At 39.2% G+C, this 288,358-nt stretch overlaps 4 protein-coding genes across 17 annotated transcripts; 3 read left to right on the forward strand and 1 right to left on the reverse strand.

Moving 5' to 3' along the window:
- The first annotated feature begins 240 nt into the window (after positions 1-240).
- SGMS2 (sphingomyelin synthase 2) lies at positions 241-35,916 on the forward strand. 8 transcript variants are annotated; one of them, XM_058193957.1, is made up of 9 exons: positions 241-730; positions 17,578-17,656; positions 18,824-18,888; positions 21,756-21,842; positions 22,712-23,363; positions 28,063-28,180; positions 31,125-31,278; positions 32,633-32,799; positions 34,066-35,916. In XM_058193957.1, the coding sequence occupies exons 5-9, from the start codon at positions 22,909-22,911 to the stop codon at positions 34,267-34,269; spliced, it is 1,098 nt and encodes a 365-aa protein (XP_058049940.1). In that variant the 5' UTR covers positions 241-730; positions 17,578-17,656; positions 18,824-18,888; positions 21,756-21,842; positions 22,712-22,908; the 3' UTR covers positions 34,270-35,916. The 8 variants fall into 8 exon arrangements, with proteins under 8 accessions (XP_058049940.1, XP_058049942.1, XP_058049943.1 ...); XM_058193959.1 differs by having other exon boundaries at positions 241-549; XM_058193960.1 differs by lacking the exon at positions 18,824-18,888.
- A 10,825-nt stretch (positions 35,917-46,741) lies between these two features.
- On the forward strand, positions 46,742-64,327 carry LOC131203219 (cytochrome P450 2U1). The gene is made up of 5 exons (XM_058193195.1): positions 46,742-47,623; positions 50,770-51,405; positions 57,575-57,736; positions 59,570-59,737; positions 61,721-64,327. The coding sequence occupies exons 1-5, from the start codon at positions 47,164-47,166 to the stop codon at positions 61,897-61,899; spliced, it is 1,605 nt and encodes a 534-aa protein (XP_058049178.1). The 5' UTR covers positions 46,742-47,163; the 3' UTR covers positions 61,900-64,327.
- Positions 64,328-66,185: 1,858 nt separating this feature from the next.
- HADH (hydroxyacyl-CoA dehydrogenase) lies at positions 66,186-97,177 on the forward strand. The gene is made up of 8 exons (XM_058193263.1): positions 66,186-66,344; positions 80,893-81,021; positions 82,522-82,679; positions 86,687-86,813; positions 89,809-89,898; positions 90,895-90,967; positions 95,773-95,889; positions 96,761-97,177. Exons 1-8 carry the CDS (start codon positions 66,228-66,230, stop codon positions 96,877-96,879), a joined length of 930 nt encoding a protein of 309 aa, XP_058049246.1. The 5' UTR covers positions 66,186-66,227; the 3' UTR covers positions 96,880-97,177.
- A 4,743-nt stretch (positions 97,178-101,920) lies between these two features.
- Positions 101,921-218,972, reverse strand: LEF1 (lymphoid enhancer binding factor 1). Of its 7 annotated transcripts, XM_058193287.1 has the most exons (14): positions 218,132-218,511; positions 217,790-218,005; positions 216,757-216,968; positions 213,968-214,028; positions 212,559-212,692; positions 149,742-149,874; positions 141,193-141,283; positions 138,952-139,035; positions 133,438-133,560; positions 131,351-131,513; positions 124,480-124,587; positions 121,877-121,925; positions 120,454-120,494; positions 101,921-103,055 (listed from the first exon to the last, which is right to left on the reverse strand). In XM_058193287.1, the coding sequence occupies exons 3-13, from the start codon at positions 216,961-216,963 to the stop codon at positions 120,460-120,462; spliced, it is 1,188 nt and encodes a 395-aa protein (XP_058049270.1). In that variant the 5' UTR covers positions 216,964-216,968; positions 217,790-218,005; positions 218,132-218,511; the 3' UTR covers positions 101,921-103,055; positions 120,454-120,459. The 7 variants fall into 7 exon arrangements, with proteins under 7 accessions (XP_058049270.1, XP_058049266.1, XP_058049265.1 ...); XM_058193283.1 differs by lacking the exons at positions 120,454-120,494; positions 218,132-218,511 and adding an exon at positions 218,815-218,972; XM_058193282.1 differs by lacking the exon at positions 120,454-120,494 and having other exon boundaries at positions 218,132-218,584.
- Positions 218,973-288,358: the final 69,386 nt, after the last annotated feature.

Raw genomic sequence — 288,358 nt, forward strand, 5'->3', positions numbered from 1 at the left:
AAAGAATGAAGTTTTTCCACTCGACCTAATTTTAATACCTATGCCAAGTCTTCCTCCTTCCCACTCTTCTGCTTAGAAGGGGGATTTCCCCCGCCCTCTTTATAAATAAAAATAAATAAATATCCGTTCCTCTAGAGGTCTTTAACCGGTTTTTCAAGCCAAGCCTTCGAATAGCAGCGGCGGCAACAGCAGCAGCAGCAGCAGGGCTCTAGAGTGAGTCACTGTTTGGAAATGGAGTGGGCGTGTGTTTGAATGTATGAGAATGAATGATGTCAGGAAAAGGCTGTGGTAGACAGGGGAGGTGGCGACAAGCAAAGAGCATGAAGCTGGCTGAAAACGGAACAGTGGCTTCAGAAACAGAAAGGGTTTGCTCGCCTGTAGTCTCTGTCTTCCTCTCCTCCTTCCAGGAGCCGCTCTCAGGCCCTGGAAAGCTCTCCAGCTGTTGCACGGCCGGCCTAACGGTCCATACGGCATTCCCCGGAGGCGGGGAGGGAAAGGTGTGCCGGCTAGAAGTGACGGGGCGGATGAAAACTGGGAGCGGAAGACCGGGTGAGCAAACTTTCTTCTAGCTGTTTCTCCTTGCGGCTATTAGCCCAGAGACAGGAGTGTCCCTGTTTGTAGCCAGAAGGAGCGGCAAGTACTAAAGAGCCTGGAAGCTCTAAAAAGAACTAGTTTTTGCTGAGTTCCTGCTCTGAGGCTATTGCCTTCATTTAAAAAGAAAAAAAAAGAGGTAAGTTCAAGAACTTGATGTGTCAACCGGAGGTTTAGTTCTGGGTAAGGAAAAATGATGCTTCAATTGCTCAGTGTGTTTTCCCTTTAAAGAAAAAGGCAAAGAGCAATTCTTAGGCTATTGGCAGAGAGCAAGTTTATAACAGATCCCCCCCCTCCCCCGCTGTAATATATAAGAGGAATTCTCCTAATGAGGCTGACTTTCAGAGTAGTAGTTTTTGTTTTGTTTTTTACAATTTGCTGTGTATGTTAAAAGTTGTGAGGTACTGTCAAGTATGTTTTCATTAAGGAACTTCCAAACAGCCAGAAACTCTTTGTTTTGATCTTATTGGTACAAAATATTATAAAAGTTAAATATAGACATTTCCTTTGGAAACATCTCTTATAGGTAGAATTATTCATTTATTGTGAACTAATTCAGTTCTAAGACATATCTTAACATTCAATTTATTTTCAAGATCTTGGCTAATGAAGAATTTGTATATTTTAATGGTAAAGGGACAATAGGAAATAGCAATTGTGAGCATTGATTTTTAGTTTGTTAAAATAAAAGCACTAACAACAATGTTTGCCATATTCCCATGGTTTTTTATATGATGGACAATGGTCCTAGAAAATGACCATGTGTCCTTAGAATAAAAACAAATGATTCTATATTTTCATGTTAGAAAAAGTATAATTGAAAACACCTAGTTATAAGAATTTAAATTGACGTGACTTGATAGACACCTGGTAGACAATGAATTTTGATAAATGTTATTTGCCTGAAGTCAACTTTCCAAGTACATGTACTTAGTGTACTATAGTGTGCATCTGAGAAAGGAACCTGGAGATCATTCATTCTGTAAAAGTCAATAAATGGTACTTTGGAATGGCTGGAGAATTGCAGCCTGTATGATAAAACCAGCTGTTTGAGGAAGAACACTATAAAAAATAGGTACATATATAAAAGCAAATAGGTTTCCTGTTACTTTGATGTGTGTACCTTGAAGTGTTATTAGGCTATTCTCAGAAAATAGAGTTTTTTAAAAACAAAAAATAGCTTAGAGAGTACACTCCTGATGTTTAACTTATGTTTAACTTTGGCTGTTACATTCTTTTGCTAACTTCATTTAATTATTTAAAAAATATCTGATAATGCGAATTATGCATGATTGTTGCCTTACTTTGTACTTACTTCGTGGAAGATATAGATGTTCCAATCTACAATGTTTCTACAGTGGTTATATGTTTGTAACAATTAAGTGCAAAATTGTTAATGCTTCTAGTCATTATTTTTTAATTTAATCGTTTAATTGCATTATATAAAAATATGGTATTTGCTTTAATTGATATAATATATCAGTTTATTTATAGATCCTCTGAAATTACCCAGTTTGGTTTGTGCAAACATACAATAGATTCAGTATCAATTGTAATGTTTGTCAAAGTATGAATATCTTTACATTTCGTTCTACCATCCTACAGAAATAAACATATAGCACCATTTTATGAGCAGAGGTGAAGATATCCAACCCACTATTGTCTAAAATATTTTATAGTAGAAAATTAAAAACTCATCAGTTGCAGAAATAGGATCCAATTATGTTCTTTTTATCCATAGAAACACTAAGAGATCAAAATACTTTTTCCTCATGTCCTAAAAGCTTCTGTGGAAGTTTGAGAAATCTGAAGCAGGTCAAGGAAAACAAGAGAAATTCAGATAGGGAGAAAAACACCCTTCCTTCCTCTTCTTAATGCATTCTGGATTCTCATTCTTTTTTAGGCCAAAAAAAGAAGCACATTTGATTTACATTTCAAAATTCATGGCTCCATGTAAACAAGTCATCTGACGTATATGAAAGGGTAACATGAGAAGAAGCCTATAAAGGTGTAACCACTGAAAGCAATCATAGTTACAAAAATGGATATGTTCCTGGATAAGTGGTTTGAATACAGCGGCCAAGTAGACACTCTAATGCTTTAGTTCTGCCAGCACCAACTGCTCAGAAAAAAGGGAAGCATAGTTAGTGATGCCAACTTTACGTAGATTCCCCTTTCCCCCCTTAGAAATATATATTCAGGAAAGAGAGAAAGTAGATGAATTACCTAGAGAATAACTCATTAACTATTGCCAGCAGGAAGATGCTGATACATGAAATCAAATCAATTAAGGCTTCATGTGATCATTTCTGGCATTATAGGATCACAAAAATTGATTCTAAACTTCACTGTAATTGTTAAATAGCTAGTACTGTGTTTCAATTTTTTAGCAATACTATTTGTTTTTCTTGACAGTTTTAACAGTTTTAAAACTCATTTATTTCAGTAGTCTAATGACAGTATGATGTATAAAGAAAAAGAATGCCAAGCATTCTGACATCTAAGTAGAAATAAGATGCAAAAGAGTAGCTCAGATGAATGGAGTTAGGCAAAAATAAATAACAGGACACTCAAAAATTCTCAGTCAGGAATATGTATTTAGTATCACAACCAAGTGCAGAAATGTTTTTTTATGCAAATACTTCCTCATTATCCACCAAGCATTCTCATTTAGTTCCTTATTTAGTGGGAAATAGAATAAACAGCTTAATTATTTTTTTTAAATCTTGCTAATCTTTTGTAAATCACCAGAGTTGTATTTGTAGATTGTAAAACACCACTTGATGCTCTGGATTTTAATGTATCAGAGATAAACTTGATAACTTTATTCATAAACAAGGTATTTATTATAATATCTTCCTATTCATTGATAAAATAATCTCAAATCAGGAAACAAATTTACAAAAACAACTATTTTATAATTAGAATAAATGTCAGATTGAGCTCAGCTAGTAATTACATGGACAGAGCCACATTTTTTTTTCTTGGCAACAATAAGGAAGTGGTTTGTTACCATCTTCTGAGATGTTTTTCAGTTTGCCTGGCCTCTTGTATCTTGATGTTCTCCCATCCAAGAACTGCAGGTAGTTTCAATTTACCATCATTTGTTCAGAGATCATTTGAAGTTATGGCAGTGCTGAAGGGAGTAATGACCAGTCCCCAAAGCTATGACCGTTATAGCACTCCTGCAGTCATATGATCAAAATCCAGGGACTTGGCAGCCCACTCACACTTATGTGTGCACGGGTACTTCAACTCCCCCTACTGGCCGAACTGTCCCCTGTCTATGACCTTTTGGCTCCCTGCATACTGTGGCCCTTGCTGCCCTAGATGATATGCACTGTTGTCTTGCTCCAACTGCTGATGAGGCATCCCTGCCCTGGCCCTTTGTGAGGCAGCTGCTGGCCACACAAGGCTTACTTTCCCAGGTTGCTTGCAGCAATTTCCTTGTGGGGAAGATGGCCTCATGTGGCCAGCAGCTGCCTTTCTAAGGGTCAGGATAGGCATATCTTGTCAGCAGTGGGAGAAAGAAGGTGGTGAAAGGAGTTTTTCACTGCAGGGCAGTGAGAGCAGCTAAGAGGTAAAGTCACATGATGTTGTGCTTTATTATTACATCACTTAACAATGGAAATTCTGGTCTATTTTGTAATCAAAATAGGGGATTTTGAGGATTACCTGTAACCAGGTCCAGCCTTACTAAGTTATTTGTGATTAGTTAAGTCATCTGCTGTAACTATAATTAAAAATTCTTTAAATATACTCACATCAAAAAGGAGCACAGAAATAGATGATTTTGGTAGTAGCCTCATTGCCGTGAATAATCTTTCCACAGAAATATAGATTTTTCAATATTGTTAACATTTAGAAAAACTGCAAATTTCAGTTTTTTCAGTGAGCATTTTACTAATACTTTGTGCAGCACTGGATCTTGTTTTGGCTTTCTTTGATATTTGTTTTAATTATTAATAATGCAATTAATAATTAATGTTATATTTTTACGTAATTATTAATTTGATTATTAATTTCATTTTAAAAAATATTAAATATTGGAAGGGACCTCCAAGGTCCCTTTCTACTCTGTTATTATTCTGTTATTGTCTTACTGTTTTCTGGTATATGAGCTGTCTAGACTTTTTTTCCAAAATGATGGGGGTATAAATATTTCACACCCCAAAAAAATACTTTGTGAGTTGGCATTGAAGACTCAACAGCAACCATAACCATGGAATTCAACAACTGTTCCATTAGTAGGATATGTCTTATCTGGGTAGATGCATAGCAAAGAAGGCAATGTAAATCTTTATAGGCAACCACAAACATCTTGAACTTAACTTAGTAGTACAATTCTAATACAATTCAGGTTTAGAATATACATTATAAAGATCTTGATATAGTTGTCCCTTGAACAAGCTATTGGCGCATACATTTTGCACTAGTTTCATTTTGGGACTTCTATAAGTATTCTTCCTATTATAATAATCTCCTTTTGGGTTACTTGTCAACTGACTAGCTGACAGCTGGTAGCTAATGAAGCTCAGGAAGGTACTGTTTGCCACTGAAGCCGTGAGACTCTATTCATTAATGGGGGTTCTAGAAGTACCTCTATATCTGTCTGCTCCATTGGGGAGAGAACAGCTCTGTCCAAAGCTAGATGAAGAAATCTCTTTCCAAAACACTTCTTTTGTAGTGGGATTTCAGCCTCAGCTAATTTTATCGTCATCATCATCATTGGTTAGAATGCAGTACTGCAGGATACTTCTGCTGACTGTGGGCTGCCAGCAATTTGGTGGTTCAAATCTCACCAGGCTCAATGTTGACTCAGCCTTCCATTCTTCCGAGGTGGGTAAAATGAGAACCCAAATTGTTGGGGGCAATATGCTGACTCTGTAAACTGCTTAGAGAGGGCTGTAAAAGCACTGTGAAGTGTTATATAAGTCTAAGTGCTATTGCTATCATTATTATCATCATATTTTATCTCCTATATTGTATTGTCCTCATAATATCTCTATCTCTCTCTATACAGTATATATATCTATATACATTATATACACACACATATGTATGTGTGTATATATATGTGTGTATATATGTGTGTATATATGTGTGTATCTATAATGATACTTCATTTAAATTTGTATATCAGTGATTACATGACCTCTGTGTATGCCATATGATGAATAAAATAATTTTCAAATCTAGTGGGCTTTAATTAGCTGATTGGAAGTATTCATGAGCTATATTATAGTTTATTTTCCCCCCTTTCATACCATATACCTGAGTGTGTTCTTACGCTCTAGTTATATAATTGCATAAATATTTTTATTTGAGTTTAGGGATAGTGATGTCTTAAAATCAAACTTTATTTAAACTACACTTCAATTTCTTAATTGGCTTTAAGTAGTTTCTTTTATTTTATTGATTTTATTTGCAGATTATTTATAGAAAAGCTTTCTGGTTTAAGTAGATATGTAGTAAATACAGATATCTGTGAACACTATATAAATGTGGAATACATGACACTTCATTTTAATATGGATACAGTGCTGCTGTATGCCAAGCAGATGCTGGGAGAATGACTTGTAGGATGACTCTTAACAGAGATGCTGCTGTCTTTAAGATCTCAGCCTGTTAGGTGGATTATTGTACCATGGACGCCACTGTCCCAGATTATTTCAAAAGGCATTAAGAATCACAGACAGTTCTGTCCCAGCAGATGCTCTGCAATTTATTTAGGAACTGAAACAGGCATTGATAAGAAAGTTTCTGCAAGACAGATAAACTACTGTTTCCTCAAAGCTGCATCTGTTCAGAAAGCTATTTAACTATATTGTTCATTGCTGTTTCACTGCAAACTGATTCTTAGGCCGGAATCATTTTCAAGCTTACTGTACAGTCCTATTGAACCTGGGAAACCTCTGAATATGTATAAATCAGATGGAAAGCAAGTCTATGTTTAGTTTTGAGGAAGTCCCCTATTTTCAAATAAGGCCCCTGATTTTACAGTTTTGTAGCTCATTTTTTTCGCATATGTCTGCCTTTTTACTTCACAGACATTTTCACAGCTCTAAACCTTTCTCTGTGAATATACAATGCAAACTAATTTCTCTTGGAAAATAAGTCAAGAAAATAATTCATGAAAAGGCATGGGGAGCTCTAGCTTTAAAAGTATGAGCTAGGCCAGTGATGGGTAACCTTTTCCGGACTGAGTGCCCAAAGCGCGCATGCATGTGTGTGAATGCGCATGTGCATGCCCGAACCTAATGAGTAAGTGCAGATATTATGCTGAAGAACAACTCAGCTAATATATTTGACCCTGAGACTTGAAAGAATGTAATAAAATATTAAGTGATTCTCTTTCTGCAACTATTCAAAGTTACAACAGCACTGAATGACAGCACTGGTCCTTGCAGTTTTGTCCATCGCAGCATCCCCATGGTCATACAACTGCAATTTGGGTGCTTGGCAACTGGTGCACAATTATGGTGGTTGAAGCATCTCATGGTCACGTGACCACCATTTACGACCTTCCTGCTAGCTTCCAACAAATAATGGGGAAGCCGGCAAGTCTCAAGTCACAGTCATATGATGTGCGTAAGAATCACACATTATTCTCTTAAAGACTGGACTTGCTACTCATAAATCAGCATAATGGCATGAGTTTTTACTTATACCATTGTTGTTTAGCAACAGTTACCATTCCCAATTATGATTGTTAAGTGAGAAGTACATGTAAGTGGGGAGGGGGGGGGAATAAGCAGGCAGGCAGATAGATTCATACCCTTATTTCATTAATAGATCTGAAAGAATTGTGCTGATTGTATCTTATTGTAGAATTTACATTTAATAAATCTTATTTATATGCACAGAAAAAGCTTTTGGATCTGACAAAAATAATTTTTTTACTTAAAATAGTAAAAATCAGTGGCTTTGTTCATGATCCACTGAAATTCTTTTGAAAATTGATTCATCAAGAATTTATGAGTGTGTTCTCAATTTCTCTCTATTATCATTTTCGCAAGTAGAAAGGTCTAAAGGCAGGGAGTCTTAATTTGAATTACCTACTTTATTCCTTAAAAAGGCAGAGGTTTTGGTAATAAGTAGTGGCAGATTTTTAAAAAGTCAGATGTTTAAGACATAAAGCGGACAAAACTTTGAAGAGAGACGACATTTATTTATTATTAAATTTATTTGCCACCAATCTCACCATGTGGTTACCCTGGGCAGCTTACAATATTAGAATGTTTAATTATAAAATATGTAAATATAATAATAGTAAAATAATAAAACATTGAAAATAATGAAAGTATAGCAATATGAATTAAAAAATGGCAGCAGGATGCTTGGGTGAGGGAAAGTGGGGTCAGTCTAATAGACATCTCTCATCTGGTACTCCTCCATTGAATTCCCAGGCCAACCAGCAGACCCAGGTCTTCCTGGACTTTTGCTAAAAGGAGCAGCCATAAAGGAAAATTGGAGCAGTGTTACCATATCATCCATGATTTAATGTTTTATTATAAAAATATTTCCTTGTGGAATATTTTGAAGTGGATGGTTGCCAGTAACTAATTGATTTGCATTTTGATTTCATATTTAGCACAATTGGATTGCTTGTTGAATTGAACCCAGCTTTTTGGTTGCATAATGTAAATGGTGGTTATCTATCTATGGCACAACTTCCATATGGAGTACACTTGGACTCTTTCTGATTTGTTCCTGGAAACTTGTACGGTTTCTAAAAACTCTTCATTATGTATCTTGTTATATTTTAAGTGCTGAAATAAGTGTTGGAGGCAGGCAGCGGTGAAATCCTCTGAAGTCTGCTACCGGTTCTGTGAGTCTGTTACCGAGCGTATGCTTTGCACATGCGTGCGTGCTTTGCACAGATGTGTGGCTAAGGTGCGCCCGCGCAGTGCAGCACAGGGCTCAGACTGGTAAGACAGTCTGTTATTAACAGCAGCTGCTTGCAATTACTGCAGGTTCAAGCCCCACCAGGCCCAAGGTTGACTCAGCCTTCCATCCTTTATAAGGTAGGTAAAATGAGGATCCAGATTGTTGGGGGCAATAAGTTGACTTTGTATATAATATACAAATGGATGAAGACTATTGCTTGACATAGTGTAAGCCGCCCTGAGTCTTCGGAGAAGGGCGGGATATAAATGCAAATTAAATAAATAAATAAATAAATAAATAAAAAAGGAACATTTTGAAGCCTTCCGAGTCTGCAAAGGTAAGTAGAACAGCGAGCGGGGTGGGAATCCGCTGTGCCATGTGATTTAGATTAGATAGAAAGCAGGAAATCCAACAATTCTAGCTAATATAAATCGTGTGTCACAGCTGATTGTTGCCCAGCTGATCACTGGAAATACTAGTTCACCTGAACCAATAGCATTTTTTACTACCAGTCCAAACCGGTACCATTTTATCCCTGGAAGCAGGCATTGTGAAGATGGAGATATAGATGTTAGTACTTGGCTTCTGATTAATATTATCCCTTTTTTAAATAAGATTAGTCCCGTTAATGCTAGCGTCTATCTGAGTAGGACTCATAGTATGCCTGCTGAACTAGATATGGTGGATTAGTCAATCATTTGGAGGTAGATGGTCCCACAAATTATCTGACCCTGTGCCATGAATGGCTGTTCAGCTGATAACCAGCAGCTTAAATTGTACCCGGTAGGCTACTAAAAACCAATGCACCTTATGAAATGGTGGTGTTATATATGGTGCACCCACAACTACCTATTCCATTGTGATTTGGATCTCTTGCAACTTCCAGGTGGTCTACTAAGTTAGCGCCACATTAAACACTATAACAGTAATATATATATGTATATATGTATATATGTATATATATATATGTTTTCTGAGGTTTTTGCGGGTGTTTGTATGTAGGTCTTTGGTTATTTGGGTTTTCTCCCACGTAAAATTGGAAGTGTCTTGGCGACGTTTCGACGAAGTCTCATTCGTCATCTTCAGGCTTCAGCTTCGTGCTTCTGGGAGCAATGTGTGATCGCAGCTGTTTCTTCCTTTTAACTGCTAGTGGGGGTTTGAACTGATTGGGTGGGAGCTATCAGAGCACAGCCAAGCTCCCACCCAATCAATGGGGGTACAATAACAATATGAATTTTTTTGTAATTTTAAAGCTAAAATTCTTGAATAAAAATATATATTTTTCCTGTAACAATGACTGTGAGATAGGTTGGGCTCAGAGAAAACAGCTGGCCCAAAATCACTTATTGGGTTTACCAAGGGTAAGGTTGGACTAGAACCTGTGTCTCTATATTCCTAGTGCAGTATATAGCACTATCTTATATTGAGCTATGTAAATTAATTACCATTTTCCAGAAGTAAAACCTTTTTGACAAAGCGTATTAATAAGATTGTCAAACAAGGTTAGAGAATCGTGAAAACAGTCTAGATAGCTGCAGCTGCAAGATTTCAGCCATCATCTTGATTTTCTTTCCTCCCCTGCAATTGCCTTTATTTTGAAATACAATTAAAGCATAATTCAGTGACTAGAACATACATATATATATATACATACGTATATATGTGTGTGTGTGTGTGTGTGTGTGTGTGTATATATATATATATATATATATATATATATATATATATATATATATATATATATATATATATATATATATATATATATTTTGTACATAGTCCAGCTGTGGCCTAATTCCTGGCATTCGCAATCAGTGTTAGCAGGGCTGATAGGGAAAAATGTGAAATGTGGAAACAAAAATTGGTTGCATTTACATGCCATCTTAATTTATAAACCATGGGTTACAGACTATATTGGTTGAGTTCACAGAAGATGCGATACTAAGCAAACTATCTATTTAGATAGATGCAAAGAAACACAGTTATAAACAAAATAACATTTTCAAATGTTTGTTCCTAATGAAAATGAAATACAGTTTTGGAACTGTGTTGTTTTCTCTGAAGTAATATTTCAATAACTATTAAGCTTTATAGAACATCCTGTTAGCCTCCCTAATCAAATATATGACTTCTTGAAAGGCAATGTGTTTCCTAGGAACTGAGGACAATCATTGGCAATAAATTACTTGGGTCACAGCCATTTATTTGAAGATAAAAATAGGATAGTTCTTTGGCACCTTAAAGAAAAACACGGTACATTATAATGTAATTATTTTGTTGACTACTGTACATTTGCTTAGAAATAGATATCTTTTAGTTAATGTATAAGATCATTGAGTTCCATTGCCCAAATATAGGGATTATTGAATTAATTCACATATTCCTCATATCTTATTAATATCTTTTGGAGCATCTTCTCCATCAATTTGATTAAAGGCTGATATTGCTTCAGGCATATTCCCTCAAGACTTATCTGAACTGGGCAGTTGTCTTGTTGCAGAATGGACCAATAACCATTTTTAGAGATGACATTGCCTTGTATTCATTGTATTTAATTATAAATGCAACCTTAGGCAGATTTCCCTGCTGTGTTTTAGAAATACTCTTTTCACCATTCTTGCAAGTTCTCCATTCTCTGCAGTTATCTTTGCTACAAAAGCTGTAGTAGTAGAAGGGCTACAATACTTAGAAATCAAATGTTGCTGATTCAAGATCCAGCAGAAAATATGATTTTTTTAATTACTAATTTTTACTCCCTGAGCTAGATACTTTCTCCTAGCCGTGTTATTTTTAAACGTCCAGGAGTGCATCATTTTTCCTATTTCAGATGGAAGGATTTTACCTTAGGGAAGTTGTGTCATGGGAGTGTAGTGTATATGTTAGCCTGCATTGCAATCTGAATAGCATTTGAGCTGTTGCCAAAGTATCTTAGTCTGAACAAAATCTTTCCAAACTAATTTAGCATCAAGCAAATACGAGCATAGGACAGGAATAGTTTAAGGATGCTGTATATGTATACATCCTTAGATATGTAGACATGCCATAAAGTTCTGATGGTTGGTTGCCTAGCCATATTTAAAGCTTGATTTAATATCCAATGTTGGCTTTTTGCTACAAAATTTATGAATGAAAATAACAACTTGACACAAAGATTAGTAATTTTGGAGAAAATCTGAATAATTTAAGTCAATGGCAATGGCTGCATATCTTGAATTTTGTAAATAGATACTTATCAGTGTATAGAAATCGATACAAATTTATATTTAAATATATATTCTGTTTATTCAGGAAAGTTCTTGAAAAAGTTGCAAGTAGCCAAAGTATTGTGTAAGGAAAGAATTTTAAAAATTATTTTGATCCAACAGATTTTACTGAAAATCTTATTTAAAAATAATACGTTCTTTCCAGGGTTTATTTGCTGCTCCAACTGAAACTGATCCTAAGAAGCCTATATACCCTATTTTTCTAAATAAAGTTGACTTTATTTAGAAAGTCAACTTTATTTATTTATCATAATGTAAATTATGAATGGTACTTTGTTCCAAAATGCATAGATAATACTATTAGTAGTAATAATTTCATAATAAAACTCAAGTTATCCCAAATTCAGTGTTTATTTATTTAATTAATTTACTAATTAAATTTACATACCTGTTCATCTCATATGAAGTATTGTTTATAGTGATTTCATAGTGGCTCTTTAGAATTTCAGAAATATTTGTTCAGAAAGTTCAGAACTAAACTTGGGGTTCTCTATATAGAAATAATCTTCTTCTTAAATTAAAGCATTTCTATTCAGCAACAAACTGCAGTTTTGAACAGTGACATATAAGGGAAGAGCTGAAATTTCAAAAGTTTTATTTTTTCCACTTGGTTTAGTGTTACTATGAAAGATTCAAGGAACAAAGGGTAAAAAAGGGCCTTAGTTGGTATTGTGAAATATTTTTGGGCAAAAATTAAATAGAGCATATTACTAATATAAAATGGTAGGAAAAACTTCTTTATTTATAATACTTTTAAAATTGCTAATCAGACTAGGCAACAATAGTTCTACATAAAAAATTCCATACATCTGAATTCTGATGACATCATAATCAATGCCAACTGAATTACCTTACACCACTCCTGAGTATATGCACCTTAAGGGGAAGTTGTGGAGCTGGGGCATTAAAAAGAGTCTGTTGTTAGTCACAACAAGCATAGGATTCAGAAGAAAGAGCATCTAATACAAGGTCAGTAGGAAAATGAATGATTTTTCTTAGACAATATTTATTTGATATATTTTAATCCCCCCAAAATTGAATAAATTATTTTAGCATATCAGTATAAACTATGTATAATCTATAATGTTTTACTATAGTACTTACGGGTAATTTTAGAATATTTTTCTTGTCTTTCTGCTTTTCCTATACCTATTACCAGAAACAATAAGTAGATGCTGGAAATATACAACTTCAACTACAAGTAGGAAAAAATGCTTGTTTTTTGAAGTATCCAGATTTATTCTCAAACCTATTTCTTGGTACTGAGTTAATATTGAGTGCTACGTATAGCACACTCTTCAGGTTTATTCATATATTTCTTCCTCATATGTCTGTCTACTGCTATCTGTCTCTCTGTTTTACACATATACACACCCAGACATATACATCCATATATACCAGGGTGAAATGCTATTGGTTTGCTCCAGTTCAGGTGAACCGATAGTGATAAAAACTACCGGTTTGGGCGAACTGGTAGTAAAAAAAAAAGCTACCGGTTTCTCCAAACCAGTATTTCTGACAATCAGCTGTGCAGCGTAGTTTAGGTTTGCTAGAAAGCAGGAAAGCAGGAAATCCTGCTTTCTAGCGAAGTTAAATTGCTGATCCCCCTCCCCTTGCTTCTACTTACCTTCCCAAGCCTCCTTTTGGCGTGTACTCAGCATGCACGTGTGCACAGAGCATGTGTTTGGCGCATAGTGTGCATGTGTGACCAGCAAACTGGTAGCAAACCGATTCGGATTTCATCACTGATATATACCTATACCACCCCCACACACCCAGACACACACAAATACATACTGCAGTATTTCTTTTGTGATAAGTAGTGTTATACAAAGTATAGAAAGCAGAACAGAAATGAGAAAGCAATCTAGTTTATACCAAAATTATTTACTATCCCTTTTCATACTTTTCTGTTCTTGTAAATCATCCATGCAGCACATACACTGCTTCAAAGATTGTATTTTGTAATCAGCTGCATCCAACCTCAACTTTCTTAGTTTTTCCTTTATGACTATTTACTCTTTTTCATGTTTATTTTGCAGTTCCTAATACATTCTTCATGCTGCATGCTATGCTGCAGAGTAGAATTTTATTTATTTTATGTATTTGTTGGCTGCCTATCTCACAAGGCTACTCTAGCATAGAACATGCCTGTTCAGATCCAGTATACTGTAGTTGTTTTACTGTATTCAGACAGCTTCTAATATAGATTTTACTTATATAATTCAGTAACAGATTGGTTAATTATATCTAATTTATTATCTTTTTTTAATTTAGTTAATTGCTAAGCCTTAATCTTTGAGTATACAAGCAATTTATTTTATTATGGATACTTTTATGTCACTTCATTCAGGTAAATATAAGTGGTTTACTGGTAGTCCTCAACTAATGACCATTCATTCATAAATCTTTTGAAGTTACAACAGCACTCAGTAAGATGACTTATGACTGGTCCCCAAAGTTATGTGTTGCAGCATCCCCACGATCACATGATCAAAATTTCAGCACTTGGCAGCTCACCTGACTTACAACCACAGAGGTGCTTCAACTCAGTAGTGGGTTGCAAAACATGTCACTACCAGTTTGCTCGTGCGCATTCGCTCGCACGATGCTTCTGCGTCTGCACAGAAGCCTCTGGCATGGTGGGCGGAGCCTCTCGCCACTGCTACCGGTTTGCCGATCCGGGTAGAACCGGTAGCAACCCATCACTGCTTCAACCCCTATTCATGAGTTGTAGAGGGAACTATGACTATGTCCTTTTGGGCCCTGCACTCTATGCATCCTGCTGCACTAACTGACCTTTGGTATCTTCTTGGTCCCACTGCTGAACCAGCATATCCAATCTGGCCCTTTGCAAGTCAGTTGCTGATCAAGAAAAGGAATACGGACTCATGAATATACTAATACTACTATATTACATCTCTACTTCCTCTTTTATCACTTTGGGTGTTGAGGGAGATACAAAGTTCCAGTTCTTGCTCTTGTCAGCCTTTATTATTTGATGCTATTTATAATAAATTATATAATGTATGTCAAACTAAATAGCAATGTAATCTATAAAGTTATAGTATACATTCCAATTAATTTATAAAGTCTAAATAATAGTCCCATATATTTCTTTTGTATCTAAAACAATCCTAGTTCCCTAATATCTGCTTAAAGAACCAAGATTCTAACAACTTTAAAAAATATTAACCATGAAAATGCAGCTCCTATTCTTAAAAATAGCTGGAGAAGAGAATGTTTGTATCTGGTCCCCTTCTGCCACATTTAAAGGACAATAGTGTCTAGCATACAGTTCCTCTTTTTGATCTATTTATAAAAAATAAAGTGATTAATGCAGGTGCTTGGCAATGAATGTTACCTGTTGTGAAATTTATAGGAATGTGCTATATTTCTATGTGACTTGATAACCTCCCATAGCAAGAATAGAATAGAATAAAATTTTATTGGCCAAGTGTGATTGGACACTCAAGGAATTTGTCTTGGTGCATATGCTCTCAGTGTACATAAAAGAAAAGATACGTTCATCAAGGTACAACATTTACAACACAATTGATGGTCAATATATCAATATAAATCATAAGGATTGCCAGCAACAAGTTATAGTCATACAGTCATAAGTGGAAAGAGATTGGTGATGGGAACTATGAGACGATTAATAGTAGTGCAAATTCAGTAAATAGTCTGACAGTGTTGATGGAATTATTTGTTTAGCAGAGTGATGGCCTTCGGGAAAAAACTGTTCTTGTGTCTAGTTGTTCTGGTGTGCAGTGCTCTATATATAGAAGACAACCTTGAAGGATTCCTAAATTTCATAACTAAAACTCAGGATGGATAACTCTTCATGATCAATGCTCAGAGTCACCTGAACTGCAAGATGGGTGGCAAGTAAATTTGATAAATAAACAAGGTGGTAATTTTAGTGACAAAAAGCATCCAGTTTTTTTCAGAAATTACTTCTTTTGAGATGCACCAAAATATTGTGTGGTTTATCCTATCTGCTTTTACAAAGCTAGTTACAGTGATTATGTATGTGGTATAATATAAATGACACATCCTAAAAATAGTTTAGTCACTACTCCTTTAACAAGAATGTGAGTGACAACTATTCCATTCACTGGTTGTTGACTCACTTTTTAGGTGAAATAAATGAAAGTACATATTGCTCAGCTCATGCTCCTCCTTTTAATGATTATGATTAAGCTAACTCTTCTTATTTTTCAATTAGATAGTATTTCAGCAATGCTGATCCCTGTAGCCAAGAAATAGTAAAGTAGCTCAATGCCATTTAAGGTTCAATTATTAAAACTATAAGAAAAAAAACTGAATGAATTTTTCTAAAGCAGCAACTCATATATATCACAAGAAATTCTAAATATTACATATGCATTCCAATTCTTGGTATAATTAAAAATACAAGACAAATATGTGGCAAAATATTTTTAATCCACGCCCTGGAGCAAACAGCATTTCTCCTTGGGCATGAATAAACACTGCATATGTTTTTTGTTTGAATATGTAATTGTTATCTTCATAGATCCGATAATGCCACTTAGAAAAACCTTCTTGCTCATTTCTGTTTACTTTTACTGAGTTTTTCTTTTTAAAAAGATTTCACCTTAGCAGAAACAATATGTAACTGGAATGCTGTTTAAAAATTGAACAAACAATAAAATCAACAAAATGTTAAGAATTAAGGTATTTAAACTGAACAATACTTTAAAAAGGAAAATCTAGAGAAGGTAAATGTAGACAGTTTGTTTCTCAGATGGCCTCTTAGCTTCAGATTTTTCTTTGCTCTGAATGTTTTTGAATCTGACAAGATAAAAAACAGATTTCTTAATTTATAATATTGTTGCATAATAAAGTAAAATACTTTATAAGTAAAACTGCATAAATATAATAAAACAATCTAAACCCTGGTAAATCATTAAAAAGAACAACATTATAATAGGAAATAGAAACAACAATGGTAATGGGACAAATACAGCATTAAATCACAATAATAAATAATAAAATAGTAATAAGACATTAAATTGTTAAAAGGCTTATATGGTTCTTACAATGATTAAGAAAAGAAAGGCTAATTTGACAGTGAAAATACAATAATGTAGGCATTAGGTGAGCTCCTTGGTACAGCATTAATCAACCACCTCTGAAAAGGCCTTTCTTTTGTATCTTACCCACTTTGCCTCATCAGTTGCCCTCATCAGTTGAGGGTATCTGGAGAAGATGTTAAATGAAGATCTTCAGTAAATACGGAAGGAGGAACTGTAGGCCTCAGAGTTTAAGGCTTTGTAGGTTCGTACCAGTATTAGTATTTTGAATAAGGCCTAAAAACAGATTTTTACCCCATACAGATGGCTAAGCAGTATAATAATGTCACTGTATCAACCAATCCCAATTGGCAACTCAATTGACTGATTTTAATCTAACTGAAGTTCACAAATCACTTCCAAGGTAGGCCAGGTCATTTATAAAAGCTGCAGGGATGTTTGTCCTAGCTAATTCATTGTTACAGACAGAAGGAAGTTTCAGCAATTGAAACTATTTTAGGCCTCTATTACTGTACTAGGTATAAGAATGCCTTAGAAGGAATACAGTATTTTCTAGAAGATGATAGGCGTCACTTTTACAAGAGGAAAAAAAAACCCACCAATAGTAAAGCTATCTTAATCTTCATACAGCTAAATTATTCTTCCCAGACAATGGTACAAAACATGAATTGCCTTACCTATATTAAATGAAAAGCAGTAAAGCTTTTCTGTATATTATATCAGTGCATCCCCTTATCATCTCTTTCAACTTCCCTTTCAATGGTTTCGTGTAGGTGCTAAAAGATTTGAGAATTAAAATAACTGTCATGGAGCAGAATATTACCAGCAGCATCTTTTGAAATTAACATCCAGGTAAGACTATGCTTACTCTAATTAAAATATATGCTGTCTGTTTTTACCATCTAGTTGATGGGATGCACAAAACAATATGTTGACTTAAATGATAGAGTCTTTCATTTAAGAGATCCTATCTTACATAGAATACCAAGAATGTGATTAGAGTAAAACTGAGCCTAGGTTGTGCTTATGGCACACTGGATATAAGAAAGGAAAATGAGAGAAATATACTATATTAGGTTTACTGAAAGAAAGAAACTGATAAAAAGTAATCAATGACAACAAGGACCAGTTAAGATTAAAAAAAGCAGAGAAAACAGTTGAAGTGTGCTTTTGAGAAAAAAATAGAAAAAAAATAGAGTGAAAAAGTCTAAAGAAGGAACCTCCAGCAATGCAAAATTAATTTTAAAAAAGAAATAAAAATTAAGAAATAATATGAAACTTAAGTGAGGAAAATTTGGAAGGAGTATTTTAGTACATTTGGGAATAATAGTAGAAGGTCAAAGAGAGAATTTGAAACATGCCATATACAGTATGTTAGCATTCAAGAACCAATTAATGAAGAGTACTGGAGTTTTACGCCTGAAAAATAGAAGAGTTCCAGGTATAGATAATATAGCAACCAATGTTAAAATATCAGTGTGGTTTGTTTAGTGTGCAACCTGTATAATATATTTGTATGTGATATATAAATCAGAACAAGTAAATGATTTTATGTAAATATTTGCTTAAAAAATAGTGAATAATATATTCTGAGAAAGGAATATTTGTCAAAAGTGAAAATCTATGTAACAACTTGTTTCTGCCCATTTTTCCCATGGAAATGAGAATTAAGTCAGAAGAAACATGAAAGTTGAATGCAATGGAAATTAGATACTGAAAAAGTGTGTTGACAAAACAACAGGTGGGGTCAGGAATGAATGGGTATTGACTGAACGTTGATTGAATACAACAAAAGAAATTCATTGTATTAGTTTAGTCATGTAAAAAGAGTGAATAAAGATCAAGATACAAACAAATATATGAAGATAGAGTGGATGGACTGAAAGAAGATGAAAGATTTTAAAAAGTGCTGTTGGGTAAAGTTGTTAGCACCCTCAAAAAGAGATGAGAATTTTTAAAACAAATGATAACAAAATCATTCATTACTGTATCCCCCGTCCCGTTTCTATATCTTTCAAGGTAGGCCAAGAAAGAGGAACTGGCCCAAATTCACTATTTGACTGGCGCTCATTTATATTGAAATGGTATGATAGAAGCATGATTAGTGTGCAAGGATACAAAAATATGAACATATATACTGATCGCATTGGTGTAAACCGTGTTAATAATATTTTTAGCTATATTAATGCAACAAATTTGTTTGAATTATTATGTCTTTTTCTGCTATGCCTAGCATTGCTTTCATCAGAATGGAATAGTGCAATGATGGCGAACCTTTTCTGGACTAAGTGCCCAAAGTATGCATGTGCATGTGCAAATACGTGTGTGTGTGAGCGAACAGCCCCCATGCATGCAGCCCCCATGCATGCAGCCCCGTGCATGCACACATGGCCCCATGGATGTGCCCCCCTGCATGCTCCCTCCCACACCGGCTCATGCATGCACGCCCCTGTATGCGCACCGCCCCTGTGCATGTGCCCCCCGCACATGCGCCTGCCTCCTGCACATGCGTGGCAGAGATCTGAAGACCAGCTGGCCGGTGGGAGGCAGGCGCACATGCGTGGTGGAGCTGAGCTGGGGTGATGGCTGCCATGCCCACAGAAAGGGCACTGCATGCCACCTTTGGCACATGTGCCCTAGGTTCGCCATCATTGGAATAGTGTTTAGTTTAACGACCCCCTTACAGTGACTGTTTCAACTTACGATTGTGCTGAGTGACACTTTAAATCAGTTCTTGTAGCTGCGGCCATCACAGAGGCCCTGCAGTCACACGATTGTGATCTGTGTGCTCGGTGACTAGCATGTAATTACGACATTGCAGTATCCCAAAGTGATGTGATGCCCATTTGCAACCTTCATTGTCCCTTCCAACAAGCAAAGTCAATGGGGAAGTCAGCAGGAGGTTGCAAATGGCAACTAGATGAGATTTGCTTAAACTTTGTGAGATTTGCTTAACAGTAGCCAGAAGTGCCAGAACTGCAATTATTAAGTGGCAGGGTCACATGACAATGTGCTTTATGACTGCATTGTTTAGTGACAGCAATTCCAGTCCCTATTGCTAATCAAGGACTACCTTTAATGGGGTTGTACATATGTACGTCTCAGTTCAGATAGCCTATCCAGAAGCATATAGGTTGAGGGTATCAAAGTATAGCATGAATTACGAGGGCAGCTACACCATGAAAGAAATCCACTCTGTTTCTAGCCTTTAGCATCTCCTCCAGTGTTTCTTGGTCCCTGAATGTACACTCCATTATAATGGTTTATGTGAATCATTAGTTGTATCAATTTACTGTTTTTCTCTTATAAAATGAAACAATGATTTATAGCTAATGTTTATAGATTATAGTACAAAGCAAAGTGCTTGGTTTGAGGTAAGGCTTCTCTCTGCCTTGATCTGATTGTATTCTCCAATGTCTTGAAAGCTGTACTTGGAGATCAGTCATTTGTCCTAAAATAACCTATGGTCAAAGCAAACGCACAATGCAATTGTGTTCCTTTTTTTTTAATGCCTGACCATCTTTTTTAAAAATGCTATCTATGTATATTAAGCCAACAAATATAAAGAGGCTTGCAAAAATCATTTTGTACTGTGCAATATAAGGACATAACAAATTCAACTAAAAGTAACAGTAGTCATTTCCATATTTATTTATTTAAACTTATACCCTATCACAATCTGATGACTTTTAACATCTTACAGAGTACATAATACCTCCAAGGTCCATTCCAACTCTGTTATTGTAATATACAAAAGTGAAAGCATCCATGATATGATTAACAATAATAACAAAAACAAAAAAAGAACAAAGAAAAACTAAAAAGGTGGCACAATGTTTTGAGCATGCCTAATGTTTTGAACAACATTTAAATTAAGAGAATGCACCCTTTTCTTTTGGATTTCCATTTTTAGTTTTTTCTGAAAGCCTGCTGAGAGAGGATGATTCTAAAACATTGGCACTACCATGGAAAAACAATGTCTCTTAGCCTTGCCCTCACCTTTCCTTCTAAAAGTGTGGGATTACAAGTGTTCCCTGCAGAAATTAGTGGGTCAGGGTGATTCTGACTGGAGCAGGCTGTCCCAGATGCCAAGCCATAAAGTGGCCTATCAGTCAGCATCAGCATTTTAAAGGTATCCAGAAACCAATTGGCAACCAGTGCAGGGATTGCAGAATTGGTGTTATGTATTCCCAATGCCGAGAAACAGTAAACATGCAGGTTGTTGTGTTCAGCAGTCCCTAAGCTTGATGGCAGAAGGGATGGTTCTGTGCAAGCAGTGGGTGAGCGTGCTAATGTGTGCAGCTCCATTTGGACAAGTAGACCTGCATACATTAGCATACTCACCTGCCACTTGTCTGGCCCAGTTCTGAATGGGCCGCAGCCTGCTACCGGGTTATGGCCTGGAGGTTGGGGATCCCTCTTCTAGACTAATTGCCATTTCCAAGTAATGTTTAAGGGCAGTCCCATGTAAAGCATATTCCAGTAGTCCAGTAGTGAGAAGGTTCCTCCTAAACCAAGTAAAGTTGTAATTGGTACACCAATGAAGCTAAGCAAAGGCTCTTCTAATCATAGTCTTCACTTGCTATTCAAGCAGGAGCTATGAGGACCCTCAAATTGTCAGTTTACTCCTTTGCAGAGACTCTTTGCCCGCGCAGAGATAATACCGGCATTGATAGAACCCTATTGTAACAGCAACTTATTCTCAGTGGGCTTTAATTTTAGCTTGTTCTGTGCCAACCAGACTTTTATTGAATTTTGCTTTTCATAAAGTATTTGTAACATAGATTTACCATTACTGAAGTAACTGTCTTATTTTTGTATTTGCGATATCCTTTTGGCTGCTTATTTATGTGCACTGGTATGAAAATAGATATGGGTCAAATTAAGCATTGTAAAGCCATAGTGACTAGAACATTCAGACCATATTCTTTTCACTGCTTGTTTACTATAGATTGTTCATAGTATTTCTGCACCCCCACCCTCCAACACGAAGGCTGGAGCATTCTTCAAACAAGTCTAAGGGGGGATATTTAATATAGTAAGTATTGTAAGGAACATTGTAAGTGTTCCTTATCCCATGTTTTACCATTTATACAAACACATTGGAAAAGTAGAGCTGCATACGTTAGCATACTCACCTGCCACTTCTTTAAAAAAAAAACCTTTTCTGTATTCCACAGAATAACAACAAATGACAATTGATTACTTTTGTTTATCTAATGGTTTCCCCCCTCTGTTTGTTCAATAATAATGCAGGAAGTGTACAAGAGCTGACTGGTATTTCTAATGATGAAGTGGGGGATTTATATTTTTTTGGCCAAAGGATAAGTCCAAGTTCTATAATATTGCAATACATATGCTGCCTGGGTTCACATAAAACAGGGGTGGCAAACTCATGTCATCACATTGTTGTCAGGTAATGTACTTTTTTTCCATGACTTTTTTCCCCTTCGCTAAAACGGGTAGGCGTGGCCAGTAAGTGACGCATTCGGCTCACGGGTCATGAGTTTGACACCCCTGACATAAAACAATAAGGCAAAGTTTAATCAGACAGTACTTTACTGACTAAGCCACAGTTAGCTGCATTTGCACAAATAATAAGCCCTAAATTATGGTTTACAAAAAAACAACAGGGTTAATCAAAAACATTTAAGCCACATTTTAGCTCAGTGCATCAAATATTATTTGGTTTATTTGTGCCTGTAACTCCAAAGATAATTCAATCCAGATTGTCTAAATTTTTATGAAAACTGTTATTGAACTAAGGAATCCTCCTAAATTCATGATTCTCTTTTCTTTTTATTATATTTCTTTTTTATTATATATCTTTTATAGCGCAAAATGATCTATATGTGAATATATGTATGTCTAACAGTGCTAATTATTGTATCCTGAATGTCATTTCAGATAGCAAGTTGATGATCCTTAAAAGAAAAATCTACCGAATAACCAAAGCTGTAGCTCAAAGTGGGACCTACAGTTTCTGTATGCTTTGTTAAAAGAATAAAAGTGGGTGAAAGTGAATGAGGAAGACTTTAAAAAAAGAAGTGGAAGATATTTTTGGAAATCAAACTAGAATCCATTAATCACACATATTAAACCTGATGGATACCATAGAGACAGCAAAGCTTGAAGAACATATGGAAGGCCAGACCAATGAAGCTTCCGATGGTTATGCTCGACCTGCTCTGACTGTTAGTGAAGAAAACAAGAATGGCAGCAACAAACCAAAGAGTTTATCCAATGGTTTGCGAAAAGGTGCTAAAAATTATCCAGAATACATACAAATTTCCATGCCCGCTGAATCTAGAAACAAGTTTCCTTTGGAATGGTGGAAAACAGGCATTGCCTTTGTATATGCTGTCTTCAATTTAGTTTTAACAACTGTCATGATCACAGTGGTACATGAGAGGGTACCTCCCAAGGAGCTCAGTCCTCCATTGCCAGATAAATTTTTTGATTATATTGATCGTGTGGAATGGGCTTTTTCTGTATCAGAAATAAATGGAATTATCCTTGTTGGAATATGGATAATCCAATGGCTGTTTCTTAAATACAAGTAAGTAGGTTTTTTGCTTTTATTTTTTCTTATGGAAACTGAGAACCTTAGATGTTTTAAAATGCACTGTATACAATGATTTACAGGTGTGTAAAAATCAATACATTTGAGATGCTAATAAAGATTTTTGCAATTGCAATAATGCAATCATAGAAATAAAGAATCTGCATTCTGAATGTCAAAATATAGCAAATATATGTGCTATACAAGTCAGGGCTGAAATCCAGCAGGTTCTGGAGAACTGGTAGTGGAAATTTTGAGTAGTTCAGAGAACCAGCAAATACCAATTTTGGTTGGCCCCAGAGTGGGGTGGGAATGGAGATTTTGCAATACCTTCCCCCAAGAGTGGGAGGGAATGGGGATTTTGCAGTATCCTTCCCCTGCCATGCCCACCAAGCCACACCATGCCCACCAAGCCACGCCCACAGAACTGGTAGTAAAAAAATTTGAGTCTCACCAGTACTTCAAGTTGGAGAGATGTGGATAATATTTGCTAACTGGCTAGGCAATTTGTAGTTTATGAATTGTAATTTGCACAGAATAAGATTAACAGATTTGGATAAAACTGGGGTTTACTTCTATTGGTGGAATATTGGATAGAATGTGCTGATCAAAGTACGTTTGGGAATGAGTTTGGGTAGTCCTTGATTTAGGACTGTTCTAAACTACACAGAATTTTTTTAAAAAGACCATCCTTGAAGTTATGACTGCAGCATCACCGCTGTGGTCATGTGATCATTTGTGGGTGCTGGGCAGCCTATTTGCATTTACAACTGGTTGCAGAATCTCACAGTCTTGTGATGGTGTTTTGCATCGTTTTATGCTATTTAATAGCAAAAATGCCCACTTGGATAAAATGGCTCAAGCTTATGACTATGTGGTTTGCTTGACAACTTAGTGACTAGCTTAACGACCAAGAAATAGATCATTTTGGAAAGACAAAAATAAAAGAGAAGAGAGTGAAAACAGAATGATTATAGGAAGGTGACTTAGTGGAATAACAAAATGAAATGTAGGCTGTGGATGAAAAACAGTTATTGCTACAAAAAATGAGAATAAGAGAAAAATAAAAATGACGAAATAATTTCAGATGAAACTGAAATGGGGTAATGCTAGAAGTAGTTAATAGATAGTATGGAAAAATAAGTATGTTAAAGAGTGGGATTGAGGCAAATTATATAAAAGTTTGTTCCAAAATATTTGATGAAAAGCATATCGTACATGCTGGGTATTAATTGCACGCGTGGGTTCGAATCCCACCTTCGTCGCCAGTATTAAGTCCGTGACTAGTGGGTACAAAAGGAGTCTCACACAGAGGTTGTAAGGAACACAACCTTTATTTAACTCACAATTAATCACAACGGGATAACGTGTTAAGCTCAAACCAACTCTCCGGGTGACAGCCCTTATATACTAGCTGCCTCAGGAACTTTAACCAATGACAGGACCTCCAAACTCCCGCTTCTTTCCTCCAGCGCGTCTTAACCAATCAGAGACCCCTGGCTGTTGTCAAGGCTCAGGCACGTCGTAACCCCGAGGACTTTGTTAGACATAACACCGGGAATATGTTGAAAATGGCAGTGATGAAAATATAGATACAAATACAATGGTGGTGGTGATGATGATGATTTAAACTAGTATGCCACCTGAATTTCAATAACCCTGGGCACATGCTATAACTGGAACAATGTTAAAATATGGGTGTGGTTTGCTTCAGGAATGATTTTGTCAGTTGCTTATCACACATGAAAACTGCAGCTATGCTTGATGATGGGAAGAATGCCATTACTTTTCTCCTTGTACAAAGTAAGAATAAATGCAAAAAACATTTTTTTAAAGTAAAGACTTTGGTAATGTTTTGATTGAGTTACAAGAGGTGACAATAACATTTGACAAGTGCAGTATGGCTTTCTGGCAGAAAGATATATGCAAGCAACATTTTTGCTCTCAAGTTTATTGAGAAATATGTATATGTGAAAAAGTTTTTCATAGGTTTGTTGATTTAGAGAAAGCACGTAATAATATGAGTAGGCTTGAAGTACTGAATATTTTGCATGAATATGGAATGAATGCTGATTACCATAGCAGTAGCCCTTAGACTTATATAACGCTTCATAGTACTTTACAGTCCTCTCTAAGTAGTTTACATAATCAGCATATTATCCTCAACAATCTGGGTCCTCATTCTACTGACCTCAGAAGGATGGAAGCCTGTATCTACTTTGAGCTGGTCAGAATCAAACTCCTGGTAGTGAGCTCAGTTAGCCTGTAATACTGTATTCTAACCACTTTGCCACCACACCATAAGAGCAGTATAAGTGAAATGTTTATTGGATGTGTGTTGGCCTTTATGTATAGACATATAAGAAATGTTTGTAGGGTAATTTGAGGTATGTTGTTTGGATGTATGGATGTGCATTTTGTATGTAGGTTATGCTGTATTGTTTTAACTGTAAACAGATGATTTGTCATGAATGTTAGACTGTATGATGCAACAAGGAGCATAGATCTAAACATTAATGCACTAAAGATGAATTTAATTATGTTTAACAAGGAAGATTTCAATAAACAATTATGAGTTATGCATAATTGGCAAAAAAGTAGAGCAGAAAGATGAATTTGTGTATCCTAGCAAATAAGATGGAAAATGTGTGAAGAAATAATAAGATGGTGAAATGCTGGCAGAAAGGGAATAGATAATTAGTGATCTGTTATGAGAAATGCATATTTGCTAAAAGAATGCAGAAATAACACTATAGACCTCGCTATGTTATAGAATACTGTTATATCAGTATTAAAACTGGGTATTTCATAGAAACATGAATGCAATGGGAACAAGAGATCTAAGTGTATGTGAAAACAAGGAGAGAAGGTGAAATGAGCGACTTTGGATGGATAAGAAGCTAGAAAAAATTATGGAGCTTCATTTTTATATATGACGATTGCAGTGAGCTACTATATGTGAAAATATTTGTCATTATCCACAATGTATATGAAATGGATAGTGAAAATGATGGAATTTGTTGAAATAGACAAATTGATTTAATTAGAGCTAGGACATTATCTAAATTTACTGTTAACCCCTTATTGACTTTTTGTGGTAAATAGAAAAAATGATATTATGAATGATATATGATTTTGATTAGAATAAAAATAATAGATTATGATTAAAGGTATACATACCATGCTGTAACCTTAGAGTAAGAGGTTATATTATATTTATAACTGCTATAAAAGAAAATTGGAAGACACTTCTTTATATTTTTTTTCTTTTCTTTAATTTCTGTGCCTCTACTTTTGCTTTCTTCTTCTATTTTAAATTTTTCCTTTTTTCATTCTAAATACCAGTATTAGTTCTTGTTAGTTTTTATTCTGTGTGAAAATGTTAATAAAATGTATTAAAAGAATGAATGGGTGCTTAATGGAATACAGAAATGAGCAATTTGAAAGGAATACTGTGGTATTCCTTAGTCTTGTGATGTAGATCGGTTTTATAATGAATTAGGACTGAATGCCAGAAAAATATATGAAGGAGGAAGTATAATTCAGCAAGGGGGAAAGAGAAGGCCAAGAGGATTGTTCTTGTTGAAGTTGATGGGGTAATAAAAAATAAAGAATAGGTAGTTTAAAGAAAAAAAAGAGAATGTAAGAAGCAAATTGTGTACAGGGTGGAAACAAGGATTGTTTAAAAGAATAGAAAGATATTAATAGATTATTGAATTGTTTATCTATCTTTCTTGTCCTTATCGCATGCCTATAATTTCTTTGCTTTAATATTTCTTACTTTCATTCTGCATTTTGCATAACTTGCTTACCCTGAAATAGAACATCATTATGGATATGTATGCAAGTATATGACCAATATTTTGTAAATAACCCTTGTTTCCACATTAAGATATATATTAATAATAGAATCTGTAATGGTGTTTATATGTTGAATTCTTATGAGAGTACAGATTATTTGAATTAACCAAATGTGACTTAGGCTGCATTGGCTGACTACAGTAGAATTTGTTGCTATATAATTTTCAGTAGCATTATTACTGTTACCTTTAAAGAAAGTGAGGATAACTCATAGTTCATGCATACTTATGTCACAGTCCCTAAATAAAGATACCTTCCTGCTTCACTCTATCCAACAAATTCATTGCTCAAAGCAAGGTAATTGTTTCCCATCTCAATATTTTTGAGAGATAGGGTATCTCATAATACTTTTGAAATAGCTCATTCAAGGACCTTTTCCATTAAAGCAGAGTAGCAAATCATAAATGTAGTAGGTTTTTCTTTTCTTTTCTTTTCTTTTTTGTATTATTTAAAATCTAAGCCTATGCTAAGTATGCATGCTGCTAACTTCTGACAATCCAAAATTCTACCATGAAATGCTCAGATATCGTTTTATATTACTGTAATGTCTAAAATTGTGTGGTGCAAAAAAGGTCCAATGTTATGATTTTCACAGCCACCAGCTAAATATAGAAGAAAAATATTATTGTAGATTTTTTTCTCACCCTTCTGAAACTAATATAATCAAAACGTAACTTTGGAGCAGGAAGTCGTTCTTTATATTTTTTTAATAAATTTTATTCCACTGTGTTATAACTGCCATTGTAACAACCATTCTTCATAGGCATGTTGTATACTGCTAGCATTATGTCTCAGAATTCTTACCTCAATATGTTTGTGTTTATATATATTTCAGATCAATAGTAGGACGAAGGTTCTTTTTTATATTGGGAACTTTGTACCTCTATCGGTGCATTACCATGTATGTCACCACTTTACCTGTACCTGGAATGCATTTTCAGTGTGCTCCAAAGGTAAATATATTAGCACGTAGTTGTAATAGTTTCATAGATATCATTATGCTACTTCATTTGTATGCTTCCCAATCTTGAAGGATTTCAGGAAAGACATGACACCTCCATGTACATTTTTTAAAAATGGCAAAATCAAAATAATAAAAATTGAGAAAGCAAAAGCCATGTGTTCATAAATTCCAGTTCCAATCAAAACATCGACTCAGCCTGTACAAGATGGAGCATACATTTTGACAGCTCAGGAGGGACAGTGAGGCCTGTCTCCACTTGGAGGGAGTTTCAAGGAAAGGGGGAAAGCTATCAGCCAGCTTCCAAGGCCTTCTCAGATGGCAGTTTCATAAAAATAATAACCAGGAAGGAGTTGACCGTATTAGGTCTGGTCACGTTGACAAATGAATATAGGAGAAGTCAGTCTTAGATAACTAGGGCCAGAACCATACATAACCTTTAAGGTAACAACCGGCACTTTAGTTTAGTTTAGTTTAGTTTAGTTTAGTTTAGTTTATTGTTATTGCACCTTGTACAATGAAATTAAATGCCATCTGCAGTAAAAATAAACACACATCCTTCACATTCTATACAACTGAATTGAAAACCCCTGATATTGCATTAATATTGCACTACATATTGCACTACAGTAGAATTCAATAGTTACTGCCCTGGGATAGAAGCTGTTTTTCAGCCTATTCTTGTTTTTATTATCCTGGACCAGTGGTGGGTTGCCCCCGGTTCAGACCGGTTTGCAAGGTAGTAAAACCGGTGGGAGGCTCCGCCCACCGACCCGGACGTCATCAGGAAGTTTCTGTGCATTCAGACCCGTTCACATGTGCCACAGGTCAAGTCCTCTTTTATGATAACACCCAGAAACTTAAAACTGGCCACTTGCTTCACTCGGTCTCCATTGATAACCAAGGGCTGATAACCCACATTGCATATCGGACATAAATACAATTGAGAGAGTCCAGAGATATTTTATGAGAAGAGTCCTCCATTCCCCTATCCACAATAAAATACCTTATGCCATCAGACTTCAAATTTGGGGCTTAGACAACTTAGAACTATGCCGACTTCAGTCTGACCTAAGTGTAGAACATAAAATAATCTGCCAAAATGTCCTACCTGTCAATGACTACTTCAGCTTCAACCACAACAATACACGAGCAAATAATAGATACAAAGTCAAGATAAACTGCTCCAAACTCAATTGCAGAAAATATGACTTCAGTAACAGAGTGGTCAATGCCTGGAATGCACTACCTGACTCTGTGATTTCTTCCCCAAACCCCCAAAACTTTAACCTTAAACTCTCTACTGTTGACCTCACCCCATTCCCAAGAGGTCTGTAAGGGGCATGCATAAGTTCACCAGTGTGTCTATCGTCCATGTCCTAATTACTCTTACTCTTTTCATGTATTCAAATTATGTTTATACTTTTACCTGTTATATATGCTTGACAAATAAAATAAATAAAATAAAAATAAAATAAATAAAATAAAACAAAACAAAACAAAATGAATTGCACGCGAAAGCTAATTGTCAACCAGTACAGTTCTTGAAGCAGCAAAGTCACTCAGGTATATCAGGAAAAATCCATCACAGTCTAGGATGCCATTTTATGTACCAGATACAGCTTCTAAATGTTCTTTGGGGGCAGTTCATTACAGTATTTCAAATAGCAAGTGACTAGGGCATGAGTGACTGTGAGAAGAGCCTCTTGATCCATCAGTAGCCACAATCGATGCACAAAATGTAGCTGTACAAAAGCTGTCTTAACCACAGGTGTCATATGCTTAGTGAGGAGAAACTCTGAATTAAGAGGAGCACCAACTTATGAATTACCGTATATACTCGAGTATAAGCCGAGTTTTTCAGCACGTTTTTTGTGCTGAAAAACGTCCCCTCGGCTTATACTCGAGTATATACGGCTTATACTCGAGTTTTTTTTTTTCTTCTTTTTTTCACATTATACCGGATGGTGCAAACTTGGCGGGCTTTTGCATTAGCGCGGGGAAGCCCTGCCGGTGCAGTGAGAGGGCGGGGCGGGGGAGCCGCCAGCCTTCTCGGCTGAGGGAGGGAGGCTTTCCCTGACCGGTAGCTGCCTCATTTCCCTCCCTCGGCTTATACTCGAGTCCCCAGTTTACCCCAGTTTTTTGGGGTAAAATTGGGGACCTCGGCTTATACTCGGATCGGCTTATATTCGAGTATATACGGTACTTCTGAACAGGGAAACTCAGTTCAGAGTGAAAATAGTATTTCTCCGGGATCAGCAGGCTGATAAAGTTATGCTGACAAGCACATCTGGGTCAGAATTTCCATACTGCTGATGCATCCCAGAATTGAGATGTCTAACTAGGTATTATCATACTACTGATGACACCAAGCTTAATCTCTGCTGATGGCCTCCCTCAGCAATTTTATGTAACTATTAATGAGAACTGGAGTGAAAAGAGAATTCTGAGGCAGTCCACAAATTAAAGTTCTACAAGTAGATTTTCCCTTCCCTACCAGTTGGAATTGATATTTTAGAAAGGAGGAGATTCATTGTAAGACAGTGTCTCCCCTTATTCCAGCCCACCAGAGAAAGATGCTATGGACTGAAGGCCTTTAAGAGATCAAAGAGTACCAGGAGGGTTGCTTTTCCCCAAACCCAGCTTCTCCAAAAATCATCCACAAGTATGACCAGTATAGTTTCTACACTGTATCCCGGACTGAAACTTGTCTGCCAAGGATCCAAATGGTTTGCTTTGTATAATAATTAATGATGCTCCATTGGCTTTTAATTGTTGTGAGCTTCTTTGCTGCTTTTCACATAGATACTATAAAATGTTATAAATTATTTTGTGTACTTTTATGCATTTATTATTTTTATTTTAATTTGTGTTGAAATGTTTTATCTTGTACCCTTTAATATAAGGATTCCCCCTCTTTTTTTACTTAATTCTAGCTAAATGGTGATTCTCAAGCTAAAGTTCAGCGAATTCTGCAACTAATTTCTGGAGGTGGCCTGTCTATAACAGGCTCACATATCTTATGTGGAGATTTTCTATTCAGTGGACACACTGTAGTCTTAACACTCACTTACCTATTTATCAAAGAATGTAAGTTTCAATCTTTGCATTTTTTTCAAAAATAAAAATATTTTCACAGAAATGTTTAATGCCAGCACCAGGCTAAAAACCAGAAGACTGTGAGTTGTAGTCTCCCTTTAAAAGTCTATGACTAGTCCTAGGTAACCTTGGGCCAGTCATTCTCAGTCCGTAATGTCTGGCTTGGGCAATAAGTTAGTCAGACAATTCCTCATGCAATCAATGAATGTACATTTAGTTGATCTGGAAAAAGGCAGACCATATACTTGTAAGAAAACACTAAAAATTAAAAATCATATCACCATAGCCCTCTGTTCTCTGAATATATGTGTAGCTTATAATCATTCCTCATACGTTTTTCATTCCAAGGCCCTCATCTTCTTAATTGCTTTTTGGACATGTTTCAGAGTGTCAATGTCCTCTAAACTGTGGTGCCCAGAAGTGGATGCGATATTCTAAGTACAGTCTGACCAATACAATGTAGAAAGAACAATGACTTCTTGTTAGCTTGATTTTATACTTCTAATGATACAGCCTAGGATTCCATACTATCCACTCCCACACTTTTTTTTTTGTTTGCAATTGCATCACATCCTAGGCTGACTCATGTTCGGCATGTGGTCCACCTAGGTTGAATGTAGTCCTTTCCACCCTAGGCTCACACCTTTGTTTTTTCCTACCCATTTGCTGGACTCATCTTGCTGGTTTCTACCTATTGTTGCAAATATGTTATCATCCAGTAGCGTGCTTTGAATAGTACAAAACTTTGAATAGTACAAAACTAACATATCTAACAGGTGTACATTAGTGAGTGAGTGTCAAGTAGTTTACTGCAGTAAACTACTTGACACTCACTCACTAATGTACACCTGTTAGATATGTTAGTTCAACCAGCTCTGTATCTAGCTATTGACATTTTGACTAGATTTTCATGGAAGACCTTGTTGATTACATTCCTGAAATCATGTACAATTTATCTATTGGCATTCCTCTGGATAGCTAAACTGGTCATTCTATCAAAAAAAGAAATCAGCTTGTTTTAGCATGTTTTTCTTGATAAGACCATGCTGGCTTCTGCCAATCAATGAATTCTTTTCAAAATTCTCAAAAACATTCTGCTTAATAACCTGTTTCAGAATTATGTATGTGTGTGTGGGGGCATATACATGCATTTATGCATATACATATGCATACTTGCTTGTGCCTATAATTACTTAGTCTCCCTTTTCCCAGTGTTGAAGACAGTAACACCGTTTGTCCTTCTCCAGTCATCTGGCAAGACTCTTGAATATAACTGTAATTTTGAACTGTAGTCCCCAGAATAGAATATGATTGCCCATGCTTTATATGATTTTTTTTTTGACAGATTCACCTCGTCACTTTTGGTGGTATCACTTGATTTGCTGGTGTATGAGTGTTGCTGGAATAATCTGTATCCTGGTAGGACATGAGCATTACACTGTAGATGTTGTCATTGCTTATTTCATCACAACTAGACTCTTCTGGTGGTATCACGCAATGGCTAATGAAAAGGTAAGCAGCAGCCATGCCAACTTTAAAAGTTAAAATGAATTTTAAATGTTGGGCTTGAGATATGTTCAACCATATGCATATGTTAAACCACAAACCAAAGTGCATATATGAAATTAAGAAGGTCACAACTAGCTCGGTTGCTCATATAGAATAGAATAGAATAGAATTTTTTATTGGCCAAGTGTGATTGGACATACAAGGAATTTGTCTTGGTGCATATGCTCTCAGTGTACATAAAAGAAAAGATACGTTCATCAAGGTACAACATTTACAACACAATTGATGGTCAATATATCAATATAAATCATAAGGATTGCCAGCAACAAGTTATAGTCATACAGTCATAAGTGGAAAGAGATTGGTGATGGGAACTATGAAACGATTAATAGTAGTGCAGATTCAGTAAATAGTCTGACAGTGTTGATGGAATTATTTGTTTAGCAGAGTGATGGCCTTCGGGGAAAAACTGTTCTTGTGTCTAGTTGTTCTGGTGTGCAGTGCTCTATAGCGTCGTTTGAGGGTAGGAGTTGAAACAGTTTATGTCCAGGATGCGAGGGATCTGCAAATATTTTCACGGCCCTCTTCTTGATTCGTGCAGTATACAGGTCCTCAATGGAAGGCAGGTTGGTAGCAATTATTTTTTCTGCAGTTCTAATTATCCTCTGAAGTCTGTGTTTTTCTTGTTGGGTTGCAGAACCGAACCAGACAGTTATAGAGGTGCAAATGACAGACTCAATAATTCCTCTGTAGAATTGGATCAGCAGCTCCTTGGGCAGTTTGAGCTTACTGAGTTGGTGCAGAAAGAACGTTCTTTGTTGTCCTTTTTTAATGATGTTTTTGATGTTAGCTGTCCATTTGAGATCTTGCGATATGATAGAACCCAGAAATTTGAAGGTTTCTACTGTTGATACTGTGTTGTCTAGTATTGTGAGAGGTGGAAGTATGGAAGGGTTTCTCCTAAAGTCTACCATATATACCAAGCATCAAGCAAGTAACACTTTGAGCTCTTCACAGCAGAGCAGCAATACAAATAGGGCTAAATATTCCTTTTTCACTAAAGCAGGACCTTAAAATTTTACACAAAAATGCAATTTCTAATAGGTGAGAAAAGAATACATTTACAGTAGTTCATTGTATTAAACAATCTTTAACCAAACAGATGATACAGTGACTGCTTTCAGTTTAAGGAAAAGAATATTTCTGGTGGCTGTAACTGTGTTTTTAATGCAATTTAAACTTTATTTTAATATTTTTTTCTTAATACAGAACTTGAAAATATCATCACAGACTAACTTTCTGTCTCGAGCATGGTGGTATCCAATATTCAATTTCTTTGAGAAGAATGTACAAGGCTCAGTTCCTTGCAGTTTCTCATGGCCAATAACATGGCCTCCTGGTTGTTTCAAGTCTTCCTGCAAAAAATATTCCCGTGTGCAGAAAATGGGAGAGGACAATGAAAAATCCACCTGAAGAAGATGAAGGCAAAAACACGCATATTATTTTTCCTTTTTACCAAAACACTTATGCTATAACCAAAGCTCTCAAGATGACTAGATTGTTTATTGAAGAAATGGAGCAGACTCTGTGCAATTGATCTGAGAAGAGACTTTTGTAGCCATTAGAAAATAATAGCTATCCTCTGGTATTTTTTAATAGTCATATTGTACAGTTTCATCCCACTCTTCAGTATTAGTAGACATTGGCATTCGATGACACTCCAGTGCCAATATAATACTTCCTGAGGAAAAGAGCCAGGATGTTGGCTTCTTAATGAGATTAAGAGCTGCCAAAGTACACATCACACCATCTGTTGTTAAATATCATTCACCCACAGAAGCTCTGAAACAAAATATCAGCTTCAGATTTCTGCAGTTTGATGAGCAAAAACAAAAAAAAATTTTTAAAGGTAAAAGGCACAATACTGGTCTCTCAAGCTGAGAGTGACAGAAATTGGCAGGCAGAGGTGTTAAATCCAACTGGTGCATATATAAGGCCTGTTACATATAACCAGAAGAGAAGGTGATCTTTTATATTCTTTTGAATATAAATGAATTATATTATGACCCCATAATGCCACCACTGTATCTACTGGTACATGCTATCCTCTTAACTTTTTTTTTTATGTGGTAATTTTATATATGAAAATAAAACCTATTTTACCTGATGATACTGTAAGCTAGAAATAATGTCTATTAATGTCATCAATGTCCTAAAAGAGAAGAGGTGAATTAATTTATTGTTAAAATAACATACATATGTCAAAAGGATTATTTATTTTCTACTGGTCAATTAGTTTGCATGACTTTGCGGCAGATGTACTGGACGCGGTTTTTGAACATTAACATTCACAGTTAATGCTCAATAGATGAATTATATGGAGAGTCTGCAATCACAGCAAATATTGACCATCCTTCAGACAGCAATTGAAAAGATAGTATATCACTTAAAAAAGATAGTGGTCTAATAACAATTTTCAGCACTCAAAAGGCATCTCATAATTTTGAAGGGATTGTATCCAGTCTATATCCATCTGTTGACAAGAGCGCCTTTGAGGTTCCTACTACCAGAAAAGGAAAATAAATTATTTTGGTGCTTCCCTTCTGCCTTTTTTGTCTTTTCCCCACATTTAACCTAGTCCATTAAGTTCCCCTTCAAAACAACTTGGGAGTGATATAGAAGCCTTCAGGGAAAAGGGGAAAACAACAATTATCATTCTGCTAATGAAAGCCTCTCCTGGATTAAAAATGCCTTCTGCGCAAAGTAGCAGTAGAATTGTCAATATTCTGTTGTGATGGTTACTGATATAAATATGCATATGACCATACAATACAGTGCATTAAAAATAACAAATTGAAATAAGCATTTAAGATCAAGAAAAACAGCAATTCATACTTCCTGGCTTTAGTGTCATCTAAATGGTATCTTGAAAATATTTTTTCAATGTTTTTTTAAATTGCATTCACTAAAACATTGAGGTAGATATGATGCATTTACTGATGAATATCCTTTTGCTTTCCTTTGGTATTTGAGTTGTTATGGTACAGTTTTTCCACTGAATATTTTGTTTCACTATTACCTAACACTATTTATTATTAAATGGCCACATGGCCAATCTGATGTCTTCTTGTTTTAAGGATTGTTTGTTTGAACAAAGTCTCTATAATATAAACTTAGTATGTTGGAACACCTGAAGTATTTATTAAGCTCATGCACACAAAAATTTACATGGCCCATTACTTTTGTTCAGTTTGGCTCAAAAATCAAACAATGCTAATAGAATTACAACCCATAGCAATTAAATAGATGGTATTTGTCCATATTAATAATATGCTTTTATAATGTGTCAGTAAAGGCAATATTCAGAAAATCACTATTCACATTTGCTTTAATTAATATAACTTTTAAATATTCTGTATTATAATTACATAACAAAAATCAATTAGAAAAGTTATCATTAAAAAATTTGTAAGATCAAATTTTAAAAAAACAGATGGAGTTTGGTGAAATTTTTTTGAAAGCTTTTGTTTTTCACTAAAATTTGTTAACTAGAAAAGGTGCTACCAGTTTCCTTCTCAATTTTTGTTTTCATAGATTAACATAGCTATAGTTATACAAGGTCATATAGAATTAATTTTCAGAAGATCACAAATTCTGGTATAGCAAATAATATAATCATAAATTATAGTAAAGTGTGATATTCAAATCAAATGCCTTATTATGGGTTAATTTTCTTCACTAGAACCAATCCCTTGCTTTCAGGATATCTATGTCACATGGAAAACTAAAAGGAAAACCTTTTAGTCAAAACATAGATGTCACTAACAAAATGAGAAATTCAAATTCAGAACTAAAAATACAGGTAAATTTGTTTTTAGCTTCATCTTAATTGGACACAACAGCTGGAGTCCAGAAATACGGTATATGAAATTAAGATTGACGCGTAAAGAACTCTTTGCTACACACACACACACTAACATATACAGATGCAGACTGTAGAATTCATGCTGGCTGTGAATTCTGTCTTGATTGTCACTGCATGTATGTGTTTATGTGTATGTATGCAATACATGTATTGACAATTTTCCAAAGACCACCTCAAGAGACATTTTATTATATCAAGTGCCTTTTAAACTATGCTAAAATGTATGTTTTAAAAATATGTACTGTAACAATATAGAAGACAGCTTACTTCTACAGGAAAATTACCATAATTAGACTCAAAACTAGTGATAATAATTCAGGAGAAACCAATCTAAACAGCTTTCTGTTTGTTTGGTCCTTTAAAAATAACATAGAACAATGTCTGTAGAGATTCTCAGTCATCCAGGTCATGGTTGTCCCAAAGGACCATTCCCAACTATCCTGTTCATTCCATTCCCTGTCAGAGGTGAAGAAGCTTCTTGGATGACAAGCAAAATGTCTTCAAAAGAAAAAACAAGTCCAATTGCCTCCTGAAAAAAGCACCTTTGGAACATAAAACAATAGTTCTCAACCTTGGTCCGCAGATGCGGGGGGGCGGGGGGCACTATGTCATCATGGGGTACAAGAAGGCTTGAAGAAATGCTACGATTTAGATCTTGAGTTAAGTCTTGGGGGTCCGTGGCCATCTTCCATGACCACAAATGGTATTTAAAGGAGATCTATAGGGAAGAAAGGTTGAGAACCACTGATATAGAAGTTTGAGGTGGAAACAGAGTTTGAGTTTGAGAACATTGTTCATGGCCTAAAATTGGAGTCCCATATGTGGACACTAATAATTTCCTTGTAGACCACCTTCTCCTTTAATGAGAGTCATTTTTATGACTATCAGTGTTCCCCAATCACAGCCATTGTAATGATACACTGCAAAATTTGAAACGTTCTTATTGGCAAAACAGATTGGAAATCCGCAATCATGCACATTTCTCTAAATTTTATAAATAAATAAATTTGTCTTATTATATGGTAGTTAAATAATGGTTCAGAGAAAGCCCATTCCAATGAAAAAGATACTTTTGAAATTGCTGCTGAAAGCAATCTAGAGAACATAAGGCATATGTTTTCTATGGTTTTATGGGCAATAATTTTGAAGGAAAAAATGTCATGTACCAGCTTTTATTCTCACCTTAAGCCAAACAATTTTTTCTTGTTAAGCACCATTCAAGTATTTTAAATACAAATCATCATTAACAAAGAAACCCTATCTTCATTAATTTTCAGTGAATTTAAAACAATCCTATCATTTTAAAGATAAAATAGGGGAAAATCTAGTCTTCAAGGTTAAAATATAGTGCCGTGTTTCAGAAAATGCACAAAGAGAAAAACAAATCCATCTGAAGATATCTTTAAAAACTAATAGAAATTTAAACATGAGAAATGTTGAGCTCTCACTTTCTATTCCTTTTTTTAAACACATAATTGTTACGTTCAGAAATAGCCATTATGAAGGAATCCTCTGGGATGGGATAAACAACCTGCAGCTATTTAGTTGTTGCATATAACTATAATAAACTGTTTATTAACTGTGCTGGTTTGTACTATCTTGCCAATTAGTACTCTAAAAAACAGAAATACTCTACCTGAAGGAAAGGATTTTAAACATTATCCATTGGACAATGGTTAATCATGAGAAAAAATAATTTTAAGAAGTGTATGTGTGGGTATATGTGTATATTTATATACAGATATATCTGGGTATGTTTGGGTATGTGCTGCTTCAGATTCTGAATGAGCTTCATATTTATTACACAATTATATATATATTTATTTCCTAGACAACCCTTTTTGATTTCTTATCCTTAGTTATCCTACAAAAGAAAACCTAGTTGATGCCTCAGCCAAAAGATCACAGCTTGTGAAGGCCTGATCTCTGCTGTTACTTGCTATGTATTATAATGGGAAGGTCTTGAAAATGACTAATCATAGCTGAAATACAATAGGAAGATAAGACACTTTAATGAGCAATTTAGCATACAGCACAAGGAATTTAAATATAAAATATAATTTTTAATATTTTAGTCTGGACCAGTGGTCATCAACTGGTGGTACATGGACCAGTAGTGGTCCACGAGAAAATTTTGATGGTCCGTAGAAAAATTATTTGCATTTTTTTATATTGCATTAAATACTATTTATCTTTTTTAAAAAATCATATTAGTGGTCCGCAGGATTTAAAATTATTAATTTAGTGGTCCCTGAGATCCAAAAGTTTGGTGACCCCTGGTCTGGACTATACTAAAACATTTAGAAATCAAACCAAAGGCAGATCTTAAATCCAGCTGAAATGGAATTTGAAAATATTAAAAAGTGGATTCAGATGGGTAACAATGTGGTGATATATATGCAAAAAGTTTTTAAAAAGGAATTTGGCATATTTAAAATTCTTATTCTGATGCAGTTCATCTTTTTAGTAGTTTCTACCTCTTTTTTGAGATTATTCTTTAAACAAATAAGTGTCCATATGGCAGGTATCCATATAACTGTAGTTTCGGTTTAGCGTATTTTGTTAGGCATTTTTTTTAAATATCTGTGATACTCAAGAGAAGAGCTGCTGACAGCATTTTTGAAATAGTACTATTTTAGGTGCTTATTCATTCAGGTGCTTTCAGGTGTTCATAGCAACCTAATTCAGGAAGAATAATATGCAACCCAGCTCAGTATATTAAGCAAGATTAAGCCTGATTTGAATGGCCGTAAGTGAGCTTGTTTTTGTACACATACACACATGCTATTAAAAGATTTTAATAGAAGCCATAGCTGTTTCTACCATTATATGTACATATATATTTATGTTTACTGCTCTTGTTCCTACCCTTGGTAACCCTGTAACTAATAGGTAACTATAGGATCTCTATAGAAAGCATTGCTTTCAGTACTGTTCAGTATCTTTCAGCTTTAATATATTTTCTGTTTTAGATCTTAAAGGCTCAAATAAAAAATGTGATGTTTGCATTTAAAAAAAATATTTATTAGTAATAATAGTTGTATTTTTGCCATTGCTACTCATCATTTTATGTCTTTTGGGAGTTTCTCAGGAGGAGAAATATATAGCAAACAAGATTTGCACATCTGCTCTAGATTTGCAATTGTGGCTTAACATACTATGGGATATACAGCCACAATTTAGCACGTTAAAAGAACTATCCATTATGTTAAGTAGTAGAATGATTTATTTTGGATGCAGAGCACATTATGTGATCACAATTGTATTTGTTAGCATGCTTACCCATGAGCTTGGGCTATATAAACATGCTAACACTTCATGAGAAAGCAGCAGGGATTATAAATACTGATTGGGTGGGATTTGCAAATTTACTATCCATGGTCTGCTTAAACAATTATTTTAAATGGGAGGAATCCAAACTCAAACATGGCTCACAAACAAGTATATGATTTGTACGAGCAAACATCTATTATACACTATCAGCTTCATTGGTTGAATGCTAGTTAATTTTTTTTTTGCTATGTTCTCCTTCAAAAACAGTAATATAGATGTAGCCTGAGGAGTTTACATTAAAGCAGATTCTGAGGAAATTATTTGCTGCTCTTTTTTGTGTTTTGCTGTCAATAGCCTTGAGACTGCAAAGGATGGAGGAATAATGGTATTATGTCCCCCAACTCCCAGTGAAATAATGGTAAATAACTGGATAACCCTATTAAGAACCAAGGCTCCCCAATTTTTAGAAACTGTTTGATTTGGACAATAACATTGGATGGCCAGGGTTTAAATCCCTCTCAGCAGTTGCCTTGGTCTTTTGAAAAATGGGGAAATGTTAGTTTCTGTAACTCTAGTAAATTATCTACTAAATTCAATTTTGACTCTGAGCAAGACTGACCTTTATTTGAGATTCTGGGAAGTTACCATCCTTTCACTGGAAATGTTTTTATACACACAGACAGACACACATTTAGATGAAGCTTTGTGTAAATTCTGCCTTGATAGCTTCATAGGTGAGATTTTTAAAAATCATTTGACTAGCAGATGATATATACAATTTTAACTGTACTGGGAAGGTGCTATAACTCTTAATTTTTAGATCAATAGAGATTTTAAAGTTTGCTGATTTTTTTTTTTAAATCACTGATCCTACCTATATAAAGGACTTTGGACACACTTTGGCATATATTGCAAGGAGCCATTTGAGGTATTAGTTTGTTTTACCAAATAAAAATACAAAATTTCATGTTTATAAAAATTAGGTGCTAATCCTCATGATTACAATTCTGTATACTGCACGGGTCAAAAAGAGGGCTGTGAAAATATTTACAGACCCCTCACATCCTGGACATAAACTATTTCAACTACTACTCTCAAAATGACGCTATAGAGCACTGTACATCAGAACAACTAGACACAAGAATAGTTTTTTCCCAAAAGCCATCACTCTACTAAACAAATAATTCCCTCAACACTGTCAAACTATTTACTAAGTCTGCACTACTATTAATCTTTTCATCATTCCTATCACCCATCTCCTTCCACTTATGACTGTATGACTATAACTTTGTTGCTTGTATCCTTCTGATTTATATTGATATTGTTTCCTGATTGTTTATTTGTACCCTATGACTATCATTAAGTGTTGTACCTTTTGATTCTTGATGAACATATCTTTTCTTTTATGTACACTGAGAGCATATGCACCAAGACAAAATCTTTGTGTGTCCAATCACATTTGGCCAATAAAAAATGCTATTCTATTCTATTCTATTCTATTCTATTCTATTCTATTCTATTCTATTCTATTCTACTCTACTCTACTCTACTCTATTCTATTCTATTTTTCCCTGCACCTTTGTGCTTACATAAAATCAGTACTCTATGAACTGCCCAGTTGCTTGAAAACAGGTTAGTAAGAAAGTATAAATTGAGGACCATAGAATTTGAAAGACAGTGGCAGGATTTGCTATAAACTGAGATTAAGAGGAGCTGATGTTGAACAAAATTTGAAGGACCGTAAGTGTCTTAATTTGTTTATCCAAAGAAAGGACACAGATCTTGCTTGAGAACAACTGATACCATCTTTCTAAGAGGATTTCAGAGGGTTGATGGAAATAGTCACAACATATTACTGTAGTATTCGTGTTATGTCACTATGTCTATATTGCATAAGAAAAATATTTGGAAATGAATTCTTTACATTCTTAAGACTGTTTTTTAAAATGTTTGAATGAAAAGTACTAAGAATCTGTAATTACAATGCACAATGCGACTTACGTACTGAAATTATTACTTACACAAACATTACTTACTTTATAAAACGAGCCATTATATTATTTAAAACTATTGATTGAATAAATATCATAGTGGCTTTATTTACTATTGTGAAGTCCAGAACAGACATGGAGTAAAACAATTGATAACTATTACAATCAATTCTAGTATCATCAATATTATTAAAAAGGGAGCCTTCAAATGAAAAGACACATAATTGTGCATAAGGACTTAACTGGTGAAGCTAATCAGACTTTGCCAGATTTTGTCAGCTGAATACAAATATATAACTTTTTGGTTATTATCTATGTATCAAAACATTCTATATTTAATCTAAGAATTTTTGTCTATATATAACTTACAGTATTTATCTTCACATATTCAAGTATTCTAAATCAAGAAATCTTAGCATATTCAAGTTGTAGCATTTCAAAGAAAATGATCAATACTAGCATAATGTTTTCACAATCTTTTAGGAAATCACATTTTTAAACTGGTCTAAATTTGTAATTTAATGTAACTGCTAGTATATTTTAATCTATTTTAAAATTATTTTTAAATGTTAATATCTATTATTCTGTATGTATGTGTTTCTTTAATAAAGCATAATAATTTTTAAAAACTGCTTTTAGAGAACCTAATATGCATTTAAACTGGGAATATTATCAATATTACTTGGTCAATGCGACTTAAAAATGGATACTATGCAGAATTTTAATAACAGGTTATTGAAGGAAACAAAATGAAATAGTTTTAAGTGATTTTTATGTATAGTAAAGTGCTGTACAGAATAGGACAAAATAACAATTGATATAATGTATTACAATCGTCATGGAGCTCAAAACAAAAAAAGGGCATGACCTATAAATAATCTTAATATCCTATAGATTCAAAGTAACAGGACCCAATTTATTTCTATGGGTTGCTTTTATAACAGAGAAAGGGCCAGTGGCTATTGGTCATGTTCATGTATTTAGCTGACCATAAGAATGCACTGAATACCAGTTGCTATAGAACTGTGATGGCGAACCTAAGTGGCGCACAGAGCCATCTCTCCGGGCATGCGAGCCGTTGCCCTTTGCTCTTCTGGGTTCTGGCACACCGGCCAGTTGGTGTTCACATGCGCGGGAGCGCCAGAAACCGGAAGAGCAGCCACCGAGTATGCATGCGTGCACTGGGCAACTGCTCTTTGGGTTTCTGGCGCACGCATGTGCACTGGCCACCTGGTCTTCCGGTTTCTGGTGTGCATGCGCGCGCAGACCAGCTGGCTGGTGCGCATGCGTGCACTGGAAAAGCAGTCACCTGATGTGCACATGTGCACCAGGAGGGTGGTCTTCTGGTTTCCAGCAAGCCCATGTGCACACGTGTGCTCCCGTTTCAGCACTCGGTGCCAAAACACTGCTATAGAACATATATGGCAAAATTATATTATATTTAGCATGCCTATATTGTGGACTATAGGAACCTAATGCTGGCTTCAAGGGGCTGTCCTTAGGCCTCCAGTGCTATCATACAATTTTGTCCAATGGGCTAGGCATCTTCCCTAACCTCCTCACCAGCAAAATGGCAAGAAATCTTGTCTGATCTCCATAGCTGACAACAGACCAGCCAGCTTTATTATTAAATTAGTAGTTTATTTTGGAAAGCTGTCAGTATCCTTTTGTTGTGAGGATAGCACACACACTAACACTTGTGGGCATCATGTGACCCATACATGCCCCATTCCAATACATGCCTCATCCTATTATCAGGTCCATGTATGTATTTGCTTGCTTACTTATATGTTTCTCAGTATCTTTTCTCCAAGATACTCTTCCATTCACAACTACTCCCTAAAAGAAGATTCTGCAGCTAGGTGAATCAAATTCAGTCAAAATGCACAACCTGTCCCCATATCGTATTCATTAGGATAATGTGTGTAGATCACAGTAATGTACATAAGTGTGTTATCAGAGTACATGGCACCTGGGCCATTTCTGGGGTCTGAAATAAATTCTCTGACAAAAGTGCAAATCTTACTCCAGTTCGTAACTTATTTAACACAATAAGAAAACATTTTTAGAAAAAAATCCATGATAAAAACAGCATGCCTTTACAAAGGTTACAGAAGGATTGTAACTTCAAGTAACTTCCCCCAAATAAACATTTTTTCCTACTTTATTCAATTGTAGGGTGTCTGTTTTTCAGACTCACAAGGCTTTTAATATTCCGATTTTGTCATTTACAGAAGGTTTTATGTTCACTTAACAAGAGCAAATGAAATCTTATTTCAGTGAGCTGAAATAGATTATAATGCCAAGTGTACTTACAAAATAAAATGCCTCTGGAAAGATACGTGTGTTATAATATATTTTAAATTAACTGCATTCTTCATTTCCTCATAGATTAAGCAACCTTTGACCTGCCAGATCTATCCTCCCCATCCCTAAAATGAAACCTGCAATTTTATTTTATTTCATTTCAGAAATGTACAATGCTTACCCCAATGAGAGTTCCCTTGGGGTAGCCAAACTCCATGCACCTCCTACAGTCAGCAAACAAGCTCTGGGATAAATATGTCTGATTTTATTTTATTAAGTTTTTTAGTAAAAATAAATAGTTTGCTTCAGAGCAAAGTACATCATCAAAAAAAACCCTCTTAGCCATGCTTCCAGATACAGAGACTGAATCATTAACAATTTATATGGGTTGTCTTTGCACAGCATATTAGCTGGGGGTGGGGGGAGAGAGCTGCAACCTGCACAGTCAGGGATGTATATTCTTGATCAGTATCTTGTTCAGCTAGCTGAAATTCCCGCTACCCCATTTAAATGGAGTTTTGGGTGCCACAGAACAGATACTGGCAGCTTTGCTTCAACAGAGATTTATTTGATGCTTTAAGCCTTGCAAAAGCTTGGGCCATATTATTATTGTTCAAACTCAGGGCCATTTCATGTTCCTAGAATGTACTCCTAGAATGCAATTCTTCACATACTTTGCAAAACTTTCTATAGCCTTCAGGTTACATAAGCACCCAATATTTGATTCACTATCTGATCATAAAGAGACTGTAATATGTGGGAGACACAAGAAGGAACTTCAGCCTAGACCAGCAAAGCTGGCTCGGGAATTCTGGAAGTTGAAGTCCTCCAGGCTTAAAGTTGCTAAGGTTGGAGACCCCTGGCCTAGACAACAATTTAATAAATTACATTTGAGTCTGAAGGAGAAGGGATGCAGAAGTATCTCAGAGTCCCAGGATTTGGGGAAAATAAAAGTGAGGGGTGGGAGAAGAACTTTGAGACACGTATGATTCTGTTTCAGAAACCTTACAATATAGCGCTAGTATTCTAAATTGTCCTTCTTGTCTGGATTACAAGTCCTAACGCACACATTTAGCTTGGGCTGTTAGGCAAAACCAATTTGCTGATGGTTCAGTCTGTGGTTGATTCCTAAAAACTGTTAATTATCAATCATTTTAGGTAATAATGGATAAACCCACTGCACACATTTCTTCTACAAAACATTTGCTTGGCTTCCATAAAATTATTCTGTCTGCTTATGGATAACAATTCTTATGGATAACAATCATCACACTTAATGGTGATTACATACTGTAGACATATCCTTCAAAAAAATCTAGTATTTAAAATGTTAGTAGCCCAGGATGACTAATAGACTAATAGGAGAATTTAAGAAAGAGGTTTATTATTCCTTTATTGGCCACACCAAAGCCTGGTGGCCAAAAGGTGGAATGTGTCAAAGCTAATAGCTGGGCCTAAACACTTAAAAGATTCTTTGGTAATATTTATTTTATTTATTTATTTATTTTGTCACAACAATATATATAAGTATCATACAAAAAGATTATATAGTATATAAACATATATATGAGTAAATATTAGGAGATATAAGCATATATATTCTGCAATCTAGATTAAAGTGGTTAACATTAAGTTTAAATCTATTGGCTGCTCTTGTATTATTGCAATTAAAGCTGAAGTAGTCTTTAACAGGAAGGACATTACAATATATGATTCTATGAGTTAAACTTAGGTCTTGTCGAAGGCGACGGAGTTCTAAGTTTTCTAAGCCTAGGATTTCAAGTCTGGTGGGATAAGGTATTTTGCTGTTTTCAGAGGAATGAAGAAGTCTTCTTGTAAAATATTTCTGGACATGTTCAGTTGTATTGATGTCAGAAATGTGGTAAGGGTTCCAGACAGGCAAGCTGTATTCTAGAATTGGTCTAGCAAATGTTTTATATGCTCTGGTTAGTAGTGGTGTTTTTGGAAAAGAAGCTACGCAAGATTAGGTTTACAACTCTTAGAGCCTTTTTTGCTATGTAGTTGCAGTGGGCTTTGGGCACTTAGATCATTTGATATGAAAACTCCAAGGTCTTTAACGGGATGGGGGTCATCTGTAAGGTAATGCCCATCAAGTATGTACTTAGTGTTTGGGTTCTTTTTTCCAATATGTAAGACTGAGCATTTGCTGGTTGAGATTTTGGAGTTGCCAAGTTTTAGACCAAGCGGTTATTTGATCAAGGTCTTTTTGAATGGTAGATGTATTGTCTGTATAGTGAACAAGGATCTAATTAGGATCACATTTTTACCAGTTTGTGTACTCAGATTTTACATAACTCTATTTCACTCACACACACATTTTATTTTATTTATTTATTTATCTCCACCTCATTTAGTGCTCTTTCCTCCCCATCCACCCCCCCCCCCACCCCGATTTCGCAGCCCCGTTTGATCTCCGCAGGCCGCTACGTGTGCCCATCAGCGCCAACTGCCGCCGCTGCATTGCACGGCCTTCCAAGAACCACCGTTCAGCGGTCCCTGCCTCCGCAACTGCAAAGACAGACGCGCGCGCCGCGTCGCGGGCGAGCCGACACGGCGCTCCAGCTCCGGCGGATCAGAGCGGGGGGGGGGAGCCCCCCCCCGCCGCCACCACCTCTTTGACTCACGACGTCACATGCTCGGGGGAGTTTCCTGCGAGCTGTCATTGCTCCTTTCTTCCCCGCGGGCAGCCAATCAAAGGAAGAGCTGCTGCAAGCGGCCCGGGAAGCGGAGGCGCGCCCACAATAGCCCGGAGGGTAAGAGAATGGTGTAGTAGCGGGGACGCCCCTTAACAGGTTGCTCGTTGGCGCCGCGCTGGACCTGCTGCTGGGTTCGCCCTTCGCCTCGGGCAGGATGGCCGCCGTCGCCAGCGCGGAGGAGCCGGCTTCTTCTCTAGCACCAGATACCGTTAGAGCTGCGATGCTCGGAGCCGCCGGGCTGCTGCTGGCGTTGTGGTGGCTGTTGGGCCGCCAGACTCTGCAGCGCCTTCCGCCTGGCCCCAAGCCCTGGCCCCTGGTGGGCAACTTTGCCTTCGCCCTGCTGCCCAAAAGACTGCAGGCCCTCGGGCTCTTCCCGCCCCGCAAGAAGGAAGGGAACTGCGACCGAGCCGAGGACAGAGGGCCGACGCCGATGCATGTGCTGCTTACCGGGCTGGCCAAAATGTACGGCAGCATCTTCCGAATGGACTTGGGCAGCCGCCACGTCATTGTGCTTAGCGACTTCGAGGCTGTCCGGGATGCGCTGGTCACTCAGGCCGAGTTCTTCAGCGATCGCCCCAGTGTGCCCATCGTGGCCATCCTCACCGAGAAGAAGGGTAACAGGGCGGGGTGGGGCGGGCAGTGGGTTCGACTGTGGCGGAGGCTTTGATCAGGGACCCTTCCGGCTCTTGCGGGGGGCTCAGGAACCGGGTCTGGTGGGGGCAAAAAGACTCCAACCTGAGAGATTAGCCTGTCCTGAAGGCCCCTGCCCAGCCCTTAGTTTGGCATGTGTAATGAGTGAAAGGGAAATCTTTACTCTTTCCCTAAAGCTGTTTTTATTTTGACCTATGGGTGTGTCTCATTTTGTTTAGACACACCCAACAAATCCTGGTTTCAAAATAAAGTAGCACAATGACAGAAGAGAATGTTTGTAGCCCTTCTTTAAACTGTGGAATCTTTAATGCTCTCTCAGCCTGGTTGTTTTCTGCAGAGGTTTCATTTCCCAAACTAGGTAACATCATCAGTGCTGGTAAGGAAATCCATGCTAGTAAGGAAATTGGTGGCTTGAGCCCTGTCAGTGTTGGTGGGAGTGGTCTTGGAGTTAATCTCTACTTATCTGGGTGTTGAGCAGGTGAGCAGGTGTTTAGGTCTTTTTCTTTTTCTTTTGGATTATCTCTTTTGAATAGTAGTAGGTGTTGTTTATCTTTATGTGCCTATTGATGGCGGATTTGTCTGAGTGCCAGGCTTCTAAGAATTCTTTAGGTTTTGGAGGCTTGGCTTGGTCTAGAATGTTTCCCAATTGAAACCATGGTTAAATCTGTCTATGTGTTGTGGAATTAAGAAAATGTCACCACATCTTCTGACTGCTAGTTGACGTTCATGAAGACAGACAACTATATTTTCAACTGGAAAATGTTTTAGACTAAGCCTAGTCACAAAGGACTAGAAAATTCCTGGATACCATGAATTTAGACAATCACTTGGCACATAGCACCATCAATAGACAATGCCAATCACTTGGCACTTAGACCATCAATAGGCACATAGAGACAATGTCCATACCCTTTTTTTTATTTGCATTTATATCCCGCCCTTCTCCGAAGACTCAGGGCGGCTTACACTATGTCCGGCAATAGTCTTTATCCATTTGTATACTATATACAAAGTCAACTTATTGCCCCCCAACAATCTGGGTCCTCATTTTACCTACCTTATAAAGGATGGAAGGCTGAGTCAACCTTGCGCCTGGTAGGACTTGAACCTGCAATATTGCAGGCAGTTGCTGTTAATAACAGGCTGCATTAGCCTGTTGAGCCACTAGAGGCCCTTTAAAAGAAGCAGCCAAAAAGACTACCCTAAAGACCACCTTACCAGCAATCAACACCTGGATGATTAAGGCCAAGATTAACACTAGGCCAACAATGAATAAGTAAACAATATTCTAATCAAGAAACTACAAACTCAGATAAGCAAACTAACAGTAAACAGCCCAATTCAGAACTACCTAGTCTACTCCCACTAATATCGACCGGGCAAAATGAGAGCAAACTTGATTCACTTACTAGTTACTGATGTTACCTAGTTTGGTAATTGAACGTTTGCAAGAAAACAACTAAGTTTAGAGAGCACCAAGGACTCCACAGTTAGCATAACGTGTGAACTGAGTCTTAGGCTTCTATTATAGGCACACTTTTTGAGGAAGTGAAAGATCAGACTTTCAGACCAATTGAATTGCATAGCATGTAAACATTACAACATTCTGCAGCATACTTACCAGGAGGCAGAAACTGAGCTAGGACTCAGATAAGTGAAGGCTTGCTAAAATGACCAAAATTAAGAGACTGGTATAAATAAGAAGGAGTTTGGGGCCACTTTTTCCAACTAACAAATTACATTAAAGGGTGTATGGATTTGTGATCTACAGTTCAATTGATCAGCTGCATAAAAGAGTTAGACTAATGCAGGATTCAATTAGGGTGGTGGAAAAGGACGAGACAGGATGGTTCTGCAGATGCAGTATATAAGTGAGGCAGATTACAAATATTGCAAGTACCTTATCAATTAACAAATAAAACGTGTTAAAAGCCTTTGTTGAAGATTTCTGAAATTTCTGAAACTTTTTGATATGAGTTCAGAAATTTATAACAAACCCACCTGTCTACTGCCCCATGACACCAACTGTACTATCATTGGGCCCAACAAATACACATGCAAGATTAGAACTGTATTCACATGCTCTTCCTTTAATGTGATACATGCCATTATCAGCCAGAAGTGCCCCTTGATTCTAGAGCGGACATATGAAACAAACTTTACACAAAATAATTAATGGACACAAAAAAAGAACATATTTTTAAAGCATTTCAGCTTTCTAAAGACATTTTATGGCAGATTTCAAAATGACTGTTTTGGAAAAATGAAAATTTAAATACACCATTAAGTAAGAGATTGGCAAATTTACAGAACTGGCTAGATGAGCAAATCTTCTGACACACTCTTAAGGCAGCTTGCTCTGTTTCTAAAACCTAATAAAATTTTAGTGGCTTTGAATATGCTTTTGTTTGAAATGAAAGATTGGGTGCAAGATCTATGCTCTGTTCATTGCCTAAAGTAGGGATGCTAATTTTTTCCATATCAAAGAGTGATTTTGATTGTGAAAAATAAACATGTTTCTCCCATACATAAGCTACATTTCATTTAATGTAACTAAAATTAAATATGTTTATCTTGTATTTAAACTGTTAACATTTAAACACTTCTGTCATATTTAAAAGATAAAATTTGGCAATAATTTTTGGAGCTCTTTTCTAGAGCCTACATGCAGATCTGGCACCTTAGGCTATGTAACTCTGATGTAAGTCCTTTATGTCCAAAATTATTGTCTCTTCAAGACTGTCAGGGTTATCTCTGTTCAATTCCTAGAAAAGAGAAACCCTTGGCTCCATAGATTTAAAGAAAAGTACTTTTACTAGGAACAAACTGAAAGCAAAAAGTTGCAAGCAAGCTATGAGGGAAAACCAGCGAACACATCAACTTCAAACACAATATACAGCCCAATCTCCTTGAGGACCACATACCAGAGCCAACAGGCCTTGCAGATAACAGCAGTTGCAATCTTCCCCCTATTCCTCCCTCCCCCCTTCATATGGCAGTAAGCAACAGGCTGGCTGACAAAGGCTTTGGAATGAAAGAAGCTGCAGAAGGTTTTCAAGGATTCAAAGAAGCCCCATTTCAAATCTTAAATGTTCTTTTCTCCATACAGGTGTGGTGTTTGCGCCTTACAATCCAGTGTGGAAAAAACAAAGGAAGTTTTCCCACTCAACTCTCCGTCACTTTGGATTAGGAAAGCACAGTCTGGAGCCTAAAATCATTGAAGAATTCAAGTATGTGAAAGATGAGATTCTGAAACATGGAGAGGAGCAATTCAATCCTTTCCCTATTATTGGCAATGCAGTGTCCAATGTGATCTGCTCAATGGCCTTTGGTAGACGCTTTGATTATGATGACGCAGAATTCAAGAACATGCTAAATCTTATGTCACGTGCACTGGAGTTCAGCCTGAATAGTCAGGTCCTGTTGGTCAACATTTGCCCATGGCTCTATTATCTTCCTTTTGGACCTTTCAGAGAATTCAGGCAGATTGTGCTGGATATCACAGCTTTCTTGAAAAACATCATTAGACAGCACAGGGAAAGCTTGGATGCCCAGTATCCCCGAGACTTCATTGATATGTATCTCGTGCATTCTGATGAGGAAAAGAAGATCAATGGGGAAAGTAGCTTTAATGAAGACTACCTGTTCTTCATTATTGGAGACCTTTTTATTGCAGGCACAGATACTACATCCAACACACTACTCTGGAGCCTTCTTTACATGTCCCTTCACCCACAAGAGCAAAGTACGTGGCATTGGATTTTATCTACATTTCCTACTGAACCTACTTTGAAATCAGTAATTCAAAGCTTTTCTACTTGGGTGGGTGGGCTGAACTTTCTAAGATGTGTGGGTGGGGTGGAGCCGGACTTTTCAAGATGTTTAAAAAAATAAACAATGAACAACGACAGGGAAAGGGAGCAGCATTTTTTTGTTTGCTTTGCTCTCTTTCTTGGGGTGTGCTTCTTTAAAAGAAAAAAGGGAAAGTCTACACAAGGAACAGGAGAGCTGATCAGAGCCTCTTGGCAAAACCTCCTGCAGAACTTGGAATAGGCAAGATATCTCTGTCAAAGCATCGGGAATGAAAATCCTGTGTATGTGGTAGAATTAGGGGTTATCTATGTTCCACAATGCAAAGAGACAAAGCTATTTAAAACATTCTATAAAAGAGTAGACGAAACAATCTTTTCTCAGGATAGAGAAACGAAACAAAGCAATCTTCCAAGACAACTGTATTGGAACTGATGATTTAAAGTTTTTTTCATAAATAATATGCTATTATTATACATAATAATTACATGCCAATTTAGTTTTTTGTCTCCTTGGGCAGTATAAATCCCTTAATCCCAACTAGGCTCCCCCAGAGGATCTGAAAATGCTGGCCCGACTGCTTCCCTAATATGGTACCATACCTCAGTTATCTAGATTCTCATTGACCTCAACAAAGTTGCTCAACCTGCTGCTAATTAGTAAAATATTTAAGGAAGATAAAATCTTTGTTGTTCAAACAATGAAATGTTGGCGACTGTCAGCTAGCCAGGCAGACTTACTGCCTCAAGAGAGGATTGGATTAAAAAGTATATTTTAGGTCATTGTGTAAATAGGATTTGTCAAACAAATGGGATATGCTAGTATACTCGGATTAACTTTGAACTCATTTTTTAAAAAAAAAAGAATAAATAAAGCCGAAGCAATAACAAACAGGCAGAAAGAGAGACTGCAAATTCTCCCAAGGTGAGCTCATGAGTCCTTTGTGAGGCTGTGGGATGGTAGGGTGCTGATGAGCTGAAGCCATGAGGTAATAAGGTTTAGGATAGGAAATGCCACCTTGAAGGTGACTGTGGCTCCACTACCCTGAAAGAGCCTATTTATATCCAACTGTTCTCAACAGCTAATGCCCAGTATGCAACCTATTTTGGGGGAGGGGGGAGGTAGTACATTGGGGATTTAGCTGTAAGGTGCTTTAAAAGAAACGGATTGTCTGAATTCTTTTTATTCAGAGTTCTGAATGGGACCAAGATGGCATTGCTTTGGGGTTGACGACCTTGTTGGGGCCTCGATTGGAGTGATCTTATCAGATCTCAGCAGCCTCTGATTCTATGGGAGATCATATCCTTTTGAATTGCCTATGTGTTACCTCTTTCAGGCACTATTTTGTTCTACGTGTTCCTTATTCAGAAGATCCCTTGACACCGGAAGTGTAAAAGAGAAAATAAAAAAGATTCAGAGGATAGTTTCAGTTAGTGGTCATGGGGGAAGGAAAAGTCAGCATGGTGGCTGTTTGGTTGTGCTATAGCAGTGATGGCTAACCTTTTTGCTGTTGTGTGCCAAAAGGGGGGGGGAGCACGGGGGGGGGGGTTGCGCGCGTGCATGCCCACACCCATAATTTAATGTCTCCTACACATGACACCCTGTGCTCCACCCACTTTTGACACGCAATGGCACGGTAGGCCTCTTTTTTGCCCTCCCCAAGCTCCAGAGGTTTTCTTGGAGCCTGTCGTGTCCCACTCCTCCGCTGACGGCCGGGTCAGGGAAATCCGAATTAGGCGTGCCTCTGCAGCTCTGCCAAAGTCCTAGCAAAGTTCTCAAGGCAGGCAGGAGACCAGAAAGTGATTTCAGCAAGATAAGGTAGACTTTGCCTGACTCAGAGACTGCCAGAAAGCAGATCCTTTATATAGGCCATGGGGTGTGGCTCCATGACTCAGCACTTATCCCGGCCTGCCCCTCCCTTCCTTCTGTTGACGCCGCTTATCAATTCTCCTGAAGCGAGGGTCACTCCAGTCTGCAGCTGTTGGTAATTGACCTTCCTCAGGCTCACATGCTGTGGGGGAGGGGTCTAGTTGCTCTGTTTGCCTGGGCATGGAGCCAGGGCTGGGGGCTGGAGGCGCTTCTTCTTCCTCAGCCTGTCTGGGCATGGAGCCAGGGCTGGGGCCGGGAGGCATGCTAGGACATTCCTCAGCATTCGGAAGCAGATAAGAAGGCCCCGGCTGCGGGGAAAGCGGACGAGGCACAACAGAGCCTGAGGAGGATGAAAATGGCCTCCCCGCCCCAGAGGCCCTCCGGAGGCCAGAAAAAACCCATTTGCTGACTTCCGGTGGGCCCAGAAGGCTGAAAATCAGCTGGCCAGCACGCGCATGTGCGTTGGAGCTGAGTTAGGGCAACACTTGCGGGTCCACAGATATGGCTCCGCGTGCCACAGATTCGCCATCACAATGCTATAGGATTTGATCTCCCTGCTGCTTTTTACCATCTACTTGAAAGTATTAGGAAATGTCATCTGCCAGTTTAAAGTGACATATCCTTAATATGCAGATGATATTAATTATATATCACTGTTGCACTGTAGAAATATCATCCCAATGTCTGAAGGCTGTTGGAGTCTGGATGGACAAAACATGCTAAAACTGAATCCAAGCAAGAAGTTGCGGTTTGTTTATCACAGTATTTTGTCTTTTTAAGTGGTATCTCTTGACATAAAAGTGCCACTCTTGAGGTAGCAGGACTGCAACTTGGAGGTGTTCTTTGAATCATACTTACTATTGCATGCTTGGGTGGAAAGTGTGGCTTTTGCCGATCTTCACTGGTGCATCGCTTGCATCTTTTTTTAAAATTTTGTTTTATTTTATTTTATTTTATTTGTCAAACACAACAGTATATATAAGTATAAGCATGAAATAACCATACGAATTGGATACAATCAAAGGGAACATTAGGACAGGAACGGTAGGCACGCTGGTGCTCTTATGCACACCCCTCACAGACCTCTTAGGAATGGGGTAAGGTCAATAGTAGATAGTCTTTGGTTAAAGCTTTGGGGATTTTGGGAAGAGACCACGGAGTCAAGTAGTGCATTCCAGGCATTAACAACTCTGTTACTGAAGTCATATTTTCTATAATCAACATTGGAACGGTTCACATTAAGTTTAAATCTATTGTGTGCTTGTGTATTGTTGCGATTGAAGCTGAAGTAGTCTTCGACAGGAAGGACATTGTAGCAGATGATTTTATGAGTTATACTCAGGTCATGCCGAAAGCGGTGGAGTTTCTTGGAGCACAATAACCATGCTGTAGTGACTTACACTATGATTGCGTTCTCTGATTCTTGGGCTGGTGTTGCTATGAGTATATAATATTTGTATTGCTACTCTTGAACTGACTCCCAATAGGTTTCCGGTTCTGGTTTAACCTGTATTGTCTTTAATGACAACTAGAGTTGGCCCATCCAATGTATTTCTTCTGGGAAAAACTGCTGTCCCATGTGAAATGAGGGTTAAGAGCTAGAAAAGGCAAAGGGTGCTTTTCACAAATGCCCCCAATATTCTAGAACAGCCTATCCTGAAAACAAGATTAGCCCCCTCGGTGGTTGTCTTTCAAAAGTTGGTTAAACAAAACTCTTCAAAAGTCATTTGGAGGAATAGTAGGATCTCACCATCATGCTTTGATTGCTGTTCTATGTTGCTTTTCATATTTTACAGTGGATGTTTCAATTTTTTGTGAAGGAGGGCCAAATCTTGATAAATTTAGTGAATAATTTAATGAATAAAAATAAATAAATATTTTTTGCTAAAAGCACAGCACACATAATGACAGCAAATTGCTGGCTGAACAGCTTTCATGTTTCATGTATTATTTATTCTCTGCCACCCTATTGAACGTTTTCACAAGTTCTGATTTTGCAGTTAGCAGCAATTAGGAAAGTCTTCAGTAAATGAATATAGGATGTTTTAGAACAGGTTTAGACAGCTTGCTTCTCTGTCTTTGAACACCCTTCTGATCCTTGCTGAAAATTGGTGGCCCCTTCTCCCCATCTTGGAGCATGAACTGCAGAAAAGTTATAATGCAAACCCCAAAATAGATTTAACATTGTTTTAAAACCAAAACATTGTGCCTATATTCTTTTCTGCACTATGACTGGAAATTAGCTCACTTCTACTGTGCCATTTTAAGAGTTCCTCCATTCCAGGTAATGAAAAATACAAAGTCTTGGACAAAAATATCCATACAGAACAGTCTTTTAATTTATTTATTTTTTTGTAAAAACATGCCATTCATTTAACTTTTTGGCTTTTTTTTCCTAACACATTTTAGTATTCCAGTCTGATTTCTGGTTTAGGCAGAAGAGGGCAGTGTTTGACATCTAGTTGGCATGAAAGCTGTGCAAATAAGTTTTTTTTCCTAATTTATTTTGAAATACTCCATTATTGTATGAATATAAGAACTGTGCTGATTCAGGCCTTAGGTCTACGTATTCCAATGTTTTGTGTCTCACAATGGCCAGCTGGATATATTCAGAAAGTTTACAGTCCTTTACAGGTATCTGTTAGCCCTCATTCTCTGTTGTTTTCTGCAGTATTTTAAGACATGCTGTCTGTAAATGGAATTTGTAGCCATTAATCTACTGATTCTCTATGAATCTGTCCAATACTCTTTGAAAACCATCCATCTTGGCAATGACTTCTGTAGACTGTATGAAATGGACTTCCTTCTGTTGCTCATGAATCTCTCTGCAATTTGTTTCAGTGACTGCCCTCAGTCCTCATTGTGAGGAAAGGGCAAAAACCTTATTTCTCCATGTTATCAGTGCCATTCATGATTTTCTATACCTTTGTCACATCTGCTGTTAGCCTAATTTTTCCAGGTTAAGCAGCCCAGTTGCTATAGTTTTTCTTCACAGGACAACTGCTGTTGCCTGTTCGTTGTACTTTGTCAGGCTTTAGACTTAAAATCTTTCTTAAGGTGTGCTGAATAGAAAGGTGCAAGACAATCCCAAATCACCATAGATTTTATATAAGGGCACTATTGGGATTGCCAATTCTTTTTTCCCAATTTCTTTCCAAGATTCCAAGCATACATTCACCTTTTTTAAAAAACAGCAACTCCATACTAGGTTGACATTTCACTGAACCTTCTAATCTAGTTCCAAGTTTCTTTCTTGACTGATCACTATCAGCATAGTTCCACTAACATAAAGGTCCGTGATGGCGAACCTATGGCACATGTGCCAGAGGTGGCACACAGAGCCCTCTCTGCTGGCACGCATGTTGTCGCCCCAGGTCAGATCTCTGTGGCGTTTCTTTGTGAGCTTCAGTTTCTCTGCAAACAACAAAACAGAAGCTCATGAAAGAAAAATATCTTACCTCTTGTCACTCTGCCTGTGTTGGGATGCCCCGCCTCCCACTGGCCAGCTGGTCTTCGGGTCTCTGCTGCGCATGCACGCATGTCCATGCATGCGCACATTCGCGCATGTCTGTGCACATGTCTGCCATGTACACGTATGCACATGCACATTTCAGTTTGGGCATGCACGCATGCACAATTTGGGCACTTGGTGTCTAAAAGGTTTGCCATCACTGGTATAGGTGAAACTGGGAGATTTTTATGCCCACATACATAATTTTATGCATTTATATTAAACTACATTTGAAGGCATTTTTCCCACTTAGGAGAGAGACTTTCAGGGCAATCCACAGCCCTCTTTTGATATGTCAACCCTGAACGTTTTGATAACATCAGCAGGCATAACTCCTTAACTACTCAAATCTTAATTTCAAATTGTTTACTTACAAAAAAAAAAAAGCGAAGATCCCAATAATGATCTCTTGGGGACAATACATATCTGAATCAAGGAGAGAATTGCCTTTTTATTCCTACTTTCTATTTCCTATGTGTGCAGACATTTTTTTGAAATATTAAAACGCATCAAAAACTAATCAGTATACAGATTTTAATGGCAGAGGAGACAAATACAAGCTTAAAGGGACTTACATCTAGAAGAGCAGATTGTGTCACTCTTCTGGACCTAGATCTCTCTCTATATATATCCAATAACCCTCCTCCTCTTTCGTTAGACTGCAGATGAACCAGTTCTCTACCCACCCAAAACGTTCATTTTACTATTTGTTTATTTTGCACAGGAAAGGTTCAAGAAGAAATTGAATTGGTCATTGGGTGCAACAGACCTCCTACTCTGGCTGATAAGGCGCACATGCCCTTTACAGAAGCAACTATTATGGAAGTTCAAAGAATGACAGTGGTTGTCCCTCTTTCTATTCCTCGGATGGCCTCCGAAACTACTGGTCAGTATTGAAGAAGAAATATGCTGGTCAGCTTGACAATGTTGTTCTTTCCCTGCTGCAAGTTCATTTGTCTGAGAAACAATACATTCAGTAGAAACTTGAAGAACTGAAATGAGCAACATTCAGTTCTGTGTGTTGCTACAAATTTCAGGGTAGCATAGTAGTTAACTTGTTGAACTAGGACAAGGGATACCCAAGTACAAGTCTTTCTCCCAATGTAGACGTTTACAGGTAATTCTGGGCCAATCAGTCTTTAATTCAACCATTTCAGAGTGATGTTGCTCTGGGTAAAAACTAAACGGAGGGAATACTATGCTTAGTACCTTAAGATTCTGAATGAAAAGTAAGATATTAATCTAACAATTACAATAACTTGCATTTGCTTTCATTTTTACAGGGGCATTCTTTATTTAATTGTTGTAAATACTTAATTTTCTTGTTCTGTCACCTTAGGAATTATGATTTAGTGGCAACTTGGGAGGTTTACAGGAAGGGGAAGCAAATGAGGACTAGAGCTGATTTGGATTGCCTGCTATAGCTGAAAGTATATTTCAAGAGGCTGTAATACTTACAAAAAGCATGGCATTTATGTTTATGATCTTATGGTTTGATTAGTCTCCCTTACATTTAATTTCTCTCTTACACACACACACACACACACACACACACACACACACACACACACACACACACACACATATAGTACCAAATTTGTGTTTGCTGATAAAGAAAATAAAGGAATAGGTCTATTTCAAGCTATTTAGCTCTCATCAGCTAGCCATACCCTTACTCGGATTCGAACTTGGGAACCTGAGGGCTCCTGCTGTAAGGTAAAAAGGTAAAGGTTCCCCTCGCACATACGTGCTAGTCGATGCCGACTCTAGGGGGCGGTGCTCATCTCCGTTTCAAAGCCGAAGAGCCAGCGCTGTCCGAAGATGTCTAGGTTGGCAGAAGCTGGGACAAGTAATGGGAGCTTACCCCGTTACATGGCAGCACTAGGGATTCGAACTGCTGAGCTGCCGACCTTTCGATCAACAAGCTCAACGTCCTAGCCCCTGAGCCTCCGCATCCCTTCCTGCTGTAATAACAATCAATCATTTTAATTGGGCAAAATAACATTCATCCAAATCAGTATTTTAATGTCTGTTGATTTCAGTAAATAAGAGCTACAAAGGAGGAAAGGAATTCTATAGAAAATTGCTTCAGTTTTGATGTTTCTAGTTATGAATTGGTACTGTGTTTCCCCAAAAACATGGCCTAGCTTGATTTTATGTATGTACCTAATATAAGCCCTACCCAAAAATAAGCCCTAGTTAAGACTCTGCCCACTCCGCCCCCCTGTTGTATGAGGTAGGGCAAGTCGCATGTGTAAAAATCAAGCTAGGGTGAGGGGGGGTAGAGCTGCCCCACACACCCGCTTACCTTACCACCACCACATCCAGGCTTCCCACGCCCTGACACCTGTCACACTGTTGCCCGACTTCTGCGCTGCTTGCGGCCGAACACCACGTGGCACATCAAGCCAGTGCCGCCACTCACGGCAGGAGACAGCATGGCACATTGTGCCAGTACTGCCGCTTGCAGGCTGCATGGCACATCACTCCGGTGCTGCCACTCGCACAATGATGCAACATGCCACATGGAAAAAAATCAGGCAGTGGCACAACAGGTATTGGGATGTGGGAGGCCTGGCTGTGGTGGTCCTAAGGTAAGCGAGTAAAACATCCCCTGAAAATAAGACCTGGTGCTTATTTTGGGGTCTAAGAGAAAATAAGACCAGGTCTTCTGGTGATCTGTATATTTTGATCTGAACTTTATTCTTTCTCCTTTCAGAGCTTCAGGGATACCTTATTCCAAAGGGCAGTGTAATCATTCCTAACTTGTGGTCCGTGCACAGAGATCCCAACAAATGGGAGAACCCAAATGATTTTTGCCCGGCAAGATTTCTGGATGAGAATGGCCAGCTCCTCAAAAAAGAAACATTTATTCCTTTTGGAATTGGTAATTTAATTGTTTAGAGTAAAGATTATTTCAACATTAATGTGATAGAACTTTAAATCACCTACTTACTTATTTGTAGTAAATGCTGCAGAGGCACCTTTTGGGGTCAGAAGCAACCATTTTGCCAGGCATTTAAAGGTCCACATGTGAAGTTTCAGTTTAACTGATTTATTGCTCACACGTATTATATGTACTTGGCATGAATGCTAGAACCCCAATTTCTTAAACCCAGATGCCTGTCATATCCCACAAATGCTGTTCCTGCACAGAACTTGAAGGCATCCCTGCAAGAGATTATATTACAACAACAATGTCATTGATAAGAAAATTGAAACACTTTTTAAAATATCATAAAAATTGTGTCAAAAGTATTGGACAAAGCAGAAATGTTATGACAATAGATGAAACAGTGACTCTGGCCAAGGATGTACAGATTTTTGGGGGCTGGGGGCAGCCCTTGAGCCTTGATCAGTGTGACAAAGGACCAGATTCCCAAAATGAAAGCAGTGAAATTCATTTAATTTAATGGCAATTTAAAATAAAAAAAATTGAAGTGTCATTCTTCAGTTTTATCATCATTCTCCAGGAATGTATTGAGTTATAATTTAGCAGCAAGCTTAAAAGGTCAGCTTCCAAGGTTTTCAAAGGCTACATCTTGTGCATCACTGAATTAGGTGGTGTAGGAATGTAGGAAAAACATAGATCAGGCCTCAACCTTGTCTCCCAGATTTGACATTATATGAGATTGTGTAATAGGAGACCAGTTTTTTCCAAGTCTTTTAGCTGCAAATATTTACTGTCATTCCTTAGATCATTCTTTTATTTTTCAATAAACAAAACCTATTTAGAACATTTTAACTATGACCTTGGAGGCTCACTCCATAAGGCTTTGGCCCCATAACACCTCTTATAGGCAAGTGATGGCTTTCCACAGCAGTAATGCTACATCATACATTAAGTAAACAGGCCAGAAATAACAACAAACAATGCAGAAAATATTTATACAATAAGAATCAGTTCTCTTGTGATGCTGCCTTTTTAAAAAACCATTTAAGAAACAGAATGGGTAGAAAACTACCTAGAATTTCATTTTAATAAATTGTAGGAAAGAATTAGAGAGCTATTTTGGTATAGTGGTTAAGGGATTAGGCTAGAAGTCAAGAGACTGTCAGTTCTAGTCCTGCCTTAGGTGCAAAACCAGCAGGGTGACCTTGGGACAGTGGTGGGATTCAGCCGGTTCTATCTGGATCGCGCGAACCGATAGTGCTGACTGTGGGAGACTCCGCCCACCCACCCGGATGTAATGCGCAACTACTGTGCAGGCGCGTGCTCACATTTGCGAACCGGTACAGAAGGTAAGTGAATCCCACCTCTGCCTTGGGCCAGTCACTTTCTCTCAATCCTGAGAAGGAGGCAGTGGCAAACCCCTTCTGCAAAACCTTACCAAAATAAGTTCAGAGGTTTGTCCAGGCAGTCTCTGAGAATCAGACACTATTGAACTGACAAAAAGAGTGTTAATAGGAATGCACCAATAGTGTTCAAAATTCTTCATTGGATTTGTTTTGAGAAATTAGGGGACAATTGCTGTGGTGTCTCAAGGGAAGAGGACATTCTCCAAAAATTTCTAAGGATCAGAGCTTCTTAGTTGTAACAAGAATGTCCCTAATTGTAGGAAGAGCTCCTTCTCAATGTTTTCCTTTGGGATGAATGAAGGAGAGGTCCAGTGACTCATAACTGCCTATCTGAAGAAAGGAAATTCTCTTTCTTTTTCTCACCTGTATATACACATACAGTAAATACACACACTGGGCTGCAATATTCCACCCATCATTTAATCATTTCTTTGAAGCAAATGTCCTCTCATAAAATAGAAATGAAATGAAAAAAATATATATACTGTTTTCTGCTAGGCACTAATTAATTGTGAAAAATCATTTTTGTCTCCCCGTAATTCCTTTTCTTGTGTTTGTTTTCTTTTTAAAGGCAAACGTGTGTGCATGGGAGAACAGCTTGCCAAGATGGAGCTTTTCTTGATGTTCGTGAGCCTTTTGCAAAGTTTCAACTTTATATACCCTGAGGACTTAAAGAAACCACCAATGGAAGGAAGATTCGGCCTGACGTTAGCTCCCTTTCCATTTAAACTTATTGCCTTAAAGAGATGAGGAAACTTCCAAGAAAAATGTTGCATGATGGTCATGTTACTATATGAAATTCAGGGCTATAAATGAAATGTTCTTCACCAAAAGCTAGTCATTAGCCCAAACAGGCTAGGGAATTTTCAGCCCATGGGATATCCAAAAATTATCAAGCACTTTCTCCTTTGCTTGGGCTGTCCCCCACTTGATATGCTGAAACTCTTCAACTATAGAAACAAACTGAAGTATGTTGACTCCAAGAGCTGCAGAGTAGCAAGAGAAAATTGGGGCAGCCACACATAAGGGAACCATTGATGGTTGAATGCCTTTTTATAGTAGACTAAAAAGCAAAGGAAAATATTGGAAATATTTGCACACGACAATAGACAAAAGCCAAAAAAAAAAAAAGATTCAGAAAGCACTTCTGTATTTGGAACTTTTAAAAAGACATAGTTAAAGATGGGTTATGTTAAAAACTTGAGCGGCATTGCAAACTGTCTTAAAACCCAGTTGCTGGGGCGGAGTATGTGTGTCTTCTATTGGATAAGTCTGGCTTGTCTTTCAGTAGTAAATCAAGGGGAAAAAATAGCCGTCTTGCACATGCAAATATTAGTTCAATCCTTGGCTGGCTCCTTTTACATGCTCCAGGGAGGCTGCTTTTTTTTTTTTTAAAAAAAGTGAAGCCTCAAACATACATAGATGTGATCAATTAAATGAATGTTCCATCCTTGTTTTAATAATGAAGGAAAATTTACTTTTAAATGATGATGGAAATGGAATAGATTTTGGGGTGATACAAAATGATGTTATTGAGTCTAAGATTCACAATCTTTGTGTCCAAACTACTGTTCATTTGTGCTAATCATGAAAAACAAAACAGTGAGTGGACTTCCACAATTCAATTTTTAATATATATTTCTTGAGATTTATCTCATGGCAGCTCTGTTTATTGTTTGCTAAAAGCAAATTTTTGTTGGCACAACTTAGATAATTTCTCAACTGTTCACATTCTGAGTTTCTGGCAGATTTCAGAAACTGCTGAGCTCAGCCTGATTTAACCAGCAAGCCACCCATAAAATCTATGTTGAAAATGTGTAATACATAGTGTAAATGCCATAGGAAGTGGCGTTAGCATGGTCAAACTGTATTGCTTCAGGAAAGCATAGGAAATACAATGATAAATATCTAAAAATAGGATTTTATTGGGCAGAAGATGTACTTGTCTCTATTAGTGCTCTACCATTTGTATTGGAGAACAGTCTTGACCAGTTATAATTGTGGTCCTGGCATGAACTATACATAAAATAATTCAATTGACAAATATTTGAGTTTGAAATTTGGGACATAAAATTTAATTTAAAAAGGCCTTTAGAAATGAAAGATAGGTAGGAATGCAACTCTTATTCTAATCTTATTTTCCAAACTAAGATTAGAATTTAAGTCCCATGCTTTTAAATACTAAAACGTAGGGAGGAAGAATAATTGCTAGTTCCTATATTTCTTATATATTTCATGGTCCATAAATGCAGAATGTTTTGATGAACATTTAGATGCTATTCGGCATAATAAAAAAGATGTACATGTATTTAACTACAACTCACATTTTAATTAAATTAACTGCATTTTAAAAAAAGAGATAAATTTTCCTTGGGTGAGGTAAGAAAGGTAACTAACTATTCCTTTTCCTGCATGTCATCCCAATTAAAAAAAAATCATACTGCCATAACTTGGGGCTTGTACTTTTTGGTGGAAAATCGAAAGTAATTCCAATTGAAAATGGTTTTTGTTCATTTTCAGTTCACAGAGAACCTGAATTAATGGATCAGCAGGTTTGATGAACAGACTGAACCATATTTCGCTTACCTGTGGTTTATTGCATGAACAATATTTAACTGGTTCATACAATAGTGTTAAAAATTAAATAAAGGGCATTGTGTAATATGAATTACTGTAACTCGCAGAATGAATTATCCTTTAAAAAGGAAACTTGGCCATCTTCGACAATCCTTATCCTTCAATTGCACTGCTAACATTTAGATGAGTGCTGCTATGGCAGATAATCTTATCAGGCAAAATACAACTGATCCTTGGTATGGCATGTGGGTCCTTTTGTAATGAAGCAATCTTTTACTGAAGCACTTTATAATTTTGTCAGATTCCAAAGGTCTGTATTTCTGCATTTTAGAAGGCACTAAGGGCCTGTGTAAGAGCTGGGTATATTAGTTGACTATACCTTACTAGTGTTTATATTGTCTAATGTTGTTTTCAAAATGAATGCCTTGTTTAGAATTTTAGGATTAGAATGTAAAATCCAAGATGGATTGCTTTTTTTTTAAAGGTGCCTATATTTAGACACAGTGTGAAATATGTTCATCTAAATAAAGTTTTAGATAAATGAAATAAAATATTTGTCTAAATAAAGTTTTGCTTTTAAAAACCGACCATTAAGAAGACAATTTTGATTTAAAACATGTTCTCCTGCGGGTATTAAAAATATAACATTATTTTACTAGCCTTTCTCAATTGCTATTCAAATGCTTGGGAGTACAAAATATCTGGAAAATCTCAGATTGATGAGAATTATATTACAGATATCCTTTTTTATGTACCTAAATGTTTTCTTCCAGTGTTCTGTTTCTGGCTGATTTGACACTACTGTAATAATCTTTCTCCAAGTATTCTTGGCAACTGTAGTTTTCTATGTAAAAATTCTTAATTCAAATGATTTCTTTAAATTGAACTATATATAGGTAAAACTGTTGTAAAATGGGTATATTTTTACTATATTGTCTAAACTAATTATGATTTCAAACAATGTATGCTATGCCTCACTAGCAAATACACCCAACTACTGGTAATTTAACAAATCAGTGGCACAATGCAACGGGTGAGCTAAAATCACCAGCCTTTAGAAAGTGAAGCAGGCAAGAAGTCAAATCTGCACGCATATTTATACTTAGTATATGTGTAAGCCATGTGTGCCAAGCAAAATTACTATCATATAAAACGGGTTTTCAAACTTTTCAGGGCAGAGAACCTGTTACAGCAGTTAAATAACTACCGGTAAATCCTGAAGCCCTTGGAAAAGAGACAAAGTTGTGATAAGAATGAACTCTGAAATATATATATATATATATTTTGCGTTTAGTTTCTGGTGAATTCTCAGGTTTGACAGAACCAATTTGAAATAGGGAACAAAGATTCTTGTTAACAGATACATTCTGAAGCCGTTGTTTAGGAAATGAGTTACCAAATACTGAATTATTTACCCAATTGCTTTTATTATAAATGTAATATTTATTGCAATTTATACTATAATCTGAATCTGTGCTCTTAAATGCCAGCAATTTTTTCTTTCGGAGGGATATACAGTGAAATGTGGTGTTTTTATTGTAGTAAAAGCCTACATCATTAAATATATGTCGTGTTTTTAAAAAAGCAAAAGTGACAGGAAGTTGAAATCCAAGAACCTTGAAATCAGTATACTGAGGATCCAGATTGTTGGATATGGGTCTGTAAACCACTTAAGAGGGCTCTAAAGCACTGTGAAACGGTATATAAATCTAAGTGCTATTGCTATTAAGCAAGAGAAAGTTGACAAAATAATTTTCAAGAGCTGTTAATCAAAGTATTAAACATTCAGAAAAACCGTGGGGGGGAAAACAGACCTCAATGGAATTCAAACGGTGCTTGAACCACATCCAATTTGGAGGATTCTATTGCAGGTTCGCAAACTCAATCATGGTCTTAACTAAAAGAAAGCATCTTTTTACCAGATATCTTTCCACTACACTTTCGATAATGGCTCCCCACCCCTTGAAAAACAAACGGTGAAATTTTAGCCCTAAATTTTAGCCTTAATCCTGGCGATATCTGGAAGTTATTCCAACATTTCTCAACCTTGGCGACTTGAAGAAATGTGGACTTCCAACTCCCAAAAAGCTGGCTGTGGAATTCTGGGGAGCTGAAGCCGACTCCTTCTCTTCAAGCCGCCCAAGGTTGAGAAACCATAAGGTGCACGACGGAGAACGCCTCGCAGTTCAAAAGCAAGAGTTTTTTTTTTTCTGGCTGGAAAAATGAAGTCTGGCAACCGACGGAGTCTTGGAAAACAAAGCGGCCCTGAAGAACCACCGAAGGCGCCTCAGAGATAAAAGCGGGCCGAGGACGCCAGCAGCTAACCGCCTTCCTGGACTAAAGGCAAATGGGAGGAGCGGGTAGGAAGCTCGGCCCTCGGGAGTCGACAGCACCGCGCTGGATTTGTCGGCGCTGGCCCGCCCATCCGAGGCTGCCTCCGGCCAGCTACTCCCCCGGCGCTGCCTCCTCCTCCTCCTCCTCGCACAAGAGCGTGCTTCGCCATGGCTTTCGCGACCCGTCCCTTCGTGCGCCTGGCTTCCACCGCAGCCGCCAAGAAGCTGGTGATCAAGCATGTGACAGTGGTCGGAGCCGGCCTGATGGGCTCCGGGATCGCCCAGGTGAGCCGCTTCACAGAGGCGTCTGCCCTCCGAGGCTGGAAATAAGGGGCGTCGGCTGGAGCAGTTCAGCTTTGAGCCTCCGTGGCCCTCGCCTCCCTTGGTTTAGTGCATGGAAAATCTGCTGCTCGCCGCGATTGGATTCCCTGAGTGCTGGGCTAAGAGCCGGAAAATCTGTGCCAAAAAGTGCCTTTGATTAATACTAAAGGAAGGCGATCTTAAGTCTGTTGCAATCGGGGAGGGGGAAATCAAAATTGCTAGCAAAAGAAGAGGCCAGCAGGAGAAGGACACCAGCGTCCTCCACTGCAGTTCTCCAAAAATGCTGGGACTACCACTCAGAGAATACCCACTTAGTATCTGGTATGAGAATTATACTTTTCATGCAACATGTAGTTTACTGTACTATATAGTCTAGAATAGCTGGGAAATTCTGGGAGTTGGAAGTCCACACAGTTGCTGAGGTTGAGAAATCCAGGTTGCAGGTGGAGCAAAGTTGATCTGTGTAGATAAATTCCCATTAAGCTGAACTGAAACACAACTACACTAGTAAAGAGGCACATGCCTCCAATGTGGTTTGGGCTTGCCATGCTCAAGGTATGGTAAGAGAAAACCTTTAGCTGTGACAGATATGCCGCTTTTTGGATACTATAACTTCCTTTGAAAACTTTAGGAATTATACCCAAAGGTGCTTTTTTTCAAGAGGCAACTGGACTTTCTGGTTTCTCTTTGAAGACATTTCGCTTCTTATCCAAGAAGCTTCTTCAGGTCCTGAAGAAGCTTCTTGGATGAGAAGCAAAATGTCTTCAAAGAAAAACCAGAATGTCCAGTTTCCTCTTGGAAAAAGCACCTTTGGGACAACCATGACCTGGATGACTGAGAATCTTCATAGACACTTAGGAATTATAACTCAGAACTTTCAAACCAAGTCTCATCCCAAGTTTTGTTTTTGCCCGTAGTGCCATTCCAGAACTTTTTTTATTGAAAAGGCATAAAAAAGAAGAGTATCTTATCTCCTTCCCCCCCCAAAAAAAAACCCTAATAGGCTGGGTTTTTTTTTTTAAATACTGCAGCTGTTGCAGTTCCCAATAAGAAAAAAAAACATTTGTAACAATAGTGACACTTTAAAAAATTCCCACAAAACATAGTAATCAAGGACTTTGTGTAACAGGACTTAGTCCTTACTACTAGTTAGGACTAAGGACTGACTTATGTAGTCCTTCGTCCCTAAGCTTCTCCAAGGCCTGGTAGGAAATAATGGTTTTAACTAATTTCCAAATAGCAGAAAGGGACAGGATATCCTAAGGTAAGGCAGACTCATTAATTTTAGGGAAAATTCACTGATATTCGAAGTCGTTGAATGATGGAACTATCCACTCAAAAGACATGGCCAGCTTCCCTTTGATGGAATGCTCACATGAATAAGGAAATAGCTGCCAAAGGGGGTGGGCTCATTGACTTAAATCAGGGGATCATACATTTTTTCAGCTCATCAACCACTTCACGAAGTTTCAGTTCGTTCATTGACCATTTATTATATAAAAAATGAATACTGTTCAATAGTACTATGACAAATAACAACAGCAATAATGGATAGCTTCGTCAAGCCTTGAGAAATGATATTGACCACTTTGAGGAATGCTGGCTTAGATAATAGTTCTGGCAAGTGCATATTGAAGTACCGTATATACTCGAGTATAAGCCGAGTTTTTCAGCACGTTTTTTGTGCTGAAAAACGTCCCCTCAGCTTATACTCGAGTCTACGTCTTCGGGAACCCCGCACAGGAGGGGGTACCGAACGGACTCCCATGGGAGGGACGGGGAGCGGGCCCGCCGAGGTCCCGCGGGATTTGTCGCCCCCAGGCCGGCCCCCATTCCCGTGTCTGGTGGGCGGACGGCGCAAACTTGGCGGGCTGTGCATTGGCGCGGGGAAGCCCTGGTGGTGCAGTGTTCCCGTTCGCCCTGGCCTCCGTCCTCCGATCTCCTGCGCTGGGAGGCGGCGGCGGCGAGCCAGCGAGCAACCGGGCACCGCGGACTTTGGCAAGGAGGAAGGTGGGAGGCGGAGCTGCCGGCTGTGGGGGTTGAGGCGTGCAAGAGGGTGGCGTGGAAAGGCCTTTTGTGTGTGTGTGTGTGTGTGCGCCTGTGTGCCCTAGGGAGGAAGCGGAGCTGCCGGCTGTGTGGGGGTTGAGGGGCGTGCAAGAGGAGCGCGCCTCCTCCTCTTCCTCCACGCTCGCTCCTCTTCCACACCCCTCACCCCCACCATCCCCCACCCTCTCCACGCGTGAAGGTCACCTCCTCCCTCTTCCAGGCGGCGGCGGCGGCGGCGGCGGCGGCTCCGAGCGGAGCGCCACAGCCGGCAGCTCCGCTTCCCTCCCACGGTCCCAGTCAGCGAGCGGTGGCGACATGCGGCGCGCTCCGCTTTCACCGTTCGGCTGGATTGGGACCAACAACAGGTCGCGGCGGGCGGGGAGCCGCCAGCCTTCTCGGCTGAGGAGGAGGTTTCCCGAGCGGTGGCGTCGGCCGAGAAGGCTGGCGGCTCCCGCCCGCCCGCGCGGACCGCCAAGCGGTCCCAATCCAGCGAGCGGTGGCGACATGCGGCGCGCTCCGCTTTCACCGTTCGGCTGGACTGGGACCGTGGGAGGAAGCGGAGCTGCCGGCTGTGTGGGGGTTGAGGCGTGCAAGAGGCGCGCCTCCTCCTCTTCCTCCACGCTCGCTCCTCTTGCCGCCCTCAACCCCACCATCCCCACCCTCTCCAGCGTGAAGGTCACCTCCTCCCTCTTCCAGGCGGCGGCGGCGGCGGCGGCTCCGGCGGGCGCCACAGCCGGCAGCTCGCTTCCTCCCACGGTCCCAGTCCAGCCGAACGGTGAAAGCGGAGCGCGCCGCATGTCGCCACCGTTCGGCTGGATTGGGACCGCGGCAACAGGTCGCGGCGGGCGGGGAGCCGCCAGCCTTCTCGGCTGAGGAGGGAGGGTTTCAACGGTGAAAGCGTCGGCCGAGAAGGCTGGCGGCTCCCCGCCCGCCGCGGACCCAAGGCGGTCCCAATCCAGCCGAACGGTGAAAGCGGAGCGCGCCGCATGTCGCCACCGCTCGCTGGACTGGGACCGTGGAGGAAGCGGAGCTGCCGGCTGTGGCGCCCGCTGAGCCGCCGCCGCCGCCGCCGCCGCCTGGAAGAGGGAGGAGGTGACCTTCACGCTGGAGAGGGTGGGGATGGTGGGGTTGAGGCGTGCAAGAGGAGCGAGCGTGGAGGAAGAGGAGGAGGCGCGCCTCTTGCACGCCTCAACCCCCACACAGCCGGCAGCTCCGCCTCCCTAGGGCACACAGGCGCACACACACACAAAAGGCCTTTCCACGCCGCCTCTTGCACGCCTCAACCCCACCATCCCCACCCTCTCCAGCGTGAAGGTCACCTCCTCCCTCTTCCAGGCGGCGGCGGCGGCGGCTCAGCGGAGCGCCACAGCCGGCAGCTCGCTTCCTCCCACGGTCCCAGTCCAGCCGAACGGTGAAAGCGACATGCGGCGCGCTCCGCCACCGTTCGGCTGGATTGGGACCGCTTGGCAACAGGTCGCGGCGGGCGGGGAGCCGCCAGCCTTCTCGGCTGAGGGAGGAGGTTTCAACGGTGAAAGCGTCGGCCGAGAAGGCTGGCGGCTCCCCGCCCGCGCGGACCGCCAAGCGGTCCCAATCCAGCCGAACGGTGAAAGCGGAGCGCGCCGCATGTCGCCACCGCTCGCTGGACTGGGACCGTGGAGGAAGCGGAGCTGCCGGCTGTGGCGCCCGCTGAGCCGCCGCCGCCGCCGCCGCCTGGAAGAGGAGGAGGTGACCTTCACGCTGGAGAGGGTGGGGATGGTGGGGTTGAGGGCGTGCAAGAGGAGCGAGCGTGAGGAAGAGGAGGAGGCGCGCCTCTTGCACGCCTCAACCCCCACACAGCCGGCAGCTCCGCTTCCCTCCCTAGGGCACACAGGCGCGCACACACACGCACACACACACAAAAAGGCCTTTCCACGCCACTCTCTTGCACGCCTCAACCCCACCATCCCCACCCTCTCCAGCGTGAAGGTCACCTCCTCCCTCTTCCAGGCGGCGGCGGCGGCGGCTCGGCTCCGGCGGGCGCCACAGCCGGCAGCTCCGCTTCCTCCCACTGGTCCCAGTCCAGCCGAACGGTGAAAGCGGAGCGCGCCGCATGTCGCCACCGCTCGCTGGATTGGGACCGCTGGCTGGTCCGCGCGGCGGGCGGGGAGCCGCCAGCCTTCTCGGCTGAGGGAGGGAGGGTTTCAACGGTGAAAGCGTCGGCCGAGAAGGCTGGCGGCTCCCGCCCGCGCGGACCGCCAAGCGGTCCCAATCCAGCCGAACGGTGAAAGCGGAGCGCGCCGCATGTCGCCACCGCTCGCTGGACTGGGACCGTGGAGGAAGCGGAGCTGCCGGCTGTGGCGCCCGCTGAGCCGCCGCCGCCGCCTGGAAGAGGAGGAGGTGACCTTCACGCTGGAGAGGGTGGGGATGGTGGGGTTGAGGGCGTGCAAGAGGAGCGAGCGTGAGGAAGAGGAGGAGGCGCGCCTCTTGCACGCCTCAACCCCCACACAGCCGGCAGCTCCGCTTCCTCCCTAGGGCACACAGGCGCGCACACACACGCACACACACACAAAAAGGCCTTTCCACGCCACCTCTTGCACGCCTCAACCCCCACAGCCGCAGCTCCGCTTCCTCCCACCTTCCTCCTGCCAAAGTCCGCGGTGCCCGGTTGCTCGCTGGCTCGCCGCCGCCTCCCAGCGCAGGAGATCGGAGGACGGAGGCCAGGGCGAACGGGAACAGCCCACGCCCAAGAGGGAAAGGGAGCGAGTGGGTGGGTGGCTGGGACGAGACCCCCACCACAAACACACACACACACGCCCCGTGAGACGTCTTGCTTGCATGTCACACACACGCACCGCTCGCTGGGAAAAAAAAAAGGATGGATGGAAGTAAGGAAGGAAGGATGGATTGATGGATGGAGGCGACCGCTTTGAAGCGCAACCCTTCTCCCGCAACTAAGGGGGGGGTCAATGTTTTCCCCAATCCTAGGGTGTGGGGAAACAGTCATTCTTTCTTCCCCCCTAGTCTCTCCCGAGATCGCACTGCAGCGCCCATCATCCCCAGCCGGCAATCTGAGCTCGTGCCATCGATGTGGTCCTTGAACTTCCCCCTCCTAGGATGGCCGGCGTGGAGGGTGTGGTGGTGGTAAAACGGCCAGGAGAAAGCTTTCGCTCTTTTCGAGAGGTCCTCTTGGAAGGCTGCCTTGGAAAGGGAAAGTGGGGAGGGGGCAGAGATTTCTCCCTCAAAGGTCCCCTTGGAAGGCTGGGTTGGAAAGGGAAAGTGGGGAGGGGGCAGAGATTTCTTCCTCGGGTCCTTTTAGAGTCCTTGAGAAACTGATATCATACAAGGTTAATAAATTATACTCCTCCTCATTGATGAGTTTTTCATCCTGAAATTGATTGAAACATTGTACCATCATATGCTGCCATAGTATAGTGTTAACAACATCTGTAAAGATGATATATGAGCATGACACTAAGTTTTTTCTATATTTCCCCCTTTATTGAAAAACTTCCATCATGCTTCTTTCTGAAAACAAAGGTCATTATAATATACCTCATTATATATTTGATTTGATGATATTTCAGTTAATAAATACCATTTAAGGTGTTAAGCTTCTTTTCTTTTTCAGCAGCAAAGTGAATTACAACTTTAAAGAACTTTACTACTTTATATTCATTTATTTTAAGTATAGATTTTAGATTTTAAACAAATATGTTTAGAGCTTTTATATCTTTCAAGTTATTCAAATTATCCTCAGCAGGTATATAATGGCATCCAATTCCAATATCATGTTGGGGCTTTTGAGCAAGGGAGGAGGAACGTGAGCACCACCTTCGCTGGCATTCCGGGATTTCCTTTGTTTAGAGCTGGGAATCCTCCTTCCCTTTGCACTCCCTCCTCCCTCCCTCCTCCCTCTCTCTCTCTCTCTCTCTCACACACACACACACACACACACACACACAGACTTCTAAAGTCGATTGGCACAATGAAAGGCAAAGACCACAATTGTTTTAAGAAAGAAGCTTTAGCAGGAGGGGGATGGAGGGTGTTTTAAGTTTTGGCAAACAGCCAGGCCAACTGTATTGGAGAAGGTCACACAACTGGCCTTAACATTTTAGCTGCTGTCTTTTCCTCACACTTGGGTTTAATGATATTAGAGACCCTTATTGCCCTGCCAAAAAAAAAAAAAGAGCCACCCCAACGTCTATGAAAATTAACCTTCTGCCAAGAGACACTGTGCAGGGTATTTTCACTATTGGTGTGCATACAGGCTTAGATTTGTGCTGGGTTCTTAGTGCTTAGAGCACTGACCTTCAGAGGCACCCTGGTCCCTTGGAAGCTAAAGGAGGACTCATTTTCATGCTTGCAGTTGTATTGTCAATTTCTGTGAGACAATGTTGTTGAAGTAACTCACTCACTCATTCATTCATTCATTCATTCCTTGTGTGTCCAATCACACTTAGCCAATAAAAATTTATTCTATTCTATTCTATTCATTCATTCATTCATTCATTTATTTTGTCAAATACATATTAAATAATTATATAAATATAAGCATGAATTGAATACATAAAAGGAATACAACTAAAGGGAACATTAGGACAGGGACGGTAGGCACGCTGGTGCTCTTATGCACGCCTTACAGACCTCTTAGGAATGGGGTGAGGTCAATACTAGATAGTCTTTGGTTAAGGCTTTGGGGATTTTGGGAAGAGACCACAGAGTCAGGTAGCACATTCCAGGCCTCCGTGGCCCTCCGCCTTCCTTGGTTTAGTGCATGGAAAATCTGCTGAACGCTGGGCTAAGAGCCGGAAAATCTGTGCCAAAAAGTGCCTTTGATTAATACTAAAGGAAGGCGATCTTAAGTCTGTTGCAATCGGGGAGGGGGAAATCAAAATTGCTAGCAAAAGAAGAGGCCAGCAGGAGAAGGACACCAGCGTCCTCCACTGCAGTTCTCCAAAAATGCTGGGACTACCACTCAGAGAATACCCACTTAGTATCTGGTATGAGAATTATACTTTTCATGCAACATGTAGTTTACTGTACTATATAGTCTAGAATAGCTGGGAAATTCTGGGAGTTGGAAGTCCACACAGTTGCTGAGGTTGAGAAATCCAGGTTGCAGGTGGAGCAAAGTTGATCTGTGTAGATAAATTCCCATTAAGCTGAACTGAAACACAACTACACTAGTAAAGAGGCACATGCCTCCAATGTGGTTTGGGCTTGCCATGCTCAAGGTATGGTAAGAGAAAACCTTTAGCTGTGACAGATATGCCGCTTTTTGGATACTATAACTTCCTTTGAAAACTTTAGGAATTATACCCAAAGGTGCTTTTTTTCAAGAGGCAACTGGACTTTCTGGTTTCTCTTTGAAGACATTTCGCTTCTTATCCAAGAAGCTTCTTCAGGTCCTGAAGAAGCTTCTTGGATGAGAAGCAAAATGTCTTCAAAGAAAAACCAGAAAGTCCAGTTTCTTCTTGGAAAAAGCACCTTTGGGACAACCATGACCTGGATGACTGAGAATCTTCATAGACACTTAGGAATTATAACTCAGAACTTTCAAACCAAGTCTCATCCCAAGTTTTGTTTTTGCCCGTAGTGCCATTCCAGAACTTTTTTTATTGAAAAGGCATAAAAAAGAAGAGTATCTTATCTCCTTCCCCCCCAAAAAAAAACCCTAATAGGCTGTTTTTTTTAAAAAATACTGCAGCTGTTAGAGTTCCCAATAAGAAAAAAAAATATTTGTAACAATAGTGACACTTTAAAAAATTCCCACAAAACATAGTAATCAAGGACTTTGTGTAACAGGGCTTAGTCCTTACTACTAGTTAGGACTAAGGACTGACTTATGTAGTCCTTTGTCCCTACGCTTCTCCAAGGCCTGGTAGGAAATAATGGTTTTAACTAATTTCCAAATAGCAGAAAGGGACAGAATATCCTAAGGTAAGGCAGACTCATTAATTTTAGGGAAAATTCACTGATATTCGAAGTCGTTGAATGATGGAACTATCCACTCAAAAGACATGGCCAGCTTCCCTTTGATGGAATGCTCACATGAATAAGGAAATAGCTGCCAAAGGGGGTGGGCTCATTGACTTAAATCAGGGGATCATACATTTTTTCAGCTCATCAACCACTTCACGAAGTTTCAGTTCGTTCATTGACCATTTATTATATAAAAAATGAATACTGTTCAATAGTACTATGGCAAATAACAACAGCAATAATGGATAGCTTCGTCAAGCCTTGAGAAATGATATTGACCACTTTGAGGAATGCTGGCTTAAATAACAGTTCTGGCAAGTGCATATTGAAGTAGTTAGTTGGCAGACCTCTTTTGTGTAAATAGAATAGTAGCCCAATGGCAAGATAGGTAGCAAATAAATTTAGCAAATAAATAAAACTTTTGTCAAAGTAACAGAAGTATTGTGCCATCACAATGCAATCCCTCTTTCATGTGTCCATATAATGTTGCAACACATGCACAGTGCTCTGTTCGTCAAGTTGACAATAACTCCCCCAGCAGCTCTGCTGACAGTATGGAAGTTCCAAATTGCACAGTACCTTGTTGGTAGGTCTCTTTCAAGTATCTAAACATATTGTTCTTTGCTAAGGAATTGGTGCAATAGAGATAACTATATCTTTGCACTCTGATCCTTTTTGTTCCAAGTTAGTTGGGGTAAAAAAATGCCAAGTGGACACAGCTTTAATTTGTTTAAATCCCCTTTAGTAATAAAGAGAAAAGCCCCAAGAATTAACCAAAATGAAATGAGTCTTCAGAATGTATTGAGTGTAGACAGAATTGAATTTTTCCAGAGTTACGTGAGAGTTTAGAAACATTGAGTTAAAGTTTGGTTTGCATGGAATATATACTAGGATCAAGAGCCATGTCATATTTGGCAATTGCATTTCATATCTTGGGAACCCTATGACACTGAAACATGCTTTTGGTGATGCAGTCATTAATGGTCACTGGTAATGTTTTCATAAGAACATGTGGATGGCAGTGCAAAAATATAGCTTCCAAAATCACTGTTATTTTCAAAAGAATCCTTGGATTCCCTGGATGTGTTTTTAGAAGATAAAAATGGCAAGTGGTTGTACCTCATGATTTATATATACCCAGTTGCCCAGGGAGGAAAAAATACAGTAGTCCTCAACTGCAAAATTCATTTAATGACCAGTCAAAATTACAATGGCATTGAAAAGAATGACTCTACCATTTGTCATACTTATAACTGTTGCAACAGCCCCATGGTCACGTGATCAAAAATCAGACCCTTGGCAGCTGACTCATATTAATGCCCAGGGTCATGTGATCACCTTTTGTGACATTCTCCAGATCCGCTTAACAACCATATTATTAACCGCAGTGATTCACTTAACAATTGTGGCAAGAAAAAGTAATAAAATGGGGCAAAACTCACTTAACAAATGTCTTACTAGCAACAGAAATTATGGTTGTAAGTAAAGGACTACTTGAAAAAAAGAGCTGTGTATATTTAGCGAGTATCCTGGGAAGGCTACAAAGATATCCAGTAGTTAACTCAGTTTAGCTTCTTCTCAGAAACGAATGGTTTTGTATTCTGTCAGCCATTTTATGACTGAATAAGCCAATCCCACACCTGTGACAGCTCTTCTTTCAATACTACAACATGAATTTAAAGATGGACTATTAAATCTTGGCCCAAATGGTTTGAGATCCCTGCATTAAATCCACATTGGGGATTTAATTTGTTTCTTTACTTCTTATTAGAGATCCATCACAGCAAGAATCACAGTTTTCAATGTACATGACAAGTTGCAAGTTATATTATATTGTGGAACATTGGACGTGTGGTTTGGGCCACACATTGCACTAATCCATAACATGGTTTTTGTGACTTAGTTTTATCTGCATCCAACTATTGTGGCTTGAAAAACAGTGTAGTTTCGAAGGGAGAGCAATTTTTTTGGTGCTGGAGGACCTCCATGCATGGAAAGGAGGAAATCAAGAATTGGCATGTAGTGTCCTACTGGCATGAATAGGCAGAGTGGGGAAGTTTGCTTTTTCCCCCTGGACCTTTGTGGAGAATGTGGAGCAAAGGTATCTTTCACTAAAAACAAATAACTCTGTTTTAGGGTTTTGGGTACGGATTTGGCTCCTTTTTATGCCCTCAAATGGTAGCAAATCATACTACTGATTTTGAGCAACAGTGGTGAAAAAATGGTTTTAAGGATCAATGAAAAGAAACGTGGTGGTTGTGTGCAGTCCTGGAACCACAGGTTGCCCATCTCTGGATTAACATTATTTGTGAACCTAGTTGTAAGAAAACATGGATATAACAAACCATGATACCCTGTCTGATGTAAATCCAACCATTGTTTCCTGCATAGAAAGTTGTTGGGAAGGAGTCATGAGTAATTTTGGCAAAGACTATAACAGTGATGGCGAACCTTTTTGGCACTGAGTGACCAGGAAGAGGAGCTGCCCAGGGGGCATGCGCACGTCGGCTAAGGTACTTCCAGTTTCCGGCACGGTTACTGCCACACATGCACACATGCCAATCAGCTGGCCGGTGCGCATGTTTACGCCGGAAAACAGAAGACCAGCTCTTCTGGTTTCTGACACACACAAAGGCCAGCTGATCGTCACATGCGCATGCATGCCAGAAACCCGGAAGAGGAACGGGTGATGTTGTGTGTGCCAAGAAACATGGCTCCGTGTGCCACTTTGGGCACACATGTCATAGGTTCGCCATCACGGGATTATAAAATACTGTTGCTTAAATGTGCTTTAAATACTGTGGTTAAGCTGATGTTATTGGCAGAATTTAACCTTATAATATCATGCTAGCATGCCTTGTCTTGTCAATCTCTCATGTCTTGTTTGCTATATTTAAATTGGTTGTGTATCAATTTTTCAGGTCTGTTACTCTGTATTTTGACTTTTATTTGCTTCTTGTTCTTTATTTTTCTTTCCTTTTTCTTAATTCCATCTATGTTTACCCCTTTTAGGCTGTAATCCAATAGTCTCGTTAAGAATATGTGTCAGGTTGTATGTATCTGGCTACATTGTTAATACATTTCATGTACCTTGTAAATTAAGCTGTTGCTTTTGAATTATCATCTTGTAAAAAACTAATTCGCCTAAGATCATTTCCAGCTTTTCATGTGTGTGTGTTTGTATGTATGTGTGTATATGTATAAATTAAATTTGACTACTCCTTGGTAATTTAAGCACGTGAGAACATGATTAATGCCATTTTTTAAAATAAACCTGCCTATTGTTAGATATTCGTCTAAGTACTTCTACAGAAAAGACTAGCCCAGAAATATTTTTGGTAACTTACCTTCCCAGGACAGGCTGTGTTTTGTCAGTACAACACATTAGCAACCTGAGACAACTGCATGCTTTCTATGGTTTATTCTTCAAGGGCACTGTTCATTTGCTGCAAGGGATTAGGTGAATGGTAAGCAAATAGAAGTAACTTTTACACAACTTTTGCAAAGTTATAATTAGGCATTGTTTCATTCTAGAAGCAAGAGTTTTACATAAGCAGGAAAAAAAAAGTACATTATTACCTTAGCAAAGATGCGATTTACCATCTAGTGAGGCATTTGAAATAGGCCATAGGCAACAAGCAAATGGTGTGGACTAATCAAAATAGAGACACCACCGTTCCAGCATCTACTTAATTCCAGAAAAACTCCAATCATCAACTAACCCCCACCTCCGAGTTAAAATATTACATATACAAATGCCAGAAAGCAAACCCCATTTGTAAACCATTGTTTGGCTGAGGAAGCCTTGCTGGGACGTGAGCTAAAATGTCTGCAAAAAAACTGATTAATACCTTGGCACTGATTTCCTCAAAGCCGGGATAGCTCAGGCAGTAAAGAAGCCTGTTATTAGAACACAGAGCCTGCAATTACTGCAGGTTCGAGCCCGGCCCAAGGTTGACTCAGCCTTCCACCCTTTATAAGGTAGGTAAAATGAGGACCCAGATTGTTGGGGGGGCAATAAGTTGACTTTGTAAAAAATATACAAATAGAATGAGACTATTGCCTTATACATTGTAAGCCGCCCTGAGTCTTCGGAGAAGGGCGGGGTATAAATGTAAAAAAAAAAAAAAAGCCTGGAGAACCCAACTAAGCATGTAAAACTCTTATTTCTTCCTTGAGCAGAGTCAATTTGTTACTTGATTTAATGATACAGAGTAAGTCTGTGTAAGATTGTTTGGAGGGGCATCAGCAGATGTTTTGGTAGGGCTCAAGAGAGAGGAAGAGGAAGAAAGATGAGTAGGAAAAGCACAACAACAATATAACCCAGCTATTTTCCGATGAATGGAAAAGCTTCATTAACATACGCATTAATATAAATTCACACAATTATATTTAGGGATGTAAAATAGTCAGGACTGAAGTGTGCAAGATGGTTTTGCAATAAGACTGTGCCATAGGTCATTCATCCTTATCTGGGGCACATTTGAGGTATGTGAACATGATACCATAATTTCCAACCAGCATGAATGCTGTTGAGAATTTAGGAAATTGAAATTCACATATCTATGAAGGGTAACCAAGTTAAGAACTACTCACATAGGTTTATTAAGAACCATTTTATGACTAGGATTTGTACAGACTAATCTCAGACCGATTTTATATGAGTTCAGTTTGACACCCCTACTAAACGCTGAGGGCAGAGAAAGAATTGGCAGTGGAAGGAGAAAATTAATGTTAGCTTCAACCCTAATTTTGTTTTCCCATTATTGTTTTTTTATACATAAATGATTGATTTCTTCTATTATGACATATCAGGCATTCTAATTGAGAAGCCTATCTGGTAAGTGCATTTGTACCCATTAAGATACTTGCAGTAGCCTTCATATTCACATTTCATAATGATGGGTATAGTTGGCTACCATAATTTAAATGCACTACCCATATGGATGATACAAACTATGGATAATTATATAACTTTAAAAATAGTTTTAAAATACGGTTGTGCAAATTTCCAAGCACAACATTTTAAGGGAAGAATTCAGTCTTTGTGTTGAGTCATGGTTTGATTAATCATGGTTAAGTAAGCTACAATTGGCTGAGTTTAGAGAAACTTATAAATCACAGTGGCCAAGTTCACACAATGTTCTAATTCAATGCGAAGCAAACCACTTTACCACTTAGCACAGTGTGTGCATCCAGCCTATGCATTACGGACAGATTCCTTTAGAAGGAGGACTTAATGGTTTAAAGATTAAATCTTCCTTACTGGCTTTGGGAAATACATGTTAAAATGTAACTTTTCTTTTTTAAAAAAGGAAGTTAACTGCTTTTATTTAAAACTTTTAGAGAAAAAGCAAAGTTTCATATATATATATATTTCTGATTGCCTTCTAGTAAAGTGGTCATTTCAGGAACAAGTTGAGTAAGGTGTTTTATTTTCTGCTTGCAATTGAACAATCTTTCTGAACCAAGAATATTTTAACGAAGACTTGATGCTTTCTTCATATATCTCAGTTGTGTTTTGCTTGTACCAAAGACACAACATAAATAAGACACAGTACTGCAATTGCCATCTCCTGTACAGCTGGCTTTAATTCTTTTCCTCAATTAAGACTAACAAAACTATGGAACTGTGAAGATGATGGTGTTCATCAAATTTCTTAAAAACAAACCATAATGAGGTAATTCCCTAATTAGGACCAAGTAGAGATTGATGTTCCAGGTCCTGTCTCTGTATGGAATATCATAAACTGGGACCAAAGAAGCTGCCCTTTTCTGTTGCAGGGCCTACCCTGTGCATACCAGATCTGATTGGACAACTATTTGTCTGAAATGACACAGGGTTTCCAACTTGAGCAGGGGGTTGGACTAGAAGACCTTCAAGGTTCCTTCCAAATCTGTTATTCTATTATTCTCTCTGCTGGGATTTTGGAAGGCATTAAAAACATGAACATGTGGAGAGGTTGGGAGGTGAATGGGGCCCTTAAAATTGTAAATGTTTATCAAAAATTGCCAATATTTAGTGTAACTTCAGTAGATCTGGTAAATATATTGCTTTGATCTGGAATTTATCCTCCTGTTGGCTTTGTTATTTTTCCCCTAGTTAGCATGGCAGTTTCTGCTTTTACTTATGTCTTGGTATATGGGAAGAATGGACAGAAATTTGGTTAATTTAAATTTGATTTAGTTGAATTCGGTTTTGAGTTAAGTTGGGTGGTTTCATACTTTAGTCCCTGTTAGGAGGAGCAGAAGGATTGTGTACAAAGGTGCTTCTGAAAACAGAAGGCCAATAAAAAGGTCTCCTTTTATGGGGCTGATCCTTTATCTGTTTCAGGAATTTTGCTTGGCTGATATTTGAGATATACAGATCTAAGTTTTGTCAGCACCATGTTTAAATTTCAACTTGCTCCCAATGTCCAATAGATGACTTAGGGTCCATCACTTTTTTGTAGGTAATGGATTAACTTCTCTTTTTCCTCCCCCTTTCCTATCTTTTTTACAGGTTGCTGCCGCAACTGGCCACACGGTGGTATTAGTGGACCAGACAGATGAAATATTAAATAAGGCCAAGAAACAAATTGAGGATAGTCTGAAGAAACTATCAAAGAAAAAGTTTGCAGACAAACCCGAGGTGACTTTTTATAAATATTGAGAAGGCTAGTGTTCTTTTTCAGGTTTAGTACAAGGGGCCAATTTTCCCCAACATACAATAAAGGAGTCTCAGCTGTATTGGGTGGCTACTAGATTTAGGAAGGCTGTTATGCGGAAGTAAAATTTTGGGAACACGAGGAAAGCTAAACTAAAATCAAACAGGTATTGATTTTTTAAAACTTTTTTTTTATAAAATCAAAATCCAGCATAGATAACCATTGCAAAAAGTCCTCGAAAAGTATTGCTTCTACAGGTTACTTGTTTCATACGCATTTGTAGCCTCTAAAGACAAAACCTGTTAAAGGTTCACTGGGTGCTTCAAATTGAAGGTGATCTGGTTGAATCTCCCCTTTGAAGCCAATCCAAAGGGCTTTTACCTACTGAAGTAGAACAACCCATATTGCTTCTTTTTGAACCTTTCAGTGCCTTTCTGCTCCAACACATAGAATACTTGCTTTTAAAGTGCATGAAGCTGCTCTTGGTGTTTTGTAAGTTTGAGCATTTCAGTAGCAGCATCCTTTTGCTTCAGGCATGTTGCCTTCAAAGCTTGTTGTCTTCAGTGTCTGAAGCCAAAAGTTGAGACAAGTGGCACCTGCTTTATGCGGTAATATTTTTTGAAAGAGATGGTGCAAATGTGTCCCGGTTGTGTAGAGTGGAAAGCTCAGATTCAGGTGTGTTGGTGATTGTATCTTTGAAGTTCTGTCATAATGATGGATATCAGTGCTGACAGTTGGAACATGTGCTGCCAAACGGGGAGGGAATCAGAGCAGCTGCACATGGAAAATTGTGTGAAGCCCCAGAGGTGGAATTTCATCATTTAATTGGGCAGGGCAGGGGGGGAGGACATAAAGCTGCCGGTGGTTTCCTTTTCTCTAATGCGTTTTGCTATTTGAGGGACAAGCAATCAGTTCAATATGCACAAACAGATTCCTAATATTTTATAATACCGCATTCTATTACATGTTTTGATTGTTATTTAGGACTTTGTAATTATTGGCTTTATTGTTACCTTTGTGAAATGGGTGGCTATCAGAGGTGGGTTTCAGCAGGTTCTGACAAGTTCTGGAGAACCAGTAGCAGAAATTTTGAGTAGTTCGGAGAACCGGTAGTAAAAACTCTGACTGACCTCACCCCCATCTATTCTCTGCCTCCCAAGTCCCAGCTGATCGGGAGGAAATGGGGATTTTGCAGTAACCTACCTTGCATTGGAGAGGGAATGGAGATTTTACAGTAGTGTAATGTTGGAGTGGGGTGGGAATGGAGATTTTATAGTATCCTTCCCCTGCCACGCCTACCAAGCCACTTCAGGCCCACCAAGCCACGCCCACCGAACCGGTAGTAAAAAAAATTGAAACCCACCACTGGTGGCTATATAATTTGGGCAATAAATAAAATACAAATGACTTTAAAGCAAGCTTCTGTTTACACAGATAAGTGTAACACTCAGTAAACAAATTTTATTGCTTTTTCAACTTTGCAGGCTGGTGTAGAATTTGTTGAGAAGACCTTAAAGAATATAACAGTGAACACGGATCCGGTCTCTGTAGTCCACAGCACTGACCTTGTGGTGGAGGCCATTTTGGAACACTTAACCCCAAAAACTGAGCTCTTCAAGACATTGGATACGTTTGCGGCGGAGTATGTTTTTCAAATTATACAGTATTTTTCAAATACAGACAAGATAAATACAAAAAGTCATTACCAACTAGAGAGATGAAAATATTAATTTGCAGGACTGTACTTTCTTCTGATGATTTTAATGATTAGTCTAAGAAAAGTTTAAATGTAGGGTTGATTGTCCTGTTCACAACTCAAATAAACTCCTGACCAGTTGCGTAAATAATCAGTTGAAAATGTTAACTGATTTAAGAGAAATGGGGAGAACATTTATTTATTTCAAAGGAAAAGCAGCTTTGCTAGATGTCTGCTTTCATTAAAGAAAAGATTTCAACTAATTCTGTTTTTACTTGGAAACTGCTTCTGGATCTGTTCTTGAGGTGAAAAAAGAATGACACTTGGATTTTGAGTTTTGTTGATTAGATAGATTTATTGTTATAGAAATTGCTAGTAACAGTAAAAAATGGCAGTTGTGTGTTATTATCTTATTCTACTGCGTTAAAAAGAGTCGGAAGTCAATGCTTGTCTTTCTTTTTTCCTTTTTCCCTACACTTTTCCCTCTTCCTTTTCATCTCCCTTTCTTTCCCATTATTTTCATTTGTCTTTACATTTAATATTTTGATAAACCAATAACAGTATATATCCAAGCTTACAAAAAGGTTTAATTGATGTGCTAGGGCAGAGGTCAGCAACCCGTGGCTCTGGAGCTGCATGTGGCTCTTTCATTCCTCTGTTGCGGCTCCCTGTTGCTGGTCAGCTCCACAATTGATAGGGCTTTCGGTTAGAACAAGTAGAGGAAAAAGGATGCCATGCTAGGAGGAGAATCTATGGTGGGGGAACCAGACTTCCGGTCGGCAGAGGAAAAAGGACCTTGCACTAAAAGGAAACTATGGTGGGAGAACCAGACTTCCGGTTGACTCCAAAATTGAACAGGGGGCTTCCAGTTAGGGCATTTGTGGCTCTTTAAGGTTGCCGACCCGTGTTTTGGGTTTGGCCCAAAAATGTGGATCCAGCAAAGATGAACATTAATTTTGAATTCATCTAAATTCAATTAAAATAAACGTATGCACATAATTCTTCCTTAAAGTCCACTTGTTCTGCGGCTATTCAGTTACAATGGTGCTGAATGAGGGGGACTTACGAAAGATCCTCGTAGTTAATGACTGTTGCAATGTCCCTGCAGGCTCGTCATTATGATTTGGGCCCTTGGCAAGTGGCTTGCAATTATGACATCACAGAGTAACATGATCACCATTTGTGACCTTCACTGTCAGCTTCTGACAAGGAAAGTCATTGGGGAAGTTGGCAGGAGGTTGCAAATTGCAGTCATATGACACTGCATTATATGGGATTCACTGAACAACAGCAATCGGTATGGCCAGCCACAACTGCTGTTATAAGTTGGTGCAGTCACGTGACAATGTGCTTTGTCTCTCTTAATTGCTTAGCAACGGAGCTGCTGTCCCAGTTTCTGTCATTATGCAAGTACCTATATTCATTAAGTACAACTAGTATGATTTTTCTCATGTATTTAATAATTTTCTTTTGCTGTTACATCAGAAGTTAGAATCTTTCTGAGAGAGTCAGGGGTTACCCACTATGAATCTTCGTTTGAATTTAAGTCACTTGGTTATAAATTAAAATATAGTTAATGGAAACCCAAAGTTGTATAGAGACTTGATGTAGCTTAATTGTTCTGACAATTTTAATTTTATATTAGAATAGAATAGAATAGAATAGAATAGAATAGAATAGAATAGAATAGAATAGAATAGAATAGAATTTTTTATTGGCCAAGTGTGATTCAACACACAAAGAATCTTCTATATTAGCTTTTATTTTAACTTGCTGGCTTAATGCGATAAAAAGAATATACTCTTCCCCTTTCTTTTCTTTGTCATGCCAAATAAAGCATTCCAAATAATATTTTGCTCACCAGAAGCTGAGAACTCATCTTACTTTCACATTGATGGTTCTTATCATTTTAAGATATTCTCTACTCCGTAGGAGAGGTCTGAGTGAAAATATTAACTTCAGAAAGAAAGAAAGTGGTGTAATTCTCCACTTGTGATCAAAGATTAAAAAGATATTCCTACACCAAAGAACCATTCTAGTAAATTATTTAGGCAAAGTCCCATTTCTTCTTCTTCCAAAGAAAGGTAATCATCGCTGTTTCAGAGGAATTACTGTTCAAAATTGAGCAATTTTATCAAAATATCATTGATAAAATAATCAACTAAATAGATTTTAAGGGTTGATGGTGGAATGAATAGAGTACAAGCTTGTTTGATGGTTGTATTTTTCATAGATCATAGTATCCATATCGCCCCTTTTAATAGCAAACTAAAACAAGCGCCAATGGCAGAGTAGGCTGAATTTTGACAAAGCCACATTCTGCAAAGTGTAGAAAAAAAATACAAGATGTGTTAAAAAAAATAATAAGGCAGGTGATCAAAGAGTGATAAGAATCTAAAATAACTGAGTTAGAATTGAAGCAGAGAACATGGAGGAACATAGAAAAGGGCAAAAATTAGAGTAAAGATGGAATGGTGTATCTTGAAAGAAAACTTATCAGTCGGGAATGCTAAACAAGTGAACTGTATCAACAGTTTTTGAATTTTTAAATGTAAATAGCATATTGCAAACCTCATGCGGCAATTTACTCCCCAGTTCCAGGTGTCTGATTTTAAACTTACCTTCAACGAACATGAATTTTCTTTATTCTTCTGCAAATGTTTTGAAAACTAGGAATATAATTAGTCGTGTACACTTCATCAGGGACGTGCAATATTTAAGGCTAGCCATTCAATGAGATCTTGGGATCTATGGAGTGGTGCGGTGGCCTAGAGGTAGAGCCCTCACCTCACAATCAGAAGGCTGTGAGTTCAATCCTAGATAGAGGCAGATATTTCTCTCGCTGGGCACACTGGAAATATATCTACTAAACAAAACTCCGCATTAGTGACAGGAAGGGCATCCAGCCATTAAATCACTCTGCTAGCTCTGTTCAGTTGCACAGATTCCTTCCTGCAAGGGATTATGGGGTCATTAAATGAAGATGATGATTCAATGGGATCTTGGGAATTGCACTCCCAAAAGTTGGAGAGTCAGGAGAAAGCGGGTGGACAAGAACTATAAAACTGAAATTTAATTAAAATACAATTACTAAGATTACTTTATGTATATTTAATAATGGTCATATACGGTCATATTAAATTTACACTTTAGCAGCAGCTTTGATAAGGAGGTGAGACTTTTGGTGGTGGTTAATGTACCTCCTTATTTGAAATTCCTGTTACATGCATCTGATGATGAAATAGTGCATAAATATTTTCTCATGGAAATCATGGAATCTAGAGGTTGAGTTTATGCATTTTTCCTTTCTTCTAGCCTTGAGTTGCTATTATGTTAATATTTTAATGATTACTCTGAGTTTATTATAAACTTGACTTATGAGAGAGATTAGATTCTTGCTGAATTTGAAATGAACAATGAAGGGAAATAAGCATATTTTTTTCCTTTTGGTTCCTTTTGTGTCAGATGATGCTACAAGTACAGTAATAGGTTTTATTCTTTTGGGGAATACTTTGATTTTAAAGGATATCTAACTCTGGTTATATGCTAAAGTAATCTGATTTCTAAAAAAGAATGCCATGTGGATTGATTATTAGGAAAGGAAGGCTTGAGGTTGTCTTTTTCTATTGTTTACATTTTGTTAGTGCTTAATAAACATCTTGTTGTTTGGGTTATTTAATTGCTTAACAGTACAGGTTACAGTCTTAATCTTCTCCTCTTTTTTCCAACTACTGGTAAAATAAAATCCATGTTCGATAATATTCTGTGTCTCCTTTTTGTTTAATCTTCACTGTAAGTCTGTCCATTTCTGCACAGTCTAGTATCTTCCTAATTATTTCTTCGTCTCGCGGTGTTTCTTCATTTTTCCAATATTGTTGAATTAAAAGTATTGTTAGGTGTTCGAAGAAAGAAGAGCTGCAACTAATGTAAGGTGAATATTATTTTCTCCCCAGGCACACCATATTTGCTAGCAACACTTCATCTTTGCCAATCACGGTCTTAGCTAATGCTACCACCCGGCAGGATCAGTTTGGCGGTTTACATTTTTTTAACCCGGTACCTCTGATGAAGCTTGTAGAGGTAAGGAGTCTTAACAGTATTCTAAAATAAATCTTGTGCCATGTTTAATGCATGCTGCTATTTAAACGTTACTGAGTTATTTATAAAAATAATAAAGGTGGGGTGCAAATTAATAATGGAAACAAATATATAAATAAAATTATTGAGGCTAAAATCGATATTAACATTTTCCTCACTATTGTGAGCTAGAACCCAATAAGAAGAATTCTGCCGGAGCGGATAAAATAGCCATTTGTTTTAAGATTCTGTCCCAACAGCATCCAAGCAGATACCAAAGAGAAATCCAGCAACAAGCAAAAAAAAAAAAAGAACTGGACTTGAATCTTTGGAGCAGGGGTGTCAAACTCGCAGCCCATGGGCCGGATCCGTCATGTGCTGATCACACCCACCGCCATTTTAGCGAAGGAGAAAGAAGTCGCGATACGTCATGTGATGACATGACGCCACGAGTTTGACACCCCTGCTTTGGATTAATACATATTCAAGACTACAGGTAGTCCTCAACTTACAGCAGTTCATTTAGTGACCATTCAAAGTTACCTACCATCGGGAAGGAGATATAACCAGCCGCACAAACAGGCTGAAGAACAGTTTATCCGTGGGCTGTCAGACTCCTGAATGAGAAATAACATCATAACTATCTACTATAACTAGATAGTATGATGGACTGCAGGGCCGGCGTGTAATGTGGAAAACCACTGGTGGAATAGGACTGGGTGTTTTTATTTATTTATTTATTTATTTAAATTTTTATACCGCCCTTCTCCCGAAGGACTCAGGGCGGTGTACAGCCAGGATAAAAAACAGTAAATATACAAAGTTAAAAATATCAATTTAAAATACCTATTCAATAGTGGCCGAATTAAAACCGTCAGATTGACCAACCTAAAATACCCCATATAAAATTACAAAAGATTAAAAAATTTAAAATTTAAAATTTAAAATTTAAAATCAGTCCAGTCCGCTTGAACAAATAAATGAGTTTTTAATTCCCGGCGGAAGGTCCGAAGGTCAGATATTAAACGCAAACCGGGGGGAAGGTCGTTCCAGAGAGTAGGTGCTCCAACAGAGAAGGCCCTACCCCTGGGGGCCGCCAGCCAGCATTGCTTGGAGGCGGCACCTGAGGAGACCCTCTCTGTGAGGCGTGCGGGTCGATGGGAGGCATACGGTAACAGCAGGCGGTCCCGTAAGTACCCGGGCCCTAAGCCATGGAGCGCTTTAAAGGTGGTAACCAAAACCTTGAAGCGTACCCGAAAGACCACAGGTAGCCAGTGCAGACTGCGCAGGAGCGGTGTTACCCGGGAGCAACGAGGAGCTCCCTCGATCACCCGCGGAGCTTCATTCTGGACTAACTGGAGTCCCCGGGTGCACTTCAGGGGTAGCCCCATGTAGAGAGCATTGCAATAATCCAGACGGGAAGTGACGAGAGCATGAGTGACCGTGCATAAGGCATCCCGGTCCAGAAAGGGACGCAACTGATGGACCAGGCGAACCTGGTAAAAGGCTCTCCTGGAGACGGCCGCCAAATGATCTGTAAACGACAGCCATCCATCCAGGAGAACGCCTAAGTTGCGTACCCTCTCTGTTGGGGCCAGTGACTCGCCCCCAACAGACAGCCGTGGTTTTGTTAATATGATTTATTGGGTTAGGGATTTTCTGTCTTCACTGTGAGTTGTATTGTGTTGGTGGGGGGTGCAGTGAGGGAGCTTAACCAGTCTCATTGTACGTATGTTCTGCACTGACAATAAAGATTTGAAATTGAAATTGAACAACGGCACTGAAAAAAGTGACCTATTACCCTTTTTCACACTTATGACCGATGCAGTTATCCCCATGGTCACATGATCAAATTTCAGATGCTTGGCAATTGGTTCATATTTATGACGACTGCAGTGTCCTGATGTCATGTGATCACCTTTGGGACTTTCTGACAAGCAAAGTCAATGGGGAAGCCGGTGCAAATGCAATGTAACAAACGTAACAAATGCAATGATTCACTTAACAACCATGGCAAGAAAAGTCATAAAATGGGACAAACCCATTTAACAAATGTTGGAGAAGTGTTGGAAAAGAAGTTCCTTGTCATTAAACTATAGGTGGTCCTTGACTTACGACCATGATTGAGCCCAAAATTTCTGTTGTTAAGTGAGATATTTGTTAAGTGAGTTTTGCCTCATTTTACGACATTTCTTGCCACAGTTGTTAAGTGAATCACCACAGTTAATAAGTTAGTAACCTGGTTGCTAAGGGAATCTGACTTCCCCATTGATTTTGCTTGTCAAAAGGTCGCAAAAGGGGATCACATGACTTTAGGACATAGCAACAGTCATAAGTATGAGTCAGTTGCCGTGGATCTGAATTTTGATCACATGGTCATGGGGATGCTACAAAGGTCGTAAAGAGTGGAAAACGGTCATAAGTCACTTTTTTCAGTGCCGATGTAACTTTGAACGGACACTAAATGAATTGTTGTTAAATCAAGGACTACCTGCACTTGAGTTTTAAAGAAATGTAGTCTGATTTGGGGGGGGAAAGGGGGATGCGGTGGCTCAGTGGCTTAGACTCTGAGCTTGTCGATCGAAAGGTTGGCAGTTCAGCGGTTCGAATCCCTAGTGCCGCGTAATGGGGTGAGCTCCCGTTACTTGTGCCAGCTTCTGCCAACCTAGCAGTTCGAAAGCATGTAAAAAATGCAAGTAGAAAAATAGGGACCATCTTTGGTGGGAAGGTAACAGCGTTCCGTGCACCTTTTGCATTTAGTCATACCGACCACATGACCACGGAGATGTCTTCTGACAGCAGTGGCTCTTCGGCTTTGAAACGGAGATGAGCACCGCCTCCTATAGTCGGGAACAACTAGCATATATGTGCGAGGGGAACCTTTACCTTTACCTTTTAGTCTGATTTGGTTCATCTCTCTCCTGCACTATGGTATTGTATGAAATTGTTTTTGAGATTGAGGAAAGTCCCTTCACCTTGATAGTGTCTTTGCTGCTAGGTTATCAAGACGCCGATGACGAGCCAGAAGACTTTTGAGTCTCTCATGGATTTCAGCAGAGCAGTTGGGAAAAATCCAATATCGTGCAAGGCAAGTTTATCTCAGAATAATAGTGCAGTAGGTTCACACCTGGCCATTGTGAGGATTTTTCACCTTTATCTCAGTTTGGAAGCCCATTTTTTGGATGCCAAACTACCCACCACCTAAGATGGAGGGATATAACATACCATAGTTACAGACTATTTTAAGAAGACTTTGGTTTCAGTCTAACACGAACCTGGCCTTATTTCCTCTTTTTTCCCCCCATATACAGTCATGGCAAGTTGATAGTAGCCATCTGTATATGTAACAAAAAGAGTAAGTAACACTATTTGTTTATAGAGGCAGTCCTTGCTTACCAGACCTAATGGGGGCATGCATTTCCATCTTTAAGCAAAGGTTATTAAGCAGAACATATTATGACTATGCCACCTACCAATGGCTGTTTTGATAGTCCCAGTTGTGGCTGTTGGGCAAGGGCCATGTTGTTAGGTGAGGACCTCCTGCTTTTCCTGACCTACCACATTCCTGCCTCATTTGCTGCTGCTTCGGTTCTGACCATCTATCTCTCTCCTGCACTCCACCCCCTCTACCTATCCCTACCGCCCCCCCTGCTCTCCCCAGCTGGCTTTCATAGTCTTCTTCCTCCTGCTTTTGAGATGCGCCCAGCCTCTTCAGGAGGCCAGAAATGGGGGGGGGGGGAGAAGAGCTTGGGATGGGGGAATGGCAGGGGTAGGCAGAGAACTGCCAAAAGGACAAAGATGGGGGAGAGACAGGTGGGTGGGGAGAGCTGAAGTACATACTATAGCTGTAAATGAGCTGGACTGCCAAGCACCCAAATTTTGATCAGCAGAGGGTGCTGCGACAACCATAACTTGGAGAACTGTCCATAACTACCATTCGTTTAGCAATAGCTTGGCAAAACAACACAACTTTGAATGCTTATTGAATGAAGAATCGTTAAGTGGGGGACTGCCAGTAATATTTATATTGTAATTTATATAGGGATCTCTTTTGACCATAAATCCTGGTGTGTTTTTTTCATAGGATACTCCTGGCTTCGTTGTGAATCGACTTCTTGTGCCTTACCTGATGGAAGCAGTTCGGCTTTTTGAGAGGGGTAAAATTGTAGAAAATTGTCAACCTACCCACATGCATGTACATCTCCACCAATATTTCAGTAGCCCCCAGCTTGCCTGTTTTTGTTCTTGTTTTTTATCCGATAGCTGACTATGGTTTTTGTGAGAATTAAAGGGTTCAGTTGAGCAGGCTTTTCTTGTGCCTGCTGCCTCTTTTCACTTCCATGTCTTCCACGCCCAGTATGACTTTACGTCCGTCACATAAGTCAGTCACTCTCTTTCGCAGCCCAACCCACGTCAGAGAGTTGTTGTGGGGAAAAGTGGAAGAAGAAGGTATGTTCGCTGCCTTGACTTATTTGCAAAAATAATAAAGGTGGGTTACAAATATCTATCATATTTTTCAGAGTATAAGACGTACCTTTTTCCCCAAAAAAAGAGGATGAAAATCTGGATGTGTCTTATACTCTGAATGTAGCCCCGCCCAGCTTCTCAAATGGAGGTTTCAGAGACTGAAAAAAGCATCAAAAATGAAGCTTCAGAAATGAAGCCCCCAAACAGCTTCAGAAAAGAAGCCCCCAAACAGCTTCAGAAAAGAAGCCCCCAAACAGAACTTCAGAAAAGAAGCCCCCAAACAGAGCTTTGGAGGCTTTTTTTCTGAAGTTCTGTTTCAAAGGCTTTCAGAGGCAGAAAAAAAAGCAAAAAAAAAGCAAGGCACAGAGCTCCCAACCATGGAATCTGTTGCTAAAATTCACCTCTGGGAACAGCTGATGGGGGGTATTCCGGGAGGCCAATCCACCTGCCAATCAGGTTTTTTCTTATTTTCCTCCCCAAAAACTAAGGTGCGTTATATACTCTGGTGCATCTTATACTCCGAAAAATACAGTAAATAAAATATGTATTTTTCTAAGAATAAAAAGGCCAAATCAGGTAACATTTAGCCATTTCCGTAGTTTTCAGACTATGTAAGATTATTTTAAGGATTCTTGGTGTATCTTAGATCCACTTAGATACTGATCCAGTACAAAGTAACTTCTAGAAGAGATACTAATAGTGTTTGGATGTATGAGAACCTCAAACTATTCTATTCCTTGATAAGTTGGTACCCTTCACAGTATGATGTCTTTCATCCACACTAGACCCAAACTAAGGAGGTCTTTGCAAAGCCCCCGGGAGAAATCCTAGAATGAAGTTACCTTATTTAGGAGTCTTCCATTGTTTTCATAGAGATAGACCCTTCAAACAGCTCACTAGTTCATGTAGTAGGAATTACTGTGTCTAGTGTAGCTGAACAAAACCTTACATTCACAACTATTTCCAAACAAAAGCTATTCAGTCTGGCAATTGACCAAAATATGCATGTTCCAGGCAGAATTGTATGTTTGGGGAAGAGCAGGGAAAAAGCCAAGGACGGCAACAGATGATCAGCCCCCTCAATCTTTCCATCTCTTTACTTTTCCTATCTTCCTGTAGCTTTCATTTCCAAAATCCTTGTGTCAGGGTTCCAAGGAACACGCCCAATAAAGCTCTGAGGCTTGAGGTTCCTCAAAGTTCCAATTTATTAGAGATATCATGTTGGCACAGCTGGGAAAACCCGAAACTGAAAGCTTCCAAGTTTTCCACACCTAGTTGACAGTTCACAGCCCTGCCCCACACCCACAAGTTCATCACATTGTCCAATCAACTCTTCACAGTAAATTGGATACAATCTTCAGGAAGTCTCCATCAGACCCAGGCAAAAGTCCTTGAATACAGAATGTTGTTATGACTGACTTTCTATTGCTCCAACAACCCCCTCCCAACTTCCCCATCTAAAATATGTGGCAGTTAAGAAGCAAAAAAGAAACTTGTCTTCAAAACTGACATCTTGTCTTCAAGGTTATCATATCCAACCCGCCCATCCACTTCCCTGATCTTCCCATTACTTCCTTTCCCTGCCTCCCTTTAGTATCTATGATACTCAGCCATCCTGCTCCCACCAGAATCTTTCCTGAGGGGAGGCACTGGGCAGATTCCGAATTGGGGAAGCAACCTGTTGCCACGTTTGAAGTAAAGATATTGACACAAATCTGGAACAATCAAAATGTTCCTGATTATGTTTCTGTTGAGCAGCAGTGCACCCAGAATTGTTTGGCAAAATACATTTTCCATTTTGTGTACATCCCTAAGATACCTCTTTCAAATTTCTGTTTAAATGACAATGAGCGCAAAAAATTCATTTCATATCCTTCCAGCCAATTTTGTTATGTAGGATAATGGGTCTTCTGTAGCTGCTGGTTTTTTTTTCTTTTTAATAAAAGCCCTCTCCATCTCCCATTTCCAAAAGCTTCTAGTGACATTAGGGAAATAGATTACATTCTGGTGATTATTGCTGGAATTGAAAGTATAATTAGCTTTTTATGTTACTAGAAAAATCCATATTAAAATTATAGCTGCAATACTGAATGAAGTGAAGTTTCATCTTGCAAGAGGTTGACCTGAAAGTGCTGAACCCAGTGAGATTGTGAGCATACAAACAAACAAACAAAAGGATGATGGGGTTTTCTAGCCTTGGAATAGGTTAACTGATGTCAACTGAACTAGAATAGAACAAAGGTCTTAGTTTTTTTAAGGTGGATCCCCATGACTTCATTCCAAAATTATCACAAAACTGTCTTGAGGAGTGCCTTTTGGGAAAAATGGAGGATTCCTAACTTTGAATGAATTTTTACTCAACTTTCTGGCAATTTTAGTGCCCTCCAGGTATTTCAGAGGTGGGCTTCAGCTGGTTTGGACCGGTTTGGGTGAACCGGGTTTTAAATTTTTGCGCAGTTCAGAGAACTGGCTAATAGCACCGGTGGCTGTCCCTGCTCCTCCCAGTCACTCCTTATCTCGCCTCGCCCACCCTGGCCATGGCATAGCCTGCTGTTATCTGGCTCCCTTGCTCACTAGTTCGCTTGCCTTGACCATGTGACTCCCGTGGCCCAGCCCACTTGCCTGCCTTCACCTCGGCCTCCCACGTGGCCCAGTTACCTGCTGAGCCTTCCTTCACCATTCTCCACTGCCTCCCACGCCTGCCTGCCTGTCTGGTGAGCCTTCCTTTGCCTCTTTGCCGTCGCGAGCGGCTTGTTACAGGGCCATCCCCTGGCCTGTTACAGGCCGAAATGGAGAGTTCCAGGGCCCGATCTGCCCTCCCGGGTCCCGTCCGGGCCTTCCTAGGGCTCCCTCAGCCTCTTACAGGCTGAAATGGAAGTCCACACACTTGGAGAGCAGCCAGGATAGGGAAGATGTGTTCTGTTTGTTGACATGTTGATGGAAATATGGGATAATAAGGATAATTATTGTCCTTTTCTTTCAAACCTAAAAGTCAGTTAACTCTTGAAGTAAGCCGTGTGTTCTTCAAAGCAAGCATGGCTGCTATATAAAGAGCTAAAGAGAACTTTCCTTTCTGTAACTACTCAGGATTAAGCTCCCTTTTATGACTGTCTGCTATTAAGAATATTATTTCAAACATTTTGTTTGGAAGGCAGCCTTTCCACTTTGCAGATAAAAGACTTCCATTATCAAGATCCTGTAAATATATTTTAGATATTAAATGCTTCCTTTGTAGATCTTATAAGTGTTTTCATCTTGTGAAGCAAGATTAGCTGTATTTCTTGCTTATCCATCAACAAATATTGCTAATTACTCCTCAAAGGCAGAATAAGAAGAAATTAGTAATTTTTTTTAAAGCAAAGGACTGGTTTTGTATTAAAAAAAAATTCTCTAAAATATTGTCATATAAAATGCTTCAACAAAATGTTGCATTCCAAATTTAACCAGCCATTATATTTGCGCAACTGGGTGGGTTTATTTTCTGATTTGAAACTTTTACATTTATTGAACTTCATTTAATGGTAGTCCTTGAATCCAGCTATTGCTTTGACTTTAAATGCTATATAAGAAGAAATTGAAACACATATATTCGAATGATTATTATAAGAAATGGGGTAGCAACTAATCAAAAAAATGTTTTAATTGTCAGATTATACTGGCAATGTTTTATGGTTTAATGTGGTTTTCTTCTGCCCCCCCACAAATGTGGAATAGATAAAAGCTCTGACAGACTGTTTTCCAAAATTTTACTTTGCTGAGAACATTTTCTTCACTAAGGTAGAAAGCTTGCGGGCCACATCCTGCCAACATTTGGTAAAATATGAGAAGGTTAACAAAAAAAGAACAAAAATGCTTATGATAAAATAAATATGGGTAATATGTCTCCATTATTCAGAGGACAAAGCCTCTAACTGTCAGACCTGGAAAAAAACGGTGTATCCTGTATGAGCAGGGGGTTGGAGTAGATGACCTCCAAGGTCGCTTCCAACTTTTTACTGTTACCTGTTACCTTGTAGATCAACCATGCAGTTGCCATTGGAATGATTTAATGTATGTAGTGAACTCCAGACTAGAAGTGGAAATCTGTAATACTCACTTTCTTGATGACTCTTATTCTTGCCATTGGAATGCATGAGACTTATTCCTTAGAGACACTACTTGGTAGCTAGGAAATATACTCAAATGGAATCCATTTTGAACTATGGGTACCAACAAGCAGCTTTTCTATTGGGTGCATCTCTGGGTCACAGTTTTGGGGACTTTTGTGATATAACCAGTCAATGCCTTAGTCAAGGCTCTTCTGGAAAACTGCTGATTTACTAGAATATTGATTTTGAGTCGTGCTGTGTTACGTAATGCTATAAACTTTATTCTTGTTCACCGACCAGAGTCACTTGTATTGATACGGGCAGCTATATAAATTTGACTGATAAATAAAATAAATGAAAGAAGAGAGCTAGAATTCTGCCAATTCAACTGTCAATCTTTTGTCTAGGAGATGCATCAAAGGAAGATATTGATGTTGCTATGAAACTTGGAGCAGGTTATCCTATGGGCCCATTTGAACTCTTAGACTATGTCGGCTTAGATACCAGTAAATTCATTATGGATGGTATGTATATCATAAGTTCTGTTTAAAAATCTAAAAACAGTCACGCTGGGTAAAAAATTATTTGTTTTTTATGGCGATGTTTCACACAGTGCCCTAATGCAACAAATGGGATCGGTTTGTCTATGCTTTCTATTTTGACATAGTTTTTATAACTCTTGAACCAGCAGCAAGGGGCAGGCAGGCTTGACTGGCCAATACAACAGAACATAAAACATGAGAACCCTAAAATATTTCTTATATTTTTTTAAAAAGTATTATGAATAATCTGAGATTTGTTATGTAAAAAATTCTCAGAAAAAAAGATTAATGATCCAATTCCTACCTTGAAAACCATTCCCTTTATTATTTTGACCTCCCAATTTGTCTATAGGATTAGGTTAACTAACTTAATCTTAACTAGCAACTTGAAAATAGTCATCTTTAAAAGGGTTGCAATATTTTAAGTGAAATTCTCTTGTTGCTTTGCATACAAATATGACAGCCAGCTTTATCGCTTTATTAAAAACGTAATTAGTTGAGAGTGAAGAGGTTTGAAAAATATGGAAGTATCTGTGATACATTGGAGTGGTGCGGTGGCCTAGAAGTTTAGCTCTCACCTCACAATCAGGAGGCTGTAAGTTTGATCCTAGGTAGAGGCAGATATTTCTCTCTCTGAGAAGAGAGAGAATGAAAATATATCTGCTGAACAAAACTCCACATTGGTAACAGGAAGAGCATCCGGCCAGTAAACGCTCTGCTAGCTCCATTCAGTTGCCCAGATTCCACCCCGCAAGGGATTACGAGGTTGTTAAAAGAAGATGATGATAAGTATATGTGATACATTATCAGATTGAGGTGTTAATGCCTGTATGTTTTCCCTCCCCTCAATTAGGATGGCATTCATTGGAACCGGACAATCCTCTCTTTGCTCCAAGCCAACTTCTAAATCAGTTGGTAGAGGAGAAGAAACTTGGAAAGAAGACCGGTGAAGGATTTTACAAATACAAATGAACTTTGCAACGTGCCATGTTTTTCTGATACGCATAAGGAAAGCTGCTGAGCATTTCCATACAGCATTTGTAATACTGCTCAACCAGGGCCATAAAAACCAGTCAGTGCTGTATCTTGATTATAAAGGCTGAGCAATTTATTTCCACAATGTGGTCTTATGATATTTTAAATCACTGGGATTTATTGGGAGCTTTACACATTGAAGTGCCTTTTTTTTTGGATCTAAATACATCTCAGGTTTAGAATCCTGCATCCAACTAGTAGAAATTTTAATATGAATAAAATACTTCAAAATATAGGATTGCTTTCATTTTTCCCTCCCAGCAGGTGGCAGTGTAAAAGCAGAGTATGTATTAACGTTTTCCATTTTAGCCGATAACACTTTATTCAGTAATAAATTATACTCATTTAGATTAATGTACAGCTACATTCAGCATATATACCATATAGTCTTTCTTTTTATGCCTTTGTATATCAATCAATTTGCATGTTTTTGTCTTCATCACATAACACAAATTTGCTACAGAATATGAACATCAGTAAGAAGGCTATTTTTTTTAAACAAGGAGAAAGGATGACTTCCATGTTAATATAAAAATACAAAATATAAAAAGATCACCTTAAAATGTAATACTAAATGGTAACTTGTAGGAACTGTTTTGACATTGAAAATCAATACGATACAGTGGTTAAGTCATTGAACTAGCAACAGGAAATACAAGGTTGTATTTCTTCGTAGCCGTGGAAAATCACTCAAGTGGGGTGAGTGGAAAGGAGAGATGAAAAGCTATTTTTGCCATTTGAACTTGTGGAGAAAAATACAGGTTATAAAACTCTAATTAATGATGTTCTGTACTAGGACAGAGTAATAGTATTGCCCTTAATGGTTGAGAAACTGCCTTCAGTTCCTCCTCCTGGTGTGCTCATTAGAATCCTTGGAGTATCTTAATGTAGATTTAAATTTGGGAAAATCTTGACTTAAATAAAAAAATAAGACTTGACGCTAAATACTAAGTATTGAATTTGTATGATTCTCTTAGTATTGTTCGGAATTTGTTAAGGTAAATGTTCCTCTCGCACATACGTGCTAGTCGTTCCCGACTCTAGGGGGCTTATCTCCGTTTCAAAGCTGAAGAGCCAGTGCTGTCCAAAGACATCTCTGTGGTCATGTGGCCGGCATGACTCAACGGCAAAGGCACAACGAACACTGTTACTTTCCCACCAAAGGTGGTCCCTATTTTTCTACTTGCATTTTTTAAAGTGCTTTCGAACTGTTAGGCTGGCAGAAGCTGGCACAAGTAACGGGAGCTCATCCCGTTACGCGGCACTAGGGATTCGAACCATTGAAGTGCCGACCTTTCGATTAACAAGCTCAGCATCTTAGCCACTGATCCACCATGTCCCTTATTAAATAGCAATCATATTTATTGAAGCAAAACTGTTATTAGCTACTTAGATCTTAGGGTGAAATGCACTCAAAATAGTACTGGCTGGAACTTAAAACACTGTCTCATTTATTTTTCTTGATCCACTTTTTTTGCATAGAATTGCAGACAGGAAAGCAGTGAGGTCATTCAGGGCACTGCAAGGAATAAAATGCCATAAAGGGAAACTAGAGCAGTGATTTACAACCTTTCTGGCTCCATGGACCAGCAGAAGGGGGCGGGGGGGGGCAACAACAGCAGGTGAGGGAAAGGATAGTTTTGTGCTAGCAACCTAGCTCTCTCGCATGTGCAAATGACATTTTACACATTTGTGCGGCCCAGTTCCCAACAGGCTGCGGACCGGTACCAGTCTGCAGCCCAGGGATTAGAGAATGGGGCTCTACTGTTGGGTGTAGTTGAAGACCAGATACATCCTACGCATCCTATGTTCTTTTCTAAGATCAAGAGTGTGTATTGCTCAACTACCTGGAAGTTGTTCATACTACAAAGAAATGATAAATCAAGATTAAGTCTATTGGTGGAGTTGTCGGGTTAAGTCACAACCTGCAGTTCTCAGCACTCTGCACAGATGTTCAACAAAAAGAAATCGAATGAGGGAAACTTGTAATATGTACAAATATTTAAAAAGATTATTATATCTTCTTTCTACAAAGGTAATTTGAAGGCTGAAAGGCATTTTTTTTGCCAGTGAATCCACACTGCAGCATAACTTAAAATGCAAGAACAGACAAAGATGAGGCATATTTGAACTTCACCAAAGAGCCCCCAAAAATGGCCAGCTGTAGACTGAGAAGCTTATCCAGCATCTATAGTTCATAGTGCTTCAGTTGAAAAACAATTGTGCCACTCCGCAAGATAATAGCTTGTAGGAGCAATGAAAAAGCTCATCAGAAGTTCCCAGCACAACTCCAGAAATTCCAGTGAAATATGATTCCAGAAAAGAGCAATAATTAAAACATAAGCAGAAACCCAATTGATTCATCAATTTCATATAAATTCAAATGTAAAAATTTTGTTTGATCCACTCCTGTCGTCCTTTTTAAAGAGCAACCTTTGGCTGGAAAAAGCAGAATCATCATCTAAATCAAAAATTAAAGGTTTGGTGGGAAGACTTAAAGCATGGCCCGATTGTGTTGGGAGATGCACTATTATCTCAAAGGACCTGTACTATGCAAAGTAATGGGTTAATTTTAATTTTAGATTACATATCAGCTTTATAAAAACGAATATAGTGAACACTACATTGAAAATTACAACGGAGTACTTTGGGGGTTTCTGGGGCCAAAAATGAAGACCACAAATAGCCCTCTCTCTCAGGATATGTACCTTTAAAGTAAATGAACATGCAGGTCTCAGTACTTGGAATCTTATAAAGTCATTCAGTGGCTGTTGCAACAACTGGATTTAACAATTATGAAATTGTTGCAACAACTGGATTTAACTCGGTAGCTATCACGGGTGTCAAACTCGATCATGTACGCCCGGATTGTGATGTATCACAATGTTTTTTGCCCGGGGTAAAATGCACTTACTTTCACTACCGGATCGCAAATGTGAGCGTGCACGCCTCCTCCACGCAGGTACAGAATCTTCTGCGCATGTGCAGAGGGTCAAAAACGGGACATGATGTCCAGGCAGGTGGGCAGAGCCTCCTGTCGCCGGCCCTACCGGATTGCGCAAGCCGGATACATCCGACTGAATTTCACCACTGTTTTTGCCTTTGCGGAGCTGGGCTGGGCATGGCCTGTGTGTGATGTATCCAGCCTGTGGACTGCCAATTTGACAGGCTTGCTATTTATCATTCCCTATGTTAACAGCTTTATCACCCAATGTTTATTATAAAGGTCTCCTAGTGTCAACCGGTTTAAATCCTTCAATAATAAGACATAACTCAAGGATGTAAAACTCAAGGCCTGGGGACCAGATCCAGCCTGCGGGGTACTTAGATCTGGCCCGCAGGGCTGCCCTTGAAAGCGAAGAACTGCATGCGGCCCTCCCAAACTCCATTTTTACTGGCAGAGGGTTGCAGAAGGCCCTGGCAGCTGAAAACAAAGCTCAGGAGCCTGTTTTTGCAGGCAGAGCACTCAGGCCACCACAGGTGCCCCTAACGGGAGTGACCTCGAGCTGGCCATGACCATGCTGGCCACATCCACCCCAACCTCCCCCCAAGGTCAAACACAACCCTGATGCAGCCCTCTATGAAATCAAATTTGACACCCCTGACATAACTCATTCTTCAGCCCATAAAAACTCAGTTAACATCTATTCTAGATAAAACATCTTACAAAATAATAGCCCTTTTCTCTATAGTAGCATGTCTCAATTTTAGTAACTATAAGATATGTGGATTTCAACCCAAACTCCCCAATTGGGATATTGAAATCCACACACATTAGAGTTGCTAAGGTTAAGAAATCCCAAAGGTGCCTTTCCAAAAGATAACTGGGCTTTCTTGGTTTCTTCATTGAAAATGTTTTGCTGCTTATCCAAGAACTGAAGAAGCTTCTTGAATGAGAAGTGAAATATTTCCAAAGAAGAAACCAATAAAGACCAGATGCCTTTTGGAAAAACACCTTTGGGACAACCATGACCTGGATGATTGAGAATCTCCATAGATCTAAGAAACACTGCTCTATAACAGGGGTGTCAAACTCAAGGCCTGCTGGCTGAATCCGGCCTGCAGGGTGTTTAGATCTGGTCTACGGGGCCACCCTGCAAACAGCGAAGGACTGGTCCATGGTGCCTCTCCCAGTGAAAATGTGCATGCAAGGGATCCTCCCAAGCTCAGTTTTCACTGGCAAAGGGTTACAGGAGGCTGTCACAACCAAAAACGAAGCTCGGGAGCCCGTTTTCGCTGGCAGAGCTCTTGGGCCATCATTGGCGCCCCTGACACGAGGGACGTCGAGCTGGCCATGCCCATCTTGGCCCCCCGAGATCAAACAAAACCCTGATGTGGCCTCAATGAAATCGAATTTGACACCCCTGCTAATCTCCCAGAAGGCCCCTGAAAAAAAATAGTTAATATGTAAATGCTTGGTAATATGCAAGAAAAACCTAGAAGCCTGGTTAAGGTTATTATTTATAAGTAGAAGTTACTTAGTGACACAGAACTGGCCATCATATAATAAGAGTAGAATATAGAATTTACCAGTTGGATCAATTTTAAACAACAAAGACATAAAGGCAAACCATGTCTGGCAGAACCTTCATGGTCTTTCCATGAGTGAAAAAAATGGAATTCAATTCAATTACTCAGTTACCACGTGCTTTTTAAGAATTATTGAGTTTAGTGTCAGAGTTGTTTTGCTCTAAATCTTCCATCACTTTTTTCCCCCTTTTTCCTTAGGTGTATCTATTTCTCATAAAAGCAGACATGGGGAGGGGGGCTCCTTTCAGTTGAGGAGGAGGATAATTTTCATCAATAAAAACACTGGATTGCATATTTTTTCTCCCTGCTATGTGGACATACATATTTTCAAAGAGCAGACGCACCACCAAATTATCTTCATCTGGTTCCACTGAACCTGCCACATGAAACAAAGCGAAAGAAACTTAACTTTAACCAAGCCCAAAAAATAAGTATTTTGTAGTTTTATTACAAAGCTTTTATTTTAAAAAAACATGAAAACAACAACAAAAATGCTCAGCACATTAACTCAAATTGGAATGACAAAATATATATTGGTTGTCCATTTTTTTTTTTTTTTTGGCAAAGGCTAGGCCTTAAACTAAAAAAAAACTTGGGTACATCAATGTTCATTTCAACAACTGGCATAAAATCCCACTAAACAGGCTAACAGAAACAGATACAAGTACAGAACATTCGAAGTAATAATAATCCAAGTGCTGGGCTTTAAAAAAAAACAAACCAAGGAAATTCAAATATGTGAGTAGAAGAGTTTACTGAAATCAGATCCAATAAGGTATGTTGCTTTTACACATATAAAGAGATGAAGTGGATCACATGTTTAGTGTACATATACAATGATTTCATCTGTTACAAATAGTTAATTCAAAAACAAAAGGGCTTTATCCTCCAAATGCTTTGTTCTTCTCCAACAGGAAAAAAGAAATCTACTATTATTTAAAAACCTTTTATTAAAAAGAAAACATCTGGGAGGGGATTTCAATGCTTCTTTAAAACCTCAAAGTCAATAAAAATGTACACCAAGGCAATAACTAAAATATAGAAGCATTCAAGTTTATCTTTTTTAGAATCTGAAAACCAAGATTCATCCTCTTGCACCATTAAATAAACCGGATAATGTCTTCCTCAAGAAATTACGTTTTGGTTCCTTCAATGTGAACGGGCAAGATGGAAGCCAGCGCTGCTGCTGCTGCCTTATATCATTCTTTTGACTAAAGCAAAACGAATACAGCTGAACTATTTTGCTGTCGACTCAGCACTGACAACATAGAAGATACAAATGGAGGAGTGTAAGGCGGACTGGAGATACAAAAGGGGGAAGATCTGAAATGCTACTCTTGGCTCTCCATTTTGAGTTGGGCTCGGAATTCTGTGATGGTGAAGGGACATGGCAGTGATTGTCTTTATGGTTCAATGTCTTTAGCAGGGACACCAGGGTAAAATTTGACACCCTTAGACATACTCCTTATATGCCTGTTTACATGAAGGACATCCATGGAGATTTTAACAAGCTTCCATTTCAAGAAGAGGCCCTGATGTCGCTGCCTTCGTCTTGCAAGTTGAGAACGTGTGTCGCTTCCCACCTGCAGAGAACAATACAGTAAACATTTTTTAGAATTGTATATCAAGGTACTTTACTATGTATTATTCATTGGTTTAATTATGCTCTTAATATGTAGGTAATACCTTATATCAAGGTTCCCAACCTCTGATCCACGGCCCAGTACCAGTCTGCAACCCATTGGGAACCGGGCCACATAAGTGGCAGATGAGCACGCGAAGCTCCATTTGCACAAGTGGTGGGCACACACGCAAAACCATTCCCTCCATCCCCAGTACAGCCACTGCTGCTACTGATCCACGGAGTATGAAAGGTTGGAACCACTGCCTTAAACAACCTTCACAATCTAAGCATTATCATGCTGGCTTAGAAATTCTAAGAGTGAAATCCATGCATCTGAAGGGGTTCCAACATGTGGAATGCAAGGCTAGGCAACCTGATTCCTTTCTTACACTGCAACTGCCACAGTGGTGAGTTGCTTCTGGTTTGGTCCGGTTCTTGCGAACCGGTAGTAAAAGTGGCCGGAGACTCCGCCCGCCCACCTGCCTGGACGTCATCATGGGTAATCTGTGTATGCACAGAAGCGTGCACGAGCGAAACAACCTCACACGTGCTCCCATTGCAAACCGGTAGTAAATGTAAGTAGAACCCAGCCCTGAACTGCCAGCTTGCCTGATCATTGGTTACATTGGCCAGATAAGATCTGGAAGACACCTGCATATTTGTTCATATGATTTTGATAAACCTTATAAAGGCAGTTACTCTGCTTTATACAAAAGATGCAACTAGATATTGTCCAATGACAACTTCCAATATATGGAACAAATTAGAATTCATACAAAATTCTAAACAAAAGTGTTAGGAATTCTAGATCCCAAAGCAAATATATATTGTGTATAATGCTTAACGTTAACAATATACAGATGCTCAACAAGGTATTCAATAGAAGACAATGTTGGTTCAAAAGTAAATCTCTATAAACTTTATGAACTAATATCACACTGCACTGAATTCTAAGTAAATGTAATTTTTAAAATGAAAACTCATAACATAGTCCCTCCTAAGAAATACTGTAGTAATGATAGTAAATTCTAGTTCATGATCCAAATGCAGATCACCAGATCCCTGAATTTGGACACTTCGGTTAGGAGGAAAAAATATTTCTAATCACTGAGCAGTTAGAAGGGATCAGCTATCAAATGCAACTACCTACCCAATGCAGGAATCCAAATTAAAACATTTATGATGGATGATACTCCCAATGAAAGGCTCCAATAATATATCAAGGATCTATTATGCTTTTGCCTGAATGAATAGCCACGTTTTTACATAAATATGATTGTAGGTAGTTTAGTTACATAACAGAGCACTTAGCCAAGTAATTTAGATATGATCACTTAGCTGATCTTTCAAATTCGTGATCAAATCCAACACAAAACACTTTAGTTTTAGGATATTGTATTAACATGAATATGATGTTAACCCGAATGTGTTTACTAAATCCATTCACATTACATTTTTACTCTAAGTTTCTAAACACCTGCCAGATGAGGAACTGGAACCCTGACTGCTCTTTAGATGGCCAGATCCTGAAGATGAAACTCAAATACTTTGGCCATCTAATGAGAAGGAAGGACTCACTGGAGAAGAGCCTAATGCTGGGAAAGACTGAGGGCAAAAGAAAGGGACGACAGAGAACAAGGTGGCTGGATGGAGTCACTGAAGCAGTAGGCATGAGCTTAAAGGGATTCTAGAGGATGGTAGAGGACAGGAAGGCCTGGAGGAACATTGTCCATGGGTTGCAATAGGTCAGACATCACTTTGCAACTAATAAAAATAAATATATCGGGAAAATAACTGTTCAAGAACACAAACCCTAAGTTTGTGTTCCTAAAACCATGCTTTTAAGGTTGCAGGATACATTTACCTTATGCACATCCATCACCATGAATAAACATATGATCAATGCAAGGAGGTTATTTTGCAGAGGTCTTATTATATTTTACTATTTCTTCACATTAAATCTTCCGAACCTTTGAAAAAGCAGGCCCCGGTATCCTCTGGGGAAGAAAACCACTCATTCAACTGCAGTGGTGTGGATCTGACTTACCTAATTCTAATTTCATCGTAAAATTATCTTATAATAACTATTTTGAAAAGCCTCATCAGTTTCTGTCTTTAAAAAAAAATGCCCGAGAAGAGAAGGGGATCAAAGGAAACCATGAAGGACTTTCTTTTTCAAGGAGGACAGAGAAAAGGCCAAGCAAAAAAGCAAAGAAACCACTGGAAAGAGAGCACCCTGCAGATTTATATTTATTTTAGGCCTTTTCATCCCAGATTTTCAAAGGTTTGGTCCAGGTTGCTCTTCCTGGGAAGGTTTTCCTTTCAGTCTTACATTAAAACATTCTGTTTCCTGTTGAGGAATAGCCTTCAGGCACCAAGCCAGTAGTTCACGGCACAAGCAGAGCAATTCAGAGCAATTCTCCATTAGAGCCGGGAAAATATTCCTTGCTGTAGGAAATGAAATGCTCTTCTGTTGAGATGGGCTCCCGTCCCCTTAACTCACACCCTTTCTCTTTCCAGAAACTTTTCTTTGAAGCAGGGAGATTAAAATAATGCCCAGTCTTTCTCTAGCCCGCCCTTTTCAGAAATGGGATTGACGTTGACTGTAGCTGTGATTTTCTTTCCAAGCATCCCCGTTATTCTTAATGGACCTCATTTTCATACATCTGAAAATGGGAGTGCTAATTTTTATAAGAGGGCACCGCCATACTTTAAATGTATGTCTCTGCTTTTTACTTCTTTAAACAAAAATTCTGCAGCCTACAGAGTTGTCTTTTGCTTAAGTCCGAATATTGAAGTCCTTCACCCAATAAAAATTATAATGCAACAACATTGCCTCCTGTAACTGCTAGCTAAAAATCAACAATTGCTGGAGATCCTTTCCATTTCCTACCGATAAACTGATCGGAGCCTTAAAGGAACATAATGGAGTTTCCTAGCAGATATGAAACAGGTCATGCCAGGATTCCTTTCAAGAAACCACAGGTATGTGCTACAGAGACGGAAGACTTCCCACATCTGAGGCTCCACTGGAGGGCTGCAGCTGAAGTTCGGCCAACCCAGGCAAGCCCAAGCAAAGCCTAACCCGCAAGTGAAGTCGGTGCAATCAAAGACAGCAATTACAGCTCTCTGGCTGTGGTTAGGCTTCAAAGCAAAGCGCTCCGAGTCACATTTTAGCATATGTGAAGCCTTGAGCCTCAGCCACAAAACTAGATCTGCTGCCTTTGCCATTTGTGCTGGAGTGCAGTTCTGTGACTGGAGCAGAGAAGTAAGGAACTGTTACTCTGTTGTTGGGTGGTGGGGTTTTTTTGTGTGTGTAAGTACTCCACAGTTGAAAGATAACAGTGAAATTTTGGCAGCAAGAAGAGCGCATAATTGAAGACTTGTGGCATGCAGAGATCAGAGGCTGGATTTTAATCTGCTCCCACCTCCCAAGAAACCCCCAATAAGGTTTTGTCCTTTTCTATACTGTACAATTTGAAAAGGGCTAGAGCAAGCAAAAATATATTTAACACAAAAGAATACTTTTTAAAAAGTTGTTTTGGTTGGGTTTATTCATGAATAAATATATAGACTAAGGGTAACTTTAATGGATGACCTCAAGCTAAAAGGGACTGGAAAGTGAATCAACACCAGTCTCTCTCATGCCAAGAGTCTCATGATTTGAACCACCTGAGAAAATGATCGTTCATTTGACTCGGGTTCCAACATTCCCTCCGGCAATTTGTTCTACAGCTCTCTTTATCACGAAATAATTACAGTGTACTTAATATGTACTTAATACAGTGTATGTTTAATATAAAATTCTACTTCAAATCTGCTTGTGTTCTAAATTCATCTCACAGAGTCTATTTTGCAAAATTATTTGCAAAAATTATTTTAAGAAAAAAAAACCCAGAATCTAAGTTATGTTAGAATGTCCGTTTCCAAAAATTTTTTCTTTTGCCATGCATTTCTAAGCTTCAGTATTTTTTATTTCTTTCCTTTCCTTTGAGAACTTTACAATGAAATATAAAACTGAACTCAAAATCTAAGGTCCACATAACAATTAGCAACATATAACAGTATGCATCTAATAAATGCAATACATTTATTAGACGCAATAAATAATTAATTTATTGCAATAAATAAATGAAATAAATCCTTTTATTTGGCCTTACTTTTCTATCAAGCTCTAGGCTGTTTTCATAAGGAAGACTCATGAAATTTTAAAATTTTTGCCTCCATAATAAATTTTCAATGGCAAAAAAGAGGAGGGGGAAGGGGAGGGGAGGGGATGGGGGAGAGGAGAGGAGAGGAGGAGAGAGGAGAGGAAAGAAGAGGAGAGGAGAAAAAAAAATGTGGAAAAACACAGGAAGGTAATAAAAATACCATACCATCTGGGCCCCAGGTATAATTCTGTGACTGTAGTGTTGCCTGCACAATAAAAGCCCTGTTACCTGGGAGTAACCTAAAAATAAATCAATTTAATGTTAACCTTGCAGGGGCAATTGTAATTAGATGGAGCAGCAATTTAATGATAAATCTTGGGCTATTATAATTAATGATGTGCTGCTATAGATTACACTTTTTTTCTTGTGATAACAAGTAATCAGTGTTTACTGAAATAACCTCTCTTTAAAAAAAACCCACATTAACATGCAAATTCATTAAGGAGCAAATAATTCAAGTAAAATATTTTGATCTGTTGGCAGCTCTAACATTTACTTTATTCAGAGGGATAGCCTGTTCCATCTTGCTTACTTGTGTGCTCTCCTAGGGAGGTTTATAGCCTTCCCCTGTATTTGTGTAGTGTATCAGTGTTCATGTAGGACAGGAGTGTCAAACTCAAGTCTCGGGGGCCGGATCTGGCCCACAGGGTACTTAGATCTGGCCTTCAGGGGTGCCCTGGAAACAGCAAAGGATTGGCCTGTGGTGCTTCTGCCAGTGAAAAAGGAGCTTGGGAGGGCCGAGCTCCATTTTCGGTGGCAGAGGGTTGCAGGAGGCTGTGGCACCAAAAACAGAGCTCGGGAGCCTGTTTTCGCTGGCAGATCACTCAGGCCACCACAGGTACCCCAACATGAGTGATGTTGAGGTGGCCACACCCACCCTGCCCATGTCCACTGGAGATCAAACACAATCCTGATGCGGCCCTCAATGAAATTGAGTTTGACATCCCTGATGTAGGAGAAGAGAAGGCAGAGCTGGAGGGCGGAGTTAAGTAAGTCATCAGCTTATAGTTGTTTTGCTCCCACAAATGGTTGAAGTCTAACCTCTCTTGAATTCTGTTAACCCTTATATATGATGCCAATTTGGTATTGCATGTTAGTTGACTAGATTTTTTGTTTGTAGGCTTGAGCAATAAATCTTCTGAACTTATGCATGATCCCGATCCTTCACACCTGACAATTCTCTTGTAATATGGACTGCGCCACAAATCAAAAGTTTTACTTATACCATCATATTTTTTTCATGGTAATTTTGAGAGAGGCAGAACTTTCATTTCCTTTTTATGTTAACAATGGAGCCAAATTATATAGTTCCATTACATTTATGTGATAGACTTTTTTCTTTTTAAAAAATTAAAGAGATTCAAAAATTGTATAGAACTTGCTTTTTGAAGCAGTATCCAAACACCAATAAAGAGAGTAGTGTGCTTCACATACTTTATCCTGCACCAATGAGAAAATTATTTCCCACTATTGATAACGATCCTGACGGCAATTTAAGAACTCATGTCCCTCCAGTTAATTGGTAAATTTCATCTCTATATCACCCTGGCCACTTTGGCTGATGTGAGTAATGTTGGGAGTTGTATAACATCTAGAAAACCACAGCAGCAGTCTGTGCTGGAAAATGTATGTATAATTTACCCAAGACATGATAGTCTTTCAGAAGTCTGGAATCTGTCATAGCTATGGAAGACAAATGATCCAAGCATCTATCAACTACGGTAAGGCTACAGCACTTTGCTCCAACCATAGATTCCATTTCCCACCCCCAGAAATATAGAATCATTAACAGTCCATTTTTGCATGAATGAAGGTAAATATATCTGTCCCAGGATAATCCTGCAAGATCCAATCAAAGTCCATCATTGGGATCAGAAATTTTTACTTCCTAGTTTTTGGATTTGTGCTGGAGCCCTCAGGAAACGTCTTTCTCTATGTGTCCCGGTGACCAACTCATATTGTATCCTGCAGTCCATTTTTGATGCAACTTCAGTATTGACAACAACGTAACTGACAACAACATGTGCAACAACAACTACAAGATCTCAGTAATATGCCTACAATATGGAATCTCACAACTTTCCTCCAACCTATCTGGAAAGCACCAGCTTAGGAAGGATTGGCATTGTTAGTAAAGCTTTTATAATAATAAGAGGATGTTATGTTTGTTTTGGTGGCAAATCTTGAACCAGAAAAAAAATGGATTCTAAATCATAAGTTCATTTCCCCGATTCCTCCACCAGATGTCACTCAACTATAGACAAACAACAAAAACCAGGCTCTCCATAGGGTTACAACCTAGTTTACAATCTAATATATTAAATAATATAATAGCACTATAACATAACATAATAACAGAGTTGGAAGGGACCTTGGAGGTCTTCTAGTCCAACCCCCTGCCCAGGCAGGAAACTCTACACCAACTCAACACTATCTTCTTGAGATGTTACTTTCTTCACTAAATAAACAGGAACAAGCATATTAAAACATACTAGTTTAAACCTAGTGTTGACTCAAAACAGCAGAATATTCGTTTAGTTTTTCAGTTAAGGAAATTTGGTAAATCTGAATTTGGGATGCTTGGGAAAAAACCCCAGTAATTTTACTATAAATTACTGGAAACTATTTATTTAGTTATTCATTTGATTTATGTGCTACCCATCTCATCTAGAGGCTACTCCTTTTTATGCTTACGGAAATTTTCACAACCTGTTCTAAAGAAACAAAACCAATTTCCTTGTTTTTAAATAGGAGATTTTTAAAATTTTCAGTTTTGAACAAGTATATTACACTGAATGCATCATTTTATGCTTGGGGTTCTAAATTCCAACTTAATTTTAAATAAATTCTTGCCATTACATAATGCTTTCTTATTAAAAACAGTTCAAAAGTACAAAGCAGGTAAGATCTCAACTTGTGCAAATAAAATAAAAGAATAAAAATAGAGCAGACTTGTGTGGCTCAATGGCTTTTTAGAGTGTCAATTAAATTCCCTGCTACCATCCCAAAAGCATGCAATGCCTCCAGTATCTCTTGGCATCATCACCACCATATATATTCCTTTGTAGCCTGGGAGAATTTTTTATTTATCACTGTGATTTATCTTTTCCCCTATATAAGCTCCATAAGCCTGAATTGCATGTTATGTAATACATTATCTGAATAGTTCATCAACTATCCTTAGCTGATTATTACTTTTTTTCTGGGAGGAAGTTAACTTCTCCTAATTAGATATATGGACAGGATCTCTACAACAGCTAAAAAAAATAGCAGAAGGAACAAGATTGACCATTATGGATAGAGTGTAAAATTAAAGGGAAGAGAGAAACATTTGGAAAAGTGCTATGCTCAATATCTCAGCTGTTGACAAGGGAAACACCAAGTACAAGTATTCATTCAAGTGCAATGCTTTCATTCTAATGGGATACTTGTGTAGTGGCGGTTTTGAGTTTAGTGACATATTTTGATTTATCCTTCACTTCAATAAAAAATTAGAGCTCATTCTGAACTAACTTGCATAATCTTCACTTTTGCTTGCTGGATAAAGGAGGATCTTCACATAGCTGCACACCTGGAAAATCTCAGTGAATTTTGGTTCCTATCCCAGAATCATGTAGCACCTAGTCAAGTTGAGGTCACCTAGCCAAGGTCTAACCAGAAAGCCCTGTTGAAAAAGCACCTTTGGGACAACCATGACCTGGATGACTGAGAACCTCCATAGACCACGGATGTCAAACTCGCAGCATCACGCTGGTGTCACGTGACGTTTTGCGACAATTTTTCTCATTCACAGAGCTGGGGTGGGTGTGGCCTGTGCGTTGCATCTGGTTCGCGGGCCACCAGTTTGACACCCGCTGCCATAGACAACCAAGTCTCGCAGCCTCGTGACTATAGGTTGGCCATGACAGCCATGGTGTCAGGTTGTTGTCTATGGAGATTCTCAGTCATCCAGGTCATAGTTATCTCAAAGGTGCTCTTTTCCTTTGAGAGAAAGGAAAACGTGTGGAACCTAGCACCAAGTACTGTAGAAATTGGTTGCCCTTGGGGTATTTTTGCTGTCATTATTAAGAAGCTCCTGAGAGCTCATAAGAGATTTGAGTATCACTTTGCTTGATATCTATGCTTTTTGTGTTATGTTATGCTTTTAAAATCTGCTTACTTGAATTATTAATAAAGTTTAAAGTTTCTAGATTCGCTGGTGTGCTCATAGTCTTTGGATTCAAACGAACCAATTACTACCCTGACATTTGGCAAATCAGCTTATTTTTTTTATATCCCTTTATTATTTTTTACAAATAACGCAATGCAGTGAACATTTCCAACATACCTATCTCACCTCCTCTTATTTTCCACACAACAACAACAACCCTGTGAGGTATGTTGGGCAGAGAGAGAGAGTGGTTGGCTCACCCAGCTGGCTTTCATAGCCAAGGCAGGACTTGAACTCAGGGTCTCCCACTTTCTAGCCTGCTACCTTAAACACTAGACCAGGGGTCTTCAACCTTGGAAACTTTAAGACTTGTGGATTTCAACTTCTAGAGTTCCTCAGCCAGCAAAGCTGGCTGAGGAATTCTGGGAGTTGAAGTCCACAAGTCTTAATTGCCAAGGTTGGAGACCCCTGCACTAGATCAAACTGATGCACTATCATAGTCACTTTGAGCTATGGGAGGGGCATAGCCTTACAAATTAAGTATTTCTACGTTTCTGTATATCTTCAATTCCCCTTCCTTTTTTATGTTTAATCAAGACTTTCAAAGCAGAAAAAAAATGTATCTCACACTGTGTACCTTCAGCTTAACACACATATAGTTCAATAATATTGGAAAAATTGGGGTTAACAGCACGACCATTTCCATCCTTAAATAGAAAAGACCAGTTGAAAATTAAATTAAATGTAAATGCTTCACAATGCAGCATCTTGCTTGCCACAGTAGTAAACCGGGTAAATTCAAGAAATGACACGCAGATCTTGAAATAACTGGTGGGATTTTCACACAAAGTAATGCCTGGTTAGAAGGAGATTTTCTCTTGAATGCAACAGAAAATGTTTCCCTACTTGGCCTAAATCCTGTTAATCAGCTAATTTTAATTTAACCGCTGAAGTAAAATGCCCAAAGAGGCTTTTAAAACTATGAATACACTGAAATCTCATCACTTCAGTTACTCTATTTTCTTATTCAGAAATGTCCACTGAACTGAAGAGGACAGCATAGCAAGGATTTACATTATTTATCTGATTACATCATCAGGCAATTTACACATGTTATAAATCACAAGGAAAATTTGGACCGCTACCATTGAAATTGGAGAAAATGAGATTTCACTGTAGTTTGGTCTAAACTAGCAGTTATCTCTTCTTATTGTAGCTTATTCATGTATTGCCTGATGCATCCTTTTACTTATCCCAATTCTCCTGCCATTTGCATGCTAATGTTATGGAATAAGAAGAATCTGTATCCTGGTTCATGTATTTACATTCCAGAATTTTATCTGGTTTTTAATATTAAGGATGGGGAAAGACAACAATAGCTAAAAGGCCCAAATACCAAGGAACATATTCGGCACAGATCCCAAAAATCAAATTGGTTTATTTACTTTATTATTTTTATGTAGATTTATATGGTCACAGATATCAGCAAAATCAAGCCATTTTACCTTCCTAAATTAGATTTCAAAGGTCAAGTAGGATTGGGGAAAATATTTGGGAAAGGTCATGTGTGAAAGCTCCCGTTTTAGAACTGAAGACAATTTTATGGGATGAGACTATGTTTACAAGCTTGCATTTATATTTAAAGCCTAAAATCTGCCTGGCCCTGACTTAAGACAGCTTCTGCTAATGTTTTGCTGGATGTGTCCTACAGACCTATTTTAAAAGAATGGGAACTACTTGGTCTTTTTTTTTTTTTCTGCTTGTAGCAAGTGATAACATACAGAGTGCCAAGTTACCCAAATTCTGTGAAAAGGATTATAAAAATTAGACTAATTAACTTGTCTCTACTTTGCATACAATTTATCCCGCTTCCAAGATTTGCAGACTTCATGGCATTTAGATATTTTGCATGCAAGGAAATGGGTAGCTCTGGGAAATGGAAAAAGGTAAAGAGCATATAAGAGAAGACCTATGAGTAAAAAAGTGGAGGTTAACAGGAATATTGGTATAAAGTAATGGTACATAATGGTGGAGTTCTTGATTTTAAACATTTAAAAAAGCTACATGGTTTGCTAAGTATTTTGTACATCTTGTGTTTTAAAAAGTGGATTTTAATAAAGGTAGTATAATTTTCTGGTGGGAAAAATTTATGGGGAAAAAAGAGAGTTCCTAAAAATTCTACATATAGTCTTTGACTTATGACCACAATTGAGCCCAAAATTTCTTGCTAAGCGAGACATTTGTTAAGTGAGCTTTGCCTCGTTTTATGGCCTTTTTTGCCACAGTTGTCAAGGGAGTCACTGCACTTGCTATATTAGTAACACGGTTGCTAAGTGAATCTGGTTTCCCGTAGACTTTGCTTGTCAGAAGCACCAATCAAGGTGGAATTCAATTTTTTTTGCTATTGGTTCTGTGGGCGTGGCTTGGTGAGCGTGGTGTGGCTTGGTGGGCGTGTCTTGGTGGGCAAGGCAGGGAAAGGATACTGTAAAATCTCTAATCCCACCCCACTCTGGAGCCAGCCAGAAGTGATATTTGTCAGTTCTCTGAACTACTCAAAATTTCCGCTACCGGTTCTCCAGAACCTGCTGAATAGCACTCCTGCAGAAGGTTGCAAAAGATGATCATAAGACCCCCCCCGGGACACTGCAGCCATCATAAATTTGAGTCAGTTGCTAAGCATCTGAATTTTGATCATGTGACCACGGGGCTGATACAACAGTCGTAAGTGTGAAAAATGGTCATCAGTCGCTTTTTCCAGTGCTGTTATAGCTTTGGATGGTCACTAAATGTAAGTCAAAAACAATCTGTAAATATTAACATAAAACTGGAAAATATTCTTATGAGAACTGGAAAAGGACAGCAGAAGCAGCAAATATGGCTACCCAAAAGTAAAGTTTGAAAAGAAATAAAGCAGAGAGATAGGAAGAGGGGACACGTCATCAAGGACATGCCTAAAACAGTAAAAATGTACAGACATAGCCAAAAGTATTGGTATCCCTCAACTTTTCCCCAAAGAATTCCAATTTGCCATGAAATAAGTTGAAACAGATATAAGTACCATATTTTTCAAACTATAAGATGCACCGGACTATAAGACTAGCTATAGAGGAGGAAACAAGGAAATAAATAGTTTTTGGTCTCCACATGTCCCATTTTTGCTTCCCCCGGCCCCCAGAAGCACTTTGCAGGCCAAAACCAGGCCCATTTTTGGCCTCTCAAACCCTCTGCGCATCCAATTTTTACAAAAATGGGCCCATTTTTGGCCTCCTCAACCCCCTTCCCCATGGGTCCCATTTTTGCAGTGTTCAGGCCAAAACCAGCCCCGTTTTTGGACTCCCAAATCCTCCGTGCATCTGGTTTTGGCAAAAACAGGCCCATTTTTGGCCTCCTGAACCCCTCCCCCCACGCATCCCGTTTTCGCCTTCCCTGGCCCCCAGAAGCACTTTTCAGGCCAAAACTGGGCCCATTTTTGGCTTGCAGAGTGCTTCTCTGCAGAGTGCTTCTCTGCCGGGGAGGATAAAAATGGGATGCACAGAGGGTTCAGGAGGCCAAAAACGGTCCCGGGAAGAAAATTGAAACCCAGATTGAGCGGAAATATAATTTGAATGTTGAAGAAAGAAGGAAATTCATAATACATCTTGGTTGATCTCCGTGGCCAAGATACAACAGCAAGTTGCACCCCTGAACTTCTGAAAAAAAGACATTAAAAAAAGCAAGCCTGCAGTTACTGAAATGCATGTCGACAAACATAGTTCTTCTGGGAAAATGTCTTTTGAATAGTTGAAACAAAATTAAAGCTTTTTGGTAAATCATAGCAACTCTATGTTCACAGAAGGAAAAACTATGATTTTAAACATTCCTGCTGTGAAACTTGGAAAGGGTATTACGAGGTTACTATGTTGGCTCCAGAATTGGGTGCTTTGAATTTGTGCAAAGCACAATGAAATAATAAGGTTATCAAGGCATTCTGGGTGGGAAACATAATTTCCAGTGTCAAAAATCTCTGTCTCTGTCATGTCAGCAGGATAATGACCCAAAACATACATCTAAAGGAAGCCAATAATGCAAGATCCAATCTATATCGGTCATTGGAACTGGAGGTTTAGTCTTCTGCGCTTCCGGACTCGTGCTGGAGCCCAACCTAACAATGGTTAAAAGCAAACATTGGACTGCTTGAAGTGGCCTGCTATGAGTCCTGATCTGAATTCTAGAGAACATTTATGGAAAAAGCTGAGACTCAAAATTGGGAGAAAGAACCCATCAAAACCAAGACAAATGGAGCACTTTGCTCAAGCAGACTAAGACAAACTGCCAGCTGAGAAGTATTGATGTCTTATTTGGAGAGGATGATTGATGCTCCTTTCTATTTCTCCTCTGTTGTCCTTTTATTGTGCCGTTTTAATGTTTTCTGCATTCTTTCTAAATATTGTACCAATTGTAAACCACCCAGAGTCGATGGGAGTCAGGTGGTTTATAGATTTAATATATCATCATTATTATTATTATCTCTTTTATTCATTAAATGTAAAACTCAGTCAACTGGACATTTTAAAATGTGTCACAAATATCATAGGCTGGTGCTGATGGCTGATACGGGTTGCTGCCAGAGTCCTAGGTATCAACCAAGTATCTTCTTAAAATATACGATGTTCTGGGTAGCACAGTTTTTTGCAGTTCCGCTGGTATTATTGCAGGAAGCTGCAATTTCTTGATGTGTTTTGTAAAATTCTTGGACATGGTACCAGGTGCCCCAATGACAATGGGTATTACTGTTACATGTTTTATCCATAACTGTGTAGTTTCAATGGCCAGGTCGCGATATTTTGTGATTTTTTTTCCAGTTCTTTTTCTTTGACTCTGGTGTCTCCTGGTACAGAGATATCAATAAACTGTACACTTCGTCCCTCGACAACCGTGATATCTGGCGTGTTGTGTTCCAAACAATGATCTGCCTGTATTCAAAAGTCCCACAAGATCTTCACCATCTCAGTTTCAACAACTTATATTATTGTTGTTGTTGTTGTTGTTGTTGTTCAGAGCTACAAAAGCACTTCCTTGAGTTATTGCTTCAAAAGGGTATGCTACAAATACTATGTTAGAATTATAGGTGCCATTTACTTGTGTTAGTTTCATCTTATTTCATGGCGAATTGGGATTCTTTGGGGTGGGAAATGGAGGTAAACCAATAATTTTGGCAGTGTCTGTATTTGGAAAGCAAAGGTTTAAAATGTGCCAAATTGGCACTTGGTTGGAGAATGCCTATTTATTTTGAATGAGTTGAATGAGTACAGCATTCTAAAGCAGGGGTCTCCAACCTTGGTAACTTTAAGCTTGGCGGACTTCAACTCCCAGAATTCCGCAGCCAGCAAAGTTGCCAAGGTTGGAGACCCTTGTTCTAAAGTATGGGAAGATGAAGTTGTTCCTGTTTAATAAATCCTGGAGAATGGAAGAAGTGCCAGAAGACTGATGGAGCAAAATCCTGCCTGTATCTTTGAAGGAGGATACAAGGAACTACAGAATAAGTCATTATGAATCAACACCAGGAATGACTGTAGGCCAGATCATAAAAGGATCATTTTATAGTACCTTGAAAACAATATGGTAATTGCCAGAAGTTGCATACATTTCTCAAGGCCAAATTTTGCCAGACTAACTTTATCTCATTTTTTTTATTAGTTTCTGTAATAAATTGTGGAAATATTGTAGAGTTAATCTATCTCGATTGCAGCAAAACATTTGATAAAGAACTCCATGACATTCTGATTAGCAAGCTCGTTAAGTATGAGCTGGAGGGTATGATAATTAAATGGATACACAGTTGGCTCAAAAAAAATTGTACTTAAAAATTTCTCATCAAACTGGATGAAATATTGAGTGGGTATCATAAGGTTCAGTCTATAGTCTTGTACATTTCCAAATTTTTATTAATGTCTCAGATGAAGAACGGGGAATGCTTATCAGATTTGCATATGACACAAAATTGGATGGCATAAAAATATTCTAGAAGGCAGAAAATAAAATGGAAAAGAATCTTGATCTTCAAGAAATGAATAAACTTAATGGAAACCAATGGAAACTTAAAGGGGAACCAATGGAAACTTAATGGACAATTATTTCCTTAGAAAAAAACCCCAAATGCATAGGTATAGGATGGGGAATAGTGCTTTGGTATTAGTACTTTGTATCATAATATCTTGAATTTTTTTCTGGTACTGGGCATATTTTAAAATGATTCAGACAAACTGCATCAGATTCAAAGAAGAGCAATGAGGATGATCCAAGAATTAGACACTAAGTCCTGTGAAGAAAGATAGGAAGATTTGGGAATGTTTAGCCTCAAGAACAGAAGACTGAGGAGGCATATCCTAGCATTTTTCAAATACTATATTTTTTGGAGTATAAGGCACACCTTAGTTTTTGGGGAGGGAAATAGGGGGAAAAAAATTCTGCCTACCAGATATTCATCTGATGAGCCTTAGCCTGGTCTGTTTCAGCACATTAGTTCGCTCTCTGGTTTTGAGGTTGGGGCTGGTTTAGAAGCTAAAAAACAGCTTCTAAAGCACAGCCGATCGTTGGGGGGAGCAGCAATTAGAAAAGCAGACAAAGCACGGAAGATCACTTTGCTTGTGTTGGGGCTGAAAAACAGTTTCAAAAGTACAGCTGATCATTGGAGGGAGCTTCAGTGACTAAAGCAGGTGAAATGCGGAAGGAGTAAGAGAAGTAAGCAGCTGTTCCGGGTAGCCAGTTTGGGCACCACGCGTAACGTTTTCAGCCTCCAAATGCCTTGCGTTTTCGGGTGGCGATCCGCAGTGATGTGCTTTGGCAATCCCCGCAGCCTTGAAGGGCTCTCAAACGGAGCATTTGGAGGCTGAAAACATGATGCATGGAGTCGAAAAACACAAGCCATTGTTGCTGGCACTCTCTGCAGCCAGGAAGGCTGCAGAGGCTGAAGAGTGGGGACATTCAGAGTATAAGATGCATCCACTTTTTCAGCCTCTTTTAGGAGGGAAAAAATGTGTCTTATACTCCAAAAAATATGGTACTTAAAAAGATTCATACATATAAAAACAATAGGGCTTATTTTCCACCACTCTAGAATACAGGGTATAGAGCAATATATTGATTTTATTAGAAGGCAAGTTACAATTAAATGCTTAAAAATCCTGCATAATAGAGCAGTTTGACAATGGAACCAATTGCCCAGAGAAATGGTGGGTTTTCTCTACTAGATGTGTTCAAGAAGAAGCAAGGTGGACATCTGGAAAGGATACTTCAACTGGGATTTTTGCACTGAAGTGATTGAATTGGCCACTTCTAGTTCTATTATTCTCCACAAGTCAAGAACATGATTCAGATGAGCTATCAGAACATTTTAATGTTTTCTTCACTGACGTCTAGACTTCTGATTTCTTACCACTTGCACAAGATGATCAATTTATTACTGCAGCCCCACCCTGCAAGAAACCCACTTCCCAATATACAAATGACAATAACTTTTTGATTTAAAAAATGTGATGATGCAAGTATTTATGTTAAGAGCGTTATCACTCTTTGTACCCAAATTCAATGTATATTGCAATTTAAAACAGTTGTACGATATGTATAATATAAATTATATAAATATTATTGTAATACAAAGTCATATTTTTAGGCAACTGAAACAGCTTGAGCTGTCCAAAACAGAGAACATCTTAAAATTCAGGAAATTTCACCAGGTTAAAAATAGACTATTTTTCAAATTTAGCATATTTGAGGACTTTTTTTTAAAAAAAAAATTTAGAATACCTAATAAAAAGCTGAGTAATTTGCACATATTTATTAATAGTTAGAATTTATTTTTACTTTATCAATAATTTATATCTATAAAAATGTTTTACTGCTTATTGACTGATTAAGCTTCCCAATAACTGTAATTTTGATAGTGAATGAAAAAAATATTATTTGATTAATCACAAATGAAGGTGATTAATTATTGAAGATTAATAAAGGTGATTATTTGGTTAATATTTATGGACAATAGGATTTGGTAAATGTATTACTGAAGTAACTTCAGTGTAAGATTTAAATGGTTGTTATATTCGATACATTCAAAATTTGATATTACATGCTAATATTTAATGTAAGAATTTTTTTATATATACATCATTGGATGTAGGAGATGACCAGGCTGAGCCCGAGGGAGGGATCAAATGTGTCATCAGTCTCGAGCCCCTTCATATCCACAAGAGATCTAAATTCAGCCCACCTTCAATTCCATTGACTCTTATCTATTGCCAATTTGCTTTGACCATTAGTAGTTCAGATTCTTGTAGAGAGCATAAGCTTTCCATAAACCCTTATATTTGTTTGAACTGCCTGAGTTTCCTGATTTCCATGCTCGACATTGGAATCTTCACTATCCACAATTCTTAGCATAATGTTGGAAGAATTAAACTCATATTGAAATATTGAAGCTTTTTTCTTGCATTCATAAATGCTGCCACACAAACATATAAATGAAATGACACTAACATACAAACATTATATTAGGCATTCTGTTTTCTTTACTGTTTGTTTTACTTACAATGTATAAGTATTTTGAAATAAAAATACACTTTATCCTGCCAGTCAAGGTTATAAAACAGTGATCAGAACAAATCAGTTTGGTTTAACTTGTTTCTAATGAAGATTTTTGCAGTATGATGCCAGTCAAAATGGTTTAACTGCTTATTAAAATCATTGGACTTCAGACTTGCAGCTAGTCAGTGAGGTATAGTTAGTTTGCATGACAAAATTAAATAATAAACGGAAAAAGAATTGGCTCTAAAATACACAGCCGGTATAAAAACCATTAATCATAAGAACATTCATTTGAGGGTAGCACATTAAATTTGTGTGTGCTATAATTTCTTGATTTTTTTTCCAAATATTAAATGTAGGAAAGTTTTAGGAAATCTTTTGATGTATGTATATATATATAAAAAATTTAGTAGAAAGTCTTTTATAAATATTCTTACCATGCTTCAGATGTAGGCAGCTGTCATTCGTGGGGTGGTACCTGTAGAAGATTGTTGGTTTTTTTAAACAAATTTCACTGAATAATTTTTTTTGCCTACCCCAAATAAAAGGTCTTATGCTAGAATATGCATTGCTGATTGATTTCCTCTGCCTTTTATGGTTCTTATACCAGCCATTTTAATTTTTTTTAAAAAGAGAGAAACTCACTGATGCTTTCAGCAAAAAATTTTTAAACCACTTCTAAAAAAAAGTACTTTATGTTAATATAAAGTCTCCTTTGAATGGTGCTTGATTCTGCAGTTTTCTTGGCAACAATATGGAAGTAGTTTGTCATGGTGTCTTCTCAGAAGAATCTACAAACCCGGGATTTCATATTATTCTTCTATCCAAATATTTTACAGGTCATTTTACAGGAAATTACTAATTCATAATTTATCCATGAGATTCTGGGATCGGCTACTACCGGTTGTAACAACCAGTTCGCCCAGCACTGAAAATGTGAGCTCATGTGTGCGTGCACATGCTTGCTTCACCCGCCTGAGCGCCTTCCGCGCAGGCACCTGACTTCAAAAACATGGTGATATAGGACGGGATAGCAGCAGGGCAGGTGGGCGGGGACGGGTCCACCCGCAGGTTGCAATTACTGGTTCGCCCAAACCAGTCCAAACCGGCAGTAGCCCACGTCTGATGAGATTTACTGATTTATTTACAAGGCTCACAAGCTGCTCCAACTGGCTCTTCTCCAATGAAGAAATAAATTGATCTAAAACAGGGGTCTCCAACCTTGGCAACTTTAAGACTTGTGGACTTCAACTCCCAGAATCCCTCAGCCAGCAAAGCTTTGCTGGCTGAGGGATTCTGGGAGTTGAAGTCCACAAATCTTAAAGTTGCCAAGGTTGGAGACCCCTGATCTCTGCTTAACAGTCCCCGAAAGATAATATTCTTAAGCCTTCTGGAACTCAGTAGTGGGGTTGATGAAGCTAAAACGCAATTTATGACATGGGGAAACAAAACAGCTTCTCAAGTAATGTTTCCTGAATCTAAACAATGGTACCAAAGAATAAAAGGCAGTTGACTTTTTGTCATTGCTTCTTAATTTTTTTGAACTGGTACTGCTTATATAAGTGGATAGTGGATAGTTTTATAATTTTCAGTAATAACTCATACATGGATAGCCTTTCAGTAATTTCTCATACATGGACAGTCTTCAGTAAAGATTGTCCATGCACAAGAAATTTGCCTATTCAGGGCTGTTCTCCCCCCTCTTTATTGATATAGATTTGGCAAAGAAGTTATAGCAACCATGTTACTCTAGAATATGTATTGTCGTTTATGGAGAAAAATTGACATCTTGAAGCAATGTACTCGGTCTTTAAAACACAGCCAATAATATTTAACATGAATATCTACCCATAAATATACCTGATGTTGACTCCTGTAGTTTCTCTCTCTTCCTCTTTTTCTTCTTTCCCTTTAAAAAGTAAGGAAAAAGGTCGTTATTTATAATAAGGAAATAAATAACAAGAAAAGAGATCGTTCAGAATCATGCTGGCACAGTGGTTAGAATGCAGTACTGCAGACTAACTCACTGCTCACTCCAGGAGTTCGATTCTGAGAAGCTCGAGGTTGACTCAGTCTTCCATCCATCTGAGGTCAGTAAAATGAGGACCCAAATTGTTGGGGGCAATATGCTGACTGTAAACTGCTTAGAGAACGCTGTAAAGCATTAAGTAGCAGTTTATAAGTCTAAGTGCTACTGCTATATAAGCAATCCTAAAATATTCTATGTTGTGTCTCTGTTTCTATAATTCTCAAAGATGAATGTTAAATTTTGCTTATATTTTATTGTAGACAAGTTATTTTTGTTTATATAACTTCCACCATTTTTGCCAGATTGACAAGAGGCAGGCAATCATAGAGTTCACATCAATCTCACCAAAAGTTACTTGCAAACCTCTTTTCAAATGCAGTAGACAATCCCTTCAATGGAGGACCAGTGTGACAGAAATTCTAGAAAAAGCTTTTTTAATAATCCAGAAATGTGAGAGAGGAAAAGAACTTGCTTGCTGGGAATTGCAGAACAGCTGTACTATTTATTGAACTTTATGCTACAAGAAATGCTGGATTGCAAAATCTGTATCAGCCTCCTGGAGTAAGAATGGGCTTTTCCTCCTACATGGCAAGTAAACTTCACCATAACCTCAAAATTCCTCTGCTAATTAAGTTTTGCATAGTAGCTCAGGTTTTATTCATCATTCATAACCACTGAAAGGGGGGGGTACAATATGGCATTGCACTAAAGAAAATATCCTTCACAAGCTATTTGTGAGTCATAGAATTGGAACAATGTGTGTACCATGAACATTTAAGGGGGAGGGGGGAAAGTAATCAAACTCAATATATATTTACTGTTGGCTAACTAGAATCTAATTTGAGAAGCTGCTAAAAGTATTGCTGAGAAATCTTAAAGGAGTTTACAATCCCCATGCTAAGAATTAAAATATCTACTAATGCTCTTAATTTCCAATAGCTGGATAGGGTGTTATCCTTTTTTTTCTTTCCATCTTAGCATAATTCATTAAAACTGAATAAGGTTTGCAAAATGGACTGACACATAAACTGCTTTGTTAAATGAATGTAGGTACTAGGCAAAGATGATTCACTCTGCTCTGAAGCTCATTGGCTCTTTTATGGAATTTGACTAAGGCAGTAAGTCTATTTATCTGGCATTAACTAGGCACATGAGATTAAGGATATATCCCACTATCGATTGAAATCTTAATGAATGTGTGAGAGACTATATTTTCAAAGTCAGAACTATGGCTGGGATTAGGCACTTCTTTGAATTGTTTATTTTAAGAGTCATCAAGGCCCTGTCTTAACTAACTCTCAGATAAATAAGTCTCTGCCTATCGTAAGTATGGATTTTTCTTAAAGAACTATTTACAAAGTTAATGGAAGACATACTGTTTAATTGTAATGAAATATTGTTATAATTTGCTGGGTGAAAATCTTATTTTGGGGGGAGGGGAGAACTCACAATTTCATAAAATGCTGTTAACTTGGGTTGTTTTTTTTAACAATAACAGATATCCCACAGCCAAAAGGATTGCTGCTCAACTCAATGCACACTACATTTTGTTTGCTTTAGGACAACTATACACACACAATTTTCACATTGCCAAGATAAATTCCAAGATAATTCCAGTAGGACATCGTTCAAATGACAATCACTGTCATGTGTATTCATTAACCATAGGATAAGCCTATGTCAAAACAGTGATCAGTTTTAGGACATAAATCCCTGCACCGAGATATGCAAAACAATTATCTAATGCTGAATTCAGAGAATGAGGTGGCTGGATGGAGTCACTGAAGCAGTAGGCGTGAGGTTAAATGGACTCCAGAGGATGGTAGAGAATAGGAAGGCCTGGAGGAACGTTGTCCATGGGGTTGCGATCGGTCAGACATGACTTTGCAACTAACAACAACAATACTGAATTGCCATTCTGATGTATTTTTCGGATAGGCATAAAGCTGGGCCAAAAAAACCAACCAAAAAAGAACATTTTGAATCCATTTGTACATGTAAAAATGATCCTAAAAAGAGAGAAGAAAAAAAATGTATGGCACTCAAACTGAACAAATTGCCAATGCAATGACCTTTTGTTCAATAGTGGGTTTCAATTTTTTTTTACTACCAGTTTCTGTGGGTGTGGCTTGGTGGGCATGGCAGGGGAAAGATACTGTAAAATCTCCATTCCCATTCCACTTCAGGGGAAGGATACTGCAAAATCCCCATTTCCTCCTGATCAGCTGGGACTTGGGATGCAGAGAATGGATGGGGGCGAGGCCAGTCAGAATTTTTACTACTGGTTCTCCGAGCTACTCAAAATTTCCACTACCGGTTCTCCAAAACTGGTCAGAACCTGCTGAAACCCACCTCTGCTTTTGTTCCATGTGCACATTCAGACTGCTGTGTCTTCCTTACAGCAAAATCAAGACAATATAAATACAAAGCTTACGTAGTTGTCTCTTGCAGACCAGCCAGGATACAGTTGCATGTGTAGCTGCCTTTCTTTCCGAGCGAGTTCGTAATATTTTGCCTGCTCTTCACGCGACAAGGCATGCCACTGCAAGTGAAGTGGGGGAAAAAAAAGAATAAGCTACAGGTGCAGACATCTCTAGATATGAATTCCAATTTATTCCGGTGCATGGAAAAATACAACTTCAGGATCTGTAGAGATTCTCAGTCATCCAGGTCACAGTTGTCCCAAAGATGCTTTTTCAGGAGGCAACGGGACTTTCTTGGTTTTTCTTTTGAAGACGTTTCACTTCTCATCTAAGAAGCTTCTTCATCTCTGACAGGATAGTGGGGAATGGAAGGATTTATATTACCTGCAGACAGCTAGCAATCTGCATCCTTTTAGAGGGTCCTTGAAGACTACAGGAACCAGGAGCACTACTCAGGTGACCCTGAGGGCACAGATAAACCCCCAAGTGCTTCAACGACCCTTCTTCAAAAGAAAAAACAAGGAAGTCCAGTTGCCTCCTGAAAAAGCACCTTTGGGACAATCCAGAATGCTTGCATGTTACCAATAGCAATATAAAAAACTTGCACAATGTGCACAACTGATGTCAGGCGGATGAGTTTTTAAATATGTAATTTTTGACATTTTGTGTGGAAGGACTTTGAGAAAACACGAGAACAGAGGGAGAGCATGTATGTTTTCCTGCTCCTCCTGACTTTCCTATAATCGGATGACTTTTGATCAGGCAGCCAAAATTTTGCAGCAGTATTTGCCAATAATCAGCAGGGCAGGTTCTGCAAAAATTGTTTAGGGTTAATATAATAATAACTCATCATTTGCATGCGTCTCTATTTCTTGACCTGAGAGTGTGAATATTCAGTATGACAGGGACAGCTGGAATGCATGGAGTTAAATATTGAAACAGATCTGACTACATTTGGGGTGGAGGGGCAGCAGATGGTATTGCAACAAGAGAGACAGCTAAGGAATGATAGTCTGAAGCCACAGAAACAAATCCAAAACAAAACTATAAAACACAGAAGAGCAAAGGCCAGGCAGTGTGTCTGGTGGAAACTCTGAATAAATATGGCTTTCACGTGACAATGAATGAAGATGATGATACCCAATTATATATCTCTTCCGCTGATGAATTAAGCAATGCCATGAATATCTTATCTCAGTGCCTGGAGGCTGTGAGGTCTGGACGGGAACAACGGGCTTCAGTTGAATCCTGGCAAAATTGAGCAGCTTTAGATTTGGGGGCCTGTTGTTTCAAGGACTATGTCACCTTTGGATGGGGGTCATACTGCTCCAGACTGATATGGTGCACACTCTGGGGGACCTTCTGGACTTAGATTCTTGCTTGAAGAGTAGGCAACACTCATGTCTGGGAAGGCTTTTGCATAACTTCATGTCGTATGTCAGTCACACCCATTCCTGGATTGGGAAGCTCTGCCCACCGACCTTAAGTCACTTCCAGATTGGACTACTGTAATATGTTTAATATGGGGCTGCCCTTGAAGAGGATGTGGAAGTCTCAACTGGTGCAGAATGCAGCAACATGGGCAATTATGTGTGTTCTCAGAACTTCCGCTCTGTGAGTTGCATTGGCTGCCAGTTTGCTTCCACCTCCAATTCAAGGTGCTGGTTTAAAGCCCTTCATGGCATAGGACTGGGTTATTATCTTAGCAACCATCTTTCCCAATTATATCACAGTCCATCCCATGAGATCTGGCAAAGAAGGTAAGTTGTTGCTACCATCTGCTAGGGTGATGGGTCCCAGAAGGCGAGCCTTTTCTGTTGTGGTGCCCACCATCTGGAACATTCTCTCCAACTCAGGTTTGTTCCTATCTTTTAATGTTCCAGAAGTCCCTCAAGGATCCCAGAGAACAGAAGACATTTTTAAGATGGCTCTACTAGCGTGGTTAATATTTTTTTTTTTTCATGCCTTGTAGTTTTGTATATTTTAAATGTTTGTAATATTTATATTGTTTTTAATCTCTACATTGTTTTGTTTATATGTTCTATGCCACACAGAGTCATGAAATGAGCAACTATATCAATCTAATAAAGGCAATTGCAATATTTAGGATCATGGAGATGGTGCCATAGGAATTAACTGAATGGAGAGGAAGACCTTTTTCTAACTGCTTTTCACAGATTAATTAGTCGTAGCAATGAAATCTTGAAGAGATGCATTTAAGAATCAGTAATAGTAATCAAAAATTAAAATGTATTAGTCTGCTTTTTATAACCATGCAATCCTGAAGCATTCACTGAATGATTTCTGAGCAACAGCTTTGCAACAACAGAATGTTCTTTAGAAGGCTAATCAAAATCTTCCACCTTGGGGTGTTTTTGGTCATTTTTCCCATCATGTGGATATTTCAGCTACAGGCTGTTATCTTCCTAGTTCCTAATGAAGGCCCTTTAAAGCACCACTTCTTATTGTTGAGCTTAGTACTTACATTGTTTAAAAACCAAACCCTGTAGTTTAACATTCCAAAAATACTAAACCTGAGGCATTTTTTTTAGAACAAGTGAACTGCTCTTCTATTGCACATATACACAACCTTCCCTGAACCACAGCAGCCTTCGCCCTTCAAGCAGCAGCCTGATCCAATCGCTGCAGCTGCCCATCAGCTGTTTCACAGCAGGAAATTAGGGTAGAAGCCTGCAGTTTCCAAGAGCTAGGCAGCAGGAAATATGGGAGGGAGCCAAGAAGAGATATGAAGTGCCAAAGACACACTGCATTACCAAGGAAGGAGAGCTGTTTAAAAATATTAGTAATGGAAGTTTGGGGGGGTTGGGAGAAATCTTATCTTTTAGACACATAACCAAATCATAATATTCTGAAGTATCTGCTATTCAGTCACATTTTAGGCCACATAAAACTTGGCTGTTGCAACCCAACATTTTGAGGTTATTGATTTTATTTTGTATTTTGCATTTTGTTTTATTGTGAGAAAGCCAGCTTCAATGCTTATAAAGCTTTGATAAAGCAAAGCAGGGATATGTGTAACATTATAATACTTAAATTTAAAAAATTAGCATCAACTAAGCTTTTTTAATCAGTTCTTTACTGTTCTCTAATGGGCAACACTAAACATGTGTACAACTGAATTTATAGTGTAATCAGTTAGTTTGAAATATATTATTTAGAGATGGAATGAGCTTTTAAGACAGCAGAATTTCAATCCTTTAAAACAAAACAAAACACCCTGTCCTATTCTTTTCTGAAATAACCCTAAAGAAAGGCTTCTCACTAAAGCTTTGGCTAGAGTCCCACAATGCTATTTCTCCTTTCACTACAACACAATTTCAGTTGTTTGCCGTCTGCTACTATATACAAACTATGCTATTAACAGATTGGTGCAAATATTAGAAAAATGATATTTGCACTATTATGCCAGTAGCCAAATCCTACATGAATTTGTAGATGTTCAGAGCCAACTGAATTCAGATATAAATAACTATAAAGACAAGACTTGTCTGGGATAGCCAGGTATTCAAAAGGTAGTGTCAGTACGCAGGCCATTGATAAGGCCATAATTTTTGTAGAAGTAGCCTGAATGAGAAATCTTTAAGATGCTTCCTTGTATGTTTAAAATGTTTCACTTTTGATACTTGCTAAAATGTTGGCATAAAAAAAACAGAACATGGTAGGCATAAAATGGGGACAATATGTAAAACTAATTTTTAAGTCTCCTTCCAGTAGAATTCAATTCTGAATAGTTTTCTTGACAATAATGCTGAAATGGCTTTTTTTCTGTTCTACCAGGTCATTAAAAAAAAAATCCAGTATAACTTACTGGAAAAATTCCCTATAGCACTCCAACAAAATATTAACTAAGCCCGATGCTATCTAACTGAGACAAGTCCAGCCACCTGCTGAAAATATGTGGAATCTTAAGGAGGCAGAGCACATGTTGAAAAAAGAATTGGAAAATATCCTTGTGGCATATTACCCATTAAGCCATCAGCACTGTTGACTACCTCAAATCAAAGAATAACACCTAGATTCATAACCCCAAAGCCCATCCAGAAAAAGCCCACTCTTAGTTTATCTTGAGGCTTTATAAATATTAACCTATAAACCAATACCCTATACCAGGGGTGTCAAACTCGATTTCATTGAGAGCCGCATCAGGGTTGTGTTTGACCTCCAGGGGTGGGGGGTGGCCAGGGTGGGCGTGGCCAGCATGATGCAACTTGTGTCGGGGGGGGTGCCTGTGGTAGCCCGAGTGCTCTGCCAGCAAAAACGGGTTCCCGAACTCTGTTATCGGCTGGGATGGCCTCCTGCAACCCTCTGCCAGCAAAAACAGAGCTCGGGGGTGCCATGTGCGGTCCTCATGAGCTCTGTTTTTGGCTGGGACGGCCTCCTGCAACCCTCTGCCAGTAAAAACGGAGTTCAGGAGAGCCATGTGCGGTCCTCATGAGCTCTGTTTTCACTATTTCCAGGGTAGCCCCATGGGCCAGATCTAAGCTTCCCGCGGGCCAGATTCAGCCCCCAGGCTTTGAGTTTGACATCCCTGCCATATATTATAGAGGATATAGGAATTATCCTGGGAAACAAAAGGTATCGTAAGTAATGAAGAAAATTATCAAAATATAGAGAAGAGCTTAAGAATTTCTAATCATATGACATGTTTAGGTAACATAATAATCAAACACATAACACATGCTTTGATGGGACCAAGCAATAAATATTATAGTATTCATAACACAGAGGCTCCTAATCACTCTGACGCCAAGATTAATTTTATAAGCTAAGGGTTTATGTGCCTGGCAAGCACCAATCAAGATCTGAAGGAAGTAAAAAGTGTAAGAGTCACAACTTTTAAAAAAACACATTTCGGCTATTTTTGGTACACATGTATTTTTATAAAAATTTATTGTAATAATATTTTAATATTGAGATTGATTAGAACTATTTCCTCTCCCTGAAAAAGCTGTGTAAAGCAGAAAATTAAGCATGTGGTGTTGATGTTCAAAATTGCCTACTATACATCACTTCCCACAAGAAAAGGCAGCCTAAACTCATTGTGAAATACAGGTTTTCAGGCCTGTTTTGAAAATAAGCTATTTAATTTATTATACAACACAAATCTAGCTATCTGTTCCAACAACTTTACACCACAGAGGGACTGAGATGCCGTTTGCTATTGACTTTATTTCATGAAACCATCAAACTCTTGCAAGCAAAGAAATCTGGCAAGAGTTCCTTTTCCCAGATGACTCCTGGTTGTAGAAGCGAAAACAAAGAGTATGGGAATTGAGAGAAATTAAATACATATGGCAGCCTTGGAGGGGAATATAATCATAGATGACAATGACTTTTTGGGTTTATTTTAAATTATCTGATCACTTCTTCTAAATTATAACAGCATACAGGTAGTCCACGACTTACAACCATTCATTTAGTGACCATTCAAAGTTACAATAGCCATGAAAAAAGTGACCTATGATCCCTTTTCATACTTAAGATAGTGTGTCAGTGTGTTCACAGAAAAAAGATGACAATAAGGGTTATCTTGTCTTGCCTTGCTTTGCCTTACCTCTTATCTATCTTATTTTATTATCCTATCCTATCCTATCCTATCCTATCCTATCCTATCCTATCCTATCCAACCCTACCCTACCCTACCCTACCCTACCCTACCCATTTTATCTTATATCTATATTTATGAGAGTTGCACTGTCTTTTTTTCTTTCTGTCTGTCTTTCTTTTGCGCTCTCTCTCACTCAAAAACGAACCCCTCCCAATTTTTTGCCTAGCAGGCTTCAGCTTTTTTACCTTTTAAATGCTTTTAAAAGGTTAAAAAAAGGCTCTGACAATCCCAGCTGAGTTGCCTGATCATCAGAGCCTTTTTTTATTATTATTTTAAAAGCATTTTTTACAACCTCTTCGGCAGATGAACTTGTAAAAAAATGCTTTTAAAGTAAAAAAAAAAAAGGCTCTGACGATCGCACGGCTCAGCTGGGCATGGGCAGGGGGAGGGGGGCAGGGATTTTTGCTACCGGTTCTCCGAACCACCTGCCACCATTGCTACCGGATCGGCCGATCCTGGGTAGCACACTGAGTAGCACATTGGCTCAGGTGATCACCATTTGTAACCTTCATTTCTGGCTTCCAATAAGCAAAGTCAATGGAGGAAATCAACTCCTACCCTCAAAACGATGCTATAGAGCATTGAACACCAGAACAACTAGACACAAGAACAGTTTTTTCCCGAAGGCCATCACTCTGCTAAACAAATAATTCCCTCAACACTGTCAAACTATTTCCTAAATCTACACTACTATTAATCTTCTCATCGTTTCCATCACCAATCTCTTTCCACTTATGACTGTATGTCTGTAACTTTTTGTTGCTATCATTAAGGGTTAAATTGCAACCTATGACCATCATTTGTGTTGTAAATGTTGTACCTTTGATGAAGGTATTTTTTTTCCCTTTTATGTACACTGAGAGCATATGCACCAAAACAAATTCCTTGTGTGTCCAATCACACTTGGCCAATAAAATTCTATTCTACTCTATTCTATTCTATTCTATTTAGCAACAATGGCAAAAAAAAGAAAAAGTTTAGAAAATGAGGCCCAACTCACTGCCTTGCTTAGCAATGGAAATTTTGGAGCTTAATTGTGGTCGTAAGTCAAGGACTAAGCTGTAGTCAATTTGAGAATAAATAAGGGGGAGAACTCCTAGGTGGGGTCTAATGCAACAATCAGAATAATTGAAACTGAATCTCATCCCAACAACTCTGGAGGAGGCAAACCTGAGGCTAATGGAACATGGTGAGTTAAATACTATAGACTGAACACACAATATGCAGATATGCAAAAACACATTTCTTCATACCCTTCTGCCGAGAATCTGGTTGATGGCTGCACTTTCTTTCAGAGTACATTCTGCTACAACATTCGCTCTCATCTCTTTCATGTATAACATGAAAGCGTTCAGAGGTTTCTTAATGTGAGGTCTTTTGGGCTCTTGTTCTTTCCTCTGTTCATGCTGAGGCTTCCTAAAGGTAACAGGAGGAAAGAGAACATATGGAAGAGTACAATTGATACCATGCTCATCTTTAAGGGATATTTATTTTATACTGCATTTCAGGTGATCAACAGATATCCCCCTCATTTCTACAGGGCAATATTCCCTAGGTTATTTCAGTGTTCAGGCATGAAGAAACAGAAAGAAGAAAGCAAAAAAATAATCTCTCATTTCTATCTAGATCAGGGATCTCCAACCTTGGCAACTTTAAGCTCCGCTGGCTGGAGAATTCTGGGAGTTGAAGTCCGCCAGGCTTAAAGTTGCCAAGGTTGAAGACCGCTGATCTAGAAGTATTTCCCTTTGCTATTTGTTAAGAAGTCTTAGAGCCCTTTAACAGTAGCACACACAAATATTTCCAGATGTATTTGAATTTCTATGGCTATACAATATGCACATTTATAGCAGTACTTGGCTGTTTAAAGCAACTTGTGGATATACTAATAATTAGCAATGCAAGGATCAATAGTCAGAAGTGTTGGAGAGTAGAATTTCCTGTAATATGAGAATTAGAACAAAATCCAATATTTTAAAGACAGAGGTGGGCTTCTACTGGCTTGGACCGATTTGGGCGAACCATTAGTTCTACCCAGTGGCTGGGCCCACCCATTCACCCCGGAGCTATCCTGTCCCTTATAATCATTGTGTGTTTGCTGCCGTGTGCATGTGCGGAAGGCTCGTGAGCAAAGCAAGCGTGCGCGCTCACGTACACTCTCACTCCCACATTTTCATGTTCTGGGCGAACCAGTTGTTACAATATGTGATGCCCACCTCTGTTTAAAGATAAATGAGACTGCTTCCATCCAACCTATTTAAATTGTATAAAATGTGTTTCTGAAAAATCTGAAGAAGGAACAGTAAGAAGCTACCTCCTTTAGAAAAATAATATCCATATATCTTTTTCATAAAATAGAGAGGCTGAAAAACAAAGTTCAAGTGTCCAAAATACATATAAGGCTAACTCTGGGGATTATTGTCACTTAAAAGATGTGTTATCTCTATCTATGACCAAGTCAAAAGAAATCTAATTTTGGTCTTATTTGGCAGTTTTATGAATATGTCCCATATCTGTGTTAATCTACAACATTTAATTTTTTAATATATATATATATATAATTTGTATTTAATTGTGCTTTTTTAATAAAATGCCTATTTTTCCTTGACATATGATATGTTTAAACTGTACACCTTTCTTAGAACTGAGAATATAAAATCAGAGAGAGATTCTACAAGTATCGCCTCCATCCGAAGGAACCATATTTGCAGTTATTCAAATATTTTTATTTCTCCATGTTAATGTGAGATAGATAAGTTTTGATAATCCATAATCCATTTCACAATGCACATCTAGGTTGGATCATATTAAAATCAGAACACCAGGAAGGTTTTCATTTAACTTGATACTAAATGAGTTACCTCAGTGTAAACAGCTTCAATATTCAAGGTCAGGAGTAATTTTCCCAAGGGGCTACATGAGAAGTTGGGATGTTGTGAATGGCCAAATCAATAGGGCTGGGAAGGTGCCTCAGCACACATGCAAACATAGATGTAAATTGGAAAAAAAATGTAGCAGCTGCCTTCAAAATAAAAGCAATGCAGTTATATTGTATACATGTAGTACACTTACTTTAGATTTGATTTCTAATTTTTTATTGACCTCACATGAGACAGACAGGGATAGCCAAAGGGCCATTTATGGCCAGGGGCTGTAAAATGCCCAGGTCTGCTAAAGGTACAGAAAATACAAGGCTATGTTCATAACTTAAGCACATATCCCACACTTTATTTTACAGATAAGCAGGGGAAAAAGCCCTTCATCACAACTAGTGCCATGTCCACTTGGTTCCCAGAGAACATAGATTAAGGATTGTTAAAAGATTTGGAAAAGTCCAACTCACATGTGCATTAAGTCACTGTCTGTGTGTGGATGTTCTTGTTTGACTTGAGGTGTTACAATTGCAGGGTGAGGGATTCCAGTTGTGTGGGGTCCTGGAGGACCTGGGATCATATGATGTGAAAACCTACAAAGGATGAAAAAGGGCAAGTCTTTTTCATAATGGCAATTTTAGCAGAGCATTGAACAATTATATGAATCACAAGGAAAGCCTAGGAAGAAATATTTCATATTGGGCTAGCAGCAAAAATATTAGGAGGCCTATATTTGACAGCTAAGATAAGGACAGAATAAACAGGATTATTTTTGTCCTTTAATCCTGGAGAAATGCTGCAGTAGATACCTTGCATTATATGCAAAGAAATTCAATGCCTCCAACAATTCCAAAAACACATACAGTGGGAACATAATGCTAATTTCATCCTAGCCCCATAAAAATATTTTCTCACATAAATATGACATTAAAGTTACCCACCACCAGGTAAAAAAAGGAGGAATGGTCATGCAGGAAGAAAATAAGGTAGTGAAAAAATTGCATTTCCTCGAGAAGCTATAATTTTCTAATTGTATAATCTAAATCCCAGGATCAATCTGTTCATTCATATTTATCTTGTCTTTATGATATGTGATTCACTCCTAAGGCACATGATACACTCACCACTCATCCTCCTGTTACTATTATCCTTCAATATTGAACATTGTCTCTTTTCCATCTGGCTTCTTCTATAACTGATCTTTTAAGTGACTACACATGTGCACTTCGGCCTTTTGGTAAGTTATCAGGGATGGGCTGCTGGGGGTTTGCAGGGGTTCGGGAGAACCTCTAGCTAAGATTCTGTGCAGTTCAGAGAACCTCCAAATCCCACTCCTGGCTGGCCCTGCCCCACCCCTCCCAGGAGTCCCCACGCGGCCTGTTTTGGATGCAGGTAAGTGCAGGGTGTGTGTGGACCCTTGAGGGCAAAAAATGGGCCTATCGGAAGTTTGGGAAAGCCGAAAACGGACCCGTGTCCAGCCTCCAGAGGGCCTCTGGAGCCTGGGGAGGCCATTTTTGCCCTCCCAGAGGCTTGAAGAAAGTCTCTGGAGCCCGGGGAGGGCAAAAATGCCCCCCCCTCCATGGTGAAGGAGGCCAACTAGGCCATACCCACCATGGCCATGCCCACCCAGCAACCAGGCAGAGAATCCCTTGCTAAAATTTTTGAAGCACAGCCCTGTATGTTATCTATTATTAGTATATACAGGGTATATATTATAAAATGTATGCAGGGACAGCGCCTATCGGTGTTAAAGATAGAGAATGCACACACTTCTGAGTGCCATGAAGAGGTGGGAAGCTTCTGAGAGAAAGAAAAATTATCTCATTATTAATGGGACAGCAAAGCCTCATTTTCCAAAATAACCTGCTATGTTATGTACCTATAATTATAGTTCTTTGAGTAGTCATATATGAATGCTCACACAAAAATTATACACTTGTGTTTACAGACTTATTTGGTGAGAATGCTACCCCTGGGTACACAGACATTGGCATGGTTCCTACCAAGCCAGGTTTGGTGTAGTGGTTAATGCACTAGCCTAGAAACCAGGAGAAGAAACCCACCTCATAGGATTGTTATTTTGGAGAAAATAGGAGGAGGAAGGAGTATTAGATGTGTTCACCCTGTTCTTTTATAAAAATAATAAAGGTGGGATATAAATAAATAAAAAGACACCACAACAGATCCAGTACTGAAAGTTCCTGAGACCAAATAACAGGACAAGCTATGAGAATGCATCAATGGCATTCAAAGAACTGCATTTACAGTTAATTGAGGAGCCGAGGTGGTTCAGTGGTTAGAGTGCAGTACTGCAGGCTACTTCTGCTGACTGCCGGCTGACTGCAATTTGGCCGTTCAAATCTCACCAGGCTCAAGTTTGACTCATCTTTCCATCCCTCCAAGAAAAATAAGGACCCAGATTGTTGGGAGCAATATGCTGACTCTGTAAACCACTTAGAGAGAGCTGTAAAAGCACTATGAAGCAGTTTATAAGTCTATTGCAATTGCTAATTCTTTATGAAACAAGGATCTTTTTTATAAGATACTTATCCACATGAGTGTAGATATATTAATGCATAGAGAAGGAAAGGGTCCAACATGTAGTAGAGCTTTTATGAAACACTTCAGAGTATCAACTGGAAAATGTTTCAATAGCAAGAATGGGTAATAAAATTTAAGACATCCACACCGAAGAGAAACTTGAGTTGTTGCAGTTGGAACTGAGCTGACAAGAGAAGGTTTACTCCTCTCTTAGCCTTGGTGGAATTGAGCAGGGCAAGCTTTTTAAAACCTTTAAACACTTTATGGACATTTTCTCCAATGCAAATATTAGCTAAATGTCAAACCATAGAGAATCCAACTGATCTCTCAAAGAGATGAAGGCATCACCAAACATTACTGCCATCATGGTAGGAGGCTTAGAGGAAGAGGAGGAGCTTAAGAGTCTGCCATCCATAAAACTTGCTCCCAGACAAGAGCAAATAGTGTGATGAGCCTGTTTAATAAATACCTGGTGGTGTTTATATAGGTCTACTGTGTAACTCTCACCAAGCAAATAAGTCCGCGTGAGGGGGAAAGCATGAATTCCTACAATGCAGGTAGTTGTGAAACAGAGCCCTTAAGATCATGAAGTTGGCCAACTGCCTGTCACAATGTATGAAGCTTTAAATAACAGTTTTAAGGAGTTTTGAACTAAAGTTGAGATACTTTTAAATAAAATTGGAAGGAAGGAAGAAATAAACATATTGGAAAAGCACGTCCTGTTCAAATATGAAATTGCGGATGCTGTAGTGGTTGAAAACAAACTGGAAGAGTTTAGAAGAAGATGTTCCTAGTTACCCACTAGTGTGTGTGTGTGTGTGTGTGTGTCTCATCAAACAATTATGTAAGCTCTAAAAGATCCAAATCTGCACTCTGCAGAGGTTCATAATCCATATATATACAATAAATTAGAGTGTTATTATTTCCGACACACATGTATGGAAATGTTGAACTTAGAGCTGCCACTCAATTAATTCTTACATTCATTCTTGTGCAGATTTGCATGGTTGCACCCAATCAAAGTAATGAGAAGAACATATAATGCCAGGAACTTGGAACTGCAATGCTATATGTAATGAAATGCAGGTTTTCTCTTTTCTTGGACATTTAAAGCATTACACACTGGTGTGTGCCTCTTAAAGCAAAATAGCTACTGCATACCACAAGGGCTCTTTGGGGCAATTTTACACATGACACTGAAAAGGATTTCCAGCATAGATCCTACCTCATGCTATCTCTTCACTTCTTTATTTAAAAAAAGTATCCCAGTAAATATTAAATATTAAAATATTAAATTTTCACGATTCCAGCAGGATTTTCTGTACTTCGTAATAGTGAAGTCATTCAAATTATTACCAGTTTAACAGCAGACCATTCTGCTAATGTTATAAAAAGCTGGGGAACCTGTGTAAATTGAACAGATAAAATCAATAATGCCCCAATGTTTTAAAGATCATCATGATGGTCGTGGCGGTGGCAGTGACGGGCAATCAATTAGTCTCTTTATTTGGCCAAGATTAGTTTCTCCCATCAAATATGGGTCCGGATGTGCCAGACTTCAACTTTAATATTGACAAAGACCGCATCCTGTGCATGTCAACACACTGCTAGTTGCCAGAATGTGGGCAAGTGTATGTTGGTTTGCAAAATAGTCTCTGTTCCAAGATCGTAATCTGCACAGAATAAGAATATTAAATTTTGGGTAAAACTAGAAAAGATTCTGTAAAGAATGAAGCATTGTTAAAGGAGGACGGAATAAAAAAGGAATTGACAGCATGAAAGAAAGTACTTGATGAGGTTGATGAGATTTTTAGAAAGAGAATGATGAGAAATTTAAAGAACAATAGGATTATTTTGTGAAGAAGATAGAAAGGTACAGAAAACAGTACAGCGAATAATGCTGGTGCAAACTAGTGTGAGCTATTTTTTTTCTTATATTATGCCTTTACTTTCTTTACCTTATTAGTTCTTACTTTTTTTTCTGCACTGTGCATAATATTGTCTAACCAGTGGTTCTCAACCTGGAGTGGGGGACGGGACATCACAAGGATTCTGCAAAGACTTGAAGGAATGTTATCGTTTAAACCAGTGGTGAAATCTAAAAATGTTTACTACTGGTTCTGTGGGCATGGCAGGGGAAAGATACTGCAAAACCTCCATTCCCACCCCACTCCAGGGGAAGAATACTGCAAAATCCCCATTCCTCCTCACTCCTGGGGGAAGGATATTGCAAAATCTCCATTCCCAACACACTCTGGGGCCAGCCAGAGGTATTTGCCAGCTCTTTGAACTACTCAAATTTCCGCTACCGGTTCTCCAGACCTATCACAACCTGCTGGATTTCACCCCTGTTTAAACCTTGAGTTAAACCTTGGGGCTCCATGGCCATGATCATGGCCACAAAAGGTATTTAAAGGGGTCCATGGTGAAGAAAAGGTTGAGAACCACTCTAGCCCAAAAGAGAATAGTAAGATGGGTATATTAGTACCAACTAGTGTTGAAAGCCAATATATCAGAATACAACGTTGGGAAACCCTGATTTAGCTAATAATCTGTTAATCTGTTAATTACATTGAACTGTATTAACTGTTAAACATGAAAATAGTGTCCTTGCATTAGTCTGATATTTATTTAGTCTTATCTAGTAAAAACTAGTTGACAACGTGACCCGTTGCATTAATTCATATAAAAATTTGACAGAAAAAAATGTAAGATGATAACTAGCATATTAGAAAAGTTTTATTGAGCTTGGCACAACTATAAATGGGAGGAAATAAAAAATGTGATTAAATTGAAAACAGTACATGTATCCCACACACCCAGCCAACAAATGTGTTAAATTGTTTTTATGTGTATGTTGCATTTTATTGATACATAGAAAATTACAGCAACCTTTGAGTACACCAAGCACAGCAAATAGATCCCATATTTTCATACCACAGAAAGATAAGAATGATACAAAATGATGCCGCCACCAACACCTAATTAGTGCTGCCTGCTTGCACTAAAGTTCTTTATTCGTACAGCAATATAACCATGTCTACACAGCTTCTTTTTCCTTAATTGTAAAATAGTTTGGAGCCTGGAAAAGCATTTCCTATCTTGCATTCTATATTTAAATAGAATACTTCAGAAAATGGATAGAGAATCCGAAGTAAACATTATGTCATTATCATTATGTACACTTGTGCTGACAAAACTAATACTCTCTTTGGCTTCAGTAAGATTGTTGTATCACAGATTTGATGTCTTTTAATCAGCCAATGATAATAGCAAGCTGTATATACACAGTGGTCTATATACATACACAGAGACTTAAATGCAATTTAGCTAATGGGGCAGAGAGAGCAAGCAAAGGCAGTCACCAGGACGAAGCAGTATAGCCAATTCCCCTCCATGTCCAGCATTTACTCCTCAGCCAGTCATTCCCCACCTACACCTACCTTGACATGGAAGTGTCGACTGAAAGTGAGGATGGGTAGGGATGCCTGAATCCACCTGAGATGGGATATACAGGCTGACCTTGCCTGAGGTCACAGAAGAAAGCAACCCATCAATTATAAAGTAACAGAAGTGAATCTGCCTTTTTCCAAACACCAATAAATAGATAACCAACTAAGTAGCTTATTCTTCACGTCATAAGAACAAATAAACTAGGATTTATTCTTGCTATATTATGATTATTAAAACAGTAACAAGCTGGGAATCCCAGTTTTCATAAAATATGAAAATACCTTCCTGTATTGTTTAGTCACTCCCATGGCAGAAGGAGGAGGAGCCAAACTGGAGCAGTCAGGCAGAAGGAACCAATAGCTTTGCCTCATTTCTGGTAAGGGGACATTCTAAAAAAATCCTAGGATATTTGGACTCTAACAAAAGCATTAACTATATGTTATATTTTAAGCAACTGTGTCTTTTCCCACATTGTGAAGCATTGGAAAGTGTTGTTCGCATACAACAAACTGTCTAAAGCAGGGGTCTCCAAACTTGGTCCCTTTAAGACTTGTGGACTTCAACTCCCAGAGTTTCTCAGCCAGCTTTGCTGGCTGAGGGACTCTGGGAGTTGAAGTCCACAAGTCTTAAAGGGACCAAGGTTGGAGACATGTGGTCTGAAGCATCTTCTTGAAATCAGATCTAATGTGTGTACACAGCCCAAGTTCATACAGTTTGAATGCAAAACAAAAACCTTGAAAGGAAATTTAAAATACAAAGAAACTTCTAATATAAATTTCTGTTCTTCTGAATAGATACATGAATAGCTGAATTTGAATGTTTCAAATATTTTGAATCTTTTATGTATAGTTTACATTGGGTTTTTTTCCCATTGTGAATTAACTTCTGAATAGAAGTTAACACACTTATGTATCAACTTCAGAGAGAATAATTGAATTTTCCTTGAAAGAGTACACTCAATTCTACTCAAGCAGAGCTATTGATTGACAGATTTAAGAAACTGGCATTTTAAAGCTGCTGGTCCTTTCTTATTCTCACCATGGCACTCTTCACACTTAAATTAACTTCTGTGCATACACGGTAGGTTAGACCATTGCACATGTACACAATTATGCACACACAATTCAAATATCAATCGTACAGTACAGCAATAAGCAGAAATGTAAGAGAATTACGTGTGGTATACTATTCATATTACCAGTATTTTTAATTCAGCTTCATCTTTGAAAAAATGTACATACAAAGAAGCAAACAATTGTTAAAATTTAAAAGTTAGAACCAAATCTATTCCCACACTCCAAAAAATCCTTCCTTAGTGTAAAAACAGCCACAGTAATATAAAAAAGCCTGGCAATCAAACTCTTGGCTCTCCTAATTTTCTTCTAATCAAAAAAGTTTATTTAAATATTTTTGGTATTTTTTGACATGAAATAATATATCATGTAACAAATGGAGTTTTTCTATCTAATGTACCTGCTTTGCCAAAATGACGGATCATTCCCAAAATAAATTCTCAAAAGAGGTATAGAAATAGCTCATTAGCATCCTCGATATTATCTAAAAATTACAAAAAATTGGATCACAACAATTCTTTTTCCCCCTATTTGTTTATGTCAGATACACTCTTGCTAAGCAATACTGCACCTGATTGACTCCTTGGAAGAAATTTCACGAAAGGCAAATTCAATTCACTCAATTGCCATTTTTTTCAGCTTAGACTAAACAAAGAACACATTTAATATAGTGAATCAAATTGGGCATTCCTCCTTCATAAAGGAGAGTCTGCCTTGAAGAATTTTACAAATTTGAAACATTTGTTACATTGAAGATAAATTAGTGCAAAATGAACATATGAATCGTGGTTATTTAGTGGTAATGTGGCACTCTGCATGTATTCAGTGCCGCTTGTGTATTTTATAAATCCAAATAAACAATCTTACCTAACACATATTATCGGGCTCCCAACTGTTCAAGCCAGAGTCTGTGAACTGTGCAGTGGATTTCATTTAGGAACATCATACTGTTTCTAGAGTCCAATTTACTCTCAATAGGTTGCTCTGCAAAGCCAACCACATTTCCCTACTTTTTATAAATAATGGTGTTTTGTTATTTAATAATGAAAACCTTACAGTTGTTTTAAAATGAGTAATTTCTCAAGTCAATAAATTTGCATTGGACGTACATAACACAAAATACACGCGTGCGACTCAGAAGTAGCAGGAAGCTCTTACCAGCCAAGTGGTGGGGTTATCTGCCCAACACTGCCAGGAGATAAGGGATAAAAGGTGGAAATATCAGGACCTGGAGGATGCCGATTCATGCCTGTTAAAAAGTACAGAATGTAAATGATCATTTTAGCCTATAGAATATAAAAATAACCTGTAAGCCGCCCAAAGTCCCTTTGTAGGAGAGATAGGTGGCATAAAAAAAATAAAAAAATAAATAACCCATGATTAAATAGAGCCATTTAATCTAAAAACCTATGAAAAGAAAAGAAAGATTGAGTCTGCAGTATATCTTTTTCCCCCAATAGTGCATGACATAGACTACTTTTGTCTACTCTAGCCTTATATCTTCCAGATTAGGGGTCTCCAACCTTGGCAACTTTAACACTTGTAGACTTCAACTCAATTCAAGTTGAAGTCCACAAGTCTTAAAGTTGCCAAGGTTGGAGACCCCTGTTCCAGATTGTTACTCCCAAACTAGTGTCATAGCCAAAATTAAAACTGGAGAATTTTCATCCAATATTATTTATCCTAGAGGATAAATCCAATATTATTTATCCTAGAGGATAAATAATATAATTATAAATAATATAATTGCAAATCTTTTTTGAATACAGACCCTTTAGAACAGATAAATCAACGGTACTCAATTAATTTTGTACTGATCTCAAGTAGCTTATATTGATCTCGGGTAACTTACTTAGGCTGGATCCAACTCTTATGTCTTCAGGAACATTGAAGGATTGAACACCAAAATTGCATCTTTTATGAGAACAGATTAAAAGCCAGCACTTCATCCAGTGAAACAATCAGTTTCCTAGATACTATCATTTGGAATTAAATTAAATGAATGAAACTAGATACTATATTAGCCATTTCTATAATAATGTGACAAATTTGGTTAGCTTTCCTAAATAAGGACTGCAGTTCCTCAACCTGATATGATTTAATAGTCAAAAAGTTAACTGGCACCTTAGTACCTATCAATTGTTTTTGTGACATAAGTTTTCATAAACCAAATACATAGTCACCTCAGTAGGTAAATGTGTATGCATATACCCTAGGTACAAAGAGAAGGAGGTGTCCAAAGCAAAGCCAAAAGGTCAAGCACTGCACAAGAAAGTAGATGCACCACAATATTATGCAGAACACAAATCAGAATGAGTGTGACTCATTTGTGACTAGTGGGCTCACTAGTAGATTACAAATAGGCATAGCACATGAACACTATAAAATCATGTAAGAGGGCAATAGCTTCATCAGGAATACCAAATTAAGCAGCTTCCAATTTCATTTACCTTCCTGAATTAGGAAAACCCTAGTTTTGTTTATTATAGAAAAGCATAATGGACAAATGAATGGATTCTCAATATTATGGCTGATGTTTATTGAGGATGGAACAGAAGTGGCATCACACTTTATGTTTCTTTAACTTACTTTAGGTAGCCCATTAGTGTTGTACCCTGTTTTAGACTTCGCTACAGATTCTAAAGAAGGACAAGCATTCATTTAAGGTTGTGAGGATCAATGACCGTCTTCCAGGATGCACAGAATAGTATCACCCGAGGGCTATCAATGGCAGCAAGTGATATGCTATTATCCCATATGAATGGTCCTATAGAAGATATACCCTGGGCACTTGGTGAGACCCTGCCAATCTATGTTTTACCTTTACATTTTCAAATTTGAATTTTTAAGAATTTCTGATGCAATTCCTGGAGAAAGATGTTTATGACCAAAAGAATGGAGAAAAAGACAGTTATATTGTAGGATCTGGCTGCAGACAACTGCAGGCTTTTCAGTATGGTATGGTAGAGACACATCACTTTAAGATGATGTTACTACATCATGCTTTTTTCTGCTGTGGTGCCTGGAAAGTGGAGTTGCTTTAAGGGCGTATCTACTGAGGGAATTCAGGTGAAAATGCCATCAATCTATCTTGAAAAGAGGAACGGCACTTGGAAGTAGGAACTAAAATGCTTACTAAAACATTAAATACGGCAGTCATTTTATTAGTTTTTTCAAGGGTTTGTTTGCAGCATTTTTACTGCACTCAGCTTTAAAATCTAACCTTAATGAACTGGTTGAGAGGTGAGTGCGCAATGTTATGCAGTAACTTTTTTACAGATTCTTCTATTCTGTTGAAAAACACATAAGCAAAATATAAATGGATTCTGTTGACTGGAAATAAATTGCCTGATGCAATCTTGCAGAAAAGTAGGTCTTTATGTAAGACTCCAGTTTTTTTTAAAAAAAACATGCCTTTTCTTCATAAGTTTGTGTAAAATTGGGTTGCATTGAGTAATCAGTTGCGCTCTGCATGGCATTGTGATTACACTGCCCACCCCCACTTTCATTGCTTGACCACTGGGCCTCTCCCCCTACTCTTCTCTCTGTAGATATCAATTTCCTTCTCTCTGTACTAGGATATATATACCTACCCATTAGGTGACTGCTTCATGTATCTGATGAAGTAGGGTCTGGCCCAGAAAAGCTTATGCTACAAGACTTGTAGTTTTTACATTTCTTGATTGATTTTCTCTCTGATTTAAAAAGAAAAAAAAGGAAGAAGTTATATGATACACAAGTGATAAAGTAGTAGAGTTTGTGTGACTTTAATAGATTTAAGTCTTGAGAAATCATATTGAACAGCTAAATATATAAGAAGAGGCAGGGGGGATGAATGAAAGCAGCAGTTTCAAAAAGACTTATTAGATTTTGTAAATTGCTGCTTATACATTTTATATGGTTCCCTTGAGATGTACAGCTTTTATGGACTTGCAACCACTGAGGATCAGTGGTTAATTAAAAATCATTTTCAGGCCTGCAATGGTCATACTTGATATGATTCATTTACCTTCTGAGTCTCACTTCAGCTCTAGCTAAGCTCCTCATCATATCGACTCTTGAGTGCCAAGGTCATTCTTGTAGTAGTTAATATTTTTGGAATAGACTAAGAAAGTCTCACTGGAAATGATCCATCAATTCACACTCTCAAAAATGTAAAAAAAAAAATATATTCTACAAATTCTAAAAATCACCTTAAGGATTAAAAGTAATCCGAACCCCAAATGAGCCCTGTGGTCTTCATGCTCTATCTAAATCTCATATCCCAAGGAGGTATGATGTTCACAAAGACCATAAAGGTATTGATGGATTTAATGCATTAAGGAATAAACAAAACGAGTGTTTTATTTTATATCTAAATCCTGCATTCTAAATAATAAGAGGGACAAGTGATCAGATCGTTTAGAAAAGGGCTGTCAAACTCCTGGCCCATGGGCCAGATGAGTTATGTGCTGGTCACACCCACACCTGGTTTAGCAAAGGGGAGAAAAGTCCTGATATGTCACATGACGCTGCCGTGACCTCAGTTTGACACCCCTAGTTTAGAAGGACCAACTACAGTATAAAATTCAATTAAGAAAGTGCAATTAATGAGAACTCCATTCTTCTTGCGGCTGCCTTACACTGTATAAACATCTTGCCATCCATTCAAATATACAGGAAATGTTCAAAACTACTTGTTTGCACTTACTAGCTAAGCTCATACTCACACCTACACAAAGTAGCAAGGAGCAATAAATTCATCATGTTAACGGTGAATCTTATTTTGCTAAATTTATAAATTTCCTTCCTCTTTTACTAAATCTCCTACAAACAACATATACTATTATTTTCCTTGGAATCTCAGTAGATTACTGAGATTACTTTAAAGAAATTTGTGAACTAAAAAATGACTTTAATTCTTAATAAAAAAGACTATAATGTTACTGATGGTTCATAGGGTAATGTTTAAGAGAAGAATTTTTAAATTTTCTTTTACAGTAAGGCATATGGGCAGAATACTATATATTGAGCACAGATACTATTGAAGCCACATATATAAATTATCTGTTCCATAATACTTTTCTACTGCACCTACAAGAATCCCTTTAGGCATCTCCAGGCAATAGAGCTAAATAAAAGTACTCCTTCATGTGCCAGGAAATAACATAAAGATCATAACTGCTTGGAGGATTGTATTCATGCATATGCTTTAGTTTCACGTTATCAGCCAAGATAAGACACCATGTGACACTATTCCTATCTACCTTGAGCTTTCAGCACAATGCTGGTTTAAGTTACCAAGAGGTAATAGCTAAAACAATCTAGTAAAGGTAAGTAGGACCCATCCCTGACTTCCTCCATCACCAACTGAGCAGGCTGCTCCAGTGAAGGCCAACTGCTGCAGAGGAACCATTTATAACTAGGCTTACTTGGCAAGATCCACTATGACTGAGGCTTAAAAAGTGTAATTAATCTGTACACAAAGCTCATCTTTTATGTATGCATAAAATAATTTTTAAAAAAATCCAGGCCCACACCATGCCTATATAAAAAACCTTTACAAATATAGGTAAAGGTTCCCCTGCACATGTGTGCTAGTCGTTTTCTGGCTCTAGGGGGTGGTGCTTATCTCCATTTCAAAGCCGAAGAGCCAGCTCTGTCCGTGGTTATGTGGCCAGCATGACTAAATGCTGAAGGCGCATGGAGCGCTATTACCTTTGCACCAAAGTGGTCCCTATTTTTCTACTTGCATTTTTTACGTGCTTTCGAACTGCTAGGTTGGCAGAAGCTGGGACAAGTAACAGGAGCTCACTCCGTTATGCAACACTAGGAATTCGAACCGCTGAACTGCCAACCTTTCTGATCGACAAGCTCAGCATCTTAGCCACCGCATCCCTACTTGCAAATATACTGGTCCCCAAACTCAGTAGATAAAGCCAACCTATAGTGGATTATTGTGAAAAATGTTATTTAATTATTTAAATGTATTTAAGAGGTATTAATAAAAGTTCTATTTAACATATTACTCAAAAGTTTTTCATTTTTTAAATTCTAGAACTCCCCTGATCAAGGAGGAAACTTCTACTAAGATAAAAATTGCTGCATTCACGTGCTTATGGAATATAGAGATCAGAGTTTGAAAAACCAATCTATAAACTTCAAAAAATTATCCCAAATTGTACAAACTCAAGCTTCAAAAAGAATCAAAAAGAAGTATCTAAATAAGTACCTGAAAGATAAAGATGATACTATTTAAAATAAGTAAAGTCAATATTCCCAGTTATATAACTTACTACAATCAATATATGAAAAAAAAACAATGGCGACAATTTGCCTTAATGATCTTAAAAGTGGAAACCAACACAGAATGAGGTGTATGACAAGGTGATATAATATCATCTATCCTTTTCTCAACCTGCCTTGAAGAAGTATTTCGCAAATTAGACTAGGCAAAAGATGGAATAAAACTGAATGGTGCCTATTGAAATCACTTAAGATTTGAAGAAGGTGTTGTTATATCTGGAGAAGAACTAGGTGTAGTAGACCGTTACATATACCTTGGCCAACAGATCTCAATGGAAGGTGATACAACAAAGGAAACTGAACATCATGCTAAATGTGTTGGCAGGCATTCGGCAAGCTAAGCATAATTTTCAAGAACAACCTCCCCCTGAATGACTGAAAAGTTTTTGATCAGTATGTGCTACCTGTTCTAACATAGTGTTGTGTCTCGTCCGATTTCACCACAGCCAGGGCCTTCTTATCTGCTTCCGAACACGGAGGAATGTCCTAGTATGCCTCCCGGCCCCAGCCCTGGCTCCATGCCCAGACAGGCTGAAGAGGAGGAAGTATCTCCAGCCCCCAACTCTGGCTCCATGCCCAGGCAAACGGAGCAACTAGACCTCTCCCCCTCCTCCACAGCATGTGAGCCTGAGGGAGGTCAATTGCCAACAGCTGCAGACTGGAGTGACCCTCGTGTCAGAAGACTTGATAGATGGAGGCAACAGAAGGAAGGGAGGGGCAGGCCTGGATAAGTGCTGAGTCATGGAGCCACACCCCATGGCCTATATAAAGGACCTGCTTTCTGGCATTCTCTGAGTCAGGCAAAGTCTAAACATATCTTGCTGAAGTCACTTTCTGGTCTCCTGCCTGCCCTGAGGACTTTGCTAGGACTTTGGCAGAGCTGCAGAGGCACACCTGATTCAGATTTCCCTGACCCGGCCGTCAGCGGAGGAGTGGGACACGACACATATGCCAGTGAAACATGGACACTAATCTCACAATTGTTACAAAAGCTACGAGTGGCGCATAGAGCCATGGAAAGATATATGTTCGGCATTACAAGACATGATAGAAAGACCTGCACTGGATTAAAGAACAAACAAAAGTGTGTGATATCATCAAGAGAGTAAGATAATTGAAATGGAAATGGGCTGGTCACATAGCAAGAACAACTGATGTGGCAGGTGGACCAAGGTAGTCATAGAATGGATCCCACTTGATAAAAAGCATCCATGAAAGACACCTAAAACAAGGTGGATCAACAACATCAGCAAGTATTGCAGGCCCAACAAAGAAAGCTCAGGACTGTATTGGTTGGAAACCTATAGAAGAGGCCTTCATCCTGCAGTGGATAAACAGTGGCTAAAATGATTATAAAATTGAACACTAGTTTATACACGCTTACAGTTATAAAACCATCACATGTTTTATATAACCGAGAATATTTACTTTAAATGGTATCATCTTTCAGTTTCCAGAGAGGTAGTAATATTACAGGAAAAATACAGACTTGTTATTTTAAAGTCTAAATTATTAGGGCATCAACTTCTCTTGATCAAGGTATGTCTCTTCAAATATATGAAGCATTAACATTTATAGTTTGTTCATGGATGGAATAAATTAGAAGGAAGTGACCTGTAGGAGTTACATACAGAGATGAAAACATAGGATGCCCATTCAAAAACAACTGGCAAATTAGTCCTGCAATTATGGCCTGATTAAGATATATAGAAAAACCTTGAGGCATTGTTCTTAGATTATGATATATACTACACTGGAAGGTTCTACTTTATTTTATCATCATCTTCTTTTAACGACCCCATAATCCCTTGTGGAGTGGAGTCTGGGCAACTGAATGGAGCTGAGTGTTTACTAGCCGGATGCCCTTCCTGTCACTAATGCAGAGTTTTGTTCAGCAGATACATTTACATCGTGCCCAGAGAGAGAAATACCTGCCTCTACCTAGGATCGAACTCACAGCCTCCTGATTGTGAGGCGAGAGCTCCACCTCTAGGCCACCGTACCACTCATTCTACTTTATTTTATAAACATTATAAAATCTACAAAGATGCAGCACAATGATTAGCTGACCTTAAATGGAGAATCTAGCTTTTACACCTGGATTGAGGTTTGCAAAGCAAGAGAAGTAAGATAAACAAATCATTATTGATCACTGCATGGTCTCTCATTTTAGCCAACAGTGTTTCATAATAGCGTTTCACAAAGATGACTAAAAACACCCATTAAGTTTTTGGCCATCAATAGGCAGTTGGCATATTCTGCTACCCACAGAGATGTGAAGTTGATATAAATATAATTTTGGATATGATTCAAATGGCTACTTACTGATGTAAATATATTAGAAAATAGGTAATATGGTCAAGCTAATATTACAAAAGTGCTTGAGAGTAAATGAAAATTATCTAACCAAGTACAGCTAAGTCCTCATTTAGCAACTGCCTCATTTAGGGTCCATTTGAAGTTACAACAATGATAAAAAAAATAAACTTTGTGACCAATCCTTGCCTTATAATCTTTGTGTCCTTAAAGCAAAAAAAAAAAAAAAAAGCTGAGGTATGATCCTAAGCACAGTCAGCGTTTTATTTTGCAACCACTTTGGTTAATGACCAAGTTTAAAAAAAGGTAAAGGATTTTACTCTGCTAGTTATTGCCAATGATAGGGGGCACTGCTCATCTCCATTTCAAGGCCATTGAGTCAGCACTATCCAAAGACAATTCTGCGGTCATGTGGCCACCATGATGTCCCAGAGCACTGTTACCTTCCTACCGAAGTGGTACCTATTTATCTACTCGTATTTGCATGTATTCGAACTGCTAGGTTGGCAGAAGATGAGGCGAGGATGGGAACTCACCCCATCATGTGGCGCTTAGGTCTTGAACCTGGGCTGCCAGTTTGCCAACCAACAAGCCCATTGTCTCAACTGCTGAGCTACTCCAAGGACCAAGTTACTACTTCCAATAGTTGAATGAGGAACATGTGTACTGTAAATGTAACATTACATCAGAGGGAAGCAATTTAGATTCCTTTAAAGAAAGCTTATTTTAATCATTAAGCTTTCATATGGCTAATAACAAAATGCAACAATGGCATTGTATTTTCCTTTAATGGGACCCTAATTTTCAAAAACAGCAACTCAGAGATATTTTACAATTTCTGGGCTCCACTTCAAATACAACAGGAAAAAGGGAAAACCTATGGTATGTACCTGGATCCACCAGTACTATAAGATAGCATGAAAATCCCCTAAACTCCATTGAAGATGTTACCTGGTAATGAAATGTTTGGAAACCAACCCACAAGCTCGGAGAACGAACCTTCACCCTCATAGTATGAAAATATCCTTTTCAGCATCTGAGGCTCTCAAAAGAAAACATGAGAGAGACAGCTTTTCAAAGGCTGAAAAATGGAAGGATTAGCTCACCTTGCTTTGTGTTGACGTCTGAGGGGAGGTGTGAAGGATGTGTCCCTGGAGAAAAATGTTCATCGCTGTAGGTGATGAGTGGAGTGAGAGGGTGGACTGCATGGGAAGGTTGCACCACAGGGACTTTGTTGGACTGCAAACAAAAAAAAAAGGCTTGAGTAGCATTTCTTTCTTTTGCTTGGTTTTTCTTAAACGAATAGGCCTGATAAAAATAGTGCATATTTAATTGCCTCATTTTTTATCTGAACAATAAGACACATGGGGGACAATTTAATTCTGTTTCACAAACATCAGTACAGGTAGTCCTCAATCTATGACCACAACTGAGCCCAACATGTTGCTAAGTGAGATATTTGTTAAGTGAGTTTTGTCCATTTTAATGATTTTTTTTGCCAGAGTTGTTAAGTGAATCACTGCAATTGTTAAATTAGTAACATGGTTATCAAATGAATCTGTTTTTCCCATTGACTTTGCTTGTCAGAGGGTCACAACTGTGATCACATGACCCTGGGACATTGCAACTGTCATAAATGTGAGTCAGTTGTCAAGCATTCGAATGTAAATCACACGACCATGGAATGCTGCAACAGTCATAACTGTGAAAAATGGCCATAAGTCATTTTTTCAGTGCAGATGAACAGTCACTAAGCGAATTGTTGTAAATTGAGAACTACCTGTAATCACACATGCCAACTCTCACTGTAAGTGGAGATTTAAATAATGGTTTGATGAATAAACCACCAGACTATCAAGCCATTATCATGAATAATACAATGACTAGGTATATAAAACATGTGAAACTAAAATCAAACAAAGTTAGGTTCAGGACAATGGGTGAACTAAACCACAGGTTGCAGATTATGCCTGTCTAATTCAAAACAATAGCCATTGATCAAATACTAGTCCTTCCCACAATTTACATAACAAATAGCCAAGGTATCTCTTCGTTGCTCATTTCAGACAGCAAAAATCAGATAGGAGAATATAAAAACCTGGCTAGCCATAACGGATTGTAGAGCTAACATGGATTAATAATTAATTAATAATTAATAATAATAATTAATAAGGTTAGAAACTACCCAGGAAAAATAGTTTTATCATGGCACCCGCTACAAACCTTTATCATTCTAGTACATATGGCCACAAACGCTAATTTACCAGAAATCTGAGGATATTTTGTAACTTCATCTAATCCTACCTTGATGAGTTGTACTGAGCAGCTGGGGGTATTTTTAAACAAAATATTAAGAGTCAACCCATCCACTCCTCTCATTTATACAAGATTGCTAAAGGGATTAAAGACATTCTTGAAAACAAAGACAATACTGTACCAAAGACTTTCTTTCACAGCACACCAAGTTAATTTTTTAATTATTATTTTAAACAAAAGGTTTTAAAACATTAAGATCTTAAAGCAGGGGTGTCAAACTTGATTTCATTGAGGGCTGCATCAGGATTGTGTTTGACCTCAGGTGGGCCAAGTGGGCGTGGCTGGGGTGGGCATCGCCAGCTTGACACCTTCCAGCTGTCTGCCAGTGAATATGGAGTCCAGGACTCCCTACCTCCGTTTTTGCTGGCAGAAGGCTGCAGGAGGCGGTCGTAGCTGAAAATGGAGCCTGAGAAGGCCATGCGTGACCCTCGTGAGCTCTGTTTCTCTGGCAGAGGCACTGCAGGCCGGTCCTTCACTGTTTCCAGAGCAGCCCTGCAGGCCCGATTTAAGCACCCTGCGGCTCAGATTCAGCCCATGGGCCTTGAGTTTGTCACCCCTGTCTTACATGCTCCTGTTTTAGGCATTCCTGTCTAGCCTCAAACACAGATCACTTATGAGCATGTAAATATAGTACTGTAGTCTAATATTACCAATTATCAAACAACTTATTTGGCCTCATATTTAATAAAAGAAATGTGCTAAAAAGAACTGTGGATCATAGTAAGGTAGAGAATTTTTCAAATAGAGCTTGATTCTTAGTAACTACTACCACAACAAGCAGTGTTCTTAATGGTGAAAAAACTGCTTTTTCTTTTTTCTTTTTTTTTTACAATTCTTTCCAAACTTCTAGTCTGCAGCCCTAGGTCTTACATCCAAATACAAACCTGATCTGACCCTGCTTAGCTTTTGGCAATTGGGGTGTTATCAGCTGTATAGTGTTTTCTGTCTTCCTTAAAAGAGAAGCAATGCTCTTGCTACAAAATGGAATTCAATAGTCAGGTAAAGGAAGTCTCCTCTGAAGCATGGAAAGAAATCAAGCTATTCTGTTGATGGGTGCAACAATCCCCTCAAGCTGAAAAGTATTAGAGTTACCACAGTAATCCCCCCTTTTTTTTCATACATACATCTATGCAAAACATGAAAAATGTCTGAGACTCATTTGCATTATTAAATCATGTTCTTTGGTTCATTCTCCCTTTTCTGCACTCAAGAAAAATCTCAGTATAATTTGAAAACACTGTGTAAAAACCCTTTCAGCATTCTTTGAAATAATCACAAATATACACTCATGTCGGATAGGCTTCTGGGAAGGGAAGAGAGATTCATTCCAAAATGCAGATATTGTTCATTAAACCTCCACTCAGAAAATAGTGGAAACTAAAAATAGATTCTTTTTCATTGACATTATTTAAATCATATATTATTTGTATGACAGACCATATTTCAAACACAGTACCAGAGCCTGTGTTTTATTGTCACTACAAAATTGCCATATTTTTTTTTAATCTGCTACTTTTTCTTTGCATACTTTCCGTTGTTTCCAGAGCACTACCTTAAGGAACTTGCATTAGCAAGTAGTATCATTTTAATGTCTGACCTATCCCTCCAGTCATATAGCTCAGAATCTTCTGCATGGATTTTTGCTAAATTATGCTATCCTTCCTCTCCTCTTAATTTTACGGTTTTCAACACAGATTTGCTTTCCTGTGGGAAGGAGATAAGAACCTGAGGATTTTAATTTAAGCTTTGGCCTTGTCTTATATTTTGCAAGAGAGAGAGAGAGCGTGCACACGCGTGCATGCACAAGCAGGAGAGAGAAAAAGCGACGCCACTCGCAAGTGGTTGAAAGCCATTAAGCATTCGGTCCATTATTTGTCACGAAATAATAAAGCAGAATGAATTTCCATTAAGATATATGAGTTAGCATGCGCGAGGTACTTGAAGCAGTACTGCATCTTCCCATTTTTAAAGAAAACACATGTTGATAAACATTGAATAACTATTTCCAGATTATCGATACCTATAAAGAATCAATTGATTTTTTTAAAACAAATACTGTATTTTTTGGAGTATGGCCACATACTCCCCCCTCCCCCCAAAAGTGGGTGAAATTTTCGGTGGGTCTTATAGACCAAATACGGGCCTGTTTTTGGCCTCCCAACCCCCCCCCCCCCGTGTCATGTTTTTTCCTTCCCCGGCCCCCAGAAGCACTCTGCAGTGCTCTGCATGTCCTGTTTTCGCCAAAACTAGGCCAGTTTTAGGCAAAAATGGGTACTTTTTGGCCTTCCAAACCCTCCACGCATCCCATTTTCACCCACCCTGGCCTCAGAAGCACTTTGCAGGCCAAAAACGGCTGCCTTTTTTAGTGAAAACAGGATGCACGGAGGGTTTGGGAGGCCAAAAATGAGCCTGTTTTCGGCCTGAAAAGTGCTTCTGGGGGCCAGGGAGGGCGAAAACAAGACACCTGGAGGCTAAAAACTTTTTTTTCTTGTTTTCTTCTCTAAATCTAGGTGTGTCTTATAGTCTGGTGCATCTTACAGTCCGAAAAATACGGGCATATCTGAGATTATGCAAGCTGCATTGGAGGTAGAAGTTTACAGCAACACATCACCCTCAGAACATGTAAGAAGCCAACTGTAACAACTGTGCTCAATGCAACTCCTTCTAACACAAATTTCCAATCTAAACAGTATCTTTATGCCATTGTGTTTCTTCCTTTGACACAAGGCACTCGTTTACCTTCTTCCTTTTTATAAATAAAATGCTCCATTTACTTACTTTGCGGCAGTTCATAAAATGCTAAAATATATAATGAGAAGAGTATTTCTACAATTGTCGTACCCCACTCCTCCCCGTGTTAGAGTCAATAAAACAGATTGACAATTCCACAGAAGTCTCATAAGTTGTTCCTCTCTAATGTTGCTTCCAGCAACTCCTTTAAAAATTCTATTGTGGATTCCAATGGTTTGGCATTGTGGCTGCTTCATGTTCAGAGAAGACAAGTCTTGATACCTGACCTACTTTATGTAGATTCACTCTTCCTTTAAAACAAAAGGTAGATCGTCCATACAATGATAGGACAGAGAGTAGAAATTTGACTTAAAGCTCCACATTTTAGTCAGGAAAGTGTGTTTATGGCTCTGCCCAGGCCTTTAGTCAGGGTGACTGAAGCCTCCTTTTAACTTGCTTTTCTTTTCAATTTGTTATACTGCAACGTTTACTCTTTTTGTTTCTTGTCATTGTTTATAATGTTTGAAATAATTTGTAAAACACCCAGAGTCTCTGACAGTCAGATGGCATAGACGTTTATACAATAATGATGCAGATTTTTTTAAAAATCAGAAATTGAAATCCAGTCATTGACAAAAACCGTAAGAATTCTTAGCACAGGTATAGCAATGGAATTCAGCTTAGAGCAGAGGTGGTATTCAGCAAGTTCTGACCAGTTCTGGAGAACCAGTAGCAGAAATTTTGAGTAGTTCAGAGAACTGGTAAATACCACCTCTGACTGGCCCCGAATCCATCTATTCTCTGCCTCCTGAGTCCCAGCTGATTGGGAGGAAATGGGATTTTGCAGCAACCTTCCCCTGGAGTGGGGAGGGAATGGAGATTTTACAGTATTCTTCCCCTGCCATGCCCATCATGCCACGCCATGCCCACAGAACCAGTAGTAAAAATTTCATCCCACCACTGGTTTAGATGAATATGCTATAGTAGCAATAAACTGGGGTAAAATCACACATGGAATAAAAATGCCAAATGGTCGAACCTTCCAGAGCCATCAGGAGGAAAACAGAAAATGTAGAAGATTCCAAAAGATCCCTGAATTCAAAAGGCTTAGCCTCAAATTGATATATTAATGATCACAGAGTAACAAATCAAAAATCAGGCTAACATGGAAAAAGTATTCTGAATAGTAGAGATGTCAACATTCAAGATACCTTAGAACACAGGTGTCAAACTCGCAACGTCACATTGCCGTCTCGTGACGTATCCCAATGTTTTTCCCTTTCACGGAGTTGGGGTGGGCATGGCCTATGTGTGACGGATCCAGCTTGTGGTCCGCCAGTTTGGCACCTCTGCCTTAGAAGATATTTTCCAATTGCAAGTGCTTCAAGTGTCAGAAGATGAAGCAGGATAATTTCAATTATTACCAAGTCAGAAGGCTACAGAAATAGAGCAAGCAATTGAAGAAGAATCTGTAAAATCTTTAAATAAACTTTTCCAGAAATTTTGAAGAGCAACGCAGAGATTAACAGACCGGAACAGATCAATCAGCAACTAATATCAAAAAAAGGAGCATGAAAACTAATATACAATATCCTTAGGACCAACTAATGCAGACGAAATGTTGTGAATGGTCTGTTTTATTAATATAATAACATCAGTCATGAGTTAGGAAGCACCAACACCTCTTCATTTTTTAAAAAAATCTAATAACTTCTTTTAATCAAGGGAAAATATCAGGAAAAAAAACAATTTGGGTTTTTTCCTGGGGTTATGCTTGATAGGCTAGCAAAAAAAAAAAGCATGCCATATTTGTTAATTGATCTCACCAAGTATGTAGGATGTCGTTGCTTACAGAAAATCTGGAGAAGGACTTTTTAAAAAATTAAGACTATCTCAGGCAGATTGAGGGAGGTACAATTTAGGCCTGCTTTATTTTTAGGCCAGATGTATCTTCAGACTACTCAGTGGAACATGCTAATTGAAAGAAATATTTAAAAGATTAGCTGCTCTCTTTGTCCTGTAAGTTATTTAGAGGGTTTATTTAAAGAAACAATAAGGCTTCTATTTATTCCTCTCCATTGAAGGTTTCCTAATAACAAATTCTTATCTCAACAGATCTTTCTAAGGAGTGAGAGCAAAGATGTTCCCAATATGTCCAAAACAGATGTTAATGTTTTAAAAAAGTCATACAGTTTATGTAGTTCTGATGACAGACATCCAACATGGTCAAGAACCCCAGTTATTCTGGATTGAAAACAAGTCTAAAGCAGTTGGTCAAAACATATCGAGTTTAATACGGAACAAAGACAAATAGATTTTGTTCCACTGAGTTAACTGGAAATGTTCTATGGCACATTTCAAATGCATATTTTGCTCCAAGTTCAAAATTAACTATTGTTTCATTTGAATCCATAGTTGTAAGCAATTATAAGTCCTTTTAAAACCATTTATACTATATTCCATCATTTATTTAAGTTGCATCATTTATATAATGCCTTGATTAATTGATTGACTGATTGATTGTAAGATCAATGAAACTTGTTCATTGTTCAGGCTTAAATTTTATGTGATACTCTGCAAAAAGAGAAAGAAAAGTATTAATCTTCATGAGTTATCTTCTTAAAGCAGGGGTGTCAACTTCAAAGCCCAGGGGCCAGATCCGGCCCACAGGCTGCTTAGATCTGGCCCGCAGGACTGCCTCAGAAACAGCAAAGGTCTGGCCCATGGTGACTCTGCCAGCGAAAATAGAGCAGGCGGCCCTCCTGAGTTCCATTCTTGCTGGTAGAGAGTTGCAGGAGGCCACCATGGAGCTTGAGAGCATTCAGGCCTCCTGTGATGACCTGGGGCATGGCACAGAGATAACACAAACAGCTGGCAGTTCAAACAGCCCCTTTCTTGCTCCAAATTTTCCCAAATGCTCCCATGTTTCTGGCCAGTCCCAAACCAAAGTGATATCAAACCCCCACACACATCTCAACCGGCCTTTGGCTGCAAATAGTCCAGCCCAGCACTGTGTACACCAAGGCTGTACAGCAATAAATCCATCAGGGCAAATCAAGGAATTCAGGAAGCAAAGGATCCAGGTAATTAGTCCAGAAAGAATGCAAGGACTCTTGGGAAGTTCAAATGCAGGCACTGAACACTTCAGGAATTCAATGTTTGTTCCTGACAAATGCCCCTCCCTCACAGCATCTCCTTAAGTCTCATTCCCCAGGTGTGCATTGTGAAGATGGGTGGTGCACTCCCCACTCTCCATGCTCTTGGATCAGGAGGTGGTGGTTCTTGCTCCTCACCTGAGCTCTGTCTCTCATGTTCATCCTGCCCTTGTTCCTCCCTGTTTACAAGATGTCCTAATCCTGAAAGGACCTGGCTTGATTGGCCCTGCCCTTCCCCATTTTCTTCCGAAGCCACAAAGCCACCCCCTCAGGTTCCAGCTCATCTTCCCCTGCAGACTCAGGTTCCGACCGGAGCATGACACCTCCACAGGCACCCCCGACGTCGAGCTGGCCATGCCCACTCTGTTCCTCTGAGATCAAATATAACCCTGATGGGGTCTTCAATGAAATTGAGTTTGACACATTTGCCTTAAAGCAATTGCTTCTTTCTTTCTTTCTTTCTTTCTTTCTTTCTTTCTTTCTTTCTTTCTTTCTTTCTTTCTTTCTTTCTTCTTTCTTTTCCTTCCTTCCTTCCTTCCTTCCTTCCTTCCTTCCTTCCTTCCTTCCTTCCTTCCTTCCTTCCTTTCCTAAAGACTGAAAAAATCATTCCTGCTTTATCTTGCTTTATCTTGAAGGAAAAAGAGGCTTCCATGTAATTTCTTTCAGAGCAGAAACAAATACACAGATACTTTTAAAGAAAAGAAAAGCCAAGTATATGGCAACTTTCCTTCCATGGTTTCTTTCCAAGATGGTTTATTTCAAATATAAAAATCTATGTTCCTTTGAATATGCACAGAGACAGAGAGAGAGAGAGAGAGAGACTTGCTACTAAAGAGGCTTTTCACTAATGATTCCAGATTTTTCTTTATTCTCGCACAACTAAAATCTGATCAAAACAGGTTTATCACTTCTCAGAAAGCTCAATGAATACATTCTCACTTTGTGTATTATTTCAGACTTAGAATTTCACACGTCTATTCTTTAAACGGACGGTTTCAGTTTAAACCTGCTATTCTGCTTCTTTGTCTCTGAGTGACTGAGTCACTATATAACAACCCATTTCAAATATCTCCCTCTTGGACTGGTAATCTCCAACGAGGCAGCCTCAGCTGATTTATAACAGTCACAACAGGGCAACAGTTGGTTACTTCTTCTACCTTATAATTCATGTAAAGCTCCTAAAAAATAAGTTCCTGAGTTTTTTTAGTCCTCTTCCATCTCAACAGGAAACCTTTCAGTTGGTGTCTGTAAGGGTGAAGGGTATAGCATACTTTGTACAGGACGTGGTGTGCAGCAGAATTGAACCAGAAAACGCAGAACTTCACACTGCTATAAAAATAAATAGTCCAGTGTCATGCTTTAAAGCATCTTATCATATGGATGTCATAATGTATTATGGGCACTGAAGGTTAATGGTAAAGAAATATTCCACCTTGTTAGCCTGGGAATGGGCTTATAATAGCCTCACTGACTAAGCTAAAAGAGGGCATTACACCTTTTAAGAAATTACCTATAATTCTAGGCTTCACATCTTTTGCAATATTATAGTTGTTTTATAAAAAATGCTCTGCAAGTGATGATACCTATATAATAATAGCAAAGCCAATTATTTCTCAATAACTAATTATGTCTTTGGTACACTAGCACACTTCCATCTTTTCATTTAAAAACTGGAATGAGATTTTACAATATTTTGCATTTTGAGCCATGAAAGGAATTTATAACCTAAATTTTTTGCCATTTTGAGCCATGAAAGGAATTTATAACCTAAATTGCAGATTCCTTTGTGAAAACACAGTCAATTAGATCAAGATTTGCTATAGCTGACTTTAAAATGGGTTCCCCAGTCACGTTCACTGTCTAATTCTTCTTTCACTTTTAAAAAATGCTTTTCAGTTAACAAATGTATAACAATTTTCATAAGAATTAACACAAATGCAGCAACAAATAAATAGGGCGAGGGGGAGGGGGCAGGTGGAGAGAAAGAAAACCTTTTAGGAAGGGGTACAATTAATAAAAACTAAGGATACATATAAGAAGGCAAATTATAAAATAAAAAAACAGGTTGACTATTTGTAAGTGTGGCTCTTTAAATGGCAGTCATCAATGTGCTTCTAAAATTGTGGCATAAAAACTGAATTAAATCAACAGTCTCTTTAATTTTAGTGGTTGAGACTATATAAGCCAGGGGTCACCAACCGGTGGTCCGTGGACCACTGGTGGTCCGTAGAAAAATTATTTGCACTTCTTATATTGCACTAAAAACTATTTATCTTTTTTTCAAATTCATATTAGTGGTCCATGGGATTTAAAATAATGAATTTAGTGGTCCTTGAGGTCTAAAAGGTTGGTGACCCCTAATATAAACAACAATAGGGCACAAGTACCTCAAAAAACCCACATATTTAAAGAAGGGTTAGGACGGGCTCTGTGCATTGCTTAATATCATTCAATGGAAATAAATATTATCACCTGATTAACATGAAAGATGGCTAAGGTCCAAAATAATTGCGCTCCTGTCCTCTTAGTGTAGCTACAATAAATTTGCTGAACTAACAAGACACAATTGAACACTTCTTTGTCTTTCTAGAAGATGAGGAAATGCATTTCCTGAGGTAATTGTTTGTACCAAGCCATACATGTCCGATTGTTGGCAGTTTTATGCAATCTCCTTGTCTGCATAGTTATGTGCACTAGGATGGAGATGGAAATGCAAAGATTCAAGAATGATAAGATATATAACCCTCTCTTTATCCATTTTACCAGAAGGAGAAGAGATGACATGGAAAATGGTCCAAAATGAATACCTAACAGAGCAGTAATGTTGTAGCTTCTGCTCAACCGAGACAATTATAACACTTGTGGAATGTTGATAATATTGATATAAAATAAGTTAGGAAAGTTATAAAGCTTTAGAAATCAGAGATAAATATTTCCACTACTAATCTTTGATGAAGAATGAAAAGATATTTAATAGTGGACCATGTGAAGGGTTGTTCTATCCTTAATTTGTGTCTCAGATACTGATTGGAAAAAAAAATAACTTTATGGACTACCTCCTCAAAATAATGCTTGCACAGAAGGTAGGAATCTAACAGAGGGAGGAGATAACAAAGAAAAAGCAACATTAATTCTTTTTTTGCACAGAGTTCTAAATCTTGTTGCTTAGCTGATGATTATATAGTTTTAGCCCTTTTAAAGATCCTGGGAGATATTTGTATTCAGTCTATGACTGAAACAGACCTTTGGATGGATGTTGAGAAATCATTACGGAGACTGAAATCTATGGCTGGGCCCCAGCTGCAGGAGGCCTAAAACAACCAAGATGGAACTGAGAGAAAAATGGGGCTCTGTGTAATAATTATGTGAGCATTTTGGCCCATGACCAAACCAGAAGCTAGAGTTTCCACTTCATACATTTCCACCAATGTTGTTAGATTCAGGCAATAACGAGACAGGAGACCAGATGAGTGACAACAGCTCTTTAGTTTATAGTGAACCCAGCAAAGAACGTCCGGTAAAACCCCTCTTTATATACAGTTTTCTCCGGTGCATTAACCAATCAGGAACGTGTAAGTTCCCGCCTAAATTTCCCTCCAAAACTCTTAAAGATACATTACACTCCTCCCCTCCCAGAACGCATTGTAACCATATTTACATAACATTAACATATTATTTCTCTATGTAGTCACGCAAGTAGGCTGGGCGTTTCCTAACTCGCTCAGACCTGCGCACTTCATTCTCGGGGAGTGAGTCGAGCTGTCCGGAGGGACTGTGAGTTCCTCCAAGCTCCTCCTCTGGGCTATCCAGCCCTGGATTATTTGCAGAGTTGTCCCTGCAGTCCTCCTGAGGGCCCGGTTGGCGTCGCTGGACTTCGTCGAACTCAGATAAGTCCCTCGTTTGCCCCGGGTTTGAGTCAGCTGTGAATTCAAACATTGGATAGTCAGGGCCTGGCTGATTTTTGTCTCTGTTACTTGCTAGTCTTTTGCGTATTTGATCTATGTGGCGTCTCCATACCCGGCCATCCTCCATATCCACAATATATGATTTCGGACCGGTTACCCCTATAATCGTTCCTTTTAACCAGGTTGGGCCTTCGCTATAGTTGTGTGCCCACACCTGGTCCCCGACTGTCATTTCCCTCGTTTTTCCTTGTGTTCCCTTGTACCCGTCTGGGGTGTATGTGGGGTTTAGTCGGTCTAGTTGGCACCTGAGTTTCCGTCCCATTAATAGTTCCGCCGGGCTACGGCCAGTTGCTACACAGGGGGTTCTGTGTTGGACTGCAAGGAAAGTGTCTATCTTTAATTGCCAGTCGCCCGGCCTTATTCTAGAGAGCGCCTCTTTGGCGCTCCGAACGAAACGTTCTGCAGGTCCGTTCGTCGCCGGGTGGAAAGGCGCCGAGAGGACATGTCTGATGCCCTCCTCCGCTAGGTACCCCTCAAACTGTGTTGCCGTGAATTGTGGGCCGTTATCGGATACCAGGGTGTCAGGCAACCCATGGGTGACGAATAGGTGTCTCAGGACTGAGATAACGGCTTCTGCCGTTGTGGATTTCATTAGGATAATCTCTAACCATTTCGAAAAGGCATCGACTACGATTAAAAAGGTTTGCCCATGAAATGGCCCAGCAAAATCTACGTGAATCCTAGACCATGGCCCCTGTGGTTTCTCCCATTCCCTGATAGGGGCCGTGGGGGGTAGTGGCCTCGACTCTTGACAGGGTTGACATCTCCCTAACTCGTCACTGATTTCATTGTCCATCCTGGGCCACCACACATAGCTCCTTGCTAGACTCTTCATCCGGACTATACCCGGGTGGCCCACATGCAACAGTTCTAGTACCTTTTTCCGTAATTTTTCCGGAATAACCACCCTATCCGCCCATAACAGACACCCCTTGAACAGATAATTCTTCCCGTTTCTTCAAAGTCCTGAAACGCTCGCCCGGCGCAGCGGCCATCCCTCACCACCCATCCAATCACAGTCCTTATGGTAATGTCCTTGTAAGACGCCCTTGCCACTTCCTTGGAAGTGACAGGGCCAGCGTCCCAAGAGTCAATCAGTAGGACAGGTATCCCTGGGGCTGGATCTTCAATAGTCTCTGGTAACGGGCATCTGCTCAAAGCGTCCGCATGCCCCATCTCCTTTCCCGGGCGGTAGATCAGCTTATGCAGTATGCCGCCAGGAAAATAGTCCATCGAGTTAGTCTGGGTGACAGTGCCACGGGCGTGGGGCGGTCGCCCGCTAACAGGCCCAACAGGGGTCTGTGGTCCGTTACAATTTCAAAGTCTCGGCCGAATACATATTCGTGAAATTTTTTCACTCCTGAGACTATAGCCAAAGCCTCCCTATCCAGCTGGCTGTAGTTCCTTTCAGTCGAAGACATTGTTCGGGAGTAATATGCTATAGGGGCTTCTGTTCCATTCGGTAACCTATGGCTGAGCACAGCCCCACCCGTGGGGATGCATCGCAGACCAGGACTAATGGCAACGTGCCGTTGAATTTGATGAGGAGGCTATCACTAGACAATAGGTTCTTTACCCCTTCAAATGCCCTATTTTCCACTTTCCCCCATGACCACGCGGCATTCTTAGCCAGTAGCTTATGCAGCGGTTCGGCTATTGTCGCCTTGTTCTTGAGAAACACCGCATAGAAGTTGACCAGACCCAAAAACGCCTGCAACTCCGTTTTATTTTTTGGGGCTGGGGCCTTCCTGATGGCCCTCACCTTGCTCTCCGTGGGGTGAATCCCTTCCCTATCTATTCTGTAGCCCAGGAATTCTACGGATCCGACCCCGATTTGGCATTTGTTTAGCTTAACTTTAAGCCCGGCAGACCGGAAAATGCCCAAAACTTTCCTCAGTCGTACCTTAGTTCCACTAGATTTTCGGCTGATACCAAAACATCGTCAAAATACGGTACTACCCCGGGTAGACCCTGCAATAGTCGCTCCATTAGATTCTGGAACAGCCCTGGGGCTACACTCACCCCGAATTGGGGCCGGGTGCATTTGAATGCGCCGCGGTGTGTGACAATGGTTTGCGCTTCGGCTGTGCTGCTATCTACTGGTAATTGCTGATAGGCTTGAGCCAAGTCTAGTTTGCCGAAAACTTGCCCTTGTCCCAACGAGTGCAGTAAGTGTTGCACTACTGGGACGGGGTATGCACTCTTCTGCAATGCTTTGTTTAACGTTGCCTTGTAGTCAGCACAAATCCGGACTGACCCGTCCGGTTTGACTGGGGTGACTATAGGTGTTTCCCATTTTGCGTGATCAACGGGCACTAGTATTCCCTGGTTTACTAGTTTGTCCAGTTCCCGGTCAATCTTGGGCTTTAGGGCGAATGGAACCCTCCTAGCCTTCAACCTGATGGGGGCAACCTGGGGGTCTAAATTGAAGGAAATAGGGGTCCCCTCGTACTTGCCCAAGCCATCTTCAAAAACGTCCTCGAACTCCTTCAGCAGTTCACTCTTGAGGTCGATTTCACTACGGAACACCCCGGTCACTCCCATGCCCAAAGCCCGGAACCAGTCAAGTCCAAGCAAACTTGGTAAGGTTCCGTCGACTATGGTGATTGGCAGGGTTTTCTTGAACTGTCCATACTTGACTTGGACTGTCGTTCCCCCTCGCACAGGAATTCCGGTTCCTTGGTAGTCTTGAACTCGTATATGCTGGGACTGTAACCTGCGCCGCGATGGCTGGCAAGTCCCTCTTGAGGGTGTCCCATGACATCATTGTGATAGATGAGCCGGTATCCACCTCCATCTTGCAAGGTACCCCTTCGACGTGTACCTTTGTAAAAATCTTTTTCTCTAGCCGCGTCGATGCTAGGGCTACTCTTGCTGAAGTCTGGTTTAACTTCGCGCCCTTTTTGAATGGACCAATCCCGGGCCGTTTTGCAGTTCCCGCGCTCTGATTGGTCGGTTTGAATTTTTGGCGGGAAGGTTGGGGGGCTCGACAGGCCTGCGCTATGTGACCCTTCTTTTCGCACCGCCGACACGTTGCGTCCTTGAATTTGCATTGTTGTCGTTGGTGTTGGCCCCCGCAGCTCATACATTCACTCCGGTCCTCTTTCCCCGGCTTCTGGGTGTGGAAAGCCTCTTCCTCTTCCTCACCTTCCGACTCGGCCTGGACTTCCTCGTTGTGGACCGGAGTTGCTTTTGCTCCGGCTCCTGGCGCCGACGGCTTTTGCAAAGTTTCTGCCGCCTTGGTCGACATTTCATGAGCCCTAGCCTCGTCCAGCGCTAGGGCCAGGGTTAGGTTGCTCTTGGACAGCAGCCGGCGTTGTAATCGAATGTCTCTTACCCCGCAAATGAGTTGTTCGAGTAAGGAGTCCTCCAAATCTCGGTACTCACAGTGATTTGCGGCTTTTCTTAGCGCTGCCATGTACACGCTTATCGACTCGCCTTCTCGCTGTACCCTCTGCCTCAACTCGAACCGTTGCACGAACTTTGAGGGTACTGGGGCGTAATGCGCTCGAAGTGCCGTTTGCAGCGTCTGCCACGGTACCGACTGTACCGGCGTTGGCTCTGATAGCGACTCTGCGGTGTCGAAGACCTCTGGACCGCAATGGCTCAGGAAGTATGCCTGCTTCCTGTTGTCCGAAACTCCTTGTAGTTCGTTTGCTTCAAGGAAACACTCGAAACGAGCCATGTATGACCCCCATTTCTCCTTTGCTGGGTCGAATGGCGGTGGCGGCGTGTAGCTGGACATCGCTACTCTCCGTCCTTGAAACTGGCTGGGTTCGCGCCTTTTTTCCCGATCTCACTGCCTACATCCCACCCTCGTCGCCAGTGTTAGATTCGGGCAATAACGAGACAGGAGACCAGATGAGTGACAACAGCTCTTTAGTTTATAGTGAACCCAGCAAAGAACGTCCGGTAAAACCCCTCTTTATATACAGTTTTCTCCGGTGCATTAACCAATCAGGAACGTGTAAGTTCCCGCCTAAATTTCCCTCCAAAACTCTTAAAGATACATTACAAATGTGGACACGGGTGTGCTAGGTATCATTCTCCCTGGAACGAGATACAAACTGAGAGCCTGCCCTAATACTTCTGCTAAATCTGACAAATTTACAAAGTGAAACAGTAGTGGCAGTAGACGCCCAAAGGCAAAACAGGAAAACTTATACTGTTGGCCCGTATTGATTTCCATTCCTTAAATTTTCATAATCCAAAAAGTTAAGTAGAAAAGTATGTAGTAGTATTGTATTAATTAAGTCTGTCAATAAAAGAAAATAAAAAATAATACTCTCAGAAAGATGATGATCCTTCTTCAAGGAATTAAACTGATAAACACAAATGGCACATATTATTGTCAATAGTGATTAAACTAAACTTTGTGAAGCTCAGAATGAAACAAGGTATGTATCTCCTCTGTCACCACCCTCTTTTTATTTTAGTTCTAGAAGTTTTGAACAGAGATGCTAGTATGAGGTTGGATGAGAAAAGACAATTTGAAAATTAAAAAAGAGACTTATAAACTAAGGACTCTTGCAGATGATTTAGTGTTGATTCTACAGGAACCCAAGAATGATATAGAACATTCAGAAGGAAACTAAAAGACTTTTACATGTTTCCTGGATTTAAAATAAATAAGCAAAAAGCAAAAAAAAAAGTTGATTAAAAATATGACTACACGTGATCAAGACCAAAATGATGAATTTTAAAACTGAAAAGAAAGTTAAATACCTGGGGTTATATTGACTAATATGAATGGAATATTGTTTCAGAATAATCATGTCAAAGTATGGAATGACAATAAAAAAGGCTTGTGGAGGTGGCAAAAACTTCAATTGTCAGTACTCAGTAGAATTTCAGTAATTAAGGTGAATGTGTTACCCAGGAAGTTATTTTTATTCCAGACAGTACCAATATTGACTACTGATGCACCATTCAAAAACAATGACAAAAATATATTTCTAAATTTGTGTGGCAGGGAGAAAACCCAAGAATTACATACAAATTGTTGCAAGATGCGAAAAAGATGGATTAGATCTATCTGATTTAAAATTATACTTTGCTACTTCTTGTCTAATATGGATGAAATAATGGATGACTCCGAGGAATAGCTTAGAGTTGGAAGGATGTGATTTAAAATTTAGGTGACAAGGTATGGTATGATAAAGTAAAGGTTAACACCTTTAACACAGATTTTTAAAATCATTTTGTTAGGCGTGCTACAATGAAAGTTTGGAGCAGATATAAGGTAAGAATCACTCCTAAAATCATGGTTGTCACCCCAATAAACTTTTTTAGAAGACAAATAATAACCACACAAATGTGGTTGATGTATGCTGATTCATTTACTTTGTTTGATGGAGAACCTAAATTAAAAGAAGGTGATAAGAGAAGGTGATATCTGTCAATGGTTTGCCTACGCTGAGTTTGTAGATTTAAACTGAACAACATATTTTTTTGTTTTTATCAATGAGAAAAATTATTTTGAATTGGATTTATGGACTAATGAACAACATTTATTGCTAAGATTTATTTTATTTATTTATTTATTTTGTCACAACAATATATATGTGTCATACAAAAAATTTATATAGTATATAAACATATATATGAGTAAATATTAGGAGGTATAAGCATATTTATATATAGGAAGAAGAAAAGAAAAACAATAGGACAGGAACGGTAGGCACGTTTGTGCGCTTATGCACGCCCCTTATGGTCCTCTTAGGAATGGGGTGAGGTCAATAGTAGAAAGTTTTTGGTTAAAGTTTTTAGGATTATGGGAAGAGACCACAGAGTCAGGTAAAGTCCAAGCACTGATGATTCTGTTACAGAATCTGTTACAGAAGTCATATTTTCTGCAATCTAGATTAAAGTTGTTAACATTAAGTTTAAATCTATTGGTTGCTCTTGTATTATTGCAATTAAAGCTGAAGTAGTCTTTAACAGGAAGGACATTACAGTAGATGATTCTACATGAGTTAAACTTAGGTCTTGTCGAAGGCGACGGAGTTCCAAGTTTTCTAAACCTAGGATTTCAAGTCTGGTGGGATAAGGTATTTTGTTGTTTTCAGAGGAATGGAGAACTCTTCTAGTAAAATATTTCTGGACACATTCAATTGTATTGATGTCAGAGATGTGGTGAGGGTTCCAAACAGGCGAGCTGTATTCTAGAATTGGTCTAGCAAATGTTTTATATGCTCTGGTTAGTAGTGTAGTGTTTTTGGAGAAAAAGCTACATAAGATTAAGTTAACAACTCTTAGAGCCTTTTTTGCTATGTAGTTGCAGTGGGCTTTGGCACTTACATCATTTGACATGAAAACTCCAAGGTCTTTAACAGGATGGGGGTCATCTGTGAGGTAATGTCCATCAAGTATGTACTTAGTGTTTGGGTTCTTTTTTCCAATATGTAGGACTGAGCATTTGCTGGTTGAGATTTGGAGTTGCCAAGTTTTAGACCAAGCGGTTAGATGATCAAGGTCTTTTTGAATGATAGATGTATTGTCTGTGGTGTTAAATAGTTTGACATCGTCAGCAAAGAGAACACAATTACTTGAGATATGGTCACAAAGATCATTAATGTATAGTATGAAGAGTGTTGGTCCAAGGACGCTGCCTTGAGGAACGCCACACTTGACAGGAACAGGATTAGATAGAGCATTGCCAATTTTGACCACTTGTTGTCTGTTAGACAGAAAAGCAGATATCCATTTGTGGAGGGGTCCTGAAATGCCATAGGATTTTAGTTTTAGGAGAAGTTTATCGTGTACTACTGAGTCAAAAGCTTTGCAGAAGATGTCTTCCTTATTATTGAAAATAAATATGGAGGACCAATATATTAAAGATTATATGATCAAATGAGTAAAAAACCTTGAATATAACATAATGTATGGGATAAAGGGATAAAATTTATACTGAATTACAATTTGACTCACTGGAGAAGAGCCTAATGCTGGTAAAGATTGAGGGCAAAAGAAGGGGACGACAGAAAATGAGGTGGCTGGATGGAGTCACTGAAGCAGTAGGCGTGAGCTTAAATGGACTCCAGAGGATGGTAGAGGATAGGAAGACCTGGAGGAACGTTGTCCATGGGGTTGCGATGGGTCGGACACGACTTCGCAACTAACAACAAAAACAGCAATTTGAAAGAGAATTTTTATAAGATGATGTATGATTGATAAATAACACCTGCTACAATGGAAAATAGATGCCGAAATTAATGGAGTTGGATGAGATAGAAACTGCTTTGATTAAAGAAAAGACTTTGTCTAACTTTGTTTTCCCATTGGAAACCACTTTTTTGAATCTGAACTTTTTGCTTAAATTTGAAAGAAATGAAATTAGCAACCAGAAAAGTCAGAAATCTATTTGGTTGCTGCAGAGTTAGAATCTTTGGCTCAGACCTTGGGTAAAAGTATATATGATAATCAGATCTTCAGAAATGTCTCAATATTAAGGCAGCATGATCCTCTAGGAAAGTTTAATGTCAGTTCAGAAGCTTTTACTGAAAAGTCCCTTCAATTCTTTCAAGCAATGCAGTATCTAGTACATATCTAAAGGAAGCTACAGCTGACTTCTTTTTAGGTGAGGTGATATTACTTTGAAGGAAGTCATTCTAGCATCTGGAATTGAAGTAGCTCGGTAAAATAGCACCACTTCTTACAAACTAATTTAGAAGAGAATTTCTTGGTCCGATTTCAGCACAGTCAAAAATGTTCACTGATCTATAATAGCAAATAATAAGTATTTCAAATAACGTAATTTAAAGTGTGGTGGCCACCAGAAGGCTCAAGAAGAGCCACTTCAGATGGTAAACTCCAGTGCAAGAAGAAATTCTATAGCACATGTGTGTCAATCAGCCTCAACAAAAAGTTACAGATGTAGTTTGGAATCAAAAGCAGATGAGAAGTAGATAGAGAAAATGTGTTTTTCCTTCCTGCCATTTGTCTGCTCCAAATGATCTTTTTCTGTGTAGCAAGAGAGAGAGAGAGAGGACAGAAGAGTTCAAAGGAAATATTTCTAAAGGAAAAGGGGAAACACCCTTTAAACACCCCTTCCTGCTCACACTTCTTTAGTGCTTTTGCTTGCAAGATGTTTTAGTAAATGACACTGATGATGGTTTGTGGTTTTTTTTTAGAAAATATTCAGAAACACTTCTTAACCCCAGGGCATAATTTCTTTAATAATAAGCTGGCAATCATAATTTACATCAACCATAGAAACTAGCAATGTTGAGAAATATTCCAACCTGGCATACTCTATATATCATGGGTTACAGTTCCCATAATTCTCAGCATAGAGAGCTGAATTAGATGGTCAGATTGTGTGAGAAGAATTGTTGTTTCAAGAGGATTTATTGATATTGAATGTTTATCTTATTTAAAATCCTGGAAAGCATGAAAACTGTTGTAAGACCTAAATTCCTCTACTTTTCAATATTTATTAATAATTCCAAATAAATGTTATAACTCAGCCCCAGGATTGATGGGCAGATATCTCTGTCATAACGATTGTGACAATTTGATAATGCTGTTGTTAGATAAACAGAGACTCTTATGTATGTTAAAGCTGCTTTAACAAAAATGCGTAAGCAGGAAAGACAGAACAAATTATTATAATAAGCATCAGACTGAATAATGTTGTACATTGTCTTGCTTCTCTATACCTTACTAAAGATGTCAGTCATGATTTTTTTTGGTTAAATCTCTTTAAAATTGTAAAAATCATTCTTTGCTGAGTCATCAGAAAAAAAAATCCCAGATCAACAATTGGAGTAATAAATTCATCATTAGGTCTAATCAGAATGAGCAAGTAAGCTTTTGAGTTGTACAACAGTTAATCAGGGAAGACATGAATACAGGAGATACAGAAAAAACAAGAATACCTAGATCAGGGGTCAGCAATCTGCAGCTCTGGAGCCGCATGTGGTACTTTCACCCCTCTGCTGCGGCTCCGTCACTCAAAATATGCATCACAACCACCAATGTGCGACACCTACTGGAATGTGATTTATTGAGCTTTTCAACCCCCGATAGGCCAACCATGGATAAATCCAGGAAAAGAAAAGTTTCAGAAGAAAACAGAATGTTTAATTCAGCTACATATGCTGGTTTTGTGGCCACTAAAGAAATAATCAGGCACGGGAAGGGTTTTGTGGCTTCCGGTGTTTTCTTTTCTGTGGTAAACGGGTCCAAATGGCTCTTTGAGTGTTTACGGTTGCAGACCCCTGACCTAGATTATACCAGATGTCATACTCATGATGTTTACAGACAAGCTGAATCTTGAGAAAAGATTGTTAGACTGAATTCATCCAGTACTGGTAGCATCAGAAACAAGAAAAAGTTGTCTGTCTGTCTAGCTCTCAGAATAAAATGACCATTCATTTCCAATCTGTTTCTAAGCACTAGAGGTACAATCACTTGATCTGACAGGGAAGAAAATAAATAAACAATATTTATATTAGCAATAAAAAAGTCAATTAAGCTACGGTGTGTGACAATGGTTCTCTCACCTAATTCAGAACAGTTCAATGTATAAATGTTGATATATAAAGCTTGTAATAAGACATGGATACCGATGGAGCACTTGACTTACAAGCTTTTCTGATCATAAAGATACAGAAGGTTTTTCATATTTGCAATAGACAGCTAAAAGAGGGAAATTTTAAGACTGGAGTCCTGAGTGGAATTCCCTCTCTATCCATTTGTGTAGATGATAAACTTTATAATTGTTAGTTTCCAGAGTATAGCTGAATTTGTCCTGCCTGAATCTTTTGCCCATCATATTTTTTACAATTTTACATGGTTTCCTTGCTTTAACCTTGCTTGATACCTTGTCTCTGAAAGTATTATATAAAGATTAAAACTAGCAATACAGGTAGTCCTTGACTTACAACAGTTCATTTAATGACAGTTCAAAGTTACAAGGCATTGAAAATTGTGACTTATGACCTTTTTTCCACAGTTACAACCTTTGCAGCATCCCCATGATGTGTGATCAAAATTCAGATGCTTGGCAATTGACTCATATTAATGACCATTTTGTGACCTTCTAACAAGCAAAGTCAATGGGAAAGCCAAATTCACTTAACAATCGGGTTATTAACTCATCAGCTGCAGGGATTTACTTACAGCCGTGGCAAGAAAGGACATAAAATGGGGCAAACCTCACTTAATAAACATCTCACTTAACAACAGAAATTTTGGGCTCAGTTGTGGTCATAGGTCAAGGACTACCTATACATGTTCTAAAAAAATAATTTAAAAAAAATATTCTCAAAACCTTTCAAGTAATCTAAGCCGATCTGCTGCATAATTTACTTTCAACTAAATGCAATTTTTCTGGCAAATTCCCTGCCTCTAAATGAAAACAAATGAAAGGTGCAATTTTACAAGGTGGAATCTTCAAAGAACCATTTTACATTTCAGGCGAGGTCTTACATGACAAAAATTCTCTTTTCCATCCTTGTACAATAACACAAGGTGTCACAAAAGCATCCCATTCTACTCTTATCCTCAATACACTTAATTTCTTAATGATGTGATTTTAAAATTGAAGCTGTGAGCATTCCGTTATTTTTGAACCTCTATTTGCAGTCTAAACTCATACAGCCAAGACCATGTCTTGCTGAAAACTTTGAATGACTCAACCTGCAAAGAACAAAACATAATCCTACCATAAATATACAAAATAACTCAATAAATTGAGAATTGTACAATGGGTTGACTAGAAGAGAAGTATACTAATCTTTTTCATACATACAACCTCTAGGCAAATTGGTCCCAAAGTGTAGAACTATAACTGCAGATACGGCTTCCATTTCCGCAAACTGATTAGAACCTAATCTTCACAAGTTTTAAAGACAGGTACCCTGCAGCTATAAAAGAGGAATACAAGTCCCATCTTAAGAGCTTATATGTTGTGTTGAACTCTTGGCGATTCTATGGACCAGCTCACTACCTACAAATTCCACTCCAAGAGGGTAAAACACTCTTTGCCAATCTAATTTCCTTTAGATGATCTCTGAAATCAAAAAAAGTATGCGTGGAATATGGAGGAATGTCAGGATTACATTCCAATTTATGTGGATGCAACAGAGTTGGAAAAGGCAAATTAAAACAGTAAAGAGGCTAATCTAGGCCCTCATCATTCAGGTATTTACCTTTGTAGCCAAGTAAACAATAAAGTCCCAATTAGACTGAGCTGAGTCAAACTTCTGGTGACTGGATGGACATACTAATACAATTTTCTTGGCCATCTTTTCCCAAAAGATCCTTTTTTTGTTTTTGAAGCTAGCCTCTACTGCTCAGGTTTTCTGTTGTTCCATATATAAGTCCTAAACTAGATCCATTCCTCTTAATTTTGTCTTGTGTAGATCAGCCTATGTTAGCTTAAAAACTGCTACCATAGCCTTCTCCTCCAATTAAGCCCCAGCAATTGATAACCCAAAGGCATACTACTCCAAATCTGGAAGCAATATGTTTTAACTAGTAGAAATCTCCTTTTGAAGCAACCACCTCATAGAAAATGAATTTTATAGGCTAACTATACCATTGGGAGTCAATATTTCCTTTAATCTGTAGTGAAACTCAAGTGGTCCTGCATTTCTACACATTCTTTTTAAAAACCATCAAAACTGGTCCTCAAAAATATCTCTTTGTGTAATAATTTAGAGAAGGGGTTCCCAACCTCAGAAGTGCAGCCCAGTACTGGGCCGTGGCTGGTTTGGAAGTGGGCCACATGAGTGGCAGTCTGGCGCATGCACACACGGCTCAACTCATGTGACCAATGGGCCAGAGTGTGCTCATAGCTCAACTCACACAAGTGGCAGGCCGGTGCGCGCACACAAGCACTGCCCCACTGCTTAGATGGGCCAGTTCTCCCACACCAGGCCCAATCATAAAGGTGGGGAGCCCCTGATCTAGAGAATAGGGCAGTATTTTTAACTTCACAAGGTGTTAATGGATTCTTTCTAAACTGGTTAGAATGTCTTTAATCATCATATATTTTCTACATAGTACATGAGCATTGGATAGGAAACAGATACAGAATAATGTGTTGCTCTCTGATTTACAGTCCTTTCTCTTTTCTAGCAGAACATGATAAAAAAAAGTGCTGCTCAATCACAAATGCAGGAAACAAACAATGTTTTCCATGTGTAGATACTGTGTTCCAAAATATAACCTTGTGCTTTTCCAGACAGAAGTACAAACAATAGCTTTTCATAAAAGGCTGACCTGTAGGAACAGTAAAATGCAGCTGCTTAAAGACAGTGAGTGTACACTGATGTATGCACACGTAGGTGTGCCTATGACCAGATATGGTCTTCAATTGTTTTGGAAATTAGCCAATTTATATTTGAAGGTAATGAAATTTAAAGTTCACACCTGTATATATGTGTATAGCAAGATTTTTGCCACTTACTTTCAGATTTTTCTTATCGGAGATTCTTCCCGCCTCATTTACTTAAAAAAACAATACAGCTAGTACAAGTAGTCCTCACTGAACAACTGGCCTGTTTAACATTTGATGTTACAACGGCAGGTATTTGGCTACTGGCAGGCCTTTACAATTGTTGCACTTTAATATGATCCCTGTTTGCACACTTCACAACCAGTTTCAACAAGCAGAATCAATGGACAAACTGGCCTTAAAATTGCAAGTCATGTTCACATGATGTCTCACTTAACGACTCACAACGAGTTGTTTAACAACTACAGAGGAAGTGAGGTTAGACGTCTCTTTATTCACACATTTTAACGACCACATTGTTTAGCAACTGTGTTGCATGATTCACCTTGTACCTGCTTACAGGCAAAGACTTAAAGCCATAAAACCAATAATTAAATCAGTGAAAACCTGGACGGAGGAATCAGAATTAAAGCTACAGGCATGTTTTGATTGCACTGATTGGAATATTTTTAAAGATACCTCTGCAGACCTGGATGAACTCACAGATACTGTAACATCATATGTCAGCTTCTGTGAAGACCTATGTGTACCTACAAGGAACTTGCGAATACACAGTAATAACAAACCTTGGTTTACACCTAAACTTAAGCAGCTACGACATTCCAAAGAGGAAGCCTACAGAAAAGGTGATAAAATGCTGTACAATCAGGCCAGAAATGCACTAACAAGGGAGATAAGAGCAGCAAAAAGAAGCTACTCTGAAAAGCTAAAGAATCAATTTTCAGCAAATGAACCAGCAAACATGTGGAAAACTCTTAAAAATATCACCGCTATGGCAAACCTCCTTCCCAGGCTGAAGGTAATCAACAACTGGCAGATGACCTGAATGAGTTTTACTGCAGGTTTGAAAGGAAACTACAGCCACCTATCTCCACAACCCCATCTCAGACACACCAACAACAGCCAAGCCTCCTACAACTGACCCCATTTCATTGGGTTCACAACCCCTAGTGATCACAGAAAAGGAAGTGCAGGACCTATTTCACAGACAAAAGCCAGGAAAAGCTCCAGGCCCAGACAAGATAACTCCTTCTTGCTTAAAAGTCTGTGCTGACCAATTGGCCCCCAACTTCACCCATATTTTCCATAAATCACTAGAGATGTGCTACGTTCCTACTTGCTTCAAACGCTCTACCATCATCCCAGTGCCAAGAAGCCCACCATCAAGGAACTGAATGACTACAGACCAGTTGCTCTAACATCTGTAGTCATGAAAACCTTTGAAAGGCTAGTGCTTTCCTACCTGAAAACCATCACGAATCCGCTCTTAGACCCCTTGCAATTTGCATACCGAGCAAATAGATCAACAGATGATGCTGTTAATATGGCTCTGCACTACATCCTACAACATCTTGAGTCTCCAAAGACCTATGCAAGGGTCCTTTTTGTAGACTTTAGTTCAGCATTCAATACCATCATTCCAGACATTCTTCTAACTAAGCTAAACCAGCTACAGGTACCGGAACAGACTTGTAAGTGGATCACAAGCTTCCTAACAAACAGGAAGCAGCAGGTGAAGCTAAGCAAGATCACATCGAATACCTGTACAATTAGCACAAGGGCCCCAAGGCTGTGTGCTCTCCCCACTTCTCTTCTCTCTGTATACCAATGACTGCATCTCCAATGATCCATTTGTTAAGCTACTGAAGTTCGCAGATGACACAACAGTGATTGGTCTCATTCGAGACAATGACGAATCCGCATATAGACGAGAGGTCGAACGACTAGCCTTGTGGTGCAACCAAAACAATCTGGAACTGAACACACTCAAAACCGTAGAAATGGTGGTAGACTTTAGGAAAAACCCTTCCATACTTCCACCTCTCACAATACTTGACAACACAGTATCAACAGTAGAAACCTTCAAATTTCTGGGTTCTATCATATCGCAAGATCTCAAATGGACAGCTAACATCAAAAACATCATTAAAAAGGACAACAAAGAATGTTCTTTCTGCGCCAACTCAGTAAGCTCAAACTGCCCAAGGAGCTGCTGATCCAATTCTACAGAGGAATTATTGAGTCTGTCATTTGCACCTCTATAACTGTCTGGTTCGGTTCTGCAACCCAACAAGAAAAACACAGACTTCAGAGGATAATTAGAACTGCAGAAAAAATAATTGCTACCAACTTGCCTTCCATTGAGGACCTGTATACTGCACGAATCAAGAAGAGGGCCGTGAAAATATTTGCAGATCCCTCGCATCCTGGACATAAACTGTTTCAACTCCTACCCTCAAAACGACGCTATAGAGCACTGCACACCAGAACAACTAGACACAAGAACAGTTTTTTCCCGAAGGCCATCACTCTGCTAAACAAATAATTCCCTCAACACTGTCAGACTATTTACTGAATCTGCACTACTATTAATCGTTTCATAGCTCCCATCATCAATCTCTTTCCACTTATGACTGTATGACTATAACTTGTTGCTGGCAATCCTTATGATTTATATTGATATATTGATCATCAATTGTGTTGTAAATGTTGTACCTTGATGAACGTATCTTTTCTTTTATGTACACTGAGAGCATATGCACCAAGACAAATTCCTTGTGTGTCCAATCACACTTGGCCAATAAAATTCTATTCTATTCTATTCTATTAAGCAAGGATTACCTGTACTTATAGTTACTTGCAAAGTTTTAGGTACCCCTGTCAAGCTCAATATCTATGTATCTTTCAGTGAATCTGTAAATGAACAGAAACTGACAATCTCTATAAAATAAGCTATGAATCTTTTTGGAAAATTTGAAGGCACACTTATCGTTTATATGCAGTTCTTTTACAGATTCAGAATGAAAAAAGAGTGCATACAGCAGGTGCAGAAATCTGGATACCCTTCTAGTTATTTTTTTTCCTAATGAAAAGTTGTTAATAAGGCCCCCAATGGTGAGTAATTTGTTAGGACTATAATTAGGGAAGCAAAAATCATGCTAGTGGTGAATAAATGCTTTGACCCTTCTAACCTTTGAATTTGTGACTGTTCTGCTTTCTTTCAATATTAATGGGTTCCTCTAAGCACTTAAAAAAATTAAGATAACTCCTTTTTACAAAGCATGAGAAGACTATTTTTTTAAAAAAATCTCTAAACACTCTTAGCTAGACATTTCAACTAATAGAACCTCGATCAAGAATGGAAAGTCTGTTGAGGTCCAGATAAGATCTGTAAAGCCTGTAAGGGAAAGGGAAAGGAGACATCTTTAATACAATGTACCAGAACTAGCTCAAGAGGAGAGAGTAAAAAAAGTAAAATTGGCAGCTATGATGGTACAGTTGAAGTTCTGTCCAAGACAAACTGATAAAAAGGCATAGCTTTGATTTGCATCTTAACTGCTGCCATCTTGACTTTTTTTTAACCTGTCCTTGATGTGAGGGATGGTGTCTAAGAAGAGGAGGATGGTGTGATGGATTACAGTGAAGTGAGGAAAAAAAGAAGTAACATAGCTTGGAGCTGAAAAGGAGACAGAGGAAAAAGGATTGCCATTCTCTAGAACAGCGGTTCTCAACCTGTGGGTCGCGACCCCATTGGGGGTCGAATGACGATTTGCCAGGGGTCGCTTAAGACCATCGGAAATATGGGAAGTATACTTGCGAGTCGAAGAATCGTGCTCCAATGGTTGACTCCACAAGCCAGCTGCAGGCTCTTCAAATCGCTAGCTGAATTCGGCTTCAGGCGTGATGAATTAAAAAAGAGAGAAATCTTTGCTCTAATATCTCCCTCTCAAGCCAGCTGCAATCACTCCCAATCGCTAGCCTAATCTGGCTTCAGGCGCGATAATAGGGGAGGAGTCTCCACTTTAATGCCTCCGCCCTCAAGGCAATCGCAAGCAGTTCAGATCGCTAGCCAAGACGGCTTCAGGCGCGATAAATTCAAAAAAACAGTTTGCCGCTTTTTTTCCCCTTCTGCGGCTGCAGGGGTCACCACATCATGTGGAATTGTATTAAAGGGGTTGCAGCACTATAAAAGTTGAGAACCACTGCTCTAGAATCTCTCAGAGGGGAAAATCCATTAGGGTGAGAGTAGTAGCTTTAGTCTGGCAAGATTCTGTCTACTGACAATAAGTAATAAAGAACTGAACTTTGACTGGATTGTTCTTGGGCTGGGCCTGACGCCTACAGACATTCCTGATTGGCCAGGAAAAAAATCTGTATGATCATCAGATGTCAGGAAAAAGTTAATATTTTCTATATCAATTTGTTGCCATATAGGTTCGAACTTACAATTTATATTGATTGTTTCCTGATTGCTTATTTGTACCCTATGACTATCATTAAATGTTGTACTTTATGTACCTTGTCTTTTTATGTACAGTGAGAGCATATGCACCAAAGACAAATATCTTGTGTGTCCAATCACACTTGGCCAATAAAGAATTTTATTCTATTCTATTAATGTCAATGTAACCATTTTAAAGCACAGCCAAGAATACCAGCAGCTGCTAGAGTCAGACTGACTTGGAAGAACCAAAAAGGCTAATTTATAGGCTTCTTTATTAATCCACTAAATTATAACCAAACTAAATTTCAATTATAGATTAGTGAAAACATTTTTCCCATCCTGACGTCTAATCCTGGGTCCCAGGTTAAGACCCCCTAAAACATGAGAACTACATAGGAAATATTTCTCAACCTCAACTATTTTAACTTCAACTCCTAGAATTCCCCAGGAAGCATACAAGCTGGAGAATATGGGAGTTGAAATCTACACATCTTAAAGCTGCTGAGATTGAGAAATATTGACTTATATAGTATGATAAATTCAAGGTGGGTTTTAACTGTAGTGGGTTTCTGCAAACAATTTGTGGGCTAAAAGTTTACTAAAACTTGGTTAATTAGTTACTTAGCTGTCCCATTCTTACCGCCAAATCTTGAAATGACTAACTTTAACCAGAGTTCAGGATTTTGGTATGATATGCCCCAGATACTTTAGTCTCAACAAATCCATATATGGTATAACCACAATTTCATGATGTCCTTTGATATATTTTGACCTGGCAACTCTCGCTCTGCACACAAAGTTCTCAGCAATCATTCTTTAAACTCATTTGTTTGTTTGATAGAAATCTTTAAATAAACCGTTTTCAAAATTAGCACAGATACGAGAAGTGTATGTGCCCACAGCTGGGCAAAGTAACATGTTGTATTTTTTTTTCTTTCTTTAGGCTAACAAAGCAGCTTTAAAATAAAAAACATATCCTTCCAGATTCTGCGAAGGGCTTATTATCTCAAACTGTGTGCCTGCATGATCAAAGCCCCAAAAAAGGTCAGGCATTCCACAAAGAGCAACACTGATGCCTGCAAGCACTCTTCCAGCATACTTCTGTGGAAGCAGAAGCTTCAGTCCTGCGCCTAGCTGAAGCACTTTATCTGGCTACCAGGTGAATTTGCCAATTAGATTTTGAGTAAATCCAGGCTGTACTTTTTCTACGGTTTTGGAGGATGATAAAAAAAGCATACTGTGGATATTCTTCCTATTAGGTCTACTTCTATGAAACCTGGTATCTATTTTCTTGGGTTAACATGCCAAGTCTTGTTGTGCAAAGCACTATCTATTATTTTATCTCTTTGTCCGTGTTGACCTATATCTCAAATGTTAAGCACTACAAGACAGTCCTTTATTCTGCAACTACTCTAGTTAATCCTCTGGATTTTATTAGATTACATGTGTGTTTGTGTGCCATGGAATTACGTGATCATTCCATGCTAATTTATGAGTTTATTACAGTGTTTCACAACCTTGGTAACTTCCAAGTGAGTAACTTCAAATTCTCAATCCCAAGCAATTGTTATGAAGCTGAGATAGAATAGAATAGAATGGAATGGAATGGAATGGAATGGAATAGAATAGAATAGAATAGAATAGAATAGAATAGAATAGAATAGAATTTTTTATTGGCCAAGTATGATTGGATACACAAGGAATTTGTCTTTGGTGCATATGTTCTCAGTGTACATAAACAGACAAGATACATTTGTCAAATAAGCAATCAAAACATATTAGGAAACAATCAAATAACTGCAGTCCACACATCTGGAAGTCCCAAAGGTGCTTTTCAAAGGGCAACTGGACTTTACTTTTTCCTTGAAAATGTTTTGCTTCTTATCCAAGAAGCTTCTTCAGTTCTCCAAGAAACTCCTCAGTGAGAACTAAAGAAGCTTCTTGGATGAAAAGTGAAACATTTTCAAGAAAAAAAACAAAAGGCAATTGCCTTTTGAAAAGCCCCTTTGGGATGATCATGACCTGCATGTTTGAGAATCTCCATAGATATTCACACATCTGAAAGTTGCCCAGGACTACCAAATCATAAATACATGTGAACATATGAGAACATATGAGATGTGATGTGGCTTTGTCCTCACACATACAAGCTAAAAGTTTAGCAGAACAGATAATAAACTGAGTCATTATCTTCAGTTTAAAATATGGATTTCTTTTTTCTACATGAGAAATCTACGTGGACCTTGTCTCAGAAGTTGATGAATACTAAGGATTACAACAAAGGGCTCATAAAAAGTGCATATAAAGGAGTTATATGAATGAAGAGATAAAATGTATATGATCAGATTTAGAGAGCCGGATGAGCAATTCAACAGGCATTGAAGATAACAGAGGTGCTTCTTAAACCTAAAGCCTCTGAAGCAGAAAGAATTGTAGTGAACAACAGCTTAGATATGAAGTTTTGAACAGGCATTAAAATCTTGTGCGTTATTTCAAATTTGATTTGATGTAATGATACAACATCATTTGTCCTGCATGATTTATATTCCTGTATCTCCTATGATGTGAAAACCTCAGGTACATTGGATACAACTCCCATCATCACCAAACATCAGAGCTAGGTACTGGAAGTTATAACTGGACATATTTGCAGGCTAATTATTTAATTTCTGAAGCAATTTATATTGCCACCCATCTTGCAACAGAGAGTCTGTGGGCTAATAAAATTAGCAAGATCCCCTCCAAAGTACTTTAGTGACCTTATTTTTTTTAAAAAAAAATCTATAAAACATAAATCTAATATTAATTTTACTATTATTAGTATTGAGAGTTAACAAAATACAATGTGGTACACAGGTAAGGGTACTTATAAGTAACTTAAAATCTAATACGTAACTAAAATATTTATCTCCCAAATTTTACTAAATGGAGAAAGTTTTAAAGGTGGCAACTGCAGGCTTTCAGATGTTATGCTATTTGCTCTGCTTGCAGTAGAATTGCATTGCCTCATAAACTCCCCCACTGGAATTAGGCTGTATAAGAGATGCTTCAAATTCTTTTCTCTCCCTTAAACTGAGGGAGGATGTAAAGTGAATGGACATCAAAGGATGAAAAAAGGAAACGTTGGAGTTTTGGATATGCAAGTTCATTCTGTCTACACCAGCTGTAACAGTAGGTCTCATGGTAATTTTATGATTAAAGTGCTGATTTAGTGCAATCCATCTTTCTCCATTAACCGAGAACAGTGCTCTGTTAAGACAAAGCTGGCACATCTTCCAATCACAAAACATCACCGTAAGTTCTAATTTTTTTCAGTTTTATGCATAGAAGAATAAAAATGCATTGCTGCGCTTATATCACTATGCTGAATTATAGAATTCTCACTTGATTAATGTTTATATAGCAACCATTTCAGTTCAATATAAGAATTTTCTAACAAAACTAGCCAGCATAGGAGGGGAAAGGGCAAATATAAAAAGCAGCCATGGGTGATTGTTTATTTTAGAGGCATTTTGAGAAGTTAGGGTAGCACAAGAACCAAACACATTCTTTAGCTAATTTGCCTGCATATGTAAAGTTATTTATTGCCTAACAAATGGGATGTTTTATGGGAAAAAATAAGTCAAGCCAAAAAGTAACTGTGTGGTATTAATACAGTTATTTAGGTACAGTACGTAAAGACAAGTATTTTAAAGTTTTCTTTAACACAATTTTATTGGAGGAACACATGACAAAAGCCAAAAGACAACTATAATCCTTCCATATTTTTCAGTGGAACATGATTTCTTTGCAAGTATTGATAGGAAAATTCAATACAGGTTGTCCTCCATTTAACAACTACAATCGAACCCAGAATTATGGTTGTAAGAGATGTCGGTCATTAAGTAAACAGCATTTATCACATGAACTAAAGATGGTTTCTGGCAAAACAATAGTAAATCATGATAACATGACTGTGGAATACTACAAATGGTCATAAATGTGGGCCAGTTGCCAAGTGTCCAAAATACAATCACATAACCCTGGGGAAAGGGAGAGCAAATGAATCTGGGTTGTAAATACATTCAACATAACTTTGAATAGTCACTAAGTGGCTACTTGTTTAAGATATAGTGGGAATTGCTGTTCCTGGGCCACTCATAATTAGGGATGTTAGCAGTTAACCTATGAATTCTCTTCCTTCCTCTTTTGCTTATTCCGTGAATTTTTAAATGAACAACCCTATTAGGACATACATAGAACACTAATTCTAGCAATACTGTTGTACCTTTATGTGATGCAACTTGATGCCAAACTTCCCATTCAGTGCTAGTCCATTTGTATGAGCAAATACCCCAGAGATTGTGTGAGTGCATATACCATAGATATGGTAAATTCTTCCATCTAGAACAGGGGTGTCAAACTCGCAGCATCACGTTGTCGTTATGTGACGTATTGTGACTTTTTTTCCCTTCAATAAAATGGGAGTGGGCTTGGCCAGTGCATGACCCACAGGCCATGAGTTTGACACCCCTGATCTAGAAGCTCCCAAAGATAAAGAGGGTGCATTTTACACCAATGTTCTAGCTTAATCACAAGCAAGAAATATGGCACCTGTATAGTTACGCAACTCTAAATTCCTTTAATTCTCTGTATCAATTAGCCAACAGTAGTTGTGTTTCCATACAACAGTAGTGAGGGTTCAGAAGAATACAGATCATAGAACCAAATACAAGCCTTAGAAAATTGTTAACTATTTTATAGCATTAGAAAGCATATTTCCATTTTACTTATTTAATAATTTCTTAACCACTATCCCAAGTCAGCTTAGTCTAAATAACACAAAGCCCAGTTTCACATACGCAGCAAATATAATCAAATATTTTTTTAAAAAATTCAGAGGAAACTTACTAGCATATCAAAGCTTATTTTTAAAACTAAATTACTAGACCCTTATTCAAATTCTCCCAAACTAAAATCAAATGAATAAACATTGAGGGCTCCACCTCACATAGACAAGACCCTGTGTACTTTCCTGGGAAAAGTAGTCTATATGTGAATGGCCACTACAGAGAAGACTGTTCCTGGGATTAATTCTTTGCCCTAATTCTGTTAATGCTAGGTCTAATTCTAGGTACCAAAGAAGACTTTTGAGAACACTGTGGTAGCCATGGATTCAAACCAATGGATCATCAAGCAAATTCTTTCTATAGGCATAAATGAACAGGCTCAAATTATTCTATTTTGGAGACCTTATGCAAAGACTAGCTCTCTGGGAGAAGCTCTATTGCTATGGAAGGAAGGAAGGAAGGAAGGAAGGAAGGAAGGAAGGAAGGAAGGAAGGAAGGAAGGAAGGAAGGAAGGAAGAAGAGGATGACCAGTAGCAAGGGTGGAATGAGTCAGTTACAGTAGCAATAAGTACACCTTCAGAAGGCCTGAAAGACTAGGCTAGGGATAGATTGTCATGGAGAAAAGGTATCTTAGATTTGGTTGTTAGAAGTTGAAAATGACTTGATGTCACATAACCAATCAAAAAAAGTAATTTGCTTTAATGATAGCTATGAGACAAATCAAGCATTCATTTGTCATTTTGCTATTTGTTCACTGAATATTACTACATTTTCATTTGCAGATATGATCTGATTCATATTTACAGCCAAACTGCCCAACAGAAATCAGATCTCATTTTCCAAATAGATTGTGGTAAATCTAATCATTGTATTTCTCGAGGAAAGATGAGCGAAGTTCATGTTCAAGAAAAATTAAGCCATTTTCTTTCAACAATGCTGAAACAAAGAACTGATGAAGAAGACATGAAAAACTTGTGAAAGCTGAAATTTTAAAATAGTCTTTAACCATAAAGCTAAAAGCAAATGTTAATAACCAATTGTGAATAAAGGTGGAATTGCAAATGCTGAATGTTTTTATTTTCTTATTCCAGGAGACAGTTCCTAGTTGTGTTTTAGAAGTGCACCAGTCTATATTTCTTGACATCATGAGCACCAAAGCTTTTTGTTTTCTTCATGCCAGATTTAATTCTGCTCTTTTAAATGACTGAATTGAGGAAAGCATTACAATTAAAAGAAATTCGCATTTCAAGAAGATCAAGGTAATCACTAAAAATAAAATAATTGTGATAGAATAGAAAGGTCATAGAGTGGATGCTACTGTAGCAACAATTAGCTGTCAGATTGAAAATCAAAAACAGATCAGGGCAACAATCCACACGGTTGCCATGAATTGACCTCGATCCGATGACAAACACCCCCCCCCAAAAAAAGTCATAGGTAAAACCAAATTTCAGGAAGGCCTCTGCCTCTGAATAACTAGCTCTACAAGTATTTTCCTCCAAGCTTTAGAATGATTGAAGTCAAACAAGCACACTTTCATAAATAAAATATAGGCAGGGATACTTTCTTCACAGCTTTGACTATGGTGTCTTCACATTGTATAAAGCAAGCAGCAACCATTTCTGAATGCTGCAAACCTCATTATGACAGCAACTAGAAAATTTAACAGCGATACCAAAAGGCATTCTGTTTGTAGTATGTTTTTGTGTTTCAGCATCCCATTCAATAGGAAAGCCGTTCACAAAAGAGCGGCTGATTTAATCTCCATATAGATAATAACATCTGTCTCAAGTAGTCTCACCTGGACCTTGCTTTTATGCCTTATCGCAGAATTGCTTCCATATTTATAGTTATCCTCAAAACAGAGCAAACTGAAAGGTCGGGAAGTTTCTATGGTTACTTTAACTAGTTTTGAAACGGTAACTGTAAAAGATTGTCAATGAAGGCAGTCAACAAGTCACCACACCAGGTAAAATCTCCCAAAGAAACCTTGTCAGTTTTCTCTCATCTATTCCTCATTCTCCTTGCCAACATTTCTCTTTTAGATCCTACCCCAGTACAGTTCTGCTTTAAATATTGAGGTTTTCAAAGCTTTTCTAAACAGTAATCTAATTCTTTCAAGAGATGAAATCCGAAGGGTTAGTCTGTGAATCAGAATGTTTTTTCTTTTTATTTTCAGAAAGTAAGTGCATTTTCAGGTCATCTATACTTAACTCAATCATAGGAAAACAAATTGAGTAGCATTTGTTAGCAAAAAGTCTCAAAATACAGGTTATCAAACAGACCGATTTTAGAGTCTGGAAATTGCTAAATGAGGTTTGTAATACGAAAATTATTCTGCTTGCATTTATCTCATCAGCTCTTTTTACAAACTGTAATTTGAAAATTAGCTAGATTTTACTGATGTCTTTATTTTTTTTTCCTAAAAAAAATCAGGGTATATTTGCTCATGCAATATTTTTTTTTTCCTTCCAGCCTCTTAAAGCTGAGCACCATATACTTTGTGAAGTAACTAAGTTTATATACGACTCTAAATATAAATGGTTTAACCATGGCTTCTTGAAGAAGCCATAATTACTCAGGTTCCATATTGTATTAAGCCATAAACCAGAGTTAACCAATCTCTTCTGAGTAGCCAATGTGGGTATGCATTAAACTGGTAGAGGGCAGTTCCATATCTTGTCATATCTAGGCATATTCACATTATCAGTTTGCCCAGCTGACAGTACAGCCTACAAGCCACTAACTGTTTGTGGAGGACAGAAACCTAAAACAATATACTTGTCCCGTGCCACTGCAAATGAAATCCCTATCTGTGTTTTCATCTTCTGCATTACAAGTGATGTTTTCCATCTTGGCCTGGTTCAAGTAATGCTGTCTGATTTGCCTGCTTGAGGAAACAGTAGACTAGGGAACTGAGCAAGATAAAAAGCATGCAGTAAAATGGGTAGCTCCAGAAAACAAAATAATATAGTTTTCCAAATCTGTACAGCACTAGTCTGATTTTAGAACTTTAGAAGAGATCCTTCAAAGGCAAATATGAATGCAGTCGTCACTCTTGTATAATGAATACATATGGAAGGGAGACTACTCTTTGGTCAGCTCATAGGATTCTATCTTCGCCTCCCAAGCTGTCCAGGTAAGGAAACACAACACAATGACCTAACTCCACCTTATTGTAAACTTGTATTAAAAGAATCTTGGAAGTATAAAACTACAAATCTCTTGCTATCTCTTTTTACCAGCAGATAAATTAGGCAAATACTTTTTATGTTTCTTTCTCTGCCTGTTGAGTTGCAAATTCTCCTCCTTCTTTTATCTACCATATTTTTTAGAGTATAAGATGCACCGGACTATAAAATGCACCTAGCATTTTTGGTGAGGAAAACAAGAACAAGAAATCTGCCTCTCAACAATTTTGGCTCGTTGCAGCAAACAGCAAACAGCCTGCTTTACTTTCATTTTCAGCATAGCTTGATTAGCACAAGAAAAAAAAATCTGCTCCCAGCAATCTACCTCCTTGCAACAAGCAGCAGAAAACAGCTGAGGGTCGGGAGACTGATACAACAGACAATCAACTTGTGCTAATTAGGCTGTGCTGAAGCTGAAATGGGCTGTTTCTTCTTGCTGCTTGATGCAAAAGGTAAATTGCTGGGAGGCAGAAGCCAAAAGGTGGGGTCCAGTGGGTGGGTGGCGTACATTCGACGTATAAGATGCACCTAAATTTTCATCCCCTTTTAGGGGGGGGGGAAAGGGTGTGTCTTATACTTCAGAAAATGCAGTAATCATTCTCCATCTCTTCCAAGGTCATTCTCACATTCCATGCATTCTTAGACAGAGGTCACCATACATTTGGACAATCATTATGAAGATATCCTCAATTCCTTAAGTAAACTTTGAAAGGCCTAAAATAGACACCATCTCTTCGGAATGATGCTGGATGAACTCACTTCCATCCAAAACAAACATAAAGAGAATAGAACTCTTTCTTTGTCGCTGTTGATGGACTGTGAAAAATGATAACTAATGTAAGATCCTGTCTCAAATAGGATACAGATATTGGAGGAAAGGAAACAACTGGGCAAATAACTGTGTCCATTTGAAGAATAAGGAAGGATGGATTCTCAATGCTTCTAGTAGGAGATTATGGGAACAGTGATCGTTATCTTAAAAAGCTTGGATAATAACACAAAGAAAATTAGCGGTATTTAAACCAGCAGATAGATGTGAGCCAACTTTCATGAAGTGCCTTACTAGTGAATTATGGTATATATGTTGTGGTCCATCAGCAGCCTTCAGCGCTGGCAACGGAACCGGACAGCGATGAGGCTGAGGTGAGGCCAGAGCCATTGCAAAGTGAGGTGCAGACTCCAGAGGCTGACAATAGTGAGGCAGAGGAACAGGAGGAGCCTGTTCCTAATGCACGCATGAGAAGAGCTGCCAGTAGGCAAGAACAGCTCAAGCAGAGAGGACAACTCAGGAGTAGGGCCAAGAGATGATTGGCCCCTCCCATAAGGCTTAAAACAGACCAGCACCAGCATTTGAGCTTTGCTGGAAAACAACGTTGTAGCCGCGTCTTCTGCTTCATCTTCTGCTTTGTATACATCTTTGTTTTTGTGGCTTCAAGATGTTTGCCAGGAAGGGCCTTTGGCAGTTTGCCTAATTGGACTAAGGGCTACTCAGAAGTCAGGAGGTGAAGTGTCTGAATTGTCCAATCTTTGAGACAAAACAAATCAATATCCACATTGCATTTTTGTATCTGATAAATAGTAAATTCACAGTTTGGGAAATGGAAATAGCTCGAGAAAGCAAAATATACAGTAACACAGAAGTGAACAATGACTGCTGAGACAATTGTGAAACGGGGAAGGATAGGATCTTTCCCATGCTCATTTCCATTGATTCTCTTCCCCTTATGACAGTTATAGAAGCGGTCCATTCCTTGATATATCTTCAATTTAGGCCAAGTATCACAGGTGATAAAGAATCAAAGATGTACTGTCAACTTACCTATGGATATATTGATAATGAGGATCTGAGTCAAGAAAAGTGGTATGAGGACTACACCCTTAGCAAGACTGATAGTATCTATCCACAAGTGAAAAGATTTGATTCAGGTAGAATGGAAAAACGAAGAAATAAAGCAGCTTGACATTTGAATCCCGGAACATCCCAAAATACAAATTAATGGCTGCAGTCATAGGACAAATTAAGAACTTACTACAGTTGCGGGAAAAAGATTTCATGAAAGAACTTCCATCTGATGTAATCAGAAAGTAATTCCCTTGACAATTGATGGCTTTATGAATTATATGACTTTTTCAGCAAAAAGGAAATACTTTGTTTGTTTGTTTATCATTTCAAAGTTAATCTGAAGTTCGAAGTCATGTAAAATCTGAAGCACTTGAGACATGTGGCAAGAAAGCTCAATATGAAACAGGCCAACTAAGAACTAATTACCTAGAAAAGAAAAGATTATAGATTGGAGGAAAATGTATGCCACAAGGGCTGTATACTCAAGAGAATTCTAGTGGCCACAGTGAAACCAAATGGTAAAACATAAAAGTGGTATTAACTATTAACTAAAAGCTATTAACTATAAAACAAAGGAAAAGTAGAATACTATTGATATATAATTAAGGTAATGATTAAACATTAAGCATGAGCATATTGTATTTGCTCACAACATTAAAAACCAAGACTTAAAAATTACACTCAGTGATTCTAGAAATTACAACAGACATAAAGATCATAGCACAAAGGAACAAAGAATTATCACAAACTTATTGTGAGCCACACAAGAGACTTTGCTTATATGAACTGTGCAGAAAAAGCTGGTAACGGATATTTAGTAAATGTAAAATGCTGATATCATTTGGTCGTTATCACTTCCCTATAATTCCAAATTATAAAACATTATGATCCTGGAAAGTCCCTTTATCCCATTTTAAGTTAATAATTCATTCAATTCATTTCAAAATAATGCCATTTGATTATTTCAATTTTTAAAAAAATCCTAAAGTTGTCTAGTTTCTTTCTACTTCAATTTTTATCTATCAAGGAATTTGTTTACTTTCCCTAAAAGGGGAAAGTGGTTCATATTTAAGAGAGATATTTTATATTTCCAGAGTAATACAGTCAGTTAAATTTATATTAATTTTTACAAAATTTATATACATTATCCAGCAATCTACATGAACAAAAACAACAACAAAATCATCATCCAGGAAAAAAAGAAAGAAACCCAAGTAGCAAAATTGACAGCGTATTTATTATACTCCAGCTAACCACAGGAAAGATATAAGTGCAATCTGATAAGATATTTTCACCTGATAGACCAATTTGTACACAAACAAAAAACTATAAAAACTATACACTGTTTATCATCTTATCTGAACTAGATACATACCATGTTTTAATTACAATTGATCTGATAAAACCCCTGCCTTAATACGGTTTTCTTTTGTTCGATTCATACTATGACTACATCACTAAGTGTAAATACATGTTTGTAAGACTTTTATTAGTTTTCCATGTGTACCTATCAGTCTAGGGTTTATGATAATAATATAAGTTTATTTGCTTCTATTTAAGAACATGCAAAAGAGGAATTACTAGCGCACATTGTCATTGCTACCACTAATTGCGTTTTGTCAGTTCATGCCACTTCCATTTGAACAGTTATGTGATGTTATCTTAAATATAGGCTACGTTTGGCCAATTACCTCACACTATGAATTTATATGCAAACAAATCTATTTTACTTTTATTTTATTTTACTTTTCCAAATAAACATGTTAGTTAAGTACAATTAAATTGGTTAATTGGAATGAGCCATGGTAGCACAGTGGTTAGAGCAGTGGTAGTCAACCTGGTCCCTACCACCCACTAGTGGGCGTTCCAGCTTTCATGGTGGGCGGTAGGGGTTTTGTCCGATATTGAAGCACTTTCCTTTTTTTTTTTAATTTAATTGACTTTTTCAAAAAATTTCATAGCATTATTTAAAAACATTTTCATTAGGTTTTCATAAAATTCCCTGTGACAATTTAAATTTCTGAAAATATACTATTTGTATTGCCCACGCATAAGTTTAGTTCACATTACGTAAGTGAAACTAAATGGCACTATAGTGCAACCACAAACAAAAGAGCCTCGTCCCAGAATAGCTCACGTATCTCCCCCCACACTACCCAACTGTAACAGACAAGCAGAGCTGGTAGCCGGCGCCCCCCCAAATCCAATCCATGATGTGCGAGAGGCATGCGCAGACGATGATACACGGCACATTACTGTGGAACCAGTGGGCGGTTAGAAAATTTTACTAACAGCGATACAAAAGTGGGCGGTAGGTATAAAAAGGTTGACTACCCCTGGGTTAGAGGGTAGTACTGCAGGCTACTTCTGCTGACTGCCGGCTGCCTGCAATTTGGTAGTTCAAATCTCACCAGGCTCAAGGTTGACTCAGCCTTCAATCTTTCCAAGGTGAGTAAAATGAGGACCCAAATTGTTGGGGGCAATATGCTAACTCTGTAAACCACTTAGAGAAGGCTGTAAAGCACTGTAATGCAGTATATAAGTCTAAGTGCGATTACTATTGCTATTAACCATAGCTTCCCATTCTGAACTTTTCTTACAAGCTTAAATAAGGTTGATTTCTCTAATTTGTTTGGAAGCCAGAAAACCACACATTTCTACTTCCAATTGTGGTAGTCCTCAACTTAACCACAATCAGGACCAAAATTTCAGTTGCTAAGCAAGGCAGTTGTTGAGTGAATTTTACCCAGTTTTATGACATTTTTTTGCCATAGTCTTTAAGTGAATTGCTGCAGTTGTTAAGTGAATCATGTGGTCGTTAAGTGAATTAGGCTTCTCCCATTGATTTGCTTATTGGAAGCTAGCTGAAAAGTTTGTAAATAGTGATCACATGCCCCTGGGATACTTCAACTGTCAAAAATACATGCCAAGCGTCTAAATTTTGATGACATGATTCTGGGGATGCTGCAACGCGTGAAATCACCTTTTTCAGTGCCATTGTAACTTTGATTGGTCAGTAAATAAATGGTTGTCCCAAAGGTGTTTTTTCAAGAAGCAACAAAAGGATAACATAAGAGAGCAAACCCATCAGGACAAGATTCAGCAGTCCATCTGCATTTAAAAGACAAAGGCCACCCTTTGGAAGACAGCAAAGTCCACATTTGGACAGAGAGGATTGCTGGTTTGAAAGAGGGGTCAAAGAGGACATCTACTGTATGTCAATATTGAACAGCCCTCTCTCAACAGAGAGGGAGGGATACAACACCATCTATCTCCAGCCTACAATACAGTCCTTTCAGCAGTTCCAAGAAGGCTCCACACTCATTTACATTACTCAGGTGACCCTGAGGATAGAGATAAACCTCCAAGTGGCCTTAATGATTCTCTAAAAACAAAGCAAATGACCAGTTTTCTGCAAGGAATATAAATCCTTCCATAACCCAACATCCAGTCAGAGCTGTCCAAGTCTGAAAATATCAGATTATGAAAGGCTAGTCAACTCTGCCATATTATGCTACCTTGAAAGACACCATAACTTCTTTTATTTAAACTCCTTTTAAAGCTTTTCAATTCAGAATTTACAGGACATTTTTCAAATCAAGACTTGTAATATAACATTGCACTGGAGCGTCTAAGAACAGACTACCATAGTATTCTACAGAAACCCAAGCCAAATTTGGTTTACTACCGTATACAAAAGAACTGTTGCTTCAGATGTAAGTATCAAAGGATAGAACAGGAACTTGCAATTAACATGATGTCCAAGAAAACGTTGTAGAAATCATGAGTCAAATCTAGAAATTCAATTAACCAACAAAGAATAGGCTCAACAATAAATAATCTTTTCAATTAAGATTCAATGACATAAAATTTACCTGGCAATATGAAGGAGACAGTCTGGATTAAAAGCAAGCATTGATGAAGATGCCTAGAAAGTGTGTTGTTTTTTCAGATACAGCTGCCATAATAAAACTCAATAATCGAGATTAAATCTATTCTAACATATATTCTTATTGTACTACTATTAACATATTACAATTCAGCATGTACAGTTTGACTTACGCAAACAATCGGTTTCACTGTAATACATTTCATAAAGTAGCCATTTGCAATTTGTCACCCCCTCCAAATATCAATTCAGATAATCACTTTTCTCATAAACTTAAAGCCATCTTGTAACCTTTTCTAGCCGAGACACTATAATTGACTTCAATTATACTTGACTTTTACACTGTATTTTCATTTTAGCTGTTATATTCCAAAAAAGAATTGGAGGGAGGGTAGAATTAAATGTGATTTTGAATAATTTTATTAAGATTTAAATTTAATTAAAGTTAAATATACAGCTATTTGCTAATCATGTATTTAATCATTTTTATTTATATCACACTAAATATACACTTTAGTTATAACTCCTAAAGGCCTCTAATGTCCTGGCACAATGTTTGCTTCTGGCCCTGGTGCTACAGGTTGCCCACCTCTGCTATAACAACATCTGGAAAAGTCCATTGCTCATAATTTTAAGCCAAGGATATATATTTCTTCCAGGGTATGTTTTCCAGTTTTGTGATTGCCAGAGAACGACAGAAGTTGTAACCAGGTGTATGTCAATAACTTTACATATGTTTTCTCTTTGCTGGGCTACTCCTTCTATTGCTCTGAGGAAAGAGCTATTAAAAGCAGCCTCAAGATGGGCACCCTCTATAACCATTCTTCTAAAAATCCAAAAATCAGAAATGTGCTATGAGGAATTCTCAGTAGCTGCTTATCCCATTCCTCAAGCTATACAAAATCTAAGCTTGTAGAAGGATATGGTTAAGCAGGCATTTGTGTGATTAAATGTGTTTCTGCTTGAATTATTTCATTTCATTTCATATTAATTTTAATTGTAGTATCTCAAGCCTCAGAGCAAGTTTCTCCCACTGGCAAATGAAGAAATGACGTGTCAGCCCAGAGAATAACTAGAATGCTCAACCCACATTCAATGCCTGAAAGTTATGATATAGGCAGACTGTCTACATAACGTGTATATATAGGTCATGTGATTTTATCCACAAACAAATTCAAATAACCGAAATTGAAATTATGGAAACATTGTTATTCCAGTCCAGAAACTCATAGATCAATCATGTAGCTTCCCATTGGTGTTTGGACAGTGTTAGGAAAAGCTCCCTTACACTTACCTTCTCATTGTAGATGATTCCTTCACAATAAACACCTAAAGTGGACCTGCACAACATATGACCCAACTAAGCAAACTTGTGTTTGCACTCTTTAAAAAGTCAATAAATTTGTTATACTGCCCTCAAAATGGTTCTGTCAAGAATCTCTTTTTCAGGCCTCACCACCACCAGCTCAGGCTAATGGTACTCTGGTACTCTGCTAGCCAGCAAACATCTAATCATGATTCCAGGTATTCCTCTGCAGTCTGCAATTTTTTTTACTTTGTCTAAATTGTTCCTCCCCCTCTACAAGTTGTACAGGCTTGATCTAAATCGGGGCTGTCAAACTCAAGGCCTGTGGGTCAAATCTGGCCCATGGAGCCATCTTGGAAACAGCAAAGGACCAGTCTGTGGTGCCTCTGCCAGTGAAAATGAAGCACCCCTGAGTTTCATTTTCACTGGCAGAGGGTTTCGTGGCCAGAAATGGAGACTGTCGTGGCCAGAAATGGAGCTCAGGAGCCTATTTTCGCTGGCAGTGCTTTTGGGCGTGCCCCCAACATGAGTGACATCAATCTGGCTATGCCTACCCTGGCTACACCGACCCGGTCCCCTGAGGTCAAGCAACCCTGATGCGGCCCTCGATGAAATTGAGTTTGACACCCCTGGTCTAAACTAATCAAGATGTTTCCCTTAAGATCTTTTTCTCTTAATTTACAAAAAACCTGAATGCAATTTTATCTCAAATAAGAAAGCTGTAAGTTTCAGGTTATTTTTAATGGTTAGAAGAGGATCCTACCTCATAATTGTTACTTTTATGGTTGGGACTTTAGTTGTTTTGGAAGCTAAGCAGGCTGACCCTGGTGAGAGTGTAAATGGGGGACTGTCGATGTCTTATCAAACTGTAGGCTAGACTGGGAATCTTGAGGGGGAAAAAACAATGGCTAGCACTTCCATATTGTTATTAAGAAAACTACCTTAACACATTCATGAAGTTATGAGAAGATCAGGTTTTTGCCTCTGCCTAACTCACCTACACCTTTCATTAAATGTTACAGAAAGACCTGAATTCATATGTAGTGAAGCATGGAGGAATTGTTTCAGTTTTTAATTTACCAGTAAAGTTTTACACCACGAGTGAAATATATTCTAATTCCTCTGTGATTATATTTAAGAACATAGAAGAAAGCAGTTTCATTGAAGCCAGTGCTTCAGGCTGCCCTGGAGCAGAGTGGATCTAGATTGAAGAGAGTTGGCAAACCTAAAACTTTTTGATAAGATAAAAAAGCATTGATGTTGGCTCAGGCTAGGCCCATTTCAACTCTACACTTGTCCTCTGTGTTTCCTTGACATATCTATTCCTTTTCTCTATCTGCTTTAGCATAACTTTATTTTTCTCTTTTATCTTTAGATGACTACAGCCAGGGACCAGCGGGATTGATTTTTTGTTTTGACTTATTGTTTGAAGATCTGTAACTCAAAGCAGCTCTCATGCTTCTGATGTCTAAAGCCTGAGCAGCATAAACGGTAAATCGAGTTCATGTATCAAAACTGAGTATTGATGGCATTCACAACGAGCCATCTTTTAGCATTTCATTTTGCTTTGGGTGGGGGAGAAAGATTGGTGGGTGATCATATATTTTACAATAAAGTGACACTTTTAAAATCCATCAGTCCTGGATGGTTTCTCAATTAAAAAATGTTATTCATTTTTTTTTACCTTCAAGTCAATTGGCCTCAGACAGACAAGCCTAAACAATATTCTAAGCAATGTGGTTTGTCACTGCCTTTTTTGTAAGCTTTAGAGAACATAATTCCTCCAAATTCTGTCCCTAAAACAGGGTTAGGACTTGGATTAGGAGCAGGTGTCCCAGCTCCTAATCCAACATTTGAACCACTAGAATAGAACTGGCTATTTTAAACTACTTTTGTTGCTTTGTCAATAAAGGTATTTTTTTAAAAAATCAGTATGCTGCTACATCATATTGATTGTTTCCTAGTATGATTTGATTGCTTATTTGTACCCTATGACTATCATTAAGTGTTGTACCTTATGATTCTTGATGAATGTATCTTGTCTTTTTATGTACACTGAGAGCATATGCACCAAAGGCAAATTCCTTTTGTGTCCAATCACACTTGGCCAATAAAGAATCCTATCCTATCCTATCCTATCCTATCCTATCCTATCCTATCCTATCCTATCCTATCCTATCCTATCCTATCCGCTCCTAATGTAGCAATCTTTCCTCTCTCTTCTTTTAAAAAAGATTGTTTGCAGATGAAATAAAAAGCTTGTGGCTGAAATATTTTTAAAGGAGCTTTACAATCTCTACACATTAAAAAAAAAGAAGTTCAACTCTACACAAATGCTACCATGAAGTCAAACTTGGATGGAGAACCAGTAGGAGGCATTTATACTTGTAATTCAAAAGCCCAGCAATTCATCAACCATCACTAGCAAGCACAAAGCTAGGCATGCTCTAAAGCAGCCTATTTTAGATATCTTTGGAATTACCCATGATTCCTGTCGCCATTCTTTCCCCCTGCCCCCTCCCGCCGTCCCATCTTCATACCTACAAACATTGCTGGGATATTTGTCAATATAATCCCTTGACAAGAGTTTCTAAACAAACGGGAAGATGAATTATATTCAAGTACACAACGTTACAGACATACTTTCTTTTCTTTCTTTTTTTAAACTGTAGCCTAGCGTTCCTCTTCCCTGAAGTTTCCCAGCTTGATGAAATATGGTTACATATGCAAACATTATCTCCCAATTGTAACCTCATTTTCTGCTCTGCTGGACAGCGTGACCAGCATTTGTCATCACACCTCCCCCGCCCGCTACATCATTCATATGTCTATAATTGTCATCAAGATGTGGCATGTCAGCAGGACTCCTGTGTTCAGAGTTCCCCATCTCTACACAGTCACTCAGGTAACAAACCCATAATCTCATCCTGTTTTCATGATGGTTGAATTACACATAATTGTTCCTGCACAGTGATTGATTTCTGCCTGAATAGAGACCTCTGCCTTTTTTCAATGCAAGCGAGTGGCAGCCAAGTCTCTCCACCGAGGAGGAGGGAGCAGCCTTTGAAGAGATCAAAGCCAAGGCCGCAAGCAGTTGTGCGCCCTGGGAATATGGAAAGCCTTTATGTTCTCAACCCCATTTCCAGCATCATGTTGGATTGCAGCTGCATTACATTTTGCCAGCATTCTTAATGCTTTTAGTATTGACTCTGACATCACTGATAGCTGTTTTAAAGAAACAAAAAGCTGAAATAGGACTTATTTTTCACAACTCTGCAATTGCTACATGCAAAGTTTGGGTGGGGGAGAAGCATTTGTTTTTAATCTAAACTAATATAGAAGAGAAGTGTCTGAGCACACATGAAATTATATAAAATCTCTGAAAATGGAAAACATGTTTTTTTCCTACGAAAGGAACAGAAGGAGAATTTTTGTATCTTGGACCACACAAAATGAACTGATTATTAGGGACATGAATGGGGATGCTTAATGAAATAAAGACTAAATACAAAAAGGCAGCCCAGAAAATTAATGCTTCAAGCAATTCATGAAATCCAACTATGTGTCAAGTACACTAGCTAAGCTCTAGTTACCTTCTATATTACATAAGACTCTTAACAAACTAATTTTAGTTTATTCTTGTAATACCAATACATTCACTCAGAAATAAAAATAATATTCACTCTAATAAATAAAGCTATTATAAATCATTGATTTTCACTGATTTGAAATTATGTAATTTAATTTCAAATCTCAGTGCAAAAGAATATGACTGTCTTATTCCAAATAGAAAAAGCTGACAATAATTTCCACAATGTATTCATCTTTAAATTAAACTGTGTACAAAAAACACGTTCCTATATCATCATATAAGCATAAAATCATTTTGCATTCCTGTAATTTAAAGAAACATCTCAATGTATATGCATCAAGATAGGCACATTAAAAGTGTTTGAAGTGTCAGATAAACATAACTCATATGAACAAATCAATAAATGCTTTGTTTAGATCGTGTCACCTGCACCTAACTCACAATACTGTCTTTATTAGGAATCAGCAAAATGCACAGCATCTGCAATTATGAAATTCTATTTTGTACATATCAATATAACATTGGACACTTCTTTATTTTTTTCCTTTGATCATATAGAGTTTTCACATGTTCTTGGTGTCTGTAGTATAGTTTTTAGTCCATAAATTTCATAAAATTGATGGTAGTTGTTGTTTTTTTAAAAAAAATCCAGTAATGAAATTCATTTTATTCCAATCAGGTAAATAATGTTATTCTATTTTGTTTTGTTTTGTATAGAGAACATTTAGTTACGGCTGCCCAACAAATATCAAGTAAAATGAGAGATAGCCTATATCAACATTTCCTAGTCCTATATTTACAGTAAGATACATTCACTGAACACTCAAAACCTTTATCATATTCCTGAAAGAGATACAGAATTCTCCTATCATTTCCATTCATTTCGATTCACTTCCATTCTACACAAGATTGTAAGGGTAGAGGAAACAGATTGAAGATGTTTAAAAAGCTATCATCTTCAACAGTACAGCAAATCTTTGCATCGTGAGTTCCTGGCAAGCACATCAACCCCATCACTCTTACTCCTCCTCATTTGCTCCTTCTTTTGCTTCAACCAGAAAAGTTTTTAAAACTTCCCACTGCTAGCTAGTTAAAATATGAAGCAGAATGTTGTTTGCTTTTTCTAGCTGAAAAACAATATTGAGCAGGGAGAGGGAGAAGGAGGGGGAGAGAGAGAGGGAGAAGGAAAGGGGGAGGGGGAGACAGAGAGAGATATTATAATGCAGCTAACAAACCAACTCTAAATTAGCTTTCCTAATTTGGTATTCTCCAATGTGTTGGGATAGCAAGCATATAGTAGCAGGGAAATTAGGGAAGTCACAACTGAAGATATATTCTTAGTAAAATTAATAGATGTATAAGAACAAAGCAATACTTTTGTAGTTATTTTATTTATTTATTTATTTATTTATTTTATTAGATTTTTATACCGCCCTTCTCCCAAAGGACTCAGGGCGGTGTACAGCCAAATATTAAAAAAACCCACAATATACACATTAAAACAAAACTAAAACAAGCATATTACAAATGACCGAAATTTAAAACAATTTAAGATCATAAAATTCATAAATAGCCCCAAATTAAAAATTTAATAAAACTTTTAAGCCAGTCCTGCTTGAATAAATAGGTGCATTTTCAGCTCACGGCGAAAAGTCCGAAGATCAGCCCCATGTAGAGAGCATTGCAATAATCCAAATGGGAAGTGACAAGAGCATGAGTGACCGTGCATAAGGCATCCCGGTCAAGGAAGGGGCGCAACTGGCGAACCAAGCGTACTTGGTGAAAGGCCCTCCTGGAGACGGCCGCCAAATGATCGTCAAACGACAGCCGCCCATCCAAGAGGACACCCAAGTTGCGCACCCTTTCCATTGGGGCCAATAACTCGCCCCCAACAGTCAGCTGCGGCTGCAGCTGGCTGTACCGGGGTGTCAGCATCCACAGCCACTCCGTCTTGGAGGGATTGAGCTTGAGTCTGTTTCTCCCCATCCAGACCCGTATGGCTTCCAGACACTGGGACAGCACTTCGACAGCTTCGTTGGGGTGGTCCGGGGTGGAAAAGTACAGCTGCGTATCATCAGTGTACAGATGGTGACTCACCCCGAAACCACTAATGACCTCACCCAGCGGCTTCATGTAGATGTTGAACAGTTAGTTATTCCATCTGATTGTTTTATAACAATAATATTGTATTAGCACTTAATTGCTGGACTGCCCTTTTTCATTTTTAAAAATTTCATAGAAGGAAATGACATAATTCACCAACTACCTTTATTGCTCACGTTTCTCTTAGTTTGATTCCCACCCTTAATTCTCTGGAATTTGAAATCTATTGATTTTTTTTGTTTTATTTACAAATGAAGTTGCTTCTTCTCTTGTATTTTAAAATCATTTTTATTTTCTGAAAAGCAATACTTATGCCCTAAGCATTGCTTTATTTGATCTACAGCTGCAACTTTCAGATGTGGAGAATATATACTATATGACATATCAAACTCGCAGCATCACATTGCCATCATGTGATGTTTCGTGATGTTTTTCCCTTCGCGGAGCAGAGGTGGACGTGGCCTACACATGATGCATCTGGCCCATGGGCCACCAGTTTGACACCCCTGGTGTATGGTATAACATGACACCTTTTTAAAAAAAACAAATAATTCTACAAAGACATTTATTCAATAAAGAATATCCCACCTTTACTAGAACAATGCAGTGAGAGATTTGCATGATATAAAATCATTATAAAGGTCACATCATAAGCTTTCAGAAAAGTCAAAGAGGACATAAAAATTAAAAGCCATTCTATAACACAGAATGATTTCTGGATAAGTCTCAGAAAATAAACAGTCTTGGGTGGGGGGTGTCTGGATTAACCAGGTGTCCATAATCAATAAAGACCACCGTCAATAAAGGCAACTAAAATTGTATAAACAAGAATTTCATCAAAATTAAGCAGTCCCCATGAGTTTCTGTGCAGAACAACCTTATGAAATGTAATTCATCTCAGAAATAAATAAATAATATAATTTGAATGAAGTATATAATAGACAGAATAGACTTCTGGAATATAAGAATATCCTATGTAACCTCCAAACAAAGGGCATCTAGGATAGTAAAAACTCATCTCCCTATTTTGTTTCAAAGCAAAACACTTCTGAAATCTCAAAAGCAAAGTGCAAAGTGATGATTAGTATGCTCCAATAAACGGGGGGGGGGGGGAAGAGTTTCATTTTGGTTATTGCCGATTCTTGGCAAAACTTTTGGCAATGTCTGTTTTAACTTAGCATCAAAAAAATTGTAAGAATGCATGTCACACAATTTTTAAAGATAACTCTTTTTAATAAAAATACATTTTGGAATTCAATAGTATTATACCGCACAGACTTATTTTCTATGCAGAGGGTAAGAGCAGATATCTAATTTCTCTTGAGATTCATGTATCAAGTCTACAGAAATCTGGATAGCCTCTGGCTAGTAAGAATCAGTTTCTTTGCTTTTATAGCCTGGAATAAAGTTACTGGTTCTTCCTTTTAAAATTTTTGTACGTGGTAAAGAAATAACAATGAGCTTGAAAAACTTCTAAGTTTTAAGAGACAGAGAGTAATTTCTGGGCTTTGATTGGAAAGCTGCGAAAGGACATACGTAAGGTCTTTTATTTTATTACAAGTCACTTTAAATACACCTTTGTTTTAAATGATAAGACTCAAAATACAAGCCCAGAAAGTATTCTAGTAAAACTGCTAGTATCAGTTTTAAAACATTTCCTGAAGGCAAACCTGCATAACTTTACTAGGAAATACAAATGCAGGAATGCAAGAGGTGGCTGCATTTACACTGAACCTCCCTTTCTTATGCTTCATCACCCAAAATGCCAGCTTCAGCTTTGTCAACAGTTCTTAACAACTGAAGAAGCTTCTTTATATAAATTAAATAGGTAGACATCTTTCCATCCCACTTTAAACTCTTAATATCAGGAATAGACATAATAAACTTTTTCTAGCCTAAATAAAATAAATGGCATATCTATTTAGTTGAAATAGCTCTAGTACTGAAGATTTGATTTCATGAAATTTCTCTAGCAAAAGTGGTGTCAATAATGGTGATTCTAATTACCGTAATTAATATTCCCAGTCTTTCAGAAACTTGAAATTTTGGGTTTGCTTTGGTAGTTTGTTGGGAGGTCTGTTTAGACTACTGGAGATGACCAATGGAGCTTATGCTGAGAGCAAATGACAAAAATTCACTTGCTTTATGAAAGGACCTCTGTTTCAAAACATACCGTGGCTGTATGGCAACATTCCCTCTCCACAGCCATTGCATATTTCATGCACTTTTAATCCAAGTTCTAACTTTTAAACTTCCAAATATGTACTGTTCGTACATTGGTTGGGCTCACAGACTGTACAACAACATGATAGGTTTTGTTTGGTCTTGGCCAAATGTATTTATTTGTATCCCGGCTTTATTATTTTTACAAATAGCTCAAGGTAATGAACATATCCCACACACCTTCCTCCTATTTTCATCACAACAAAAACAATCCTGTCGGGTGAGTTGGGCTGAGAGAAAGTGACTGGCCAAAAGTCACCCAGGTGGCTTTTATGGCTAACATGGGACATAAACTCACAGTCACCCACTTTACCACTAGACCAGGGGTGTCAAACTCAAGGCTCACGGGCCAGATCCAGCCCACAGGGTGCTTAGATCTGGCCCGTGGGGCTGCCCTGGAAACAGCGAAGGACTGGCCTGTGGTGCTTCTGCCAGCAAAAATGGATCTGGGGAGGCCGTGTGTGGGGCCCCCACCGAGCTCTGTTCTTGCTGGCAGAGGGCTGCAGGAGGCTGTTGTGGCCAAAAATGGATGTCGAGCTGGCCATGTCCACCCTGGCCATACCACACCCCCGCCCCCCCAAGGTCAAACACAACCCTGATGCATCCCTCAGTAAAATTGAGCTTGACACCCCTGCACAAGACCAAACTAGCTCTCTACTTGCTACATTGTCCATTTTTAATTTATGGATGCATCCGCAGCTGACTGTTGGGGGCGAGTTAGTGGCCCCAAAGGAGGTGGTTCGCAACTTGGGCATCCTCCTGGATGGACAGCTGTCCTTTGATGAACATCTGGCGACCGTCTCCAGGAGGGCTTTTTACCAAGTTCGTTTGGTCCGCCAGTTGCATCCCTTCCTTGACCGGGATGCCTTATGCACAGTCACCCACGCTCTGGTTACGTCTCGGTTGGATTACTGCAATACTCTCTACATGGGGCTGCCCTTGAGGTGCACCCGGAGGCTGCAGTTAGTCCAGAATGCGGCTGCGCGAGTAGTAACGGGAGCCGCTCGTGGCTCCCACGTAACATCACTGCTCCGTAGTCTGCACTGGCTTCCTGTGGTCTTTCGGGTGCGCTTCAAGATTTTGGTTACCACCTTTAAAGCGCTCCATGGCTTAGGACCCGGGTACTTACGAGACCGCCTGCTGTTACCTTATGCCTCCCACCGACCTGTACGCTCTCACAGAGAGGGTCTCCTCAGGGTACCGTCCGCCAAACAGTGTCAGCTGGTGGCCCCCAGGAGTAGGGCCTTCTCTGTGGGAGCATCTACGCTTTGGAATGAACTTCCCCCTGGCTTACGTCAAGTGCCTGATCTTCGGACCTTCCGTCATGAGCTAAAAACACACTTATTTATTCAAGCGGGACTGGCATAATAGTTTTGATTTTAAATTGGGGTTTTATTAATATTTTAAAATTTTAAAATTTTAAATTTTAAATTATCAGCCTTTTTGTAATTTGTTACGTTTTAATTGTTGGTTTTAATTGTATATATCCTGTGTCTTATCTTTGGCTGTACACCGCCCTGAGTCCTTTGGGAGAAGGGCGGTATAAAAATTTAATAAATAATAATAATAATAATAATAATAATTTATTGATCACATTTATAGTCACCCATATCACCAAAGATGAGTCTGGGTAAAATACAATCGTCAATGCATCGTAGTTTCAAAACCAAAGCTTACTATGCATAGCATAGCATTATGCAATCAACTAACTACTATATGTTAGGAGACTAGAGAAACGTTTTTGCCTATCTTGATGTAGATCTTCAGGCATAATCTTTTAGAGATTGCCAGATGGTTCCACCCATTCTTTTTCTTACCTTGCATCATATTAATATCTTTAATACACGTGTACACATTAATATGCCTTAATATTCAGAATGTCTAAGCCTAGTCAGGAAAATATACTACTTTACTAACACATTAGATAGATTCAAGTAGACTAGTTTATTGAATGCAAAAGTTAATTTAGAAGCAAGATCGTTCATATATACACCTGTTTGGACTACTGTATTTAAAAGTGATCAATGACTGGGTTACTCTGAGGAAGGTAAAGATTTATCAACGAAAAAATAATTAGATGACTTTTTGTTCTCATAACTACCAAAAGTACAAAGGAAGTCAATTTTTTTTAGCTAGCTGAAATCAATTGAATATCTGCATCAATGTTTTTTATAACAACTTATTTTTGGAACACAGTGTTACTGAATGAGCCTAATGGAATTTGTGTAAAAAATAATCTGTACATATTCTAAAAAATATTAACCCAAGCTTATTCCAGTGAAAGAATGTCATCTCTTAAAGGCCATTTCATATTATTTTGAGGTAATTGGAAATATGCCTCTAAGCAACTGTGGACAGTGTTTTGTAGCAGCTTTTCAGTCTGCTTATGAAATATTTGACTCCTGTTCCTGCACTAAGTGATGAAAAAATATTATGCTGACTGTCACAGGTGCAACATTTTAATAATGCTATCTTAACAAATAATAGAAATAGGAAAGATTTAAGATGTATCAATTAAAAATTAAATATGTATTTGGAAGTATGAATGCAAGTACTTTACAAAAATGTTTTCTGAAACGTACTTCATGAAGTTATTTCCACTATTTTGCTAAACGTTTCAATATTACTTTCCACTGTAATAGACAAATCTGCCAATTTTATTTCTATCCAAAGCATTCAAAGCCTACATTAGTTTAGACCAGTGGTTCCCATCCTTTTTTTGGCCATGCCCCACCTAAGCATCTCTAAAATCCTGATGCTCCCTTACCCCGTGACATATAATTCTTACTATTCCAAAAGTGAACTCCTACTCATGTGGAGGAAGCCTAAAAGGTCACTAACTTGGTTTAAACAAGGTTCCAAATTGTCCCATTAAAAATCAAATTGCTCCCCTGTAGGGCATAGGCCCCACCTTGGGTAAACCACTGGTTTAGACCATGGGTGTCAAACTCCCAGCATCACATTGCTGTCATCTGACGTATTGAAACATTTTTCCCTTCACAGAGCTGGGGTGGGCGTGTCCTGTGCGTGATGAATCCGGCCCACGGGCCGCCAGTTTGACATCCCTGATTTAGATAGAGAGGATGCACCTTGGGACAGCTTGTGTCAACCCCATTGCCACATCAACAAATGTGGCAGTACAATGACACTTTCCAGTTGTGTAGTGCGGTGTTTTATTCTTTTCAGTTTGCGCTATATTGAGCACTTTTTCCAGAGTTTCCAAATGCCAGAGCAGTTTTTGTTTATAGTTCTGCCTTCCCAGTCTTAAATTGTAATTCTCTTGAAGATAATATGAAGACTTTAATGGATATATCGCCAACACTAAAATATTACACGGTATGGAGAAAATGAACACATCCAGAATGGCAGAGTTCTTAGGGTGAGATATTCATAATGCAGAACAAAATAGCATAGGCAACAGGATGCTGAACTACATTGCTCAACCCCTTGCCATTGGCCATACTTTGTCAGCAATACCTGGAGTATGATAGGTTGCTAATCTATGTGGCTGCTGCAGACATGAGGCAATGGTCTTAGCTAGCTTTCAGGTTGAGCTCCTTGCAAATGTACTCTAAACTTATATTCTGAAGGTGCCAGATTACAACCTTAACACTTGCACCCATAAATGTTTCCGAAGAAGGTTAATTTATAATTTTGACTCCGCAGAATAGATTATGAAAATTTAATTGCATCATGAGTTTTTATCCTATGCTAAGGCACTATCTGGTTTTCATTGGCGGGTGGCATTAGCCCACTGAGTGTATTGCACCAACCATAGTTTATGCCTGAACATGTGGGAACCCAGCCAACATGGTTTATTTAATAAACTGTAATTCAGGAAACTTGTCATAGGCCCCAAATTATTTGAAAAGGAAATTTATTAACTTGAATAATATATAACCAAATGCATGTAGTAGAAATTAATTTTTTATTGCCAACCACATGTAGATCCAAACAGACCAGTATCTTTTAAACAGAGCTACAGATCAACACAATGCCTGTTTGTGAGATGTTGGGAAACACCTAGCCAGACAGAAAGGAGGGATCAAGCAGGGAGTTAACCTTGTGTTGTTGTGCAACTGCAAATATCCAGAACTGATTCTCGCCACCCCAAACTGCTTGGAACCTCATCTATCTATCCCCAAGAGAAGGGAAGCAGTTTAGGGAGATTCCTGTACTATAGGCAGAATACAATAAAGTAATTAGCTTTAATTCTATATGTGTGGACCTGGTATTTGCATCTGACACCAATACAATGTATGTTACTGTAGCTGTTCTTTCAATTGTTGCTTTTAAGGTTAACATAAATTCTTCTTTTATTTTGATTCTTCAAGGCCCTCTGGCACTACTGTTTTGTAAAGTAGGATTTAGGTCAGGATGATTTCCAGTGGAAACAACCTGGTGTTTAATCTTCCATTTTCTCATCATTCTTCCCAACCACTTCTTCTTCCTGGCCTCCTTCCTTCCCTCTTTTTCCCCAGTTCGTCAAACTTATCCAATCATTGAAGGTGGGAACAAATGAAACTGTTACTAAAGGCTGGGTCGCTATCATCAATATATACATATATCTTTTTACAGAGCAATTTCAATAGCTTTCTGTTATTACATTTGTCTAACTGGATGGTCTCCCACAATAATAAACAAATAAAAGGAAAAAGATATAAACTCTATATATAAAGAGGATAAACTCTACCCTTTTAATACACTATTTAATTTAGAATAACATCTGCCATAACATCTCCTTTTCAAAGAGAAAGCGGCAGTAAAACTTCAGCACTGCAATCAATCCCTCTTACGTTTGCTGTGCAATTCATTTCACCTGTACAGTAGTCCTTGACTTACAACAATTCATTTAGTGACTGTTCAAAGTTACAATGGCACTGAAAAAAAGTGACCTATGAAAGTTTTTCACATATATGACTGTTGTGGCATCCCAGAGGTCACAAGAGCAAAATTCAGATGCTTGGCAATTGGTTCATATTTATGACAGTTACAGTGTCTCGGGATCATGTGATAACATTTTGCAACCTTCTGACAAGCAAAGTCAGAACCAGATTTACTTAACAACCATGTTACTAACTTAACAACTGCAGTTAAATGTGGCAAGAAAGGTACTAAAATGGGACAACATTCACTTAACGAATGTCTCACTTAGCAACAGAAAATTTGGGGTCAGTTGTGGTCATAAATTAAATTTATTTTAACAAAGGAAATGTTTGCTGTGGGTTAATGCAAAAAGGAAAGGGGAATAAGTTTGCCTATGGAGTTTTTTTGCCACACCTTTGAGCAGGTTCATTGAGGAATTGTAGAAAAATGAATCGGCTTAAATCCTGGACTGTTTTACATCAATGCACCTCTATAACTGTCCAGTTTGGTTCTGCAACCAACAAGACAGACACAGACTTCAGAGGATAATTACAACTGCAGAAAAAACAATTGCTACCAACCTGCCTTCCATTGAGGACCTGTATACTGCATGAGTCAAAAAGAGGGCTGTGAAAATATTTAAAGGCCCCTCACATCCTGGACATAAACTGTTTCAACTCCTACCCTCAAAACGCACTGCACACCAGAACAACTAGACACAAGAACAATTTTTTCCCGAATGCCATCACTCTGCTAAACAAATAATTCCCTCAACACTGTCAAACTAGTTACTAAGTCTGCACTACTATTAATCTTCTCATCGTTCCCACCACCCATCTCCTTCCACTTATGACTATAACTTTGTTGCTTGTATCCTTGTGATTTATATTGATATTGTTTCCTGATTGCTTATTTGTACCCTACGACTATCATTAAGTGTTGTACCTTATGATTCTTGATGAATGTATCTTTTCTTTTATGTGCACTGAGAGCATATGCACCAAGACAAATTCCTTGTCTGTCCAATCACACTTGGCCAATAATAAAAAATTCAAATTCAAATTCAAATCTATATGGAGGTGAAGATTGGTTGCTAAATGTTATACATGCAAGCTCATGCATAGAATAAGGAACAACAAAAACATGCAATGTCCTCTTGCTTAAACAAAGACATTTGATGAGTGTTTGCATAAATGTATAAGGAATGTTTGTTATGACATTAGAGATGGTCAATGGACATGAATGTTAATCTACTTTTTTGTGAAGGCAATGTTATGTAGCTGGCTGAAGACTGGAATGGTTGTCATATATTAGACAGCAAGGAGTCAGGATCTGACAATCTATTGAAGATAAAGATAGGCATGTGCAACAGAAAAACATGAACATTTGAGTGAGAAGAGGTAGAGTAACTAAATAAATATGTGTACTTTGATAGAAAGCACATTTCAGATAAGGAAATGGATGGAGAAATCTTAAAATTAAAATGTTGATAGTGAGATAATATGTAATATATGGTCTATTATGATGAATGAGTGGATATAGAAAGTGAAAATAGTAACGTATAAAAATGTATTTATGAATACTTTCTAATATGGAAAGGAGATGTTGAGTATTTCAGGAGAAACAACCTGCAGTGAAGCAGGTTATTTAAGAAATGTGCAATGAAAAACAAGTGAAGGAACAGAAAACTGACTGGTCAGTGTTAAAGAAGTACCTTGAAGAGATTTGGTTATATATGGAGAATTTATGAAAACAGAACAGTAAAACATCAAAGAATAGTTATTGAATCAACAAAAATGGAAAGACCAGGAAAATAATGGATGGATAAGATCTTTAAAAAGCAAGAAGTGAGAAGATAGCACATGAAGTGATGAATGGCTGAGATGAGAAGAAGGGTTTGAAAAACAGAGCAAGTACTATATGGTGAATTATATTGGTATAAAATAGATTTATTGCTTCCTTTTCCTGAATTTTAATCTTAACTTAATAGTCTTTACTTTGCATTTGGCACAATACTGTACTAAAATACTAAATACTTTACATAATGCTAAAGAAGAAATAAAATGCTAGGTATTTATGCATGCACTGGATAAATGATAGTCTTACGCTCAATAAACAATCATATCCTTTAAAATATTAATATAACATTATTGTATGCACTGTATTGTAGGCACTGTTCTCCCCCATTAAATAATTGCATTTAGCCTTTGCCAACAATGCCACCATCACTAGCTATGTAAGATGGAGAAAAAAGGATATTAAGATATTTATTTTTAAAATTTTTATTTATTTAAAATGTTTATATAGCCAAAGCCAAAGCCATTATTATGCAGAGAAACACAAGTGTGCATTCAACATCATTTGAATGAATCACTAGCATTGCAATTTTGTCACGTCTTAATCCTTTTAAGGTGTATGGCAGGGTTGGCTGTGTCTATGTGCCTACAGGCATATTTTAAAAATCTACCTGTGCTCAAAATTTTAGTAAAGGACAATTTCAGCTGGGCAAGAGGTCAAAAGGAACATATCCTTTCAATAAATCTTTCCATGGAACATAAACATTAGGAAGATTGCAAGGAAAAAATGCAAAGTCTTTCCATTTCCACATAATCAAATTGAAAGAGTTTGGCCTTTAAGAAATGCATTTTCTATGGTTCTGCAAATTTCCAACTTTTACTATTGCAAACCTTTGAAAATGATCAAGAGGAAGATGCTACAGAATTAGGAATATGTAATAAATGTACTCTGCCAATTTACATATAAGAATTTTTTTCCTCCAAGAACAGTTTATTTTTTTTTAAACTGCAACATAGGAACAGTATAGACATGTAACATATAATATACAAGATTATATTCTTAATTATCTGTGCATACTCTGGCTTAAATTATTGCTCGTGGTTCACTATTTGCCACAATATGCCTTCCTTCCTTGCAACTCTTTTAAGAATTATATAAAAGACTTTCAAAATAAAATAAAAGCATTGTGGTTTGAAATTAAAATTAAATTCCTTTCACCATATAATCAGGCTTTTTGTAACATTTATGTTTTTCATTTGGGTAGTTTCTATTCACATACATTTAGGATATCACTAAGATTGGGATGCTTCTTAAAACAAAGGTAACATTTAACTTCGATGCTGCAAATTAGATTTATAGCAGTTTTAAAAACTTGGTGCTTCGTTCATTTACTATTCTAGAAAGCATATGGCTCTTCCACTGAGCAAAAGATGTTTTTAAAATAGTGATCTAATAACTGTGACTGAAAACATCTTACTGAGAATCTAAGACTACACAGCACAGAATTACTTAAATGTTGCCACTCAAAATTTTAACTCAATCTCTAATTTTAATTGCTTGGGAAAGAGATGTATACAGATTGGTGAATAATGTGCAGTTATTTACAGGAATAAAACCCCATAAATATGTGCACATATACATAAGCTCACTTCCTTCTCTCCCCCTTTCCATTAGTTCCTACTCTGCTATGTCAGGAACTGCCAAAAGGGCACCCAAAGCAATATTCACAAGAATTAAACATCTCACTCTTAACATTTGTGCTACATGATGGCTTGCTTTGAAAAGGGGAAGCTTCTTCTGCCTTTGGGGGCTCCACCTGCTTTTCCTGCTTCCTTCCATAGTTTATAGCAGCTTCTTGGTAACTCTAAAGAGTGTAACTTCAGACATTCCATGATAATATGATGAATTTCAGAAAGAAAGTAAGCTATGCAAAATGTAACAGGAGAGCTTTTTTAAAAAATAAGTAAGGTTTTCCCATCAAAAATAGAAAGCGTTTTCATTGTTCATAGCACAATTTATTTTATTATTTTAGAAAATTCACTATATTAGTGTTGTATAGAAAATCACAGAATTTTAAATATGTTACATAATTCAACCTGCTCAAATTTCTACATGTTTAGTTGTTATATATTGCCAAGAAGAAATTTTGTAAACAAGATATGAAGAGAGGTTATCACATAATACAGTTTGTTTAAGGAAGGAACTATGCTGTGTAGTTTAACAATATGAGTAAAATCAGAGAAATCAAGATGTAGAAAGCAAACTCCTAACAGATGAACAGCTTTATTTATCCCTACATAAAGCTATAACTTTTCTCAAAATAATGTAGAGTACCATACTTACAGATACTATACACAATTTATCTAACACAAAGTGCAATTTTGAAATCATCTTAGTATCAGCATATACACTGAAAACTGTACCAAAAGACATACATATTACTGTGCTACTACACTTCTATACCATATCCAAATATAAACGCCCTATTAGCAATATCTTTCGGCTGGGCAAGTTATGCAATATGCATTCAAGTGTTTATATAAACTACATTAAAAGATATTTTAGAGAATTTTTGTAGGTACATTTCTGTTCAAGAGTATTTTCAGATGATATACTCAAAATATTCACGGTTGTAAAATTAGAAATCCCAAGAAGATAAATAATCACCAAGGGTTTCATAATAAACATGTTGAAAAAATGGTAACAGAACTTTTATAAGATATGGGGAAAGTATATGAAGCTTGTAATGGAATTTATTACATTCCCTGAACATGAATAAATCAGTCTAATGAGTGTAAGCTGAGAAAAAAAAGCCATTGCCCTTGATGGTTCAGAATTTGAACCATCACTATTTGAACTGACACCTTGGGCAACGTATAAAGTCAATATGTGGACCTTTCATTATGCTAATGAGGAATTCCACATGTGTAACATAAAACAAACCCACACATATGGCTATTTCAATTCAGCCAGGAACCATTTCCATGTAATCTATCAGAGCAGTCTTTATTTATTTATTAAACAGATAGCCACCCAATTCAGACACAGTAACTCCAGGTTTGAATCTGTCTAAAAAGAGAAAGAGTTTAAAGGCAGTCAGTGATAATTTTTGGGAAGATGAAAAAGCTGTGGCAGAAAAGTTGGGTTCCCCACACTTGTATGTATGACAGGAAAATACAAATCTTGAAAAGTCTAGTGAGTTTAGGGGAGAATGCTCCTAAAGACTACTGCAAATGACCCCAGTTGTTCCCCTTTCCATTCCCTCCCCAATTCAAATTACTTCCAGCTCTAAACCTAACTGTCAATTCAAATCACTTCCAATATTATGGGATTCTGTGTAATTCTATAGGGTTTTTCCCCCCCAAACACACAAGTTGAACGAAACCAGAAATAATTGTTCATCCTATAACTGAATGACACAAACTACAGTAAAACAAACAACAGGAACATACAAAATGACTAGTTTTCAACTATCACTAGTGCGAAGTCTCCAAATATTTGAATATATATTGCATTAAGAGCATGTCTTTCTGTTCAAAGAGGCACAACAAGTAGCTGATCAAGGTAATTACATCAATATAGGAGAAAATATGAATATTGTTCACAAAATGAACAATGAACAATATTATTACCTCATCATTAAAGTCCCTTTACTACAAATATGTTTGATATAAGTTCTAGAAGTCTCTTGTATCGTACTTTCGATTTTCTTTTTTCTATTTTCTTAATTATTTTCTTAATTATAAGGCAAATCACTAAGTGCATAAAATAGTCATGAATACTGATATGTCCAATACCGATATGATATTTCACATTAAAAATAATTCTTTTCTCTTCAACCATCACATTCTCAGTTGATGCAGAAATACAAAATCATTATAAGTTACTAGCACTCTCCAAAACAGATTCAATCTATTCATCAAGCCAAACCAATTATTAGTCTCTCGAGGAAGCCAATACAAACATTTTATAGAAGGTAACATTTAACTATAAAATTTTAGCTGATTGAATTTTTGGGCATTTGACTTGTTTCCAGACAAATCATAGCATGTTAATATATAACAATAAACTGCATATTTGGAAGTATGCATATCATTGTGCCGATTTCTCTCTTTTTCTCAAAAGCACTGCAGATAACATTGCAACCACCATCTCTAGATACACAATATATGCAATATATTCATGTTTACTAAGCAGTAAGTCTCACCATCTTAAAACAAGATTCCTACTGAAACAGATGAGGTCATTATTTCAAACATCGCGCAGTGCTAAAACAAGTTTGCCATTAAATGCACATTGTGCAAGTAATTTTGAAACTCTGATTATATGATAGATATACTGAGGACCTTTTTTATATGCCTGCATAATATTTTAGGATTATATGTGTATTTTATAGATGTGTGTTAAATTCTATGTCTCATCCAATCAAATACAGTTGAAATCACAAAAGAATTGTGTGCCTTCTAAATCAAACACATTTTAACATAAGCTTTAATACATTACAGTTCACTTTACTTTCTGGCTTTATAACATTCCGGTTATAATAATCTTTATAATAATCTCAGAGAACACAAAAAACTCAGAAATCCATAACTTCCTGTGGATTTTCCACCATGAATTAAATAAATCATTTAAGCAAGTCCCAAACTATTACATTTACATGAATTAAAAATGCCCAACAAAAGAAAAAAAATAACTTTGGGACCCTGAAAAATTAGCTCTTGAAGTAACTTTAGGTTTTAAAATATGTTATTGTGGATTTCAAATGTATTGACAGTGACCATAGCTTTTTGTTTAAAGTATTGTCAATACTGGATACTTGTTCCCATTTTAAAATTAATATAAAGGGAAAAATTTTGCCCAGCAAAAATAAAATCGTCTTTACCACTAGCCCAACTCAAACCTCAGATTTATTGGCTTTATCTAGTAAGATATGCTGGGGACTTCAGTCTCTTTAGACTTAGGTAGCCACTAATGGAGCAGCCCTACACATGTTTCTCAGAAGTAATCGGCTTAATTGAACCAATGGAGCTTAATCCTAAAAAAACTCTAAAAGAAACTTAACAATTGATTTGACAACTGCCAGCATCTACAAAGATGTACTTTATAATGAACATCACAAGCATATGTCATTGGTTACATCTGCTATTGAAGTTATACCACCCAGCCATTCTGTAGAATTTACCCCTTATGCTCTATTACAGGTTTCCGAATATTATTAAAATGTCTGAATACAATTAGAAATGATTCTGAGGAGAAGAATTGCCACATAGCAGGAAGGAGTCTTCTGAAACGTTATCAAAACTACATGTTTACTCCTCGATAAGCAAAGCTTGTCTTTCCAAAGATAGCTTTTCTTCATTCATTGCATAAAAACAACAGACGCAGATACACACAGAGTCACGTGTATATATAAAGAACACTTACTGTTCTAGGAATTGGTGGAGAAAGAGATCCATTAGACATATATGGATCATTATTCATATTTGGCATCATGATATACCCAGAATAACCAGAATAAGAAGGTCCTTTATTGTACAGAACACCATCTGTGTGTTTGCCTGTAAAAAAGCAAGGGTTATTTTAGTCTGTTCTTTACATTTCTAAAGAAAGAGACTTTTATATAACGTGATCTTCATCAAGCAGCTTTACCCTTTTTTAAAAAGATACATCTTTGCTTTCAGTCTTTTCTCAGTTAAGTTTTAAAATCTCTTGAAAGAATATAGGTATGTAAGAGTTTACATATGCTGTGGGATAGGCTGACTTCTAGCAAATATTTCCAGCCTTCAAAATTGCAGCCTGCCAGATCTCTACAATATTAAAACGTCAAATAAATCTGTTTACCCCTACAACATACAGAGAAAAGAAGACGCTTATATATGTGACTTACATGTGCTTTCTCTAATGATTAATATGCACTATTTTTTAATGTATAATTCTAAAACTTTAGTAGTCTTTATACATGCAGCATGATCTGGCTTATTCTGATTGGGCCAATTAGAAGCAATTAAGGAGAAAAAGAGTTCAGGCTGGCATACAAAAATACCCTGCTGATAGTAGTGAGCCTGTTCATCAGAGGAGTCTCCATTTTTAATCTGCTTAATATCTAATTTAAATAATAATGGATAGTTTGCAAGCAGTGCAAGTTGGGTTTAGGTTGTCCATATTTATTGACAAGTGCTTCATCACAGTTCCTGGATAACAGAAGGCATGTCTGTGTTCAGGATTTGACAAGAAGCTGAAATATTTTGTGGTTAAAAAAAAATTCACCTAACTGGGCTCCAGTATCCAGCAGATCTTCCTACAATTGTCTTTAATTAACATCAGGATAGATCTCCAGTGCATTGTGTGAATTAAACTGATTCCTTCATCACAGTTTTGAGGTGGGGGGGGGAAGGTTTGTTAACCACTTCTGTACTTAAGTAAATAAATAAGCAAACATCTGAGAACATAAATAAATAGTGTTGCCTTGTCTTGTAAGAAGAGCATAGAAATGCTTTCCTGGCAGATATATATATTTAAAAGGACACTGGCTTGATTGAGGAAACATTCTCATGGCATAGAAACACAATGCCAGACACCAAAATCACATTCATGACCAACAACCCACATTGTAAAAGAATGGGTTTGGTTAGATGGCCCACCTATACAGTTTTACTCAGATGCTGCAAGACCCAAGCATTACAAATCCACTATCTCAACAGTGAAATCCAGAGACCATACCATATATATCTAACCATAATATGTACTATATACTGACTGGGAACAAGAAGTGTATTTCCAATATAATGGGAGACTGCCAGGTTGGATAAAGCTGCTATGAACACATCTCTTACCTTCTTCAGAATGTTCTCTGCCTTTTTCATAAACTTCCCGAGACTGGCCTTGCCTAGACACCTAACCAAAAAAATAATCATCATCATATATGACAGCTAACATATTTTGTGGTACATAGTAGAAAACTGTCAGTGTTCAAGTTCAGTAAAAGTGTTTCATAAACATTTTCCAGGACAAATAAGCGAAAGGGAATATTCTCTTTTCAGCTATATAAGAATGGCTTCCATAGTCCTTATTTTGCATTAGATGCTTGTTTTATTGAAAATGGCATTATTAAAAACTGTGGGTTTTTTTACAAAAACAAACAAACCTCTCTAGTTTGTTTTAAGACAAGTTAGTTACCCAATACTTTATGTAAATCCTTTAAAGAGTTTATGATTAATTCTGTAACCTTGCTGATTTCAATCCAAAAATATTCATGGCTGCTCTAGATTAATGCTATTGTATGATCCTATGAGTCATATGAACATTCCTTCAGGATGCCATGAAAACTAATTTACAGAACAAACCAATATACTCTAATCCGAAGTATACTGTGTTGAATGAAGCTTGCCATGTAAACATAAAAAATTGGAACCTTATGGGAAAAGTGGACCCTCACATTATGCCTATTCCTTACAAAAAAGGAAAGGCATACTATGTAATACCACTAGATATTAACTGAATAACACTAAGTTAAAGAACAATCATTTCAACAGGCTCCTAGCTTCATTGTAAACAATAAAAGTTCATAGAAATTGAAGCACTAATTTGGAACATTCAACAACATTCAAAAAGTCTCTTTTTCATTGTAAAAACCTTGGTATTTTTTTGCATGAGAAAAGAAAACAGGTAACTTATGCACAACAACAAAACAAAAAGAAGAAAAAGTTATTCTGGTATTGGAGACGTACAAGTGTCTTTTCCTAGAACAAGCCAACGTTTGTAAACAAATAACCAGCAATTTAGTGCTGCTGTTTGATAAAACTCAAAGTTAGCTGCCAAAAGCATCATTTCATTTTGCCGGGTGGTAGGACCAATCCCACCAGTCCCCCCCCCTCTCTCTCTCACACACACAGACAGACAGACAGAAAGAAAGAGTATGTACCTATCCATAAATAACATTGGAAGTGGAATTTACTTGGAACGAATGTGTTTGAGACCCTTTTCCTAATTATTAGTAGGGCAGGGCCCATTGCTACATTCCTAAAATATTTCTACATCAACTCCTGCCAGAAGCAACAGGAAGAAAGAGCCTCTTCTGACTTATGAGCAGCTATTACTATCTCTGAGCTACCGAGGTTACAGAAATAACATTTCTCCAAACCTCTCAGGCGTCTTTTTTTTTTCTCATGTAAACAAATTCAGATGGAACTTGGGGTTTTTATTAATGCATGAATCCATGCAAGCAGTCGATACTTCCTATATGCAAATATGCACCGAGCCTCAGTTTTCCCACAGTTGCAATCTCAATTTATCATCAACTCTTAAATCCAAATGGAAATCCCTAACTATGGTTTTTAGGAGGAGAACTCTGTGACCCTTTGCCTGACAAGATCTATTCTTGAAAAGTGCCTAGAATGTGGGGGGGGGGGGGAATCCGTACTACAATCCAGTTTCTCCATCTAAAGTCAAATAGTTAATACTTAAGTCACACATAATTGCCTCTATGTTCTAAGTCCCAAGCCTATTTTACGTCAGGATAAAGCCAAGCACCAAATATAATCACGATCGTACAGAGAACACTCAGCATCAAACTCAAAAGTTTTAATCTCAAAACAGAAGGGGGTTTAACAATTCATCCTTAACAGCTGTCTGCATGCAAGGAACGAAGCAAAAGGAACCAATTTGGCGAAAGGAAAAAGAAAGCCAATGAGCCGAAGTGTGTGTGTTGGGGGGGGGGGGAAGCTACTATAGTGGCATTCTTAGCAGCCGTGTCCTTGTCTCTCCTCCCCACCTCCCTCCCTTCTAAGTTTGGGGATAAAGTAGCAATAAGATTAAACTCTGGGTAAACAAATCAATCGTTCTATTTCAGCTTCTGAGCGAGCCCGGGCTCTCCTTCCAAAGAGGGTTGGGGAGGGGAGTGCAAACAGCTTTCAAACTCCGCTCTCTCCTCCCACCACTACGCCAAGCGCTGCTATTCATTCATGGGGAACAGGGGCAGATCGGTTTTCAAAGCGCCGTGGTCGAAAACTGTAACCCACTTGGCGGCTCTGCAGCTTCCCGTTTTCCATTCTGGACTCACACACCCCCTTTTCCTTAGCTTGCCGTGAAAGAGAGAGGTGGGGGGGTGGGAGAAAGAAAGAGAAAGAAGGAAAGAGGGAGTGAGAGAGAAAAGAGAGAGAAAGAAAGAAAAGGAAAGAGGGAGAGAGAGAGAAAAAGAGAAAGAAGGAAAGAGGGAGAGAGAGAGAGAGAGAGAAACGAGGGGACTTGAACTTTCAAGAAAACCCCTTTAAAAGAAAATAATATTAAAAGAAAATAATTTTTTCCGATTCCCTACACAAATCCCAGGACAAACCCGAGGCCAATAGATGAAAGAAAGCCGGGAAAAGGGTCTCCGCACCCCCACCCAAAGGGAAGCCCACCCAGAGAGCGAAAGCGGACTGTCTCCTCCGGGCAGGACTCTGGTTGCTCCAGGACTACCCAAGCGAGTAGGACGCTTGCTACCGTCCTACCCCCTTGACCACCGCTCCTTCCAGAAACTTTTCTGCAGCTCCATCAGTCAAGGAGCAGCCCCGGCTCGTCGTCCTTCACACCCAAGACACCCTCGAAGTTCAGGCGAAGAAGCCCCCCTTTTTTCTCTGCCTACCTCGTGCCCGTTGCTGCTGGGGATGGTTTCCGACTCATTGACCAGCGAAGACTTGATGTCGGCCAAGTCGCCTTCTTCCTCCGGGTGGCTGATCTCGGCGAAGATCGTTTCCTTCTGGGGGTCACCTTCGTCTTTGAAGGGGATCATCTCGTCGGTGGCGCAAAGCTCCGGATCGCCGCCTCCTCCTCCTCCCGAGAGCTGAGGCATAGTGGCTTTTCCACCCCGGAGAATAAAAGGAAGGAGGGCAGGAAGAGAGAACGAAAGAGAGAGAGAGGAAGGAACAGGGAGGAAGGAGGAGAGCGAGGGAAGTTAAAAGGGCTTTGGACGCCGAGCTCGCTTTGCGCTGCACTCCTGCACCCCCCCCTCCGCCTGCCCCTCTCTCTCTCTCTCTCTCAACCTAAGCGCTGCGCTCTCCTCCCTTTCCCACCCCATCCATATCCAAACACCTGGGGGAGGGGAGATCAAGCAAGGCTGGGAGTGTGGCCGGCCCTGTCTACTTTGTCTGCTTTCAAAGAAGGGGAGGGGAAAGGAAGCCAAAGAGCCAGGCAGACTCGCGCTCTCCCCCCTCCTCTCCCCTCCCCTCCCGGTTTCTGTTGTGTCTGCAGTTAAGACTGCGCGAAAGTCGGGGCAAGTTGGCTTGTCTGAGAGACACTTTTAAGTCTGATTTTTCTAAAGCGGAGTTCCTGGGGATCTCCCTCGGGTCCTCCTTTCCCCTTCCTTCCTTCCTTCCTTCTTCTTTTTTTTTTTTTTAGGAAAGAAGGCACAACCGCCAGATTTTTTGTGTCTCTCTCTGTGTGTGAAGCACAAATGCTGCTCTTCAAGAGGACAAGCCAACGGGCCCTTTAAATGGAAGCCTTCCGAGATACAGAGGTGGCCCCATTGGGAAGCGACCCCAGGAAGGATGGGGGTCTTCCTGCCCTGTGCGCGCACACACCCCGCGAAGGTACGGGGCGCAAAGTTGGAGGGTCCCCGGGAGAAAGGAGAGGAAAAAGGTCGGTGGGAAGAGGGGAAGAGCAATCTCACACAAACACACCACGACTCCGCTTTTGTTCCTTGGCAGGGAAAGACTTTTTTTTTTCCTGCTCGGCTGCCTAATCCTCTGCGCCGTCCTGGCTCTCCCAAAGCGAACTGAACCGGGCGGCTGGCATTTACAAGGGGGAAACGGAGCCGAACAATTCCTCAGGTGCAGCTACAGAAGCAGCAGCAGCGAAAGTTCTCGAGAGGGCGGCAGCAAAAAAAAGGGACGCTCCTTTAAAAAGAAGAAGGGGAGAAAGTTAGCTTCTCCAGGAATAAGAAAAGCACACACCCCACTTCCCGCCTCCCCAAAACCGAGCCGGGGTTGCAAAACTCTTGAGACTAAAAAAGGCCAACCCACCCCAAACTTCTTCCAGGTGCTGCTGCCCCCTTCCACGCACGGGCGCGCGCACGCACTCGCTTTTTTGGGGGTGGGGGTGGGTAGGTGGGGGGACGGACACACGACCGCGCGCTCGGTTTTGGTCGCGAGGGGGGCGGGCATAGAAAGGTCTCCTTTCGCCGAAGGGGCCAGTTGCGCTTCGCTGGCTCCCGGCCTGCCACCAGGGTTCCCCCTCGCGCGAAGTCTCCGGCCCAGGGCTTCTGGTTGTCCACGGGCTCTTAGTGGGCTTGCGAGGCGGGCCGCGCGAGGTGGAAAAGCAGCCGCCCGCCGCGCTCTCCTCGTGTAGCGTAACTTTGCCGTCCCTCCGCCCGCTCCCCCCCTCCCCCCTCCCGCTCGTTCGCTTGCTCTGGCTCTGTTGAAAAGGGTGGGGGCGGGCAGAGAGAAGATGAAAGCGAAGCCGCCGCCTTGATTGACAACTCACTGAGAGATGCTCTTGAGAGAAAAAGGAAACGCAGCCCCGCAGAGAGAAGACGAGGAAAAACAACCTTAAACCGAGAAAGCGTGAGGATGGGCTGGAAAAAGCTCCTTTCGTCTCCCACCAACCCAAGCATAAAAAAAGAAGACGCAGAAAGCCAGGCCGACAAAGTTAAAAACAAAAACAAAAAAAACCGCCGCCAACCTCTCAGTCCGCGGGAAAGTTTAACCTGGGAGAAAGTGGACGGCGGAGATGCTGGATGGGGAAGGGGTGGACCAAGAAAGTAGTCGGAGGAATCGGAACGTAGGGCTGGGTTTTGTTACCCCTTCGTTTGCCTTTGTATTTTTTTGCCTTAATCTCAACGGTGGTTCTTCCCGTCCCGTTCTTCGGCGTCGGTTGATGCTGTTTTTGCAACAGTCTGAGATTGGGTGAAAACCAAACGAGGGCGAGGGTGGGCTGGGCGATGCTATTGGGAGGGGTAGACCATCTCTTCCCTCCCTCCCCCCAAATCGAGGTTTCCGGAAATAATAAGTACTAGTGATCCGAATATCCTCAGACAAATCTGGGACAATGTGTTTTGTTAGCTTAAGTCTTTCCCCTTTTGGGGACCGGGGGGAGCCTGATAATGGGGTTCTCCTACAGTTGCTATGTTTACAGTGACAAGAGGCAAAACACGTGACGAGACTCACACAGGCTTCCGATTCCCGAATATTAAAATCCCATTTGAAATAGAACATTTAAATCTGACATTTTATGCCCAGTTGGTCGAAAAGGAAGTCCTATTGAACTGAACGGACTGTGCTGAATATACGTCTATCATAAGATGGGTGTATCATAAAATAACATCCCCATATATTCTCCTTCCATATATTTACATTTAGTCACTGAACATCACAGAGTTTTTATTGCCTATATTTCGGGCATTCATCTCTGCAAGCACCGCCTGCATGTAGAGGGAAAGGAAAAATCAAGATAAGACGGCCGAATTAAGAAACGTTTCACTCGGAAATAAATACGACTTGGCTTGGGTGGGATTTCTTAATAAATACTGTTCGGGATGCTGCAGCTTTCTCGAGTGCACATTTTGTTGCTTGGTTCTTATTTAAATCGAATGTATAAAATATGCCATAACCAGAAAACGGAGGAATGGAAACATGTCTGGCAAAATTCAAGTCGATCCTATAATACGTTTTCTGTACAGAGCCCTTTTATTTGATTTTATAGGACCCAAAGAAAAGGGGCGGAGGGTTTCTTGAGATGGTTTTTTTTTTAGAAGAAAAAAATGTTGAGATGAATAAAAGCAAATACGAAATAGTTGCAAGAAAGCTGCTTCCATCTGGGGATTATAATAGAAATCCAGTTATCTAAGCCTCATAAGGAGAAAGACAAAGGGCTCTGGAGGGTGGAGGAACACGAAACCCCACGATGCTCCATAGAAGCCAAGGCATTACCCTGATACGAGTTTGTGGTCAGAAAAACACGAGTGGGTTTTTGACTAAAGGTCCAAGCGGCTGTCCACATGGCCCTTGGCGGTATATCCCCGCGGGATATATATCCTCTTTACGCCAATGAAGAAGAGAAGGTCTTGGGAAGCAAATTCCACAGTAATGAATGGGGCGGGAACTTGGTCCCCCCCATAAACTGGCGTTTGATTTGAGCAGATCTCAGCTGGCGAAGATGCCTCTAGGTCCCCTTCTCTAGCTTTAGGCGGCTGCTTAGAAGCCGAAGAAGTTTTCAGGGGCGCTTTTGCTAAATGTTGATCTTGTTCCACCTAATTCGAATCCTATTTTCCCCTTCATGTTAATTGTTGGAGCTGCCGCTCTCATTTGCAGAATCCCTCCCTTTGCCCTCGAGATTATTGTACTTTAAACTACATAATGGGAACCGCTTAAGAGGCGGGAGGAGGGAAAAGGGAGAAAATTAGCGCGTAAAGGGAGAAGAGCAGCATTTGATGTTGCTGCCGCAAAGAGATCTTCCTCTTTGGAAAAAACCCACCCACCTACCCTTCTTTGGAGAAGCCAAAGCCACGATTTCCCTTTGACGGTCGTCTGCGACCTGAGAGTTTTGCTGCTTAAATCTTGTCACTAAACGCTCGCCTTGGCCTCAGAAAGACAGGGAGCGCGATTTGTGTTTGATGGGAAAAAAAGGTGTATTGGGAAAACACCTTCCCTATAACGCGTTTTAAGGGTACCTTGGGTAATTTTCTATGAACTAGCAGCGAATGCAACAGCCTGGCGCTTTTTGGTTTTTTTTTTCTTTTTAAAGAGAATTCTTATTGGCTGTCGTAGCGATTAAGCATCCCGGTCTCCAATTAGCACGTGTCTAATCGATTGGAATCGCCATTTAATATATATATATATATATATCGAGGAATGGAAGCGAAATCCTTTCAAGTTTCAACGAGATTTCTGGCGATTTTGGGGGTGTTTACTCTTCCTGGATCCCGAGGGAGGCGGATGGGAGGGAAAAATGGAAGCTTTTTCCGGAGAGGACCCTTTCCGCACAGAGGTTTAGTATTAATCTGATTCCTCTAATAAAACAATTAGGGAAGGATTTATGCCAGTTCCTGAACCTTCCCTCCCCCCCACCCCCAGCACGTCTATAAGCTTATATATTCCTCGGCTGATAACCACGCTTTCCTTCCCCCGATCACACTGTTCGCAAAAATCCCGAATGGATGGAGTAAAAGACGTGAGACTGAGGAAGAGAGCCTTAGGCATAGCTGTGCTCGGTTCCGCGGTGGGCTGAGATGCACTTCGATGCACCCCTTAGCCATAAGGGACTACAATCCCTTCTAACAAGCCAAGGGCCCCGCCAAAAGGGTCTTCCAAGCCAAAGAACCGTGTCCCCCCACTGAAGAGAGCCAAGCCTCCTTTTATGAGAGAGGAAAGGGGGAAAAAAGAAAAAAGAAGACCCCTTTTCCCTTTCATGTGGGCTGGAAGTTTCCCCCCCCCCATCGGCTTCATTATTATTATTTTTTTTTGGGTGGGAATTTTCTCTAAAGGAAAAAGCAGAGGAGTTGCGGGGGCGGAGCGAGAAGACGAAAAGTCGGGCTTTAGGGCAAGCGGATAAAGTCAGGAAAACCTCAGCTGCCAGGCTGGAGGAAGCCCGAGGCTACTGAGAGAAGTCGAGAGCAAAAAACCCCACAAAAAACCATGCAAAGGATTGTCTGAGTTCGGGCGACAAGTTTAGCCTGAAATGTGGTTGACCTGTCTGTGATTCAGAAGGCGGGGGGGGAGGGGAGGGAGTGTCAGTTCGGCTTTTTGGGGATATAATTCAGGGAACGAGAGTGAAGCGAGCCACGAGTCAGGCTGCTTTTGCAGGTCTTTTCAAAGCCTCGATTCCGCATAGTGACCGGCTGGGTTCCCATGGTTATCATGCTTAAATTAACCGTGGGTTGCAGAACTAATGCAATGTTCTGGGTCCATCCGACACGTTAAACACGAAACTAACCATAGAGAAATGTGATTAGCTAGTTTGGGATTCAGTACACGAACAAGCTATCGGGTTGACGCATCAAAACCAACCTACGGTTTGCTTAGTTGGATGGAGCTCACTGGCTGAGTAACAATTCTCCGGTTTCACTCCCTAGTTAAGTCACAAACCATCGTTTACAAACGACCCTAACGCAAAAAGCAATTACGTCACATTATGAGTTTGTTGGTGCATTGTGTGAATCAAGCTAAAGATACAAGTTAGAAATGGAAAGACTAAGGGTGATGAGGCGTTCTTCCTTGGAATATTATAAATCTCATTCAACTCTCTTGTAAATAGACACTACTCCAATTAAACCCTTACAGATGTTACATATAAAGTATCTTCGTCTATTGACCTAAGAGGAAATTCCATTTAATCCAGTGGAATTTACTTCTGAGTAAATCCGCCAAAGCACTTTTTCTTCATTGGAAACCCTCTTGAAGTCAATAGGATCCCCCCCCCAACAAGTTGAATATTAAAGGGCTGCATTTACTTTGGTGGAGCCCTCCTTGAACTGAACTGTGTCTGGACAAAAACATAGGTTCGGACTAACTTGGTTTATAATACAGTCCTATGCTGCTTCTTATTTTTAGGATCTCAGTAATGAATTGCCTATTGGAAAGTGAATATGAAAGTGATACTATCTCATATATGTATCATTATTATGATGTTTATGTTAACACTTTGGACACCTAGAAAACACACCGTTCAACATAGAAATGGAATATGTGATACAAAACAATAAAAATATTTATATGAAAGTGAATCCCACTGTCTGGGAGACGGAGAGGATAAATGTGGATGTCCGGTTTTGGCTTGGTGAGATCCTGCCGTCAATTAAACAGGCTTCGTATTAAGTTTGGTATGTAAATCTGGGTTTCCTGGGATACCAAATCAGGAATATTCATTGGTGCGCAAGTAGCAGTACACTTCCTTGACTTGGCGCCCTGGATGTGCTCCAAGGCTGAGTACTAGAAATACAGGGTGTGCTCATCTAGAGGGCGCCAGGTTGGAGAAAAGCGTCATTCCACTCGCTTTACTCCCCAAGAAACATATATTTCCGGTGGTGTAGATAAAAATAATCCTGCCCCCCTCAAGTAATTATTGATTTTCTAGGTTGGAGAAGGTTAAAAGCTAAACTTAAGCCTTTAACTTTGTAAGGGTCTGTATTCTGTCAGGGAGTGAGAATTTAGGGGCTGTAGAAGGCCTTTAGAGAAATATTGAAATCCCTTCTGTGAATTTTAAATGCCCTTTGAGCAGCGATCTCATTTTTGATCGAGGGAACTGAGGATCGGTAACGCAGCCCAATATACACTCAGAAGTAATCCTGGTGCCTCTTTTATTGATATATTGACCATCATTTGTGTTGTAAATGTTGTACCTTGATGAAGGTATCTTTTCTTTTATATACACTGAGAGCATATGCACCAAGACAAATTCCTTGTGTGTCCAATCACACTTGGCCAATAAAAATTTCTATTCTATTCTATTCTATTCTATTCTATTCTATTCTATTCTATTCTATTCTATTCTATTCTATTCTGAGTCTTAACTCCCACGTGAGTGACAAGACGGTAATATCAGCCCAAGGATAAGGTGCAGGATTCACAAGAAAAAGAAAAGCGCAAGAGAAAAACACGGGCCAGTGGACAGGATCGCTCTTGCCAGTGCACCAAGAAATATTACAAATACATTGGGGTTAATAATCATCAGGCTGGACCTCGTGTGCGAACCGAACTCAACAAACCAACCTACAACGCCCTTGTAGTTTAAAATCCGAGGCGTGTCGTCTATAGCAGGGATCTATAAGCTGGCTGGGGAACTCTGGGAGTTGAAGTCTTCCAGGCTTAAAGTTGCCAAGGTTGGAGACCCCTGATCTATAGGGCGCTTCGGTTAAGGCTTAAATCACCATCTGGTCGTCTGTTTTATGCCCATTTTAGTCTGGCGTGGTGGTTGTAGTATCCCGGGACACGATGCCTGGCGGATCAGGACGCGCTACCTTGGATGTAGATGACTCCTTTGTGGCTCGATGTGTCGTGGGAACCATCCACTTGGGGCGATTCTCTTTAGTTCGCCGATTGCTCTTGCGGCACTAAGCAAGCGGGGCAACTTCTGTAAACCACCCTGCTGTTAAATCTGGGGTTAACTGTCTTAACACAGCCAATTCCTGAACCACGAGTTAACCGAGCCGCCTTGGAGTCCCGCGCGTCGTGTGAACTCAGCGCATTGAATTATTGGGAGTAAACCAGAGACCGATTAACAATGGATAATAACCTTTGCCCGCCGACACAGCCAAGCCTGCGGACCGGAAAAATATCCGGAAATGTAGTCAATTTAATGAAAAACAAATGAGGTGGGACGAAAGGTGAGGTGGGGGGGGGAGGAGAGAAACCAAACAAGCCAGTGGACAAGGAGTGTGTGTCATACTCGGTGAGTCAGCTCTGAAACAAAACACGTTCTAGTTGCGTGTGTATATATACATTAAACGCATTCGTAGGTAACATAAATTATGTATTTATTTACTTGAGGGGGGGGGGCAAAGCAAAGCTTCCTCGCAAATAAACTGGGGGGAACTGGCCAGGAAGAGGGGCGAGCGAGAAGCCGAGCAGTTGCGTGAGAAAAAGGCCACCGCGGCAGCCTTTCCTTATATAGGCAGGAGGCGGGGTTAGAGGGCGCGCAGGGGCGGGGCAGGGGCTCCCTTTGAAGTCCCGCCGGCTGTCTCTTTCATCCTCTCCCTCGCTTCCCCTCGCTGGCCTCTTTGTGTGACTAAATTTGGCAAGAGCGGGGAGCCGCGCCAGGTTTTTCCACGTGTGCGCCGAGCGCCCAGCTGAGCAGGCAAAGGTTCTCTTCCGGGTAAGGAGACCGAGAGAAAGATCAAAGAGTTTGGGGAGTTGAATCTGAAATGCGACTTGGAAATAACAGTTAAAAAGAAGAGGAGGAGGAGGAAAGAAAGGGGGGGGGCACCCAACCCACCGAGCCTGACGCATCTCAGCCTCCGGACAAACTGAGTGGATGGAGCAGGAGGAACCAAGCCTGAGTTAAAAAAAAAAAATCAAAATCAAAGCAATGAGAGGAAGCGGGTTAGCTTTCCTTCCTCCCACGTTTCCAAGTGCGTTTGGCATTTTTGGCAATTGCGTTAGGAGAGAAGGAGTAGCTTGCTCTCGGTTTGCCCCCTTTGTAACTCATCCTCTTCCACTGGCAGTGGTATTTTTTTTATTTTATTTTTTTACAAAGCTATCTATTCCTCCTGTCTTTTCGCTGGTTGAAGCCATTAGAACAAAGATGTTGAGAAGGATTACTGCTATTATTATTACTTTTTATTCCTCTTGATGTGACACACTGCAAAACCCCTTCAGTGATCTTGCATCAAAACTAAAGGAGTGGGGTGTGTGGAAAGCTGCCTTTAAATTCATCCCTAATAATTGTGCAGCGGTTTCTTGCTGATTAGTGAACTTGGTAGTTCCCCAGATAGTTCATGTGTGTGGACACAGAGAACAATAATTGAAACAAACTCTCTTGGAAGAATCTTCTGCCAGGCCAAGATAAACTCAGAACCAGATGTGTGCAGTTACAGTTGGTTCTTCAAATACAGCGGTTTCCTCTGGATTTAGCTTTAGTTATCATACTGGCAAAACATTAGGAAAGGGAACCGTTTGTAGAATAGTGCTGTTTCCGAAACATCTGTTAAAATTACTTTTAAATTTCAGCTTGGTATCCCACTATTTTCCTTTCAGTGAACTGAGAGGTTTTAATGGATAAATCAATCTCTTTTGAAGGATTTGGCCCCAGAATCCATTCAGTTCAGCTGTATGGCAACTGGGATAATGACAAGATTGGACATTTATAGGCTGATCTTCCATAACTCAGGGTTTCCCAAATAGATTGGGCTACATCTCCCATATTCTGCAGAAATTATGTATTGTGGTAAAGGCGTTCAGTATACCCTGTTCCATCAGTTGACTTTTTTTTGTCCAAATAAGACATGTGTTTTAAGAGAAAAATTCCTTTAAACATACATATAGAGATACATAATTAAAACACTATATTTGTACAAATATCTACAGGTGTATTTTGTTGCAATGAATACTAGAATTTGTTTGAAAGAGGGAAACAGAATTTCTTTTCATTAAAAATTAAAATGGAAAACCAGTTAAATGAAGAAATGCAGCCTGAGTAGAACAACGTATCTGCTGACAGACAACTTAATCAGAGGCACACATGCTAATAAATGTGTCCCATTGAGTTCAACTGGGCATTATTCCAAGAATTCTCCAGTAAGTAGATTTTTAAAAAGCTTTCCATTGCTGCAAAGGGAATTTTTATAGCCTAATTACTGAGTGTGTTTATATAACATATTAAATGAGTGGCAATTTGACTAATGTGAATATAAACATAGGCTCCTTAATCATAGCTGTTAATTTCTCTATGGTTATTAAGCCTACAATGCCAAGTTAGTACTATCCCAGAACTCCACAACTTGTAGAACTGCTTACAAGATTTGTAAGTAAAGAAAACATATACCTGTATGAATAATTTTCCAAAATTGTTTTGCAATATATTATACAATCTAGCGTAAATGTGGTTTGTTCAACCATAGCTTAATGTGTTATATTAAAGTGGCTTGTAAACTATAATGCCTTAGCACTTCCCAGTTGTGGTTGTTTCCAACAAATATGCCTAATGCAGGCCGGATGCGTCACGCACTAGCCACACCCATGCCTGGTTTAGTGAAGGAGAAAAAAGTCATGATATGTCACATGATGCCACAGTGACAATGCGAATTAACCCAGGCCTAATGGGTTAATTAACAGGAATAAAAATAGTTTATACTATTAAGTCTCAGCTTTTATATATTTTTATGCATGATTGATATCCTAGGATGCTTGTTTTAATTTTAGAAACCACAAACCATCATGAAAAATCAGTTGAGATTTTTCTAAATTGACATTTTTTTTTGATTTGAACGTAATTGCTATTATATTCAAAATGACATTATATATAGCTGAACCTGGAGTATCAGCAAATATTATGACAGTAGAACATCATTTCCATAATTTTATTTACCTCAGAAATGTGTCTCTTGAAAACATCTAGTCATGTTCTAGAGCACAGGTGTCCAAACTCACTTTGTCATGGCAGCATCATGTGACGTATCGGGACTTTTTTCCCCATCGCTAAACCAGGTGTGGGCATGGCCAGCGCGTAATGCATCTGGCCTGCGAGTCGGGAGTTTGGCACCCTGTTCTAGAACATATCCCCCAGTAAGAATGAATGGTTTTTTAGTCATTGACCAGCATAAATCCAGTAACATTATCTGACTCATCCTATTATTTTGTCATTTGGAAACAAGGAGCAATCTTCCCAAATTTCTGCAATTTTGAATAGGAACTTAGTTGAAAAAAAAATCAGTGAGAGGTTTGACTCTAACAATTCATTTCGACAGAAAATAGGTGGAAAAACAGTACACTGTCTATTCTCCATATGCATTTTTCCGACAAATCAACATCTTAAAAAGGATGAGACTTATGGTAATGTCATGGCGAGTGTTGAAATCATTCAAAAAAATAGCAAGATGAAATGAATGCGCAATTTACCCCATGGCTCAAACAGCTGTGCTTATTCTGTTGATGATGTTGCAGCCAGACAAAGTGTCTGTACAGCTTCCAGCTAGATGCTGCACGTAGAGAATGCCCAGCCCGGAAACATTGGCCAGCAACATTTGACCATGAGATATACAACTGTTCTAGTTAGGAACAAATTATGTCATTTTAGGATCATGAAGTAAAGCATCTCAATCGATCACATTTGTTGGTTCTGAGAGCTTGACTACCAGCAATGACTCTTAGAGAAAGCTCATTAGAGTGTGACAGGGCTAAACACCTAATTATTTTCTCCAGAAGAAGCTTATTTGCAAAATCCCAGAATTTTCTGCAATATGTACTGTATGTATGGTGCAATTCTATTATTGGAGGATCACACACTGAATCCAATGTATGGACTGGATACTTTTCTTAACCCCAATATGGGCGGGGTTTAAGAAACTGGATGATATCAGTGTTGAGGCTTCACATAGGAAAAATTCAATTCTTGATCATTGTTTCAACTGTACAAAGGAGTACAATTTTTCTACCTGAGAGATTTGGGTGATGTGTTGATGGGTGACTCTCCTAAAGGTAATGGATGGTGTGAAAAGAACAAATGTTACTTTCTTAGGAGCCATGGTGGTGCAGTGGTGAGAGTGCGGTACTGCAGGCTAACTCGCTGCTTGCCCCAGGAGTTCGATCCTTAATAGCTCAAGGTTGACTCAGCCTTCCATCCTTCCGAGGTCAGCAAAATGAGGACCCAGATTGTTGGGGGCAATATGATGACTCTGTAAACTGCTTAGAGACAGCTGTAAAGGACTACGAAGCAGTATGTACAGTAAGTCTAAGTGCTATTGTTATTCTTCTTGTGCCATATCTGTCATAGGACATTGGCGATCATGGTGGAGAACCTATTTTTTATCAACAGCTGTGCAAAAAAGTGCTGCTGAGTTTTGTCCAAATCAGTCTCTTAGATTTTGAAGCCATGATGTTCTTCTTCTGCCTGGATCTCGTTTGCCTTCAATCTTTCCCTGGAGGATTGGCGTATTGTTCCAGGTACTGCATCACATGTCTGTCATGTCCCATTGCTCCGCTGATGGCCGGGTCAGGGAAATCCGAATCAGGCTTGCCTCTGCAGCTCTGCCCAAAGTCCTAGCAAAGTCCTCAGAGCAGGCAGGAGACCAGAAAGTGACTTCAGCAAGATAAGTTCGACTTTGCCTGACTCAGAGACTGCCAGAAAGCAGATCCTTTATATAGGCCATGGGGTGTGGCTCCATGACTCAGCACTCATTAAGGCCTGCCCCTCCCTTCCTTCTGTTGCCTCCGCCTATCCAGTCTTCTGATGCGAGGGTCACTCCAATCAGCAGCTGTTGGAAATAAACCTTCCTCAGGCTCACATGCTGTGGAGGAGGGGGAGGGGTCTAGCTGCTCCGTTTGCCTGGGAATGGAGCCAGGGCTGGGGCCGGGGGGTGCTCCCTCCTCTGCAGCCTGCTTGGGCATGGAGCCAGGGCTGGGACCAGGAGGTGCCCCCTCCTCTTCAGCTTGTCTGGGCATGGAGCCAGGACTGGGAATGGGAGGCATACATTCCTCCGTGTTTGGGAGCAGATAAGAAGGCCCCGGCTGCTGTGAGAGTGGGCAAGACACAACAATGTCTGAAATATTCTAACTTTCGCTTTTTAATGGTTTTGATGATGTCCCTTTGCTTTCCCAGGTGGCTTATCACCTCCCCATTTCTGATTTTGTCAACCCAGCTTATACGTAACAGCCGTCTGTAAATCCACTATATAAATAGCTATTGCTATTGCAATTACCATTTCTTTGGTATTTAATGAATTTTTGTTTAAGAAACCAACCACTTTCCTGTCAAGTATTTAGTAGTTTCCCCTCTCTACCATGTGAAAAATTGCATTTTAGAATAAATATGGATGAGGGCCAAATACACAGTGGTGGGATTCAGCCAGTTCGCATCACTTTGGGAAAACCGGTTGTTAACTTTGTGACCACTTTGGCAAACTGATTGTTGGAAGAAATCATTAGGGCAGAGAACCAGTTGTTAAATTACTTGAATCCCACCACTGCAAATACAGATTTGGTGAAGGGGCACATGTAGGTAGTAGTCCTTGACTTATGACCACAATTGAGCCCAAAATTTCTATTTCTGTCTAAACAAGACAGTTAAATGAGTTTTGTCCCATTTTATGACCTTTCTTGACACAATTGTTAAGTGAAACACTGCAGTTGTTAAGTTAATAACATGGCTGTGAAGTGAATCTGGCTTCTCCAGATTTGCTTGTCAGAAGGTCGCAAAAGAGAATCACATGACCCCGGGACACTGCAACCATTCATAAATGCATGCCAGTTCCAAGCACCTGAATTTTGATTACGTGCTCATGGAGGTGTTGCAACCGCTGTGTGGGAAATGGTCCTAAATCATTTTTTTCACTGCTATTGTCACTTTGAACTGTCGCTAAAGAAATGGTTTTAAGTTGAGGACTTCCTTTTATTGGCTTATGGCAGGGGTATCAAACTAGCAGTCAGTGGCCCAGATGATGCAGGCCACACCCACCCGGCTCCGCAAAGGCAAAAAATGTGATACATCATGTGATGCGATTGAGTTTGACACCCATGGCTTATGGGTTCAGGTCTGCCTTTGTTCTCTCTTTGAGTGTTCTCTCTTTGTAAACAGCAGAAGGCAATCTCTTCAGTTACCCTGAAGAAGTATGAGACCTTTTGGGAAAAGTATACATTATTTTTGAGGTTCGATGGCTAACAACACCACTTTTTTTTGTAGTAATACCATAAAATAATGTATCAATGAAAAGATAATTTAAGCAATAACTTTTATGAAGGATTTGCTATTAGATTAGCAGTTTTGTTTTGCTTTTAGTTTAGAAGCAAAACAAAAGGAGAAATATTTTCCCTTTTGCAGGTGCCCCCGACACGAGTGACGTTGAGCTGGCCACGCCCCCTGGCCATGCCACTCTGCTCCCACGAGGTCGAACACAACCCTGATGCGGCCCTCAATGAAATCGAGTTTGACACCCCTGTTCTAGAGAGATAGCTCAACATGTAAATAGATATGGAGTGTTCAATTCAAACAGAATGAACATCGATACAGCAAAATAGATAGAGGTGTCTCAATTATTTCAGAAGACCATGATAGTATGGTGATAGTAGATCGTTTAGTACAGATAGTCCTTGACTTACAACAGTTCATTTAGTGACCATTCAAAGTTAGAATAGAATAGAATAGAATAGAATAGAATTTATTGGCCAAGTATGATTGGACACACAAAGAATTTGTTTTCGTGCATATGCTCTCAGTGTACATAAAAGAAAAAGAAAAAAAAACCTTCATCAAAGGTACAACATTTACAACACAAATGATGGTCATAGGTTGCAGTTTAACCCTTAATGATAGCAACAAAAAGTTACAGTCATACCGTCGTAAGTGAAAAGAGATTGGTGATGAAAACGATGAGAAGATTAATAGCAGTATAGATTTAGTAAATAGTTTGACAGTGTTAAGGGAATTATTTGTTTAGCAGAGTGATGGCCTTCGGGGAAAAACTGTTCTTGTGTCTAGTTGTTCTGATGTGCAATGCTCTACAGCATCGTTTTGATGGTAGGAGTTGAAACAGTTTATGTCCAGGATGTGAGGGATCTGTAAATATTTTCACAGCCCTCTTCGTGATTCGTGCAGTATACAGGTCCTCAATGGAAGGCAGGTTGGTAGCAATTGTTTTTTCTGCAGTTCTAATTATCCTCTGAAATCTGTGTCTTTCTTGTTTTTTTCTTTCTTTCTTTCTTTTTTCTTTGTTTCTTTGCAGAACCAAACCAGACACTTATAGAGGTGCAAATGACAGATTCAATAATTCCTCTGTAGAACTGGATCAGTAGCTCCTTGAGCAGTTTGAGCTTTCTGAGTTGGCGCAGAAAGAACAGTCTTTGTTGTCCTTTTTTGATGATGTTTTTGATGTTAACTGTCCATTTTAGATCTTGTGATATGATAGAACGTAGAAATTTGAAAGTTTCTACTGTTGATACTGTGTTGTTAAGTATTGTGAGAGGTGGAAGTATGGAAGGGTTTCTCCTAAAGTCTACCACCATTTCTACAGTTTTGAGTGTGTCCAGTTCCAGATTGTTACGGTCGCACCAAAAGGCTAGTCATTCGACCTCATGTCTATATGCAGATTCGTCATTGTCTCGAATGAGACCGATCACTGTTGTGTCATCTGCAAACTTCAGTAGTTTAACAGATGGATCGTTGGAGATGCAGTCATTGGTATACAGAGAGAAGAGAAGTGGGGAGAGCACACAGCCTTGGGGGGGCCCTGTGCTAATTGTACAGGTATCTGAAGTGATTCCGCTTAGCTTTACCTGTTGCTTCCTGTTTGTTAGGAAGCTTGTGATCCACTTACAGGTCCGTTCAGGTACTTGTAGCTGGTTTAGCTTAGTTAGAAGAGTGTCTGGAAGGATTGTATTGAATGCTGAACTAAAGTCTACAAAGAGGACCCTTACATAGGTCTTTGGGGATTCAAGATGTTGTAAGATGTAGTGCAGAGCCATATTAACAGCATCATCTGTTGATCTATTTGCTCGGTATGCAAATTGCAAGGGGTCTAACAGTGGATCCGTGATGGTTTTCAAGTAGGAAAACACTAGCCTTTCAAAGGCTTTCGTGACTACAGATATTAAAGCAATTGGTCTGTAATCATTCAGTTCCTTGATAGTGGCACTAAAAAAAGTGACATAGGACCGTTTTTCACCATTATGACTGTTGCAGCATCTCCATAGTCACATGATCAGAATTCAGACACTTTGCAACTGACTCAGATTTATGACGGTTGTAGTGTCTCAGGGTCATGTGATCAACTTTTGCAACCTTCTGACAAGCAAAGTCCATGGAAAAGCCAGATTCACTTAACAACCATGTCACTGATTTAACAACTACAGTGATTCATTTAACAACTGTGGCAAGTAATGTCGTAAAATGGGGCAAATTTCACTTAACAAATGCCTCACTTAGAAACAGAAATTTGGGGCTCAAATGTAGTTTATTGTAATGTAGTTTTATTGGAATTCGACATTAAGCAAATACAAGTAGTAGAACAAAGTCAAACTAGAGTCTTGGACTTTAAGAGAGCTAATTTCAATAAACTTAGAGAGAGCTTGAGAAGGATTCAATGGATGAGAATCCTCAGGGGGAAAACAACTCAAGAAGCTTGGGAAATTTTGAAAAGTGAGATTATAAAAGCACAGTCTAACACAATACCAATGAAGAAGAAAAATAGTAGATCTCAAAAGAAACCAGCATGGATGCATAAAGAACTATCTGACAAATTGAAAGACAAAAAGGACAAATATAAAAAGTGGAAAGAGGGGCAAATAACTAAGGCAGAATATCAGCAAATAGCCCGAGCCTGTAAAGATGAAGTGAGGAAAGCTAAGGCTCACAATGAACAAAGGCTAGCGACAAAAGTAAAAATAACAAAAAAGCTTCTTCCAACATGTTAAAAACAAGAAAAAGTCAAGGAAACAATTGGCCCATTGCTGGGAGAAAGTGGCAAGAAGATGTCAAGCAACAGGGAGAAAGCAGATCTACTTAACTCATATTTTGCATCTGTCTTTACACAAAAGGAAAAACAATCCAACCTATCAAAACAGCACTACAAAAACAGATTAGAAACACAAGTTAAAATAGGGAAGAAAATGGTAAGTGAACACCTGTCTACCCTAGACGAGTTCAAATCACCAGGACCGGATGGATTACACCCCAAGGTTCTGAAGGAACTGGCAGACGGATCTCAGAACCACTGAACTATATCTTTCAAAGATCCTGGAGCACAGGGAGCTGCCAGAGGACTGGAAAAGAGCTGATGTAGTTCCCATCTTCAAAAAGGAAAAACAGATCCAGGAAACTACAGACCTATCAGTCTGACCTCAATACCGGGAAGATTCTGGAAAAGATAATCAAGCAACGAATCACCGAACACCTAGAAGCAAAACAAAGTAATAACCAAAAGCCAACATGGGTTTGTCAAAACAGATCATGCCAGACTAATCTTATCGCATTCTTTGACAAAATGACAAAATTAGTAGACCAGAGGAATGCTGTTGATATAATTTACTTGGACTTCAGTAAAGCATTTGATAAAGTAGACCATAACCTACTACTAGATAAAGTAGAAAATGTGGGTTAGACAGCACCACCACCAGATGGATTCGTAATTGGCTGACCAACCGCACTCAACGTGTAGTCCTCAACGGAACTACATCCACATGGAGGGAAGTATGCAGTGGACTACCCCAAGGCTCTGTTTTAGGCCCAGTACTCTTCAACAGCATCATCTGTTGATCTATTTGCTCGGTATGCAAATTGCAAGGGGTCTAACAGTGGATCCGTGATGGTTTTCAAGTAGGAAAACACTAGCCTTTCAAAGGCTTTCATGACTACAGATATTAAAGCAATTGGTCTGTAATCATTCAGTTCCTTGATAGTGGCACTAAAAAAAGTGACATAGGACCGTTTTTCACCATTATGACTGTTGCAGCATCTCCATAGTCACATGATCAGAATTCAGACACTTTGCAACTGACTCAGATTTATGACGGTTGTAGTGTCTCAGGGTCACGTGATCAACTTTTGCAACCTTCTGACAAGCAAAGTCCATGGAAAAGCCAGATTCACTTAACAACCATGTCACTGATTTAACAACTACAGTGATTCATTTAACAACTGTGGCAAGTAATGTCGTAAAATGGGGCAAATTTCACTTAACAAATGCCTCACTTAGAAACAGAAATTTTGGGCTCAAATGTAGTTTTATTGTAATGTAGTTTTATTGGAATTCGACATTAAGCAAATACAAGTAGTAGAACAAAGTCAAACTAGAGTCTTGGACTTTAAGAGAGCTAATTTCAATAAACTTAGAGAGAGCTTGAGAAGGATTCAATGGATGAGAATCCTCAGGGGGAAAACAACTCAAGAAGCTTGGGAAATTTTGAAAAGTGAGATTATAAAAGCACAGTCTAACACAATACCAATGAAGAAGAAAATAGTAGATCTCAAAAGAAACCAGCATGGATGCATAAAGAACTATCTGACAAATTGAAAGACAAAAGGACAAATATAAAAAGTGGAAAGAGGGGCAAATAACTAAGGCAGAATATCAGCAACAGCCCGAGCCTGTAAAGATGAAGTGAGGAAAGCTAAGGCTCACAATGAACAAAGGCTAGCGACAAAAGTAAAAATAAAAAAAAAGCTTCTTCCAACATGTTAAAAACAAGAAAAAAGTCAAGGAAACAATTGGCCCATTGCTGGGAGAAAGTGGCAAGAAGATGACAAGCAACAGGGAGAAAGCAGATCTACTTAACTCATATTTTGCATCTGTCTTTACACAAAAGGAAAAACAATCCAACCTATCAAAACAGCACTACAAAAACAGATTAGAAACACAAGTTAAAATAGGGAAGAAAATGGTAAGTGAACACCTGTCTACCCTAGACGAGTTCAAATCACCAGGACCGGATGGATTACACCCCAAGGTTCTGAAGGAACTGGCAGACGTGATCTCAGAACCACTGAACTATATCTTTCAAAGATCCTGGAGCACAGGGAGCTGCCAGAGGACTGGAAAAGAGCTGATGTAGTTCCCATCTTCAAAAAGGAAAAACAGATCCAGGAAACTACAGACCTATCAGTCTGCCCTCAATACCGCGGAAGATACTGGAAAAGATAATCAAGCTACGAGTCACTGAACACCTAGAAGCAAACATAGTAAAAACCAAAAGCCAACATGGGTTTGTCAAAATCAGATCATGCCAGACTAATCTTATCGCATTCTTTGACAAAATGACAAAATTAGTAGACCAGAGGAATGCTGTTGATATAATTTACTTGGACTTCAGTAAAGCATTTGATAAAGTAGACCATAACCTACTACTAGATAAAGTAGAAAATGTGGGTTAGACAGCACCACCACCAGATGGATTCGTAATTGGCTGACCAACCGCACTCAACGTGTAGTCCTCAACGGAACTACATCCACATGGAGGGAAGTATGCAGTGGAGTACCCCAAGGCTCTGTTTTAGGCCCAGTACTCTTCAACATCTTCATCAATGACTTGGACGAGGGGATAGATGGGGAACTCATCAAATTTGCAGATGACACCAAGCTGGCAGGAATAGCCAACACTCCAGAAGATAGGCTCAAGTTACAGAAAGATCTTGACAGACTTGAACATTGGGCGCTATCTAACAAAATGAAATTCAACAGTGAAAAAAGTAAGGTTCTACATTTAGGCCAAAAAAACAAAATGCACCAGTACCGTATATGTGGTACCTTGCTCAATAGTAGTACCTGTGAGAGGGATCTTGGAGTCCTAGTGGATAACCATCTAGATATGAGCCAGCAGAGTGCAGCAGCTGTTAAAAAAGCCAACACAGTTCTGGGCTGCATAAACAGAGGGATAGAATCAAGATCACGTGAAGTGTTAGTACCACTTTATAATGCCTTGGTAAGGCCACACTTGGAATATTGCATCCAGTTTTGGTCGCCACGATGTAAAAAAGATGTTGAGACTCTAGAAAGAGTGCAGAGAAGAGCAACAAAGATTATTAAGGGACTGGAGGATAAAACATATGAAGAACGGTTGCAGGAACTGGGTATGTCTAGTTTAACAAAAAGAAGGACTAAGGGAGACATGATAGCTGTGTTCCAATATCTCAGGGGCTGCCACAAAGAAGAGGGAGTCGGCTGTTCTCCAAAGCACCTGAGGGTAGAACAAGAAGCAATGGGTGGAAACTGGTCAAAGAAAGAAGCAACTTAGAACTAAGGAGAAATTTCCTGACAGTTAGAACAATTAATAAGTGGAACGACTTGCCTTCAGAAGTTGTGAATGCTCCAACACTGGAAATTTTTAAGAAAATGTTGGATAACCATCTGACTGAGATGGTATAGGGTTTCCTGCCTGGGCAGGGGGTTGGACTAGAAGGCCTCCAAGGTCCCTTCCAACTCTGATGTTATGTTATGTTATGTTAGTTGTAAGTCGAGGACCAACTGTAGTCTCTACTCAGAAGTCTGTGAATGTATGCTTTTTTTCAGCTGCTGTGGTTACTGGAAACGTTGCTAAATCTTCTATATGTCATTATTTAGAATACGATCGTAGACTACATGGGTGCATAACCAAATTGTTCCCTCCAACAAAACCAGCTTTTGTGAGGTTAAAAATCTGAAATAATACATTAACATGTATAATTATTACAAATAGCCAAGGACTACTGATTCATGACATTATAGTAGTAGATCTAGGTAATCCTTCCCTAGATCTGGAAAAAACTGGAAAAACTGAAAATAGTAATAGTCCCTTAGTAACTTGAAGACACACAAACACATACCCTTCAAATACCCTTCAGGAAAGATAGTTGTTAAAATTGACCTTTCTGACTGAAGCTACTATCAGAAAATTACCAATTGGTCTTTCTGGGTGTGATTGTAACACCTTTAACACACACATACACACACACACACACACCAAGAACAAAGTATAACTCCTTCATTTCATTTCACACAGGCCATTGAACTGTCAGCAGATGGTAAACGCTTTCGGTCACCACTGATGTGGGCCAGATTTGAACCTGTGACCTTGAGGTGACAGGCCCTATCTCAAACAAGAAGCAGGCAAACATGAAGCACTTTGATTTTCACAGAAACTGGTCTGAACTGAGATAAGGAGAAGCTGGTTTAACACATAGGATCATCAGTAGGTCACATAGCTGAAAGAAAGGTGCTGCTTCAATTGGACAATTCCTAATCTGGAAATACCTGTAGTTTGGTGGAGGGATTTTGTTTCAAGGGGAGAATGTCTTAAGAAATTTCATCAGTAATGTTCCCAGAAGGAGAGCAGGAAAAATGAATCCTGTACTACAGAATCTGTTGTTAGTTAATTTTAAAATCTTTTAAAATTAAAAGATTTTTAATTTTATTTATTTATTTGTAAAAGGTAAAGGTAAAGGTTCCCCTCGCACATATGCGCTAATCGTTCCCGACTATAGGGGGCAGTGCTCATCTCCGTTTCAAAGCCGAATACTGTCCGAAGACATCTCCGTGGTCATGTGGCCGGCATGATTAAATGCCAAAGGCGCACGGAACGCTGTTACCTTCCCACCAAAGGTGGTCCCTATTTTTCTACTTCCGTTTTTTGCATGTTTTCGAACTGCTAGGTTGGCAGAAGCTGGGACAAGTAACAGGAGCGCACCCAGTTAACACGGCACTAGGGATTTCGAGCCGCTGAACTGCTGACCTTTCGATCGACAAGCTCAGCATCTTAGCCACTGAGCCACCGTGAGTCCCTATTATATTATTATTAGTAGTAGTAATAGTAGTAGTAGTAGTAATAGTAATAGTAGTAGTAGTAGTAGTAGTATCCCAACTTTATTATTTTTACAAATAACTCAAGGTGAAAAACATATCCAACATACCTTCCTCCTCCTATTTTTCCCACAACAACAACCCTGTGAGGTGGGTTGGACTGACAGAGAGAGAGAGAGAGAGAAATTGACTGGTCCAAAGTTGGCTTTTATGGCTAAGGCAGGACCTGAACTCACAGTCTCCCACTTTCTAGCCTGGTAACCACTCAACCACTAGACCAAACTGTCTTTGTTTCCATGTTGTCCCTTAGAGCAGGGCCCAGATTATAAAATTAGTATGGTCTACTAGATGAGTTTGGCTTTCAATCCACATATCTACCTTCAACAGGTCTAGGAAGAGGACAGGTTGTCATTGAAAATATAGTACCAATCCAATGCATAATTGACTTCAAGCAGGTTTCTGAGAAAACTCCCGGTGCTGGGAATACATGATAAAGATGCAAAAGTTTGCCTTGGGTATCCTTGGGACAGTTTCCTCAGAATTGATTCTGTCTTGCTCAAGCAACCCCACCCCACATAGCACAGATGATGATTTCTAGTTGGGTAGGAAATGTCTGCATGAAAACAACCAAGCCCAGAAACCACCAAGGACTCCAGTTCCACCCTGAGCTACAAATAATGTGTTCTTTTTTTATTATTATTTTCTTCCTGTTCAACATTGAATCATTAGTTTTTTTATTTTATTTTTTATTAAGTTTTTACAGTTAAATAAATCTTTTTCACCACTTCCTCATATTAATATTCACCTATGTTCTATACATTTATACTAATTTTACATTATATTTAGAGTAACCTGTTAATAATAATAAAATAACAACAACAACAACAACAACAACAACAACAATAATAATAATAATAATAATAATAATTTGCCGATTCATCACCCAGTCCTAAACGCTTGGGAAGTGTTCGACTAGTGATCTGTGATACGAAATCCAGCATAATTATCTCGTTTGCTGTGTATAATGTCATTTTGTATAATAATAATCTGTTCTATTGGAATCAGTTGGGCCTATTTAAAGGTGAGGCTATATTGATTAGATTGCACCCAATATCTAAGAGAGCAAATGGTAACCGCCAAAGAAAACACAATAATATGGATTGCATTGTTTTCACAATACAAATACTAAGACATTGTAACATTTCTCTACTGTTCAGCTGTTCTATAATAATATTTAGGAGAAGGAAAAGAGACAGACTCCCTTCATACATCTGTTTTGGCTTGGTTTAGAGCAGGGGTCTGCAACTTTAAACACTCAAAAAGCCATTTGGACCTGTTTCCCACAGAAAAGAAAACAACGGGAGCCAATAATTTAATCAGTATGACTGAGTAGGCATGGCCAACTCTACGTCACTCACTCCACCCAGTCACATGACGCCCCCCACCCCAGCCATGCCTTTCAAGCCTGTCATTAGGGCAGAGAACTGATTGTTAAATTATTTGCCCCACCTGGTCCCACCTCACCCTATCTTCCAGCCATCTCTTACCTCAGGTGTGTTGTTTGGGTGTATCACCCGGCCTCGGATGTGCTGTTCACCTCTCCCTCCTCCCACTGTTGTGGTCCATCAGCAGCCTGCGGACCTGGCAGCAGAATTGGACAGTGTGGAGGCTGGGGAGGAACATGGGCCAGTCCTGGAGTCCGGGGAAGGCTCGGACAACGGCTTTGCATCAGAGGCAGAAATGGAGCCAGGGACATCTGGGAGTTATGTGCAGACTCCGGAGCCTCCAGAGTCAGGCATCAGAGAGGCAGAGGAACAGGGGGAGCCTCTTCCTATTGCATGCATGTGCAGAGTTGCCAGAAGGCAAGAACAGTTAAAACAAAAGAGAGTAAGGCTTGGAGATGATTGGCCCCTCCCATAAGACATAAAGGAAGAGCAAAGGCACGTGGGCCTTTGCAGGAAGCAACGTTGTGGATGGTGTTGGTTTGTACTTTGAAGCTCTATCTTTGACTCTGTGTCTCCGTGCGGCCTTCCCAAGATAACTGCCAATTAGGTCTTTGGCAGCATGTCAAAGAAGATAAAGGTGGGTGTTTACCAGCCTTATCTGAAGGACTGTGGCAGACTTCTGTTGGACTATTTATAAACTCTTGGTGATTCAGCACGTGCTGTGAACGAAAGGAATTCACAGCCATTAAAATTAAAAAAGGGGGTTTTGGGACTAATTGTGTGCTTTCTGCTATATCAGGAAGCCTAGGTCAGAGCACCCACTCTCTCTCTCTCTTCTTCCCCCCCTCTGTTTCTCTCTTTCTCTGTCCCTTCCTCCCTCTCCCCCACTCCCCAACCCGGCTTCCCAACCCACACACCCAGGAAATAAGCCTATAGGAAGCTCGGCCACATTCTCTCTGTCTCTGGAAAGATACAAAAATAAATGTTCCATTGCAAAAGGAGTGACTGTCAGGTGGTTACATCATAGCGCCACGAGGTTGCCACCTTAGATCGCCACACTCACTTCAGAGAAACATCATCCCAAGCAGCAGCACACTCACATAGGCACACATACGTATTCTAAAACTCGGTCAAAAGTGGCTGGAAAATATAGTCCCTGGGCGCCCCAGAAAATGCTTGGCAGGCAAAGTGTGGAATGACACCCCCTCCCCCATCACCAAGGCAGCGTCCACTGAATCCTTGCAAAACTGGGCAAAGATGGAGAGACGGAATAGAGCCAAATCTGTCTGTCTGTCTCTCTCTCTCCCTCCCTCTCTCTCTCTCTCTCTCTCTCTCTCTCTCGCTGCCCGACAGACTGCAGCAGGAAATGGTGGGTGGCTACTTTTGGCCTTTGTTGGTGCTGGACATGCAACCTGCTTTCTGCTCTGAGACACTGGCCTGAGCCACAGCCAACACTGCTGCAGTTGCCAGGCGCAGATGGGGCAGGGTTGCATTGTGGCTCTGCATGATAATGGGCTCCAGGAGGAGGAGGGGACCTCATCTCCCCCATTGGGGAGCACGCTAAATTTCACTGTGCTGCGCAAGGCGCTGCTAGAGCAGTGAGGCAGGCCATGGAAGCGGTAGCAGCAGGGGTGTTGGACACTTCTCTCCGCAGCAGAGGGATGAAAGGAGGGAACTGCAGCAGAGGGTTTAAAGAGCCACATGCAGCTCATGAACCGCCAGTTGCCAACCCCTGATTTAGAGTATTGGTTGAACACAGCAATGCTGGTTAGTAGACTACAGATTTTGATATAACACACTCACCATTCAATTATGATTAATTCAATCACAATTAAGATCAGGTAGAAACTGTTTCCTATCTTGGTTGGTTTCTTTGAGTGGATAGCTGTTGTGTCTTCAGCCCCCGAGCCAGGCCTCCTGGCAGAGAGTGACTCAGAGAGTGAGGGGGAAGAGCCGACAGGGCTTCCCTCTGCAGGACCTTCCTCTCTGGCTCCGCTCCAGGTTCCAGAGGCAGGCCAGGTGGAGGAGGTGGAGCTGACATGTCCCCTTTCCCCCGACCCCTCCTTCTCCCTGGCAACGCCCCAAGAGCCAGCTGAGGAGGATAAATCTTGGCTAGATGCAAGGCAGCGACGCCGAGGGAAATGTGCACAGCAAAGGAAAGGGAGGGGCCGGCCCCGGGAGTGCTGAGTCATGGAGCCACACCCCACAGGGTATAAAAGTGGGTGGAGCTGCCATTGGCCTTTGTGACGGACAAAAACTGACTCTTGGAAACTTTGGCTGCAATAGTTTGAGATTAAGACTTTGGCTTCTGTTTATTTCTGAACTGTAATTACGCTGGTCTGAGGAGATAGAAACACTTGGCAGGTTCATTGCCAGAACTGATATCTGTGGTCAGAGTAAATTGCTGGCAGATATAGTCAGCTCACGTGTCTGCTTGGTTGTGGTTGGTGGAGACAGAACAACAGCTCTGGGAACAGAAACCTATGTTCCTATTGCCTTTAGACTTATTTACGTTTATTATTTATTCAATTTATATAGCCACCTATTCTTAATGGTGTTCTTAATATTATATGTATTGTTTCTCTTTGTATTTTTATTCTGGCTGTGCACCGCCCTGAGTCCTTCGGGAGAAGGGCGGTATACAAATTAAAATATTATTATTATTATTATTATTATTATTATTATTATTATTATTATTATTATTATTATTATTATTATTATTATTATTATTATTCCACATGTGAGACTCTGTGTGGTTTATAATAAAAAACATATAAAATATATTATGTAAAATGTATCTGGGAATGACTTAGTAATTCTGAGAAGTAAATTGTTTAAATCATAATTGATGCTGTGAGTTGTTCACGGCAATCCCCAAATTCTCCTCAAAACAACCTAGTGTGGAGTAGGTTTGACAAAGTCATCAGGAAAACACAACGCTCCAGAATTAGGATTACCAGATATAAATCCTCCAAACCATAAGCATTTTGAGTGTTTGGGACACAACATTTTGGAGAAATCTAGTCAATTGTGGGACCAGCCTCACACTGGTCCCTCACACCAATTGTGATTCAATTTTTTATGCTGTTTTCTGCTGAAATTCAACCAAATGAATAATGTTTTGCTTCTTTTGCCTCTAAGCAAAGGTCAGGATGAAGTTCTATTCCATTCTACTCATTTTGTACTGACATTGATTCACTTCACACCTGAGGTGGGATTCCCTACCGGTTCACAAATGTGAACGTGTGCACGCAGTCGCTTTGCTTGCACACACCACCTCTGCACATGTGCATGACCTTCTGCGCATGCACAGTAGTCGTGCATTACCTCCAGGTGGGTGGGTGGAGCCTCCCGCAGTCCCGGCTACCGGTTTGCGCGATCCGGACATAAGCAGCTGAATCCTACCACTGCTTCACACTAACCGAGTGTTTGTTAACTATGTCACAATAAGCTGAATTTGCATAGAATGTTGAGTTGTAACACATAATTTACAAAATATAGCGCCATGTTCATAAAAGTTACTAAGCCATTACTAAACAAATGACAGGATATTTCTACACTATCACTTGTTTTTTTTTTTACTTCCTTTAACCTCAGAGGCAGCTTAAAGGCAATCCAAAATCGTTTTCACTTCTGCCAACTTGAAATGCCGAGAACAATAATAAAAAAATTACTATTCTGTTCTGCATTACTGCAGGTCTGTAGCAACAAACATCCTCCCATTTCACTCTAGGCAAAAGTGGGGGGGGAAAGAAACTGAAACAACAAAAAAGTGGCCTAGCATTTTGTAGGTCTAGAGGGAAACTGACAAAAACTCTTGTCAATTTCACACTTGCTGTTTGAGAGGGGAACCTCAAAGCCCTCCAGCTAGCCTTCCTCTTGCAAGACCTGAAGCTCAGCAGGATCAAAGAAAAGTTTCATTTAGTGTGGAAATGAAGCAAAACATCTCAAAATGAACAACCTGCACGGCAACAGTTATAGTCTGCTGCAGAGCTGAGCCAGGAATAAACTAACTCTACTCTCCCTCTGTTCAAACCATTGTTGAGGTTTTTGAAACAGAAACCTGGATCTGTTTTCAGTCTGGTTCAGAAGTACACATGAAAGTGTCTATGTCATGGTTTAGCATGGTAAATGAGCCTGGCTATTATGAGAGCTAGTTTGTGCTGCTGGTATGCAATACAGGTAGTCCTTGACTTACAACAGATTGTGTAGTGACATAAGTCCACACATGACTTATGACTGTTTTTCCCACTTACGACCGTTACAGCATTAGATGAGGGAATAGAAAGGGAACTCGTCAAATTTTCAGATGATACTAAACTGGCAAGAATAGCCAACACCCCAGAAGACAAGCTCAGGATCCAAAAAGATCTTAACAAACTTGAACAATGGGCCCTATCCAACAAAATGAATTTTAATGTGGAGAAAAGCAAAGCTTTACATTTAGACAAAAAAAAATAATCAAAGGTATAAGTACGGATTAGGTAAGACCTGGCTCAAACACAGTAACTGTGAGAGGGACCTTGGAGTCCTAGTGGATGATCACTTGAATATGAGCCAGCAATGTGCAGCAGCACCCCAAAAAGCTAATGCAATCCTGGGTTGTATAAACAGAAGCATAGAATCAAGATCACATGAAGTATTAATGCCACTTTACAAAATCCTAGTAAGACCACACCTGGAATACTGTAATCAATTTTGGTCACCGTACTACAAAAAAAGATGTTGAGACTTTGGAAAAAGTTCAGAGAAGAGCAAGTAAGTTGATCAAAGGCCTGGAGACTAAACCATATGAAGAATGGCTGCAGATTTTGGATCTGGCTAGTCTAAAGAAAAGAAGAATCAGCGGTAAAATGATAGCAGTATTCCAGTATTTGAGGGGCTGCCACAAAGAAGAGGGAGTCAAATTATTATCCAAAGCACCAGAGCGCAGGAAAAGAAATAATGATTTGAAACTGATCAAAGAGAGAAGCAACCTGGAATTAAGGAGAAACTTCCTAACAGTGAGGACAATTAATCAGCAGAACAGCTTGCCTTCAGAAATCGTGGGCACTCCATCAGTGGAGGTTTTTAAGAAGAGACTAGACAGTCACTTGTCTGAGATTGTGTACCAAAACGGGAGCACGCGCGTCTGGGCTGCAACCAGGAAGTGAAGCTGTCCAGGGCACATGCGCGTCCCCGAAAATGAACTTCCGGTTTCAGCTACTGAACTTCTGGTTTCAGCTAGCTACTCTTCTGGATTTCTGGTGCAAATGTGCGAGTGACGATCAGATGGCTGGCATGCATGCTCACACAGGAAAAAGGAAGACCAGCTTCCAGTTTCTGGCTGCAAAAAGGCCAGCTGATTGTTGTGTGCTCATGCGCTCCAGAAACCCGGAAGAGGAACAGGTGATGTTACACATGCCAGGTGACATGGCTGTGCATGCCACTTGCACACTGGTATAGGTTCTCCTGCTTGAGCAGGGGGCTGGATTAGAAGACTTCCAAAGATCCTTCCAGTTGCAAAGTCCCTTCCAGCTCTATTCTATTCTAAAATTCGGATGTTGGCAACTGGTTCATGTTTATGACAGTCATGTGAACAGCTTTTGTGACCTTCTGACAAACCAAGTTAATGGGGAGCCAGATTCACTTAATGTGTTACTAACTTAAGAGCTGCAATGGTTCAATTGACAACTGTGTCAAGAAAGGTTGTAAAATGGGGCAAAACTCAGTTAACAAATGTCTCACTGAGCAAAATAAATTTTTGGTTCAATTGCGGTCGTAAGCTGAGGATAACATGTATTAAACCCTCAAACATTTCAATGAAATTGGCAACAGAGGAATCCATTGACATAAAGAAGAGGTCAGGTTACCTGACTTTCAGTCACTAAAACTCTCGGAATGAGGATTATGGTTAATCTCTTGAAACTGATGGGAATTTGTTGTGAATGAAAGTAAAATGTTGTCATTTGGATTTAGACTATTATGGTAAAAAAAAAGTGGCATTGGGAAGCTTTTAAAACTCTTAATTCACCTGCTACAAGGGTTTCTTTTTCTTTTTTGTCTCTGCTTAATCTTTATAGTATACTAATGTGTGATTGTTAATTCAGTTTATGGTTTGTACAAACCCTGGAGCCTGACTCTGTGCTGTTATCTATTACAGAAATGCAAACATGCTCTTTGATGTATAACTTCAGTGACTTGGGAGGATAAACATGGAATACTCCATGGGCAATTTTAAAAAGAAATCCTAGAAGACTAGCAATTTGTGGATTCCATTTTATAAATGATCGACACCAATATCGATGCCCTTGGATCTCGGCTATTTCCTATGACAGGATTTCTACTGGACAGTTTTATTAACTAGATTTATATCTATTTAATGTTACAAGTGTTGTAATCTGAGATTGGTAATTGAGCATCTAATCTGTTTATAGAAATAATCAGATACTATACTAACAAAGAGGCAGCACCTATAAAGCACTAGTAGAGTGCATTTGCGCAATATTTTATTTTATTTTTATTTATTTATTTTATTTATTTATTTTTATTTGTTGTAACAATATATACAAGCATTGCATAAAGGATTATATAATATATAAACATATATATTTTGAGAAACGAGGTACTATAAACATATATATACATAGGGGAAGAAACAATAGGACAGGAACGGTAGGCACGTTTGTGCTCTTATGCACGCCCCTTAGAGTCCTCTTAGGAAAGTGGTGAGGTCAACTATGGATAGATTTTGAGTAAAGCTTTTGGGGTTATGAGAAGAAACCACAGAGTCAGGTAATGCATTCCAAGCATATACAATTCTGTTACAGAAATTGTGTTTTCTGCAATCTAAACTGGAGCGGTTGACATTGAGTTTAAATCTGTTGGTAGCTCTTGTGATATTGTTATTGAAACTAAAGACGTCATTGACAGGAAGGACATTACAACGGATGATTTTATGAGCTAAACCCAGGTCCTGTTGAAGGCGACGAAGTTCCAAGTTTTCTAGACCCAGGATATCAAGTCTGGTGGAATAAGGTATTTTATTGGTTTCGGAGGAGTGGAGAACTCTTCTCGTAAAATACCTTTGGACACGCTCAACTGTGTTGATATCAGATATATGGTATGGGTTCCAGACAGGAGAGCAGTAATCAAGAATTGGCCTAGCAAATGTTTTATATGCTCTGGTCAGTAGCGTGATGTTTTTTGAAAAGAAGCTACGTAGAATTAAGTTAACAACTCTTAGAGCCTTCTTTGCTATATAGTTGCAGTGGGCTTTGGCACTTAAATCGTTAGATGTAAAAACTCCAAGGTCTTTGACAGGGTGGGGGTCATCTGCGAGGCAATGTCCATCAAGCATGTACTTTATGATTGGGTTCTTTCTTCCAATATGCAAGACTGAGCATTTACTGGTTGAGATTTGTATTTGCCAAATTTTAGACCAAGCAGTTAGATGATCAAGGTCCTTTTGAATTGTGGATGTATTGTCAGTGGTGTTGAAAAGTTTTACATCATCAGCAAAGAGAACACAGTTACTTGAGATATGATTACAAAGATCATTTATGTATATTATAAAGAGAGTTGGTCCAAGAACGCTACCTTGAGTAAAGCTTTTGGGGTCTTGACAGGAACAGGATTTGATAGAGCATTACCAATTTTAACTATTTGTTGTCTGTTTGACAGAAAAGCAGATATCCAGTTGTGTAAGGGTCCTGAAATGCCATAGGATTTTAATTTTAGGAGAAGTTTATCATGTACTACTGAGTCAAAAGCTTTACAGAAGTCTATGTATATTGCATCTATTGATTTACCTAGATCAAGATTTGTAGTCCATAGGTTTTTACAGTGGAGAAGTTGTAAATTGCATGATAATTTTTTCCTGAAGCCAAATTGTTTATTTGAGAGAAGGTTGTGTATTTCTAAGTGCAAGGTAATGGATTGGTTGATGATGGATTCCATTACCTTGCAGGCGACGCAACATAGGGAGATTGGTCTATAATTATCAACTAAGCTGGGGTCGCCTTTTTTGAAAACTGGAATGACTGTGGCTAGTGACCAGAGATTGGGAAGGGAACTGGTAGTAAAAGTTTTATTAAAGATTATACTTAGGGGTTCTGCTAAATTACTAGAGAGTTTTTTTAAGAAGTAAGCACAAAGTCCATCAGGTCCAATGGATAGAGATGGTTTCAAGTTACAAAGAGCTTTACCAACATTTTCTTCTGTAAAATCTATATTTGTTAAGTTGTCATGCTCATTGCTTGTACGATTTGGGAATGTGGGATATGTGCCATCACTGTTGACAAAAACTGAGCCAAAGAATTTGTTAAAGAGGTTTGCTTTAGTTACTTCATTATTGTATTCATTGCCATTAGAATCTTTTAGTGGTGGCATGGATCTAGAGTCTTTAAGCTTGTTGTTGACAAAATTATAGAAGGCACGACTGGAATTAGTGCGTAGAAGATCCTCTTCTTGCTTGGTGTGGTAATTTGTGCATTCGGTTTTTATTTGGTTGCATATAGTTCTGTAGCGATTTTTAAAATTAGCTACATAGCCCTTTTTGTTTCTTTTCCAGAGGGATTTTTTTTAGATTGAAGCTTTTTTATTAATATGGTAGTTTGCTTTTCCTGATCTTGGTGGTAGTTTGTGGTACGTATAGTTTGATGACTCTGTTGATTTCGAGTAGGAAAACTCTATAGTGGTCTTCAGCAGTTATACAGGTTGAGAACAGATTTTGCCAGTCCAGAGATGAAAGATCATTGTTTATAAGGTCATAATTGGCTTTTTTGAAGTTGTAGATGGGAATGCTATTGATATGACAATTTAAGTGACGACGTATATTAAGATGGAAGTCAATCATGCAATGATCACTGTTGGAAAAGGGTTCTCTTATTTGTAGTCCATAAATGGTATTGTTGTTGCAGAAGATGAGGTCAAGGCAGTTGTTTAGTCTTGTACTGTTAGTTACAAGTTGTTCAAGACCTAGGTTTGTAACAGCGTTGTATATTGTAGTGTGGATTGGATCAGTTGTACTTTCGTTTGTTATCCAGTTGATGAGAGGTAAATTTAGGTCACCCAGGAAGATGAGTGGATATGGGCAAGAGGCAGCCCATGTTAGTAGTGAGGTTAAAATATTAGCATGAGTAATGTCGTAGTCAGGGGCTCTGTAGCATAGAATGAATCGAAGTGTGGTATTAGATGATAGGTCGCATACAATAGTTTCAGGAAGAGAAAGTTTGTGTGCAACTTGAATGTTTTTTAGATTCAGTGACTTTTTATAGAAAATAGCCACTCCACCACCTCTTCAGTTTTCACGATCTGAACGGTGAACTTGATATTCTTTGTTTAAAATGATGGAATCAGGGATGGATGAGATTAGCCATGTTTCACAAATAAATATAATATCAAATGTACCACTGTTTAGCAGGAGGATAAGTTCAGGTAATTTGTTAACAATACTTCTTGCATTCATCAATTTACATTTAAAATCTGTAGAGAGGTGTTAAAGAGGCAAGGGGCGTGCATACCTAGTTTTGAATGTTAGTTGGTTGAGGGATATGTATAACTGGTGGTTGTATAGGAGGTTGGATGGGTGGATGGATGTTTTGGGTGGTGAGTGTTTGGATGTTGGGTACTTGACTGTTTGTTGATATGGTTGGTTGGATGGATGGTTGAAAGGCTGGTTGGATGGTTGTTTGGAAGGTTGGTTGGATGGATGTTCGGATGGCTGGCTGAATGGTTTGTTGGATAGCTGTACGGATGGCTGGTTGAATGGTTTGTTGGATGGCTGATTGGATGACAGTTTCGATGGATGGTTGGCTGATGGGTACTTGATTGATCATTGGGATGGCTGGTTGGATGTTTTGGGTGATGGGGGGTTTGGTGGTGTTAAACCAAATTTAATCCTGATATCTGCTCATACATTATTCTCTCTCTCTTTCTCTCTCTCTCTCTCTCTCTCTCTCTCTCTCTCTCACACACACACACACACACACACACACACACACACACACACACACCATCTGCCAACAATGCTCCTTTGGATTCTATACAGAAGAAAGCAGATAAACTTTGTGCAAAAGAATTACAGACATTGTGAATTTTCTAGCTGGACACAAGTACCGATTGAATTGTGTACCAGTGTCCAAATACATTGTTTACTAATAATGATCAATTCTGAGGGTTGGATACTTTTATGGAGGTTTAAACTATCAAAATTGGTACTAGTTTTGATGTTTTCACTGCCAAAATGTATCTGGCTGGCTGCTGTGATACACAGAAAGAAACCTGAATTGGACTACCTTTTGCCCAAGCCAGCAGTATTCTTATAAACAAAGCAGCTTCACTTCTGTTCTTGTCAAACAGTCTATTATAGGTTCCAATAAGCAAAGGTGGCTCAAAATTATGCTGTGATGATGATGTATTTAGTTGCACAGCCAGTTTGGTTAGATTTGCACTGAGCAGCCTTTGGTCTATTTGTGTTATTCATATAACTACAGTAGGATACACAAATTGTGCTAAAATTTGACTTGATTCTGGTCTATTTGATGAATTATGTACTATCAAATTGGTGTCAACTTTTAATCACCGCATAGATTTTCTCCATGATGTGCCTCTAACCTGGTTCTTTAAATTGCAGGTTTGCTGCTGTAATTGAGACCATTTATCTTGCTACTGACCATCCTCTTCTTTTCTTTCCTTTCCTTCCACTTTTCCCAGCATTAGAGCCTTTTCCAGAAAGCTAGGTCTTCATGTAATGTGCCCCTACTAGAATAATTTAAACCTGCTCATTTGTTCATCTAATGAGAATTCTGGGTCGATCTGTTTGATGATCCATTTGGTTTTTTTTCTTGTCCGTGATAATCTCAGGAGTCTTCTCCAATAGCAAAATTCAAAAGTGTCAATATTCTTTCTATCTTACTTCTTCAACAATCCAATTTTCACTACAGATCCATCATGACATCGGAATATCTTTTCCAAAGCCTTAATGGCTGGTTTGCAATGCATTTCTTGACTGTTTGTTTCCTTAGACTTGATGGTTGATCCTGAAAGTCAGAAGTTAAATTGTTTCAGTAGCCATTGCCACTTCTAAAATTGTATGTGATCTTCTTTATATTTAATTGTAATCCAATTTTTTCACTGTGCTCCTACACTTTTACGTGCAAATCCTTTGCATTTTCAGGTGTTAGAGAGGTATTGCTGGCATAGAACAGATTATTGACGTTTCTTTTTCCAATTTTAAATGTATGTTCATTTTTCAGCTTCCCTTAAGTTATATTCAGCATTAAATAACAAAAGGGAAGAATTTGCAGTCTTTTCCCCTTCTTTTGCCAATGTAGAGCCAGTCTGTTTCCCCATGTTCTATCTGAACTATGGGTTCCTGACCTATACGTGGCTTTTGCACAAGCACAATGAGATACTCTCGGATTCCCATTTTTCTAAACACCTCCTACAGCTTGACATGACCAATTCCAGTCCCTGAAGGGTTCCAAATTATTCAGTTAGTGAGCTTAGTTTGTAGCCGACCATATAAAGAAGTAGGATTTTGAAGTGCATTTGCATTTATAAGTTTTAGTTTAATAACAGATAATCAACCCATGATTTTATTAAAAGATGTCTCAAACAGTTTTCTTTTAAACTGGAGAAGATTGATTATGTTAGTGAGCTTCTCACTTAACACTTGAACTCAAACAAGGAAGAGTAATTATGAATTGATGAATCTACAGAAAAGTGCCTAAGGGTCTAATGCAAAATAAATGATGCTTTGGTATACTGAGTTTTTTTTGTGTGTGTGGTTCGCATTCAGTTGATGTAGTTGCAGTACTCGGGTAAAACTATAACGAAGTTATGAAGTCATTGCCAAATAAGTGCCACTATGATCTACTGCAGGGTGAAATGCTCCGGTTCGGACCAGATTGGGCGGTCCGATAGCAATGACGGCAGGTAGTTCGGAGAACCGGTAGCAAAAATCCCTGCCCCCCTCCCCCGCCGCCCATGCCCACTCAATCACCCAGTCCCCACTTGCCTACTTGGCAGCTTCCTGCTTCTTTCGGTCTTGCTCACTATTCCGGCCTTGCTTCGGCTGCTGCAATCAATTGCATCAGCTAGCAACTGAATCTGCCTGCCTGCAATCTATCTCATCGGTGAGCAACTCAATCTGCCTGCCTTTTCCATTGAATTGGGTAAGTAAGTGGGGGGGGAGCGTTAAAAAATAGTTAATTGGGGTTGTTTTGGGAATTTTATTTATTTTTTTAGACATAAGGGGGGGGGAGTAGCTTTAAAAATATTTAATTGGTTTTTTTTAAGGAGTTTTTTTTTTTTTAGACATAGCAATTTAAAGTTAAGGAAGTTTTAAATTTAGCTGCTTTTATCTAAAAATATAAATAAAATAAAATAACAAAATAAAATATTTGTGCAGCTTTCTGAGATTTGGTGTGTTTCTGTAGTGTTTCACTCTAACTACACAAACACACAAAATCTCACAAAGCTGTATGTGGCATTTTGTGTGTGAGAGAGAGTCAGTTGTATTGAGTGTGTGTAAAGTGTGAAAGTTGGTTTTGGAGCTTTTTCTGGCTGTGTGAGTTTCCTGCTTGTTGCAGGGGCCATTTTGGGTGAGGTGCAGCTGCTTTTACATTGTGTGTGAGTCAATTGTGTTGTGTTGTGTGTGTGTAAAGTGTGAAAGTTGGGTTTTGGTACTTCTTATTGTTTTGTGTACTTTGTTTATTATTTTTATTATTTATTGCTATTGGCCACGCCTACCCAGTCACCTGACCACCAAGCCATGCCCACAGAATCGGTAGGGAAATTTTTTAGATTTCACCCCTGATCTACTGTATCATAAAGTATATACATGCCATGTATTGGACAAGGAAAAAAGTTAGTTTAAAGCATATTGTAAAAATATTGAGATAAATTTATCTTTTTTTCTTGATCAAACTAGCTTGTAGAACAAATTGTCACTTCTAAGATCAGAGAAGTGAACAGTAAGTTTTGAGAACACTTTCTAAGAATGTAGTCTTCTCATTGTGGTATGTATTTCTAGAGTCAAAGACTATAATTTCCTCCTGCAGATGGGCCACACATGGTATAGTTAGAAACCTTGTGCTGTCATAGTAAGGAGTCAACTGAATATGGAAGTTCTGAGAGTAATTCAGAGGGTAACATGCAAAAATTGAGCAGGAGGCAAATTGCTTTTATTTCTATGATTGAAATGCTCTAAATATTGTAGTGACAAATTTAGGTAGCAAAATTACTGTATTTCATGGAGCTCTTTGAGGGTTTTTAAGAGTATACAGTGGAAGATCTTGTTTCCCAGCAGAAGCTTATTCCAATTTCTAAACTTTCTTTGCAGAAAAAAAAAACTAAAAAAAAAAACCTATTGAAAGTTAGAAATTTGGCTGAGGAATTTCAGCAGCATCACTGTGATGGTTAAAATGCAGGATTGCAGGCTAATTCTTCCAACTGCTAGTAATTCAATAGTAGCTCAAGATAGACTCAGCCTTCCATCCTTCTGAGATTGGTAAAATGAGGACTCAGATTGTAATATGCTGACTCTGCAAACCACCTAGAGAGGGCTGTAAAAGCACTATGAAGTAGTATTTATATGTCTAAGTGCTATTGCTATTACTATCATTACAGGGCTTGGGAATGACTTGCAAATAGGATACTGAAGGATGCATGCAGTTATGTCTGCCCATGTGTGTGTCATGTCCCATTCCTCCGCTGACGGCCGGGTCAGGGAAATCCGAATCAGGCTTGCCTCTGCAGCTCTGCCCAAAGTCCTAGCAAAGTCCTCAGAGCAGGCAGGAGACCAGTAAGTGACTTCAGCAAGATAAGTTCGACTTTGCCTGACTCAGAGACTGCCAGAAAGCAGATCCTTTATATAGGCCATCGGGTGTGGCTCCATGACTCAGCACTCATTAAGGCCTGCCCCTCCCTTCCTTCTGTTGCCTCCGCCTATCCAATCTTCTGATGCAAGGGTCACTCCAATCAGCTGTTGGAAGTAAACTTTCCTCAGGCTCACATGCTGTGGAGGAGGGGGAGGGGTCTAGCTGCTCCATTTGCCTGGGCATGGAGCCAGGGCTGGGGCCGGGGCCGGGGGATGCTCCCTCCTCTGCAGCCTGCTTGGGCATGGAGCCAGGGCTGGGACCGGGAGGTGCCCCCTCCTCTGCAGCTTGTCTGGGCATGGAGCCAGGACTGGGGCCGGGAGGCATACATTCCTCCGTGTTCGGGAGCAGATAAGCAGACCCCAGCTGCGGTGAGAGCGGACAAGACACAACAGTGTGCCTTAGAATATGGGCCTTAAGGTTTCCTAATTATTTGAAGTGGATTTAAAAATAATATGGGGAATTAAACTGATAGAGGATGTAATCAGTTTTTATATTTTAGAACCCCCAAGTCTATGGTATTGTAACACCTCACTTGGATCTAGCGTTTTTTCACAAATGAAACCATTATTGCCAGTTTTTTCATCTTCATGCTCGTCCCCTTAATTTTTTGGAAAGTCTCCAAAAGGCTCACTGTATATTTTTAAGAGCTGCAAAGAAATTGAACTCAAACTCTGTAAGCAAATCTTTGGATCCAGTCTTTTGGTTTTAAAGGGCTTTGGCTTGTATTGCCCCATAATAAAAGGGGTCAAAACTGATTTTTGCCCAAGAGGCTGTCATGTAACCTTCAAGTGGAGTGATGGTGGGATAGATGAAGATGAAATGAATACGCAGCTATGATTTCTGCAAAATTTGTTAACATTTTGACTCTGCATTGGGAAAAGATAAGAGTTTAGGATCTGTTTTGGGGCAGGAAAGTACCTTCGGTAATATATAATACACGCACTTCTAGATACACTGAACAATATCTAATATTTCTAGATACACAAAAAAAAAAAAAAGTCAAAATAGGAAAATTCATTCGGAGTTCAGTGAAATGTACAAGCTATTGAGATCTTCAGGATTTATTAGAACTTTTTAAAAAATATTGGATAGAAGACCAGAGCAGGGAGGGTTTAGAAGGGAGAGAATTAGTTTGATTTGTAATTATGAAGCCTACATGGTCAGAGTGTTAAAATGGATTAACAGCGAAAATGAGAAACATTCAAATTAGACTGTATCAGGTCCTATGATGGTTTCAGATTGCATTTAGGATTGCCCTAGGACTGTTAGGATGAAGAAGCAAACCCATAATAGTTCACCCCCATTTCTGAGGGGGGAAAAAGCCCTAGTTGTGTTCATCATTTGTTACAACAGATAGTTTCCTTGGTCACTGGAAAACAGAAATAAGAAACAATTAGACAGCTTTATGTTAACAAGGATAAATAATTTTAGCTGCTGAACTAAATATAGAAAATCGGGAGAAGTAAAATTAATCTCTTGGAAAAATAATTGAAGCTGAAAATTTTCAGTTTGCTTTATCAAAGAGTTGGAGGGGATGAATCAAGCTTATGTCTGTTAACATGTAAAACGTTTAATGACTAAAACATAAAAAGGAAAGCGACAAGTTCTTAATCCACGTGGCTGAACTGGAGGACAGTAAGAGAAAAACCTAGCTCTAAGTTGAACATAGTAACATAGGTTAGTATGATATTCTAATGCATTTTCCCCCTTTTCATTGACTGTATTATGAATCAATAGAGTCTTTTTTTTCTGTAGCACCAGATGATACAGGATGGTTGGTCTGTCATTTTTATAGGTGGTCATTTTCTTCCCCGATTCTGAATTTTAAATAAAATCTAAAGAGAGAGTGTCAGCCTTTCAAAGCAGATCAAACTAGGAAATCAAAGTTATGAATGCTAATATTTTTATTACAAGGTTACAGTAACAGAATCTTACAGCACTGAATGCTTAAACAAAAAAACACAATTTCAATAAGAGGAAACACTAAACCGGAGGCTAATGCACAGTGATAGCTTGCTAGTGGTTCATCCCAGATCGGGCGAACTGCTAGCGGCTCCACCTACCTGCCCAGTTGCTTCTGTGCATGCGCACGAGTACGCGCTCGCCCACAAACGAACCGGTAGTGACGGGTTTTGAAACCCGCCCTTGCTAATACCGCATATGCCCAGCTACTATCTGTATGGGACCGTCTACTGCCGTCCTCTATCTCCCAACGACCGGTGCGTTCTCACAGAGAGGGACTCCTCAGGGTGCCGTCAGCCAAACAATGTCGACTGGCGGCCCCCAGGGGGAGGGCCTTCTCTGTGGGGGCTCCTACCCTATGGAACGAACTTCCCCCTGGACTTCGACAACTATCTGACCTTAGGACCTTTCGCCGCGAACTTAAAACCTATTTATTCTGCCTTGCTGGACTGGCTTGATTTTTAAAATTTTTAATTTGATTTTATGGGTTTTAAATTTCTGTCAATTTTATAGGGTGTTATTATATTTTAAATTTGGCCATTTGAATAAGTTTTTTAAGGGTTGTTTTTTAGTATTGTATGTATTGTTTCTTTTGTATTTTATTTTGGCTGTTCACTGCCCTGAGTCCTTCGGGAGAAGGGCGGTATACAAATTAAATTATTATTATTATTATTATTATTATTATTATTATTATTATTATTATTATTATTATTATTATTATTATTATTATTATTATTATTACTACTACTACTACTACTACTACTACTACTACTACCTACTCCTATACCAGGGGTGTCAAACTCAAGGCTTGCGGGCCAGATCCAGCCCACAGGGTGCTTAGATCTGGCCCATGGGGCCGCTCTGGAAACAGCAAAGGATCGGCCCGTGGTGCCTCTGCCAGTGAAAACGGAGCTCAGGAGGACTGCATTGAGCCTTCCTGAGCTCCGTTTTCACTGGCAGAAGGTTGCAGGGCCCATCATGGCCGAAATTGGAGCTTGTGAGCCTGTTTTCACTGGCAAAGCATTTGGGCCACTACAGGTGTCCCGACACCAGTGATATTGAGCTGGCCATGCCTATCCTGGCCCTCGAGGTCAAACACAACCCTGATGTGGCCCTCAATGAAATTGAGTTTGACACCCCTGTCCTATGCAGTCTTAAATAGCATCTTTTCTAGTCCTACTACAAATATTTGTTGGAATTAGTTGTTCGTAGGACATACATTGCAAAATAATTGCTGATGACCAATCTGCTCCTTAGAAGTGGGCTTAAAACATACACCTTACTGCAAGCATTTTAAAGTTTTTTTACATTGTTAATTTTCATAGTTTCATAGTTCCATGAGTGGATTGGATATTTTTGCTTGTTTGTTTCCTGTATGTTTGTACAGTTGCCTTGACTCTGTGATTGTATAGCTTATCAACATTCTTAACAAACGAATATATTTAAGTATGTGGCACATTTCCAAAGTAATCAGATATGAATGCAGACCTCAGCTGTATCAGCTGTATCAGCTATTACAGCTTCTGTTGTAATGATACTTATTTGTGGGTAAGTCACTTACATGTATTGCAAAGTATGTGTTGTTTACCAGCAAGTTTGTTTCTTGGTTATAACTCTTGCACCATCTCCTTAGAATAGACCAGTTTTTATCTTTGGAGTGCTAACTCAAGGTACACTTTGGCCCAATATTTAAAATGTATTTCATTCGAGCAAATTAAACATTTCAAATCATTGCATAATATTGTGGTGTCTCAAGACTAAGTTCTTATTCCAGGATTGTGGACATTTTCTTATATGAGTAAGAAATAAAGAGACGTCATGTTGTGGAATGTATTTTTACGAGACCCTTTACTTTACTGGGCATAGCCTAATGCAAAAGCCCAAACTGTTTCTTAATTTCAATTTTATAATTTAGAATGGTTGTTATTGTTATTGGTAAACAAATGGGAATGAGCGAATCTGGCTGATCCTACTACCTATCTTCCAGAAAGCTTTCCATCATTCAAATCAGAAAAATATCAGCAAACTGTTTCAACTCCTACCCTCAAAACGACGCTATAGAGCACTGCACACCAGAACAACTAGACACAAGAACAGTTTTTTCCCGAAGGCCATCACTCTGCTAAACAAATAATTCCCTCAACACTGTCAGACTATTTACTGAATCTGCACTACTATTAATCGTTTCATAGTTCCCATCGTCAATCTCTTTCCACTTATGACTGTATGACTATAACTTGTTGCTGGCAATCCTTATGATTTATATTGATATATTGATCATCAATTGTGTTGTAAATGTTGTACCTTGATGAAGGTATCTTTTCTTTTATGTACACTGAGAGCATATGCACCAAGACAAATTCCTTGTGTGTCCAATCACACTTGGCCAATAAAAAATTCTATTCTATTCTATTCTATATTGATCCATAGCCACAGAATAACGAGAGTTGGAAGGGACCTTGGAGGACTTCTGTTCTAACCTCCTATACCATTTCAGACAAATGGCTGCCCAGGCTCTTCTTAAAAATGTCCAGCGTTGGAGCACCCATAACTTCTAGAGGCAAGTCATTCCACTGATTAATTATTCTGTCAGGAAATTTCACCTTAGTTCTAGGTTGCTTCTCTCCTTGATTAGTTTCTTTCCATTGCTTCTTGTCCTCCCTTCGGATGCTTTGGAAAATAGGTTGATCCCCTCTTCTTTGTGGCAGCCCCTTAGATATTGGAATACTGCTATCATGTCACCCTTCTTTTCATTAAACTAGACATGTCCTTCTTTTCATTAGACATATCCAATTCCTGCAAAAATTAACTGCATAACTGTCAAGCACTGGGGAAATCAGAAGATTCAGGCAGTTCAAATAAGTGTAAAGATTTATTGCAAGCTTAAGCCCTCTACAAAATCTGAGCTACTAAATGTCAAGGGAAATGAGTGGGAATTAAGAAGCATTCAAGGTGGGCTGGACTAAGATCTCTTGCGGGCACGCAGGGACTTGTGACTTATGATGCATTCGACCCCTCTCTTAGATTCACCCTGGTCATCTCCTACAAGAACTGCAGAAAGTTATGCTGCTTTTTCCCTTTCTAAAGTCAGAAGAAAAAAGTCATTATGTCTACTTGTTGAAGAGGTGAAAAGGCTTCTGTGCTCTTCAGTAGCAATGGCAATTAAATGTGTTTTATGCAAATTTCTGCACTGCTTTATTATTTTAATGAACAAATAGAAATATGCTGTATAGTGGTCCTGAATTTTTATTATTTACTTCTTTTTCTTCACTGAGCAGAACTACAGATGTGCTAGAGAATATAGCATAACCAGACAGCAATATAAGTTTTTTTGCCAGATGTGGCTGTTTCTTATGATAGAAAATAGTCGTTAAAACAATACTTCAAACAGTTTCAATTAAAAACATTGAAATTAGCTTTTACTGTAGGAAAGTAGCCACAGTTTTAAAATTATTCTCAGACATGAACTCTACATTCAAAGGAAACATTTTGTCCATGATTGATGCAATAATCATTTAAGACTGTATGAGTTCCGGAGCTTTGGTTACAAGCCATAATGATGTAATAGGTGTCTGATGTCATCTCTCAGCACACATGACATTACTTCAGTAGTTGGTTTCAACTTTGTTTGCTACTGATTTTCTCATGGGCATGCACACATGCGCGCACCGCTTCTGCACATGCGCAGAGATGTCCGGGCAGGTGGTTGGAACCTCCCACCACCACTGCTATTGGCTTGTCCAATCCGGGGCGAACCGGTAACAACCCAACACTGCATCACTTGCCCCATTATCTCATCGAGGTTGTCCATCATAAGGCCAAAGGCTTATCTTGATTCAGCCTTCTAAATGGAGTTGCTTAGCGTACTATGGCATAATACAATTTGTTACTTTTAGCCTATATACAAACATTGTAGCTTGTAAATAATAATTTATGACTTATAATGTATTGCCTGAATCCACTCTGTTGCAACTTATACATTTAACAACGGTTAAACAAGCTTTGCTTGGCGTATCTGACCCCAATGACTAATAATCCTGCCAGTTCACAAAAAATATTAGAGTGTATAAATTCAGATTCCTTTCTCTAAACAGATTCTTTCAACAAAGGACATATTTAGGCATACCTAGATCAGAACCTTCCTGAATCCATACCATAGACTGCTTTTTCTATGACTGAAGAATTATGCCCAACTAGTAGTATTTCAGATAAAGTTGACTTATAAATCATTAATTCGCCAGTTTAACATCTTTCTTTGATATGTACTTTCACTTTCCTAGAAAATATCTGTTGAATGATCTACCTGGTTTTTAGACAAAAGCCAGATCTTACTGTCCCCAGGCTCAAGGTTGCCTCAGCCTTCCATCCTTCTGAGGTCAGTAAAATGAGGGCCCAGATTGTTGGGGGCAATATGCTGACTCTGTAAACCGCTTAGGGCTGTAAAGCACTGTGAAGCGGTATATAAGTCTAAGTGCTATTGCTATTGCTGTGAAAGCCTAGATAACTTCAGTGGCTGAAGTTCTTGATTGGTTTGAATAACTAATAAGTTTTAATTACCCAAAATTTTACTAAGAACATACAGTGAGAATTCACTTACCTTTGTCATTTTGCTTGGATTGAGAAGTGGTTTTAGTTCCAGACTGCTAGGTGCATATGCATACCCAATTATTAAAGAAAAAAAACCCCAAAACTTTCTAGTAATACAACTCTTAAGTAATATTTTCTGATGGTTAGTCATTAAATGTAAATCACAGGGCATGTGGTAGTGTAAAAGGTAAAGGTAAAGGTTCCCCTTGCACATACATGCTAGTTGTTCCCGATTCTAGGGGGCGGTGCTGATCTCCATTTCAAAGCCGAACAGCCAGCGCTGTCCAAAGATGTCTCCATTGTCATGTGGCCGGCATGACTAAACACCAAATGCGCACGGAACTCTGTTACCTTCCCACCAAAGGTGGTCTCTATTTTTCTACTTGCATTTTTTATGTGCTTTTGAATTGCTAGGTTGGCAGAAGCTGGGACAAGTAACATAAGTAAGGTAGTATACTATTTTAGAAATATATAATTATTGTAATCTGCCTTGATGTTCATACAAACAGACGGTAGAGTTACAAGATTAATAAAAATAAAGTGTCACAAAGTATGTGTTTATGTTTATGACAACTTTGTAGGGTTGGAGGTACAGATATGTCTCCAAGAGTCCCTGCTTGTTGTTTTCAATATATGTCAAGTAAAATTAGTTTCATGGTAAGAGGGAGAAGGGCTGAGAAAATAAAGTTTGTATAATTTATATCCAATGAGATCTATAATAGAGACAACTTAGCTCAATGTTTACTTTTCAGGGGCTAAAATGTCTTTAAGCTAGAACCTGTGCTCTTTTAAAATTTTGGTACAACATAGTATAAAACAACAGTAAATATATTGTGGCTGTAAATTTTTGGTATGATCCCATAAAATTTCCACTTTGTATTTTAGAACTTGACAAAACATAAATGTCTCCCTCTACTTTTGGGATTGGCCACATCTGTTTGAAACAGCTATCAGCAGTTTGGAAAAATCAGGATGAAAATTTGCACTTGTTTATACAGGAGAATTATTAGAATATATTCCAAACTGGGGGTTTATATACTACTGCTTCATTTCTTTAAGATTTGAAAGGACAAGGGGGATGGGAATTTTCTTTGAAACATTAGAACCAGTATTTTGTCCAAATAAAATGCTTTCAATTGCTTATAGAACTGCATGCTGGGTATAGCTATAAAAACTTACAGTAGGTTACCCCTGTTTCTTAAACTTAGAAATGTAAAATAATATTCTTAGAACTTCTAAACATAGAGATAATTCTCATTAAATATACAAAACAATGCCAAAATGGTCCATATAGCTTTGGGATGTGACAGAATTTTTGTAGCCTACACTGCAGTATACCTTCTTTTCAATAATACCCTCTAAATTCTTTATCAATAAGAATGGCTTCACATATTTTATTAATCCATGGTCTGTTTAATTGTGGTTTATTCTGCCTATTTGGGTTCATTTAACAAACTAACTCTTAAACCAGTGATGGCTAACCCTTTTCTTGTCATGTGCCAAAGGGTGTGTGCACAACAGTGCGTGCGCGTGCCAGCACCCATAATGCAATGTGGCTCCCCCTGTGCATGTGCATACGAACCCCCCCGATGCTCCCCCCATGCTTGTGTGCGTGACCTCCCCTTACGTTCCCCCTGCCCTCGCACATGCGCATGTGACCTCCTTCCTCCTGTTATGGGCCTAGTAGGCCTCCCTGCAGCCTCTTGGACCCAAAAATGGCCTGCTAGGGGGTGCACTGCACTCCCCCCCCCCGCATGTGCGCACCACCTCCACCATGCACATGTGATCCACGCACATGTGCATCCCACATGCGCCCTGCCCCCCCGCATCTTGAAAATCAGCTGGCCGGAGGGAGGGGCACACACATGTGTGGTGGAACTGAGCTAGGTGACAGCTCACATGCCCACAGCAAGGGCTCGCGTGCCAGCTTTGGCACGCGTGCCATAGGTTCACCATCACAGTCTTAAACCATGGTTTAGAAACTAGAGTCACTGGATTTTTTTCAATAGTTGGTTTCAAATTAAAACACCACCAACATCAACAGCAAATGACACTGCAATGTTACTCAACATTGGTCAGTAAAAAAGGTAGACTTCAACTTTCAGAATTCTGGCTGGGAAATTCTGGGAATTGAAGTCCACCTCTCTTAAAGTGGGCAAGGTTGAGTAACATTGGCTTTGTGTATTGAATGAGTCCAGCCAATGTCTGGTAATATTGTGTGTGTGTGTGTGTGTGTGTGTGTGTTACTTCATACAGTATTTCAATTTGGAGAGAACAGAACATGAACATCAGTCTGGATCTGAAAATACAGCTGCAAGTCTGCATTCAGGTATAACATTTCCATTCAAAAAGTAGGTAACGGGGAGAGTTCTAGATATCACCCAATATAAAATGCCAATTCCAGTAATAGAGACAACTTAGCTCAATGTTTACTTTTCAGGGGCTAAAATGTCTTTAAGCTAGAACCTGTGCTCTTTTAAAATTTTGGTACAACATAGTATAAAACAACAGTAAATATATTGTGGCTGTAAGTTTTTGGTATGATCCCATAAAATTTCCACTTTGTATTTTAGAACTTGACAAAACATAAATGTCTCCCTCTACTTTTGGGATTGGCCACATCTGTTTGAAACAGCTATCAGCAGTTTGGAAAAATCAGGATGAAAATTTGCACTTGTTTATACAGGAGAATTATTAGAATATATTCCAAACTGGGGGTTTATATACTACTGCTTCATTTCTTTAAGATTTGAAAGGACAAGGGGGATGGGAATTTTCTTTGAAACATTAGAACCAGTATTTTGTCCAAATAAAATGCTTTCAATTGCTTATAGGACTGCATGCTGGGTATAGCTATAAAAACCTACAGTAGGTTACCCCTGTTTCTTAAACTTAGAAATGTAAAATAATATTCTTAGAACTTCTAAACATGGAGATAATTCTCATTAAATATACAAAACAATGCCAAAATGGTCCATATAGCTTTGGGATGTGACAGAATTTTTGTAGCCTACACTGCAGTATACCTTCTTTTCAATAATACCCTCTAAATTCTTTATCAATAAGAATGGCTTCACATATTTTATTAATCCATGGTCTGTTTAATTGTGGTTTATTCTGCCTATTTGGGTTCATTTAACAAACTAACTCTTAAACCAGTGATGGCTAACCCTTTTCTTGTCATGTGCCAAAGGGTGTGTGCACAACAGTGCGTGCGCGTGCCAGCACCCATAATGCAATGTGGCTCCCCCTGTGCATGTGCATACGAACCCCCCCCGACGCTCCCCCCATGCTTGTGTGCGTGACCTCCCCTTACGTTCCCCCTGCCCTCGCACATGCGCATGTGACCTCCTTCCTCCTGTTATGGGCCTAGTAGGCCTCCCTGCAGCCTCTTGGATCCAAAAATGGCCTGCTGGGGGGTGCACTGCACCCCCCCCGCACTCCCCCCCCCCGCATGTGCGCACCATCTCCACCATGCACATGTGATCCATGCACATGTGCATCCCACATGCGCCCTGCCCCCCCGCATCTCGAAAATCAGCTGGCCGGAGGGAGGGGCACACACATGTGTGGTGGAACTGAGCTAGGTGACAGCTCACATGCCCACAGCAAAGGCTCGCGTGCCAGCTTTGGCACGCGTGCCATAGGTTCACCATCACAGTCTTAAACCATGGTTTAGAAACTAGAGTCACTGGATTTTTTTCAATAGTTGGTTTCAAATTAAAACACCACCAACATCAACAGCAAATGACACTGCAATGTTACTCAACATTGGTCAGTAAAAAAGGTAGACTTCAACTTTCAGAATTCTGGCTGGGAAATTCTGGGAATTGAAGTCCACCTCTCTTAAAGTGGGCAAGGTTGAGTAACATTGGCTTTGTGTATTGAATGAGTCCAGCCAATGTCTGGTAATATTGTGTGTGTGTGTGTGTGTGTGTGTTACTTCATACAGTATTTCAATTTGGAGAGAACAGAACATGAACATCAGTCTGGATCTGAAAATACAGCTGCAAGTCTGCATTCAGGTATAACATTTCCATTCAAAAAGTAGGTAACGGGGGGGGGGGAGAGTTCTAGATATCACCCAATATAAAATGCCAATTCCAGTAATAGAGAATATATGTGGTCCAGGGTTGAAATATTGGTTTCTTGGTGTTCTCTGAGGTTGGTTCTTCTTCTGCAGATATTTGTAGAAAACAGATCATTGATGATGTCATCTAACCTGGTAATGATGCCTGGAAGTGGAAAAAAAAACAGCAACCAGAGCTGAAAGAACACAAAGTACCAAACAGGATAAGCAGTGATGGCCTAGTGATCTGAGAGTGGTCAATACAAGTTAGTGGCTATGTTTACCCTAAGCTATGCTGTGGTGGATTTGGCTTGCTTGGTCTAGACTCTAGAATGATGTGTGTACTAGCCACTATGCTTTGTAAATCACAGCTTACATTTTAAAATCTGGATAACAACTTGTGCCCCGTATGCCTTCTTTGCAGTCCCAGAAGCTTTAACTCTTTAACTCAAGCATTTTCAAGTCCACCTTCTCCCAGGAAAAGGTGGGAGGAAAAGTTAAAGAGGAAAATAGGTGCTTTAAACCTTGCCTGGTTTTTTTTTTTAAAAAAAATGATTTTTCTGTAACATATAATCCTCGTCAGCATTATGGAACAAAATCCTACTTAAACTGCATTGTATGCTACATCACACTAAAGAATGCTGGAAGTTAGAACTCATCCAAAATGCAGACACACAAGTATGTTCCAAAGGTGCTTTTTGAAGAGGCAACTGGACTTTCTGGTTTTTTCTTTGAAGACGTTTCGCTTCTCATCCAAGAAGCTTCTTCAGCATTGACACAGTTTGATGACACAGTTTGAAAGATACGCTCTTACCTTTTAAAATGACCAATACTTTGCATTCATAGAGGCTCAGCCTAGTTTAACTAACAATAAAGTTTCAGGTACCACAAACAACTGAAGACTTTAAATGAAAGATACTTAGCTTATAAATGAAGGGTAACATCATGCAAATCAATTTAGAACGACAAAAAGTGAGCTTAATATAGAAGTTAATTGGGAACAGTGTTATAAACAATTCGCCATACTATAAATTTGAAGGATAGATGTTCATTTAAAATAAGCTGGAATATGCTTCTAAAAACATGTAATTTCAGGAGAGAATAGCCTGTTAAAATTAATATAATTGATTAACAATTAAAAATTAAAACACAAGTAGAATGGGGTTGGAGGTGAAATATTGAGTTTCCTTTGATAGGTAGAGTAATTACGAAGTGTGCTTTTGAAGTTCAAGAAGACAGCCTTAGGACACAATATTTTTTAAAAGTAAAAATTGGCTTGCACTCTGTTAGAATGATTTATTTTGCACTAAGAAATGGGTGTGAGACATGATGTGATTTAAAATTTCATCTCTTGTTGAAACTGCTTGAGGGTGACATGTTTTTCCTCCCTTCATCTCTCTCTCTCTCTCTCTCTCTCTCTCTTTCTCTCTCTCGTTTGGGAATGGAGGTTATGGAAGGTTTGCTGTCACTAAAATCTACTGTGTAAAAAGCCAAGTTGCTAGTTTCTCTTTAGAATGAATTTTGAAAAATAGAATGTAAACTTTCTTCTGATACAAGGAATTTAAACCTTTTTTTTGCCAGAAACTCAAATCCCATAATTACATTTGATTAAAGTTACTAAGAATTTAATCATAATAACTTGTGGTCAAGTGGAATGGCATTTCATATAAACACTGCAGTATTTCTCTATGTGGTGTTTCTATACAGGTAGACCTCAATTAACAGTCAGTGGTAGCAACCATTCAAAATTAAGTCCAACTTCCCAAAAGGTACTTATGATCTGATTCCCAAATTCTGATGGCTCCCTCTCTAGGTCACATGACTGCACCATCCCAAACTCTCAAGACCATGATCTAAGACATGTATTTCTTTCTGGTTTTCAGCAAAAATGTCCCATAGCAAATAATGGGTTTGCTTAATGACTGCTGCATTTGCTTAATGGCTATCGTATTTGCTTAATGAGGTTGGGTCAGTCATCTGATAATTTGTTTTACAGCTATCATAACTTATGACTGTAATGGGCAGGCTCCAATTACAGTCATAAATCAAGGACTACCTGTACTGATGAGAGCTACAGTCCTGCTACATCTGGAGTACACCAAGTTGTAGAATGCTGATGTGCAAGGTATCAATGATGGATATTTTGGGATTTTTGCTGAATATAAACAAGTGCATTTGACACATGCAATTGATGCATTCAATCTGGAATGGTCACTTTTGTCATATAAATAGATCTACCGTAAAGATACAATAGCATGTCATTTTTCTCTTAGTTGTCTCTATCACTTACTGGCTGCTTAATGCTTAATGGTTGTATTAGAGAGTGAGTTTTCAACTCAGATCTAGGATTTTCTAGTCAGGGACTATGAAAATATCCAAGCCAATATGAAACCCAAGCACACCAACCAGGATTAATGCTTTTTTTGGTTGAATCAAGGTTCAGTTTGTCCACATCTTCCAATTGTGAACTTATTAATATGTTGGAGCTTTGAGAAGGAAAGATGGTATATTGTTGAAAAGCAACTCCCTCGTGGTATTTATATATTCACTGAAGGCTGTTTTATTCCTCCAAGACTCTAACTGAAAAGCTAATTGAATTGCTCAATCTTGAGGGATTTGGTTTATTATTGGTTTATCTTCTCATAGATGCGGGAGACCCCCTTTCTGTCAAGAGCTATTGTTTGCAGTTTTACAGTCTTTGTAAAATAGGCTTCATTTTCCCTGCTTATATTTTCTTGATTCTATAACTGGTCTATATCAAACTCCTATTGAATCTACTGTGCTTGTGAGTTCAAGAAAGTCATTTTTCTCCGTCTCTCCTCCCATACATGCGCACACAGAAACTCTGTGCTATGATCTCCAGCGTTGAGTGCAGCTGTTGGAAAAGGGGTTGCTTGTGAAACTACAGTGTCATGCCATTATTACAACTTTCAGTGGCTATTTATATGCAGAACAAGGAAATTTTGATGTAAGAATTCATTGATTTAATACCACCTGAGAATCCATGTTAATTGAAACATTAGCTAACGTGGTCACATAAAAGTCTGCTACTCCTGTTCATGAGAAGCAACTTTAAAACATGGCAGGAATTTAATATTATGGATAAGATAGAAAAATAGGCACAGAATAAGGAAACCATCTGGCATCTAACATTTAAAGTTTGAAGCAAAAAGAACTATCATTACTAGTTGTAGCTTACGGGATCACTATGAAGAGGCATATCTATCTTGTTCCAGACAGCTTTGTATTTATTCACACGTGCATATACATTGGTTTGGGTATATATGAACCTTTTTTTCATTTTCTGCCAATTCTTTTTTTATCCAGTCTTCCAGTTGTTTTTAAAACCCTTCCAAATGAAATACTTGAATCATCCATTGTGTTCTCTGCCTCTCTATCATTAATTATTTTAGCTTTATAGTGAATGCTCATAATAAGGGATGCAGTGGCTCAGTGGCTAAGACTCTGAGATTGTCGATCGAAAGGTCGGCAGTTCAGTGGTTCAAATCCATAGTGCCGCGTAACAGAGTGAGCTCCCGTTACTTGTCCCAGCTTCTGCCAATCTGGCAGTTCGAAAGCATGTAAAAAATGCAAGTAGAAAAATAGGGACCACATTGGTGGGAAGGTTCCGTGTACTTTTGGCATTTAGTCATGCCAGCCACATGACTATGGAGATGTCTTCGGACAATGCTGGCTCCATCTTTGAAATGGAGATGAACACTGTTATGTTCGGGCAATGAAGAGGCAGGAGACAATACAAGTGACAACAGCTCTTTGGTTTATTGTGATCCCAGCAAAAGCCAACAGGCAAAAACCCCTCTTTAAATAGTATTTTGGCTGAGGCATCAGCCAATCAGCAACGTGCATTTTCCCGCCCAAATTTCCTTCCTAAAATTCAAATACATTATACTCCTCCCCTCCCAGAACACATTGTACCATATTTACATGGTTTTTTGCATAACATTTGCATGTTATTTTTCCACGTAGTCACGCAGGTAGACAGGGCGTCTCCTAACTCTTTCTGACCTGCGCAATTCATTCCCTGGGAGTGAGTCGAGCTGGTCGGAGGGACTGTTTGTTCCTCCCAGCTCCTCCTCTGGGCCATCCGGCCCTGGATTATTGGCAGAGTCATCCCTGCTGTCCTCTGGAGGAGCCAGTTGGCGTCGCTGGACTTCTTCAGACTCAGCTAAGTCCTCCGATCGCCTCGGGGTTGAGTTAGCTGTTGGTTCAAATATTGGGTAGTCAGGGTCTGGCTGTTTGGTTTCTGGATTGTTTTGTATTCTTTTTCGTAATTGATCTATGTGGCGTCTCCACACTCGTCCATCCCCCATGTCCACCATATATGACTTTGGGCCCGTCACTCCTACAATTGTTCCCTTTAGCCACGCTGGGCCCTCACTATAGTTATGTGCCCATACCGGGTCACCTGTTGTCATTGTTCTGGTTCTTCCCTTCAATAGTCTCTGGCAACGGGCATCTACTTAAAGCGTCCGCATGTCCCAAATCCTTGCCCGGTCGGTGAGACAGTTTGTACGAATATGCTGCCAGGAAAATAGTCCAACGGGTCAGCCTGGGTGATAATGCAACCGGTGTTGGACGGTCCCCCGCCAAGAGTCCCAATAAAGGTCTGTGGTCTGTGACTGTTTCAAATTGCCGTCCAAACAGTTACTCGTGGAATTTTTTAACCCCAGAAACTATAGCCAGGGCTTCCCGGTCTAGTTGGCTATAGTTCCTTTCCGCTGCGGACATCGTGCGGGAAAAATATGTGATAGGGGCTTCTGAACCGTTCGGTAACCTGTGGCTGAGGACAGCCCCTACACCGTAGGGTGATGCATCACAAACTAGTACTAGTGGCAACGTCCCATTGTACTGAATTAGAAGGCTATTGCTGGACAAGAGATTCTTAATGCCTTCAAATGCCTTAGCCTCAACCCTGCCCCAAGTCCAAACAGATTTTTTCGCTAGCAGTTTATGTAGCGGTTCGGCTACCATTGCCTTATTTTTTAAAAATACCGCATAGAAGTTTACAAGCCCCAAAAATGCTTGTAATTCTGTTTTGTTTTTTGGGGTTGGAGCCTTTCTAATGGCTCGCACTTTGCTCTCAGTTGGGTGGATGCCTTCCTTATCTATCCGGTAACCCAAAAATTCTACAGATTCAACTCCTATCTGGCATTTGTTGAGTTTAACCTTAAACCCTGCAGACCTGAAAATGCCCGAAACCTTCCGCAATTTGACCCCTAATTCTTCCAAGTTTTCTGCTGATACCAGTACATTGTCGAAATATGGAACTACTCCCGGTAGACCTTGTAGAAGTCGTTCCATTAGGTTTTGGAATAACCCGGGGGCTACACTAACTCCGAACTGAAGTCAAGTGCATTTAAAAGCGCCCCAATGTGTGACAATCGTCTGCGCTTCGGCCGTTTCGTCGTCAACTGGTAATTGTTGGTAGGCTTGAGCCAGATTGAGTTTGGCAAAAAACTGTCCCTGTCCTAACGAGTGCAACAAATGTTGCACTACGGGAAAACACTCTTTTGCAATGCTTTGTTAAGCGTTGCCTTATAGTCAGCGCAAATCCGGACTGATCCGTCCGGTTTGACTGGGGTCACTATTGGTGTCTCCCATTTTGCATGGTCGACGGGGACTAGTATTCCATGGCTTACTAATTTGTCTAGTTCCCTGTCAATCTTGGGTTTGAGGGCGAACGGGACCCTCCTAGCTTTTAATCTAATGGGAGCCACCTGGGGGTCCAAATTGAATGAAATGGGGGTCCCCACGTACTTGCCCAGGCAGTCTTGGAAAATGTCCTCGAATTCTCTCAACAATTCGTCCTTCAGATTGACTCTGCTTCTGTGAACCCCAGTTACTTCCATGCCCAAGGCTCTGAACCAGTCCAGACCTAGCAAACTGGGCAGGTTTCCATCTACGATGGTGATCAGCAGGGTTTTCTTGAATTGTCCATATTTCACTCTGACGGACGTGACTCCTCGAACAGGGATTCGGTTCCCCTGGTAGTCTTGCACTCTCAGCTTTTGGGGTTGCAGCTGGCATTTCACGACGTCTGGCAGGTCCCTTGCGATTGTGTCCCAAGACATAATTGTGATTGATGAGCCGGTATCCACCTCCATTTTACACTGCACTCCTTTGATGTATGTCTTGGTGAATATTTTCTTTTCTAGCCGTGTCGATGCATGGCCCACTCTCACAGTGGTCTGATTCAACTTCGCGCCTTTTTTGAACTGACCAATCCCTGGCCGCTTCGCGGATCCGGTGCCCTGTTGATTGACCGGTTTGAATTTTGGGCGGGAAGGTTGAGAGGCTCGGCAGGCCTGAGCTATGTGTCCTTTCTTTTCACACCGACAAATTGCGCCTTTTGAACCTGCAATTCTGTCGTTGGTGTTGGCCTCTGCAACTCACGCACTCGTCCCGGTCGCCTCTCTCCGGTCTCTTGGTGTGGAAAACCTCTTCCTCTTCCTCACTGTCCGATTCGGCCTGGATTTCTTCGCTGTGGACTGGTGTTGCTTTCGCCACGGCATTTGGCATGTTCGGCTTTTGTAAGGTTTCCGCCGCTTTGGTGGACATCTTGTGTGCCCTGGCCTCATCCAGGGCTATCACCAGGGTTAGGTTGCTTTTCGACAGCAGCCGCCTCTGTAGTCGGATGTCCCTGACCCCACAAATGAGTTGTTCTAATAAAGAGTCCTCCAAGTCTCTATACTCACAGTGGTTTGCGGCTTTCCTTAAAGCGTCCGCATGTCCCAAATCCTTGCCCGGTCGGTGAGACAGTTTGTACGAATATGCTGCCAGGAAAATAGTCCAACGGGTCAGCCTGGGTGATAATGCAACCGGTGTTGGACGGTCCCCCGCCAAGAGTCCCAATAAAGGTCTGTGGTCTGTGACTATTTCAAATTGCCGCCCAAACAGGTACTCGTGGAATTTTTTAACCCCAGAAACTATAGCCAGGGCTTCCCGGTCTAGTTGGCTATAGTTCCTTTCCGCTGCGGACATCGTGCGGGAAAAATATGTGATAGGGGCTTCTGAACCGTTCGGTAACCTGTGGCTGAGGACAGCCCCTACCCCGTAGGGTGATGCATCACAAACTAGTACTAGTGGCAACGTCCCATTGTACTGAATTAGAAGGCTATCGCTGGACAAGAGATTCTTAACGCCTTCAAATGCCTTAGCCTCAACCCTGCCCCAAGTCCAAACAGATTTTTTCGCTAGCAGTTTATGTAGCGGTTCGGCTACCATTGCCTTATTTTTTAAAAATACCGCATAGAAGTTTACAAGCCCCAAAAATGCTTGTAATTCTGTTTTGTTTTTTGGGGTTGGAGCCTTTCTAATGGCTCGCACTTTGCTCTCAGTTGGGTGGATGCCTTCCTTATCTATCCGGTAACCCAAAAATTCTACAGATTCAACTCCTATCTGGCATTTGTTGAGTTTAACCTTAAACCCTGCAGACCTGAAAATGCCCGAAACCTTCCGCAATTTGACCCCTAATTCTTCCAAGTTTTCTGCTGATACCAGTACCTTGTGGAAATATGGAACTACTCCCCGTACACCCTCTAGCGGTCCTTCCATTAGGTTTTGGAATAACCCGGGGGCTACACTAACTCCGAACTGAAGTCAAGTGCATTTAAAAGCGCCCCAATGTGTGACAATCGTCTGCGCTTCGGCCGTTTCGTCGTCAACTGGTAATTGTTGGTAGGCTTGAGCCAGATTGAGTTTGGCAAAAAACTGTCCCTGTCCTAACGAGTGCAACAAATGTTGCACTACGGGAAAACACTCTTTTGCAATGCTTTGTTAAGCGTTGCCTTATAGTCAGCGCAAATCCGGACTGATCCGTCTGGTTTGACTGGGGTCACTATTGGTGTCTCCCATTTTGCATGGTCGACGGGGACTAGTATTCCCTGGCTTACTAATTTGTCTAGTTCCTTGTCAATCTTGGGTTTGAGGCTAACGGGACCTCCTAGCTTTTTATCTAATGGGAGCCACCTGGGGGTCCAAATTGAATGAAATGGGGATCCCCACGTACTTGCCCAGGCAGTCTTGGAAAACGTCCTCGAATTCTCTCAACAATTCGTCCTTCAGATTGACTCCGCTTCTGTGAACCCCAGTTACTTCCATGCCCAAGGCTCTGAACCAGTCCAGACCTAGCAAACTGGGCAGGTTTCCATCTACAATGGTGATCGGCAGGGTTTTCTTGAATTGTCCATATTTCACTCTGACGGACGTGACTCCTCGAACAGGGATTCGGTTCCCCTGGTAGTCTTGCACTCTCAGCTTTTGGGGTTGCAGCTGGCATTTCACGACGTCTGGCAGGTCCCTTGCGATTGTGTCCCAAGACATAATTGTGATTGATGAGCCGGTATCCACCTCCATTTTACACTGCACTCCTTCGATGTATGTCTTGGTGAATATTTTCTTTTCTAGCCGTGTCGATGCATGGCCCACTCTCACAGTGGTCTGATTCAACTTCGCGCCTTTTTTGAACTGACCAATCCCTGGCCGCTTCGCGGATCCGGTGCCCTGTTGATTGACCGGTTTGAATTTTGGGCGGGAAGGTTGAGAGGCTCGGCAGGCCTGAGCTATGTGTCCTTTCTTTTCACACCGCCGACAAATTGCGTCTTTGAACCTGCAATTCTGTCGTTGGTGTTGGCCTCTGCAACTCACGCACTCGTCCCGGTCGCCTCTCTCCGGTCTCTTGGTGTGGAAAACCTCTTCCTCTTCCTCACTGTCCGATTCGGCCTGGATTTGTTCGCTGTGGACTGGCGTTGCTTTCGCCACGGCATTTGGCATGTTCGGCTTTTGTAAGGTTTCCGCCACTTTGGTGGACATCTTGTGTGCCCTGGCCTCATCCAGGGCTATCGCCAGGGTTAGGTTGCTTTTCGACAGCAGCCGCCTCTGTAGTCGGATGTCCCTGACCCCACAAATGAGTTGTTCTAATAAAGAGTCCTCCAAGTCTCTATACTCACAGTGGTTTGCGGCTTTCCTTAATGCAGCCATGTACACGCTTATCGATTCGCCCTCTCGCTGAACTCTTTGCCTCTACTCGAACCGTTGTACAAACTTCGATGGCACCGGCGCGTAGTGTGCCCGTAGCGTCGTCTGTAGCGTTTACCATGGCACCGACTGTACCAGCATTGGTTCCGACAGCGATTCAGCGGTATCGAAGACTTCTGGCCCACAGTGGCTCAGGAAGTAAGCGCGCTTCCGATTATCCGATACTCCTTGCAGTTCGCTAGCTTCGAGGAAACACTCGAAACGAGCCATGTACGACCCCCATTTCTCCTTGGCTGGGTCGAATGGCGCTGGCGGCGTATAGCTAGACATCGCTATGTATCCGCCCTTGATACTGGCTGGGTTTGAAATTACGTTGCTCCTTCAGCTCTTTTCCTAGTCTCACTGCCTTCAATATCCCACCTTCGTCGCCAATGTTATGTTCGGGCAATGAAGAGGCAGGAGACGATACAAGTGACAACAGCTCTTTGGTTTATTGTGATCCCAGCAAAAGCCAACAGGCAAAAACCCCTCTTTAAATAGTATTTTGGCTGAGGCATCAGCCAATCAGCAACGTGCATTTTTCTGCCCAAATTTCCCTCCTAAAATTCAAATACATTACAAACACCACCCCCTAGAGTCGGGAACGACTAGCACATATGTGCAAGGGGAATCTTTATCTTTTAGAATGCTCAGACCTATATTGGCAGTGGCTCCAAAATGTAAATTCCGGATCTATTTCTGTGTTGTGTAGAGAAAAATATGTGTTTATGTGTGCATGTGGGAGGCATTTTTAAGAGCAAAGGTTCTTAAAAACACAGATTCTGCTTTCTTATTTCTCTTCAGATTGACCTGTTTACGTCATTTTTCTGTTAGCTGAGCTGAAGGCTGGATCTACTATGCCTGGCCAGCAGTCTTTAACATGTGGACCTGTATCCTAATCAATGTGAACCTAAGGTACTATAATATAAGTGTGGCTTGATGTTAAAAACATATTTTACCTTTTTCCATAAAGCAAAATTTCTGGAATCTTGCCTAGACTATCTATTGATTTATGGTACTTGAAATGTTTTTCAAAAGAGTGTCACCAATGCGCGTAATGTCTCCGGATGCTAAATTTTGTATTTGCATCTCTGAATAAAAACACAGCCAGCAAGATAGAGCTCCCTGTTGGCAACACATCAGAGGAGAGAACAGAGCGTGACTTATTCCAGCAAAGGTCTGGTATACATTATACCCCATTAAATTGGCTCCAGAGAGGCCTATTTTGGATGATAAAACAGAGAGTTTCTGTGATATGAAAAAGCCTATCCAATTTTGCCCAGATCCCATCTTTTTCATTTTTTTATTATAAATGTGGAAGACAGATTCACAAACTCGGTGAGACATCATTGTGGATTGGACAGCATCCACAATGCATTTGGAAGTACCACTTGTTAGAATGTTAATATTGTTTTTTTTCAAGTAAGGTCTTGCAACAATATTAATCTGTGGATGGGTCTCTAATATCCTCAAATTAATATTCGTATTTATTATTTATTTAATTTATATCCTACCTTTTATTATTTTTATAAAGAACTCCAGGCGGCAAAGATATCTAACATTCTTTCTTCCTCCTGTTTGACCCACAATCCCCCAATTGGCCAAAGTCACCCAGCTGACACCTGAAATAACTCATAGGAAATCTTTCTGGCATTGTCTAAAGAAGGGGTCTCCAACCTTGACAACTTTATGACTTGTGGACTTCAACTCCCAGAATTCCTCAGCCAGCTTTGCTGGCTGAGGGATTCTGGGAGTTGAAGTCCACAAGTCTTAAAGTTGCCAAGGTTGGAGACCCCTGATCTAAAGCAGGTTTTCTTTGGAAAAAAGGTAAGCCCCTGCAGCTTAACATTCTACCAATCCCAAAATTTTGCATGCACTTTTTCAGATGCTGGGGATTACACAAGAATTTAGCAGACCAACCAAGAGACATTATCAGTGATTATCAGTGATTATCATTAGAAAGAGATATTCTAGAAATCTGATACAATAAAATGTGACCAAAAGGTCAGATCGATTGATTTATATTGATTTGGGTATTATGTCTCTTGTTCTCAGCAACTTAACTTCCCTGACTAGTTGACAGAGCCACACTAGTTTGGTGCTGGCCCTAGAAAGTGTGAAGGAGATTCACAATACAAGAGCCAAATTCCACAACTGTCATAAATATGAGCTAGTTGCCGAGTGTTTGAATTTTGATCACGTGACCAAAATGATCACATGGGGATGCTGCAATGGTACTAAGTGTGAAAAATGGTCATAAGTCACTTTTTTCAGTGCTGTTGTAACTTTGAACGGTCACTAAATGACTACCTATAGTAGTTTTCTCTATGAAGTCATTGCTGCTGAGTAAAGCAAAGTGGCAAGTCTGCTATGTGTTTCAGGATTCAGTGATTTGCCAGTAAAGAGAAGCATTCATTCATTCATTCATTCATTCATTTGATTTTTATACCGCCCTTCTCCCGAAGGACTCAGGGCGGTGTACAGGCAAATAAAAACAAACAAGACACTATATATAAAAATGTAAAATTAAAAAACTTATTATAATTTGCCTAAAGATTTAAAAATATATAAAAACTAAAACCCCATTTAAAATTAATAATAAAAACTATAAAATCCATAAAATTTAAGCCAGCCCCGCGCGAATAAAAAGATGTGTCTTCAGTTTGCGGCGAAAGGTCTGAAGGTCAGGTATTTGATGTAAACCCGGGGGAAGTTCGTTCCAGAGTGTGGGAGCCCCCACAGAGAAGGACCTTCCCCTGGGGGCCGCCAGCCGACATTGCTTGGCGGACGGCACCCTGAGAAGTCCCTCTCTGTGAGAGCGTACGGGTCGGTGGGAGGCATATGGTAACAGTAGGCGGTCCCGTAAGTACCCAGGCCCTAAGCCATGGAGCGCTTTAAAGGTCATAACCAAAACCTTAAAGTGCACCCGAAAAGCCATAGGTAGCCAGTGCAGTCTGCGCAGGAGGGGTGTTACATGGGAGGTACGCGACACTCCCTCTATCACCCGCGCAGCTGCATTCTGGACTAGCTGAAGCCTTCGAGTGCACCTCAAGGGGAGCCCCATGTAGAGAGCATTACAATAATCCAAGCCATTAATCTCAGAACAGCCCCCAATATCTAAATGGTCCATTTATCTTCCTTGAATTACAACATTATGGAATGTTGTTCCATCTGAAACATTCAAATCCAAATCATTGCCTTCCATGGTGATCTCTTCATGAGGAAGGTCTGGGACAATTAATCTCACTGCTCCTGTGAATAGAAATGACCCATTCTGGAAGGCTTCATGTATAGGTTTCTGTGCCACAGATATATACCGTATTTTTTGGAGTATAAGATGCAACTTTTCCCCCCCAAAAAAGAGGGTGAAAATCTGGGTGCCTCTTATACGCTGAATGTAGCTCCGCCCAGCTTCTCAAACAGAGGTTTCAGAGCAGGGGTGAAATGTAAAATTTGTTACTACCGGTTCTGTGGGCGTGGGTTGGTGGTGGGATAATGTGACTGGGTGAGCATAGCCAACTTTTTCTCTTTTTTTACTTTTAAAAGCATTTTTTCTACAACCTCTTTGGCTGAAGAAGCTGTAAAAAATGCTTTTAAAGGGTTCTGGCGATCCCAGCTGAGTTGCCTGATTGCCAGAACCCTTTAAAAGCATTTTTTACAACCTCTTCGGCCAAAGAGGTTGTAGAAAAAATGCTTTTAAAAGGTTCTGATGATCCCAGCTGAGCCGTGCAATCATCAGAGGTTTTTTTTTTACTTTTAAAAGCATTTTTCCAGCCAAAGAAAAAATGTTTTTAAAAGTTAAAAAAAAGCCTCTGATGATTGCGCAGCTCAGCTGGGCATGGGGGGGGGCAAGGATTTTTGCTACTGGTTCCCTGAATCACCCGCCGCCATCACTACAGGATCGGGCGATCTGGTCTGAACCGGGAGCATTTCACCCCTGTTTCAGAGGCTGAAAAAAGCATCAGAAACGAAGCTTCAGGAAAGAAGCCTCCCAAACAGAGTTTCAGAAAAGAAGGCCCCAAACAGGAACAGCTCCCAAGAAACCTGTTGCTAACATTCACCTCTGGGAACAACTGATTGAGCGTATTCCGGAGTTCAATCCACTTGCCAATCAGCTCTTTTCTTATTTTCCTCCCCAAAACCTAAGGTGCATCTTATACTCCGGTGCATCCTATACTTTGAAAAATACAGTATATATATGATTTGGGATGAGTCAGGATAACCACATATCAAGGGTTCAGCCAATGTCGCAGCTCTTTGTACTAATGGAAGCTATTTTTTGCCATTAAACACAAGAAGGGGCCTTTAGCAATCTTTGAGAATACTAGTCATTTCTAATGCATTAAAGATCTGCAATTGCTAGGCTGTGATTTCAAAGGCAGCTCTGCAATCTTTTTTTTTTTGCCATAGTCTAAAACAGCAAAATAGTAACTAGGGTTAGATGCAGTTTAATGATTAGGTTGCAAACTGGACAGCCACCTGTTTGAAATGGTATAGCAGGGATGTCAAACTCAAGGCCTGGGGGCCAGATCTGGCCCATGGGGTGCTTAGATTTGGCCTGCAGGGCCGCCCTGGAAACAGTGAAAGACCATCCTGCGGTGCCTCTGTCAGTGAAAATGGAGCTCAGGAGGGCCGCCCGCAGCCTTCCCGAGCTCCATTTTTACTGGCAGAGGATTATAGGAGGCCGGGGCAGGTGAAAACGGAGCTCGGGAGCCTGTTTTCGCTGACAGAGTTCTTGGGCCACCACAGGTGCCCCGACATGAGTGATGTGGAGCTGGCCTTGCCCACTCTGGCCATGCCCATCCCAGCCCCCTGAGGTCAAATGCAACCCTGATGCAGCCCTCAATGAAATCGACTTTGACACCCCTTTGGTATATGATCTCCTGCTTGAACAGGAGTTGGACTAAAAGATCTCCACGAGCCCTTCCAGTTTTATTCTGATTGATTAATTGATTGATCTTCCTTGGATATGTTCGCCTCCAAGACAAAATCTTTCCATTTGGGTTAACATAACCAGTCTCTATGAAAGGCCCAGCTGTTTGGATCCTTTGCATTCACGTTCTTAGATGAATTACAATTGGGCATTAACTTGTAAGACTCAACTGATATTTTTAAATACATTTTTGGGGTGTTTAATAAAACACATGTATTCATCTGAGGGTTGAAACGTTATACTGTAAATAATATAAAAAAAGGAAGATCACACTTTCTGAATTCCATTGACAAAACATAGACCTGTAATTCTGAGAGCTATAAACAGGTGTTTCAGAATTGTTGAGGTTACAGGCTGTTTAATATTGTAACAGGCTGTGTTCCTCATAGGGAAATTGAAAGTTTTCTGAAAGTGAAACTGGCAATGTTTTTTTTCCTGGCTAACCCTCTTCCTCACTCCTTCCTTCCCAATTATGGTTCTTACTCTTCTCTTACCTTTGTCTCTGAGATCAATTTGGGGGCAAAAGACATTTTTCAAAATCATAATGAACCTGGAGTGTGGCACTTTGCTTTGCAAAAAAAGTTCTATTTAATACTTATACATGAACAATTTTTAAAGAGCTAGGGGTATCAAACTGGCGGCCCATGGGCCAAATGCGTCATGCGCAGGCCATGCCCATCCCAGCTCTGTGAAGGGAAAAAGCATTGCGATACATCACATGACAGCAATGTGATGCGGTGACTTTGATATCCGTGTTGTAAACCAACCAACTTCCTTGGAATATGACCTTGAAAATCTGATACAAATTTCACTCACTTTCCTAAGCCATTTGGATCATGCCTTTCCACTGTTCCTCACATCCCAATGTTCGCATTTCCTGGCTGTATATTGAAAGGTAAACATAATAGAGACCTGTTGAATGAACTTATTCAACTTATTCACTCTCTTGATTTAGAGACAGCTTGTCTCCAGGACACAAGCGGTAAGGGAACACTATTGCTTATATGCTTGTTAATCAGCCTGTGTGTGTATGTGTGTGTGTGTGTGTGTGTGTGTGTATATATTTGTTTTCTGAGGTTTATATATATATATAAAGATACTTTAAAGTAATCCATATAATTTTAATGTAATCCATATACCATATTTTCCACATTTTCGGAGTATAAGATGCTCCAGTCTACAGGTATAAGACACACCTACCTTTTTTGGTGAGGAAAACAAGAAAAAGAAATCTGCCTCTGCCTCCCAATAATTTTGCCTGGTTGCAGCAAACAGCAAACAGCCTGCTTTACTTTCATTTTCGTTTGTAGCATAGCTTGATTAGCGCATGAAAAAAATCTGCTCCCAGCAATTTACCTCCTTGCAGCAAGCAGCAGAGGCCCACCAGCAATAGGCAATGGCAATCTCTGCAGCCTGAAACAGCTGAGAGTCAGGAGGCCAATCCAACGGACAATCAACTTGTGCTAATTAGGCTGTGCTGAAGCTGAAATGGGCTGTTTCTTCTTGCTGCTTGCTGCAAGGAGGTAAATTGCTGGGAGGCAGAGGCCAAAGGGTGGGGGCCAGTGGGTGGGCGGGGCTACATTCGGTGTATAAGAAGCACCCAAATTCTCACCCCCTTTTAGGGGTGAAAAAGCTGCATCTTATACTCCGAAAAATACGGTAATTTGAACCTACAGCTCCCAAAATTCCCATCTAGCAAGGCAAGCCAGGGGGGAATTTAAAGTTATGCTTTGAGAAGGTAGCTTTTTTCACCTGTAACTTCCCTCTTTTTGTACGCTACAGAAACCATATTCATGTCTAAGAGAATTTCAACATTTTCCCCAATTTACCTTCACCTCTAAATTTTTTATTTTATTTATCTTCATCTCTAAACTTTTTATTTTTGCTTTTTATCCAGTTACAAATTTATAGTCCTGATGTGGTGTGTTAAGCACATTCTCACTGGGGATAATCTACCTTCCAAAGATCCCCCAAATCTTAAGTAGTTAAAATCTTGTGCATGTTTTAATGTTGTTATTAAAAACATTCAAAGACAGATATATATGTAATTAAAAACTGATTACTGTCAAATCTGTATAACAGGAGCCAAGAGTTTGTGGCTAATACCTGATGTTATCTTAGAAATGAACAGCCCTAGAGCTGGAATTCATTTAATGCTTATTGGGTTTCCTCCCTCACAAAACTGATATTGATCAACTAGAGATAACTATATTACTGTTGTTTATGCTTTGTGGGTGTGCAAATGTATTAAACCATCTTTTTTTTTTGGCTAGTAGTAAAGATAAATTTGGAAAAATTGTTCTAATGGCCTCAAGAGAGCTAGGGAATTTATTCAGATCTTGATTTGTGAATGAGAGTAGCAAACGCTTAATGCATATGAAATCAGAGATCTACATGAACCGCTGGCATTAATAAAGGCAAAAATCTACATACTATTGTATTCAACTTACAAAACTCTCTACAAAGTTGGTTCCTCTCATAGTATTTTTTTTACCAACTGATTAAGGCTTTCCTCTTTAGGAAGGTATTTATATCAAGAGGCAGTGCAAAATTTAATTGAATATGTTACCTACAGACTTTGCCTGTAGGTAACATTTTATTGTATAATATAGTTTAGAAACTTGGATTTTTTGTTTTTGGGGGTGTGTGCAATAACTTTTTTATTAGCAATAGCACTTCTATGCCACTTTATAGTGCTTTACAGCCCTCTCTAAGTGATTTACGGAGTCAGCATATTGCCCCCAGCAATCTAAGTCCTCATTTTACTGACCTCCAAAGGATAGAAGTCTGAGCCAACTTTGAGCTGGTCAGAATCGAACTCCTGGCAGTTGGCAGAATTAGCCTCCAATACTGCATTCTAACCACTGCACCACCAGGGCTTATTCATGGTGTTGTTTAAAGATGTTTAATTCTTTACTGGTGTTATTCATTGTAAGCCACCCCAGATAATAGAGTTTTATGAACAGTTATATGCAAATAAATACGTTAAGGGATGAAAGAACTTTTGGACAAGAAAAAAAAGACAAAAGATAAAAATAGGATCTGTATATTTAAAAATAACATTATTCAGCTTCTGATAAGGACCCTAAAAATTCTATAATCCTAGTCATTTTTCAGGAGAGATGCGCCAGAGAATATTTGTCACATTTTTTGTTATGCTTGGCTAATTTGCAAGCAGTAACCTTGGAAAAACGAGATCTAGCCATAGTTATATATCTCTTGATAACAGCTTTTCTCAGTCTGGCAGATTAGCTGGACTATGACATCATTTTTAGACTTTTTGCACCATAACTTGCTAGCTGGAATTGCTAGGAATAGTAGTCTAATATATCCATACTTATGGAAAACAGCCAGATTTGCTTATTGTACTGCAATAACAATTGGCAATTCACAGTATATTTAACAGTTAATTGATAGTCTAGAACAATGCCACACTATAACTCCAGAATTCTTTGATCACCCAATTGTTTCTAGAGTAATTCAAAATGCTTGCCTTAATTTTATGTTGAAAGTTATGATTTGTGAAATAGTAAATGTAGATGATCTCCCACCATCTCTAACTTTCAACCTTGCTTGCTAAGATTGATGTAACTTGGTGTCCAAAAGCATTTACAGAAAATTTCAGGCCCTCAACAGTTTAACTGCAAAGCTGGCTGAGGAATTCTGGCAGTTGAAGTCCATAAGTCTTAAAGTTGCCAAGGTTGGAGACCCCTTATCTAAAGAGATCGCTGTTCCCTATTTAAACTTTAAAAAAGATTTAAAGATCATCTCCAGAGATTACGCTCAGAATATAGCCATTTTCTAAAAAATAGTTATTGATAACAACAAAAAGACAACTTTGCGGTTCTGGGGTTTGCCATTTGGGTTTCTGTCCATTCACCATTATCCTACTCTACAGAACATTAGAAAGAAAATATAGTGTAGCTGTTGCTTTTTATATCAGCATTTAACATAACATAATAGCAGAGTTGGAAGGGACCTTGGAGGTCTTCTAGTACAATCTCCTGCCGAGGCAGGAAATCCTACACCATTTCAGACAAATGGCTATCCAACATTTTCTTAAAAATTTCCAGTGTTGGAGCATTCACAACTTCTGCAGGCAAGTTGTTCCACTTATTGATTGTTCTAACTGTCAGGAAATTTCTCCTTAGTTCTAAGTTGCTTCTCTCCTTGATAAGTTTCCGCCCATTGCTTCTTGTTCTACCCTCAGGTGCTTTGGAGAATAGTTTGACTCCCTCTTCTCTGTGGCAGCCCCTGAGATATTGGAACACTGCTATCATGTCTCCCCTAGTCCTTCTTTTCATTAAACTAGACATATCGAGTTCCCACAACCGTTCTTCATATGTTTTAGCCTCCAGTCCCCTAATCATCTTTGTTGCTCTTCTCTGCACTCTTTTTAGAGTCTCAACATCTTTTTTACATTGTGGCAACCAAAACTGAATGCAATATTCCAAGTGTGGCCTTACCAAGGCATTATAAAGTGGTATTAACACTTCACGTGATCTTGATTCTATCCCTCTGTTTATGCAGCCCAGAACTGTGTTGGCTTTTTTGGCAGCTGCTGCACACTGCTGGCTCATATCTAAATGGTTGTCTACTAGGACTCCAAGATCCCTCTCACAGTTACTACTATTGAGCAAGGTACCACATATACGGTATCTGTGCATTTTGTTTTTTTGGCCTAAATGTAGAACCTTACTTTTTTCACTGTTGAATTTCATGTTGTTAGTTAGTGCCCAATGTTCAAGTCTGTCAAGATCCTTCTGTATCTTGAGCCTATCTTCTGGAGTGTTGGCGATTCCTGCCAGCTTGGTGTCATCTGCAAATTTGATGAGTTCCCCATCTATCCCCCTCATCCAAGTTATTGATGAAGATGTTGAAGAGTACTGGCCTAAAACAGAGCCTTGGGGTACTCCACTGCATACTTCCCTCTGTGTGGATGTAGTTCCATTGAGGACTACATGTTGAGTGTGGTTGATTAGCCAGTTACGAATCCATCTGGTGGTGGTGCTGTCTAACCCACATTTTTCTACTTTATCTAGTAGTAGGTTATGGTCTACTTTATCAATTGCTTTGCTGAAGTCCAAGTAAATTATATCGACAGCATTCCTCTGATCCACTAATTCTGTCACTTTGTCAAAGAATGCAATGAGATTAGTCTGGCATGATCTGTTTTTGACAAACCCATGTTGGCTTTTGGTTATTACTTTGTTTGCTTCTAGGTGTTCAATGATTTGTTGCTTGATTATCTTTTCCAGAATCTTCCCTGGTATTGAGGTCAGGCTGATAGGTCTGTAGTTTCCTGGATCTGTTTTTTTTTCCCTTTTTTGAAGATGAAAACTACATCAGCTCTTTTCCAGTCCTCTGGCAGTTCTCCTGTGCTCCAGGATCTTTGAAAGATATAGTTCAGTGGTTCTGAGATCTCATCTGTCAGTTCCTTCAGAACCTTGGGGTGCAATCCATCCGGTCCTGGTGATTTGAACTCGTCTAGGATAGACAGGTGTTCACTTACCTTTCCCCCCCCCCATTTTAATTTGTGTTTCTAATCTGTTTTTTGTGGTGCTGTTTTTGATAGGTTGGATTGTTTTTTCCTTTTGTGTAAAGACAGATGCAAAAAATGAGTTAAGTAGATCTGCTTTCTCCCTGTTGCTTGTCACCTTCTTGCCACTTTCTCCCAGCAATGGGCCAATTGTTTCTTTGTTTCTTCTCATAGTTCCTATCACCCATCTCCTCCCACTTATGACTGCATGGTTGTAACTTTGTTGCTTGTATCCTTACGATTTATATTGATTTTTCCTAGTATGATTTGATTGCTTATTTGTACCCTATGACTATCATTAAGTGTTGTACCTTATGATTCTTGACAAATGTATCTTGTCTTTTATGTAAACTGAGAGCATATGCACCAAAGACAAATTCCTTGTGTGTCCAATCACACTTGGCTAATAAAAAATTCTATTCTATTCTATTCTATTCTATTCTATTCTATTCTATTCTATTCTATTCTATTCTATTCTAATCTATTCTATTCTATTCTATTCAACATGGTTTTCCTATTGCTGTGGATTGAAAGAGTAAACTCGATTTTTAATTTCTGCTTATTCTTCAGGTTTTACACGATATGTTGATCAAAGAAAGACTTGTTCCAATACCTCTTCTCCTTCTTTCCTTAGATCATTTTGCACGAATCTCCAGGGAAGCTCAGAAAGAGGGGTTTCAGTCTCTCTTGGGTACACAAACAGTTATCAAGAGCTATTCCACTTCAGTTTACGATCTGGGTTTGGACAGAACCCATAGAAGGAAACCATGTCTTGCTAATAAGCCTGATTTTGGTCAATCCTAGTAAGGGACTGTATTTTATGGAAGTAACCGGAGGTGGGCTTCACATAATTTAACAACCGGTTTGCCTAGTGCAGAACAGAAAATGTGAATTTGTTTGCCTTCTGCGCTTGCACGTGGCTTCAAACACATGGCGATTTTATGCGTGCGGCTTCTCGGGCAGCCGCGGTGAGTAGAGCGGGCAAGGCGCGGAAATTAGCAGGGCTTTGTGGGCAGGGCGAGTGATCCAGACAGTGAGATATATAGGACAGGATAGCACTGGGGCGTGTGGGCAGGCCTAGCCGGTGGTCGGAACTGATCCGAATCGGCAGTAGCCCATCTCTGGAAGTAATCATTTTAAATGCTTATAGCAAGACTCACATTCTGTTAAGTAGTCTCCCATGGCATCGTTTCCATAAATTTGCGGTAGTGAACTTTAGTGCAGGGATGTCAAACTAGTGGCCTGCAGGCCGGATGCATCACATGCAAGCCACACCCACCCCAGCTCCGTGATGGGAAAAAATGTTGCAATATGCCACATGCCAGCAACGTGACGCTGCGAGTTTGACACCTGTGATTTAGAATAAGCAAGCAATAAAAGGATGCCTACATCTGTTTTGTTATCCAAATTAATAGCTGTGCAGACTAAGCAGACAGAGATATTGTGCTTAGCTTGGGAGAATAAACTAGACTTCTATTAAATCCCATATCTGACATCCACGGCACAGTCAAGGGAAAATGAATTATAACGTAGGTGAGAAGACATTATCACACAAAAGATACAAGTTATCTATTTGCATCAGAGATCAAACTACACATATAGAAGAACATCAATTACCTGTTTACATCATGACTCACATAACATCATTTGGACATAACTGTAGCTTATTACCAGTATTAATGTTTACAATATTACACGATAGTAGGAGCCATGGTGGCATAGTGGTTAGAATGCAGTATTGCAGGCTGATTCTGCTCACTGCCAAGAGTTCAATCCTGACCAGCTCAAGGTTGACTCATCCTTCCATCCTTCCGAGGTTGGTAAAATGAGGACCCAGATTGTTAAGGACAATATGCTGACTCTGTAAACCACTTAGAGAGGGCTGTAAAGGGCTATGAAGTGGTATATAAATCTAAGTACTATTGCTGTTCCTATCTCATAAGAATGTTACTTAAAGTTGGGTAACGTGAAAAGAAGAGAAACAAGAAGCACTTCTTTTTGTTCTTATTACAGCTGAAGCAAGAAAAATATTGATCCATTATAAATTTTGCAACAATGTAACTACAGTGGGGAAACATTCCCCCCCTCCCCACACACACTTGGTATTGATTAAACAAACAGAAACTTCCTGCACAAAGATGCATATGAAGGTTGCAAATTCTTTAATAGTTACGGTGATTGTCAAAGTGCAAATGTTTTAAAGTTTGTTGCACAAATTTAGGAAGCTGTGCGTTTCGCTTATTTTGAAGATCATTCGGTATGTAACAGAAAGCTGGAATATGAGCCAGATTATTGAAAGAGACTGATTGGTTTTGCCTTGAAGCATACATAGAATATGTGCAGGGCAGAGGAAATGGATACAAAAGTGTTGATCAGCCTGGATGCCCTAAAGTGCAGAAGTTGCTTTTTTTTTTTTTTAAGTCAAATGACAGCCTGGAATTTCCTATAAATTAGAGGTGCAGTTAATCTGCTCCACAAGATAAACTTCTGTGGTTAGTAAAAACCATACATACAGAGAAATTAGTAATACCATGATTTGGAAGATTTAGCTGTCACCTCCCACTTATTTTTAAACTTCATCCATCTCCTGATTATCCTGAGGACATTATGCAAAGAGTTTCTTCTTAAATTTATTAGGATGATATTCAAACAAGAAAAAAGAAAATGCTTGCTGTAGGAGGAAGAAATTTGAAGTTATTGGTGTATGGCAAAGACAAAAAAAAAAAAAACTAGTAAAATCCCACCAAAATGATGCAAACAATGAAAGGACATTTTTAAAAAAATACTTTGAATGTCTTAATTTAATTTGCTTAATTTTTATATTCTACCTAAAAACTAGAAATACTTTTTTGGGATCCACATTTATGAAATGAGTGCACATTTAATATGCATTCATAGCAGTGGTGAAATCCTCCCCTGTTTGTCACCAGTTTGCTGCCCACGCATGCGTGGTGCACACCAAGCGTGCGTGCAGGCGCAGTGCATGCGCAGTGCATGCCAAATGCATGCTGTGTGCATGCACAGTGTGTGCCAAATGCACACTGCACATGTGCGCATGCGCGGTACGCCCCAAACGCACTCTGCATGCGGAAAAAGGAGGCTTGGGAAGGTAAGTAGAACAGTGAGGGGGGGAATAGCTGTGCCACGCGATTTAGATTCACTAGAAAGCAGTATTTCCTGCTTTCTAGCAATTTTAAATTGCGTGGCACAGCTGATTGTCAGAAATACCGGTTCAGAGCAACCGGTAGCGTTTTTTTACTACCGGTTTGCTGAACCGGTAGCTTTTATCACTACCAGTTTGCCTGAACCACTGGATTTCACCACTGGGTCATAGGCAACCAGTGTATATCTAACTAAAGGTGGTTTAAAGTAAAAGTTTATTAATAGCAGTTCTGACCTATGAATTTAATTGAAGAGAACATGTCAACTTTGTCAATTCACATCAGCCAAGTGCTGTATTTTTTTTAAAAGGTTGGTGTTAAATTTTAACTGTTTTTAAAATTCTGCTTTAATTATTAGCTATTTTTGAGTTAAGTAAAAAGGAGTCAAATTAATATAACAGGTAATTAAATACTTCTAGAATTAATATAGGGTTTACCCTTTTTTCATCCTAAAAAAAAAAGGATCAACCAAATGTTATTAGTTTAAGTATGATCTCTTGAACCTGCTTTACATAATATGAGCCAAGTTTTTTCTTGGAAAAGGAAGGAAGGGCGGGCTTGTAAACCAAGTAACTCTATAAACTTGAGCTCAGAAATGTAGGAAGGTGTAATGAAAAATGTAGGTAGGAAATCAACTAAAGCTAGCAAGAGAAGCAAAATCTTTCAGATATGTTGATTTCAGAGGAACATAAAGGAGATACTGGGTTCACTAATAGCCACAAATAGAGAAAACTTAATAAAGGACAAAGAGCAACTGAAATCTTATTTTGTTTCTGACCTTGTAAACAAAAGAACTAATAATTTGAGTAGCTTAGGTTGGGAACAAAGTTTATTTCAATGCTGTACAATTGTGGAACAATTTACCCAGTGGTGGGTTGCCCGCGGTTCGGACCGGTTCTATAGAACCAGTTGTAAAACTGGTGGGAGGCTCCTCCCACTGACCCAAACATCATCAAAACTCTTCTGCGCATGTGCAGAAGCTTTTGGTAGCGGGCACAATGCGAACCGGTAGTAAAGGTAAGTAGAACCGACCCCTGAGTTTACCGTGGGAGGGTGTGGGTTTTCCATCAATGGCTGTTTTTAAGAAGAAATGGAATACCCTTTTCTTGAGGCTGGTTTGATTGATCTTCCTGCAAATTGTAGGATACTAGACTAAATGATTCTTGTGGTGCTTTCCAATTCCACCTTTCTGTTATTTCTTCCCATATCTATTATAATTGCTAATTGTTGTCAGGCCTGGAAACCATACTAGACTTTAGGGTTCCAGACGCTGCCACATTTTTCCGCTGAGGGGAAGAAGGGGGGTTGAGGGGTATGGTAACATTCTTCAAGCGGTCAAGGTCGGATGGTGTTCACATCTGCAGGAAGAGTGGCGAGAAGATATTCGAATGAACTGGGAGAACGTGGGACCATGCTCAATCCCTCCAAGACAGAGTGGCTGTGGATGCCGGCATCCCGGTACAGTCAGCTAAATCCGCGGCTGACCATCGGTGGCGAGTCATTGGCCCCGATGGAGAGGGTGCGCAACTTAGGCGTCCTCCTGGATGAACGGCTGTCTCTAGAAGATCATTTGACGGCCGTCTCCAGGAGAGCGTTCTACCAGGTTCGCCTGGTGCGCCAGTTGCGCCCCTTTCTGGACCGGGAGGCCCTTTGCACGGTCACTCACGCCCTTGTGACGTCTCGCCTGGATTACTGCAACGCTCTCTACATGGGGCTTCCCTTGAAGGGCATCCGGAGGCTGCAG

The sequence above is a fragment of the Ahaetulla prasina genome, chromosome 8 (assembly GCF_028640845.1).
Source record: "Ahaetulla prasina isolate Xishuangbanna chromosome 8, ASM2864084v1, whole genome shotgun sequence".
Taxonomy (NCBI): domain Eukaryota; kingdom Metazoa; phylum Chordata; class Lepidosauria; order Squamata; family Colubridae; genus Ahaetulla; species Ahaetulla prasina.

Excerpts from the sequence above, each read along its gene's own strand:
- SGMS2 (XM_058193957.1), top strand. The coding sequence starts at position 22,909 with ATGGATACCATAGAGACAGCAAAGCTTGAAGAACATATGGAAGGCCAG. Across the intron at positions 28,181-31,124 it reads ATTTTCAGTGTGCTCCAAAG|CTAAATGGTGATTCTCAAGC; the intron begins GTAAATATATTA and ends ACTTAATTCTAG. Across the intron at positions 31,279-32,632 it reads TTACCTATTTATCAAAGAAT|ATTCACCTCGTCACTTTTGG; the intron begins GTAAGTTTCAAT and ends TTTTTTTGACAG.
- LOC131203219 (XM_058193195.1), top strand. The coding sequence starts at position 47,164 with ATGGCCGCCGTCGCCAGCGCGGAGGAGCCGGCTTCTTCTCTAGCACCA. Across the intron at positions 51,406-57,574 it reads CCTTCACCCACAAGAGCAAA|GAAAGGTTCAAGAAGAAATT; the intron begins GTACGTGGCATT and ends TATTTTGCACAG. Across the intron at positions 57,737-59,569 it reads GATGGCCTCCGAAACTACTG|AGCTTCAGGGATACCTTATT; the intron begins GTCAGTATTGAA and ends TTCTCCTTTCAG.
- HADH (XM_058193263.1), top strand. The coding sequence starts at position 66,228 with ATGGCTTTCGCGACCCGTCCCTTCGTGCGCCTGGCTTCCACCGCAGCC. Across the intron at positions 66,345-80,892 it reads TGGGCTCCGGGATCGCCCAG|GTTGCTGCCGCAACTGGCCA; the intron begins GTGAGCCGCTTC and ends TCTTTTTTACAG. Across the intron at positions 90,968-95,772 it reads AGTTCGGCTTTTTGAGAGGG|GAGATGCATCAAAGGAAGAT; the intron begins GTAAAATTGTAG and ends TCTTTTGTCTAG.
- LEF1 (XM_058193283.1), bottom strand. The coding sequence starts at position 216,963 with ATGCCTCAGCTCTCGGGAGGAGGAGGAGGCGGCGATCCGGAGCTTTGC. Across the intron at positions 149,875-212,558 it reads CTCCACCAATTCCTAGAACA|TCCAACAAAGTCCCTGTGGT; the intron begins GTAAGTGTTCTT and ends TTTTGTTTGCAG. Across the intron at positions 141,284-149,741 it reads AGACGTCAACACAAAGCAAG|GCATGAATCGGCATCCTCCA; the intron begins GTGAGCTAATCC and ends ACTTTTTAACAG.